Below are 288,358 nucleotides of genomic sequence, written 5' to 3' on the forward strand. Positions count from 1 at the left end.
GGCAAAGACATGAAGAACGTGGAACTCCTCTACACTGCTGATTGGAATGCTATGGTACAGACACTTTGGAAAGCCATTTCACAATATCACGTAAAGTTCAACCTAGGCCGGGTGCGGTGGCTCACGCCTGTAATCCTAGCACTCTGAGAAGTTGAGGCGGGCGGATCGCTCAAGGTCAGGAGTTCGAAACCAGCCTCAGCAACAGCGAGGTCCTGTCTCTACTGAAAAATAGAAAGCAATTAATTGGCCAACTAAAAATATATGTAGAGAAAATTAGCCAGGCATGGTGGCGAATGCCTGTAGTCCCAGCTACTCGTGAGACTGAGGCAGAAGGATTGCTTGAGCCCAGGAGTTTGAGGTTGGTGTGAGCTAGGCTGACGCCACGGCACTCTAGCCCAGGCAACAGAGACTCTGTCTCAATAAAACAATATTAAAAAATATATTAAAAAATAAAGTTAAACATACACTTACGGGCCGGGCACGGTGACTCAGGCCTGTAATCCTAGCTCTCTGGGAGGCCGAGACGGGCGGATTGCTCAAGGTCAGGAGTTCGAAACCAGCCTGAGCAAGAGCGAGACCCCGTCTCTACTATAAATAGAAAGAAATTAATTGGCCAACTAATATATATAGAAAAAATTAGCCGGGCATGGTGGTGCATGCCTGTAGTCCCAGCTACTCAGGAGGCTGAGGCAGGAGGATTGCTTGAGCCCAGGAGTTTGAGGTTGCTGTGAGCAATGCTGACGCCATGGCACTCACTCTAGCCTGGGCAACAAAGTGAGACTCTGTCTCAAAAAAAAAAAAAAAAAAAATACACTTACTTTATAATCCAGCAATCGTACTCTTTACTATTTTACCCAAGAGAAAAAGAATATCTCCACTAAAAAGTGTACATGAATGTTCACAACAGCTTTATTTATGACAGCCATAAACTGGAAACCACTCAGATGTTCACCAACCAATGAATGGATAAACAAGTTGTGGTACAATCATACCATAGAAAACTGCTCAGTAATAAAGATTAAATATCTACCGATACATGAAACAACATGATTGTATCTTAAATGCATTATTCTAAGCCAGACACAAAAAGCTATTTACTGAATTTTTTCATTTATATGACATTCCAGAAAAGATAAGACTATAGATACAAAAAAATAGATCAGTGGTTTCCAGAAGCTTAGGGTGAAAGAAGGGGATTAATTTCAAAGGGGCACAAGGGAACCTTTTACAGTGGTGGAATCTTAATTGTGGGAGTGGTTGCACAACTGTATACCTTTGTCAGAACTCATTGCATTTTAAAAGGGTGAATTTTATTGTATGTAGACAACACCTCAACAAACCTGACTTTAAAAAAGAAAGAAAAATACTCTTTCCCTTGGCTTAACTCAAAATCATTAAAGATGTTAATCACTGACTAACATTTAGTAATGGAAGGGACTGGAAGTCTATAAAACTGCTACACTCATGTACTTTATAGACTAGGAGGCAGAAGGGGGAAACATTTGCTATATCTCAATAGTAATTATGGAAATGCAACATCAATGGACATTTCTCAGTTTCATCAAGTTCCCAACTCGGCACCTTTGCACCTGCTACCTGAAATGACTTTTCCCCAGACTTTCATGTGGCTCCCCTCACTTCATTCACATCTGTGCTTGAAGTCACTTCCCTAGAGTCCCTTCCTGAATGACACTACCTAACCCCTTATTTCCTCACTCTCTAGTTCCTTATTCTGCTTTATTTTTCTGCACTGCACTTATCACCTACCACTATGTTGTATATTAATTTGCACATTTCTTTATTGGTTGCCTACCCTTATTAGATTATATTATGCCCATAGGGGAAGGAATCTTTTTCTGTATTGTTCATAGATTGTCACTTTGGCCTAGCACAGTGCTTGTTACATTATAGGTACTCAGCAAATATTTGTTAAGTAATTAAATAAGTAAATGAGTGAATGTAAAACAATTTTATATAGGTAGTTTTCTTTCACCAGATGTGTAAAACTTAAAGAGTTTTGTGAGAGCTATAAGACATTTGGTACTCTTATATTCTATCAGAGGAGTGTAGATTGGTACAATGCTTTCAGAGGTCAGCCAGTATCTATCAAAATTAAAATGTGTATACTTTTTGGATTCAACAAGTCTACTTCTATCCCAGGTCAGGTTGGTTTCCAAAAAACAAATAAATGAATAAAATAAAAAGCCTGTTTGTAAATATGGAATGACATAAATTGGGTTGTCCACCACCCGGAAACTGTCTGTAATTATTATTGTTATTGTTACTACTACTATAGAAAGAGTTTGAAAAGCTTCATTAGAGTAAGCTCCATGATTTAGGGACTGTGTTTTTCTTGTCATTGTAACTCCAGGGCCTGGCCAAGTACCTGACACATAACAAGCCCTCAATAAATGCTGACTTATTGAATGAATGATAACATATTCATAGAGTGAGCCATAGAGTATTATGTGTAATATGCCTTTTAAAAGGTAATTTAATACTGAAGTGTTTAGGAATGAAGTATATTTGACTCTGCAACTTACTCTGAAATACATTTTTTAGAAAAAGATGGATTGATGAATTGGAATTGGCATAGATGGTTGGATAGATGTGCAACGAAGCAAATAGGGCAAAAGGTTAATAGTAGAACCTAAGTGGTGGGTACATGAGTGTTTCAATGTGCAATTCTTTCAACTTTTGTGTATGAATGCAAAAAGGCTGTGTGTGTGTGTGTGTATGTGTATTTAGCATGGAAGAGATCTTCTAGGGTTTCTCAGCATTCCTGGTGGGACAATGGTCTGTCCTTGTGAAGTCGTTAGCATCCCTGACCACTATGCCCTCAAGGGCCAGTAGAGCTCCCTAGTCACTGCGACAACCAAAAATGCCCTCCCACATTTCCAAATGCTTAAGTGCTGCAAACCAAAAACCACCTGAAACTGGTAACATTGATTACTTCTATGTAGTTACATTTGAGGGGTGTGGGGTGAAGGAGGAAAGGAGAAAAAGACAGGTTTACTTGTATTGTACTTTTAATAAAAAAAATCCTCAAACTTTTTTTAAAAAAATTAAATCTGCAGAAAATAATTATCTGGAATAATATACATCGCATTGTTAACAATAGTTACTTCTCAGAATTACAGGAGGGAGGACAGGGCCTTGGAGGAAGGAAGTCTTTAAATTTTTACTCTATAGCCCTTTTATTTCATTTATTTTTATGAACATGAATTGTTTGGGAACAATAAAATTTGAAGGTCATTTCACAAAAGAAAAAAGCAAGGTGAAATATTTACAGAGGAAAAAAAAACAGGAAGAGCTATAGGAGATTTTGTCTTCTTTTACCTCTTCTGTACCAAGAATATAATACTTTCATAATAAAAAAATAAAATGAAACTTTATTTAAAAAACAAAAAGAATATTCAAATTCATATTAATAATTCCTGAAAGCAAATTGCTATTAGTAGTCAGGCTTTTTTGATTCTTAACTATATTTATTAGAAATTATCTTTAGAGTTATCCATTCTGCACAGAAAGTAATTCATTGGTAATTTTCACCAGAAGAAGAATAGTTTGGCTAACAGGTTATGTTCTTACCATGGTCTTGTTCCCATGGTCATTGAAGTCCCAGTGATGCGCTGGCTGGAACTGAGCCATCTCTGGAGGTTATCATTGGGGATACTGCCACTTAGTGGTGAAATGTGTTGACTATTTGTTGTCAAATTCTGTACAAGGGATTTAGGCAAGTTGCAGGCCCACATCTGCCACGAATGGATCATTGATTTATTCATTTGACAAACCTTTGCTGAGCCCCTAACCTGATGGGCACAATGAGGATTTGAAGTATGAAGCACAGATCCCGCCCTGAAAACACTTGTTCAAGAGACAACTACACAGTGCTCGCTTTGGCAGCTCATATACTAAAGTTGGAACAATACAGAGAAGATTAGCATGGCCTCTGAGCAAGGATGGCATGCAAATTCATCAAGCATTCTGTATTTATTAAAAAGAAAACATATTTATAAAAAGAGACAACTACACATATGAGAATTTTAATAAAATCATGATGTTAAGTATCATGAAATTGTGGGATCTCACATTTATAAACTATTTTTCTTTTTATTTGTTTCTTTTTCTTTTCTTTCTTTCCTTCTTTTTCTTTCTTTCTTTCTTTTTTTTTTTTTTTTTTTTTTTTGAGAGACAGGGTCTTGCTATGTTGCTTAGGATGGAGTGTAGTGGCTATTCACAGACATAATCACACTACTTACTGATCAGCACAGGAGTTTTGACCTGTTTCGTTTCTGACTTGGGCTGGTTTGCCCCTCGTTAGGCAACCTGGTGGTCTCCTACTCCCAGGAGGTCACCATATTGTTGCTGAACTTAGTGCAGACACCCGATCGGCACGGAGCACTATAGCCCAGAAGTCCTTGGCTCAAGTGATCCTCCCACCTCAGCCTCCTGACTACCTGGGACTGAGTGGCATATGTCTGGCTTATGATCTTAATAGTTATCTGGTTCAACTCTAGGAGATGGTTAATGCCAAATGAGGGATAGAGAATTTATTAGCAGAAAAGATCAATGAATGGAGTTGGAGTGATTTCTGAGGTTCCAGTCTGGGAGAGTGGGAGAGTAACAGTGCCATTGATGGAGGCATAGAAGTTAAAACAGGGAGATGCTTTAGGTACAAAAGATGATGAAATCTGGTTTAGGCACCAAAGGTGTTGGCTAGTTTGCATTTGCTCCCAGATTCATTCCCATATTTTTTATTGATCCTATGGATGACTTTACCCAACCTCTCCTAGCCTCTGCCTTCAACCAGTAGGAGGTACCAGTCAGAGATAGAAGGGTGGACATAGATAAAGTTTGGGGGTGTTTCTCTCCTGCCTAGCTGCATCCCTTCTCACGGTGGCTTGCAGCCCTCCACTATGGAAGTTCCTCTCAGCCAGTTTCCCTTCCAGGGCTCCAGCTCTCGCCAGGTTCTGGTGTCACTATTTCTTTTGTCAGGTATCTCATTGACGTCTAGAAATTTTCTTAAAGACATTACAATTTGCCATGGAATAAAAAGTAGAAGATCAGAGGGCAGAGGTCTAGTCGTGTGGACTGGACCACCTAGAGAGGGCGGGAGGAGAACTGCAACCCAGAAAAGGGAGTTATTGAAGATTTTCAAGAAGAATCAAGAAAGTATTCTGTCCTGGGCACCAAAGGTAGACAACATTTCAAGAAGGGGTTATTGAAGACATTATTAAATACTATAGAAGGTCACTTGACAAGCCTTCAAAAAATACTACAGAAGGATTAAGGAGAAGATGAACAAAAAAAATTACTGAACTAGTTAGAATTCATTATATATGTGGCATTTCATTATTTCAGACCCCGTTCTACTATAAATAGAAAGAAATTAATTGGCCAACTAATATATATAGAAAAAATTAGCCGGGCATTGTGGCACATGCCTGTAGTCCCAGCTACTTGAGAGGCTGAGGCAGGAGGATTGCTTGAGCCCAGGAGTTTGAGGTTGCTGTGAGCTAGGCTGACGCCATGGCACTCACTCTAGCCTGGGCAACAAAGTGAGGGAAGTTTTAATAGGAGCAGGGGTAGCTACCCGGTTATCAATGGCTAAAGATGGAACTCAATTTAAAAAGTGGGCAAAGGGTTTGAATAGACTTCTCACCAAAGAAGATGTACAAATGGCATATATAAAAATGGCATTCACCTATAATGGGTCAATTTTATTGTGTGTGAATTATGCCCCAACAAAGCTGGTGTTTTTAAAAAAGCTAAATAGAGAAATTTCAAGGAAATTGACAGAAAAAATTAAGGCAGTAAATGGAAATAGAAACAGAAACATTATCCATGATTGCTCAACAAGGCTGGGACCCATGACTTTTTGTTTATATTTTATTTGAGAGAAACTTGTCTTAATATGGAAGCATGTTTCTAGAGAATTCCCAAAATTAATTAGCAGTGAATCTGTACATTGTGAAGTGAAAATAAACCCAAGAAGAATGACCTTACCTATTGGATCTAGAACAACACGAAGTGAGATGTGAAACTGGGAAAATTGGCCCTACCTTATCTCAATTGCAATTTTAGTGTTGCTGCTTTAAATTAAGACTTCAAAGAGTATTTTGGCCCTAGAAAGGAATAGGACAGTCCACATTGGAAGGGAACTTGGAATGTAGCTTTTAGAATCTATTTGTTTCCCCTGAACCTCAGAGCAGAGCAACTGAGATAAACCCACAGCTTGTTTGTACATGATAGAAGAACAGACAACAGAAAATCCTTGTTTTCTTTTTCATGAGCTTCTTTCTAGTTACACTAATCCTAGTAACTATTAACCCTTTCCTTTGGTACCCTCTAAAGGTTTTTGCCATGTACTCTTTTAGCCTGAGATGCCGGGAGAATCAGTTATTAGTCTTTCACTGTGACGTTTACACTTTCTATAAAGTAACTCTGGAATTTGGTGCTCTATTAGTTGCCATCACTTGTATTTATGCTGTTTCCTTGGGATTGGTTACAGTGACTATAATAAATTAAGAGCAACTGCCAAAGCATTGTAGCAAAATATCACAGTGCCTTTGAGAGTATTCCAGAAGGCATACTGCACAACATACAATATTCCTCCTATTTAATTATATGCCTAACATTGCAATGAGTTAGAGAATCAGTGTTTTTTAATGATCGAATATTTATATGTTGAGTGCTTACTGCTTTGGTTCTAAGGAGCAGAAAACTAAAGAAAGTTCCAAAGGTTTAAAAATCAGACAATTGATTCAATTTTCAAATGTAAGGATGGGAGTCAGCTTTTGGAAGTAGATTCTGCAAAGCATATCATGGTGGACTTGATATTGATCCTAAAGCTTGTGATCACTTAGAGAAGAAATTAGGAATCAAGAGAGAGGCAGAGAGACAGAGACACACACAGAGTATATATTCTTTTTGAGCAAACCTGAAACTTTATAAAAATGGACCATGTACTAAGCAACGAAGGAAGCCTCAGTGAATTCCAAGAGTTCATATTATACATACTACATTCTCTTACCATGTTTTGATCAGGTTAATTATTTGTAGATTTAAAAATCCATTCACTGATTTCAGCAAAAAGGGGTGAAGTTGGTTCACCCACGAGCCATCAGGAAGGCTGAACGAAGAGACCTTAGGTTGAATTTGTAGGATCAGCTCCTAAAACCCCAGCTGCACTGGGCTGCCACAGGAGCTTCTTTCTGACTGCCAGGATCAGAAAGAGCAGGACCAGGACGCCTTCTACACAGCAGGAAGCTGCTTCCAGCAGTGCTGGCTTCAGAACCCCACCATGTCTGCCTTGACTCACACGAGCCAAAATAGATGCCCTTTGCTCTCTCTCTCTCTCTCCATATAACTCACTTCCAGATTAAAATCTTCCGCGAATTCACCCTGATTAGGGGAATCTAAATCGCACGTGGTGCTCCAGCTTCAGGGATGCGCCAGTAACCAATTGTTGCCTCGCAGTCCCAAATTCACCGGCTCAGAACCTGCTCTGTGATAACGGGCTGAACTCTTTAAAGCATTTCTCCTTTGCAGGGAGTGTGATGTTGAGCTTTGCCAGTAGAGGGAGATGGAGGGATTTTTGCAGGGGGGAGGGGGTTTCTCTTTCTGATTTCAGTGCATGGTTTTTGCTTTCTTTTTTTTTTTTTTGTCCTCCTGCTGCATGGGGTGGGTTAGTGTGCCAGTATGTGAGGACGGCTGTGGTCCTCTGCCCCAGCCATGCACACCCAGAGAGCACAGTCTCTCAGTGACCTTGCCACCCTGGCCTACATGTCGTGAGTACGATCCCCCATATTAAAATGATCCAGGACCTGAAAATTTTCCAACTGTGTTCTACTTCAAAATTTAGGTTTATTCTCTGTAATATTCTAGTTTCCTTTAATAACACATTGCAGTTCATAAAAACTTTAATATATGCCAACTCTATGGTTGGTACTTTTATCAGTGCAAAATATATCAATTCACATAAATTTTTATCAGTTGGTTACTATTAGCAAGGCACAGTGCTAAGGGTGAGGATACGCCTGTAAATAAGATGGGCAAATCTCTTGCCTTTATGGTGCCTATATTCCAGTGGATGAAACAAACCAAAAACACCCAACAGTCATATCAAATAAATAAAAGAATGGTCACACTTATATGAAAATTATGTATGTTCGTTTATATATCACTGATGTATTTGAGCTCAAATAAAAATTAACAGAGCCGATTTGGGTTCTTGAAATTCTATTAGAAGCAGTTAAATTACTTAATAATTTTGTTTTATTCACTATTTTGCAAAAATTACAAGCTGTCCTGGCTTTCTTTTTTAGAATAAAGAAAGAAAGGGGTGGGGTCACTTACAACTTACCTGTCTTATGAACACACACTATATCCTGAAAGGAGAGAAGGGACAAAAGCCAAACCTGTTTCCTGGGAACAAGCAAGTTTTTTCAAGCATAGAGCTAAAAGTGAAAGCATTCTGCAACACGAACATTTTATCTTCTTACCTTGAATAAAGCAAGGACTCAGTTAAATATAGATTTGTCAGGAGTTATTTTAACTTAAATTAATCAGCTAGTTAGAGCTCTTTGTTTAGGTTCAATTTTCTTATCAGCTCAAAGTAAGGCCTTTGAAGCACACTATCTCTACATACAAAATATATGTAGGCCCAGGCCAAGAGGTTTCTGTTTGTGCAGGATTGTTTACCTGGGTTATTCATTTTTCATTGCGGCTGAGCAAAGGGAGACTCAGATGGTTGATGTTATAGGGTCCAATACAAAAAAACATTCTCATTGTATGCTTAGTTTTGAACTAACTATTTGTGAAGGCTGTGCAAGATACAGATGGGGGAGATCAGTTTTAGTATTGATGAGATTAATTGGAGAATACTGTTTTATATCTGCAGACAAATGGACAGCCAATACTTCATCCCTGACTCAGACAGACTTTCTGGACACTGGCCCAGGACCAAGGGCAAGGACTCCCATGCCTGGCCAAAAGTGGCCCAGAACATCTGTAGCAAATAAAAATATAAGATGCCCAGTTAAATGTGCATTTCAGATAAATAACAAATAATTTTGAGTATAAGTGTGACCCAAATATTGAATGAGATGTACTTATGCTAAAAATACATGTTGTGTATCTGAAATTAAAATTTAACTGGGTGTTCTGTATTTTATCAGGCAACTCAACTGCTACTGGTCTCACTTCAACTCCTCAGGCTCCCTCCAACACATTTCCCATGCTACATTTATGATGATTTTTAAAATTCATACCTGATCATGTCATTTCTTGGATTTTATTAAAATTTGTTATTGTCTTTAGGATAAAGTCCTTTTTTCTTTTTGTTATTTATTTATTTATTTTTGAGACAGAGTCTCATTTTGTTGCCCAGGCTAGGTTGAGTGCCGTGGCGTCAGCCTAGCTCACAGCAACCTCAATCTCCTAGGCTCAAGCGATCCTCCTGCCTCAGCCTCCCAAGTAGCTTGGACTACAGGCATGTGCCACCATGCCCGGCTAATTTTTTGTATATATATTTTTAGTCAGTCAATTAGTTTCATTCGATTTTTTTTAGTAGAGATGGGGTCTCACTCAGGTTGGTTTCGAACTCCTGACCTCAAGCAATCCACCCGCCTCGGCCTCCCAGAGTGCTAGGATTACAAGTGTGAGCCACCATGCCCAGCCCTCTGCCCTCTCTTGCCTTAAATTATAGCCTTTAACATAACCAGCCCTGCCTGGAACATACTTTCCTTCCTGCCTACCCCGACCCACTATCTTGCGTCTTCAACTCAGTCTTTAGCATCACCTCCTCCAGAAAGCCATCCCTGACCTTCCAGGCTAGGTTAGTTCCCCTAAAAATACTAAATCAATATGTATTTGTCCCTCTAGAGTATAAATTCCATGAAAGCAGGGACTAGGTCTTCTTCAATACCCAGGTATCTAAGTACCTAGGCCACTCAATGTATAGTAAAATGCCCAGCACCAAGTGTTCATTCACAAATGCTGACTAAACACAAAACATTACTTAAACTCTTCTCACCACCACTCTGACATATTATCTTATTGTACTTGGATACTGGATTGTTTCTCTGCTCTTGCCTAAATTTATTGACCTGAAGAAAATGCTTATACTTTTTGAACTAGTTTGACTTTTTTTTTTTAAGAGACAGGGTCTCACTCTGTTGCTCATGCAGGAGTGCAATGGCCCAATCATAGCTCATAGCAGCTTTGAACTCCTGGGCTCAAGCAATCCTCCTGCTTCAGCCTTCCAAGTAGCTGGGACTATAGCTGCGCACCACCATGCCTGGCTGACTTGTTTTTTTTAAAAATATTTTTTTCCTCTCATTTTTCATTCTCAAGACCAAACCAACAGTCACTTCTTGCTTGGGGGAAAGGCAGAAAAGGGAGCTCCCAATTTAGTTTTTTTTCCTGATCTGCTATGGACTGAAAACCCAGATAACAAAGTTTCTCAGAAATATATTTATCAAATTTTGAGAGAAAGAGGCCAAGGGGTTCTTCTAAAAGCAAAACTCATGGTTTCATTTGGTCTTTGATAGTCTTTTTGCTTGTTTTGGCTTTTCTGGCTCACTTAGGTTGCCAGATAACAGATCTCCAGATAAATGAGATGTTCCTCTGTGTATTTCTTCCACTGTTCAGATACTGATAATTGAAAATCATTTCCAGAAATGATACATTTACTTATTAGTAGATTCATGTTTTTGAAGTACATATTTAATCAGATCATTCTCTTACTGAAAAGCCTCATTGCTTATAAAACAAAGTTAAATATTCTTTTCTTAAATTTTCCCCAACACTTAAAATGTCCCAGGCACTTAAGCATTTTCATGCATTACCTTCTTAACTCTCCTGATAACTCTATAAGATAGCTACAACAGGTGTATCATATTACACTCACACTTCTTTTGCTCAAGTTTAACCATACTGACTTAGAAAGGGAAGAGAGAGAGAGAGTGGATGAGAGCAAATTCTCTGGAAGAAAGGATCTAGAAAATGTTCCTAATTCCCTTAAGGCTGTGTGGCTGGAGCATAAAGAGATAGAAATATATTTAAGGGTGACTTGCACTACAACAAATCACATTTTTTTTTTTTTTTTTTGAGACAGGGTCTCACTCTGTTAGTCAGGCTAGAGTGCGGTGGCATCATCATAGATCACTGCAACCTCAAACTCCTGGCCTCAAGTGATCCTCCCATCTCGGCCTCCCAAAGTGTTAGGATTACAGGCATAAGCCACTGTACTTAGTCAAAGCATACTGTTTTCACAGCACAGGTTCTGGGGAGAGCCAGGTCTAGTGTGAGAAGAGCGAGGCACTTGCCTTGGGTACAAAATTTAAGGGAAATCCAAAAAAAAAAAAAAAAAACCCTCACTAATCAAGATGAGTACTATTTTAATGCAATATTTTAAAAGATCAAAATTAATGCAAAATACCCATGAAGAACAAAATACCAAAATTTTAAAAAAAGACAGAATCTGTCCCTGTACTTGCATGACTCACTTCACTATACTTCCCCTTAATCTTGGCCTTGTTGTAGAGTCCACCACTTGGCTCGAATCTCAATTCTGTCATTTACTAGTTGTGTGATGTTGGCTGTTTAACTTCTTTGTACCTTATTTTCTTGATCTATAGAATGGGGTAATAATAGTATCTACATCATAAGGCTGATGTGAGGATTAGATGAGCAGCACATGTAGTAGATGCTAAGTAAATGTTGGCCAGCATCTGGACAGTCCTGTTGAGTGGTAGTTGGTTTCATAACTGTCACCATGCTTGAAAAGACCTCAGAACTGTATGTGTCTTACACAACTGCTATCATCTTTGTCATGTGCGTACAGCATGTATCAGTTTTTCCTAAAGAAGGATGAAAAGAATTGACTGAAAAGTGCAAAAACCTTGCCTTGGATTGAAGTAAAGCGAACCCCTTTTGCAAGTCTGTTAATTCCATCTGACCATCAAGTTGAGAGTGCACATTTTGAGTATTTCCTGAAGCTGGTTCTGAAGATAATTCTAAAAATGCTTTGAATGATGGCAACATTAGAAAAGTGTATCATTTCCCAGGGTGACTAGGAAAAAAATCATACTCACCGGGGGGTGTTGGGAATAAAAAAAGATTTCTCCTAAATCAGAGGCACCAAGGTTAGGACTTGCTGGAAATAACCCAGTGCCAGAGTAGGATTAACTAGCCACGCCTGTGTTTGTTCCCCTTCAGTACATCTCATGACTTCTTTCACAACAGTTTTTTTGTTTGATGGTTTACATGTTTATCACCCTACTAGACTCTGTGGGAACAGTGGCCAGGTCCGGTTCATTTTCGAATACCTGACATTAAGCACTATGCCAGGCACTATAGACATATTTAATGAATGAATGAATGAAATTTGATTTTGGCAGTTTTAGCCCTAAAGTCTCCTCTCTAAAACAATGTTTTTGGGGGGTGGGGAAAGAGCCTCATACAGCATCTCCTCTTAGCGCTGTGAAAAACCATGATTTTCCAATTACAGTAAATGCAGACAGGTTTTACGCCTACGCACAAAAAATATTCACAGCCTCATATCACGGTCAGTGGCACCGTCTAGAGCCCTAGACTAAGGGCCGGGCGCTCCCTCGCTTGCCTGCCCAACCCGGTGCGAGGCTCTCAGCCCCGCCCAGCCCCACCCGGCCCCGCCCACGGGGCCCGCCGCGCACGCGCGGATGTGGCGGGCGCGCGCCTGCCCTCCGCCCCTCCGCCCTCAAGGTGGCGCTGGCGACCCTGCCATCGCCGCTGCTGCCGCCGCCGCCGCCGCCGCCGCTTCTCGCCGGGTCAGACCCTGGCGGCGCCGGCCGCCTCGCGGGCCGCGGGTCCGCCTCCACCGCGCCGAGGGCGTGGGCTCCCGGCTCCCGGAAGCGGCGGCCGCGGCGCGGAGCCGAGCGGGCGTCCGTCCCCGGAGCGGCAATGCGCGGCGCCCGGAGGCTGTGACCTGAGCGCGGCGGTCCGGCCGGGGCCCCTGCATGGCGGCTCGTTGAGGCGGCGGTGGCGGCTCTGGCTCCTCGGGGCGTGGCGTGGCGTGGCGGCGGCCGGGGGGATGCTGCTCAAGCTCTTACAGAGACAGACCTATACCTGCCTGTCCCACAGGTATGGGCTCTACGTCTGTTTCGTGGGCGTCGTTGTCACCATCGTCTCAGCCTTCCAGTTCGGAGAGGTGAGTGAGCGGCACCGCAGCACGGGCCGGGCGCCTGGAACCCGCGCGACCCGCTCGGCGCCCCGAGCCCCTGTCCGCGCCGTGCCCGAGCCCCGAGCCCCGGCGCGCGCACTCTCGCCGCCCCATGCGCCCTGCATCCCCGGAGCCGGTCGGTCCCACAGCGGCCTTTCCCCGGCGCCGGGAACTGGGATTTGCCTCCCGCTCCGGTTTCAGCATCTGGAGCCGAGATGGGGTCTTCCTGACGGTTTGGGGGGGTAGACTCGCATTCTGCCCACTCCCCTTCTGGGCGCCGTCTTCAGGGTCCCCACGTCATTGACTTTCTCCCTCAGGCCTTGCCTTCCCTAATGAACCTGCTTTCAGCGACCTAGAATTTCTTTTCCCATTTTTCCATAGCACACCTAAATCCCCTTTCCCTGCCCCTCTCACAGTTTCTCTCTGGTGTCACCTTTCTAATCTTTTTTGACAAAGGCACCTTATCTTCTTAATCCCCTTTTTTACTCCCCGGATCTCAAAACTTTTGTGCAAGAGTAGTATGGTGTTTTCTTTTTGTTGTTGGTTGGTTGTTTAAAAATTTTTTTTGCGTGCGAATTTTCCCTGGGGAGAGCGTACTGACCCACATTTCAAGGGAATTAAGTGTGAAAGGGAATTTTCTTTTGCATTTTTACTCTGTTATTATGGACAGTTGTACATCAGTTAACCTGTGGAGGCTCTGCTAGTAGTTGTGCATTCACCGATGTAAAAGATCTGTTGGCAGCTTCAAACTCTTCTCCCTGTCCCGAGATCAGCTGGGACCGGGACCCCTGTCATGTGACTGAGTAACTGTCTTGGACTCCAGCACCAGACCGCTTGGGAACCAGCAGCAGCCTTTGGGGCTTGGGATTGCTAATACTTTAGACTTGATCACACAAGCCAGGCCTTTCTTGATCTGCTCTTAGTTAATGTGCAATGAAGTAGTTGGTTAGGCTAAACTCTTGAGAGGGTCGGGCAACAGATTTGGGAGGTGGAAACACCCAGGTTCTATGGATTTTTGTGCCCCTCTGGTTATATACTTTAAACATTTTCTGGAATTAAATAACCCTTTGGTTTAGTTTGATAGTTATTTCATTATTGATAGTCTAATACAGTATTCTTTATCACAAACAAGTGTACAGAGACCATCAGCAAACTATGAGCAGGTCAGAACTGGAAGAGTACATGTATGTGATTTTTGAGAACACTACTTTTAGCAACTGGGAGAAAAGCTGTAGTTTCAAATGGTTTGAAATCTACCTACTTGTTTTTTCTTTCTTTTTTTTCAAGGGGTGTGCAAAAGATTTTAAAATTAACAGAATGGTTTTTAGAAATGCTACAATATACATTTGCTTTAAGTCTATACCATGTTGGATTGTAGGCTGCATAAGAGAATGAGCTGCCTGTTTCAATGTTATAATCCTGGCCTGAGCACAATGCCAGGTACTGCCAGAGTGTACAGTCCAAGTGTTTGTTTAATGAGTGACTGAATTATATGGCATGATTTCCAAGTGTATACTTTCAGTAGTTCTTGATTCTAGAGGCTAGAAAAAAATGTCTCACAGGTAAGAGTGAGAAAGCTCTAGACTTGGAAATGTGGAGTGCGTATTTCTATCATTCCTGGATCTCAAAACTATCTGCTGTTCATCTTTGTTTCATGTGTTGCAACTTAATGTATCTGTGCATAGTTAAGCCTTATTGTTTTTGTGCGATTTTTTTTGATCCTGATTAACTTGAAGTTAGCTGTTTATTAAATCTGATGCATTGTGAAGGTGACTTAAAGGCATCAGTTGCTAAGAATTTTTCATTTTGTAACAGAGAGAGTGGCCTGAAAACCTGGAAAAAATATTTTCAGTCTCTTTAAAACATCCTTTTTGAGAACTAAAGCCTGCATTCCTGCCTCAGGCCAGTGGTTGGGAGGAGCAGGGTAAGTCTTTGTTTTTTGTGCCAGAGGAGCTGGCCTGGCCCTGGTAAAGGTAAAGGGAGGTCCTGGGCTGAGGTCATGAGATTGTCTTCAGCTGAGATGGGATGGTCAGAATCATTGACTGTAGTTGAACAGTAATTGCCTGAAGCTGAAAGCCCATCCTTTAAAAGCTCTGTATTTATGTTTATTGTAAGGAGGATGACATTTCAGACAGGAGTCTCCATCTTCCTCCTTTGCCAACAACAAGTAATAAAACTTCGCTTTCCTTCCTCTCAAACCGCTTGTTCTCATTCTTCTAATGCGACCTCCAGGACAAGTGGCCGAGCTTTCATAACAATTTTATATACTTTTTCCCTTCATTCCATGCTGGCTGTTTACCAAAAGGAAGATGTTTTGTCACAGACTTGAAATGGCCACAGATCTTAAAGTTTAGTACAGAAAAGAGGAATGAGAGAGAAAGAATGCCAACAGGTGGCATGAGAGGTACAGGCAGGCAGCTGGCCTGTGTGGTTACCTTTTACTACACAGTGGAAAAGAGGAGCTGCGGAATTAGGCAGATCTGGGTTTGAAATGCTGGCTCCAGGTAATAATGATCTTAATAATAGCTGATATTTGCATAGGCCTTCCAAGGTACCAGGATCTCTCTTAATTACTTTGTGTAAATTAGCTAATTTAATCCTCACATCACCACTACTGTGAGATAGGTACTGTTATTATACCCATTTTACAGGTGATGAAACGGAGGCATTTGCACAGATTCACCCATATAATTCATGGCAGAGCTGGGCTTCAGACCTAGGCAGTCTGGCTCCAAGGCTGTGCTTTAAGCACACCTCTTTACAGTTTCTCAAACAGCCCAGCATCCCTTGTGTGACCTTGAAAAGGATGCTTAACCACTCTGAGCTTCCTCATCTTTAGATTGGAGGCAAGAATACCTTCCCGACAGGGTTGATGGTGGGGTTTAAATAACACCTGTATGTAAAGCACCTCGCATGGTCCCTGGCATATAAGAGACCCTCATTAAATAGTAGTAGCTACTGCTACTATTTATTATTGAGTATTTTATGTCCTAAATCCTTATTTTGAAATATACCCTTGAAACAGAATACTTTTTCTTTTTTTCCCCTTTCCTACTGCAGCTGTCCACAGGGGAAACAATGCTTTCATCACAACTTGTTAATAAGCTCACTAATTGTAGTGGATAAAAAGACTAAGATCATTGTTCACTGTGAATTCGTTATCTTTTTTTTCCTCTTGTTAGAGTGGAAAGCCTAGTAGGTGCTCATGGTGTGGGTGGAGAAAGATTTCTCATGCAGACATTAAGATATCAAAGTAAAGTTAATTTTATCCTTTTGTGGGGGGGAGGGGAGAGCAGGAGAGGTGTTGCATCCCAAAGAAAGAGAAGGGAGATGCCAGCAGTGAGGCCAAGTGGCCTGCTACTTTTATGGGGACAAAGACTAAGAGAAAAAAATAGTAATGGGTGTGGAGTAATTATCAGGCAGCTGCCAGCCAGTCTTTCTCTTGCTTTTTCTGTGTGCCTGGAGACTTGGTTATCTCAGAGATACAGTCAGGCTTATCAAAGGGCATGTGATTTTGCCCATGAGATAGGGTTTTGGGCCGGGAACTAAGGCCTGGATTCCGCCCTCCCTCCCCCAGCCTCTACGGAACACCTGGAGGCTATAGAAACAAATTCTAAAGGCTGTGAGCTGGTGAATGCAAGGAAAAAGATTTACTTTTCAGCCAGGCGTATGGGCTCACTCACTATGAGCTCACTCACGCACTCTGAGAGGCTGAGGTGGGAGGATTGCTCAAGGTCAAGAGTTTGAGACCAGCCTGAGCAATAGTGAGACCTCATCTCTACTATAAATAGAAAGAAATTAATTGGCCAACTAAAAATATGTATATTGAAAAATTAGCCGGGCATGGTGGCACATGCCTGTAGTCCCAGCTACTCAGGAGGCTGAGGCAGGAGGATTGCTTGAGCCCAGGAGTTTGAGGTTGCTGTGAGCTAAGCTGACACCATGGCACTCTAGCCCTGGTAACAGAAGTGAGACTCTGTCTAAAAAAAGATTTACTTTTCCTTTCTATCTTTCTGTTCAGATGTTTGTGACAACAGAACCCTGCAGGGTGGCTGCCTGCGGGGGAGAGAAAAGGCAGAGAATAATAGGGAAAGCCTAAGATTGATAGTTAGCTATTATTAGGAAATTGAGAGATTAGATATTTTCCTGTTATTTCTGCAAGGCCACCTTACAGTATTGGCTGCTGTGTGGTTTTTTGTTGTTGTGTTTAAAAAAAAAATTTTTTTTTTGAGACAGAGTCTTATTGTTGCCTGGGCTAGAGTGCCATGGCATCAGCCTAGCTCACAGCAACCTCAACCTCGTGGGCTCAAGTGATCCCCACTGCCTCAGCCTCCCAAGTAGCTGGTACTACAGGCATGTGACACCACACCTGGCTACTTTTTTTTTTTTTTTCTATTTTAGTTTCCCAGCTAATTTCTTTCTATTTTTAGTAGAGATGGGTCTTACTCTTGCTGAGGCTGGTCTCGAACTCCTGACCTCAAGCGATCCACCAGCCTCAGCCTGCCAGAATGTTAGGATTGGCTGCTTTGTTTTTTTTTGTTTTTGTTTTTGTTTTTTTTTTGAAGCTGCAAAGTCTGGATAGGCTGCTTTGTTTTGATTAGCCATTTGTACACTCATCCAGACTTTGAGAAAGAAAAGTGGAATTGAGGCAGAGAAGTATTAAAATGTTTGTATGTTTGTTTTCCCCTAAGTTGAGCCGGGTACTTTCTGGAGAACCCTTGGAACTCTGATCAGACAAAAGCAGAGCTGGATCCAAAGGTGACACTTGTACGGGGAAGGCCCTTGGAATGGGGACTAATGGTCACAAAAGTGCATGGCCTTAGGTTGAGGGTAGCAAGTACAAGCCTGTCTGTTGCAAACTAGTTGACTTGCGCAAGTCACGTGGCCTCCGGGAGCCTCAGTTTCCTTTCTACAAATGAGGACACTAGATTGACTATGCTCTTAAGATCCTTTTTAGCTCAGAAAGTTCTGATTTTAAATACTTGTTCTCTATTAGTTACAATTGTATAGATTTTTAAATGTGTGGCTTTTGAGGTAAATTTATTATTTCAAGGCCACCATCATTTAGTTGAACCATTTATATACAAGTCCCTTATACTCAGTGAGGAAAATACAGACCATAAATAGCCTCAAGTCAGTTTAGGTCAGGTTTGGTTGCCAAATAAGGTACAAAAACATCTCTGGTGTTCAGAGCTTTTTGGATTTCAGGATTGCTAACAGAGGATTGTAGATCATTGGTGTGTGTGTATAACATATCACTTCTTATGTGCGCTAAGTATGGAAATAAATATCCAATAATTAACTTACATAAGGAAGTCAGATAGGTTCATAGACTGTACTCGTAATGGATAGTAATTTTTCCCTGGCCTCTCCGCTCCCTTTTGCTCATCTGCTTTCTATGGCATTTTTAATTTTTATTTTTCACTCTGTCACCCAGCCTGGAATGCAGTGGCATGATCATAGCTCACTGCAACCTCAAACTCCTGGCCTGAAGTGATCCTCCTGTCTCAGCCTCCTGAGTAGCTAGGAGTACAGGTATACACCACCACTCTGGCTAATTTTTTCTATTTTTTTGTAGAGACGGGGACTCAATCTTTGCTCAGGCTGGTCTCGAACTTCTGAGTTCAAGCTATCCTTTTGCCTTGGCCTCCCAAAGTGCTAGAATTACAAGTGTGAGCCACTGTGCCCAGCCCACACCTGGCTAGATTAAAGAGATATTATTTTCAGTGAAAAGAGGGTTGAAAACTGGGTCCAACTCAAGTTATGTTCAGCCTTGGTGACCAGTTTCTCATACTGGCCCAATTTCAAGAAAGAAATTGGTCATCAGGTTTGTATTTGATTGGGTCACTCATTAAACAGATATTTTGAGTGTATTGTTGGCCAAAGGCAACAAATAGGTGAAGTAGAAAGGGGACCAGGTCTGATGAGAGTCAGGGGGCAGTCCTGATCCTAGCTCCAGAGCAAACTGGGATCCTCAGTAGTTCCCAAACTGAGTTACTCCCAGCTGCCTCATGGGTTGGGAGCTACCTCTCTTACCTGTTCTATGTAGATTTCTTTTTTTTTTTTTTTTTTTGGTGTCAGGAGTGAGGTATGAACCTATGTAGATTTCTTGTAAGGGGAAAAGATGTCATTGTTTAAAAAAATGTTTTAAAACTGTGAGACTAGATTTCAAGACCCCCATTTTAGCTTTAATGTTCTGTGACTACAAATTTATTGGGTTCTTCACACAAGCAAGCATACTATTATGGAGTTCGTGCTATAGAGAAAATGCCAATGGCTTCATAGCCTTTTTAAAAAAGAGTCTCTTTCTTTTGGGAAGTTTGGGAGAGATACATAGTCCAGCTGTCAAAGCAGGGACCTTATCTTATTCTCTGCTGTTTTTTTTTTTTTTTTTTTTTTTAGCACTAGAAAGTGTTTGGTACCTAGTAGGTGCCAAATAAATACTTGATGCATAAATGAATGAATGAATTGAGGATGATATTAACTAATATTCTTTCAAACGCATTTCTAGTAAAGTTTTCTGCTCTGATGCAGAACATTTATAGTTACCTTTCATTTCTCAAAAATGATTGATCTGATTATAATTTACACATTTTCATGCTCCGAAAGTCATTTCTGTTCTGGTAACTTTCTCTAAAATCTTGAGGCCTACTGTTAGAATGTACATGGTAATTGAAAAATGCAGGGTGAAATTTCTGGCAGGGTTGGATCTGGGTACTCAGCTGATGTCATCAGGAATCTTGTTTTGTCCCTGTTCTTCAGCTCTGCTTTTTTTTGGTTTACCTCTCAGACAAGCTCTCCCCAAATGGTGCAAAGATCGCTGCTGGCAACTCCAGCTTCTGTTCTACCAGTTTAGTAACTGCAGTAAAAAGATTGCTTCTCTTTCTCATTAATGCCAGCTAAACCCAGGGCTTCCTGCCTAGGCTGGGGAATGAGTACCCTTGTGATACCCTTGTTAACCACCAGAATCATCTCCAGAGCTGGGGGAATGGGTGGGGCTGTCAGTCTCAACTGAACTGGAACTGAGAGGTGAGCCGGGAGGATAATCACGAGGCTATTATCAAAAGAAGAGCCAGAACAAGAGTTGTCCTAGGTACTGGCTTCAGTCTCCACCTATTCTCTTTCCTCAGCTTTAATGTTAACATTGTCTGTGATAGCTGTTAGCACTTTACCTTGCTCTAGAAGATGTAAAAGTGGGTTGTTTCCATTTTTAGTATCTTGTTAATTAATCTCTCTGTGAAACTTGTATTATTGGGTGGTTATATTAATATGGAACTTTGTTAACCACAACTCAAGTGTGCCCTCCTAAATCTTTTAGTAATGATTCAGCATGTATCTTTAATATGGTGATTTGATGGTTACATTTGGCCTGGTTTACTCCTGAGGTCTAAATATTGTTTATTTTTTTAATGAATTTTAGCAATTTATGATAGAAAAACTTAATCTGACCTTTTTGCAGCATCTGGGACTCTGGCATTTGGAAATTCTCACTCCCTCTTTCTTCAGGAAGACCACTATCCCTTTCTCTGTCTGCCTTCCCCACTCACTGTTCCCTCTCAGCCTTAAATGCTGGGGTTCCCCAGGCTTTGCTCCTTAGCCATCTCCTCCTGTATGTGGGGAATGCCATGTTTCAGCCCCCATCCAGACATCTGTGACTCTTGATCTCCTGCTGCCTCTCCAACAAGCTCTAGGTCCACGCTTCCTTCTAGCTGCCTGTACCACATATCTTCCACCTGCCTTCCTGTGACAGACAGTGCTCCTTCATCATGGCACTTTTGTCTCCCTGAGCCCAGACATAATTTCAGAATAATTTCTCTAACAGTCTGGGGTTCCTGCAGCTTCTGTGAACACTCCCAGAACATGGAAGAAGAACTTGCCCAATGACCTTAGCAATCCTTTCCTGGCATTGGCCCCAGTTGGGTCATAGAGCCATTTCTAAATGAACCCCTTGAAAGGAGGGAGGGGTTACTTTTAGACCAATCTGACCTACCCCTGAAGCTGAGGACTATCCCCCATTATGTGGAGGTGGGGTTCCTTTATGGAAGAAGAATAAGGAAGTGATGCTGAGTAGGCAGCTGGCTGCAGTTGTCATGTTGATTGAGCACAGCTTGTGGGATGTGTAGCCAGCCTCTTTTCTCACCTTCCACTGGCTCTTTATATTGGCTTGCAGGGTTAACTCTACCCTTGTCCAGAAGAAAACTCAGGTGGACCTAAGACTTCTGTCACTGCTAGGTAATAAAAAGTCCCATGGTCACTTCCTGCTACATAAAGTCAATTTAGCAGTTAAAGTCTTCAGTCCTAAGGCATAACAGAACTTCAAGCCCAAGTTGAAGCTTCTTTACCACTGCACAAGCACAGGCCTGCTCTAGGCAGAAAGCCTGCAGTTGAGGCAGGGAGGGTGGGCACACCTGATGCTTCTCTTCTCCCACCCATCTTGTGTTGGGGCATGTGGAAGAAGGAAAGGAAAGGAGGGCAGGAAAGTCCTTCTTAAACAGGTGCAGGAGCTGTCTGGGGTTTGTAGGTATCAGAGCTTGTTCTCTCTTTAGTACTTTCAAAGGATACCCTTCAGAGACCAGACCCACCATACATTTGTCACAGTCACTTGGTTTTCCCCTGATGAGACCATATGCCTCTTCACTCAGACTGATGATTGCTTACTCATTCCATAGCCTCTAAGAATCTGACGATACTGGGAGCTTCTCATCTCAGCCTCTTTGCTCCTCCAGAGGGCCCAGGGCCTGATCTAAGGTGACCCGCTGCTGGTTCTCTTTTGTGTGGCCCACATTTGGTGCAGGAGACACCCACATCCTTTGCTCCAACGAGGGGAGTGTGGGCTGATTCCAGCACATGATAACCTCTGTTTTATCTTCAGAGCAATTAGGCAGCCTTTTACATATTTCTCGGGTATGAGACAGACATGCTACCCACCCAACTCCATGGACCCATAGTGAGCTCTCTTGGTGATCGTTTGAGCCCTTTCCTGGGCTTGAGGGGATGGGAAGGAGATTCCCATCCCTCCCCTAGTATGAGGTGGAGCACGAATCACAGAATGCCAGTTGCCTCTGACACTCCTGGACCTTTATACCATGATTTGGATGAGTTTGCAACTGCTCCTTAGGAAACTTTGCTTCGTGGCTCAACACCTCCCTTTGGAATGTGGTATCTTGTATTTTGGTACCTCAGAAAAAACTTGTATTTTTACATGCACGTCAGTGCAGCTACCGGTTAATTGAGTTTGCTCAGGAGATGAAACTTATTTGCCAATTCTGTACCCAGCATCCCCAGCACAAGAATGGAATCTTTCTTATCTTCAAATCCCAGTGCCTGGGCTGAGTGCCTGGCTCATTCATTCAGTTAGTAAATATTTCTTGAGCACTGTACCAGGCCCCTGGGGATATAGCAGTGAAACGTGGTTCCCACTGACAAGGAGCTTACAAGTTCTCCTTGTGCAGCCAGACATTAAATGCTACTTCATTAAAATTGTGAGAAATGCAGCAAAGAAGTAGAGAGTATTGTGGGAGAGACTGATAGTGAGGATCAGTCTTATCTGGTGGCTGGGGGTCAGGATAGGCTTTCTTGATGCTGTTTGAGTTCAGTTCTAAAAGGTAAGACTTACCCAGGCTGAGAAGAGAGGAGGGCAAGTTTGCTCTAGGGCAGTGGTTCTGTGCTCCCTGCTCCCAGCCCAGGAAACAGTATGAAGGCCATGAAGTCAGGGCACATAGACAAAGGCCCATGTGGCTGGAGGGTAGAGAGCAAGTCAAAGTGTGGATCAGGGCAGTTGATGATGCCCTGTTCCCAGCACCCTGTAGGTAGTTAGGTGTCTGGCACTTTGTTGTTTGTCCTGATACAATAGGGCACCCTTAAAGGTTATTATGTACCAGCCTCCAGTGGGTAGAGGCCAGGAATGCTACTAAATATCCAATAATGCATAGGACAGCCCCCACAACAAAGTGCCAAAGTTGAGAAATCCTGAGTTAGAGGAACCAAGACTGGCTGCAGGGCAGTTAGTCTGCCGGAGCCTCAGGCTAGGCTGGTGCAAGGGCATAAAAAGAGAAGTTGACAGATACTAGAGGTTTCAGAGGCAAAATCGTCTGGTCTTTATGTTTCATTCTGTGTCAGACACTCCACTAACATCTTGGGATATAAAAGTAAGCAAAACAGACAAATATATTTGCTCTCCCAGATCCTAACTGTAGGTGCTCAGTGAATATTCGTTGAATGAATACTTATGAGCATCAAAATTTATTTTTGTTCACTGATTTTGATTGAGCCTAGTGGTTTAAATGAGAGGCCTAATCTATTTAAGGCACCTTGCATAGAGTTTGGTGCCAGGTGTAAATGCTAATTAAGTGCCAAATGTCCCATCTCAGGACTGTTCTTCACCTGGCCACCATGCTCATGAAGACAGGAACAGGGACCACCTTCTGGGATAAGGCCCATTAATCTTTCCTCAGAGACAGAACAGAAAAAGTTACAAAATCTTTCCTTACCTCAGTATACTTATTATGGCTGATACAAAAGCAGAGGGAGCAAGAACTTTATTCATTTAACATGGATTACACTGTGTAATAACATGTAGACTTCTCTTTAGTTCCTTTTAAAATGTAATAAGTATAACTAAATATGTATATTCTGATATATCTTTTTTTTTTTTTTTTTTTTTGAGACAGAGTCTCACTTTGTTGCCCAGGCTAGAGTGAGTGCCGTGGCGTCAGCCTGGCTCACAGCAACCTCAATCTCCGGGGCGCAGCGATCCTACTGCCTCAGCCTCCCGAGTAGCTGGGACTACAGGCATGCGCCACCATGCCCGGCTAATTTTTTGTATATATATTTTTAGTTGGTCAATTAATTTATTTCTATTTTTGGTAGAGACGGGGTCTCGCTCAGGCTGGTTTCGAACTCCTGACCTTGAGCAATCCGCCCGCCTCGGCCTCCCAAAGTGCTAGGATTACAGGCGTGAGCCACCACGCCCGGCCTTGATATATCTTTTTAAATTATTTTTTTATTTTTTTATTTTTTAAGTCAACAGAATGTCATAGCATCTTTTTAAATTTTTGATATATCTTTTATCTGTATATTCTGATATATCTTTTTAAATTTCTGCTATATCTTTTTAATTTCTACTCTTCTTTAGATTGATTGTTCCCATCTTGTGATTCAGATGCAGAATCTCTAGCAGTTGATGAGTCAGCCTGTGTGTGATTCATATGTGCACTAAATTAAGCAGGAAAAAGTGATCTTTAAAAAATGTTATAGACTAAGTCACTCTTGCAGAGAGCGAAATGCATTCTCCAATTAGACTAAAACCCATATTGCCTACTTTAAAATTACGTCCTGAAATTGCAGCTTCTTTACGTATTTTAGTTTATCCTTTCCCCTTGAAATATCTTTTTTCTTCATGACTTCATTCCCTTAACTTCGTTTTTGTGTCTCATTAATTCCAAATTGGATAAAGCTTTCTTTAGCAAATTTTCAGAAGTTGTTCATGTGATGGATTTATGAAGTTTCTTTACTGCTTACTGAAGACACAAAAGTGTTTCTTTCTGTTCTGGAGGAACTCACAGTCCAGATAGGTAGATGGGCAACAGATAGGCAAACTTAAAATGCATGGTGATGAATAGAGTTGAAGAATAGGTGTGGGTGCCAGGCACACTCTCTAAGATGGGGTGACATCTGTGCCTGGTCTGGGAGGAGATGGTTGCGAGAAGAAAGGGGAGCCTTTTTTTCCTTTTTAAAGGATGCCATAAATAAGATGCCACCACTGATCTTTTTACTCTGCCTGTAGTTGTACCTTTTCCAGAATGTCATATGGTTAGAATCATATAATACATAGCCTTTTCAGATTTCCTTCTTTCACTTAGCAGTATTTATTTAGGTTCCTTGTATGTCTTTTCATGGCTTGATGGTTCATTTCTTTTTAGCATTAAATAATATTCCATTTTCTAAATGGACCACATTTTATTTATTTATCTATCAAAGGACATCTTGGTTGCATTCCATTTTTGGCAGTTATGAATAAAGCTGCTAGAAACATTTGTGTACAGGTTTTTATGTGAACATAATTTTGCAACTCAATTGGGTAGATACCTAGGACCTTCATTGCCGGATTGTGTGGTAAGCCTATGTTTAGCTTTGTAAGACACTGCCAAACAACCTTCCAAAATGGCTGTACCATTTGAATTCCTACCAGCAATGAATGAGAGTTCCTGTGGTTCCACATCTTCACAAGCTTGATGTTTTCAGTGTTTTGGATTTTAGCCATTCTATTAGGTGTACCGTGGTGTCTCATTCTTGTTTTAATTTGTAATTCCCTAATAACATGATGTTGAGCATCATTTCATATGCTTATTTGCTATCTGTATGGGGGTTTTTTGCCCATTTTTAATTGTTGAATTTTAAGAGTTCTCTGTGTGTGTGTATTTTTTTTTTCTTTTTCCTTTTGAAGCTTCTCTACTTAGAGACAGGGTCTTGTTCTGTTGCTCAGGCTGGAGTACAGTGACACCATCATAGCTCCCTGTAACCTTAAACTCCTTAAGGCTTAAGCAATCCTCCTGCCTTAGCCTCCCAAGTAGCAGGAACTACAGGCACATCCCACCATACCCAGCTAATTTTTAAAATTTTTGTACTAATAGGATCTCACTATATTGCCCAGTCTGGTCTCCATTCTCCAACCTTGGCCTCCCAAAGTGCTGGGATTATAGGTGTGAGCCACTGCACCAGCCTCATTGTATATTTTGGATGCCAATCCCTTATCAGATATGTGTTTTTATATTTTTCCCTAGTCTGTAGCTTATCTTTCCATTCTTTCACCAGTGTCTCCCAGAGCAGAAGTGTTTAATTTTGATGAAGTCAACTGATCAATTTTTTTTCCCACGGATTGGGTTTTTGGTGTTGTATCTAAAAAGTTATCACCAACTCCAAGGTCACCTAGATTTTCTTCAATGTTGTCATCTATAAGTTTTTTAATTTTGTATTTAACATTTAGGTCTTTGACACATTTTAAGTTAATTTTTGTGAACGATAAAATATCTGTGTCTAGATTTATTTATTGTTTGAATGTGGATAGCCAGTTGTTCCAACACCACTTGTTGACTGTTCTTTCTCCATTGACTTGCTTTTGCTTCTTCGTCAAAGATTAGATTACACTTATGTGGGTCTATGTCTTGGTTCTATATTGCTCATTGTTTTATTTATCTATTTTTCACTAATTCCACATTGTCCTGGCCACTGTAGCTTTCTAGTAAGTGTTGAAGTTGGGTACTGTTAGTCCTCTAACTTTGTTCTTTTTCAATATTTTGTTGGTACCTCGGGTCTTCAGCTTTTTCGTATAACTTTAGAGTCATTTTGTATATAGCCACAAAATAACTTGCTGGAATTTTAATTGAGATTGCCTTGAATATATAGATCAAGTTAGGTAGAACTGACATGTAAACAATATTGAGTCTTCCTATCCATAAACATGGAATTTTGTTTAGATCTTTTTTGCGACAAAGTCTTGCCGAAGCTGGAGTGTGGTGGCATGATAGTAGCTCAATGCAACCAGGAACTCCTGGGCTCCAGTGATCCTCTTGTCTCAGCCTCCCAGGTAGCTGGAACTAGAGGCATCTGCTGCCACTCCCAGCTAATTTTTCAATTTTTTGTAGAGATGAGGTCTTGCTGTGTTGCCCAGGCTGGTCTTGACTCCTGGCTTCAAGCTGATCCTTCCACCTTGGCCTCCCAAAGTGTTGAGATGATAGATGTGAACCACCATGTTTAGTCTAGATCTTCTTTGATTGCTTTCATTGGCTTTTTGTAGATTTCCTCACATAGATTTCATACATCTTTTTTTTTTTTTTTTTTGAGACAGAGTCTCGCTTTGTTGCCCAGGCTAGAGTGAGTGCCGTGGCGTCAGCCTCGCTCACAGCAACCTCAAACTCCTGGGCTCAAGCGATCCTTCTGTCTCAGCCTCCCAAGTAGCTGGGACTACAGGCATGTGCCACCATGCCCGGCTAATTTTTTCTCTATATATTAGTTGGCCAATTAGTTTCTTTCTATTTATAGTAGAGACGGGGTCTCGCTCTTGCTCAGGCTGGTTTCGAACTCCTGACCTCGAGCAATCCGCCCGCCTCGGCCTCCCAGAGAGCTAGGATTACAGGCGTGAGCCACTGCGCCCGGCCTAGATTTCATACATCTTTTATTAGATTTATACCTATGTGTTTCTTTTCTATTTTTTGGGGGGGGGAGGGGCCCTAACCTAAATGATGTTGTATCTTTAATTTCAAATTCCAGTTGTTCATTGCTCAGATATAAGAAAGTAGACTTTTGCACGTTAATTTTGTATCCTGCTATCTATAATCGCTTATTTGTTTCAGGAGTTTTTTTTGGTTTTTTTTTTTTTAGTTCATTCTTTGGGATTTTCTACATATAGACAATCATGCCATCTGTGAACAAAGAGAGTTTTATAACTTCCTTTTAAATCTGTTTACTTTTTATTTCCTTTTCTTGTCTTATTGCATTAGCTAGCACTTCTGGTACAATGTTGAATAGGAGGGTAGAGTTCAGGAGGGAAGAGTCCATCCTTGTCTTGTTCCTGACTTTAGGGGGAAAAGCATGTAGTTTCTCATCAAATATGTTATTAGCTGTAAGTTTCTTGTGGATGGTCTTGTATGCCTAGTTTGCTGAAAGCTTGTTTTTTTGTTTTCTTTTTATTACAAATGGATGTTGGATTTTCAGATATTTTTTTTGCATCTATTGATATGATCATCCAATTTTTCTTCTTTAACTTATTGATGTGTGAAGGATTATATTAATAGATTTTTGAATGTTAAACCAGTGTTACATACCTAGGAGAAATCCCATGTGGTTGTGGTATATAATTCTTTTTATGTATTGTTGGATTTGATTTGGTAATATTTTATTGAGGGTTTTTATATATATGTTTATGAAAGATATTGGTCTGTAACTTTCTTATTTGTCTTGCTTTGATGTTAGGGTAATGTTTATGTCATAGAATGAGTTAAGAAGTATTCCCTTTGCTTCTGTTTTCAGGAAGAGATTGTAGGGAATGCGTATAGTTTGTTTCCCTTTAAATATTTGGTAGCATTCACCAGTGAAACCATCTCTGTGTGGTGCTGTTTTAGAAGATGATTAATTATTGATTCAAATTGTTTAATAGATATAGCCCTATTCAGATGACCTGTTTCTCCTTGTTTGAGTTTCGGTGGGTTATATATTTCAACAAGTTGGTCCATTTCATCTAAATGATCAAATCTGTGGATATAGAATTGTTCATAATATTCTTTATTCTTTTGGGGGGAGGTTATTGTAGTGATTTACTTTTCTTTTAAATTCTTGTGGTTAAACATATGTAACATAAAATTTGTCATTTTAGCCATTTTTAAGTATGTAACTCAGTAGCATTAATTACATTTATGCTTATGCAACCATCACCACTACGTATTTCCAAAACTTTTTCATCACCCCAGAAACTCTGTAACCATTAAGAAATAACTCCCCATTCACTCTTCCCTTTAGCTCCTGGTAACCTCTAATCTACTTTCTGTCTCCATGGATTTGCCTGCCAGACATTTTTGTTTTTTATTGTTATTATGGCAGTTTTTGCTGTTTTTTGATGTTTATTCAGGGAAAGAAAGACTGTAATTGCCTCTTGCACCATTTTGCTAGTATCATATTCCAGAGTGGTGGCGAACCTGTGGTCTTCTCATTTTAAAATTGTTCATTTTAAGCACCAAAGGAGGCAAGAAAACTTCATCTTTCTCTGCTGCACCCCCCCCCCTTTTTTTTTTTTGAGACATAGTCTCACTTTGTTGTCCAGTCTAGAGTGAGTGCCGGGGCGTCAGCCTAGCTCACAGCAACCTCAAACTCCTGGGCTCAAGCAATCCTTCTGCCTCAGCCTCCCAAATAGCAGGGACTACAGGCATGCGCCACCATGCCCGGCTAATTTTTTTTATATATATATATCGGTTGGCCAATTAATTTCTTTCTATTTATAGTAGAGACTGGGTCTTGCTCTTGCTCAGGCTGGTTTTGAACTCCTGACCTCGAGTAATCCGCCCACCTCGGCCTCCCAGAGAGCTAGGATTACAGGCGTGAGCCACCACGCCCGGCCTGCACCCCTTTTAATAAAGGGTTTGTTCTATAAAATTTGGATCCAGTCACAAGGCCACACTTAAGGACTTATAAGGCCACATGTAACCTCGAGGCTCCAGGTTCCCCACTTCTGGGAATGTTTGTTTTTTCATGTAACATTATATCAAGCACTTTCTCCCTTGACTAGTATGTAATGCTCCACAAAGGAAGAAACTTTGTTTTGGTCATTGCTTCAGTCCTCAGAATCTAGAATGGAGGCACATAATATTTATTGGCTGAATTAAGTTATTAAGTTAGTATGCAAAACTTCATTTCATTAAACTTTTTTATGGCAATTAAATTTTGCCAGAATGAAATTAAAAAACCTTAATTAGAATAGTGTTGGCATCTGGTTTAAAAATTGTAGTATTAGTAGACATATTTACCAGGTTAAACCATCTCTTTGTTCATATTTTAGTTCTATTTTTTTCATATGATATACTGTAATTATTTGTTTCATAATTTGTCTTCCTAGTACTCTGTGAGCCTCTTGTGGGGCTAAGTAAATTCACTGTTATTTCATACTTTTATACCTTTTGTTTCCTTTGTAGTTGTCAGAGAGCTGTCTGGAAAATATCCAGCCATGAAAATTACATATTAACAATGGTTAGATGCTTTCTGGACAGCCCTCATGTATCAGCTCACTTGATTTTTCATAACTACTCCGTATGGGATAAGGTAGTATTATTTAAATTTTACAGTTGAAACTTAGTGTTAAGTGACTTGTCTAAAATAGCAAAACTAGAGGTTTAGGTCAAGCGTCGACTCACCACTGGGTGTACTATTGTGTCAATCTGAATGAATAGCTTTAGCACTGTCTAATTCTGCACTGTCCAATATGGCAGCCACTAACTGCATGTAGCTATTGAGCACTTGAAATGTGGCTAGTGTGACTAAGGTGGTTAACTTGTTTATTTAGTTGAAATTTAATAACCACTTGTGGCTAGTGGATATCATATTGGACAGTACAGGTCTAAACTCGGAGATAGAGTAACTGTTTGCCAGGACATTATAGCAAGGACTCCAACATTGGCTGCAGAGGAGGGCACTGTATTTAAAGTCTTTCCTGAAGAATTCTGTGACTCTTAAAACTCTGAGTAGTAAAACAGGCAAGCCTAGACTTACCTGGAAAGGCGGTTTGAGTACATTTAAAAAATATCTTTTGGTAGTTCTCTCTCTTTTTTTTTTTTTCCTTTAGCCAATTGTGGTTGCTGGAGGTTCTTTTTTGTTTTTACTTTTTGTTTTCTTTTAGATACATCAAAGTACACTATCAGAGCTTTAATGTTCTTAATTTTGGTTTTTAATACAATTTTGTTATTTAGCCTCCTTCCTTCTTCCCCAAATGGCAAACAAATGAGTCCTTTTTCTCTTTTTCTATATTTCCTTAAAAATCTTAGCTCTCTCCTAGGAAGTCTGTCATGATTAGCCCTGTCCTTTGTTATTTCTTTTTTCTGATAGTGTTTAATATATTTTGATCTGTACTCATTCAAAAGCTAAACAGTAAGTACTCGTACGTCATTTCATGTAAATAAATGATTAGTCCTTAATAGAGCCCTGGTTTCCATTTTGTGCTCCTTAAAAAATCTGTTCAACAAGCATATGCTGTGTGTCTAATTCCATAAAGGAGCCAAAGAAGGTAGGCGTGGTCTAAAAAGTGTCTTTGAGTTTAATTGGTGTTTGAGTCATAGTGGTCATGCATCTTGGGTTTGAGTTATTTCCTTTAATTTATGTAAGGAGGAGAAATCGCCCCAGTTTTAATAACCATTCAACTCCTAACATGAAATGGGTTAATTTTTTTTTTTTTTTTTAAGTTGGACTTATTGCACTAAGGCACTTTGCATTGAGAAAACCGGCATCTTGAATCAAATTGATCAGAAAGTGCTGCTGGTGATGAGCAGCTTTAACTTCCTGATTGGTATCAAAGGAGGAGGGCAGTTAGAAAAGATAAAGCTTAGAATATCTTTAGTATAGCTTGTTCTTTCTTTGAGTGCCTCTTAATGCAAAACAAATTTTGTTTTCAGAAACTATGAAGAATGTGTTGTAATCCAAAAACATGATACATCCCCTTCTTTCCATCCCCCATGCTTGGGGGAGGACAAGGCTAGAGGGACCTTGATTCCGAGGCAGCTTCCAAGGCATCTTGGCATGGTAAGGTACCTGAGCTCCAGCAGAATCATACAATATGTAACTTTTGAGACTGGCCCTTTTTTTTCTAAACTCAGCATAATTCTCTAGAGGTTCATTAAAGTTGATGAAAGGTTCTCTCTGTCTTTTGCAGCAGTCTCTTTTCCAGAGGTCTGGCTTTACAGTAGCAGAATAGCTCAGGAGCTTTCCTCCTAGTGTTATATTTGGGCACCTCCATATGCTGTAATGGGAGATTAGGAATTTTAGTGGTTTTCTTTATAGTAGTGTCCTCCAGAGTGCCGGCAAGCTGATTTGCCAAATTAACTAGATCAGGAGTACACATAGTTCTCATTCCATGCAGGCTCTTTTGACCAGCTGGGAGTTCTCAACATAGGCCATTCACAAACAGAATTAAAGGTTACTCAAGTAGAATCAACGTCTATAGGTAATCCAGCATTTTCTTTAAATACAACCTGGAACTGGCTATAATAGTTGTAAACTGGCTAGTTAGGTTCTTGGATATAGCCCTAGAATATTTTCCAGTCTGAGACTTTAGGGAAAGCCTTAGGAGACCTTGTGGAGGTTTTTTTGTTTGTTTGTTTGTTTGTTTTTGCCATGCCTTGGGCTCTATCATAGTCTTGGGGGGTATTTTGCCTAAATTTTCTTCAGGATCACACCAACAAGCCTTGCCCATCCTGTGTTGTGCCTTACCTTCACCGACAAGTATGTGAACCAACTGGTATAGGTCAGAAATCTCTGGCTGATAAGCCTGGCTATGTTGAATTTATCAGCAAATCACTGAAGGTCCTCAGGGACCTTTGGGAATTCCTTGGCAATGGCTCAAAAGTCAGCCCTGCTCCAAGAAACAAAAGAAATATGGGGTTTAGAGGAATCATCCGTGAGTTTAACTTTAAAGGAACAGATTTTAGCAGGCCAAGAGAGGCTAGAGAGGAGGAACAGATGAAAGACAAGGGAAGTCTCTTCCAGAGAGGGAAGAGTTTGGGTCCTTAAGGCCTTGTGCTTTCTTAACTGTATGTTTATCTCAATTAATTTTGAGATAGTGTCTTGTAGAGGGGGCAATTTTAGGATCCTGAATGCATTTAGAAGCTTTGAGGTGCCAGTTAAAGTATACCTCCCACTCAGATTGTTTAATGTTAGGACCACAGTCTTCTAATTTTCTTCTAAGAAGGACAGGTTTGAGGAACTCAAAAGATCCCCAGGATGGCCATCCACATTGTTTTGGTTCTCTATCCATTGATTTAAAAATGTGCACGAGAGAAGACCATAACTTTTGAACATATAGCTGGCAGGGGTCCCAGGAGAGGGGCCGTTATTGCATGATTTAGAATTTTGGACTCTCAATCTGCTTCTTATTAATTTATTGAGAGCAAAAGAAAACCCTATAAGCCCTGTCAGGGAACACTGGGGTTTGGATCTGTGTGAAAGTACGAGTATAAGTGTACACAAGCAAGCCAGAACAAAACTGAAATCAACAGTTCTCCCTATCAAGGTTCTCTTCCATAGTATTAACAGAACTTTCCATAGAATACTGTGTGTCATGAGCCTTAAAGGTCCTTGTGACCCCCTGATTTAATTAGTCCACTTTGTTGGCTTTGATGCTGAACTCACAGGGTTCTCGGTGGCCAGGGGCATTGTCCAATATCAAAAGAACTTTAAAAGGCAGTCCTTTACTAGCAAGGTACTTCCTGACTTCAGGGACAAAGCATCTATGGAACCAATCCAGAAAAAGGGTTCTCCTTGTCCAAGCCTTCTTTTTGTACAGCTGAAAGACTAGCAGCTGGTGTTTATCTTTTCCCTTCGAGGCTTGGTGGGTAGTAGCTTTATAGAGTCCTAATCATAAACCTGACTGCATTTTCACAAAACAGTAGGGTTAGCCTCTCCCTTCCTGCCCTAAATCCTGGTGCTTACTTCTCTTCCTTACTAATAAGTTCTTTGTGGCATTTTCCTCCCAGAGTTAAATTAAATTTTGTCTGCATTAAAAACCTGTTCAGGCAGATATCATTTATCCTCAGTGATTTTCTTAATGGCGTCTGGTCTCCTGCCTCTTGGTTGGCAAAAGCTGCTTCTCCTGTAAGCTTGATATTTTTAAGTCATACCACTTTCTGAAATTATCAAACTATCTTTTGCTGGCATTAAATTTGCCAGCTTTAGATCCTCCATCTTCTTTTTGCTTTAAGTTGTAACGTAACAACTTTTCTTTTTCTTGAATCATATTAGACTCCATAGGTAGATATTCCTTTTTTATAACAATCCTACATCCACATAAAAGCTGCATTTTCAACATTAGATTAAAAAGGTATTTTACAAAAACTGCAAGGTTTTGACACCTGCTGGTGTAGCTGCAGTGCTGGTTTCATGAATTTTTCTTTTCTTTTTTTACAATGATTGTTGCACTAAGTTCTTTTATCTTAAAATGTTTGGTAACCACAGCTGTAGACCTCTATCTGTGGTACATATCAAGCAATTCAGCTTTTTTTTCTAATGTCGTGACTTTTCTCTGCTCCTTGGGAACACTTCCAGCAGCACTAATAGCACTTCATAAGAGTCCTAGGATATTTAGTGCAAAATTTACACTAAACATGAAACATTTACTAAACATGAAAAATATGGGAGAACTGTTGAGAGATCACTTTTTACTGTGATATGCAATTTACTAGAGATACCAACTACTCATGGGGAGATAATTAGTGTCACATGGAATTTTAAACAGATGTAACACTTGAGATCAACTCAATAGCAACAAGAGATGGCTATGAAATTATTACAATAGTATAGCATATATTACAGTTAATTTTATGCAGTTATTTAATATTGCATCTTTACATTCTCTCAGCTGCAAACTGTGTTTATGTGTATAAGTTTTGATAAATTTTAACTTCTCAGATTTATTTAAGTTCTGGCTGATGAAGACAGAAGTAGTAGGTGTAGCTTCCAGAAAGTCTCCTTAACAGAGGGGCAGAGCTTTCCCTTTCTTTCCTTTCTGCTGTCTGAAATGAAATTTAAACAATTGGGGCTCCTATGGCCCATCTGAATGCAGTAGGGCCATTTCCGAGGGGTGGTGGAATGGGATGCTGGAAGAAGCCTGGGCAGGAAGCAGGGCATTTCAGGAAGAGGAATAGAATAAAGGACATATACAAAGATTAGATAGCAGAGGATAAGCTGGTAAAGGAGTCAGAAAAGGAGACACCAGAGTGATAGGAGGAAAACCAAGAAAGCATTTTAAGAAAGAAGAACTAACTAGGCAGCCGCTATGAATTGAGTAAGAGAGAGATCAGGAAAATGTCATAGGATTTGACAAGGTGGAGGGCTTGGCAAGTAATATTGAAGTGGGCTGAAGGTTGAAGGAGGAGGGAGCGGGAGATGATCTTGAAAGGGACAGAATTGGGATAGAGGGACTAGCTGGGAGGGATGTGGAATGAAGGCAAAGTTTTTCTGAGATACTGGAACATGTTTAAGTGCTGAGGGGAGTAATCCTATTGGGAGAAAATGAGAGAGGCAAGGTCTTAAGAACATGAGAGTTGATGAGATCCAGAGCAAATGGACAGAGATTAGATGTTTGCAAAGAGGAGAGACACTTCATCTATGGTAAAAAGAGTGAAGAAGAAAATGGGGCATATGTCTGGGTAGGTTTATAGATTTGAGATGCAGACAAGAGGAGGCTTTCCACTTCCTTCTGAAATGTTCAGCAAGGTCATCAGCTGAAACTGTGTAGATAATAAGATCATCCTCCTCCCGTATTTTGTCAGTCCCTTCTGTTTCAGCTTGTGTTCATGTATGCTGAAGAGTCTTTCTTAAACTTTAGATGGATGTGTAGCTGCCTTAAAATCTTTCAGTATCTCTTCATCCCAAGGCACAGAAGACCTATCGCAGTTAGGGCCCAGCTTTCTTTCCTAGCTGCATTGCTCTGTAGTTATCTACTTGTGCTCTAGACAAAGCCAGCTACAGAGTTGCTCTAAAACAATCTGCCCTTGCTGCTTCCCAGCCTTTGAATATACTCTTCCAACTGGCTGTCAGCCCCTTTCTCCTTACCTGGTGAACTCATTCTTCAAGACCCAATTCAAATATCACATCCTCTTGAACTTCTTTGATTCCTCTACCCCTGTCTAAAGCACAGTGAGACACTAAATCTTTTAGGCTGTCCAGGTCAGGAACTGTAGCTTATTTGTCTGGATCTAGCACAGTGTCTGGTATGTGGTAGACAGTAACTGAAGGAATAAATTTTGATTGCTTTGCCTATTCCTTTAGCAATTCCTAATGAAATTAAAATGAAATGAAAGTTAAATACTCTTAGTTTTGTTTTGTTTTTTCTAGGACACATGTTCAAAGATATATTCTTAGTTCTTGACACAGAGAAAACATTGTTTCTTTTTCTTCTTTCCAGGTGGTTCTGGAATGGAGCCGAGATCAATACCATGTCTTGTTTGATTCCTATAGAGACAATGTTGCTGGAAAGTCCTTTCAGAACCGGTGAGAAGAGATCTATTTTGAATCATATCTGTTATTTGGACCTAAATGATAAGTCATAAAATCATCCATGCTTTAAATATGACAGTTGAAGGATCTTTCCAAGTTAAAGATATAGTTTAACTTATTTATGTTTTTTGAGAGACAGGGTCTTGCTCTATCACCCAGGCTGGAATGCAGTGACTCAATCATAGCTCACTGTAACCTCATATCCCTGGGCTTGATCTTCCTGCCTCAGCCTCTCAAGTAGCTAGAACTACAGGCATGCACCACCACATACAGCTAATTTTTAAATTTTTTGTAGACATGAGGGCATGAGGTCTTGCTGCGTTGCCCATGCTGGCTTCAAACTCCTGGCCTCAAGCAATCCTTCCACCTCAGCCTCCTGAAGTGCTGGGATTACAGGTGTAAGCCGCCGCACCTGGCCTATTATTATTGTTTTAAAATATCTTAGTATTTTTTAAATGTCTAATTTTTTTTTTAATATAGCAAATGTAGATAATTATAAACTATTAAAAAAAGCTTTTTGGGGTCCTTAATAATTTTTTAGTTGCTAAGGATCTGGAGGCTAAAAAGTTTGAGAACCATTTCTTAATGTAGCAGTTCTCAAACTTCAGCTTGTAGTGGAGGGCCTGAGAAAATAACAGTTGTTTCCCAGCTCAGACTTTCTGAGTCTGTAGGTCTCAGAAGGGCCCTGAAAATTTGCATTTCCATCAAGTTATCTGGTGATGCTGAAGTTGCTGGTCTGGTGACCACATTCTGAGAACTATTGCATTAAAGGATTCTTAATGAAATATAATTTCCTACTACTCCAATTTTCATTTTAACAACAGCTAGTTTCCCTAAAGGAAGTTCAAAATTGATCAACTTTTATTACTCATTTATTGAGCACCCATGTTCTGATAGGGCACAGATGTGTAGTTCTCTGCCCTGAAAGAGCATCAAACTTTTAGAAAGAAAACTAGCTTATTAGAAAATGCAGATTTTGAGGTCAGCAGTTTTAATCAAATAGTTTTGTTCTCTTTCTAAAGAATTAAAAAAATTTTGTGTGAAATGTGTCTTCTAATTTTAGATGGCATTAAAATTAGTTTGATTGCTATGTAGGAATATTCAAAATTGCCTAATTTTGATGATAACAAATAAGTGGATCATAATACAACATGCCACATGTTCTAATATATTTTAAAATGCCCTTGTTTTTATAGAATGTTTTCATTCTTTTGCTAGTTTCTGTACAAATCTTTTTAAGGTTGTTTGCCCTGAATGAAAAAAAAATCCCGTTCTATGTGACATTAACAAGTAAATATGTAAATTTTCCACTGCTACTAATTATGAGGCAGTAAGTCAGTTTGGGGCTCAGTTTTGTCATCTTTAAAATGTGGATATTAGATTAAGTGTAAAATCTCTTCCAACTCTTTGGTTCTAAGATACTATTTAAGTTCTGTGTTTTCTTGCCTACTTTGTAGAATATAGAACCAAGGGACTACTAAGTGACTTTAATGTTCCCTTAAACCACAGTGATTAAAATAAAAGTAGTATCAGTGTCACCACTGCTTTTGTTCTGACTAAAGACTTAGTCTTTAGCTGTAAGATAAAGCCTGCCTTCTCATCTGTGAACCCAGATAGTGGCTAGTGGTTAGAACAAAAGATTCATACTCACCGTGACCATGTCTAATAGTAGAAAAATAACTGACTCATTGACCTTGTGCAGATCACATGATCTTCTTGGGATTGTTAATTTCACCAGAGAATTAAGCTGATCATGTAATACATACATTATATTATGAATATATTATGTTTTTATACATTGAACATATATGGTTATCTCTTGAGTATGTTAAAAAATCTTTAATAGCAAATAATTACTTTTACAGGAAATCTTCAGAATATGCAGTTCTCTTCCCCCCTCATTTTTTAACCTTTTCTTTTAAAAATATTTCACTTAAGCAGTTTTTTAAAATTTATTTTTAGTCTGAATCCAAACTACCTAAGAGATTGGAAATGAGATGACCTTGGATAATTTACATGTGGGCAATGTGAGGCAGATAGATTTTTTTTTTAACTAGGAAAGACTGATATAAATGCTGAAGGAGTTATTTATCTAACAAATATGTATTAAACCCCACTCATGTACCAGGCACTATTCTAGGCCCTAAGCGTATAGTGGTGGACAAGATGAACTCATTGACTTTACATAGAACTAGCATTTCAGTGGCAAAAAAAGTGAAGTGTAACCTACAGATAAGTCAGCAGTTCTCAAAGTGTGATTTCTGGAGCAGCAGCAGGTGGATTACCTGGGAACTTGATAGAGAAGCAAATTCTGGGGCCTCTTTCTAGACCTATTGAATCAGAAACACTAGAGATGGAGCCCAGCAATCTGTGATTTTGATGCCTACTAACATTTGAGAACCATTGATATAGATAAATATAGAAAAAAAAAACCTATATGGGGAAGCTTTTGCATACTGTTACAGTAGGGTGAGAGAGGCAGCAGATGTAGGAAAGAGGGGATAATTAATGAATCAGGACAAAGAATGCATGATACCATTTCAGCCCTAGAGATAATCCATCTAGTGGAAAATATGTATGCATAAAAAATAGTACAGCACAGTATGATAAGGATTCCTTAGCAGCGGTCCCCAACCATTTTGGCATCAGGGACCAGTTTCATGGAAGACAATTTTTCCACAGACCGGGGTGAGTTGGAGCTCAAGCAGTGATGTGAGCGATGGGGAGTGGCTGTAAATACAGATGAAGCTTCCTTTGCTTCAGCTCACTTCCTGTGATGTGTCCCCCCCCCCCAACTTTCATGGAAGACAGTTTTTCTACAGACAAGGCTCGGTAGAGCTCTTCAGCATGATTGCTAACAGGCCACGGACTGGTACCAGTGCAACATATGGGGTGGGGAGTGGGACTGCAGCCTTAGAGTACAAAGTCGTATGAAAACTGCATATTAAGCAATAAATTCTCTTTGTTAGGGGGTGAGGGAAGAGGGGACTTGGGGAAGGAGGAGGTAGTTAGTTAAAGGAAGCATGAAAGAAAGAACATTCTAGGCCTAGGGAAAAGTATGTTTAAAGGCACAAAGTGTTGCAAGTTTTTGTCATATTTGGATAAGGGTATCCAATTGAAGCATCCAGAGTGCAAGGCACAGATTATGAAGGAATTTAGACTTTATTCTGCAGGCAGTGGAAAATCTTGATGAGAGTTGGTAGATACTCAGCTGTCACATGTGCTGGAGTATAAGGTGATTCTTCATTTTCCTGATGAAGCTCTGGATCCTCTGTTACCTTGTTGACCTTCACCTCCTATTACATTCTACCATTTGTTCACTTTGTCTCTGCGCCACCAGGTTCTTGAACAAGTGAGATTGGAGATATATGTCTGTCTGAGGGCATTTGCATGAGATGTTCCCTTTTCTGGCCCATTCTCCCCCCATTTATCCAGCTGGCTTGCTTCCTCTCTTCCCTTCACATCTCTGCTGGAAATACCACCTTTTCACGAAGGCCATCTCTGAGCCCCCTTTTTAAAACTAACCCCCTACATAGACATACTTTCTGTCTTCATTTGCTGCTTTGTTTTCTCCATAACATAATCTGACTTTATCTCCATTTATTTGGTTTATTTCCTGTTTTCACCCCTTTAGAATGTAAGCTCTATGAAGGCATAGATTTGGGTTTTGTTTTATTTACTGCTGAATCCCTAGCATCTAGAACAGTGCATAGCACATACTAAGTGCTCGATACATATTTATTCAGTGAATGGATAAACATTCCTTTCGTCCAGTCATCTCACCTCTTTCTTTTAAGTTAAAGGTGGTTGACACTTCTATAACATTTATTTTTTCTTTCCATAATTTGAAGGATTTATCCACCAACCTGCATTTATTTTCCCATGAGATAATTAATCCCACAGTGTGTGATATGGTTGAAACCAGAATCATCCTAATCTGTACCTGGGCTGTGGGGAGGACAAATAGATGGTAAAAGGGTAAGCTTTGGTCCTTGGCTTAAAACAAAATGCCCCCAAAACTATACAGTTTCTTGGAAAATACTAAACTGGCAACAGCCCATGAAAAGTAATATCATTACCCAAATATATACATGAACTCATACATCAAAGTGGCATGGGTCTGGAGTAGGCCCTGAAAGATGGGTAGGTTTTGGTAAGTCAATGAGAGAATGGGGAAAAATGCTTTTGGCAAGGGTAAAATCTGGACACAATCACTAAGGTGAGACTTAAAGAGCACACTCAAGAGTTGAAAGTGTGCCTGACTTCTTGTTATGAGGATAAGGTACTTAGGAAAAATGGTGCAGGTTCAGGAAGGTCTTCTGTACACTAGCGTCTCATGTTCGCAAAGTTACTGGGCACCTACGTGCCAGGTACTCTTCTCATTGCTTGGATACTTGAGGGAACAAAGCAGTAAAGTTTCCCACCTTGTTGGAGCTTACAATCTAAGGGGAGAACACACATAATTAACAGTATAGGTCACAAGTTAATTGTTTAATATGTTAGAAAGATGATAAGTAGTATGAAAAAAGGAAAAGCAGGGCAGAGTGAGGAGGCCAGGGAGAAGTTGGGCTTGGGGGCCGGAGGGCACGAGAAGGCTGCAGTACTGAATAGGACTAAGTCTCCATCATGGGCTATTCAATAACCTTTTCTTTTTTTGTAACTTTGTTCTTTTTTTCTTTTCTTTTTTTTTTTTTTTTTTTTGAGACAGAGTCTCACTTGTTGCCCAGGCTAGAGTGCCGTGGCGTCAGCCTAGCTCACAGCAACCTCAAACTCCTGGGCTCAAGCGATCCTCCTGCCTCAGCCTCCCGAGTAGCTGGGACTACAGGCATGTGCCACCATGCCCGGCTAATTTTTTCTATATATATTAGTTGGCCAATTAATTTCTTTCTATTTATAGTAGAGATGAGGTCTTGCTCTTGCTCAGGCTGGTTTCGAACTCCTGACCTTGAGCAATCCGCCCGTCTCGGCCTCCCAGAGAGCTAGGATTACAGGCGTGAGCCACCGCGCCCGGCCATGTAACTTTGTTCTTTAAGCTTCTATTTTCTTTTCTGTTTTGGCTGCATTTGCATCCCAGCTCCCTGGTTAGCTATGAGAATACAGCAATTTAATCTAAACCAAGCTTCCAAGACCACTGCAAATAACCTTTAAAATAGAGTAATACCAGCCTCCTTACAGGGTGGTTGTGAGGATCAAACGATGGAAATTATGTGAAGTGTCTAGCATAATGCAACTCATAGAGAAGGTACTTGACAAATAGGAGGCCCCCAGCTCCAGTTTGAAAACATGCATTTCTGTGATAATGTACCACAGTTGGATTACCTTTTTTTTTTTTTTTTTTGAGACAGAGTCTTGCTTTGTTCCACAGGCTAGAGTGAGTGCCGTGGAGTCAGCCTAGCTCACAGCAACCTCAAACTCCTGGGCTCAAGCAATCCTCCTGCCTCAGCCTCCCGAGTAGCTGGGACTACAGGCATGCGCCACCATGCCCGGCTAATTTTTTTTCCCTATATATATTAGTTGGCCAATTAATTTCTTTCTATTTATAGTAGATACGGGGTCTCACTCTTGCTCAGGCTAGTTTCAAACTCCTGACCTCGAGCAGTCCGCCCACCTCGGCCTCCCAGAGTGCTAGGATTACAGGCGTGAGCCACCACGCCCGGCCTGGATTACCTTTTCATTGATTTTTTCCCATGATCTCTGTGTTTAAACCCTGTTATAGTCTTATTCCAAATATATTGGAAAAATGCATTTAAGCTGGAGGTCTTGTGGGTTTGCCCTAGGCTCTGTCTGCCCATGCCGATCGACGTGGTTTACACCTGGGTGAATGGCACGGATCTTGAACTACTGAAGGAGCTACAGCAGGTCAGAGAACAGATGGAGGAGGAGCAGAAAGCAATGAGGTAAAACTTATTTTTAAAAAACAAACACACGTAGTCCTATGAGCACAAGTAAGCATGCATTTGAGAAGGGTGAGTTGACTTTCACAATGCTATACAAACAAAAATCCACCTCTCAAATCCACACCATTGCAAGATCTTGGCAGCCATATGTCTGATCCTTGTTTCCTGGTGCCTAAGGAGGATTTGGCTATTTCTGCCAGATGCTGGCCTTACTTTGTTAGATGCCCATTTTGTGAACAGGTGCTCTAGAGATGACTTGGTCTTCAAGGGGCCTAAAGTAGGAGAGTCCCAGGAAAGCTCTAGGCTTCCTGCTCACTCATTCAAGTCCCAGTGTGACATTTTCATGAAGTAAGGGTTTATTATGCAAAATAGCTTCACAGTAAGACAGATTATTATTCCTTTGAAAAATATAATAGGCCTACAGACTTGTTTCCATTTGAAAAAGACAGGAAGAAGCATATTCCCTTTTCCCTCTTAAGAACACATCATGGACTATGGAATTAGAAACTTAGGTACTTTTTTTTAATATGTGATTTTGATCATTCTATTTACTTTACCTGGGAAAGATACCGTAGACTTCCATAAAACCTTCAGAGCTGGGAATCTGGCTGATGTAACTTCCCCTCTGGTTCCTCAGGAGTATTTTCTGAGAACCTCATTCACTTCTTTGTAAATGGCAGAGGTACACCCCAGTTTTAGGTCACTGACCACCTTATACTGCAAGAAATTCTCTCTTTCTCTCTGTTAAAAGACGTAAGACCTTCCCAGTGCATGAAAATAAATGACTGACAGCCTGGTACCATCTTTTACTAGTAAAATACAAAAGTTAACATTTTAAGTAAACTGTCTTTGTTATAGGGGGAAGTACAGTGTTGTTGGTAATATTTCATTGGAACATTTAATTTGTTATCCATTTTAAATGTAAGCATTATAGTGCTTCCTACCAGTATGTTAGTTTCATTGGAGTAACCAGGAACATCAACTTTGTAAGTCCCTTTTATTCTCATTTAGTGCTACCACTAGTTCATGCATTTGTAATGAACTCTGTTTTCTTTTCATTAGAGAAATCCTTGGGAAGAATACAACAGAACCAACTAAGAAGAGGTAAACATTTTGATTTCTTCTCAAGAAGAAAAATTGAAGAACTGAAGTGAAATTTCCAGATTGTCACTTGTTTTTGTTGGGTACACAGTATTTTATATTTACTCTATTGCTAGTTTTTGACCCCCAAAGTGGGTGGCTCCATTAGATGGGAAATTTTGCAATGCTGAATGCATGGTTGACTGAGAACTCTGGTTAATTGAGTGCTGGCTAACCAAAGCTTTATTACATTTGGAAGGGTTAGAGTACCAAGAATTCCCTTCTTTATAGTTCCCATTAATCTGTCTTGGTGCACTGTTTTCTTGGTCTGCTTGAACTCTAACTTATACCCAATGCTTTCATTTATAAAATTTATATCCAATTTACTTGTATGTTTAATATATATTTCTTTAAAAGCTATAAAATTGTATTTTTATATTTAAGGACCTGGGAAGGGTATTTATCCTAATGACAAGAATCATATATCTGTCTGCAGTTGAATCATCCCTGACTCTGATAGGTCTTTAAAGCAAGACTGTCTCACTGGCAAGTGGAAACCTCTGTTAACTGCCACTTCCCCCACTTAACCATTAGACTTTCAAAAACAGTTATGCATAGAGAAGATCCTGGGGAATTTCAAGATCCAGAAGTACCTTCTGAATCATCTCTTTGTGTTAATTATGGAGTCTTATTTATAAATTATGCTAATGTTAATACTATTTTGTAAATGACTTAAGTTGTTTAAATAAAAGTAATGGTGTGACATTAAGATTGAGGGAAGGCCAGGCACAGTGGCTCATGCCTGTAATCCTAGCACTCTGGGAGGCCGAGGTGGGAGGATTGCTTGAGCTCAGGAGTTTGAGACCAGCCTGAGCAAGAGTGAGACCCCATATTTACTAAAAATAGAAAAAAAAAATTAGCTGGGCATGGTGGCATGCACCTGTAGTCCCAACTACTCGGGAGGCTGAGGCAGGAGGGTCCCTTGAGCCCAGGAGTTTGAGGTTGTTGTGAGCTAGGCTGACACCATGTCACTCTAGCCCAGGCAACAGAGCGAGACTTTGTCTTAAAAAAAAAAAAAAAGAAAGATTGAGGGAAAAGTGAAAAGAAAAACTCACATAATTTTGTGATCCTCATTCAACAACTATTAACATTTTTATTTATTATTTCCTCTTAATACATATTTCAGTAGTTACAGTTTTTAATCTGTGTGTAATTTTATATCCTACTTTTTTTACTTAATATAATCATACATATTTCTGTGTTGATACATTATCTTCATGCTTCATACTTTTCAGTTTTAACAGTTGCATAATATTCTACAAAGTCATTGTGCTGTAATTTACTAAATGTTGGGATTTCTGTATTTTCACTGTTGTAAATATTTTGTGATGTTTATATTTGGATTTGTGACATTTTCTTTGAGTGGGTTTGTTTGTTTTTCCTGTTTTGTTTCTCTCTCCCTACTTGGACTAGATTCCTGGAAGTAAGATTACTGAGAAAGAAACATATGTATGTTTTTATGATTCTGAATAAGTATATATGTATACATCGGTATATTATACATCATAGATGTATGTATATATTAGCAAATTGCTTTCCCAAAGAGTTGGTGTCATTTGGAGTGATACTAGCAGTGTTTGAGAAGAACAGGTTTACTGTATTTGCATTGAGTCATCATTTTTGGGGGGATGGTAATTTAGTAAATAAAAGGTGATATCTCATTGTTTTCTTTTGTATTTCTTTGAATGTTAGGGAAGTTGAACAATTTTATATGTTTTTAATTGGTTATAGTGCCTACTTTGTGATTTTCTAGCCTTGTCTTTTGCCCATCCATTAGTTTATTCAGATGATATGTTCTAGATATTTCTCATATTCAGATAGAAATATCTCATATAAATTCATATTAGAATCATGGCCCATTTGCTTTTGTTTGCATCAATGTAGTGTCATATTCAATGTATTTAATTATATTCTAATGGGAATTGGTAAATTTTATCTGGTAACAATGACACTATTAATGAGAATCTACCTATTTCCTAATCTGTCTAATAATGAGCTTCATTGTAATTATGAATACTCTTTAAATATGGTAAGGAAGTGCTTTATTTCTTGTGCACTTTTGAGTTAGTAAACTTTGACAATCTTGTTTTATTAATAGGATTTTGAAAGCTCTATCTTTAGAGTTGAAGTTAATAATTTTGTATCATACTTGCTAACTTGCTATATTTCTGTATTCATGAGATAAAACTCCTAATTTATTAAAATATTGTGATTTTTAATAGACTGTGGAAAAAATCTGGAAAATTTGATAGTACCAAGAAGCTTCTCATTATTCATTAAATTTAAAGAATATAGTTGTAAGCATGTTGATGTTTCTTTCCAGTGAGAAGCAGTTAGAATGTTTGCTGACACACTGTATTAAGGTGCCAATGCTTATCCTGGACCCAGCCCTGCCAGCCAACATCACCCTGAAAGACCTGCCATCTCTTTATCCTTCTTTTCATTCTGCCAGTGACATATTCAATGTTGCAAAACCAAAAAATCCTTCTACTAATGTCTCAGTTGTTGTTTTCGACAGTACTAAGGACGGTAAGATCTTTTTATGGATATTCTAAAATCATGTTATCATTGGATATTTGAATAACAAAATTCTGAATGGAATGGAAATGATTCAGTTTTAAAGAAATGTCTGGTTAGTTAAAAACGGAAAAGAGAAGCAAAAGAGATACCTTTGCATTTCAATCTTAACCTCAGAAAGGGATATAAATTGCATATACTTTACTCCATATATTTATTTTACTCTGTGTTGTGGTGAGGACCTTCAATCCAATACTCACAATTACGTTATTATCTTGGCTCTAAATTTTTCTATAGGCTGTTTTTCTATCACATAATTCAACACAGTTGTTTTCTGCAATTTAGACGGAACATACCTGGAGCATTTATACTTTACATTCTGAGATGTCTGGTTATATAGAGGTTATGGACTTAATGTTTGTGTTTCCTCCAAAATTCATATGTTGAAATCCTAACCCCTAAAATTATACCAGTGATGGTATTGGAAAGTGGGGCTTTAGGGTAGGTGATTAGGTCATGAGGGCTCTGCCCTCATGAATGGGATTGGTGCCCTTGTAAAAGACATCCCAGAGAGCCACCTCTGTTCTCCACCATATGAGGTTACGAGAAGATGTTACCTGCAACCTAGAGAAGGACCCTCACCAGAAGCCAACCTTGCTAGCACTCTGATCTCAGACTTTTGGCCACCAGAATTGTGAAAAATAAATTTCTACTGTGTATAAGGCAACAGATGATTTAAACAGATAATAGAGTTAAAATTATAACTCCTGGCATAAAACTGCACTCCATCCTTAGAGATTCCATCTTCCCACTTGGCCACTCACCTGCTGAGCCCACACCTGCATCCCCTGCTCTGGCCTCTGTCTCTCTCATTCCTTCTCTGCACTGACCCTCTCTGCCTGGAGGCTCTGTGGGTTTTATGTGTACAGCGAATGCTGTCATGTTCCATTTACCACACTGAGTCCAGTTCTCAAGTGTCCCCAGCTTAAATCTTTGGAACCATCTCTGACCTCCTTCTTGCTTTCTTCCTCTATAACTAATAATTAGCGTCATCCTATCACTTGGCTTTTGTTTTTTGGAAATTATTCTTAGATTCTTACCTTACTCTTCTCATTTCATCTGCATCAGACTGAATTCCTGCTCACAGACTCTAGTGATAGACTGCTGCTGCTCTCACTACTGTGAAGTTCATCTCTGTCTAGCACACAACTCTCAAATCTGAAAAGCCTGATTTTTTTGGTTCACTGCCTTTTTGAAGAGGATAATATAGTAGGATATATTTGCTTTTCACACTTCTCTTCTTGGTGTTTGGAGTTTGGCCTTAATTGCCTTGATTTCCCCTGTTGATCCCCATGCCCCTGCCCTCCCTGCCTCGTGTTGCAGCTGTCAGTGTCCTTCATTCCTGTGGCACCTCCCCTTCCTCTTACCTCTCCCAGCCCGTCTCCCCTTTCCAGCCCTATCTCAGGTTCTCTCTCCTCTGTGAAGCTCCCAGACTAGTACATTCCCAGTGATTTAGTTTTGTTTTTACTTTTCTACACTCCTGTAATACTTACCGTCTAATTCGTAAGGTAGTTTTTGATTACCTGGGAGTTTATGGTGTTCTCATGAAATTCCTTTATTGAGCAGAAACCTTACCAGTCTCCAGTTTATATCCTGAACAATGTCTAATGGTGCTGGCTGCCTGGTACTTAACAAGTGTTTTTTAGTTTGGAAGAAAATTTCAACCTTTCCAAGTGCAAGTATCTCCCCCTTCACCCTATAGATCTTGAGCTGTTATGCACTGCAGTGGTCACACAGTCTGACTGCAGTCTGCACCCGGATCTCCTCAGCAACGTGGTTTCTTCCAGTCGTCTTTGATTTATACAAAATGAGTTTCCTCCTGTGGCAATTCATTTTACCTCCGGACTAAACTGATTTTTAAAAGGAACTGCAAGCTGCTTTCTTATAACTTTCTCATATAGGTTAGAGCTGTACCCTCTGTGGTCATACAGAACTAATGTAATCCCTCTCCACGTGACAGTTCTTTTCATTCTTGCTCCTTTAGCTGTCTCTTAGGGGCTTGTCCAAGTCCTAGTTTGCTCTTCTCAGATTACTTTTACAATGTGTCAACAGGAAGTGAAATTCTATTTCTGCGTGGTTCAGTTTCTACATCGAGAGCAGAACTGTTCATTCAAGTGAACTTCTGCAGCAGTGAACACATGGATAAAAATCTCTGCCCTCATTGAGTTTATATCTTGGTAGAGGGAGACAAATGGTAAACACAGTAAATAAGTAAGGTGTATGGTTTGTAGAAGATAGTGCTGTGGAGAAAGTGTCAACTGAGGGCAGGGTGGTTGCAGTTCCAATTTTGGTAGGGATAGGCCTCACTGAAAAGGTGATTTTTGAGTGAAAATGTGAAGAAAATGAGATAGCCATCAATATGAGTATTGGAGAAAAGAGTGATCTGGGTCAGTAGAGTAGCCAGTGCAAAGGTCCTGAGGCAGGAGTGTTCTGGCATGTTTGAAGAAGAGCAAGGAGGCAAGTGTGGCTAGAATGGAGTGAACAAGGCAGAGAGGCAGTAGACGAGCTCAGAGAAGTAATAGGGGGCCCAAATGGTGTTGGCCCCAGTAGCCATGACAAGGACTTTGACCTTAATGCAGAGTGGGATGAGGAATCGTTCAAGGGTTTTGAGTAAAGGAAAAATGTGATCTGACTACTTATGTTCAACAAGGATCAGTCTGACTGCTGTGGAGGGAATAGACTTGAATAGGGGCAAAAGTTGTCATGATTCAGGCAAGAGGGAAGATGGCTTAGACCAGGGAGGTGCAGTGAAGGTGCAAAGTGATTGGATTCTGGATATTTTAAAGGTCAAACTTCAAAAGTTTCAAGCTTCAGAGTTTCCTGATGAGTGGTGTTGGGTAACATTATCACCTTTCTTATTTTAAGTACTTCTGTTTAAAAGCACCAGAATGTGATGGAAATTCAGTATGGCCACAGCACATTGTTGACTCATTCTGAACTCACTGGTGACTAAAACTTTGCTTTTTAAAAAAACTTGCATGTGCTAATGCCCATATACTTCTGTTAATTTATGCTTAGTTGGTTTTTGGTGCCAACGTAAAGATTTTACCTTTCTTTGTAGGGTATTTTATTTTGCTAGATTTGACTCATTGCTCCAAATAGTCACAAATTTAGGGAATCCTTAGTCTGTTATCCAAGGTAAGAGCTCCTCTGTCAGCTTCATGTGAATCCACTTAAGAGTCACAGTTTTCTCACAGAGTCCTTAAAATCCATCTGGTGATAGTGAATAGAGCAGCAAACATTTTACAAACATGTTTTCTGCATCTTCCAAAACCTTGATAGAGGATTCAACAAGACAGAACTTATGGCAGACCTCTTAAACCTCCCTCTAGGTTGATTTTGGCTTTATAATTCACATTCTTCGGTAGAATTTGTTAAGTTATAATCTACCTAACTAAGCATCCAGTCTGTAAATCTTTGTTATATCCATGGAGATGACATGATGCTATTAGCTACTTTGCTGAGATTACAAATACATATAATCAGGTTTATTAGAATTCTCTGATCTGCCAATGTAGAACACACTATACAAACGGAAAGAGAGAGAGAAGTATATCTGATAAATTTATTCATAATGAAGTCATACTCTTAACACCCAGTGCTTCCTTTAAAGACAAACAATGTATTTTGAAGGCTTTCTTTTCTCCAGTGCTCACCAGCTATGTTTTAATAAGACTCTTGATATCCTTGCCCAGGATTGACATCTTACTTGGCAGGCTGTAATTTGCAGAACTTGCCCTTTTGGCTCACCCTGAAGATCAGAATTGGAGCCTTCTGACCTCTCTCTGTTTTCCATGATCCCTGAATGTCAGCAGCGAGTCTGCTGAACTCACTTGTCCCCCTCACTTTAGAACTCTCTCCCATTTGCGCTGTGTCAGTCTTTACCCCCACTTGCTCTGCTCTATTCAGCATTACCAGATGAATTTTAGGGACTAGTGAGAGAGCTGGGACTCTTAAGGAACTGTAGGATCCACAGTGGCTCCCTGATATTGACATAAATGCCACTGCTTGGCATTTAAGGGCCCTCTTTCTGGTTACCCTTGTTTCCTAGTACTCACACCACTCCCAGATATTTTACTCTAGTTAAATGATTCTTTTTTTTTTCTCCCAAAACATATTTATGTTTGCTCCTACATCTGTGATTTCTGTCATCCTGTCCTTTTCCTCCTTTGAGATCTAGCTTAAATTGGGCTGCTTCCATGAAGCATTCCACATTTCTGCCTGCGCAAATTCTTTCTTTTGGTATTACAAAATTTAACATTTAATTGTATGCTGAACCAAATTGTTCTCATTTTGTTGAGTGGGTTAAATTTGTCTCTTCTAACTACTTTTGTTGGAGACTGGGTTATATTGCTATAATAGATCTCAAAATGCTTTGTACTGTGTCCTGCCAGACACTATAGTTAAGTATTCATTAAAAATATGCTTGTTTATTGTGTTCCTGATTGTAGTTGAAGATGCCCACACTGGACTATTTAAAGGAAACAGCAAACAGACAGTTTGGAGGGGCTACTTGGTACGTTATTTTAAATTTAGTTGCTTTTTTTATAGTAGACTAGAATAAAAATATGAGTAATAAAGCTATTTTCCTTTGAGAACCTTTTTTCTTTTTAAATTTTTTTTTTAATTTTTTTTTCTTTTGAGACAGTCTCATTCTCTTGCCCAGGCCAGAGTGCCGTGGCATCAGCCTAGCTCACAGCAACCTCAAACTCCTGGGCTCAAGCCATCCTCCTGCCTCAGCCTCCCAAGTAGCTGGGACTCCAGGCATGTGCCACCATGCCCGGCTAATTTTTTCTATATATTTTTAGTTGGCCAATTAATTTCTTTCTATTTATAGTAGAGACGGGGTCTCGCTCTTGCTCAGGCTGGTTTTGAACTCCTGACCCTGAGCAATCCTCCTGCCTCGGCCTCCCAGAGTGCTGGGATTACAGGCATGAGCCACTGTGCCTGGCTGAGAACCTTTTTTTTTTTTTTTTTTTTTTTTTTTTTTTTGAGACAGAGTCTCACTTTGTTGTCCAGGCTAGAGTGAGTGCCGTGGTGTCAGCCTAGCTCACAGCAACCTCAAACTCCTGGGCTCGAGTGATCCTTCTGCCTCAGCCTCCCGAGTAGCTGGGACTACAGGCATGTGCCACTATGCCTGGCTAATTTTTTTTGTATATATATATCAGTTGGCCAATTAATTTCTTTCTGTTTATAGTAGAGACGGGGTCTCGCTCTTGCTCAGGCTGGTTTTGAACTCCTGACCTTGAGCAATCCGCCCGCCTCGGCCTCCCAAGAGCTAGGATTACAGGCGTGAGCCACAGCGCCTGGCCTGAGAACCTTTTTAATGTTTACTTTTTCTCTATGGTTAGCTTGCTAATGTTAATGACTATTGATTTAAATAATCCTAACATTCTTACTTTGAAGCTTGTATGATGCAATAGATCTTTACTAGTTTTCTCAGCTGTAAGTTTTCACCAGCCTCATGATATGGAAAATCAGTTGTGTTTTTCTCTCTTATTTTAGACAACAGATAAAGAAGTCCCTGGGTTAGTGCTAATGCAAGATTTGGCTTTTCTGAGTGGATTTCCACCAACATTCAAGGAAACAAATCAACTTAAAACAAAATTGCCAGAAAATCTTTCTTCTAAAGTCAAACTGGTAAGAACGTAGGAAATAGAGCGATCAGACTGGCAGGTCACTTTAATGTGTGACCCTTCTCTTGTGGTCCATTTTTTCAGAGTGTAGCTGACAATTATGAGAAGCAAAGAGGGACTCTTCTGCCACAGTATGTTGTCATTAGAGTGACTTTTTATTCATGTAAGAGCCTCATTCCTTATTCTTAATTTGGGCAAAATTCTAAGAGTCTTATTTGGTTTGCTTGTTTCCCAGATAGAGCAGAATTGATTTGTTTAACAAATGAGCTCCTATAATTTCTCAGGTGACATTATAGCTGCTGGGGATACAGCAGTGGATAAAACAGACAAAAGTTCTGATGGAATTTATGGTGTAAGGAAGTGGAAGCACAGAGAGAGGAGATGAGGGAAGATCATAAATGTAATAAATACACAGACTCTAACCTGCATATTTATCAAAAGCTTTCTCAAAGATAATGTGCTTCAAATATTTGAAATGTTTGATGATGTGAAACCACTCTTTAGTAGCTAATTGAGGCACGAAATTATTTAGAATGTATACTTATTAACTCTTCAGTCTTGACCATGGATGCTATTTGTTAGGGTTGACTTTGTTTTCAGAGCCATTAGGACACGGAAACAGTCCGTGTGGGTATACTATTTATTTGACCATAAGTCAAGATGCCTCCTATTTTCTCAGAAATATTCCAGGGTGTAAATCGTGAAGGTCTTTTCTCTTGGAGCAGAGAGCATAAAGTCCTTGGCTCAGAATTTGTTACACTCTGTTTTTCTTGATTTTATAAAGAAATACTCTCTGAGTTTTGCCAGTATGTTTAGCTTACCTGATTGGTTCTTCTTCCTTCTGTTGTACATATTTTGATAACCTAGCGGTGACAATGGAATGGTGGGGGGCTGTGACTAGGTGAGCCCTTATTTAGTTCTGATTATCTTGGCCATGTTTTTATACCCTCCCCCTAAATTTCCATGTCACTTCATTCTTTTTCCTCATAAGTGTTTCTTTGCTTTATGATACGTTATATAATCCTTATAATACAGTGATAATGTGATGACCATTTATGAATTTATATTTTTTCCTTTTTCATATTTTTCTTCATAACTTTATTGTACTTTGAAATATGGTAGTGCCCAGGCTGAATTTTTTCTTAATCTGCAGTTATTTTAGAATAGATACTATGTCCCTCCTTCCTCTGGGTTATTTTTAATACTGATTTGGGCAAATAAAACTATAGGTTGGCTTTCATTTCAGCCAATGTTTATTCGGCTTCTTGGCTTCCTAGCTATTAGTTCTAGAATTATAAACACATGTTTATGTGTACTGTTGATTGTCAAATTGCTTACAAAGAAAGAATGATATTCTTGATTCTATTTATATTATTCCAACTATGATACAGTTTTAAAAGAAAGAAGGTTCATTCCACTTCTCCATTCTCCACTCCAGTTTGAATATCCCAAATCACTTGGCCTATCACAGCTGCTTACCAGTGCTGTCTGGTTGCTTCTACTGGTGGATAGGTGTGTGCTGCCAAAGAACGTGAATCCCAAGTTGTGGTTGACCCTTCAGCATACTATTTTTGAGTGGCATGGTGTGGTATTTGCGGGTTGAAGTAGAGTGGAGTAGTAGATTGAATTGGAGAAGGAGTACCAACAGGCTGTAGGCATGATAATAGCTCTTTCCACAGTTCATCCACCCAGTTGGAGATTTATTTGGATTTCCGGGCTTGTCTTTGTCAAGGCCAACACCTCTCAGACTATCAAGCTGATCATCCATGACATTCATTGCAGATTGTTCTCATGATCCCAGCAGATGTGGTCAATTTTAGAGACTAGGACTTAGGATTTTTGGAGACTAGAGAGAAAACAAAGAACAAAAGGAGTGTGTTAGCATTTGAGCTCAAGTCTTCAAGTGACCCCTTAAGCTCTACTTTTCTGAGGTTATTATGAGTACTCTGAGAAGGAGGTTTTCTATCATTGAGTTCCCAATCCACTTGGGTAGCAAACATATATTAAATTCCTTCTGCATGCCAGGGACTGTGCTAGTTACAACTAAGTGGATAAAAACACTTAAATTAATTTTGGGTACAGTCGTTTCCAAATAAGAGTTTATACAAAGTGCGGTGAGAACACCTGGGCTTTAGGTGTACTGAGGGCAAGACAGGCTTTGCATAATAGGAAGCATTTTATCTGGGCCCTGAATAGAGCAGGCATTCTTCGGCAGAGAAGGGAGTGAAAAAGACCATTCTCAGCAGAGGGAGGGGACTGCACACAGGGCTGGAGGCTCGGAAGTAAATCGTGTTTTCAGGGAACCAAGGCAATGGTTGCTAGCACAGGCAGAAACTTTGCTAAGGGTGAAATTGGGAAGATAGGTTGAGGTCATATTGTGAATGGTCTTTATTAAGGAGCTTGGACTTTATCTTGGAGGCAGGAGAAGGATACAGTCTGATTTATTTCTAAGGAACTTAGTAGAGGAATGTGTAGTAGGTGTTAGACTAGAAGAGGCTAGAGGCAGGAAAACCAGTTCATCCACTGCTGCCATAGCCCAGCAAAGCATTCCCGTTCAGCAAGTGTCTTGGCAGTGGGATGCCAGTGGTGGGAATGGTTCCAGAAACACGTGAGAGACACACTCAGCTTCACTTGGAGACTTATAAGCTGTTTGGGGAGAGGAAAGGGAGGAGAAATGCATCTTTCTAATGACAACGGAAGTGATGGAATTAACCACACTCACAGCTTCAGTGGGAGAAGCAAGTTTTGGGGAAGGAAACTTAGAGTTCATTTTGGGGTGTGTTGCATTAGAGATACTTATAACATACTGGAGGAAAGGCCCGTTAGGCACTGGACTTCGGAACTTGACAGCTGAGCCACTTTGCCCTCCCAGGCTCTCTCAGGAGGGCTTTGCTGAGGCCTGTGTCTCCTGAGCCACCTAGCGCTCAGCTGTCTCTTAGACTTTCACCAGGCCATAGGCATCTCAAGACAGACACTGTCCTGTTCACCTTTGTACCCCTAGTGATTACCTGGCACTAAAGGGACCACTCAAGAAATGCTTGTTGAGGGAATGAACAATAAGAAAGCTGTGACTATAAACACACCCACCATATACATATAGTGTCTTGGGATATTAAGGGGAACTTTATATCCAGCTTTATATAACTTTCGGCAGTATGATTGGTTATTCACAAGAATCCCTCTAGGCTTTTGGTACCAGAAATGTGCCTTTATGCAGAGTTGTATATACACAACAACTTTGCCTTTGTCATCCTGTTTAGAGCAAAACCTGAATTTTTTCCCCCTTAAGGAGGGGATGTGGGACTTGAAAATGTTTTCATTTTCAGGGTAATGTATTTGAATTCATAAAACTTTTTTGCTGACTGTTCTTATAAATCAATCTTTTATATGAGAGGCTTTCTAATTTGAGTTACTTTGAGGGTGAAATGCTTTTATGATCTGATTAATTACCCTCTAATTTATCTGTAGAATTTTTGTGTATGATGAACACAGAATTCACCTTTTGATAAATCAGACTGTCCATTAGTCTTTATTTTCATGTCACTGTAAAGCATTTTGTGTTCATTCATGGTGGATTTTTTCATTTATTGTTTGATTTTTGTTTTTGTTCACTTCTTTAATATATGTTAGAACAAGTGGGAAAATCTTCCCAAAGCTGTGAGGTGAATTCTCACATCGGGTTTAATTCAATTATAGTGATTGCTGAGTGGGTGTGCAAGACAAGGAGAACATGTGGACCTTGTCCTCAAGTATTTTTTTTTTTTTTTTGAGACAGAGTCTTGCTTTGTTGCCCATGCTAGAGTGAGTGCCATGGAGTCAGCCTAGCTCACAGCAACCTCAAACTCCTGGGCTCAAGCAATCCTGCTGCCTCAGCCTACCAAGTAGCTGGGACTACAGGCATGCGCCACCATGCCCGGCTAATTTTTTTTTTCTATATATATTAGTTGGCCAATTAATTTCTTTTTATTTATAGTAGAGACAGGGTCTCGCTCTTGCTTAGGCTGGTTTCGAACTCCTGACCTTGAGCAATCCGCCCGCCTCGGCCTCCCACACTGCTAAGATTACAGGCGTGAGCCACCACGCCCGGCCTAGGTTAATATAATTCTGAATTTAGGTTTGTGAAAGAATACTTTTGTGACTGTTTTTCCCCCATCCTATTTCATACAGTACACAAAATGTAAAGTATTTGATTTGTTCCAATATGTATGTGTATATCCAAGGTCTGTCTGGAAAGTATCCAGCCATTGTTAATGTGAGAACAGTTTAAAACACACGACATTGATATAACCTGGCAGCCAAGGAGGTTGGACTGTAATGTACATGTGTGAACAATGACAACTTCACTGTACTAGTCATTGGGGTGCTGGCTGTCATTGAGCATGTGTACTGTGTGGCCATAGCATTCAAAGTGACCGAGCTAGTAGAACCAGGAATCCATATCAAATTTTGTGGTAAGCTTGAACATTCCTGTGTGGAAACTATTCGGATGATTCTGAAGGCTTTCGGAGATGATGCAATGAGTGTAGCACAAATAAAAGTGTGGCAGAAACGCTTCAAAGATGGTCGAGTATCTGTTGAAATTGAGCCATGTTCTGGAAGGCCTGCAACAAGCAGAACACCTGAGAATGTTGAATGTGTATGGGTTAGGTTAAGAGACGCTGAGAGAACTGTGTGAGGTCCCAAGGTGCCTACTTTGAAGGGGACTGAGGGAATCATCATTATCCTATGTACAATGTTTCTTGTATCTTCTTCAGTAAATGTCTTTATTTTTCACATAACATGGCTGGATACTTTCTAGGCAGATAGTGTAGGTGTACAGGTGCATGCGTGTGTACACATATGTACAACTAGAAGTCTAACTGCAGACTCAAGTGCTTGAAATCTGGTTTCCATGTCTATTACTGTATGGAAATCGTTCTCCACTGACCTGCTAATTACCAACCGTTTGGTTTCTTGTCCTTTAATTTTGGTGTATGTCTGTTTTCTATCTTTGGAAATATTCCAGAATAACCAGTTTAAAAAAAGTAACGTTTTTCCTCTTGGTTTCTAAAACACTACTTCTCCTGACTATCTATATTGTCCTTCACTGACTCAAATTCATCCATCAATTGCTCAGTCAGAGCTTACCCAAGGCCTGGCCTTTACCACCATTCTGTTCTCCCTCTCTCTGTCTTCCCTGGCCTCATCATATCACATAGGTGTGTCAGTCACGTGATTCTATAATGCTATAGTAATAACCATCCTGAAATCTCAGTGGCTAAGAAAAAAAACTTTATTTCTCAGTCATACTGCATGTCCATTGTGGCTCTGTAGGGGGTAGGTGTAGAGGTTGTTCTTTCTTTAAGAAACTTATAATTTAAAGAATTTAGATAAACTTATAATTTAAAGTAAGACACTATATATGGAGGCAGTTGCCCACAATTGCCCAAGCTAAGAACTCTAGCCTTAGGCACAAAAACTACAACCACTCTTCCTTACCACCCTTATGGTCTCTGGCAAGAGGAATAAATGTCCAGGATTGGGCTGTCACCTAGTGGCTAGTGGAGGGTACTTCCCCACCCTTTTCACCACTCACAAATTGGTTGAATACCATGGGAGAAAAATCTTTCTCATACATATGAATATTCCCTTATACCCGCCTTTTCTTCTGTCTCTCAATTATTGTATAGTTACTGTAGAAAAACCTCTTCCTGCTTTTTAAGGGATATGTAATTAGAAACCAGCCCTAGGCAAGGCTGCTAAAGTAAGAATAGTTTAAGTGATGTACCTTTTTATCGAAGAAAAATCCGATACAAGTTATGAAATGAAAAGAATGCTGTGAATCTCTAAATCTTTTGTTAGAACCATGAAGTCCCTTTCACAATTTCAAAAATTCTTAATCTACTTTCTCTTTTGTAATTTTCTTTTTCTCTATTACCAGGAACTGAAAAATTATTTTTTCTTTTTTTAAAAAAATTTTTTCTTCATACCTTAATGGCCAGTATTAGAACAAGATTGTATTTTGTTTTTTCTTCCTCTTAAAATGGAAGTCCTTAGCCTTTTGGTTGTAGTTAAATAGGTTTTTACATGATAGCCTGGGAACCTGTCAGTTGGGGCATGCAGTAAAAAGTGGCACACAAGACCCAGAGCCTGGCCCTGCTTTGCTCTCCAGGCATATTTGGTAATTTCCTCACTCTGACCCTGTTTGTTAATATTAAATGACTTTTGTAAACGGAGCCAAGAATGTTACTTCCTTTGATATTAGAACAGCCAGGTTCTTATTCCTAGAGCTCAGCCAGCACCTCCTCCAGCAGATCTTCCCTGACCACCCACCCAGCTAGCCAGCTGCCCACCTCTCTTACAGTTCCGGTAGCACCTACCATGCTGAGCTAGTGAGTGTCTGAGCAGCTGCCTGCTGGCTGGGGTTGTAGAGTAGTTATCATCCATCCGTGCAGCTCACACACCAGCCCTGTAATACCAACAGAAGCATAAATCAATGACCATACTCAGGTTTGGGAGTTATGTGGATCCGAGTTTGAATCTTCAACTCCAGCACTCACTAACCACCAAGGGCAGTGTCAGGCATATGGTATACACTCAGTCAGGGATAGAAATTGCAGGAAAATGTTATTTATATGATCAAGTTAGAATATAAATGTGTTAGGGCAGTTCAGCTTCATTGATTTTTGACTTTTAATAGGCTGTACCTTTAGCATGTCTTTTATGTACAGCCTCTATGAGATTGATTCTCCCTAATGAACGGTGCCTGGGGGAAAAAAAACCAAAAAACAAAAAATGCTGTCATAAATCAATTTCCAGCAATAACTAACCTATGCATTGGAAATCAAGGATCAAGGTCGGATGTGCTATACATCTCAGGAATATATTAGTCTCAGATCCTTATCTAGGTTTTAAATTTATTTTAAATAATGTTAAGAATCCATGCAATTTTAAAATGGCTGTGAAATTTCAAAATAGCTTTTCAGAATAAAAGCAACTTGAATAGAAGAGATTAGGATAAAGGTATTTTCCCGATAAAATTTAAAAGTAAATTAGAATATTAAATTACTATATTTATTTCTTCTGTAGTAGTGATTTTTTCCACTCCAGGGAGCCCTCAAAGATTCTTGGTATCAGGGGGAGGGGTGGCAAGGGCAATATATGTAACCTTAACAATATTTGTACCCCCATAATATGATGAAATAAAAAAAAAAGACACTTGGTAGCCACTGTAAGAGGGCGGGAAGGAGCAGGGGAGGCTAAGGGTGGGAAGGTACCCAGTAGCCAGCCTACGATTCATTTTGCTCGGCCAACTTCCCAACATCCAGAACACACACACTGAGGCAGGATGGCGATGACTGTGAGAACTGACTTTTAGCGAGTGCTCACCATATGCCAGGCACTGTCAAGGTAAAAGAAAATAGAATCAGGAAGACACTACACACATATGCATGTGCACACACATATACCTATCAACAATTTGTGATAAGACCTGTGTTAATGGCCTGCGTAATAAAAAGGGAAAAAGACAGAAATGAAATTTCTAACTCTAAGCTCTAGTGTGTTGGCCTTCATAAGCTCAGGAAACTGCTTAGAAAATGAGTTTTGTATAGTCATGTAGCAAATAGAAGAGCTCAGAATGAGCTCAGGATCTCTTTGCTTCTGTTTATGGATTAAGAAAGAAGGCCATAAACTCTGATTAGAAGAGCTAATTCAGCAGAAAGATTCTGTTGTCCTAGATTCATGGTTTTCAGTCCTTTCCCCTTTTCCTGAGTTCTGAAAACCTCTTTTCATAGGAAGTTGTATGATATGGAGTCAGGACATAAAACAGATAAAGGATGATGTGGACTCCAGTAGGGGTGGAGAAGCCTGTTTGTAAAACTGGTTGATGCTTATGATGTTCCCTCTTAGATTTTTGACTGCCCCAGAAGTTTTGCCCCAAAGGTAGTTTTCCCGTGGAAGCGCTTCACACACCTCTGCTTAAGATACTCCTCCTAGGCTTTTGTTACCAAAGCTGTTGAGATACCCCACTAGCAGATGTGCTTGTCACTATTTCCAGCAAAGTTACATTGCAGAATTTTTTGCCCAATATAAGCAGATTGGTAATATTCTAGAACAAAAGTGACAAAACTATTGGCCAGTAGATGTGTTTTGTTTGTATACAAAGTAATCAAAAACATTTGAGCCAGCATTGAAAAACTGGGGAAGTTGGGGATTCTGGCCTCTCAGGAGATCTGACGGCACTTGATGGCATTGAGCAGTGGCTGCAGGTTTCAGATGGGACTTAAGGTATCCCGTTACCACCCCCGTCACTCCTTGTTTTTAAACAGCTGGTCTGCTGCATTCATCTGGGAAATCCATCTAGCTTGTTTAGGTCTTCCTTTTTTTTTTTTTTTTTTTTGATGATGCTGTTTTGCCATTTCAAGATTAAAAATAATACTGAGAATTTAAAAGTGCCTCTTCCTTGAGGTTCAGTTTTTTCATGTGTAACTCTCTTGTTGTTTGATAGTTGCAGTTGTATTCAGAGGCCAGTGTAGCACTTCTAAAATTGAATAACCCCAAGGATTTCCAAGAACTGAATAAACAAACTAAGAAGAACATGACCATCGATGGAAAAGAACTGACCATAAGTCCTGCATATTTATTATGGGATCTGAGTGCCATCAGCCAGGTAAGGGACATGGATTCTTTTACAATTCAAATGAAGCTTTAGAATGTTAAAAATTTATGTCATTGTGTTGGGAGAAAGGAAGAGGATTTATAGGGAGGTGAGTTGAATGGAACTTTTCTTGTTTTCCAGTCACTACCACTGGTTTAATATTGGTTGACGTAACCTAGAATCAGATCCAAGAACATTTACTATAAATGTGTTAAAGAAATGCTGTATCTTTAAATTTTTAAATTTTACTTATTTACTTACTTACTTTTTTTTTTTTTTGGAGACAAGGTCTCACTCTATTTCCCAAGGTGGGGAGCAGTGGTGTTATCATAGCTTACTGCAACCTCCAACTCATGGTCTCAAGTATTCCTCCTGCCTCAGCCTCCTGGGTAGCTAGGACTATGGGTGCGCCACCATGCCCAGCTAATTTTTCTATTTTTGTAGAAACGGGTTCTCGCTATGTTGCTCAGGCTGGGCTGGAACTCCTGGCCTCAAGCAATCCTCTCACCTCAACCTCTCAAAGTCTTAGGATGACAGGTACAAGCCACTGTACCCAGCCTGGTTTTTTGTTGTTGTTGTTGTTGTTTTTTTAATATACAGAATCCTTTGCATTTTTTGTAATGTTTAAAACTAGGACTCCATTTTTTAAAGTCTGCCAGAGCACCCTGAGAGCAAACAGGGTGGAGAAACAAGTAGGAGATAACACTTAAGGGTAATTTCACATCTTCATGTGTCAAGTGCTTCTCTCAGTCTAAGCAGGATGAAGACATTTCTGCCAGTCGTTTTGAAGATAATGAAGAACTGAGATACTCGCTGCGATCTATTGAGAGGCATGCACCCTGGGTTCGGAATATTTTCATTGTCACCAATGGGCAGATTCCATCCTGGCTGAACCTTGACAATCCTCGAGTGACAATAGTAACACACCAGGTACATGAATATCACAAGGCTGTGGTTTCCCGTTTTCTTCTTTTAATGTGATATGGGGATCTCCATACGTTCATTCTCCTTACCCTTCTGACCTCCACTTCCAGCTTTCCTTGACTCTCTTCTATTTCCTGCCCTTCCCTCCTTCCAAAAACCCAGTCCAACCAAATCAAATAACTCTCATTCTCTCATTCATTCTCTTTCTCTCTTGGTTTTTCCTTTTGTTGTTTTTGTCAACAGGATGTTTTTCGAAATTTGAGCCACTTGCCTACCTTTAGTTCACCTGCTATTGAAAGTCACATTCATCGCATTGAAGGGCTGTCCCAGAAGTTTATTTACCTAAATGATGATGTCATGTTTGGGAAGGATGTTTGGCCAGATGATTTTTACAGTCACTCCAAAGGTCAGAAGGTGAGTGCCTCAGAGGAGGGGATGCTGAGCATGGAAGTCACTTAGGAAATCAGTGCATAGACTGCTATATGCAAATATGATCAAGTAAGCATTTTTGAATGCTAAGCTCAGGAGAGTCAACAATTATGGAATAAGAAAACTATAGTAGGAAATTGGCTTCCCTGCATTCTTTCCTGCATTCTCAGACACCCAGAACCCAGTCTTTTCCCTTGACTCTCTAAATTTTCTGCTACAACAACAGAAAAATAAAATCACTATGAAACACAAAATCATGTTTAGAATGTCAGCAAAATGACCAAAATAGAAAGTTAGCTCAAACTCGTGCCAAAAGATATAGATGAAATTTCATTTAAGGCAGCCCATTACACTCTGGCTTTGTGGAGAGGCAGGATGGAGAAGTGGTTAGGAGCACAGATGCAGGAGCCAACTGTTAAGGATGTCCCTGGGCAGTGACTTGACTTTTATGTTATCTGTCTGTGTAGTGGGGAAAAGACAATAACCCAGGAGTGTTGTTAGAAGGATTCAGTGACAAGTTAAGAGACTTATCACCATAAGCTTATAGATTGTAAAACCCCATAACTTTAAGTGCTTATAGGGCTCATTCTCCTGTTCCCCTATTCATTTACCTCCTCTGTGTTAGACTGTAGGGCTGCAAAGTTGAGCTTGTGGCTTAACGGGTTAAACACAAAATCTGTGACTGTGTACAGTGCCTCTTCTGTGGAGGGGTGTGCCCTGGCGCTGAGGAGTGTAAGCACAGGTGTGGGAACACGTTTAAATCAGACAGATGAGATGGGGAGACACCTGTCTGAATTAACATGTGTTGTGAAGAACAAGTAGGAATTGGTTTAGGTGAAGAAAGACATTCCAAGTAGGTGGAATGTGCAAAGGCAGAGAGACTTTGAAAGAGGAGTATTTTTTAAATGCTTTTAATTGAAAAAGTAACCATGTACTTACTGTATCATTCATTTTGAGAGCAGATGAGTACTCAGCTCAGAATGCTGTGCTGATTATCACACGGAGATAGAGAAGGGTGTTAAGAATTCATCTGCTTCTTCTCAGCCTTGAGACAAGACTATGCATAAATATACTTGTGAGTTACTGATAGTTATCACAGAAAAGCAGTGTCTGTGCCTACTTGCCACCTGCTTGGACATGCTTTTGTACTCCTGGCTAAGTCTGACATGTTACTTTATTTCAAAGTAAATTATAAGCCCACATTGTGAGAGACTAATCCATGAGTTGAGTCCATGTCTGCTTTCCTCGAGTAATGGAGAAGAGTAAATGTGCTCAGTAAGAACCATCAACACAGCAGGATCTGAAAAACAACTAGGCACAGCCAAATTGAGAGCAAATATGAATGTCAACCCTTGGAAAATATGACCTTTCTAGTTTTTTGTTTGTTTGTTTTTACGAAAAGAATCCTAATTCAAGAATAAAAAGTGTTAGAAACCAGAAATCACTGCATTTTCTCTTTGGTTTACTGTAGGTTTATTTGACGTGGCCTGTGCCAAACTGTGCCGAGGGCTGCCCGGGTTCCTGGATTAAAGATGGCTATTGCGACAAGGCTTGTAATAATTCAGCCTGTGATTGGGATGGCGGTGATTGCTCTGGTAAGGATGTGTTAAATGTAATTTGTTTATATTTACAGAGCTTTTTCATTCTTAAATCATTGTTGAACATGTGCTATAGATATAAACATTCTTCATGTATTGAGACAGTAAGTAATCCATAGATTCTTTGGAGATGGTGGTTGGAGTTTCCTTGTGGCCTAGTTTGTTCATATTATCCATTGTTCAGGGCATTTTCTTATGTTGGCCCTGCACTTGAAAATGCATTTTCTTGTTTTTTAAAATGTGAAAATCTGGAATAAGCTTAGTTGTTTAAACTCAAGAGCCAGAATCCCTCTCACTGGTTATTGTTTTCTCTCTCTCTGTATTTCAGTGGGTACAAATCTTAACTGGTTCTTATAGGAGCTCATGGCTGGTAGGTACTTTTCAATAGCAGATGATGCTAGGTCACAGAGTACCTAAAGAGATGCAAAAGAAATGTCTTATCTCCTTAGCAGCTCTTCTCCCTTTCTTATATACTTATATTTGGGCTTGATATTAGCAGTTTTTTACATTTGCTTTCAGTTTATAAAGCATTAAATTTATAGTGCGTTATCTATTATCTACTTCAATTTCTTGGTCCCCTAAGACAGAATTTGCACAAATGTTATCATCCCCATGTTCCATATGAGGAAACAGATTTAGAAATGTTAAATATTGGAGGAAACAAAGCTTTGAGCTGGATTTCAGTCCGATCTGTCAGATCTATTTAAGAAAATACAAGCAGCTGCACGGAGAGAGTGCAGATATGCAAAGTAGGTCTGTGCAGACCAGAGGATTCAGCCCCTGGTAGAATATTAGTTTGATAATAACAGGTCAATACTCATGTTCAGACATGTTTTTGGCAATTCTGACAGTCACGTTTTTAAGAATAATCTCTTCTTGTTCCCCTGTTCCTTCATACCTGTCTGCACATGTCCCTCACCCCCGTCAGCAAATTTGAGGCCTGTACTTATAGGTTCCATAGCTACGAGGTAGGAAGGCCTGGCCATCCCACCACTGCAAAGCGATACTCCCTTTTCAGTTTATTTTCTTCTTAAGACACATGAAGTCTTCTACTAAAGAATGGTGAACCTTTTCTGACTGGAATTCATGCATCAATCTTGAAAACATCAGTAAGAAATAAGAAACTGTCTTTTAAGTATCACAAGAGTCTGTCTTCCTTTCCGCCCTCCTACAGGTAACAATGGAGGGAGTCGCTTTATTGCAGGAGGCGGCGGGGGTACGGGGAGTATTGGAGTCGGACAGCCCTGGCACTTTGGTGGAGGAATAAGTGGTGTCTCTTACTGTAATCAAGGATGTGCAAATTCCTGGCTCGCTGATAAGTTCTGTGACCAAGCCTGCAATGTTTTGTCCTGTGGGTTTGATGCTGGCGACTGTGGGCAAGGTATATTTATTGCCATACAAATGTATTAAAAATAAGAGGATAAAAATCCTTGACAAGTAGAGTTTTGGGTGGTGGTGGCGACTTAAAGTAATTATTCTTAGTGTATCCCTTTTCCAGCCTTGTATCCAAACTAATTGTAAATTGAAAGTAAGAGAAGGACACAGATCTTCAGAAAATAGTAGACAGTAAAGATTTCATTTTTTCCTGTTATTGCTCCAATCTGGTTTTTTTTTTTTTTTTTTTGGGCGAAGCAGATTATTTACCTTTCCTGAAAATATGTGATGAAGGTTTAATTTGGAAACAATAAAAGGAGATACAATAATTCATTAAATAAGAACAGTTCGAATATTGGATTTTGTTGATAATTATTAATGAAAGTTGTTTTTTCTTCAAATGGACAAAAAAGAAAAGAGATGGAAATTGTTAACTGAAATTTTTTATTAAGAATTGTGCCATATCTCTTGTAGTGAGTCAGGGCCAACATTTCACATTAATTATTGTAACTTCCTCAGATAGTAAAATGAATCCTATACCAGTAGCTATTCTATTAGAATTTCTAATTATTTTGGAATTAATTTAAAGTCACTCTTAGTGAAATCTCAGATTCAAAGAATTAAAGAAAAATGAGGAAAAATGCCTAGTTTTAAAAAAATCATGTTTGTGTTTTTTTCCTCTAGATCATTTTCATGAATTATATAAAGTAACTCTTCTCCCAAACACGACTCATTATATTATTCCAAAAGGTGAATACCTGCCTTATTTCAGCTTTGCAGTAATAGCAAAAAGAGGAATTGAAGGTGTCTATAGTGACAATCCAATAATTCGACATGCTTCTATTGCCAATAAGTGGAAAACCATCCACCTCATAATGCACAGTGGAATGAATGCAACCATAATACACTTCAATCTCACCTTTCAAAATAAAAATGATGAAGAGTTCAAAATCCAGATAACAGTAGAGGTGGATACAAGGGAGGGACCAAAACTGAATTCTACGATCAATAAGGCTTACGAAAGTTTGGCTAGTCCCATAACACTTCTTCCAGAGGCAGAAGTTCTTTTTGAGAATATTCCAGAAGAAAAACGCTTCCCAAAGGTCAAGAGACATGATGTTAACACAAGTAGATTTCAAGAGGAGGTGAAAATTCCCCTGGTAAATACTTCACTCCTTCCAAAAGAGGCCCAGTTGAGTCTCAATCACTTGGATTTACAACTGGAACAGGGGGACATCACTTTAAAAGGATATAATTTGTCCAAGTCAGCCTTGCTGAGATCAGTTTTGATGAACTTACAGGATGCTAAAGTAAAAATAAATCAAGCTGTAATAACAGATGAAATAAATAACAATTTGGCAGCCCCACCAGAAAAAAGGGTTCACAAAAGCAGCTTGCCAAACAGCTTGGGAGCATCTGAAAGATTACAGAGGTTGACTTTTCCAGCAGTGACCATAAAAGTGACTGATCACTACCAAAGTCAGAATCCACCCCTAGACTTGGAGAACAAAGCAAGATTTGTATCAGAAAGTCAGACCCCAAAAGTAGTAGGTAGGAGTGTGTCAAAAGAAAAACTCTCACCTCTGACTGTTCCACTGGAAAACCGTGTGACAAAAGAAAAAATCACAGGGAAAGAAGAAGAGAAAAACAGAATGGAAGAAAATGCTAAAAATCACCTAAGTGTTAATAAAGTATTACTTGGAAGAAAGCTGCAGCATTACACAGAAAGTTACCTGGGCTTTTTACCATGGGAGAAAAAAAAGTATTTCCAAGATCTTCTTGATGTAAGTTATATGCAGCCTTATTCTTCCTTTACGCTCAGGAAAAATGAATAACCTTGTAAGTGATAATACAGTAACAACTACCACTTACTCAGCACTTTCCTATGGCGGTCACTGAACTAAGTACTTTCCTTCCATGGTTTCACTTAATTTACCCAATAACCCTAATAATAAAAATGCCATGTGAAGGCATTTACTATTGTTATCTCCATTTGCAGTTTAGGGAGCAGCCCTACTGTGAATAAGTAAGGGATTTAGTCAGGAGCATATCCTAAGGAAGTAGGAGAACAAGGATGGTATCCTGTCTTTACTTGGCATATCAAATCTGATACCGTTCCAGCTTTACTGATGAAAAAAATCCCTGAGGTTCAGTTAAGTTCATTAGTTTCCCCAACATTACAAGAGCAAGTCAGTGTGAACCAAGCCTCAAAGTCGGAGTACTTTTTTCTCTTCCCCTGTACCATGGCTTCCACCATGCCATGGGCTCATTTGTATATCTCCAGAGAGCTGTCACTGTGCCAACCACTGGGGAATGCAGGGTGACTCAAACACAGTTGCTACTCGTGAGACACAAAGACCATTAAGGAAGATAAATGTGTGGGCAGATAATTGGGCAATGAGATAAATGTCTCTGTTGCGGTATGGGCAAAGGGTCCAGAGGGAGAACTCCTCAACTTTTCCAGGAGGTGTGGGGGAAGGCATCCATGAGGAAGTGCGCTGTGAGCTAACCTTTGAAAGGGGGTGGGAGTTGACAGACCAAGAAAAATCATGTGGTCTAGGCTGGGTAGTGAAGAAGCACAGCCACAAGTGGGTGGTAGGCTGAGAGAAAAAAGGGTCAAGGGGAACAGGAACTACAGCTTGTTCTTCTCAGTGTTTTTGGAAGGGTCTTGTCCTGGCACATTAGGAATTCACTTAATTGCTGAGTGAAGGACATAGTTCTTCCTTATGTTCATTTCCTCACCTTTTTCACTTTTCTCTCTCTCTTTTTCTAAAATTTTTTTTTACAAAACACCATAGGCTAATGGTAAAAAGTACAAACAATTCAAAAACATACAGTTAAAAAAAAAAGGGAAAGATACTCTTCCTTCCTCAGTCTCCCTCCTCAAGAGAATCACTCTTAATAGTTTGGTGGGTATCTGTCCAATATTTTTCTATATGTATGCAAACATACCAGCTATATAGTTTCTGGTTTGTAACAGTGAAATTACACGGTGCATACATTTTTCTGCATTTGCCTTTTGATTTAGTAATGTGCGGGCAAACAACCCATGTTGGTGCCATTGTTCTTTTTAATGGCTGCAAGCTATTTCTAGTGTTTTTGATTATAGTGTTGGAATAAATATTCTTGTGCTTATTTGTTACACTTGAGTAGGTTTTTATTTCTGTAGGTAGAATTACTAGGTTAATGGGTCTGATGTGAATAAATTTTAAGTATGTCCTAAAATGATGCACCACTTCATACTTCTACAAACAGTATACAAGAGTGCTTGTTTCTCTACAGGCTAAACAACACCAGTTAATATCAGTCTCTTTACATTGTTAGCAGTTTGAAAAGAAAAGATATTTCCTTTTCTGTAAAGTATGTTCGAATTCTTTGCCAATTTTCTTTGTCTATTTAGTTTTGCCTCTTACTGGTTTTGATTTTATAATAATACTTTTATGCATTGAAGCCATATTTGTTTCTAGTCCTTGTATTCAAAACTCAAGGACTTGCTGCTTTGATGTCACCTGCAGAAATAAATCGATATTGAAAGTACTGTTAAATTTCTATATAAATAAATTTTTTAAATGTTGCATTGAATTGGCTCTGAAATCTCAATGATCAATGACCAGTCCTTGAAGTATACCCTATAAACAGACCACCATCACACATCTGTTCTCAAGCCAATATTGGTGATATTTGCACTGATGTCCAGTTTAGTCCTACTCTTCCAATCCTTAAAGTGATCTGTTAGCATGCATTTCATTTGCTCCTCATGGAGAGTTACTGAGTAGTTATTACCACATTATATAAAACTGTACCTTTATCTCTTTTTAACAAAGTACTTTTGTCCACTAAACATAACACCAAGTTACGTGGACTTCTCTTTTCAGGAAGAAGAGTCATTGAAGAAACAATTGGCATACTTTACTGATAGCAAACATACTGGGAGACAACTAAAAGATACTTTTGCAGATTCCCTCAGATATGTAAATAAAATTCTAAATAGCAAGTTTGGATTCACATCTCGGAAAGTCCCTGCTCACATGCCTCACATGATTGACCGAGTTGTTATGCAAGAGCTGCAAGATATGTAAGTCTTGCTTAGTCTGGAGTTGCTTGCATATATTCAGAGCAAAGGCTACTTGAAACTTGCATATTTGCTGTGCTAAATTTATGGCTCTAATATTTGATGATGAATATGTTAAAAGTATTGTCTAAATAAGCGGGAAGGAAAAAATCTATCTCCATAAATGTTAGATTCTATACAAACTTTGAATATCCAGAGCTCACTATATGTTATATTTGGACAGGTTCCCTGAAGAATTTGACAAGACGTCATTTCACAAAGTGCGCCATTCTGAGGATATGCAGTTTGCCTTCTCTTATTTTTATTATCTCATGAGTGCAGTTCAGCCACTGAACATATCTCAAGTCTTTGATGAAGTTGATACAGACCAATCTGGTGTCTTGTCTGACAGAGAAATCCGAACACTAGCTACCAGAATTCACGACCTGCCTTTAAGTTTGCAGGTGTTGTATTGTTTTATTCTAAACTTTGTGACATTTTAAATGAAAATCTTAATTCTGATGAAGCCTTTCCCCCCTACATATTTCAAATTAATGCAAATAAAAATAATTCTTAATATTTAATGTGGGTAACTAGTCCATTTTTAGTGCCAGAATTACAACCAAATGTGAAGTTTGTATTTTATGAGATTACTTTTTGTAGGTTTCCAGTAGGGATTGATCTTGTATTATTTGGAGTAGAGCTAGACCATACCTACATATACATTTCTTATGACATGTTCATTCTGGGGCTTCAGGTATGGCTGACTGGAGCTCTGAGACAGGCCAGAGGGTGAGACGGCACCTTCTAGTCCCAGGAGCAGGAACTCACTAATGGAGGGTGCCAAAATGAATCTAGCTACAGTGCATCCCTTCTTTGATCTCCTGGACCACCTTGTGTAAAATGGGTTTGTCACAAGCCAGGATGTTCTACTTTGAGATGAGGATGAAGTGTTTCTGTATTTGTGTTGTCTCATTCTTCCCTTTTTAGGGTGCTTTATCTTAAGAATCAAGTAGTCAAACTCGCTTTGAAGATAGCATTTAACTGATTTTTGGAGAATTTTATAAAATTTTTATTTTTAAAACCACAGTCATTACTTACAATGCACATAACAGGTTTATCTTTTTATTTTGCTTTCTTAGGATTTGACAGGCCTGGAACACATGTTAATAAATTGCTCAAAAATGCTTCCTTCCAATATCACTCAGCTAAACAATATTCCAGCAACTCAGGAAGCTTACTATGATCCCAATCTGGTAAGTGGCCTGTGTTACTTTTATGTACAACAGAAAGTATATCTTATCAGGTATTATTTACACCATTTCTACATAGCATTTCAAAAACTAGAGGCAGGCTCCATGTTTATATGTCTTTGGTACATGTGTTGTTGTTATTGCAATAATAGCACAGATAATCTAGAATCATTTATATCTATCTTGCTTTGGAATTCCCCCCCCATGGATATGTAAGCTAATATTCAAAATACTGCTAATATTCTACAAATAGATATCCTATTCATGAAGAATGGCAGAAAATAGCCCCAGGATATTCTCACTGGCCAGGGAAAAACAATCGTGGAGTTAAATAAATATCAACCAAAGAAATATTAATCAGATGGAATACCATTGTTCTTCGAAGCTGAATTGCTTTGATGCTATCACTTTCTCCATCTTACCAATGGGATGGTGTGCAATTTGCACACAATGACATTGAAATGCTATTTGGCTGAAGTAATTAGAAGACTGTTGATAGCAAGAGACATCCCAGTTTTGGAGAAGTAGGAATGTGGAAAAAACACATGCATCTTAGAATTGATAAAACAAAGATATAATGCAGCATATAACATTTACAATTAATTTTTGCTGATACATGGAAAAATGCTTACACAATAAAATTAGGTGGGGGAAAATGGGTAGTGTCATATACACAGTATGATTTCAACTGTGGAAAACTTAAGCCCTTCCCCTGACACACACACACACACACACCCCAGACACATACACCCTACACCCCAAAAGATAACAGAAATGACAGTAAGTTAAATAACAGGTAGTTTTTAATATCCTTTTTCCACATTAGTATTATCTATATTTTCTCCCATCCAAGTACTAACCAGGCCCGACCCTGCTTAGCTTCTGAGATCAGACAAGATCAGCTGCATTGATGGTGGTATGGCCATAGACAACATTAGTATTGTCTATTACTTTCTATAATAAATAGCTTTTGCTTTCATAATCAGAATAAGTTATTTTAAAAAATTTACTATCTTGGCCGGGCGCGGTGGCTCACGCCTGTAATCCTAGCTCTCTGGGAGGCCGAGGCGGGTGGATTGCTCGAGGTCAGGAGTTCGAAACCAGCCTGAGCAAGAGCGAGACCCCGTCTCTACTATAAATAGAAAGAAACTAATTGGCCAACTAATATATATAGAAAAAATTAGCCGGGCATGGTGGCTCATGCCTGTAGTCCCAGCTACTTGGGAGGCTGAGACAGAAGGATCGCTTGAGCCCAGGAGTTTGAGGTTGCTGTGAGCTAGGCTGACGCCATGGCACTCACTCTAGCCTAGGCAACAAAGCGAAACTCTGTCTCAAAAAAAAAAAAAATTTACTATCTTGCAAATCTTCAAGCCATATATGTAATAAATAATTTATAATTGACTACAGATAAGACACCTGTGACTAGAGAGAAAAGTAATAGAGTCACTTAAAAATCTGATTGCTAAAAGAAAAAAGCCATTCATTTAGCATTCATTGTGCATGTCAGGGACCGTGTTTCTCACACATGTTCTCAGAGTGGCCACTGGAAGGTTCATACATCTTCATTCATTAGCAGAATAATATTTTAGTGTTTGCTAATTTCTGGCATGAGATTTAGAATCAGCAAATATGCTTTGAGGGCTAAGAATTAAATAAGTAAGCCTACTTTGCTAATGATTATAATTTAGTCTTGAGGCTCATGCAGATAAACTGTTTAAAGCATAAGCATTAGTTATACCGGTAGCATTAGCTAATAGTACTTGTGTGAATTCTTAAGTAAGGTATAGGCTTCATTACTATAATTAACTGTGATTACACATAGTGTAAAGAAGTATTACCTAATTAGACTATAAGAATCACAAGTTAGCTTATGAGTATCATAAACTAGTTCATTATATTTTGTGTTAAAGATTTTCTTTCTGAAAAAAATTGTAACACCTAATTAAGAGTTTTAACAGCTAATGTGAATTAATGTGTGATTAAAATAAAACTTTACAAAAATAGGTGACTAGCCAGTGGGTTGTAGTATGTCAATCTAATCATTTATTTAATTTTATTTATTTATTTATATTTTTATTTTTTGAGGCAGTCTTGCTCTATTGCCCAGGCTAGAGTGCTGTGGTGTCAGCCTAGCTCATAGCAGTCTCAAAATCCTGGGCTCAAGTGATTGTCCTGCCTCAGCCTCCCGAATAGCTAGGACCACAGACTCGTGCCATGACACCTGGCTAATTTCTATTTTTTTGGTAGAGATGAGGTCTCAGTGTTGCTCAGGCTGGTCTCAAACTTCTGAGCTCAAGCAGTCCTCCCACCTCGGCCTCTCAGAGTGCTAGGATTACAGGTGTGAGCCACCAAGCCTGGCTGATTTTTAAAAAATATTACATTAAGATATTTACCTTGATTACTAAGTCTTCTGGTGCCCTTTAAATATTGCAAGTGAGTGCCTCAGTTGCCTTACCCTAGTCTCAGCTCTGACGGAATGTCTTATCTACTTGTATTTTCTCACAGCCACCAGTCACTAAAAGTCTAGTAACCAACTGTAAACCAGTAACTGACAAAATCCACAAAACATATAAGGACAAAAACAAATATAGGTAAGTTAGTACATACATTTTCCCTTTGTTTAGCTTAAGAATAATTTCCCTTTGTTTAGCTTAAGAATAATTACCAAAGTCTGGCATTTTCATAATTTTACAATATTTTATCTATTAAGCATTCTTCTAAAATTTATGTGACATTGTTTTCTTTAGTAATATGAAACATTACGTTGTTTTGTGGATATTGAGTCTACTAACATCTTAAAAAATGATTTTCTATTGAAATTTAGTTTTTTTGTATCCACATAAATATTAAACTCTTTAAATATGTTTTGATAATTAGGTTTGAAATCATGGGAGAAGAAGAAATTGCTTTTAAGATGATTCGTACCAATGTTTCTCATGTTGTTGGCCAGTTGGATGACATAAGAAAAAACCCCAGGTACCAATTTTAAAAATTATATTTAATTATACAAATAAAAGGCAGTAGGACTATAGAAAGAAGGGAGTGGCTTATTTCTGTATGGAACAGATAGAAGACCCAACAGTTGAGGTAGTGTTTGAGCTTAAGGTTGACTGAGATAGTTGCGAATTGAGGCAGGGTCCACCTCACAGAGGACTAGCCCAGACTTCTAAAAGTTGGCCAGCATCAGCTGTTCAGGAAGGCTCAGGGGCAGGCTGCATCCTGCCTGGAGGTAAAGCCAGGCAGCTGGGACTCTCACAGTGTTTTTTAAAAGGTGCTTCTAGAGCAGTTGTTTTTGTGGTTAGATTTATCTTAGCAAATCAAAGTAGAGTTCAGATTAGCTTATGAAGAAAAAACAATGCTTACCATAAATGTGAAAATTGATCCAATAAACTCCAGCCATCCTTTGGAAATGAATAAATTTTCAGGTTTACATAAGCCTTAAAAATTTCCAGCTAGGCCCCCTAACTGTTGCCTTAACTTTAGTTTGATAAAATTGGCTAAAAATATGCATTTTGAGGTTTTTTTTTTTTTTTTTTTTACTCTTTTACTTTAGTGGGAAATAGGCATTTTGCCAGTTTTCTTGGAGGAAGAAAAGACATTGACGTATAAAAATGAATATTTTTAATTTCTGAGTCTCATGTATGCTTTTGGAAGTCTTTAGTTTTACCTCATTTAAATTAGGATTTTAATTTACAGTCAGAGATATAAAGTTTTTAGGTATTGTAAAGCCATGGTATTTTTTCTATAAATCCCATTCTTGTTTGGAAGAAAAAGAAATAGGAATTTTGAGAAAAATTTAAATATCTCTAATGCTTATTTAATCTCTTTAGTAATCCAATAAAATACTTCATTTCTTATAAAATAAAAAATAATTCCCACAAGCCAACCAAACAGGAAACTACAATAATTAATAATTACCCAGCTTACAGCTCTCTTTGCACATGCTGTTCCCCCCACCTGAAATGTACTTCTCTCATTTAAAAAAAAAAAACCTCTCAGTTTTTAGGAATGAATTTTGACGGGGGTACAGAATTCTTGCCACTCTATTGATGTGCGCTCTCAGTCATTAGTGATCTGTAGTACTAACGTGAGAATTTGCAGTTTTTAGTTGTAGCTTACGCTTTTATGTCTTTGTACCAGTTTGAAAGTTGTTGGGTGAGAGAATTTATAGATGGGCATTTTTGTGGTAATAAGGGACAGGGCTTTAGTAAAAAGACACTTGACAGAGCCAGGCCTTTTCCACAGTTTGTGTGGCCTAGCTGCTTCTTGTGAACCTGAACAGGTTTTATCTTTTTTTTTTTGAAACCCTAAGTCTGAGTTCCCCACAGATCCTCCTCTGACTTCTGGAGCCAGCCTTGGGAGCCCAGATTTTATCATTTTTACTTTTGTTTGTTTGTTTGGTTTGTTTTTACTTTTATGGGGGCTATTTGAAGTCAGGCATGGAAACTAGTCTCCCAGCTATGGGAGGCTGAGGCAGGAGCATCACTGGAACCCAGGCATTTGAGACTGCAGTGAGCTATGATTTGCCACTGCGCTCCAGTCTAGGAGACAGAGTGAGACCCTGTCTTTAAAAACAAAAGAAAAAGAAAAGAAACCCAGCCTTCTCACTTGAGCTTTAAGGACATTTTTTTTTTTTTTGAGACAGAGTCTCGCTTGTTGCCCAGGCTAGAGTGAGTGCCGTGGCGTCAGCCTAGCTCACAGCAACCTCAAACTCCTGGGCTTAAGCAATCCTTCTGCCTCAGCCTCCCGAGTAGCTGGGACTACAGGCATGCGCCACCATGCCCAGCTAATTTTATATATATATATTAGTTGGCCAATTAATTTCTTTCTATTTATAGTAGAGACGGGGTCTTGCTCTTGCTCAGGCTGGTTTCAAACTCCTGACCTCGAGCAATCCGCCCGCCTCGGCCTCCCAGAGAGCTAGGATTACAGGCGTGAGCCACTGCGCCCGGCTTTTTGAGGACATATTTATCCCATTAACAAGGAGTCTGAGATAGGCAGTAACCAGGCTTTGTTTTTGGCTGACCTCCTCAGCTTTGCTGCCCTCCTGGTTGTGTTGGCTTCATCCTTGGGCCAAGATCATTAACACATATTCAAGAACTTTAACACTGATTAAACGTTACCATCTAATAGATGGCCTATCTTCAAATTTCCGCAGTTGCCTCTAAATGCCCTTTATAGCGTTTGTCTATTTTTTGCTTGTTTTTAATCCAGGGTGCAATCAAGGCTCATGTGTTGCATTTGGTTGACATAGCTCTTTAGTATCCTTTAATTTAAAGCAGTTCTCAAGTTTAGAGAATAGGTAACAGACTTTCACATACTCATCACTCACCTTCGACAAGAATCAGTTTATATTTGATCTTGTTTCATCTAAACACACCCCTCCTTCACCACTACTTCTGATTAATGTTAAGTAAATCTCAAACATTGTATCATTTTATCTGTACATTTTTCTTTATGTCTAAAAGAAGGATTCTTAAAAATATAACCATAATACCATTAGTACCCTGAAAAATTAATTATTCCTTAATATGATCAACTGCCTGGTCAGTGTATACATTTTCCCAATTGTCTTTCATAATTTAAGTTTGTTGGTTTGAAGTGGTAGCAAGTAAATTCGTTGAAATTAAATCTATAGGTTTCCCCTCCATCTCTTTTTTTAACCATACAATTTTTTGCATGTGTATATGAAGAAATCTGATTATATATTCTATACATTTTTTATACTTTGTACTTCTCTGATAATATCCCAGTTGCTTAACACATTTTTATGTCCCCTATATTTCCCATAAATTGGTAGCTGGATCTGAAGGCTTTTTCAGATTTGTTTGATTTTATTTATTTTTTTAAATTTTGGTAAGTCTACTTTAAAAATGTTTGCAATCTCTACCTACCATTTTAATGGGCCCTCAGTTTAGTGACTTTTGCCTTGAGGGAAACTTGAAGCAAATAGGGAAGCACCACTGTAGTCTGCTTTTTGCCAGAACTCTAGCTTCTTACAGCTTGATTGGAGACATATTAAGTATTAATAGAAATCATCAAACTCAAGAATCAGTAGGTATAATCTGTTTCTCTCCCTCTCTCTCTCTCTCTCAATTCTCTACAGGACTATTCTTCTTAATATAACTAACAATTCAGAGAACTTGGTTTTAGGTATTTACTAATTTTTTTCTAGCTGCTAACAAAATATTCCAATGAGCTTACACTTATTGAACACTTAATTCAGTATGCACTAAATGGAAATCATTAAATTAATTTACTCCCATAGCTCGAAGGCTCTTTTAAGATTATCTACTCTAGTTCTCCTGTTTTATAGGTGAGGAATATTTAAAGGAAAATTTTACTGAATATTACTATTATTCCCCCAGAGAATAATGTCAACAAATGTATCAATTTGGGACATAAGTCCCCTTAAAATATATTTGGAATCCACATTCCTTGTTTTTTTTTTTTTAGGTTAAGGTCATCCTTATGATAACCAATAACCCTGGTTCTCTATTATTTCAGGAAGTTTGTTTGCCTGAATGACAACATTGACCACAATCATAAAGATGCCCAGACAGTGAAGGCTGTTCTCAGGGACTTCTATGAATCCATGTTCCCCATACCTTCCCAGTTTGAGCTGCCAAGGGAGTATCGAAACCGTTTCCTTCATATGCATGAGCTACAGGAATGGTAAATTCTCATGTTTTATATATGTATGTGTGTGTGTGTGTGTGTGTGTGTGTGTGTATGTATGTATATATGCATACATATCTATATTTTAGGGTGTTGAAATTTTTTTAATGTGTTTTTTACTCTGTAATTACTTTGTAAAGATACAGATAATTTTTATTGAGTTTAATATTTGAAAAATAGTGGCATTTTAAGGGATTTGAAAAAATATGTAACTGAGTTTTCAGTTAGTTGGAATGTCATTCATTTTTTGAACCATTTGTTGATCAGTGCATAGGTGAAGGGCAACACAGGTATGGAGGAGCTTGTTGTTTAGTATAAAATGAGAAGTATGTGAAGGCAGTATGGGCTGAGCTGTGATTAAGGGAAGATGAACTTTAAGAACATTAAGTCCTCAAGGGAGAATCTCAAAAAGTGGTGAGGGGAACAGTGAACAAGAGTCTGAAGATGAGAATGATCAGGGCAGTTTAGGGTCTAGCCTGTCAGCTAGAGAATTCATATACTGACAGAGCAGAAAATAAACCTGGAAAGGTGTTAGGAGCCACTTCTTTCAGTGCCTTAGCAACCAGACTGTCTAGTTAGCCTTTATAACCAACTGGGAAACTATAATTATAGAGTGAAAGATTGATATCTGGTTAAGTATTGTTTAGAAATTATTTGGTAGAGTTGTGAGGGATAAGAAGATAAGCATCAAGGACAGCATTTTTTAAAACTTGAAATGAAAGTCATATAGCATATAGTAAATCATCTTAAAGTATATAATTCAGTGGCATTTAGTACATTCACAATGTTGTGCAGCATCTCTCTAGTTTGAAAATTTTTCATCACTCCAGAAGAATACTCTGTACCCATTTAGCAGTCACTTCCCATTTTTCTTACCCTCAGGCCCTGCTAACCATTAATATGCTTTCCCTCTATGGATTTGCCATTCTGGATATTTCCTATAAAAAGAATCAAATAACATGTGACCTTGTGTGTATGTCTTCTTTCACTTAGGGGGACAGCATTTTTGATGTGTAGGAATAACCTGGGAGTGCTATAATGAGTGCTGTTTTAATCTAGTTATGGGAGTGGAAAAGAAGAGCAAGCTTTTAGAAAGGAATAATGGTCTGAGCTTAGTAACTTACCAAATATGATGTAGCCAGAAGTTAGTTGAAATTTTAAGCCTGGTTGACTTAGCAAACATGGTACCTTGGCCTGTAGGGATGGTGGGAAGGGTAGCTGGTTGTCGCCGTGTGTGGTAACAGCAATGCATGTAAGAGAGAGTTGGCAGTCGAGAGATGGGTACTGGAGCTAGGGAAGCCTAGTTCAGGAAATCATTTTTTCACAGAGCTTATGGAATCATGATCCAGGATAGGTTCTCAACAGGAAAGAGTTCAGAGAGAGTAGCAGAGAGTTAAGAAAGGAAATTTGAGGGTGTTATACTTAGAGGGCCTGAGGAGAAAAAGAAACTATCAGAAAAGGTGCTTGAAGCAATTCCTGATTATCTAGGGGGGAAAATGCAAATCACACTGATAAGTTCATTGTTTTTTCTTTCTACTATCCTTAATTTTCATTCTGATGTTTGTTCAATCAACTAATTTATTGAGTATTTACTGTGGGAATAATCACTACCATTATTGAAGTAACAAGCATCATATTGAAGCTTTTTTCGTGTACATTCTCATTTAACCCTTCTAACAACTCTGTGGTAGGTCCATTTTATCCTTATTCTACCAAAAGGCACGGATGTAGGAAGTAACTTGCATAAGGCATCTCAGCTTGTAAATCGTCATCATCATCATCTCATCATCTCCATCAGAGTAGCTACTCTTGTCACTGAGTACCTGTTACTCAGAGTACTCTGTCTTGAGTACCTGTTATATGCCAGACACTGTGCTGGGCGATATATTTACTCTCTACAATTAAAGGTATAGTTGCCACATTACAGATAAGAACACAGTAATAGAAGTTGAGTAACTTGCTCAAACTGAAATAGCTGGCAAGTGGCAGATCCAGCCTGACTGCCAACCCTCCACACATTCTACTATATTCCTCTACATTTAATGATAAAGATAATTTTATCTTTCAGTTTAAGAAGATTTTTAACCCCTAGCCTGTCTCCCTGAGCCAGATGCTAGGAATACAAAGATGAAAGGCATATGGTACCAGGCTTTGTTCGAGATGCTCACAGTCTATCCAGGGTGGCAGACACCAGGCAAGTGGTTGTGAGACACAGTACATTGAGTTTGGCAGTAGGGTTTATTGCTATTGGTGTACAGAGGAAGGAACAGCCAATTCTGTTAGGGGAAGGTGACATTTGGACTTGGGTTTTGAATTATGAAAATGACTTTTCCAGGTAAGAAAGAGCATTCCTGATAGAAGGAGTGGTATTTGCAAAGGCACATATGTGTAAGAAAAGGAGAAATTATGAAGGAAGGGCTATATCTATATCTGGATTAGACTTTTTTCTTAATAGCATGGATCCCCAGGAGAGTTGTTTTAATCAGACTTCATGATGTGAAATGGTTAATATTAGCGTGGAGTTGGACTGGTGAGGAAGTTATTTGGAGCAGATCACGGTTGTCTGGGAACTGGAGGCAAGGAGACAGGTGATAAGTGTTTTGGTAGTCCTAGAAATGACAGCTAAGGTGTGAACCAAGGACACTGCCCAGGGAATACAGAGAAAGCAGGGGATGAATTAGGAGAGACTTAAGAGGGGAAATTGGTAGACATTGGCAACCAGAACTCTTTGGTATCTTGGAGTTGGATAAATGAGATAATTGGGATGTATATTGCTGATATCTATATATTTTCAGAGTTGTTCTAAGTCATAGGTCTTGTCTTCCAGAAATGGCAAGGAATGGCTTCTCAGTGTTTTCACTTTTCTTGAGCTTAGAGGAAAAAGATCTTCAGAGAGTTCTAAGTGTTAACTCTCCACATCCAGTTTGTGACTAAACTTGCCTTCATGGGCTTAAGAGAAGTTTGAGAGGACTTCGCTTTCCGTGCTGTAGAAATGGCATAACTAAGGTGTGGGATGCTGTCGCAGTCCTCTGCCCTGGTCGCTGCTTGCTTCCCATCCTGCTCAGCTTCTGCGTCATCTGCCAGCCACCACACTGCCCTGCTTCCTAGAAACCGCTTTGTTTTTCTTTCTCTGCCATGTTTCCCTGGATTCCTGCACCGGCTTTCTTCCTATTCCCACAGAAGCGGTTCCTTTCTCGGGTATAGTGCTTACTGCACTGTACGACCATCTGTCTGGTTGTGTTTGTCTCTCCTGGTAGACTGTGAGTCATCTTCAGGGGCCAAGTAGGGTCTTACTCGCTGCTGAGCCCACAGTGCCTGCCTCCCTAGCACATAGTAGGTGCTCAGTGGGTGGGTTCTCTGACTGCTGGGGCAACACATTAGCTGTCCCAGAGTTTGTGGCTGCTTAGCTTGGTAAATTCCACATAGATTCTGAGTGACACCGATGTGGGAAATACAGGAGGAAGAACTGTGTTTGGGAGAGTATTGTTTTGGACGTGTGACGTGAGACAGAGATACCCACAACCAAACAGTGGTAAATGAGAATCTGAAACTCAGTACAGAGACTCAAATTTGGTAGTAATTAGCATATCTTCCAAGCCTTATGTTAAGCATTTTTAATTTAATCTTCATAACTAATTATTCGTTGTTTCCAAATTACAGATGCAGAAACTGTGCTGTGCTGCCTATCTTTATTTCCAGTATTCTGTTGGCTCCAGGTCCAGTTAATTCTGCCTTCAGCATATCTCATCTGTTGCTTATCTCTTTCACTCTCTCATGCCTGGACTAAAACTGGGCTGACTGCCTCACTTGTCCATTCATCTTTCAAATGGCCACCATTTCTACCCTGACCACGTCACATGCACCCCCACCCCGCCATTGCATCCACTTTCCCCCTACTGCCTTACGTCCAAACGCCGTCGCGTGCTTTTCAGAGCAGCTGCTGCTCATGTCCACGGCCTCGGCGTGGCCTAGCTCCCCTGTGTCAACTCCACTCATCTCTTCAGGGCCCAGCTCACGACTCTGCCTCTCCACTCCTGCTTGTTCCCTTCCTCAGCCAGATGCTCCCCTCTCCCTTCAAGGCTTAAAGGAAATGTTGCCTTCCCTGTGATGCTGTCCTCATCTCTCTCAGTTTTCCCTACAAGACTCTGCTTCAGATAACACGTATTTCTGTCCATCTTATGTGGTAACTAGACGTCAGTCTGCGTGTCAGTGACTCTTCAGGTTTCCAAACAGTCTCAAGCAGGGACTTCATCTTGTTCATCTCTCTGTATCCACAGGAAACATTTATCAAGTAACTAAGTGAATGAATATGAATGAATAAATAAAAAGAGTGGTTTTGTTTAGGTCCCAGGAGTTCAAAATTTTCTTTTGAAGTCCTCTTCCTGCCTGAATAACTTTACTAACGCAAGTATAATATTTGCTATGACACAATAAAACATCTGAACTCAAGTTGGAAATGTATATTGGGTTAACATTTTAGAATTACCTCTAGACAGTGTTTTTGTGTTTCCAAACCTTGTTTTTGTAAAAGTAGTGTATAATAATGCTTAAATAATGACAGTGAAACCGTATACAGAAGTACATACACACTTGTTTCTTCTCTCTCTGCACAGGAGGGCATATCGAGACAAATTAAAGTTTTGGACCCATTGTGTACTAGCAACATTGATTATGTTTACTATATTCTCATTTTTTGCTGAGCAGGTAAGTTTTATATATTTTATATGGGTATTAAACTATTTCTTTGTATACTAGCATCTGATTCTTTTAGAAAATGATACAAATTTACAATGAGAAAAATCTTCATTTCTCTTGTTGGCTTATAGTTCATATCAATATGTCAGATATGTTTCATAATCAGGCAGCAAACATAACAGCCTTTTATTCATTTACCTTCTAAATCCATTACCAGTCTTCTTTATATCTGGAACTCAATAGATTAACTTGCAGACTCCAAGATAAAATTGAAAAGTCTAAGTATTAGTAACCAAAAACCACCTGCAATCCTTATCTGATATTAATTTTTTAAGGGTTTCCAATTTTCTTCCTTTCTTTTAACCTTCCTAGAGTGACCGTGGTGTCTTATCTTCAGACATCCCTCCCGTTGTGTGTGCTGTCCTGCTCACCCTGGTAGCTCCCTCTGAGGGTTCCTTTGAGTTGCTGGGAGTTCTCCCTCCTCCTCTGTCCTCTCCTTGTCAGTCCCTCTCTGCACCTGGGCTTGCCTCTGCATGCCCACACACAGCCTCCCTGACGTGAGGGTCCAGTAGTAGGAGGGAGATTTGTGAGGTAAAAAGAAAAGGATAAGAGAACCCTCATTAGGCTGCAGGTTTGAAATACTCTGAGAAAAGGGATTGCAGGAGGGAAATGGGCGTCTGGGCTGCCATGACTTGTGCAGAGCAATCGACCTTGCCTTGGCTTCTGATTGAGGTGACTATTGAGTGGAGCATCTCTAGCTGTCACTCAGGGGAAATGCCCAGAAGGATGAGAATGCTCCCAAGTACTGAGAGCTTTAGGATAAATGACTGGGCTTCCTGCTGCAGGTGGAAGGAAATTCAGGAAATGGAGACTGAGCAGGCAGACAGGATGGCACCTTAACCTTCTTCTGCTTCCCAGGGATCATGTATCTTGTTCTTGATATTTTTTGCCCTTGTTCCTGACAGGAAAAGTCTTAGAAAAAATCTCAAAAAGACTGTGCCTGCTTTTAGAACAGTGAGGAAGCCGTGTGAGGAAGCCATGAGTCTCCTGGAAGCTGGCCTGGGTTGAGGAAGGAGAGGGACCCTGGCTGAAAGAAGCAGCTGTGGCATGGCATTTAAGGGAGCAGGAGGGTCAGTCTTTCTTCTCTGTCACTTACACCAGCAGAGAACAGGGAACTAGAGGGGTAGAAGAAGGGAGGTAGGGTTAAATCCCCTCCCCTCTGCAACACCCTGCACTCTACTTAGTTGAATCAAACCCTTTCCTTCTGCCATGCCTACCACCAGCACAAACAGACCAGCCAACGCTGCATCTTCCTCCCCTCTTGAATCCCAGCTCATCATTCAAACCATGGTGGCTTATGCTTGTGCAAATCCCTGCTTCCACCTCTGGATAGAGGAGTAGCTAGTCTTGGGGGAGAAGGAAGGATCCCAAATAGAAACCATAAAGAACACATTTTTTAAATTGAAATTTTATTGTAATTGTGGTTAGGTTTTCTATTTCAGATCTATCATGAATAAACTGTTTAAAACATTCAGAAAAACTATCAGAAAAAAAGTATTCATCCAAGTTCTAAGCAACTACTTTACAAATGAACTTTTACATTATAACCCATTCATAAATTTTTATTACCTGTATTTCCAAATGATTGTGGTTACAGTAAGTATAGAAAAAAATGCTGATAGGAATTTTAACATAGGTGTTTGGGTTTTTCGATCCTATTTTACAAATCTAGTTATTTTCAAACCTAGAGACAATGTCTTAATGGCTAAACATGGCCAGCTTCCTTCAATAGAAAGCCTAGACAAAGTGAACATCTTTTGAAAAATAAATATGCTTGGGTAATGGCTGTGTAAAAATCTTTAGGCATAGGTCTTAGAAAAATAAAGTGTGGGCTGAAATAATTTTAATCCTGTTTGATCTCTTTGTGGGCATGTATCTAGGCATATTGACTATAGAACTAAACACAATTAATGGTTGGTTTTGTTTTGGGAGAGGAATGATGGAGTCTTGTTTGTTATCTTTTTTATATGTAAGATTGTGGAATGATTATAGTCACATGGACCTCAGAATTTTAATGTACGTATACTCTTTCATCAACATGAAAATTAAAATTTATTTTCCATCTTTTGTCATTTAGTTAATTGCACTTAAGCGGAAGATATTTCCCAGAAGGAGGATACACAAAGAAGCTAGTCCTGATCGAATCAGGGTATAGAAGATCTTCATTCGAAAATCATCTACCTCAGCATTTACTGAGCATTTTAAAACTCAGCATCACAGAGATGTCTTTGTGATGTGATGCTTATTAGCCAGGTTGGCCTGAAGAAGGAAAACATCCAGTACCATGCTATTTTGTGTCATGAATATAGCCCATTGACCAGGAATTAGTCAGCTAACACACTGAAAACTTGTGTGTTGAGCACATCTGAACTGGTTTGATTTTTAAAGCGTTTGCTTATGGACCTGTCATCTTTTTTATAAAAAGGCTCACTGATGAGAGACAGCTGGTAATCTCCCACAGCAACCGTTACAGACTCACTTTAATATGGCAGCCAAGGCCAGCGTGGGAGTGATTGCTAAGAGACCCCAGTCTTTGCATTTCTAAGCCTTGTGCTATAGTTTTGTGCTTTTTTTTTCTATTTCCCGTTTTTTAAATAAGTAGCTACTAAGTTAATTATTCTTGCTTCTGAACATAATGAATTGCAATATCTAAACATATTTTTATAGGTGTTATTTAAATAATGAAGCAGTATTGCCTCCTATTGGCAATATTTAAATTATGGATTTTATTAGCATTTAAGACTGTAAATGGTCTTAAGCCACTAACTACTGAAGAGCTCAATGACTGACATCTGAAATACTTTGTGCTTATTTACTTCAGCCCCTAAGAATACTATGATTTAATGTACAAGCCTAATTACAAAGGGCTAGAGTTAAGTAGCAGTGCTACTTACCTTATGTAACTATGTTTTAGAAATGTACATATTCAAATGGAAGTGCCTCATTTTAGAAATGAGTAATGCTGATAGCACTGGCACATTACAGTGGTGTCTTATTTAATACTCATCAGTATATTCTAGTAGCTATCTCTCTCAATCTGTTTTGGATAGAACAGGGGCCAGTAAGCTTTCTCTGTAAAAGGCCAAATAGTAAATAATTGCAGGACACATGTGTTTCGGTCACATACTCTTCTTTGTTTTGCTTAGGTTTTTTTTTTTTTTTAATAACAGTCTAAAAAATGTAAAAACCATGTTTAGCTTGCAGCTGTACAAAAACAGGCCACCAGCCAGATTTGATCCATAAGCCATTGTTTGCTGATCACTGAGAATTTGTATTTTTATGTATAGGTAAATCCTGACATTCAGCCATATTTTGTTTATGTCATTATACAGTGGATTTGTGGAGACTAGATTCCATGAGTCCTTTTTGAACTCTGAGAGATATTTTAGATCATGATCTCAACAGTATTCTTTCAAAATGGCAGACATCTTTTGTAAAAAGAACTTGAAATGTAAATACTGTGTGTGTGCTGTAAGAGTTTATGTATTTCAAAAATTGAAGTCTCATAAAAAGTTACATTTTGTCTGATGCTTTGACTTTTAAACCTTTGAGGATTGAATTTATTGTTACCCAGATTCAACAATCAGTTGAGTGCCCATATGGGTGCCAGGTTCTGTACTGAACACTGCTAAAATTAAGTGGAAAGTGTAAGGAGAGATTAGTATTATAACATACAGGAGAAGGTTGCTTTATGGGGGAAAATGGGTTCTATTCATTACAGAATTTATCATATAGTAAAAATTTAGGGGGGGTTCTGGGTGTCATTGTAAAAGTGGAGAATTTATTCTAGAAAAGTTATAAAGAAATGAACATTTGGGTGTAATGGGGATTTCTGTGGTTAGATGAATATAGTCCACACCTAGTTAGGAGCTTGATAATGGGATGGAGAATAGAATCATAGAACATTCATAGAATCATTCATCTAATGATTTAATAGAATTATTAGAACATTAGAACACAGGAACCTTAGAAGTTGATAAGTAGTTAAATGGTCTTCAGAGTTTTTAAAGCCTAAGGACCATTAGTTCCAATATAATCCTATAGATGGTCAGTATGTATCTTAGTCTGTTTGTGTTGCTATAACAAGATACCTGAGACTGGATAATTTACAAAGAACAGAAATTTATTTTCTAACAGTTTTGGAGGCTGGGAAGTTCAAGATCAAGGGGCTGGCAGACTTGGTTGTCTGGAGGGGCTGCAGCTGTGTCCTCTCATGGCAGAGGGCAGAAGGCACACACTCCCCCTGTCAAGCCCTTTTATAAGGGCATCTAATTGAATATAGGACGGCTCTACCTTCATGACTTAATCACTCCACCAAAGGTCCCACTTCTTAGTACTGTTACATTGGTGATTAAGTTTCAACATGGGCCAGGTGCAGTGGCTCACACCTGTAATCCTAGCACTCTGAGAGGCCGAGGCGGGTGGATTGCTCGAGGTCAGGAGTTTGAAACCAGCCTGAGCAAGAGCGAGACCCCATCTCTACTAAAAATAGAAAGAAATTAATTGGCCAACTAATATATATATATATAATTAGCCGGGCATGGTGGTGCATGCCTGTAGTCCCAGCTACTAGGGAGGCTGAGGCAGAAGGATCGCTTGAGCCCAGGAGTTTGAGGTTGCTGTGAGCTAGGCTGACGCCACAGCACTCACTATAGCCTGGGCAACAAGCGAGACTCTGTCTCAAAAAAAAAAAAAAAAAGTTTCAACATGGATTTTGGAGGGAACAAAAACATTCAAACCATAGCAGTCTGTAATACAGAAGAAGGAAAGCTGCTCCTCAGCTTTCCTTGCCTGACCTGCTCAAGGTGGTGTCTCCCAAATCCCAGGCCCTTCAGGCACAATTTCAAAACAACTCTCTGGCCAACCCTTGCTTTTTATTAGTGAAGACACCAAGGCCAGGAGGATTGCTCAAGGTCTCACAGCCAGTTAGAGGCACAGGTGGAGCAGGAACCCAGGTTGTCTTGTCTTTTTTCATCCCCACCAGGCTATCCTGCTTCCCCCCATCCCCATGGCAGTGGCACATGTGGGTGAAGAACACACTCTGCAGTCAGAATATTGGGGGGTTCAGCTGCTGGATCCTGGATATGGCCTGCTGTGATTCAGCTTTTTCTTCCAAAATGTGGGAGGCAGTACTGCTAGCTACTTCATGGGCTTATAACGATGTTTGAAGGAAATGACACGTGTAAAGTACCCAGCACAGTGCCTGGCAAATAGTCCTGCCCGGTAAATGTCAGTGATACAGGTGGTAATGATGAGAAGTTTCTGTAAAAGATCCAGGCCAGAGGTGAAGCTGCTAATCTAGTCTTGGGGTGAAATGAGCACACTGCCCTGAGCTAAGAAAGTGATACATTTTCTAATCAAAAAAGGGGTTGGCTTTTTTTTTATTTTTGTTTACTCTATTTCTTTAAAAGTGTTATTTCTTCAAAATAACTTTTAAAGTTATTTCTACATATACCAAAAAGCATGCAAATAATGACTAACAAATCAAGAATTTAAAAAGAAAGTATAATCATACTTTAGGTCAAGACATTTAAGGAAGAAACAGCACTAATCACACATATATTCCTCAAAGGAGTAGAAAAAAGAAGGAAGATACCATCTAGCCCATCCCTTGAGGTCAACACAACCCAAACACCAAAGCCTGGCTTAGATACCACAAGAAAGGAAAACCATGGACAATCTACCTCAAAAGATTCCCAAACAAAACATTAGCAAGATGAATTTTTTCCCCAAAGGAACCACACTTTATGGACAAGCTGATTCCATTCCTGGAATGCAAGCAAGGTTGACCCAATTCTTGAAAATCAGTACAATTCACGACGTCACCAGGACCCAAAAGAGGAACCACCTGATAAATCTCAACAGATCTTTCTTTAAAAAAGATTATGAAAATTTTAGAAGTGGAGAGACAAGTAGATGAATTCTTATCTGTTCAATAATTATCAAGAGTTTGGCATATTTCTATCTTTTTAATCTATTTTTCTTTATTGATAAATTTTAAAGTAAATCCCAGACTTCATGGAGTCAGGAGCACAAAGCCTTGGTTGTTAAGGGAAAGTGAAGGGGGCTTCTTGTCAGTCTTACTGCTTCTCCCCGTTCACGTGCCCTAATAACAGTTGCATGTTACTGAGCACATTCTGTTAAATGCTTAAGTTCATAATCTCATGTCATCCACACCACATCCCCATTTTGCTAGTGAAGGATCTGGGGCCTAACTAGGTTTAATGCCTCACCTAAGGTCTCACTACTAAGTGACAGAGCCGGCTTTTCCACCTAAGTCTCTACAAAATTTATTCTTATCCACTAAGATACTCTTGGATTACAAGGGACAAATCTAACTCACGCTGCTTAAAGGACAAAACAAAGAGGACTTCCAGGACTTGCTCAGCGCTGTCCATCCCTGCCTCCCTCTGCATGTCAGCTTTTGTCCCCGTGGTGGGGACATGGCAGCTCCTGCCTGGCTCACATCCCCCAAAGAAGCAGGGAAACTTCTCTGGCTCCAACACAGAAAGCCCTGGTGGGGGATAAGTTACTATGATTGGCTCAATCTGGGCTCTGTGCCCACCTCTGTGGCCAGAGGGATGGAGACATTTACCAAAAGAAGGAGGGGAAGGGTGCTGAGCTGACAAAAACACTACACTCCAGCTTTACAGAATAAGGATTGGATGCATGTGGAAAACCAAATTCTGGGTTTATTACTCAAATTGAAGGCAAGCTGCCATACTGGAAAGCAATTGGAAAAATCAAATCTGTTGATTAGAACACAGTGAGCCTTATAAGTTTTTCATTACTGAAAGGATTCAAAGAAATGTTTGTAAAGCATTAGCATAGTACCTACCACATTCTCCATAAATGGTAGCTCTTAACGATTCTCAATTGGTCTCAATTGCAATCTTCCTTGTGCTTTTCCTCCCCAGCCAGCTTCACTCGTGGCCTCATACTATGTCAGCCACATTGCATTTTCCCAAATGTGCTATGCACCCTTACTCCTCCATACTCTTACAGGTGCTATTTTTATGTTTGACCCATCTTTTCCTTCCTTATCCATCTGTTAAACTCCTACCCATTCCTCAAGGTCCATCACCAGTAGCTCATCTACTGAGACATTTTCGAAGAGATTGCCTGTATGAACTGAGTTCTTTGAGTAAGGAAACAAGGGATGTAATATTTAGGCTTTCAAACAACCTTGACAAGGTTCTCCACCACTGGTTACTAAAGAAAATGGGAAAATGTTTTGTCAGGAATCCAGATAATTGAAGTAAATGGGCGATGATGATTTATATGGAAAAGTATTAACAACATGTGGTCTTCTAAGAATCAATACTGAGACAAGTCATAATATTTCGGTGTATCTGTTAAAAATTATAAATCACCTGTTGAAGTACGTTGTGAAATCTCTAGATATGCTCTTTATGGTAGTAAAATGCCAAGGTGATGGAGATCAATCTTGGGAAATTTTTACTATGAATAACAGAAAAATAATTGATGATCTTCAGTTAAGGATCACTGAAGAAAAACAACTCAGTCTTTATGATGATATAGTGAATAATGTCTATTATAAGGAAGGGACCTGGGATTTACACCTGTCATTCCTCACCCAGTATGTGTGTTTAACCCAGTATGTGTGTTAAACACACCCAGTGGTGTGTTTAACCACTTCGGTACAGCACTCAACGACCGTGAAACCTTGCCCACAGCCGGCACTCATAGTCCGCACGATAGTTTGTGCTGTGCATTGACAACGAATCCTTTTTGCTCTTATGTGATGAGGAAAGCTTTAAAGCACTGAAAGCTTGTTTTACGTTACAGGCAGCTTTACTTGTAAATCAGAATAAGTAACATATACATATATGTTTTCATTACGTTATTTTTAAATGTTCACAATTTTATTTCAATAAATGAAAAATTAGAAAAGTCATGTCACAGCTGTCGGCTAACAACTGTGCGCCTTCATATCACGGCTGTCGGCTAAAGTCACTGTGCACGTTCTTCTGTGGCTATTGACTATAGTCAATGCTGGGCTGTGCGTGTTCATCTGTGGCTATCGAGTATAGTCGAACGCTAGTACCGAAGTGGTTAAAGGAACCAACGGAATGCTGAGTATCATAAGGAAGAGGATTCAAAGCAAAACAGTAAACAGGAGAGTTCCTTTGAGCCTGTACTTGAACTATGCTGTCTAAAAGTGGTCAGCATCAATATAATCTGAAGCCTTTGTTTGCCAAATATTAGATAAAAGAGGTAAAATATACAATTTAAAATAGAAAAAAGATTGCAGAGCTGGTAGCAAACTGATGTAGGTGTACAAAAGTTGAAATATATTTTAAAGTTAGGAGAAAAAATATATATGCACAGAAAAAGGATGAAAGGAAATAACACCCAAAATGTAAAATTGTGTATTATCTCTAAGTAGTGGGATTTGGGGTGAATGTCATTTCCTTTGTAAAAATATCTTCAAAAGATTGTTTTACAATGAATATTTATACCTAGAACAATTTAATAGAAAACTTTAGGTAAACTTATAATAAGCCATATTAAATTTTTAGTGGACAGCAGAATGTTTTTTATTAGCTAACCTCAGAAAAGCTAACTAAAAATTCATAATGCCCTTGGTTGCATATAAGAAACTTCATAATGCAATCATCTCCTTAATGGTTTTTTAGTTGGGTAAGAATTAAAATTTGAAACTTTAGTATAGGTGAGTTCTCAGGAGTTAGAAAAGTCAAAAGATGACATAATGCAATCTTGAATATTCATGGAGCAGATAAGCCATTCATGTCCTTTGTTTCTTATTTGTTATTCATTTTTAGTAATTCCCTAACATTTGAGAAAATAAGGCAATGGTTTTAGTAAGCCACCAGATGGAGATGTTGAGCTGTCCTTGTTGATGTAACAAATCTAATTAGGGGTTCCAAACTTTTGAGTATGAGAATCACCTGGAGAACTTATTTATGATGCAGGTTTTTCAGTCTCCACTTTCAGAGTTAATTTGGTAAGCCTTGAATGGGACCTGGAAATCTGCACTGGAACACACCTTTCTCTCTCTCCCTCTGCCTCCCATCCTTTTTTTATCTCCCCCTCAAGTTATCCTGATACTGGCTGATCCATGAACACCATTTAGAGAAACTGATATTTGAAGCCATGTGCATATATGAGACCATCGAAGAGTATATAAATTGAGAAAAGAACTGAGTAAAACCAAGTCCTAGGCAACTCCAACATGTGAGGGTCCTTTGTAGGAGGAAGAGCTAGCAAAGATGGGGACAAGTTGCCAGAATGCTAAGACGGTAAGAGGAGACTATTCAGCTGTGCAAGCCAAAGGAAGATGGAAACATGGGAGAAGAAAGAGTGGTCAACAGTGTTGACTGCTGCTGAGAGTCAAGCGAGATGCGGACCAGAGAATGACCATTTGATTTAGCAACATGGAAGTCACTGGTGACTTTAGAGGGAGAACCACTTTGGAGGAGTGTTAAACCCTATGAAGGGTTAAAACCTTTATAGAAACTACAGGAGAATTTGGGGGAGGTCTGAGGAGGGGAAGGCAGGGCGGAGGGGTTTCCCGCAGCTTTCCTTGGGATTATTTTTTATGTGTTCAGGGTAAACATAAGTTTCTTTGAAAAGACAAAGAAAAACAGTCATAAAGATTAATAGCCAGCATAAAGACCTACAAATCAATAGGAAACATATAATACCCAACTGAAAAATGGACAAGAAACTGAAATAGGTATTTTAATGAAAAGGAAATGCAAATGGCAAATAAGCATTAAAAGGGCTTAATCTTGTGAGTGACTGGAAGAATATAGAAGACCCCAAACAAATACCATTTTACACCCACTAGAATGGGAAAATTAAGAAATCTGACTATACCAAGTGATGATGAATATATATAACAAAGGGAACTCATTGTGTTGGTGGAAACATAAATCGTAAAACAATTATTTGGCATGAAAATCAGCTAGCTTATGACCTGGCAACATCACTCCTATATCCTGTGCTCAGTCAAAACTTTAACACATATGCAAGAGATTAGAATATTTCTAATAGTATTGTTTATATAGGCCCTAGTCTGGAAAGAACTCAGATATCCATGACAAGGAAATCAATGAATAAATCGTGGAATAGTGTCACATGGAATACTACACAGCAGTGAAAACAAAAGAACTACGCTACATGTAAATAATATAGATTCTCTCAGTGGCATGACGTTGAATAAAAAAGTGAGTGGCAGAATACTACATAAACTATAGTACAATTTTTTGTATCATTAAACACAAAACTAAGCCATGTTGTTTAGGATACAATACATGGGATAACAAAACTTAGAAAATGGGAGGGGGCACATGGTTTACACAAATTCAAGGTAATTTTCTTATACCTATGAATGGGGAAGAGCGGCGGCGGCGGAGTTGTGGGGGTGGATAGAGGGGGATGGGATGGTAAGGACTGCCTCAAGAAATTCAGCTAATATTGGTCAAGTTCTACTTCACAATTAGGTGGTGTGTTCACTGTGTTTCATAGTTGACATATTCTTTTGCAATTGTCACGATTATAAAAATTTTTAAACTTAAAAACTGGAAAACGCTGGGCGTCTGATCTACTAGCAACTGGCCTCACCTGGCTAGATACCAGCAATGAGGCATGCAATCGCCCTAGTGGGGCCGGACCCTCGCCACTCCGTGCACGCATGCGTACGGCGTCCAGCCAATCAGCTACGAGCCCGGCTGAGGCGAGGGTGGCTTACTTCCCGCGAGAATCCCGTTTCCTCAGTAGCATTGCGGCAGTGAAGTGGGTAGCTCAGTGGAGGCGTGTGGGTGAGGGAGGCCGGAGTTGTGAAGGCCACCTGTCGGGAGACCAGTAACTGTGGTCCTCGACCATTAGGGTTTTCTTCAGGCCTGAGCAGGGGAGAAGTTTATCCGGCGCTGGTGTCCGGGCCAAGGGCCGCTATTGACTAGTGAGGTAAATCTTCCCTGTTGGCCTTACCTGGGGCCTCTGTCAGGAAGGCGGAGGCGGCAAACCTCACTGAGGGCAGGGCCTTGCGCGGGCGAGGAGCCGGTGGAAAGCAGGCGGGCTGAGCTGGGACTGGCCCTGTACGGTCGGGCCCTCGGAAGGTTTACGGCAGGGACAGCGGCGGTGGGTGAGGGCTGGGGCCTGCCTCTGCGCGTCAATCCCTCCTGCCTGCCCCAAACCGGTCAGAAAAATGAAAGTAACTGAGCCTCCTTGGCATTTTCCCCTGCTCTGTGTGTTGTGGAAATCTTACTGGGCGTTAATTTTCCGAGACTCACATTGCAGAACGATATATATATATAGCTGTGAACTTTTTTTTTTTTTTTGGCATGCTCGTGATTTATCTTGGCAGCAACCACGATTTTACTTTGTGACCGAGATGCCCACTAGATTTGCCTAAATTGAAGCCAGAATCTGGCAAAGGGGGCCCTAATATCCAAATCTCCCAGTCCTCAGGTGCGAACTCTCCCATCACAGCACACTTGGAGTCGGGGTTGATGGTGTCATTAATCTTTTTTTTTTTTAATTGGCAGTGTCATTATACTCGTTTCTAACTTTTGGTCCAATAAAATAAATGAGGAAACTGCTAAAATTTTATTCAACTAAGATAATCCTTGTTTGATATTTTCTTGGCCATTTAAAATTTTACCAGTTTATTTAAATGATTCCTTTGGATTCAGAAGGTTTGAGAGGTTTGTTTTTTAAAGTCAGGAAACATCTAAATATGGTGCCCTCTGGAAGAAAGCACTCTGGGAAACCTGGGAAGTCATCAACAGAGGATCAGGTTATAAAAGGCTATGACTTTGAAAAAGAAGATAAAAAAGATCTGAGTGTTTCAGAGGAAGATGTTACAGAAGGTACGGTGTATCTAGTGTTGGGCAGTGATGGCATCCTTCAGTTCATTTGCTTTGAACCCACTACATTTAAAACAGCAATAAAACTTGGCAAAGTGTCTTAATGTATAGTCATATCTCAGAATCCTTGGATTCAGACCTGGTGGGTGTGTACAACTAGCTGTACTTTGTTTTTCATTTGATCTTCATACCCTAGTGTCAGAGTTATAGAAGCTCATGTAGCATTCTTGCTTTTACAGTCATTATATCCAAAAAGTCTGATAAATAGTACGTGGCTTACTATGACATTAACTTAGTAATACTTGAAAAATTGTTCCTATAAAATAGTCCTGAATCCTGATTTAATTTCATCTAACCTGCAGGGAGAGTATGCATTTACATGTCTCCTTTAAAAATTTATGTTGGCAAAAAGCCTAAATGACCCGCAAATGAAGATACTACTTAATTAAAATTTACCAAAATAGCATACTTAATTTCAAAAGAGTTTTTCTGTTTTTATTGTCAATACAGGAAAGACTCCAGTAACTGATAAACATGGGAGGAAGAGGCCTTCTGCAGGAACAGTTGAAGATGTTGGGTAACTTGTTCAAAATAATTTTTGCCTGTTAAAGTACTTCAAGTTTCCTTTGTTGTTTAACAACTATTATATATGTAAAATAATTGGCATGTGATATTTCTTCCAAAGCAAACATGATATTTTATGGATTAAAATTTTTAAAAGGTAATTTCTTTACAGGGGTGAAGTTCAGAATATGCTGGAAAGATTTGGAGGTATGTTTTAGGAGATATTTGTATTTAAAAAAAATTGTTTTAAACCATATAACTTGTATAATAGGAAATGTTAATCAGTGGACTATAAAACTGTTATTTAATGTCTTATTCTCATATATAGGATTTCGCATAAGTATTTGTTATTTAGTTTCATAGACTTCCGTACTTATGTTTTCCATGATGTAAAAGTGTGAATGGTGTTTTTATTTTATGTGTGAACTGAACAGATTATGTAAATTTAGAAGTAAAATGGATGGGAAGTCTCTACCTTTCTTTGTATTCACAGGCTAAGTGATACACACACACATGCATACATGTCTGTATATATATCAATTTTGCATTTTCTCAAATTCGTTATTTATATGACTTCTGTGTTCTTTAGGGAGGACAGTGTAAATTAAAGTCTCTAAAATAACTATTGTTATTTTTACATTAATAAACTATGTAGTTGAAAACTAAAGACAACTTTGCTAGCTGGTGAAAGATCTATACTCAGGTCTAAAAATTCTCAAGTTTTAAATAGTATGTTAAAATACCAGTTACCTGAGCTTTGTTAGGGGATGGTACTCTTGCTCACAGCAACCTCAAACTCCTGGGCTCAACCGATCCTCCTGCCTTAGCCTCCTGAGTAGCTGGGAGTAGTGTAGCACGCCTGGTCAATTTTTTTCTATTTTTAGTAGAGGTAAGGGTCTTGCTCTTGTTCAGGCTGGTCTCGAACTCCTGACCTCAAGCAATCATCCCACCTCAGCCTCCCAGAATGCTAGGATTATAGGTGTGAGCCACCATGCCCAGCCAGGGACAGTACTCTTAAAGAGTAAATATATGTCTCCTCCATATGGATTATTCATACAATCAAGTCTTTTTTGAAAGCTTTGCTCTATCTCATGGTGACAAATTGTTTTATAATCTGTCTTATAAGTTTGTTATTATAGATGATACTGAAAGTATAAAATATATAATAGTGCAGCTCCATCATGATTATTGAAAGATAACTATGGTAGATCCATAACATAAAGGTATATGGTTAGCAAAGCATTATTTGAAGTATTAAAAATTGTATGGACTGGCACTCCCTTCCCTTTCTTTGAGATGCCACACACCATCTCCCTGCTCTCTTGCCCTTCTTTCTTCTTTTTTTTTTACTCTCAAGAAGATAAAATAAACTTTTTTACTTTTATGTTGTTAAAAAAATTTTATGAAACACAGTATTTATTGGCAAAAGTATTCAAAAAAAGATTCATGGGAGTATTTAAAAGTGGTATTAAATGAATTTATATAGATATTTGCTTAAACATTTTTTCTATCCTTGGTCTTTGTCTCTTAATAAATTAACTATATTTTTAAAAAATTTTTCTTCTTTAACTGTTTCTATCCATTTTGGATTGTTTGTTAGTAGAGTACTTATGTATATTTTATATAATAAATTATAAAAAGTAATTCATCTAAATGTGTCCTTTCAATTGGGGATTATTTTATACAGTTAGAAAAAATTAGCCATTATTAGTGTTTTTCTCATGAGGAAATTAAGTCAGCTCTTGACTCTTTATTTTGCTTTTTAGCTCTTTTTCACCATCCCTAAATTTAAAAAATATCTCCAATTAGAAAAATCAGAATTGGGATACTAATTCTGGGATACTAATTCCTAAGACTGAAAGTTGTCTCAGGAAAAAAGCAAATAATTATGCTTTTTGAAATTAGCTATTTCTAAATTTAATTTTAAATGTCATTTCAATAGTGTTGAACCAACTTTATTCATATTTACTTGAATATGTAAGAACAAAATAATTTTATTCAACATTAAACTTTAATATTTATTTTCAATCTAGCTGACATTAACAAGGCTCTTCTTGCTAAGAGAAAAAGACTAGAAATGTATACCAAAGCTTCTCTCAAAACTAGCAACCAGAAAATTGAACATGTTTGGAAAACACAACAAGAGCAAAGGTAAGGTTGTTAGTGTAGAGCCACACATTTGTGTCATTTTTTAGTATTTACTGGTACAAATTACTTGTGAAAACTACCATCACCTTCTATTTATTGAGGTCCCTAATAACAATATATTTGGCTTGATTATTCTAAGTTTTTTTTTTTTTGTCTTTATTAAGAAACAAGGTCTTACTCTGTCATTCATGCTGCAGTGTAGTGGCCTGATCACTATAACCTCAAATTCCTAGGCTCTAGTGATTTTCTGTCTCAGCCTCCCAAGTTGCTGGTACTATAGGTGCACACCACCACACCCAGCTAATTTTTTCTTTTTTTAAATTTTTGTAGAGATGGGGTCTTGCAGTGTTGCCCAGGCTGGTCTCAAACTGCTGGCCTCAAGTGATCCTCTTGCCTCAGCCTCCCAAAGTGCTGGGATTACAGGTGAGAGTCACTGTGCCTGGCCCTTAGATAACAATTGAGGTTTTTAATTATAAAAGTAATTTATGGCCGGGTGCGGTGGCTCTCGCCTGTAATCCTAGCACTCTGGGAGGCCGAGACGAGTGGATTGCTCAAGGTCAGGAGTTCGAAACCAGCTCTGAGCAAGAGTGAGACCCCGTCTCTACTATAAATAGAAAGAAATTAATTGGACAACTAATATATATAGGAAAAATCATCCAGGCATGGTGGCGCATGCCTGTAGTCCCAGCTACTTGGGAGGCTGAGGCAGCAGGATTGCTTGAGCCCAGGAGGTTGAGGTTGCTGTCAGCTGGGCTGACGCCATGGCACTCACTCACTCTAGCCTGGGCAACAAAGCGAGACTCTGTCTCAAAAAAAACAAAACAAAAGTAATTTATATTTATTGAGATACAATAGTTGAATAAAAGGTAAATGTCATGGAAATCATTAGTCTTCTGATAGTTAACTGTGTTCAACAATGTAGAATAGGGCCAACCTTATATTGTAAATAATTTGTACATTTTATTTGACTTAACTATTCTTTTGTCCAAAATCTTTTACTCCAAAATAAGGGAAAAAATAAATGAAAGATTTCTGTTTGGAAATCTTATATGATAGGTGTAATAACCTTATTTATTCAATTTATTATATCAGAACCTATATTCAATAGGAAAAAATGAAAAATAAACTACTTGGAGATAAAAATGAGTTTCTAGGAAATTTATATGTACAGTTTTCAAGAACTAAGGCATGTGAGAGGGCTTTTCTATTAGCTTATTTGGAATTGGCATACTTCTGGAATCAGCATAAATCATTTTATTTCTTGGGTTCTCATCAGAAGATGTAAGCTATTATTTCCTTTTTTAAAAAATTTTATTACTAGAAGAAAGCATTCCTTTTTTATGGTATAAATATGTCAACTCAATTTTGTTTTAAATTTTTTTTATATTGGTATGAAATATGACAATACATTATGTTTTATAGGCAGAAGCTTAAACAAGAATATTCTCAGCAGTTTACGACTTTGTTTCAGCAGTGGGATGTAGATGTGCAGAAAGCTGAGGAACAAGAAGAAAAACTAATTGTTGGTATCATAATTAAGTTTATAATTAATCTATTAATACCAGTCTCAAGTAGGAATGGAGAACCTAGCCTTTTATTAGACCCATGGCACCGAGGCGAGTTCCATTAACCATTGCTGGCTATGTGTTTTAGTCCTGCTGAACTGTAACCCATGGAAGTATAGGCACATATCATATTCATACAAACCATTGTCTTTGCTTCTTATATTGGTTGGGATTCTTGCACTTCCAAGTGACAGAAGTTTCTCAGAGTACACAAGAATTATTGGTGTATATAAAATAAGTTGGAGGTAGTTTAGCTTTAGGCACAGCTGTATGAAAACAGGGAAGGATTGCTCACATAGTGTCATCTGGGTTCTGTTGACAGTTCTTAGCTCTCTTAATGTAGTAAGCAAGATAGTTCTTGCGATCCTAGACTTATTACAAGTTTAGTAACCCCAGTAGTCTGAGACAATCTCAGTAGCACTGGCAGAACATTTCTCTGGAGGAATATCACCGATCTAGTTTGGATCATTTGCCCATTCCCAACCAATCACTGTGCACTCAGCCCTGTGTATCCATGGGCTCTGTATCCTCAGATTCAACCAACTGGATCAAAAATACGTGGAAAAAAACCAATAAAAAATAACAATACAACAATAAAAAATAACACAAATTTAAAAAACAATATAGTGTAATTATTTACATAACATATTATATTAGATATTATAAATAATCTAAAGGTGGTTTATAGCAGCAGTCCCCAACCTTTTTGGCACCAGGGACCAGTTTCATGGAAGACAATTTTCCACAGGGCCAGGGGATGGGGGGATGGTTTCAGGATGATTCAAGCACATTACATTTATTGTGCAGTCAAACTTCTCTGCTAATGATAATCTGTATTTGCAGCCACTCCCCAGTGCTAGCATCACTGCATCAGCTCCACCTCAGATCATCAGGCATTAGATTCTCATAAGGAGCATGCAGCCTAGATCCCTTATATGCATAGTTTACAGTGGGGTTTGTGCTTCTATGAGAATCTGATGCCCTGCCCCCCACTAATTTGATAGGAGGTGGAGCTTATGCAGTGATGTAAGTGATGGGGAGTGCTGTAACTACAGATGAAGCTTCCCTCACTCACCTGCCACTCACCTCCTGTTGTGCAGCCCAGTTCCTAACAGGCCACTGACCAGACTACCAGTCCGTGGCCCAGAGGTTGGGAACTGCAGGCTTGAAGTATATGGGAGGACGTGCATTGGTTATATGTAAATATTATGTCATTTTATATAAGGACTTGGTATCTGCAGATTTTGGTATCCTCAGGGGGCCCTGGAACCAGTCTCCCAAGGATACCAAGGGACAACTATAATCAGAATATGGTCTACTCTTAATGGCCAAACTTGTGTTACATACCCATCCCTAAGGGAGATAGAAGTCATCCCCACTCATAATATTGTATAATGGCATTAACTACATTTTCATTTCATCCTTTCATTCTTTGTAATTATCAAACATTTCTTATCTAAAAGCTGAGGTACTGTTAATATGAAATAATGCTGGGGTTGGTTGATCACCTGTTTTGGAAATGTTAACTTTTGAGATGCACATGAAACACTCAGGTGTCAAGTAGGCCACTGGTATGAGTTGAGTTCAGGAGAGGCTGAAGATACAAAGGTGGGAATTCTCAGCATAAAGACAGTATGTAAGCCATGAAGACTGGATGAGATCACCAAGGGAGTGATTTTAAATGTAAAAGAAGTCTAAGGACAGCCCTGGAGTGCTTCCATGTTTAGAGTTCCAGGAAATAAGGGGGAACTAATAAAGACAGAGTGACCTAATAGATAGAAAACTGCTCTAGGCCAAGTAACACTTTTAAAGAAGGAAAGGGGATTAACTCTGTCATATGCTGCTTACAGGCCAGATAAGTTAGATTTGGTCAAGGTAGAGGTCAAGTTGGTAGCCTGAATTAGAATAATTTTGGTGGAAAAATAAGTACAAAAATCTGTTCAGAATAAGACATAATGGGAAGGAAAGAAACTGGGTGGTAACCTGAGGATAAAGAGAGTAGAGGTTTTTGTTTTGTTAAGATCAGAGAAATAGCATGTTTGTATGCTGATAGGAATAATCTGGAGGAAAAAATTAAAAATAATGGAAAGAGGGGGACCGTTGCTGAGTTCTTAAGAGTGGATGAGATATGTGAACAAGGTGGCCTTAGCAAGAGACAAAGATTATCCTTAGAAACAGGAGAGAAGGTAAAGTATATAAAACACAGATGTAGGTGGAGAGTAGATATGGTGATGGGAGACTGAAAGTTCTCTTTGGATTGCTTTTATTTAGTGACATAGTTAAGGTCATCAGATGGTAGGAAGGTGTTGCATCCTGGCAGAGTATCTGGAGAGTTGTATTTTCCAGGTTTGGGGTTTGAGCAAGCTATACATGGAAAGGAATAATTATAATAATTGACCACAGAATTTAAGCCAGGAAAGAGAAAAGTGGGGATATATAGGTAGGGATGACAGTGAAAAGTAGGTAGGAAGAAATGGATTATAGGTGCTGATAGGTTATTGAGCTGTAGCACCAAAGAGAGAGTAAGCTAGAATGGTAAGTAAGTAGTGGTTGAATACTGGGATATATGGAGAAACATATGTATAATGGTTAGAACACTGGAAACAACAGTGTTTGAGATCAAATACTTATTTGAGCATTTGCTAGCTGTGAAACCATGGACAAATTATTTACCTTTATTCAGCTCATAGAAAGTTATTAGTAATGACATATCTAGGGTATGAGTATACAAGTGAATGGCTAAAGTAGGGTGGAGGGCAAAAAATCATTATTGAATAGGTCAGGGAACTGAAAGATCACCATTATTGCAAGGATCATTGTGTGGATATTAAAATCAAGAATTAAGACTTGTCTTGAATATCGTTAAAATTTCCTATTCACTGACTGGTAGGATTATATATTGTTGCATATTAGTGATGAACACAAATTATCTAAACTTGGTCATAAGAGTTAAAATGTTAAAAGTATTGATTTTAAAACTACTTTTAAGTTTAATGTGGATTTTTTTTTTTTTTTTGCTAAATTTAAAACTGTACCCCAGGGTGGCCGGCTCTGTACTAGCCATAGCCTCTAGCACCCACCACCAGTCCCAAATTTGGATGAATGAAGCACCACATCACGGGCATGGAATCTCACTTCCCCAGAGGATTCCCAAAGGGGCAGTTCACACAACTCAGAAGTGCTGGAGAATTACTTCTCACAGGCAGAACTTTAACCAATTGGAGGCAGAGGATGGTAGAGGAGCAACAAATTCTCTCTCCATTTCCCTCTTTGATGGTCTGTTCTGAGGTGTGGTTTACTGTATAGCCATGTTCACCCACCTATGACTCTTTGTCAAAGAGTAACTTGTTCAATAATATGACATCTTGAATTTGCTTACCAGTTTTTCCTGCACTCCTTTCTCCTCACTCTTGTTGTCCTGAGATTGTACAACCCAAGAAAGCACTAGTACTCAAAAAAAGTACTCAATAATAAATAAATAAATAAAATTGTACCGAAATTGTTAATTACACAATTTTTTTTCTTTTGTATTTGTAGAATACGTTTCGGCAGCAACAAAAGGTTTTCCAACAATCAAGAATTGTTCAAAGCCAGAGACTGAAAACAATTAAACAGTTATATGAGCAGTTCATAAAGGTCTGTTGTATATGGCAGTAATACATTCTTATAAAATATGTATTTATGGAAGTATAAGATAATTTTTTTCTAAGATTCTGGGAAAAATTTGTTTATACATTTTAAATGCTTAACCTCTTTCCATTTTGAATTCCATTCTTTCTGATTTAACTTAGATGATAAATGTATCTTTACTTTAGGACTGTAATAGCTTTGTGGGGATTATTCAAAATAGGAAATGGTTTAATTGGGAATTTTACTTGGAAATGTACTTACTTGCACAAAATCCATACTTTTATTAACACTTTAGTCATTTTTCTTTCTTTTTTTTTTTTTTTTTTTTTTTTCTCTCTTTTTCATAACAGACCTGGAGATCTAGGTAGGGTTTTAACTTGTCTTTGTATCCCCAGTGTTTGTTAAATAGAAAGTACCAATTGAAATTAATGAGTATTTCTTTTGTTTTCAAATGTATTATACAAGTATTTTATAGCATACTTGCTTGTATAATTATTACTAAGTAACCAAGATGACTTAATATGCCAACTTATCATAAGAATTAGCTGAGACATATAACAGACAGCTGAGGATTAAAAATTTGTGGATTGGTAGTTACTTACTCTTACACACACACACACAAATAAAAGCAAATTGTGGTCTGTGACACTGACTGTGTTCACGCAGAAATATACTTTTTAGTAACTATTCATAGAAGCTCAATGGAATCCTGCATATACTTTTTTTTTAATGGGGTATTAGAGACTCTTGTTCAAATACATGTTAAAATATAACTCTTCTAAAGGAATTGAGATACTCTAAGTAAATTAGTAAAATAGTTTTCAGATTTTTAAAATAACATATATATGAACATAATGTTTTTTTTTAAAGAAAGGCTTTTGCTCTGTTGCATAGGGTCAGGTGCAGTGGCATGATCATAGTTCACTGTGCCTCAAATTCCTGGGTTCAAGTGATCCTCTTTGCCTCAGCCTCTTGAATAACTAAGACTAACAAGCATGAGCCACTGCACCTGGCAACAAAAATTATTTCCAGAAGTACTTCCCAGTAGAGAACCTGTCAGCTTGCATTAATGCTCTCAGAGAACCATTTGTTAAATGGTGTGAAGACTTGATAAATCACTAGCTAAATGTCTCTTCTAAATGTTACCACTAAATGTTACTTAGGGTAGCAACTGTAGTATAATCTTTGATTCCTCCATCTCTTTTATCCTTCATATCCAGTTATTTCTAGGTTTGTAATTTTCACTTCAGCAGTGGTTTGTTCTTTCAATTTCCACTGGGTACTACCCTAGTTCAGGACCTCATCTTGCTTTGCTTGTACTATTAAAACTCTTAACTAGTTTCTCTGTTCTCCAGTCTATACTTACAGATCTGCCACATTATCTTTCTAAAATATATTGACAGAAAACTGTCAGCTTCCCATTCTAAATTCTTAGGTATTCAAGATCTCCCCATGACATGACCCTCTTTTTGAGCTTCAGTTACATTTGTTCATTATCCCACCTCTCCATAAAATTTCTTTCTCTAAACTCACCATGTACTTCCATTGCTTGTGCTCTTCCCCAGAATATTTTAATTTTTTTTATCTATTGAAAGCTTATTCTTTAGCCAAATAAATCAGAATTAATCTGATTTAACATAGTACTGTTTACATAGTAGACACCAGATTATATATAACTATTTGTTGAATGAATAGTAAAGATTTAAAACATAATTTTTGTTGTTCATAATTTGGAAGAGGTCATACTACAGACCATTTTATTCTCTCTAGATAACTACCTGATATTTGGAATGCTTAATAGAAAACTTAAAATTATGGTAGTTATTGATAAGGGATTTCCAATCTATTTCTTTTTTTGTTCCATCATCCTGACCTTAACTGTTCACTAATCCATTGTTTAAGCAAAGTATATTACTGTTGTACTTCCTATATTTGATTCATATCTTTTTTTTTCCCTTTATAGTAAGTATTTTGGTTTTTATTGCTTGGAACTTTGAAATTTGGAATAAATGATGAGTATTTCTATTCATTCTGGAGCTATGAAAAAAATGAGCAGTCTTTGAATATTAAAAAGTTCTTACTGTTGAAAATTAGTTGTACAACTTTAGAACCTAAGGTGAAAGTAGTGGTTTACTGTAACTAGTCTTTTGTGTTTTAGAGTATGGAAGACTTGGCGAAGGAACATGATAGTCTTCTTAGTGGTGCACAAAATGAACTTAGAAAAGAAATGGCTATGTTGCAAAAAAAAATTATGATGGAAACTGTAAGTCTTTATGTTTAAAATTTTTAAAATAAGGATTAATGTAAGCATTGAAATATTTTATTTGCTGAAAGAGGTATAACACTTAACTAAAAATTAAACAAATGTTTATCTCCTTTCATGAAACAGCAGCAGCAAGAGATGGCAAGTGTTCGAAAGTCTCTTCAATCCATGTTATTCTGATGACTCTTTGAAGAAAGAACTTGAACCTATATGATACAATTATAACATTAGCTAAGCAGCATGTAAGTCTTTAAAGTGGTTTAGAAATTCCAGTTTAAATTATAACACCTTTAATCATTAGCTTGTTTCATTGTAAGACCTTCCTTTATGTTAATTCCCAAATAAAATCTAAACAGTTACATGAGTAGCAGCTATTCCTAAATGATATGCCTCAAGCTTTTAGCTCTTTCGTGGTTATAATGAATTTTTTTCTTTGTCAATTAACTTTTAGCAATAAAAATGATTTAATTTTAGGTTTTGGCTTCAGTGTATCTGTATTAGTCCCAAAAGGTAGAAAGCACAAGTATAGAAGGTTACATTGTTCTTCTTTAAGAAAAAAAGAAATACAAATCTATTTTACATGTACATCCTTATCTACATAAGTTGTACAACCAGTTCAACCAATTCTAATGAAAATAAGATGAACTTAAGTTTATGTTCTAGAATAAAACTGTTCTTACCTCTGAACATTAAATCATCAACTGAACAAGAGATATAAATAATCAGTTTTAAGATATGGATTTGTGAATCTGTCATTTCCATAAGACATCAAAATGTCATTTAATTGGGCTTGGTCTGCAATTAAATGACACACATGCCCTTAGCAATGAATAAGAGCACATCATTAACATACCTAATTACTTTAAGTATATGACATCTGTCTTTAACGATAAATTACCTAGAATGTTTTTTCAATTTTAATATTTGGTAATACTGATTTTTGATAGAGTTTAATTTTACATTTTCAAACCCAAATATCTTTTAAAATGTACATTTTTATAAGTGTTGACATATAAACACTTGATCTAATAAATATTGTTTCAGCATTTGTTTGAAATAAATCAGTTGAACTTATTTTTTGCTGAGATTGTTTTCCATGAATAGGAGGAGCAATTTTCTCCTGCTTTTGTTTTAAATTCTAATTTTTGACTCTATAACCCACCCCTATCTTAGTTTTAAGGTTTTCCAAGTATTAAAAAACAAGTCCACATAGATTCTTTTTCTAATTGTGATAACTTGTACAGGAAGATATTAGTCCTCTACCATTAACAAATATTTGACATTAAAAGGACAGTTTATTTCCTAAAATTTTGAACTTTGTAAGGGATTTTCCTTTTAAGCCAAAGTATGAGTTAGAATATAAATCTTAAGTACTACTCAAACGTCTAAGAAGGTCCTTATTTGAGAAGTTTTAGCTACAGAGGCAATGTAAGTAGTACTCCAAAGTGTTTTTTGTGTAATTAACATAAGTATATATTTTTTCCTTTTAAGGAATATGTTTCACTGTTTTTTTCAATATGCCTTTCTCTTGCCTGTTGACGTAGGCAAGTAGATGTAGTACATGTTCATTATTCCTTTATTTTTCTGATTATTTCATCATATGGTATATGGTCTACAGAACTATTATATAAAATTAAAAATAGGGTCAGATGGGAGCTGAAGATTTGGATCACCAAAGATCTTTTATACCATAGTAATTAACGTGCCTCATTTGAAAAATGATACGATTTTTTAAAATTCTTAGAGGCTTTTGACTCAATAATTACAATATTATAAGCCAAGCACTTATGCACTATTATGAGCTCACTTTTCCATTTTTAGCAAAGTACACTCAAAATGGCTAAAATGCTTTACATTCTCAATTGTTATGTAATCTTTTGGCAGTGAAAACACTAAGTATATGATAAGTATTTCTCAAAGAGACTGCTATTTAGAACTACAGGGGTTCAGTTTCTTCTCTTTAGGATTGAAATCTCTTTAGTTTTGTTTCTAATTTATAGATTGTATTACTCTGAGAATACCTGTGATCAAAAATGATACACAATGAGGGCTTCATTTCTGAAAAAGACATAATAGAATCTGCAGTATTTATGTTTTATATTCAAATATAACCTTATTTGATAATATACTAGCCTCCTGCATAGGGGGATTTCCTTCACTCATAGGTTCCCCTAACTGCATCTCCTCCTTTCCTTGGGCTATTAGTCAGTCAATATGCTTGTGAACCTGTTCAGGTGCTTGATGACAGGAAGTCTTGAAGATATTTAGATGAAGGTGTCTTGAAATTTGCAGGCACAAAGCACTAAAGTATATCATCATATCAAATGAAGAAATGACCTTTAGAAGCAAAAAGACATATATAAAATTGATTATGGTTGATCTTTTCTCAAGTAGCAGTTATTGTTCTGTTTTCCCCCAATGCTCAAATCTTAACCTAAAATTCTTTACCAAAAATAATACATTTTAAAGTACTTTGATATACTTCATATTTGGACCTCACTCTAGTCCTCTGGAATATGCAGGTTATTGCACAATTATAGAAACTGAGGCTCAACGAAATAAAAGGACTAGACTAAAACACACAAAGCTCGAAAGTAACAAAACCCAAGTTTTCTGACTCTACATTCTTTCTTCCCACTGCAATGAAGCTATAAATTTCCTTCTAGAAGGCGTTATCAGTCATATCTTATAATAAATTCACTCCATCAAATGTATTGTAAGAAGATAAAAGTTCTGGAAGGCCAGGCGCGGTGGCTCATGCCTGTAATCCTAGCACTCTGGGAGGCGGAGGCGGGCGGATTGCTCGAGGTCAGGAGTTCGAAACCAGCTCTGAGCAAGAGCGAGACCCCTGTCTCTACTATAAATAGAAAGAAATTAATTGGCCAACTAATATATATAGAAAAAATTAGCCAGGCATGGTGGCGCATGCCTGTAGTCCCAGCTACTTGGGAGGCTGAGGCAGCAGGATTGCTTGAGCCCAGGAGATTGAGGTTGCTATGAGCTAGGCTGACGCCATGGCACTCACTCTAGCTTGGGCAACAAAGCAAGACTCTGTCTCAAAAAAAAAAAAAAAAAAAAGTTCTGGAAAAGACACCATAGTTAACGGGAGGCATATATAAAAATATGTTTACAAAATTAAGGAGGGCCTCTAAGGGAGGGCTTCTATTTAGAGACTTTGCCCAGAGACCACAGTCAAGTGCTTCTTTTAGAAAATTAAGTCCAGGATAAAGAGGAGCCTCATAACTCTGCCCTTGTAGAGGGAATTCTTCTCACCCATGAGGGGAAAATCTCCATCAGGATCTTTTCTCTCCTTATCAGGAAGCTTATGCCAAAGGGTACATGCTTTGGCCCTCATTTTTTGTGTTGGTGTGTTTTTAAGTTGTTTACTTAGTGTTTTTGACTTCCTCAGTTCTCCAGTCTCCATCATTGGTGGAAACCAGACTAACTACTCATTGCAAAATAGGTGCTTGAATTTTTAATACCTGATATTTTATTAAACAATTCCACTTGGTAATATATATCTAGGTTCACTAAAAGAAAACTTACATTGAGTTTTGAGATACTTTGAATAATCACTCCCCCATTTCTTAAATTGGGATTGTTTTGGAGCCCAAAAATGTTTATAGTCAATAGCAAATTAAAGAAATTATTCTGGTTTTCAAATATTTTTTATAATATTGCCTCAAAAGTCGTTTACCTAAAAGGGTTAAGAATTATAGCTCACCACCACTGTAGGAAGGATGGAAGACTTTAGAATGGACTATGAGTGAATATTAAGTTATTAATGTACTTCAGAAAAAGTATACAACTTTGTGAAGGATCATCAGATGTACCCTGTGGGCGGTACACAAAAACAGATTTCTTAAATACTGAAATCTAAAAAATATAGGAGATTATTTGAATTTTCAAAAGATTCATTGTTGGGTGTTTTTCTTTAAGTATATTTCAGAGTTTATATCGCACTAACAATTTGGAGAGGTCCAGTGAGGTCCGGAGAGAAAAATACAGTAAAACTATTCAAATACACCATCGACTGAAGAACAACCATAAAGATATATCTTAATATACAAAATTTAATAATGCTCCATTTATCTAATTTTGTGACTGAAGTATTACCAATGATGATTTTCTTTTCCTCAGGTGGCTAAAGTGTTTCTCTTAAGCACTATACTCTGTATTTTATAATCATTTTGAAGATAAATTAATATATGTGTTATCCACATCCCTTTCTTAAGATATAATCAATGAGAATTTGACCTTTGCTTAATGACTGAGTCATTATTAATACATATTATACACTATCCTCAAGGGCTGTACAGATAGGGTTGCTTGCTTCTAGCATAAAATGGTCTCAGAATCCTGTACATTCTATTCTGTTTTGTTTCCTCAATATTAGCTGACAGTTCTTAATGCAATAAAGTTCCCACCTTTGCCAGCACTAACACCATCCAGTTTGCTGGTTACCTGCTGTAAACTGGGAATAATTCTAATAAGCTTGATTAAGTAAAGTCAGAAAGTCTGTTGGGCAGAGTTAAGTAGTTTTTGACATCTTTGAACTTTTTTTTTTTTTTTTTTTTTTTTTTTTTTGAGACAGAGTCTCACTTTGTTGCCCAGGCTAGAGTGAGTGCCGTGGCGTCAGCCTAGCTCACAGCAACCTCAAACTCCTGGGCTCGAGTGATCCTTCTGCCTCAGCCTCCCGAGTAGCTGGGACTACAGGCATGCGCCACCATGCCCGGCTAATTTTTTATATATATATCAGTTGGCCAATTAATTTCTTTCTATTTATAGTAGAGACGGGGTCTCGCTCTTGCTCAGGCTGGTTTTGAACTCCTGACCTTGAGCAATCCGCCCGCCTCGGCCTCCCAAGAGCTAGGATTACAGGCGTGAGCCACAGCGCCCGGCCCTGAACTTTTTTTTTTGAAGAGAAAGATATTTTTAGGTACACTGTTCTAGGATCTAGGTTGTTAGAAGTCTGATCTCCAGATATGTTGGCTATTTCTATGTACAATATAGAATGATTCATAGCTTGACAGAAGTAATTCAAATATTCAGAAACATTTACTACATAGACTATTGAGGCTACTGATAGCTCACTGAAATGGCTCTTTAGCATAGTGTGATCAGGCATCTGTTAAAAGACAAAGAAAAAGCAGCAGTACTTACCATTGCTATCCACAGAACAACATATTCATCTATAAAATTATTAAAGTACTGGTCTAAAAACAACAGACCTGGCCCAAAAAAGACAGTGTCTTGAAGATAAAGTTCACTTTTAGTCATGTGAGCTATCTATAAAAAAAGAAACAAAATAATTTCACTATTAAGTTTTAAATGTTTTAGCTCTTATTTTCAGGACAAAATTATAATTTTAATTCACTATTAAGACAAAAATAAAGAGACCATTTAATCTTACATTTGATATGGGAATACTTATCTACATCTCGAATTCATGACTGGGTAACTTATTAAAGTTTCTAATGTTTAAATTCCTTGAAAGTTGTAAATTTAGAAAATTGTAATTGATAATTACAACTAAACAAATAATTAACTGAATATAACATTAATTCATATCACAGTTTTACTTGGAGCACAAATAGCTAATTATTTATTACGATGTTGACATTACAAGAGAAAACCTACATATTATATGAAGTAATTTACAGGTTTGTGTTTAAGGACCAAGTACATTATTTATACCATGAGTCATAAAAGAATTTCTTACCACTAATTTTTGTGAGACTTTAGCAAAGACACACCCAAACATTAGGGTATAAAGACAAGGATGCTTTTCAAACACATTAGTTGCTGACTTTTTATAGATCATTATTGCCAGTATAATAATTAGTCCTATGTGTAGTCCAGGTGACAAGACACTGGTGCCCTAAGGGATAAAGCAGAAAATATCACATTTTAACACTGTATTTATTACAATGCAAACATTTTCTGAGCATCCATTTTGTGCAAGGAACTAGAGAACCTAAAGAAGAGTATGATATAATATATGGCCTAAAGGCACATACAAACCTTAGCTGTGCTTTTCCTACTTCCACAGAATCCAGGCTTACACAGACACAATATAGTGCCACAGATGTCCGATTCCAATTTTATATTCACACACCTTTTAAACTAATAACCAGCTAAAAATTAATGCAACTTATTCTGTATCAACTTTTACTTTGTTGAAGGCCATCAACACTTGTATTGCTAAATTAATATTTTTGTGGAGATACTGAAATAAGCTTATCCTGCTAATTCTACAAAATATCTTAATTCTGCTCTCATTTTTCTCTTCACCAATATCCCTCCCTCCCCTCTTTTTGCATGTCCTCCTGTGTAAAACTACAATCCAGGCCATTAGTTTTTTTTTGGGGGGGGGGAGCAAGAAAGAGTAGTTTATTAATTTGCTGCAAATGAGGAAAATGGAGACTACTGTCTAAAAATGCCAGCTTACTAATAAGCAGAAATACAGAACTTTTAAAGGGTGGGTTCTCCACTTCAGGAAATTGCTGTTCAACTACAGTTGATAATTCTAATCATCCCACCTCCATCCTATCTCTGCTGAAAACAATCCTGTGACCTCCACCCAGGACCTCTGCCCTACACCTGGACAATTCCTTGCAGCACAAAGAACAAAGGACAGCCCCCCACCCCCACCTCTCTCCCCTCCCAACCACTGGTCCAAGGCAGGGATTCAGGTTTTATAATAGTTCTCAAAGAGTGAGAAGGTTTTAAAGAGACAGAAAACATTTATGTGGTTTTTCCAGGCCATTCCGTGTTACATATTCCCCACTGTCAATATTTCCATTCCAAATCTATGGGAGGTTGGGGTAATGTCATCACTGGGCTACTTCCTCCTGACTTAGAGCAACATTTTAAAAGGAAGGTTTATACTTATGTATACCATTGCAAAGCTTTGGCAGTATATTTACAACAAGAGATTACCAGGCAAAAAAAAATAAGCAACAACTACGACAGTGAGGACTGACAAGGCAAAATGGGCTCTCGCCTTGTACATCATGTCCAATACTGGCCAGGCCATTATATTTTTGTCTATGTGAACTAGTCTTCTCTCAGCACTGCTTATCCCAAACAAAATATTGAAATAAATTTGGTATTAAGGCTTACTAAATCTATAACCAATTTAAATGTGTTCCTTAAAACAGCCTTACTTAAGTTTAGATGTTTTATGTAAGAACTTACTTGAAAACTATAGTAATAATACTATAAATACTGTAATATTATATACATAACACTATACTACTATATTATACTAAATTATAAAAATTTAAACTAAGTACTTTGTTTTATGTATTGTTATTCTCAGATTTCATTTGAGAAAAAAATTTGCTAAAAAAGTTGAAAAATCACTAGTTTAAGAGTTTGAAATCAACCTCTTCCTAGCTTGTGTTTGATTCTTAAGTCATCCCTCAAACATTTAATAATCGATTATTTCTTAGTGAAATATTCTCTTAAGTAGACATTGATCCTTACTAAATCCTATTTTCTTTAGTGGAACGTATGTTCCAGCTAGTGTTCTATTTTATCATCCATGGTCAAGTGATATGTATTCCTAAGCACCTTATGCAAAATACTGTACTGAGGTCAACTGATAAAACACCTCAAGAGTCCACGGCCACACCACCCCGAACGCGCCCGATCCCGTCTGGTCTCGGAAGCTAAGCAGGGTCGGGCCTGGTTAGAACTTGGATGGGAGACCGCCCGGGAATACCGGGTGCCGTAGGCTTCGGCCGGGCGCTGTGGCTCACGCCTGTAATCCTAGCTCTTGGGAGGCCGAGGCGGGCGGATTGCTCAAGGTCAGGAGTTCAAAACCAGCCTGAGCAAGAGCGAGACCCCGTCTCTACTATAAATAGAAAGAAATTAATTGGCCAACTGATATATATAGAAAAAATTAGCCGGGCATGGTGGCGCATGCCTGTAATCCCAGCTACTCGGGAGGCTGAGGCAGAAGGATCACTCAAGCCCAGGAGTTTGAGGTTGCTGTGAGCTAGGCTGACGCCACGGCACTCACTCTAGCCTGGACAACAAAGTGAGACTCTGTCTCAAAAAAAAAAAAAAAAAAAAAAAAAAAAAACCTCAAGAAATGACAATTTTCCCAAATATATCAGAACTTATACATCTAAATGAATTGTATACTTTGCTTCTGAATTATGTATATAAAATTCATAAAGGTAATTTATGAATTATGAGGACTCCTTTTAAATTGTCTTAACAGTCAATTTACAAGTCATTTAAGAGAATGAGACTTTTAAAAATATACTAAAAATGCTGTAGCTCATGTTTATGACTCATTTATTAGTTCTGGCTCCAAATGACTTTGACTGCTTCCCCAAATCAAATCCACCCATCAAGAATAGAAATTTTGAAATACAGAGCCAAAGAAATTAATGCAAATATGCTATAGCTTAAAGCAATCCTAAAAAAGGCATTCTAACAATGTTTTGGTAAGAATATGGCATCAATGAAATAAGTACTTATCTTTCTATGTTCAACTACCCTGAAGATGGCAATAGGATTTTAAAAAACACAGACATTATGTTATGTTTGTTTAAAACCTTGGCAGGAATTCGGACTCTTTCCCACTTAAAAGTATTGCAGTTTTAAAAAACAAATGTGAATAAATACAAAAGTATCATAGCATGAGCAAGGTGTAAAGAACACAAGCACAAGGTATACCTACTCAAGAACCAGGGGGAAAAAATTACCTTTTACAATATTAGCATAGTATATTTCAGTGAAATTTCAGTAAAACTTCATGAGTAATAAATTGCCCCAAATGTGAAATCATTGACTTTTGGCAGCTTTCTTGCCATTCATTCAGGAACTCATTCCCTACTCTTCTACCTCTCCCCTAAATAGTACAGGGCACAATATTCAGGAAAACAAATGGCAACTCTTAATTATGTATAGTAACAAATCTGGATGATTAAATGTCAGCAAAGCTTGCACAGAGCAAGCTTGTAGAAAGACAAAAAAAAATGTTTTCTCAGTCTAAACTTTTTTTTTTTTTTTTTGAGACAGAGTCTCGCTTTGTTGTCCAGGCTAGAGTGAGTGCCGTGGCGTCAGCCTAGCTCACAGCAACCTCAAACTCCTGGGCTCGAGTGATCCTTCTGCCTCAGCCTCCCGAGTAGCTGGGACTACAGGCATGCGCCACCATGCCCGGCTAATTTTTTTATATATATATATATCAGTTGGCCAATTAATTTCTTTCTATTTATAGTAGAGACGGGGTCTCGCTCTTGCTCAGGCTGGTTTTGAACTCCTGACCTTGAGCAATCCGCCCGCCTCGGCCTCCCAAGAGCTAGGATTACAGGCATGAGCCACAGCGCCCGGCCTCTAAACTTTTTAAATGCTTTTGTATATGTACCTAAAATTAATTCTTTAAGATAGTTTCCATCCCTGTTCTTGAACTTTGGTGTATTTTTAGTAACTTTTTAAAAACTGATGATAAAATTTATCACAAAATTAATACTGAACGATGATGAAATTAATGCCTTACTGCTATTGTGGATCCATTCTTGCCAACGCCACCATGGAGGATAACATGGAAATAATTTGAACAGGAAAATATTGCTCCACCCACTACTCCGAGAACTGGAAGGATCTTCAATTTTACTTCTAGAATGGGTATCTTTAGGGGTAGAGGAAAGAAACAAATCATTAAGAAAACAATTTCTTTTCCTATTAAATAGTAAAGAAATACTATGATATGGTCCTCTACAACAAGCTATCCTTTTTCTTGAAATCAAACCATCACTTCTGGAATTTAGCCCAAAGTGGTAACATTTTTTGAAATTGCTTTATTAAATGAAAAGTGAATCTACCAAATTAGCTTAGTCTATTTACATAATTGAGTAAATGTTTAATCTCACAAGACTTTATGTGACTTAAACATGAAAAAGGATAGTTCACTTGTATTTAGTAGCCTCTAAAAAGCAGCATTACAGGAAAGGCAGACACCATGATCTGCATCATTAAATGTGACAAATACCATAATGTGTGTGCATGCAAAAAATATGTGTAGTTAATATCCAGGGTTAAATCTCTATCAATATATTTACCTGTTGGTCAATTGCTGTTCAAGAAACCTTCCAAAGGGCAGCAAAGGATTTAAAAAACAGTAACAAATGAATTGCCAGATTCTCTAGGCTATTGTGTTTTGAAAATACTTTGAAATATTGTATCAAAATTTGTAGAAACTACAGGTTAACAATTAAATTTAGAAAACCTGCATCAAAAATGGGTATCCTTCTTAGAATAAGCAGGTGTATTTTCTTCCTATGATTGCCAAAAATATTGAATTAAACAATTTTAAGATTCAATTTCAAATTTAAGACAACCACACCTAACTTAATGACCAGAGTTGCTTAACTGCTTCTAGGTCCACATTTACCTTCTTATGGGTACTAGCTGAACAGCTACCATAAAAGACACATAACCATCCCTCTAACATGTTGTATGGGCCTATGGTAGCATATCCTTGATTCTATTATTTATTCTTACATAATAAGAAATATCAAAGTTTCAGGGAATGTACCACTACTTAAAATTATGCTTAAAGTCTATCTCTAAGCCTTCTGATATGAACAGTAACTGGCAATTCTGATACTATTTGCCACAGAGAAATCTTTTACTATGTTAAGAAACTTTATTTTTTAAAGTAGTTTTGGATTCACAGCAAAATTGAGCAGGAAGTACAGAAAGTTCCTACATACTTCCTGCTACTCCTTCATGCCCAGCCTCCCCTACTATCAACATCCCAAACCAGAGTGGTACATTTGTTACAACTGAGGAACCTACATTGTCACATCATTATCAAACTTCATAGTTTACATTAGAGTTCAGTCTTGGTGTTATACATTCTATGGGTTATGACAAATGTATAATGACATGTATCCACCATTATAGTGTCATGCAAAATAGTTTTACTACCTAGAAATTCTCTGTGCTCCACCTCTTCAACAACCCTCCCTCCCCCAACCCTGGCAACCTATCATCTTTTTACTACCTCTGTAGTTTTGCCTTTTTAAAGAATGTCATATGTTGGAAAGTATATAGCCTTTGCAGATTGGCTTTTTTGTTTTTGTAACAAGCATTTAAGGTTTCTAACTTTTCATGGCTTGATAGCTCATTTCTTTTTAATGCTAAATTCCATTGTCTAGATATACCACAGTTTATCCATTCACCTATAAAGGACAGCTTCCAAGTTTTGGCAATTATGAATAAAGCTGCCATAAACATTTGCGTGGACATAAGTTTTTGATTCATTTGGGTAAATACCAAGGAGTGTGACTGCTGGATCATATGGTAAAAGTATGTTTTAGTTTTTTATCTTTTTTTTTGAGACAGAGTCTCGCTCTGTTGCCCAGGCTAGAGTGCCGTGGTGTCAGCCTAGTTCACAGCATCCTCAGACTTCTGGTCTTAAGCAATCCTCCTGCCTCAGCCTTCTGAGTAGCTGGGACTACAGGCATCCACCACCATGCCCGGCTGATTTTTTTCTATATATTTTTAGTTGTCCAGATTTCTTTCTATTTTTAGTAAAGACGGGGTCTCACTCTTGCTCAGGCTGGTCTTGAACTCCTGACCTCAAGCGATCTTCCCACCTTGGCCTCCCAGAGTGCTGGGATTACAGGCGGGAGCCACCGCACCCAGCCTATCTCTTACTATTTTTACCAGATATATATAGCTTAGTGATTACAAATCTAAGTCTGGACTTAGTCTGCTTAATTTCTGGTTCCAGTACTTACTTCTCATGTGTCCTTGGGCAAATTACTTAATATTCTAAGATTTATTTATAAAACAGAATAATAATAATATATATTTCATAGGATTGTTCTGAAGGGCAGATGAAACTGGTAGTATTATGTTTAAGAACATAGTAAGTGTTGAATGAATGTCAGTTGTTGACTATTGATACTATCCTTATTATTATTCTTAAAACTATGAGCAAAAAGTTGTGAATCAGTTAGCCAATGTTGTGGCCTTAGGTTGTAGTGACAGAATAATGTTTCTTCATAAATTTTCTTCCTATGCAAAAAGCTTAAATTTTTGACAGTGGCCTCCTTAAGAGCCAACTTTTATCAAAATACTGAGGTCATCCACCAAGCAGAAAATAAAAACACTCCTTAACATGGGAATCTTTACCTCAAAGTGGAGTATAAAAATGCAAATTAGCTATTTTTCTTTCCTAATATTGAGGGATAACATTTCAAATGTAAAATATTTTACGGATTTTTAAAAAATATTTATTTTATGAGACAATTTTTAACCTGGTAAAGGTAATTCCAGTGTGTTTCTGTTTGTTTGTTTTATATTAGGGAAACTGGGTGGTTTTCTTCTGAAGTAATATATTTATTCATAGAAGAAAATGCTATAATAAAGTATATAGGGATAGTAACATAAAATGAAGAGAAAACATTAAGAAATGGAATAAATATTAAACACAATACAAGAAAGGCTTTTTGAAGAAAATTAAAAATTCAATATTTTTTCATAAATATTTTTAAAGTACTTAAATATAAATTTAAATATTCAGATTTACCGTATAGTCCCACATTGTTGCTCCTCCAAATGTAGACAACACAAAGACAATCACTAAAGCTATCTGAATTTCAGTTACATCCACTCTAAAGAGGAAGGATAAAGAATAGATAAGGTGTTTGTAAATAAAATTCCTTAATATGGAGATTAGTTAATCATGTATTAAATACAAAAATGTAAAAATCTCTATGGGCTTAGTTTATTTTTACCTCTTTCCATCACTGAATTATCAACTGACTACACTATTAAGTGAAAAAGGCTACAGATCAACATGTGTTCACACATAGGTAAACATTAGTATATGCAGAGGGGAAAAAACTTGTGTAGAATATATCAAATTGTTAATAGTTATCACAGATTACAGAAGACTTTTATTTTATACTTTATGTACTTCTGTAAACTGTGAAATTTTTGTAACAATTATTCATTACTCTTGTAAACCAGGAAAAAATATATAAAGATAGATAGCCATATGATTTAAGCAAATTCTGAAACACTCCCAAGTCAATTTCACTTAAAAAGTAGGGAAAATTCCAGCAGTCTTCATTTTTATTACTAATAGTATAGTTTTCTAGTCTCCATAAACATTTTCCCTTAATATATAAACATGTTGAAATTTCTCTCCAAAAACCACTAACCAACCAACTTAGTCCCTCTATTCTGCATTCCCCTGAAGCTGTCAAACCCTCTCTCCTTTGCTCCAAGAATAGGCTGACTGAAGATGAGTCTATATTTGTAATTTTCTCCTCTTTTCATATTTGCTGCTTAACCCATTGTAGGGGCCTTTAGCCCCATTATTCTACTAAAATTGTTTAAGGTAAATGGTGACTTTCAATTTGTCAAATCTAAGGGATACATTTCAGTAATTATTTTGCATAACTTCTTTGCAATATTTAAGATGCTGATCAATCCCTCTTTCTTGAAATGCTTTGCTGTTTTTATTTATTCTATACTTTTTCCTGATTTTCCTACCTTGCTGGAGCTCTTTTTAGGTTCCTTTCTGGACTGCTTCTTTCTCTATATCTTAAATGCTGTTTTCAGAATTTCATCTGAAATTTTATGTTCTCTGAACAATGTTATCTATACTTAAGACTACCATCTATATGCTAATGACCTCTAAATCCATATTTCCAATCTACATATTTTTTCCTGAGCTTTAGATTTTTATATCCATCTACCTACTTTACATCTGCACTTGGATGTCTGTAGATGCTAAAGGAATACTTATTGTATTGTAAATATAAGAAATGTAGGGATTAGATGATAAAATATAACCAGATATGGAAGAAAAAGACTTCTCGATTGAATTATTTTGGGGGCAGTTAGAAGGAAAAGGTATTTCTGAACCTTAATTCACAAATAAAATAAAAATATGAATAATGACATCTAGTATTTGTAAGATCAGTGACAGGCAAACCAAGGCCTTCAGGCTGCCTGGAGTAATAATAGTCCAGTTAGTTGAAAAAAATAAACTTAAAAACATAATGTATGGGCCGGGCGCGGTGGCTCATGCCTGTAATCCTAGCACTGTGGGAGGCAGAGGCAGGCAGATTGCTCAAGGTCAGGAGTTCGAAACCAGCCTGAGCAAGAGTGAGAGTATTCTTTCTATATAAATAGAAAGAAATTAATTGGCCAACTAATATATATAGAAAAAATTAGCCGGGCATGGTGGTGCATGCCTGTAGTCCCAGCTACTTGGGAGGCTGAGACAGCAGGATGGCTTGAGCCCAGGAGTTTGAGGTTGCTGTGAGCTTTGCTGACACCATGGCACTCACTCTAGCCTGGGCAACAAAGTGAGACTCTGTCTCAAAAAAAAAAAAAAAAAAAACCATAATGTATGGTACTTTGTGGAGGGAAAAGGGGAAAAGTACAAATATTTACTGAGCATCTATTATTCATCTTATGAGCTATAAATTATTTCTAATTTTTAGAGAGGGAAATTGAAATGATCTTTTCAATGTCTGTATTGGAACAGTTGAATACTGCTATAGGAAAATGACTTCAAAACCAACATTCTTCCTACTATACTTATGACTCATTACCAGTGTTGCACTCTTTTTGCAGTAACAATGATAGAACATTGTTATCCATAATTTTCACAGGGTATGACTAGTGACCAGAAGCAACTAGGAAAGCAGATAAGGATTATAAAACAAACTTTCTCTAGATAAAAACATAATGACACATATGGATGTTGAGCTAGGAACCTGATGTCACATATGTATCATTCTTACCACAGATTTTAAATTAAACTCATAGTTGCGTTCCCCTTCTGTGCTTTGTAAGGATAAACTAAACAGATTATAATTCTTGAGTCTGGAAAAAAGAAAGCTGAAAGGATATGATAAAGATCTATTAAATTATGACATTTATTGGAAAAGTAATGGTGGAATCACTCACCAAATACTCAAAAATTTAACTATGAAGAGACAGTTGAAGCTTGAAAGATATATTAGATAAAGAAAATAATATTCTCTGTAACAATAAACTTAGGGAACTCACTAATGCATCCAATTTTTTAAAAATCCAAAGAAAGGCTTAAAAAAAGGTAAAAAAGATGGATATTGGAGATATGGTGAGGGTATATCCTTAACTCCCCAGGCTGTTATTGTGGAGAAAAATCCATAATAGTGCTATTCAAAGTGTGGGACAGAGTTTGTTCCAATGAGATAAGTATAGAAATTGAGAGTTAGCATTAGAAATTTTCACAGCAATTTTTTTTTTTTTTTGAGACAGGATCTCTGTCGCCCCAGCCTAGAGTGCAGTGGCATCATCACAGCTGACAGCAACCTCAAAATCCTGGGCTTAGGCAATCCACCTGCATCAGCCTCCCCAGTAGGTAGGACTACAGGTGTGTGCCACCACACCCAGCTAATTTTTAAATGTTATGTAAAGACAGGGGTCTCACTATGTTGCTCAGCTGGTCTCCAACTCCTGGCATCAAGCAATCCTCTCACCTTGGCCTCTCAAAGTGCTAGGATTACAGGCATGAGCCACCACACCTGGCCTTTTTTTTTTAAAAAAAAGTTACTTTCTTATCCATTTTTTATTTATTCATTCATTTGTTCATTCTCAGAGATAGGGTCTCACTGTGTTGCCCAGGCTTGTCTTGAACTCTTGGCCTTGAGTTATCCTCCTGTCTCAGCCTCCCAAGTAGCTGGGATTATAGGTACAAGCCACTGTGCCTGGCCTTTTTATGGCAATTTGACAGAATAATATTGCTTATGAATCAAATGAAATATTGAGGTCTGTATTTTATAAGTTTTTTTTGTTTTTTTATTTTTTAAATGCATATTATTAGTCCAGGATGGATCGAGGGAGAGGAGAGGGACTGGTACTTTACTTCAGATAGTTTGAGAAATGAATCTAATACCATATGGAAATTCTCATGGTTTTGAAAGAAAGGAAAATTAATGCTGAATTTATAAATATTCACATGTAAATAATAAAATACCACACAATACAAATTAACACTGGACTTGAATTTAAAATGCTTGGTTTAGAATTACGTTTTTTTTTTTTTAGACAGAGCCTCACTTTGTTGCCCAGGCTAGAGTGAGTGCCATGGCATCAGCCTAGCTCACAGCAACCTCAAACTCCTGGGCTCAAGCAATCCTGCTGCCTCACCCTCCCGAGTAGCTGGGACTACAGGTGTGCGTCACCATGCCCGGCTAATTTTTTCTATATATATTAGTTGGCCAATTAATTTCTTTCTATTTATAGTAGAGCCAGGGTCTCGCTCTTGCTCAGGCTGGTTTCGAACTCCTGACCTTGAGCAATCCGCCTGCCTCAGCCTCCCACAGTGCTAGGATTACAGGTGTGAGCCACTGCGCCCGGCCTAGAATTAAGCTTTTAAGCATTTTTTGTGCTATTGAATTACATAAGACCCTTGCTACATTTAATAAATAAGATATGCCTTATCTCACATGGCAAGCATAAGTACAGGGCCAGATTTTTTTTTTTTTTTTTTTTTTTTCTTAAAGACAATGTGACTGAATAGGGCCAGATTTTAACTGTAATTTTTCCATAACTGTACTAAGGAAAGTATTAATGCATCATTACTAAACTAAACTTATATTACTTAAACTTATATTAACACTATAAACTTTATTATATAAACTAAAAATTGAAAATTATAGTTAAAATTAGCTACTAACATTTTGTGGTTTAAATGATCTAATTCAAGGTAACAAATATGTATTTATACTGAAATCTACATATTTTCAAGAGATAAAATATAACAATTAAAATATTCACAGGTAAAACAGAATAGTATTTCTGTTCTATGGAACAGTATAGAAAAGCATTTCTATATTCATTAGAAAAATATAACAGTATTTAGTCACTCTTCCTTCCCTACTTGCTTTTTATTCATACAATTAGGAGAGGCAATCTGCCATGAATGCTGCCATCCCTGCATGTTTCTTGCTGGTTGTGCCAAGAATGCAAGACCTTGAATACTTTTTACCTGAGCCATTTCTCGGGGTTGTGTATTCAGTGAGCAACTTTGAAGGAGGTTACATCTCCTCAAGACAAAGAGCAGGCTTGCTTCTGCTTGCTATAAAATGGAGCGATTCCTCAGTATTCCTCCGCCATAATGCAACACACTGCATGTGCAGGGATGCATCTAGGCCCACCTGTGTGGTCCCGAGACTGCAGGAGGGTGGGAACATGGGAACCTGGCACATACATGAAGCTCTGGCTACTGCTTTTGTCCTGCGTAATGAAGCTGTCCTCTGCCTCTGACCCAGATGTTGTATCTTCTGCCAGCATCCAAGAAACATTAATATGCTTGCTTGGTAGCTTTTAAGTAGGGTAAAATCCCAGGCCCTTTACAGTTCTTGACACATAGTACTTATCACCATCCAACATATTATATGCAGCATTTACATGCTTAGTTGGTTTTATTGTATGTCCCTCATGTTAGAATGTAAGCTCCACAGGGGCAGGGATTTTATTTGTTTTGTTTACTCTCACCTCAGCACCTAGAACAGGGCCTGACATATAATGGATGCTCAATAAATATTGGCATAAATAGTACAAAAGCACTTATTCAAATTCATTGTATAGATATTGCATCAGTATTCTTTTTTTTTTTTTTTTTTTTTTGAGTCAGACTCTCACTCTGTTGCCCAGACTAGAGGCATCAACCTAGCACACAGCAACCTCAAACTCCTGGGCTCAAGTGATCCTTCTGCCTCAGCCTCCCAAGTAGCTGCGACTACAGGCACACATCACCTTATCCGGCTAATTTTTTCTATCCCCGTTTTATGGAGGAAGAAACTAAAGAAAATGAACTTAATATGTTTCTGGCCAAATAACTGGTATGTTGGAACCACAATTTGATTCTACCCAGTCTGATTCCTGAACCTGTACTTTTAAGTATTATGCTTAAAGCAGAATCAATACTAAAAAAATGATTTAAAGGGCTTTGACATTCGGAAAAAGGAATATGTAGCAAAATATAGTGACATTAGTAAAACCTTAATTTCTTTAGCCCAATTAAAAAACTCATTTGGCATGTTTTTTCTTCATTCTTTTAGAAAAGAGGGAAACAACATAAAACAGGCTTGAACCAAGAATATATTCATGAAATAAATTTCTACAGTATATTCTGAGATTGTTTGGCCTGGTTTCATATATCTGTATTCAAATACTATAAAAATTAAACTCAAAAATTGATAGACTTTTAGAAAATCCATCCTAGTGAAAAGAGACACTGGTTCAGTTTGTAAGAATTTCCAGAGGCTTAGTTGATGGCCTACATAGAGATCTTTCTTGTTGGTTTAAGCAGGACCACCAATTTATCCTACTCAATGGCTCAATGATATTTTTACTTTGGCAAGGTGAAACAAATATACTGGTTAGGATAAATGCCATATGGAGTTAGTATTTAAGTGGCTGACCCCTGGGACACCGTAGGATCTCTTTCACTCCCCTACAGGCTCAGCACTGAACTACATTAGCCATTTCCTTAATGTTCTGAGTACTTCCCTCACGCTTTTGCCTAAAATGCTCTTCCCCAGTCTGTCTGGCCTAGTCCCATCCACAGGTGACTCATGTTTGTATCTCCAATTCTAAGCACATATACTAAGCTCTCAATCAATAATCAATAGCAGATGAGTATAAACTAGGCCAGAAACATGAACTAATTCAGAAAGATTTTTAATGAAGATAGGAATCAAAAAGGGCAAGTATTAGTCATTAAATAATAACAATAAAGACAATTAACCAAAACATTACATTATTTCTCCAGTTTACCATAGCAAGTTCAGCAAATTAACTAAAATGCACTATACTTTGCAAAGCTGCTTTTCTATTTTAGCATATCTTAATCTAATAATTAAATAGATACAGATTCTTAATTTTTGATCCGTGGGCTCTTGATCAGAATGTAAGGAATCAGCTAAAGATTCTCATTTTCCATAAAAACCCTCTTAACCTCATTCTGCCCACAGTTACCTTCTCCTTAGTTAGAATTTCTTCAGTACTTCCGGAAACCTAAAGCAAGTCATTTTATACTTGGAATGGAGTATATCAGCAGTGTCACAGAAGTATTTTCTCATCTTTTTAATAAGTGTTCCATATAGCTCCTAACATAGGGACTAAATCTTAAATGAATTTGGTGTCCTTCCACAGCAACTACTACATTGCTGATCCCATTGTATTAAGCAGCAGTCATTACAAGTGTGGGGTTGGAAGTCAAATAGACTTGAGTTTTGTTTTTTTTTTTTTTTTTTCTTTAAATACACATTCACCAAAGAATAGACTTGAGTTTTAATCGTGGCTCTACCACTTACTGGCAGTATATTTGCACTGCCTCATTTGTACAGTGGAGGTAATACCCATCTTACAGTGTTCATGTGAAGAATAAAAGAGATAGTGCATGTAAAGCACTTAGGATAGTGCCTGAAGTATGCAAGTGCTCCATAGGTAGTAAATACAATTATTCCATAATTTCAAATCAATGTGAAAAATTGCCTAAAGCCTGTCCTCTGCTAAGTGCTCCATAGTTTTGACCTTCTTCTCTCATTTATCATTAATAGAGATTTTTTTCAGAGCTACTGTTTCTCCTATGGAGCATCAACGTGGGGCTAAAAAGAATTAGCAGACATGGGAAGCCAAAGCCAAGAAAGAGCAAATGGCAGATGGTTCTTAAAAGGATCAGGCAGAGAAGAAGCTGTATGAGAAACAGGAACAGAGAATGCCACTCTAGCTTTGTGCACTATTTCCTGGTGTGTCACCAGAGGAATACATATTATCTGATGTTTAGCAGTAGCATTTACAAGGTGTTTTTACATCTCACCAACTGTCTACCACAGCTGACAGTCTCACAGTTATCTCTTGTTGGTGACTGGTGTCAAGGGGGTTCCCCTTTTTGGGTACATGAAGATTTGACCAAAAAAGGACCTCAGACTCCATATCACATTATTATATGAGACAAGGGCTACTTATTTAATTACTGCATATCCTTTTTCTATATTACTTGGGTCCCTTATTTTTCTTTTTCTCCTGTCTATTGTAAGCTTGGACTAGTAAGCTGGAGAAGGGGAGAAGACAAATAATTATCAAATAATGTAACTATTTATAATATGCAAATTACCTAAAAGACTTAAATTAAGCTGTAGTATTTATGGATGTTCCAATAAATTAAAAAACAATTTAAATTACTGATTGAAGATTTGTTCCCCTTATTATGGATAAATGACATAAGAGATTGTGAAAATGAATTCCACTATATTTTTAAATGTACAACTTACAAAAACATACTTACTTTCCAAATCTCAACACGCCTGAAACATAAGTCTGCCAATGAGCACAATAAAACATGAACATCCCAATAAAACAGCAGAAAAACAACCAGTCAGGATGAGTTCCTAAGCGAGCAGCAATTGAAGCTCCCACTGCCATAAACACTGAAAGAAAACAAGGTTTAAGAACCATTAAGAAAAAATAATAATTAATGAAATAACTGCTCTGTGCTGCTTACAAATACAGAGTTTTAAGGGAATAATTCTGGCATTAAAATAAGGTACACTTAACGAAATGTTTTTTTTTTTTTTTTTTGAGACAGACTCTCACTCTGTTGCCTGGGCTAGAGTGCCGTGGCGTTAGCCTAGCTCACAACAACCTCAAACTCCTGGGCTCAAGCAATCCTACTGCTTCAGCCTCCTGAGTAGCTGGGACTACACGATGCGCCACCATGCCCGGCTAATTTTTTCTATATATGTTTTTAGTTGGCCAATTAATTTCTTTCTATTTTTAGTAGAGATGGGGTCTCACTCTTGGTCAGGCTGGTTTCGAACTCCTGACCTTGAGTGATCCGGCTGCCTTGGCCTCCCAGAGTGCTAGGATTACAGGCGTGAGCCACCGCGCCCAGCCACGGAATGAATTCTTGAACATATTTTTTAAACATACTATTCAAAATTGTTCCCAAGTATACATCTATCCCCAAAATTGACCAAACAGCTAAGTTCATTTTATTTTCAGGGTATCAGTACAAAAACAAACAACAACAACAACAAAAAACCCCAACTATATATCTCCACTACTTTACCTGTAGAAAGAGAGTCACAACCATGGTCAAAGAGTTCCCCTAAAGGTGAGCAAGAATTTGTTCTTCTGGCTTGTTTTCCATCAATAGCATCCAGTGACTGGTAGATAAAGAGTCCCAGTGCACATAATAGGTATGTCCAGTATGGTGCCTAAAAATAAATGTAAATAATAAAGACTGTTAAGTGACAACAAGCTAGCTTCTGTGTGAAAATAGCTCAACCTAAGCCCATCAACATATTTTCTTGGGCTCACACTTTGTATCATCTCAATGTGTTATAAAGAACATTGATAACCTTCCTTCTACAGACGTGAAATTGAGAACTCAAAGAATTGCTGCTCTAAGTCATCTGGGTAGAGGGTCACAGAGGTCCATACTGTGAGAAGCACAAAGTTAAATGGCTGAGCAAGGATTAGGTCCCTGATCTTGATTCTTAGTCCATGGCTCTTTTAACATAATACTATTCATATATGGCACAGCTTTGAAATTATTCAATACGTCTTTACTATGAAAAAAGAAGACCTTAGAGGCAAACTGTAGACACTTGCTGCCATTGATGATGGAGTATCAGGAACTGGATTTGCTCTCCCACCTTGTATAACTACAAAGGCAATAAAATACATGAAACAATAGTTCTCAGACACTGCAGGCAGCACAGGCTTGTGATCCCGGGGAGAAGGGAAACAAATGAGGTGAGCCCTATGATTGCTCCAGCTTACAGGCCAGAGTCAGTTTCCAGACCACAGTGCAGGAATGGGACCAGAACAGAGCCCAGTAATCTTGCTGTGCTGAGGAGAAATGTATCAGCATTTCAGGAAGGTCAAGGGAGCTAGCATTTGTGGAGCAGAGGACCTGAGAGGAGGCGGCTGTGCAGAGAGGAGCACAAGTTGGAGAACTACAGAAAGGCACCCTTGCTGATCTGTGCCTGAATGAGACAAAACAACTAACCCAGGCGAGGGAAAGAAGACTGGAATGTTGAAGGAAGGTCAAACAATTCTTGAAGCTCACACAAGGCTGGGAATAGTTCGTGTTCCCACCGGACAGAACAGAAAGATCTATTTAATACCTGGGGCATTAGGTAGACTTCTCAGAAGTGTATTGCCTTAGCAGCGAGCATAAATTAATCCTAGACTGAAGGCTTCTCTGGATAACCATAACAAAACTTAAATTCAGATTCAAAAGGATCCAATTAATTCCTGGTAACTTAACTGCAGCTGGCACAAAGTATATCTTATGAAAAAAAACCAACCTAGCTCCCTAAGATGTAAAATTCACAAGGTTTGGCATCCAATCAAAAATAAAGAACTAAATAAATAGCCAGTCATGCAAAGAAGCAGAAGAACAGGATCTATAACTAGGAATAAAATCAGTCAATATAATCAAAATAAATACAAATAATAGAATTAGCAGACAAGGACATTAAAATAGTTATCATAAATATGTTCCACATGTTCAAGAAGATAGAGGAAAACATGAAAATTATAAAAAGAAATGAAAGAAAAGACTCAAGTGAAACCTCTAGAATTGAAAAATACAGCATTTGAATGGTAAAATAATTATAAAATTATTAGCATATTTGACACTGCAGAAGAAAAGATCAGTGAACTTGCAGACTATCCATGGAAATTATCCAAAATAATATACGGAAAGAAAAAAGCTAAAAATAATTGAACTGGGCACCAGTGACCTGTGGAACAACAGAAAGCAGTCTAGCATATAAGCAACTGGAGTCTCAGAAAGAGAAAAGAGAGAGGGTGGGACATGAAAAACATTAAGAAAAAATAAAAGCTGAAAAATTTCTAAATTTGACAAAATCTATAAACTCACATATCCAAGAAGCTTAACAAATCCCAAGCAGAATAAATATTTTTTTAAATCCCATCAAAGTACATAATAATCAAATCAGTTAAAACCAGTGATAAAGAGAAAATCATAAAAGCCAGAGGAAAAGATGTATTACATACAGAAGCACAGATAATAATGACAAAGGAAAGAAATCAGTAAACTTGAAGACAGATCAATAGAAATTTTAACAATGATCATTCTTTTCTTTCAGCACTTTACAAATGAATTCCACTTTCTCAGGGACCATGATAGCAACATCAGCCCAGAATTCTACATCTTGGAGAGAAGTACAGAAAAATTGTTAAGAATTAGGGTTTTGAAGTTAGATCCACATTGGAGTCCTTGGCTCTGTTACTTTATAGCTGTGTGACTTTGGACAAGTCTTTTAACCTCTTTAAGACTTGATGACCTCATCTAAAAAATGTGAATAATGCTCACAGGTGATAGTATCTGATGAAAAAAATTCTTAGCTCCTTTACACAGAGCCTGGCATATAGTAACTGCTCAATAAAGGTTAGCTATTGTCATTAAATTGTGTTTTGCATATTTTTAGTAGCAAATACAATCTTTAAAATACCAACCTATATATGGTTTATGTGGTAATTCTATAAATATCCAATCAACTTGACTACCCCATTCTTCAATCTTTCTAAGTAAGTATCAGTTTACTTCGAATTACTTTTAGGAAAGATTTTATCATTTGTTAACAATAAATGTCCAGTAATAATGATTGCAGTACTAATTGTTTTTGTTTTTGTTTTATGAGACACAGTCTCACTCTGTTGCCCGGGCTAGAGTGCCATGGCGTCAGCCTGGCTCGCAGCAACCTCAAACTCCTGGGCTCAAGTGATCCTCTTGCCTTAGCCTCCCAAGTAGCTGGGACTACAGGCATGTGCCACCATGCCCGGCTAATTTTTCTCTATATATTTTTAGTTGACCAATTAATTTCTTTCTATTTTTAGTAGAGACGGGGGTCTTGCTCTTGCTCAGGCTGTTTTCAAACTCCTAACCTTGAGCAATCCTCCCACCTTGGCCTCCCAGAGTGCTAGGATTACAGGTGTGAGCCACCCAGTACTAATTGTTTAAAAGAATTTACTGGCCGATTTACTTGTCTCTACTATAAATAGAAAGAAATTAGCCAAACAACTAAAAATAGAAAAAATTAGCCGGGCAAAGTGGCATGTGCCTGTAGTCCCAGCTACCCAGGAGGCTGAGGCAGGAGGATCACTTGAGCCCAGGAGTTTGAGGTTGCTGTGAGCAACAAAAAAACAAAAAAGGACTTATTAAGTCTCACATATATAAAGGAAAATCAGTATAAATTAGAAATAATTTAAGAAGAGAAACAACTTGAGTTATAAACACACATGTTAGAATATCACAGTTCGAATCAGCATATTTTTAAAAGCTTATCTGGAAACTATGAAACAATTTAAAAGAGAGCAAACAGATAACTGAAGAATCATGGCAGCATAAGAATGAAAAAACAAACAAAACACAACCCACTTAGAATCTTTTGAGAGAATCCTGAAGTATTTTGCAGAGAACAATTCTGTTAACCTTTTTCAAACTAGTAAAAAAAAATTTTTTTGAGACAATCTTGCTCAGTCTCCCAGCTAGAGTGCAGTGACATCATCATAGCTCACTCTAGCCTCACCCCTCTGGGCTCAAATGACCCTCCGGCCTCAGCCTCCCAAGTAGCTGGGACTACAGGTATGAGCCACGGTGCTCGGCCTTTTATGTCTTCTTCGGAGAAATGTCTATTCTGGTCTTTTCCCCATTTTTTAATCAATTTATTTGGTTTTCCAATATTGAGTTGTTTAAGTTCATTATAAATTTTGGGTATTAAGCCCTTATCAGATATGTGGTTTGCAAATATTTTTTCCCAAATGAAGCTGCCGTTTCATTTTGTCTGTTCACTTCGTTGTGCAGAAATGTTTTAGTTTTTGCTTTTGTGGCCTGAGTTTTTGGTGTGATATCCAAAATACCATCACCAAGGCCAATGTCCAGGGGCTTTCACCCTATGTTCTCTTCTAGTTTTATCGTTTCTGGCTCTTATATTTAGGTCTTTTATCCATTTTGAGTTGATTTTTGTATATAGTGTAAGATATGGGTCCAATTTCATTCTTTTGCATGTGGAAATCCAGTTTTCTCAGCACCATTTATTGAAGAGACTGACCTTTCCCCATTGTGACCTCAAAAATTAGTTGATCATGCCAAGCTAGCTCATTCTTACTCGTTTTTTCTATTGTGAAGAATTATTTTGTTTTAATTTTCATGATCAAAGTTATACTTTAAACATACATATAAAATTAGAAGCTGAAGTTATTAAAATTTCTATTATGACATAAAATGTCATTTTTCTCTTTCCTCTTTCCCATCAAATACTCTTCCCCCAAAATGACAGAATTCTGAAAATAATCATCTCACCTGAAGGATTTTCCATTTCTCCCTTCCATGTAACTTTTTATACTGAAAATCTAGAGCTTCTCAAGGAGTACTCCCAAAGATCAAAATTAAAAGCTTAATTCTGACCTCTGATCTGAGAGATTGGCTGCAGGCAGGTCTAAAGGTGAAGCTGTTAACAGAAATTCATACTGAAATAAATTTGACACCACAGTTGGGGGTGGACCCTGCCCAAGATCACATTCTGCTCCTCATTTAGAAAAGGAAATGAAGACTATTTTCCTAGTTTAAAACTACTTCATTAGGATTCTTGAGGCATTAAGATTTAGGATTTAAATAAGGAAAGAGACAGGGGGAATTTAAATAAGGAAAAGACAGAAAAGGTCTAGGCCAAAACCAAGGTAGAGGCCTGAAAGTGAAAAGTTCTCATGAGTCAGTGACTGAATCCATGTTTCTAAAACAGGTAATTATAAGAGGTAAGATTAAAAAGGTAATATGATGTGAAACAGCAGTACAAAGGACATTTTTAATGTATTATTTTATTTGATATCGAAATCCACAGAGATAGGGCAGTTATCATCACGTTCTTTATATTAAGGATGAAACTAAAACATGGGAAGGGTGATAATTCCTATCAAGGCAAGCACTGAGGCTGGGTCCAGAAATCAAACCCAGGTCTTCTGACTTGACCAATGAGATCTATCCCGCCTCAGGCTACACAGGCTGGATGGAACTTCTCACCTGAATTGTTCACAAATTATCTCCTTCCATGAAATCTGCTGAGGAGCACTTTCCCCTTCACACAATACAATTTCAAGTGGTAGTGAGTCACAGGAAATGGCTGCAAGCCACAAGAAGTCGCCTTTCTTTTAAACCCAGAAAGGTACACTGACCTGCCAATACCTTGGTCACTCCTTTTCCAAGTCTCCCCAAGTCTTTCTAAGTTTTCCAGTCTTCCCAAGGACATAGGAGACAGACCTATCTTCTCTTTTCCCTTCATTCCCCATCTCTGTTCCAGCTGGAAGCTACTAAATATTCTGCATTTTTTCCGACTTCTTTTCTAACTTGTTATCTCTGCAAACAGGTTGGGATCTACTTGGTGAGGCACACAGAACACCTTCCTTCCAGGAGTCTTTCCAAAAAGGGTACAATTACAGAGACTCGTAAAGGAAGTGATCTACACAGCCACCTCAATTTAATTCTAGTTTTCATGTGAACTTATTTCCAAAAGTTTTAAACATAAGGAAGGAAAAATCAGGCTTGGACTGTACATTATAAAGTCATAAGCAATATATCGTGCTACTTCTACAGAAGGAACTTATTTCTAAAATAGAACTTTTCCAGGTAATATTAAATTCAAACATTTAAAGTTTTTAATTATATAGTTTTTATAATATCTACTGTATCTTTAAGATCAGACTTTAACAATATATTATAGAAATCTTTCCAGGTCAAACATATAGATCTACATCATTCTCTTTAATGACTACATGGTATTCAATTATGTGGCTATCTCATAATTTAAGCAATAACTTCTCTAACAATGAATTTTATTTGATTTCATGAAGGGTTATCATGTAAGTTTGTTCTAGAAAACAAAATAATTACTAAGAATCAATCATAACCCCTAGTCATTAAAAGAAAAAGTCTCCACTGATAAATTGTTTTCCAGTTACATTACTGAAAAAGAGCTGTATAAAAGAGCTGAGTATTTGGAAAATTTTCACTTTTCTAGATACTTGAATTATTTATAGGATTCTATTATTCATCACAGGATTAGAGAAAAACTAAATCATGATTTTAAAACTTCCTCAGTGCCTTCTGACAACACTCTTATTCAGAAGCAACAACTTATTTAGAAGCACAAATTAAACTGATATCTTAGCTTGGAAGTCATACACTACCACCTTAGGCTCAGAGGCACAAAGCTTATACTGGGAAAAAGGAAACTGCAACCCTGGTAGTCCACTAATTTATTTAATTTTCACACACAATTTGCTTTTCCAGAAAACATCCAGAGGTGAACAGCAGCTCTGACAAATCCTATATTCCTTCAGCATTCTCTGGGAAAAGCCCATGAGTTTAAGAATCTTAAAGTTTCCATATCAAAGCAGAGGGACAGGGGGCTGGCCAGTGACTGAGAGACAAGAACTGAAGTTAGCAGGCATCGATTTTTCTTCTTCCTTGCCCACAACTCTGTGACTCACAAACAGAAAGAGAAATAGCACTAGTACCTTCATATTGCCTTCTCTCACCAAAGCCTCCCACCCCCAAACCAAAACTCCAAAATTAACTTTTCTCTTCCTCTTTCCTCTTTTCTTCTCACAGAACAAATTTCATTTTCTAGGGCTGAACTGATTGAAGCAGAGGAAGGCAGAGATTGTGTCATTCTGGATTAGCACTGCACTCCCAGTCCTCCGGCACGGTGCCTGGCATAGAGTATATGTCCAACGAATATCCCTGAATTAATGGACCAAGTGTGACAATAAAGCTCTGTGTGCAAAAATAATTTTCAATTTGCATTACAGGAGCATTAGAGGCAGGTCTTCATGTGCTCCAGGCTCCTCTGGCTACTCCCATACTAATCTTAGATGAAGTAAAATATACAGAATGAACATAAGCTCTCTACACATTGGTAAGTTTCTTCATATTCTATCTCTCAGGTACCCAACTTCACACTCCAGCTCCATTCCACCCACAAGGTCCTCTTCCTCTTATCCACCTTATTTATTTACGAGCTGATTCCATCTCATGGCTGTTTCCTTCCTAAACATTGTCACCCAATTCAACAAAGCACTCACGTGCCCCCTCCCTCAAGGACTAACCGATATGCCTCTTTCTCTACCTATGCTTCACCTAGGAAGAAATCAAAGGACAGTCATTATATTCCTACCTCTTCCACTTAAAAAAATGCCTTCTATAAGTATGTAGTTTTCAGGGTTAAAGCAGCCTTTGAAAATATGTAGGCCTTCTGTTGTACCATGCATGCATCATTGGTACCTCAAGCATGCAAATATAATAAGAAACTACATAATGATAGCATTCAGGACTTTATATATAACTTTATTATAAATAGCACTATTTCTGTTGTTTCCTTGGTTTTAAATGGTTTCACAGGTGGCAACAAGTTAAAAATGCACAATTCTGAAATTGTCTTCTTTAGTTAATGAAGTAAAGACCTTCTCACGATAACTAAACCACTTATGTGATAACGACATTAATCTATTACCCAGTTACCTCTTATTAGTCCCACCTCCCAACACTATTCCATTGGAGATTAAGTTTCCAACACATGAACTTTTCAGGGGACACAAACCATAGCAACATTCAACTTTAAGATCTCTAAATCCATAATGAAAACAAATAGAAACAAGTGGAAAATTCTTACAGAATCACAGTTTTCCACCTCAAACCCTTATTTATATGGAAATTCATATCTTCATAATCATGTAGAAGTATAGGATGCTATCCATTGTAAGATTAAAGGTAACTACTATATCAATTTGGTTATTAATAACTGGAAATTGAATCATGATGAAATTCTATGTTATTCCTCTTAAAGTGATAATTTCCTTTCTTCTTTTGCCTATAAATAAGGATTTGATAATAATAATCACCTTACTTGATAAAAAATGATAATCTAAAAAAGACATGTGGATTTTTTCTAACATATGAGAATATGAAATGTAAACTACCTCTCTCCTCAGTTGTAAAATTCAAAAATTCTCCCAATAGGTTTTATTAATACTTCACTTTTAAATTTTTCTTCTTCCTTTTATTCTATTTGTTTACAGGAGGGGCTATCAAAGGCAAGATGATGGAAACATTTCTACTTGGCCAATATAACCCAAAAGGTATTCTAATATTCAAATATATATATATATATATATATGAAAACTAGTTCTAATTACCAAGAAAGCCAGTAGAGGGTAGGTCAGTGGTGTAAATGTTACCAGGCCCCCACGAAAAGAGAAACCAGATGCTAGTGTGTTAGAGTCCAAGAGAAAAGTAAGACTCGAGTTCCTCGATCAGAAATAAGAGACTTAGAGAGGGACCTCTAGGCCAAGAGAGGTCCCAAGCTGGTCTAAAAAATGAGTATTAAATGAACCTTAGGTACATGTACTATTCTAGGTTCTGGGAAAGCATTAACTAGAAGACCCACTGTCTGGGTTCCAAGCACCCTGTCCACCCTACAGTGTCTGAGGAGGGGTGTGCACAGTGCAGGAAAACAGAAACCCATTTGAGAAAAACAGGAAGCACTCAGACAGCCTTAGTTTCACTTCCTGGGGGAATGGACCTCTAGGTGGAAGTTCAGCCAGGAAATCAATCCCTAATTGCTCAAATGATTGGGCTTTATATGCACACACAGACAGTCTCTTTCAACATAGAGGGAAGATTATTTTGGAGAAAGAGAGAGATGTGATCCATGAGTTTAGTCACCCAAGTGGTCAGTTAGCCAGATGGGAGGATGTTAGTGGCTCACGTGGCCTTCCACAGCAGATGACACAGAGCACGTAGAGGGGAAAGAGCAGCACCGAGTGGTAAGTACAAGTAGTCAGGTGTGCAGGTGTCCAGGGCAGTGAGAACCACTGGGCCTGGAGTGGGAATGGTGACAAATCGCACCAACATTATGCTGCTGAAAGAAAGAGTCCCTGGTTAGATAAAACAATAGGGCAAGAAAGAGAAATCATAGGAAAAATAAAAAGTGAGTTCCTCTAAGGCCACAGAGCTTTGGTCATGGGATAACTGGACACTACCGTTCATTGATACTGGTTGCATGTGCTACCAAACAGTTAGAAAGACTACAGAATTGGGGTTCCTCCACGAGGTTTTATGTAGTAAGGTGTCTCAAAGACTAAAAAGCAGAGGAAATAGAGGAATCCAGGGTCTAATTAAGGCAGTCCTCTTTCCTAGACAGACACGAATCATAAATCTAAATCTGTATTATAAGAACACCAATCTTTATCCAAGTCATTTGGAAGGAAGTTAAACATCCAGAGATCCAAACTAGACCTTATATGGTAATTGTTCTTGTTAAAATTAACTCTGGATCAAAGAGAAAAACACATATATATAGATCAATTGTTTATCCTGGGTATCATTCCTCTTTTTATATGCATCTTTAAATGAGGACACCCCTCAGGAAAAGGAAGAAAAGATGACTTAGAAAGTGAAGGACACATCTCTGCTCACTGGCCAAACTTCACTTACAACCTTGAAACACTGAATTTCCCTGAACACATTCTTAGGTCTTCTGTAAATGCAAATGCTAGACTAGATAGTCTGCAAGGTACGTTTCAACTGTAGATTTATGTGATTTCATTCACATTTGACCCCATCTTTCATATGAGAATATAATCTTCTCATATGTGTGTGAGGCATGTATTCTGTTTTTAAAATCTGCTGTAGGAGCTAAATAACTAGATGATGAAATTAATTGATGATCTAAATTTTTCCTATCAAGTAATAGGTTACAGAAATGGTTTTCAGAAGGAAGAATATCTGCCCTGGTGTCTTCTTGCAGATAGTTATGAGTATGGACTCTGGACTTGCACCCAAATCCTTGCTCTGCCTCTTACTGGCTGAATTGGACAAGTTGCTTAATTTCTCAGTGCCTCAGTCTCTGCATTTGAAAAATGGGAATATAATCACTATTCCAGTCTCATTATGAGAATTAAATGAATTATTATACATGTGAAATACTTATAAAAGTATCCAGCATATGGAAAAAGCTCAGTATATGTTAATTATTGTTATTATTATTACTGACACTACATCATATAATTTTAGGTGACTCATCGATACATTTCATTTTAATATTTATTTTAAGGTATTTTGGAAAATTGATTGTATTTGAAAAATAGCTAGCATATCAAATCTATGATTTTATAGATGTTAAGCTTTAGAATGAGTCTAAGTTTTTAAAGGGAGGTTGATTTAAAGTGGACATAAAGAAAGATAGTAAATAAACGCTAGTATAGGTAACACAACAACACAAAAATCTTCCCAAACTAAAATTTAGGAAATACTCAAACTATACAATGTCCATTATATGAATGTTTTTGTTTAAAAAAATACCTCTTTCCTTTAAATGGCCTTGGGTGAGTTGAAACATATGCAAAAGGGATTTACATAACCAATAACTATTAGCTCAGCTGGTAACAGTAGATTTCAATTATCCAAGCATCAATTGACTTCTTTCTTCAAAAAAAAAATAGAAACAATATTTCTAAGAGGTAGGAGGAAAGAAAATTAGAAGACAGATTGTGCATATGTGAAAAAATGTAACGCTGATATGCTTCTGGTAGACTTTATACCCAGACATATATTCTGTAATGTTTAACAGAGAATTCATTGAGTTTCTAATACACTGATAACCTGACTCTGGAAAGTGTAACAATTAGAAATGACTGATTGCCCTTGTTCCTGCAACTGCTCTAACCCACACTACTCACCTATGATGGGGTTAAGACATTGTTTACTGGGATTACTGGGAGCCTGTGAAGGGCAGGGCGTTTCCTTGTTTACAGATGGAGGGTTCCCACCTGAAAGGCTCTAGAGGCGGCTGGTGGTCAGGAAAGGTAGGAACATTCTCTGTCAAGCCAACCAGGAAGGCCCTAGGGGCTTATTGGTTTCAATCCAGATCTTTGGCCTCAGCTCAGTTTAAGAACCAGCAGTTGAAAAGAGCCCACCCATTTTCAGGAAATGAAGTAGGTTATAAGCTGGGGCAAAGGAAACCAGACTTTGCCCACAAATGCAGTTAAATCAACACTCAGGGCCAAAGGGGCTTTTTCGTTACCTGACACATCTGTACTTTGAAAGGTGGCAGAGAAATCTGTACTTTGAAATATATTTTTTCTAATTGTTCCAGGTTTTCTTCCTCCTTAGCATTTACTAGAGTGCTTGTTGATAATGTTAGTATTTCACTGTGCTTAGGGGAACAAGAGGGGTGTGTGGAGAAAACCCAGGCCAAATCTATCATCCACACTAATTGTACTTACTGGGGGCTTTAGCATCTATTCTGGTCTTTAATTTCTCAAAACCCAGGTGGTCCTAGCCTTATGCCCCAGTCAAATGCACCAAATGCGTGAGATTTAAAGCCCTTTCTATATATCACAATGCTGTGTTTTATCCACACTTGAACCAGCATTTTAAAGGAGAAGTAGCTTTTTCCTTAGGAATTAAGGAATTCGTAAAGCCTTAAGAATCAAAGGAACAAACCACAAAGGGAAGCCACCTCCACTTTACCTAAAGAGGCTCATTCTAGACAGGACTGGGACCATGGTGTGCCAAGACGGCACCAAGGTTGCAGAATTTAAGGCATCCACACTCAGAGTTCTGCAAGTGCCTCCTTTAATTTTGAGGCCTCCTCTTGCCTCACCCCGAATCCCTCCCTGTTTCTAGAACTTTCATCTCCTATAAGTCTGGAGTTTATATTTTGGTTTTTTGTTTCTTCTTCAATCTAGGCTTGTCATATATTTTAATGAGAGAGGTCATTCCCTTACAAGAGTCCTGCCCTAATAAATGATGTTTGAAAATTTACTGAGCTGGTTAGAAAATAAAGAGATAAAAGAGTGATAAAAAGGAAATATACTAGATCTCAAAGAAACCAAACCTATGAAAAATAATCTAAGTAGGAATCTATAGATTATTGCCTTTTTTCTATTATTCCCCCAACAAATAACTCTTTACTATGTAGCACAAAGACAATGGTAATCTGAGTTATTTAAACAAAGAATAAACCTTTTCTTAAGGGCTTTCTGGCTTCCTCAGGTATACTCACTTTGGGGGTCAACTTTCTATCATCATAAACAAAAGAAATGTATTAGTATTACTCAATGCCCTTTGACCTTGCCCTAAGCTAGGCACCTGTTATAAATATACTCTTTAACAGAGACAATGACATGGATTTATATACACAGATCAAGAAGGCAAGACAAAAACATTTCATCAGATAAGAAACAGGGAATGTCACAGTTTACACCAGTCAAAAATAAGTGCATACAGCGAGCGCTTTGTAGTAGGGAATGCTACTAGGGCTGGAGCTTAGAACTAGATTTCAATCACTGAGTTATCTAAGCTCAAAGTTCTTCCAAACTCTAATGATCTGCAATTCCAGTTTCAGATTAGGTGGCCAGGGAATGGGGGCCAGGGACTGTATACTTAGAGTGGTGTTCAGATAGAATTCATCAAAGTGAGAAGGAGACAATTCAGTTCTTGTTTTCTCCATTCATCCTAACACTTGCTTACTCTCCTTAAAATTACCAAAGCCAAACAATTGATAAGTAATTCAAGAACAGAGTAAGAACTAAAACTGAGTAAGAGTTGAAAAGCATCATCTCTCAAGATTACATGGTGTTATTTCATACATGCAGTCAATAATTCAGTAAATATTTACTAAGCATTTGCTTTATGCAAGGCACTGTGCTGTAATTATACAAATAAGCAATTGCTGTCTAAACTTAAAATCTGGTAGGTTGTCCTGCTCAATAAGAATACACATAACCAAAGTGAAATGGAGAAGTTCAACAGGAAGGCCACAAAGCCCTACAGAGAAAGCACAGCTTTCTGACTTGGAATCCTGGTCTCCACGTAAAGCTATGTGATCCTAGAAGTGGTTCATTTCCCTTCAGTTTCTGCACTAATACTGTCAGCTGAATTTAGAACCAATCAAAACTAAATATTTTTTGCCTTCTTCAGGATATTGTTTAACAACAGTACTATTTTTAATGCATTAACTAATATTTTTAATTTATTGAGAAAATTATAATTCCCTACATTTATCTGCATATGTCATTTGATCCTCACTGCATCCTTGAGAAATTGGTTTGGCAGGCATTGTTTTCTATTTGACACGTGGGAAAACAGACCCAGAAGTTCTGCTGCAGCAGAGCTAGTCAGAAGCCAAGTCCCTCACTTCCAACTCAGAATCTTTTCATTCGGGTACACTCTCTGGGAAATTCTGGAAACAGGCAGCAAAAACCAGAAACTGAAGCAGCATACTTTTTCAAACACTATGTAAATAAATAGCAATGGTGAATAACAATGGGAATGTCTGCTAAGAAATATATAATAAACATATTGGTCAAAAGGCAAGGTATATTTAAATGTATGTTCCATCAAATATTTTTTTAAAAACAGAGGCATGAATGGAAGGCATGAAGTATTTCCATTATATTCCTGTTATTCAACCTCAACTTCCACTAATCCTCCACTGCACCTATACTTACATATGATTATAAAGGGACTTCACTACGTGGAGGGCAAAGAAAGTAAGTAATGGCACAGAACGTGCCATGTAATATTTATCCCATGTACTATAAGCTACAGATGGGAGAGAACCCAACTTTGCCCTATATCCCTCTATACTCAGCCCAAGGGGTGCTTCTCATTAACAGCTGTCCAAAGCCCGCATTATTTCTCCTTCTTATTTTGGACATAGGTCAAATGTAATTATTGCTCATAATATCTGTTGGTTTTTATCGATCCCTGGGATGTGATAAGAATTATCGTCCTGATAATTCCCTAGTTTGTTTTTCATAAAGAAGTCAATGAGGCAAGGAGGAAGTTAATCTCTTAAAAGTAACTTCTGTTTGATCAGTGCTACCAGTAATTTCAGGATCACTAGCACAACCTGCGAGAAACCGACGGTCATAAAAGTATCCAAAGAACATTTAGGGTTTGGCCGACCCGGCTACAGGTCCTTGCGCCAGACGGGGCGGATCTGGGGGTGTTCAGTCCTCAGTGTGCACAGTACCGACCGCTGGCCCTTCCCACAGGTGGCGCCGGCCGGGCAGGCGGTCCTGCGGCCAGTGCGCGGCCCCGGGGAGGATCTGGGCGGACTTGGGACTGGGGCAGTGACCTTGACAGCCCCTCCGCTGCCCGGGAGGCTCGGTGGTCACGGGACTAGGGCAGCGGCACGACAGCCTCTAGGAGGCCCGGGAGAGGCTAGAGGCGAACACGGCCACGGCCCCCCATGCTCTCGGCCGCCCCGGAGGCTCCGCCGCGCGGGGGTCTCCCCGCTTCCCCGGCCCCGGGAGGCACCTCCAGCGACCCGCCCGCAGCACACCGGGCCGGGCTCCGGCGGCGGACGAGAGGCTCGTGGGGACAGCAGTTAGGGGCCTCCCTCCGCCGCCGCCGCCGCGGGCCCTACCTCCTCGGTGGCCGTGGGGCAGTAGAAGATGAGCACGAGCGTGGTGAGCAGGTTGACGGCGAGCCCGAGGAGGGTGATGGAGTTGGGGGCCATCCAGAGCGGGATCCACTGGAGCAGCCAGGTCCAGTAGAGCTGCAGCGGCGGCTCGAGCAGCGACACGCCCGCCGCGCTGTAGCGGTGCTCCTCCAGCCGCCGCAGCTGCGCCGCGCTCAGCGGCTCGCCCAGCGCCTTCAGCCAGCGCGGCGCCGGCCTGGCCCCGGCGCCCGCCGCCATGGCCGCCTGCGGCCCCGCAGCTGCGACGAGCGCGGCCCGCGCCGAGCGCCGGGGGCGGGGAGAGCGGGGGGCGGGGCTCGCGGCGGGGCCTGCGCCGGGGGCACTGGCCGGTGGGCCCGCACGGCCGGCCGCGGCGGAGCGCTCGCCGGGCCGCCGCCCCCTGCGGCCGGGTGCGGGTGCGGCCGCGGGCGGGGCGGGGCCTGGGGGTGGGTCGCCGGGCAGGCGCCGCAGGCCGGCGGGTCGCGGTTAAGGCGGTCACTTTCTGCTGGCGCCCAAGGGCGCTGACTTCCCAAAGGTCGCCTGCACTTGCTTCTGGCGTCTGATTACGCTCTCCTGAGCGAAGCCTTCTGGCCGGCCGGACGGTGACAAAGCTGGTTCCTCCACCTTGCGGTGGCGGGGGCACAACTCCGTTCTCCTGGTGTGCCTTTGGCTATCCACTGCGGGACGACGCTCCCTGCAGAGCCTGGGTGTGTTTGTGTGAGCACAGGATCTTGCAGGTCTTGGGTCGCCGGGAGTGATGGCCCATCTGTCCTACTTGGTAAACACACAAGCACAGTTCTCCCTCCCGCCACGCAGGAGGAGGAGGAAAGCGGCCCTGCCATGTGATTAGTTCTAGAGAACTCCCGGTGCAGGTTCATTGATGAAGGTGTTGCAACTAAAAATCAGGGCTCACAAACACTATCTAACAAGGGGACCCAATGGCTGAAACCTCTTAGGTTTGTTCCAGGTGGGAACCCGAAAAGTATGTATAGGATAGAATGTGGTTAATGCAAAACTTAGGCTTGTAAAAACAATAGCCACAGGAGTCTGGAGAGTCCCCAGACTTTGTAAATCTAACTGACAGCTGCAGCCAGCATTCCTTCCCCCTTCCTCCCGGATAGAAGTTTATTCCTCCCTAGCTCTCCTGATAGGAGCCACGCCAGAGCTGAAGGATGGATGTGACTGGGGCAGGGGTCTCAGGAGTTGGTTGTTTGCAAAAGAATTAATTACAAGTGGTTATTCTGGCCCACTTACTCCCCCGGGAAAAAAAAAACCCTCAATAAAACCCAAGGCTGTCCCTTTTTCTCTCCTGGACGCTTTTTGGCCTCCACCCAGCTGCACCCAATGCTCAAAATAAACAGCATTTTGCTACACATGAGGCTTCGTGTGTCTCCCTCTTGGCTCTGGACCTAACAAAACCCAAATGCCTATTTTTCAGAGCATTTGATACCAACAAGGATGGATATTTTTACACACACTCTTCCCTGGAATAGAGGGCAGCAATCCAGAAACGTCCTCTACTACACGGGGGAGCAGGCCAGCTTGCCACACAATGGTAGTTCAGCAGCCCCTTACCTCACAATGCACCCTTTTGTACTGGAACATCCTGTCATAAACATGTTCTATTGCACAACCTGAGATAGGCCTGCCACTTGCCTTGCTCTTCATCGTTCTAATCTGTATGCACTTTTCTAAGGCATAGAACAAGCCAAAAACTGCTTCTAGGATACTTAATGCTGAGCAACAACTATCAGCAGATGCATTTTGACCCCTCCTCCCACCCCTCTCCCCCAACTCATCCCAACACCTTGGAGCAGGGCTCAAACTTGCTGCCTGCAGGCCAAACCCAGCCCACCACCTGTTTTTCCTGCAGCCCATGAGCTAAGGATGTTTTTTTACATTTTTAAATGATTGGGAAAAAAATCAAAAGAAGATTTTGTGATATGACAACATATGAAATTTAAATTTTAGTACCATGAATAAAGCCATGTTTATTCCTTACATGTAGTTTGGCTGCTTTCATGGACAAGGGCAGCAGAGTTGGGTTGTGACAGAGCCCGTGTGGCCTGCAAAGCCCAGAGTATTTGCCACCTGGCCCTTTGTAGAGAAAAGCTTGGCAACTCCTGCCTTAGAGCATCATGAGGGTATCTACAGACCATGAATTGAATATATATCTCCTAATCTTTAATGTGAAAAATGATGTTGACAAATGCAGGAAGGGAAACAGAATGAGGGAGAGCCACTTTAAACAATGCAGGCTTTATGTGCAGTGAACCTTGCAATACCTACTTTTTAATGTACCAGTGTCACATATAATCCAAGGAAAAAGCCTTTTCCAGATTAATAAATTCAACTATATTAGAAATAATTTCTAATGTACATCAAAAGACATCGTAAAGAGAATGACAAGCCATAAACTGGGAAAAGATATTTCTCTCAAATAAAATCAATAATGAATAGTGCCCAGATGATATAAGGAAGTCCTAAAAACCAATAAGAAACAAAAATAATCAACTGGGCGCTTATGTTAAGATACCTATAGCAAAACCCCCAAAACATGGTGACATAAACAAAGTAGAAGTTCAGGCCAGGTGCGGTGGTTCACACCTGTAATCCTAGCACTCTGGGAGGCCGGGCAGGAGGATCCCTCCCACTCAGGAGCTCGAGACCAGCCTGAGCAAGAGCGAGACCCCATCTCTACTAAAAATAGAAACAAATTAATTGGCCAACTAAAAGTATATAGAAAAAATTAGCCAGGCATGGTGGCGCATGCCTGTAGTCCCAGCTGCTCGGGAGGCTGAGGCAGAAGGATTGCTCAAGCCCAGGAGTTTGAGGTTGCTGTGAGCTAGGCTGATGCCATGGCACTCACTCTCACTCCAGGCAACAGAGTGAGACTCTGTCAAAAAAAAAAAAAAAAAAGTAGAAGTTCATTTCTCTCTTGCATAAAAGAAGTCTAGAATCGGCACTCCAGGACTGGTATGGTGGTTCCATGATCATCAGAAACTCAGGCTCTTCTGTCTTTCTGCTCCAACTTATATCTACAAGGTGTATCTCATGGTACAGAATGGCTGCTGGAGTTCCAGCCATCCTGGTTGCATTTCAAGCAGCAGGAAAGAGAAAGAGGATAGAAAAAGGTAGATACCATTCAGCTGAGCCAGCAAACTAGGGTGCCTTTGCAAAAGTCCCGAACAACACTCTTCCATACAGTAGTCCTCCTTGCTCCATGGTTTCACTTTCCATGGTTTCAGTTACCCACACTCAGCTACAGTCCAAAAATATTAAATGGAAATTCCAGAAGTAAACAATTTATAAATTTTAAATTGTACACCATTCTGAGTAGCATGATGAAATCTTGTGCTGTCTTACCTCAACCTGCTCAGGACATTAATCATTCCTTTGTTATCTCTTTTCATAAAGGCACTAATCCCATCATCAGGGCCCCACCTTCATCTAAACCTAATTAATTCTCCAAATACCATCACAATGGCGGTCAGGGCTTCAACATGAATTTGGGAGGGACTACCATTCAGTCCATAGCAGCAGGTCATGGAAAAAAATGCACACAGTACGATTTTATTTATATAAAGCTCAAAAACATGCAAGATTTTGCATTTAGGAATCTGTACCCATGTGGCCACGCTATGAAGACAAGCAAAAAATTATAAACACAATTCTGGGTAGTTGTTACTAATGATACAGAGGACGGGAAACGTGATTATGGAGGGCACATGGCAGGCTTCCAAGATATCGGTAATTATATTAGGATACAGCTAGACTGAACAAAACAAAAAGCTTATTTTTCCTACATCTAATGTCTGGGTAGGTAACCCAGGGCTAGTATGGCAGCTCGATGGTGTCAGGGACACTGATTTCTTCCATTTTCTTAGTCTACCACCTTCAGGATGCTGCCCTTGTCCTTGTGGTCAAAAATGGCTGGCCACAATTCCCAACCAATTGGAAGGAGTAAAAGAAAGGTGACTGCTACGCTGCCTTCCTTTGAAGGCCAGGACCAAAGATTTTGCACATCCCTTCTGCTCTCGTCTCACCGCCCAGAACCTGGTCACACGGCTACTATACCTAACTGCAAGGAAGGTTGCAAATGGAGTCTGGCTAGCCAACCATTGCCCAGCTAAAATTTCTCTTACTATTGAAAAGTGGGAGCATGGGTATTGGAGGCCCATCAAACTGTCTCAACTACAGTTTTTAAGCTGGGTAGTCATAACATGTTCACTTTATTATTATCTATGCCATATATCTCCCTATATACACATAGATATAGAGATTGTATGTCCCATAAACATTTGCATTCTGTTTTGCAAATATGAAATATTTCATAATTTAAAAGTAGTAAAAGTAATAAAAATAAAAAGAACTATTTTTTTAAACACACATCATGCTCTAAGCTGATTTTCCCCTGTGCTTTTTTTGATGAATTTTTGGAAATTTCCATTTTTGAGGGTTTTTTATTGTTGTCTGTCTGTGCGTTTGCTTTAGAGATGAGGATCTCACTATGTTGCCCAGGCTCACCTCAAACTCCTAGGCTCAAGCAATCCTCCCCCTTTGGCCTCCTGAGTAGCTGGGATTACAGGCAACCACCACAGTGCCTGGCTTTGGAAATTTCAAATTAATTCAAGACATACTAAGGCATATCCGTTCTGTCTGCCTTCACCACTTCATGTAATATATTCTAATATCGAAGAAAAGTAGATTCAGGATTTCCTATTATTTTTCTTCTTGCATCCATAAATTTTTATTTGATTGTTTACCTGAATTGAATCCCTTTCTCAAAGGACAAAGGACATCTTGCTTTTGGTTTTACTACTAGTTCTTTTGTGTAACTTTCACTCATATTTTAAATCTTCCTCAGCATCCTCAGCCTCCAGGCCAACTTCTCAAATAACCAGATTGGGTACATCTGTGTGTGAAATAACCACTTCAAAATCCACTTACTTTCATTGCTTTGGAAAAAGTCATGGGTTGCAATCAAAAAATCACTCACCTGGCTAGATGTGTGGAGTAGCAGAATTTTATCATCCAGGGAATCAAGCTATCTGTGTAAGTATTTAGAACTCGGAGCTTTAGACCTACAGGCTGGAGAATTTATGATTAATATAATATTGTGGCATAAATACTTGCTTTTATTTCATTTAATTGCTTTGGTTTAATTTAGATTTTTATAGTTTTGTACTTTGAAACTCTAAAGTCCAAATTGTATGAAACTATGGTAACTTGCGAAATACAAGAGTAGATACGCTGTGTGCAATAATAGATTAACTAAAACCTTTGCTCTCCTTTCTAGAAATGCTAAATTTCCTGGAGAAGATCAGAAAACAAAATTTCACAATAGAATTTCTGAGATGTTGTAATTGTGCTTTTTATCTGGAATTGCAAAGCAATTTAGGGTTAAGGAAACAGATTTCCCTTGGCGACACAATTCTTAGCATTAGGTCTTGTTTATATCCTCTAATCAGTTTTTACTTTTATCATTTTCTGAGTTCACATCCTGCTGCTCTAAAGTGCTTCCCATAGTATGATTTGAGGAGCATTAGAGGGAAACTCACTCCTTGAATTGAAAATCTCAGGGCAAGTTACTCCTGCCTTTGAGTTAGGGCTTTTAGGAGTAACAGGTGAAGTCACATTTAGACATTAGGTTAGGTCATCAGGAATACCTAGAGGGGATATAATTATCAGGATGTTTTTCCTCTGATAACTAAGAGAGAGTGGCCCCACGTCACACCCATCCCAGGAACAAGACAGAAAGAGGCTGAAGCATGGCCTGTCTGACATGACCGAGCACACAAATCCCCCGGGATCCTGTTAAATGCACATTCTGAATTTGTGGATCTGGGCAGGTCCTGAGAGTTTTCATTTCTAAGAAGCTCCCAGGTGACAGATGCTGCTGGTCATCAAAGCACATTTTGAGTAATGAAGGACCGAAGCACACAGTCTTACAAGGCTTGGACTAGCCTGAGTAGAAAAAGAGAATGGGGACTCAGAGGGCAATTGAAAGATGAGAAAGGCCAGCTAGTCTCAATTTTGCTTGAGGCTGTGAAGGGATAGATAGGTAGATGTTTCAGACTTTATATTTTTGATTTTATGTTTTACATATATTTAAAAGACATATATATGTGTTTTATACCATGTACCTAATGATATCTACAGTGTAACTGAGGTCTTCTTTTTGGTCCTTGGTAAGCATGTTGGTTGTTGGTTGTTGATGGAGCTTTCTAAGAGAATGCTGTGCTTCCCCGACTGGGAGACCATAGCTCCTTGACAATAAATAATCCTGGAGAAACGAACATCCATTTGAAGACCTGGGAAAACAAATGTTTTTACACTAAATTCATATGTCATGGAATAGTCCCAGTGCAGGAACAGGGACTGTATTTACAATGATCCCCTGTGGACACCTAGTAGTGAGGCTGGGATGATCAGTCCAATGACACTGCATTCCACAGCCTGCAGGCTCTTTAGTGCCTGAAATTCTCCAAATGATCACATGATTTCACACCAACTTTGGTTTATTTTGAAACATGGCTTTCTTCTAATTACCCCTTGTCACAACTGTCTGAGAGGGATGCCTTACAAAGTGAATAGCAGTACCTTTCCCAGTCTCAGCATTGCTGAAAACCCTTAGTTCTTCTTTTTCTTTTTTTCATTAACTTAAAAAAAATGAAAGCCAAGGTTTTGAAGTTGGTGTATAACATTTTTAAGATGTTTCCCTGGGCTCCAAGAGTAGAATAAAAATGAGGGTAGAGTAAAACCAAGAAGGAATCTCTTGCCTGTGGATAGTGTGTACATGCTTATCTACAAAGAACAGAAAGATGCTTTCTAAAGCTATTGCTTGGAAGAAAGAGCAGTTCTAATTGATTATGCACCTGAGTGCCAGGTTTTGCTCTCTCATGACTTATTTGAGTCAGCCAGTGCTCCAAGCCACTCCCAATTCCCATCTCTGAGAGTGTTTAACTGTATCTGTCACCTCCCTGGTGTTTTGCCCCTAGCAATCTACTCCAGATGGAAATAAAAATATTTAGCGATTGCTCAGGCCAGTGCATTCAGGTACAGAGACAGATCATGACACCATGTTAAGAAGGTAATGACAGCCTTTAGAATCAGGAGAGAACCGGTTGTTCTAGTAGCAGATTTGTTTCTCAAGCCCATTCTAAATTATCAAAGTGTGATTACAAAAGGTTTCATAAATACCTACATGTAGCAGTCACCTTAATCTTTGGTCCTAGGTTGGCAATTAAGTGACCCCACTAAAATAAGGAAATAAAACAAACATAGAGTTCAATTTAGAATCAATTAATGTTATGGGGACTTGGTGAGAAGACTGGTCTTATTATTCCTCATGCTACTCCTACTCCGAGGAAAGAGAAGCCAAACTTGTATTTCTAGAATTGCATTCAGGGGAACTTACGTGAAAGAGATAGAGGGTCAGCTTGATGGGTGGGTGGAAAAGGTGGGAAGGGTGCTTGCAGGAGGGGAAGGAGGAGACACAGGGCAGGAGACAGAGGCAGCTGGTGGCTGCATGACCCCTAACTTTCACAGCCCCTTGGCTTTAATACACAAATACTTAGATTCTTCAGAGACTCCTGCCAGAGTATCGTGGCTCAGTGCCAGCCTCGGGGCTCCCTGCTCTTACGACCCTGGCTCTCTCCCGCACCACACCATGAGAGGTCTCAGGTGCCCTTGACTCATGCCCAAGCTCTAATCACATCTCCCACATCTCAACTCTTTGGTGAGCAGGTGCCTCTGGGCTACCACTTGGGCTTGGGGTATGTATACTGGCCACACGGTGCGTGCTTGGGTGTTTGAATCCACAGAAAAGGCCTTACACGTGGGCTTGGGTGCAGTCTACAAGAAGGGGGAGTTTGGTGAGTATTCCAAGTAGACCCTTGGGGTCCGTGGACCCCCTGCCTTGTGGCGGGAGACATGGCTGGGGGAGGGCTAGAGTGAATCTGTTGAGAGTGCAGCGGCTCCTCTTGCCCAAGTCTAAGGCAGGTACAGAGGGGCAGAACTGTTCAGTGCTCTCACAAAGGACATTTTCAACATACTGACTGCCACACTAGAAAAAAAAAATGTTTCCTTGGGGCCATGGCGTTTTATGACAAAAGTAGAATTAAAAACTTCGAAAATAAAACAATCCTTTCCAATTTAATGAAAAATTTATTTTTTATTGTTTTCTGTGCATGAGTTATGTGCAACTTGAAAAATAGTCCACACAGCTCCCAAGGTGAAGAGACTTGTAAGTTATCTGTGTTTCACGAGGCCCCGGGCTCAAAACTAGCATGAGTTAAATACAACTGTGAGTTGTATTTAACTGTGTTGATGTGTTACAAGTAGCAGGGAAATAGCTATGATAGCTATTTATCTGCTATAGATAAATATATCTGTTTATGTGGGATGCCACGGGATGCTCAGGTAGCTGGTGTTAGACATCGTTTCTGGGTGTTTCCAGAAGAGATGAGCATTTGAATTGGAGGACTGAGTAAAGCAGATGGTCCTCCCCACTGTGGGCGGGCATCATCCTCAGCACTTCTGGTTCTCAAGCCTTCGGCCCCAGACTATGATGTACACTGTCGTTCTCTGGTTCTCAGGGCTTCAACTGCACTGCTGGCTTTCCTAGGTCTCCATTTTGTAGACAGCAAATTATGGGATTTCCCAGCCTCCATAATCCCATGACCAATACCTTATAATGAATCTTTTTCCTAGATCTCTATCTATGTATCCAATCAATCAATCAGTTAATATGCATCTTCTATCGGTTCTGTTTCTCTGGAGAACCCTGACTAGTCCAATAGCCAAGCTACAGCCTTGAGAGCTGAAAGCCCCCAGGTCCACACGTGTCGGGGAAGTTTCAGTGTCATCTGTCTTTGAGTAGACCACACTAGGGTAGACCTCAAGAATTTCTGCCGTCACCCGTGTAGACTGAAGACCAGAGGCCTCTCCTTCTCTCCATTTTCTAGGCATCAGGAAAGATTCCAATTGACTCTGGAATCTGAGGCTGTACTAGGATCCCCCAAATGAGACAGAATCGGTCAATCTCCCTAGCTAATGGGGAGCTCAGAGTCATATTTAATTTGATTTAAAAAAATGAAGTATTTAATAATCTGGTTATGTCCTGACTCCATTCTAGTGTGGTACATATATTGATAATAACAAATACACAAACCACATTATCCAACTTCTGAATCATTATAGTCCTCTCATACTGGCATTCTGCCCTGTTTATATGTTGCCCTTTGTGTACTAGTCTTTTTTTTTTTTTTTTTTGAGACAGAGTCTCACTGTGTTGCCCTGGCTAGAGTGCCGTGGCCTCAGCCTAGCTCACAGCAACCTCAAACTCTTTGGCTCAGGCGATCCTCCTGCCTCAGCCTCCTGAGTAGCTGGGACTACAGGCATGTGCCACCATGCCCGGCTAATTTTTTCTATATATATTTTTAGTTGGCCAATTAATTTCTTTCTATTTATAATAGAGACGGGGTCTCGCTCTTGCTCAGGCTGGTCTTGAACTCCTGACCTTGAGAGATCTGCCTGCCTCAGCCTCCCAGAGTGCTAAGATTCCAGGTGTGAGCCACCACACTCAGCCTATGTATTAGTCTTATATATTATAAATTCCTGGGTACGAAGTAGCTTAGTCATCCCTGAGTTCCAAGCTGAATCTATTAGTGCTAAGCACACACTAGACATACAATTACTCATTTTTTGAGCTGAAAAGAGTGGTTCAGAATTCAATTTAAAAATAAATGAGGTTAAGGACATATTATCTTGTTCTAACATTTCTTAGACCTAACGGGGTTTTTTTTCTATTTCTATATTGATTTAGATGAGAAAATTCATTAAGCTTTCTTTTAAAATAAATAAATATGATCCTTTCAGCATTTTAATGAATATTTAGTTCCCCCCAAAGTTTTTTGGTAAATTCCTGTGATAGTATATAATTTTTCTTTAATAGGGTGAAATTTAAGCAAAATTAGAACAAAATTGTGGGAAACCATAGCAGTGACAGCTTCTGGCATTTTTTGCTTCTTGCAGTTTCACTATACACTTTTTCGTCCCTATTGGAACTTTGCAGTATTAAAGTATGAGGACCTTTAATATGAGGAGAGATTATATGTAGAAAAGTAACATTATCTATTGATAGCATGAAATATAATTAGAGAGACAAAGTCATGAGTGGAGATCTAAAATTCTATAAGTAGTAATTCTGTAAGTAAATTCTTAATTCTGTAAGATCTAAAATTCTTACAGTCACTTTTAGGCTATGTTTGTAAATGGCCTAATGAACTTGACCATGGCTTGGCAAAATCAGCCAATGAGCATTTATTTCAGTTAGGCGGCCAGCTCAGCTGGGGCACTGTGGCTGGGACCCAGCAGCCAGGCTGCAAGGGCCACACTGATTGGTTTTGCCAAGCTGCCATTTTTTTTTTGTTTCGCACATAGAGATATGGTCTTCACATCTGTATAGATGAGCCAGACTTCCCACAATAATTTGGACACAAACTAGAGTTTTCCTTTGCTCTTCTCAAATGTGCTGCGAGTACCTGGATCATCCACCCTTCCCTATATCAGCCCAACATCAATCCAGATCCATGACCACCATACAATTGCCCAGCTCTAATCTGGTAAGGAAGCAGGGCAGATATTTTTAAATGTCATCCAAAGATGCTATGGGCCTACCTGAAAGTCACAATATGTTTAGCCTCTGCAAGAAAAAACCAAAAAGAAAAAAAAAAAAGAGGGTAGGTGAGGGAATAAACAATAATGGTGTGGTACCTTATAAGTTCTCTTTTGCTCCCTTAATTGAAACTTTGTAATATCAGGAAGAATTGAGGAAGTTGCTCAAAAGATTATGGGCTAGTACAAATATTTCTTTGCTAAATTTCTAAAGAAAGTTTCCATCAGAATGCACGAATTCTATCTGCAAACCCTGAATCTGTAACTGCTCTGTGGTCTGTTACATCCTGCTGTATCACTATGACTAGCTGTTTTGGCGGAAGCGCTGGTGGGTTTGGCCAGGATGCCCTGCCAGAACTGATTTCAGTATCGTCCTGGCTCCCAGCTTTTTTTCTCTGTTCTGTGTCTGAGTACACAACCCCAAACCCACAAATAAAGATTGTGTCATTTCATCATAAACACTTCAGATTTACTGCACCATTTACTAAATACATTTTCCCTTCTACTGAGAAAGTTCGTTTGAAAGTTAAACTTTAAGAAATGTTCTACTGAATTCAGAGAGGCCGAGGTGGGCAGATTGCTCAAGGTCAGGAGTTCGAGACCAGCCTGAGCAAGAGCAAGACCCCGTCTCTACTATAAATAGAAAGAAATTAATTGGACAACTAAAAATATATAGAAAAAATTAGCCAGGCATGGTGGCACATGCCTGTAGTCCCAGCTACTCAGGAGGCTGAGGCAGAAGGATTACTCAAGCTCAGGAGTTTGAGGTTGCTGTGAGCTAGGCTGATGCCACAGCACTCTAGCCCAGGCAACAAAGTGAGACTCTGTCTCAAAGAAAAAAAGAAAAAGGAATTATTTTACTGAATTCAGATGAGAAAAAGAGGCGCAGCTCCTGGTGTTAAGCAGGCCCGCTGAAATAAACAACTCTGCTTTGCATAGAAAAATCTGTTAGATCAAGAGAAAGATGGGTTTTTAAGATTCAATTGTGGTGTGTTATATCATGTTTTTTATTCTGGGGGGGAAAAGCATTTACAGCCAATTATTTTAAACTAAAATAACTCCTTTTGCTTATTCTACAGATCGTTTTTTTGTAAAATACAGTGACCACGCACAGACAACAATGACTAAAGTGCTGACTTCAAATAAGATTGTTTTTGCAATTTTTAATTAAGCAATCTGTGCAAACATTTTTTTTTTTCTCTTCAACATTAGGAGGAAAGAAAATGATCACACTTGGGGGCCTGATGGAAAAACAGAAAATGCTTTCTCATTGCAACCAGATTCAAAGCAGCAGAGTGCAGAGAGGCAGTGCCCTCAGTATTCCTCAGGATCGCTTGATTGCAAGTCTCGCAAATAGGAATCAATTATATTTGGAGGCACACCTTGCAAGAGGAGCCTGCAGAAGGAGAGGCCACCTGGAGAGGACAAAAAGGAAAAGGGACAAGTCAAAACCATCCAAGTGAAAAATCACTGAAATAATACTTCTTGACTAGCTGCCTGAAAATGTGACTAATTTACACTCCTGTTAGTGACAAAGATTCATTCAGTCCCTGCTTGGCAATCTTTTCTGGTTTTAGTACATTTAGAATTTAAAACACTTGGCCTCTAGAAAGAAAAGCAAGTTCCCAGCAGATTCATGGCAGTGTTGTTTCCTCTACTATTGTTCAGTCTTGGTTGAAATTCCTAAATAGCATTTATTGCTCTCTGAGAGGTTTTGTGATTCCTCATGGATGATTTAAATAATCTGATTGAATGGTACAATTAACTCATACCGTGTTATGGATCAGTGGGAAGATCCATTTCTAGTTTGTTAATGTGCTTTTTAATTAAGCACAAGAAGTTCTTATTCAAGCACATTGGAAAAGAAAAAAACTACTCCCTATAACTTTGGCCATTTATACCTTGTCAAAAGGGCAAAAATTGAAACTATTTTGTTATTATATACTAAGACCGGTCCAGTATCTTCTGAAGGTTGACAGAAACACCTGCTAATGTTCCATACCTACCTTCTGAGTTTCTGAATTATATTTAAAAGATAAAAGTACCCTTCAAGAGAGAATCCACGAAACCACAAAAATTCATGATCCTTAAGTGAAGTGCTTCACTACTCGCTAATAAATTCACATCCAGACAAAACAGCATGCCATTTGAGCATTCTTAAAACTCCTTTAATGCAAATTTGAGAAAGTCATTCTCCTTTTTTTAAAAAAAAAAAAACAACTCCAGTCACATATTGGTAGAAATGATGCCACTTATGTACATGTCCATTCCTTGATGCAAAGAATCCAGAATGCTTGGGTATCACTCATTTTCATCTACATTAAATGCTTTGACTCATGCTCCACTGCATTCAAACAACTTGCTTCATGTCAACAGGAGATTGCTGATGAATAAGTACTAGCTGTTAATTTCAAGATACTGAAATACAAATTAAAACTACAAAGTTAGCAATTTTAAGGAGTCTATTTTCATTGGATTATGTAATGAAAATCATGCCATACTCTACAAGCTTGGTATGGCTTATGAGAGTCATAAGCTTCATATGCCAAAACCATATGAAAGCTTACCTTAGATGACAATATACATTCAAAAATCCTTACTGTGCAACAACTAAGGAAAAGAGAGAAAGAGAGAGAGAGAAAGGGAGAAGTTGTGAGCATTAATAAAGTGCTAACACCAACGTTGAGTATTTGTTGGATGAAATTATGGTCATGATTATGATGAGGTGATGTCATTAATCCTTAGTCTTGTGAAAAATGTAGGAAAATAAAAGCACATGAAATGAAGGGTGGGAATCCAGTCACTTCAAAAGGATCATTAATATGTAAAACATTTATTAATAGGCACAACTACTTTGCCTGATTTGGTGGCAAAGACAATCTGATTGAATAGTGAATATTTATGGTAAGAGCTTTCAAACCATTAGCTTAAAACAAAACCAAAAACCCTACAACATATATATATTGTGTTTTTCAACAAAAGAAAAACTTTGACAGTAGACAAAGTGTTAGTGTACATATATATATGTTGAAATTCTAAAAGGCAAAATTATCAAGTATAAATATTAGACTAGTGTATTCTACAATATTATATTACGAACTGAATATATATGACTGATCTAAAAAATCACAAGGCTTAAACTTAGGCTATAAAGCTACTATATGTATAATCTACAAAACTTTAAGAAAAGAACCCTAACTTTTTCCTCTTTTGAAAGCTGATATTGTCTCTGGAAATTAAGAAAGCAAATATTGTAAACTTAGGCATAGCTCTACATAAACTCTCTCATAGAGTTTATATAAGGTTGCCTACCCAGCACCAAGGAACTCTTCATTTGCTTCCTCAAATGGGGGTGACTCATACATATATGATAGTATAATTTGTTGCTTAATACATTTTGTAATGGGGCCTAGAATTTTCTCTCCTTTAAAGTTCATAAACACATGAAATAATTTTGGTCCCCATAAAAATGTCCAAAATATCCAATAAATAGATGGGTGGTTACAGATATTCTACTGGTGAATTTGTGATCAGAACATCTTAAATATGAAACTTTCCAAATATTGGACCTATTTTTATATCCTCCATCAAAAAGGCCCAGAACATTTTTTTCTATAACTTAGCAAGTTTAAAATGTTCAGTTTTCTGAATTGCATCACAAATCTCAGGAAAACTATGCTGTGAACTATTTTAAAGGAAGAACAACATATCTTTCTACATTTAAAAAAAAATGAAACTATTAAAGAAATATTGATTCCCAAGTTGTGACAGTCTTATTATATAAAATAAGATCACCTTCAAAGGTAGCTTTCTGGCTTTATTTATGGGGACATATGGTACAGTACTTTGTTTTCTGACAAAAAACTTAGTTTCTGCATTACTTAACATCCTTGAATAATTTGGCCTTCCTTGTTCATGGCATAGGCCCAGTATGCCATGAGCTGCTAAGAAATACAATTAAAAGCAAATGAGAAAGGCAAGCTTTACATGCAGAGTGCATTTTCATGTAAGAGGAATGGAACGGAAAATAGAAATATCCAGTGGGATATGAACTTTTAAAACCTGTTGCTGCCCCTCCAGGAAGACTGGTTGTCCAGGGGTATCTACTCCTTGATATATCACTGCAGAATTAGAATATTGGTACCAGTATTTATTGATTCTTAGTTGACATTCTTACCTTTTTTTTTTCACAGCTTAACTTGATTCAAGTTACCTATTATCAGATAACAATCTGACGGTAAACAATGTCAGCTTTACTTTTAGGACCAAAGCTTTTATCAGTATATCACAGTTGATACTTTATTTTGAACTTACGTACTAGAATGCATTACTCTTAATATTAAATTGAATTACTGTACAATTTACTATACAATAACTATAAAAAATATATCAAGTGTATGCATAACATTATTCACTTTTAATGAAGGCCCCAAATATTGAGCAATTTATGAAATGATCATTTTACAGCATTAACAACATTCAGTTATTTCCAAAGCATGAATAAGTGGCACTGGTTTTTTGTTTTTTGTTTTTAGGGGGATGTTGAAACAGAATCATCAAGAATACCTCGGAAGTAATAAAGCTAGTAGTTTAAAAACCAGATGATTTGCAACTATGACCTTATTCATCATTTAAAGCTAATAAAGTAGCTGAAATAATAATGTTTAAAATGAAGACTATCTCAATAAGGTCTGAAATTTTCTAAGAGTATTTTATGCTTTATATTTATGAGGAAAAAATACATTTTTTCCATTTAGCTATGAATAATAAGAGAAAAACAATGCTTTAAAAAGTTATAAAAAGGAAGTTATTTTCTTCAAGTAATTTCTCTACCATATTTACCCTACATTTAGGACTAAAATAATCTTTTTTAAAAAAACATAAATACCCCAGGCATTTACTATGATTTTCTAAAACAGATATTTACAAAATCATCTTTCTGGCTTTTAGACCATAATTTCTTCATTATAGAGAGGTAGGAAAAATAAAGACTTTGGTTATCACAGAATGGCAATATAATACAGTTAAGAATGAAAGAAAACACATTAGGATCATGTCACCTATTATCTCATAATGGTGACTCTTTGTTTGAAGGGGTTTTCATGGTGTCCCAAAGCAGGTTCTGCTTATAAAGAAAAACTTAAACTTCAGCATAATAATGATAATCAATTAATATGCAAATTGTTAAGATGGTAGCTCATGCTGAGACACTGCTACCACATAAATCCTTATGTGTTTTCTTGATTTACATTAATCATCACACTTCAGAAAACTAGTATAAATGAAATGTATGCCTATAAATAAAAATTCTCTAATTAGAGATTTTTTTAAAAACTAGTTTTAATATGTGTATACTATATTCTATATGTGTAACATCAAACACTTCATTAGCAAATGTATCTATATAAATATTAGAAGTTTCACAAAATACTAAACTAATTAAAAATAGTGTGACTTCCTCAATTGCAGTTTCACTAGATGGGTTTTGGCACTAGGTTTGTATTTATAGATGGACATGTCACCAAAGTGACAGCCCCTTGACTCTATGTATTCTCACTATTCTGTACACAAACTACCATGCCACTGAAATTAATATTCCTTAAGTTAACAAAAATCACAAAACATGATAATAAGTTGATCTAAATAACCAAGTAGGCCTTCAACAAATGAGTGAATACAGAATGTAAAAATGTCTCCCTGAATTCCCTTCTTGCTTCTCTAGCCCTATCCCACCCCCTGCCCCAGCTGTAGCATTTTGACAAACAACTTAGATTTTGCATTAAGAACAATAAATACATGATTTTCTTTAACTTTAGTCTACACATGAAATCTTGGATATCATACCTTTCACCTCCAGTTTGCATTCTATCTCCACTTCCCCCAGGTCGTTGACTGCTTTGCAGCAGTAAGTGCCTCCGTCATAGGGGCTAGGCTTACGAATCTCCAGGGTACAGACCCCCTGGTTGCTGAACATCCTGTATCTGGGGTCGTCCACAATAGCAACTTTGTTTTTCATCCAAGTTATTTTAGGCTGAAGATTGAAGAGAGTTAGGTCAAAATACATCTGTACTTAGCCTACCATCAAAGCCAGTGACAGAGTTTTAAAGCGCAGCTTAAAAAGAAAGCACATCTATGAAGAATAGACAACTACTTGAGCACTGTTTATCTCAAATGAAATTTTACTTTGTGCTTGGCAAAAAAAAGCAAATGGGCAGTTGTGAAGAAGGAAGCCAGATTTGTTCGAAGGACAGTTTAGGGCAATCTTCCCAAATGGATTCAGTTGCATTTGAATTTGATCTACTTAGGTACAAACTTTAGTCATAAGACAAACAAGTGCTGGGCATCTAATGTACAGCATGGGTGGGGATAGGCCTCTCTCCTAAGCTCGTGGTGAACCTCTCCATCTGCCAGCTCCTCGTTCCCACCTGGATGCACCAACATCACTTCCCATCAAACATTCATTCATTCGGCATCTTCCTCCCATCCTCAGTCCAGCTCTTTCCTTTGACTTCCCTATTTCTGTTCAAGACATATACAGGAAAAATACCACTGTTTACAGTTTTTCCAAATTCTATGGCACTTTTCCGCAGTGCCACCCGGGGACATAGATCTCCATGGGCGACATTCATTAATTCATTGTTCTTTTCAAGTGCAAACTTGAAACCTTAAAACCATCCTAAGTCTCTTCAATCAGATGTGATATCTCCCTTCTTAGCACTCTGTGTGCCCTTATCAAAGTGGGCTTTATATTCTGTCTTGCATTACAGTATAATTGTTATTTACTTTAACTTCCTACAGAACTCTCAATGAATCAACATTCCTACCTTATTTCCCAGGTGAAAAATTATTGCTTTCATCTCCTTACCTCTCAGTTCTTTTTAAAATAGGTGGTTTTCTTTTTCTTTAGAAGGTATCGCTTAGTCAGTAAAGATATATAAGCATGTTTTACTACCAGATTTGAATAGCGTACCTAACTGCCCACCAACACCAACACCCTTTATCCATCTCCCCCCATCCTGGAGAGGCACAAATAGCAGCAGGAAGGTCTATTTATATTATCACTTACAATTATAACGTGGCGAGTATAAAAGAGGGACTTCAAATTCAAATGACATGGTAGAGAAACATGGTACCTTAGGGTTTCCTCTCACGCTGCAGTTCAGGGTGGCATTGTAACCAGCTACTGCATAGGTGTTAACCAAAGGCTGAGTAAACATGGGTGCCTCTGTGAAATCAAAGTCGTCGTACACTGGATTCTTGTAGACTTTACCTTTAAAAAAAAAAAAAGCATTAAAAATATGTTAAAAATATGCAAATCGGCCTGAGAATATATTATTCTTGGCATGCTTTACATATGATTCAAACTTCCCTGAGCTTGGAAAACATGTAAAAACATGAGTGAATGCCCACTCCGAGGGGTACACATGGATAGCCAATCGCATGAGGGACAGAAAGCCAGAGTGGTCATCTGAAACTGAAACAGATAGTGAGAAGACTTCTGTGTCTTTCTGAGTATTTTGAACAGAAATGTGTTCTAATATGAAAATCACAAGGACTGGCTTTAAGGAGAGTGATTTATGGTGAAGTAAAATGATAAGGACAGAGTCCAGTTTCTCTTTTCATTGCAGAGTGGATCCTATGTGTAGCTACGCTCATTGGTGTCCAAGAACAAAAGTAACAAAACTCTATAAGTAAATGTCCACTTTTTCCTATCACTGTGATTTTAGCCGTTTATAGATCTACTGTCTAGAAGTTGAAATGAATTAAAGCTATATTTGCCAAAAAAAAAGCAATAATAATATAATTTCACTTAAAACCTCTTATCTGTAAAATTAAAATTTTACTTGAACATGGTTACCATAATCTTACAATGTGCATTTACTGTTTTATTTATTCCCTTTCACCACATCTCTCCTCCTTTCAGTCTCCTCTGTCTAGTCACTGTCAACCGAAGTTTCTAAATGTCAGCCCACCCCCACTCACCGTCCTTGGCGATCACGGCGCTCTCTTTAGTCATCGTGGCATCCTCGCTAAGGCCGCACATGTTTTCAGCAAAGACCCGGAAATAATATTCATTCCCTATGACCAGTTCAGTAATGGTGGCATTGGTTCGGTGATAATGTTCAATGACAGTGAACCATTCCTAAAGAAAAAATCATAATAATTCAACCTACGAATAAATACACTTTCCCAGCTGTTGATTGGAATAAATAATGAGGATGCTTCATTCATAAAAAGAAAAAAATAGCACTAATTTTTATGAGTTAATAACAATGTACATTTAATACTTCACAATTATTTCCATTTGACTATGTAATTTTTTTTTTTTTTTTTTTTTTTGAGACAGAGTCTCGCTTTGTTGCCCAGGCTAGAATGAGTGCCCTGGCGTCAGCCTAGCTCATAGCAACCTCAATCTCCTGGCTCAAGCAATCCTCCTGCCTCAGTCTCCCAAGTAGCTGGGACTACAGGCATTCGCCACCATGCCCGGCTAATTTTTTGTATATATATTAGCTGGCCAATTAATTTCTTTCTATTTATAGTAGAGACGGGGTCTCACTCTTGCTCAGGCTGGTTTCGAACTCCTGACCTCGAGCAATCCGCCCGCCTCGGCCTCCCAGAGAGCTAGGATTACAGGCGTGAGCCACCGTGCCCGGCCTTGACTATGTAATTTAATTCATTTACACATTAGCTTCAAATATCCTAGATGTCATCTCCTACCTTTATGTTTTCCTCATAACCAGTGTCTATCATCTATGTATCTGCCTGTTTACCTGTCTATCTTTTGTAGAAAAAAGTATAATTATAGAATTTTAGCGCCAACTTATTATGAGGCAGAAATGAAGGTAAATCACTAGAGAAAAATTAATAGTGTCCAGTAAATTTGCTGAATACCATCAATTCAGGGTCTTTCAGGTCTTTGCTCAGATCCATCTCTTCCCTACCTGTTTTCCCTGCCACCATCTTGCTCACCCTGTATCACCTTAATCTGCCTAATTTTTTTCCCACAGCACTTGCTACCTTGAATTATATTATATATTTACTTTTACTTGTTTACTGTCTACCTCCCCCATGGGAATGAACACCCCATGATATAAAGTCCAACTTTTCCTCTGACTTCTTATATTCCCAGTGCCTATTACAGTGCCTGGCACACAGTAGGTTCTGTGCACAAAAAAAATGTTTCTTGAATACTTAATGAATGAATGAATGAACAGTCAAGTCTACATTTAAAATTTTTTAAATTTTTTTCCTCATCATACCAAGAAATAATAGCAGGTTCTAAGTTTTCTACTTGGAACCAGTGGAAAACCACATGGCATCACGTATTTTTAGTACCATTAATTAAGAAAATACATACTTTGACAAAAAAAAAAACCACTTTATTTTAAAAAGTATTTTCCTTGGAAATTTTAGGGGCCATCATTATCTATGAATCTGGGGTATATTAAAGACACCATAAAAATGTATCTATGCCTTCTTTTATTCCCAAAGGAATTGATGCCAACTTTTATTCTAACATTTATTCTATTGTGTTATTTGGTTTTATGTCTTTCTTTTTGCCTAGCCTGTGAGTGCCCCAAGAGCAGGAGCTTTTTAAAATATTTTGATTCAGCAGCTGCAACAGTGTTCAACACACAGTAATAGAATGAAAACCTGAATGTTTGGGCACGTATAATGAAAACAATGTTTATGGAAGGCATGAATGACTATGGGCATTTAAGTGAGGAGCAGCCTCCAGAGCCACAAGGAGACGATGGCGTGGTGATCCCCTGGGAGGAGCACCAGCAGGGTGAGCAGCTGCTGGTCTCTTCATCTGCCCCTGCTGAAGTGCAACAGAAACACAGGGGGCTCGGGGCCCTGAAGCAGCAGGAAAGTCCTGGCCCACCTGAGCTTGACGGCCTATCTAAGAAAGACAAATGTTGAGCAATTTTGATCTGGCTGGGAGAATTGGGGGCTGCCTGAAGGGTTAGGAGCCACGATGCCCTTGGATTCACTGCCAGCATTGGGCCAGGCTCCAAGGAAGAGCCCTCATCGTAAAAGGGAGCCCACGATATTCAGATCCTTCTCTTGCAAGGTCGCTCATCAGTCTCGGGCTTAATCCATCCAGGTTTAGAGGAAAATATCACTTTACATCAGCAGTCCCCAACCTTTTTGGCACCAGGGACCAGTTTCATGGAAGACTACTTTTCTATGGACTGGGGGAGGGGGAGATGGTTTGGGGATGATTCAAGTGCATTACATTTATTGTGCATTTTAATTCTATTAGTATTACATTGTAATATGTAATGAAATAATTACACAAACCTCTCTGCTAATGATAATCTGTATTTGCAGCTGCTCCCCAGCGCTAGCATCACCGCCTTAGCTCCACGTCAGATCATCAGGCATTGGATTCTCATAAGGAGCGTGCAGTCTAGATGCCACGCATGCACAGTTGATAGCAGGTTCCTGCTCCTATGAGAATCTAATGGTGCCGCTGATCTGACAGGAGGTGGAGCTCAGGCAGTGATGTGAGTGATGGGGAGCAGCTGTAAATACAGATGAAGCTTTACTTGCTCCCTGGCTGCTCGCACTCCTGCTGTGTGGCCCGGTTCCAAATCTTATTTTGTCATGTAACAACCACCCAAGAAAACAAAAAGATGTGCTAGAAATAGTTTATGGGAAAAAGCGACTCGAAGTGCCTTCCTGTTAATTAGATGGCTCTTCCTAACCCTCTGATTTTCTTCTATGAATCTGATGTAACTTCGTGGAATAAGTTCTCACTGAGATCTACTAGTATAAATGTCTACAGGCCTCCTATCATATCATTCAGTAGGTTTTACTCTTCCTATGAGGATGAAAAATGGCTTTTCATTTTTCATTGTGTGTTCATTCATTCATTTAATCACTTACAGGGAGGACAGCAGTGAATGGGTTCTGTTCAAACTTTGACATTTAAAGTCTGGTGACCTCCAGCAAGTCTTTTATCCTCTGTGAGCCTCAGTTCACTAGTCTATAAGATACAGGTTATAATAATTCATACTCCAACTAGGTTGCTTCTTGAATACATCAAGTTCTTTTCCTCCTCAGGACTTTTGCACATGCTATATTGCTTTAGAATCTTTCTTTTCTAGCTGGTGTCTGTCTTCCTTTTTTAATTTTTTATTTATTTTTTTTATTTTTTTTTGAGACAGAGTCTCGCTTTGTTGCCCAGGCTAGAGTGAGTGCCGTAGCCTCAGCCTGGCTCACAGCAACCTCAAACTCCCGGGCTCAAGCCATCCTGCTGCCTCAGCTTCCCAAGTAGCTGGTACTACAGGTATGCGCCACCATGCCCGGCTAATTTTTTCTATATATATTAGTTGGCCAATTAATTTCTTTCTATTTATAGTAGAGATGGGGTCTCTCTCTTGCTCAGGCTGGTTTCGAACTCCTGACCTCGAGCGATCCACCCGCCTCGGCCTCCCAGAGTGCTAGGATTACAGGCGTGAGCCACCACGCCCGGCCTTGTCTTCCTTTTTTTAGACGTAAGTCTATACTATCCAACATTCATTGCACAAGAGGAAAGAGCTGCGTGGGTATAAATCTGAGTCAGAATCTAGAGTGAGTAAATATTTACTGAATAAATGAATTTGCTGAATTCTACTTGAGCATTGCACTAGCTGCTTTATGCCATTTTAACTTCCTAATAACCAAGCATGGTAAGTGTTGGTGTCCTTATTTTATAGACGAGGAAGGTGGAGATGAAAGTCAAGGGACTGTCCAGGTATATGTGGTCTTAGGTGGCAATGCTGGGATCCAAGTTCAACTCTGTGGCTCCACGGGCCCTGCCCTTTCCACTTTGCCATGTCACTTGTCCACTGCCCTGAGGGCTCCTCACCAAGGAGGGCCTTAGCCACCCCTTTACCTCTGATGAAATGTGGATCTTGCTGCTGCTGAACCAGAGAAAGGCAGGCCTTACCATGCTCTTCTTGTCAGCCTTCTGGATGGTGTACCCCGTGATGGCGGCATTTCCGTCATCCTTCGGGGGTGTCCATGTCAGAGCGACATTCTCTCCCCAGACATCCTCAATCTTCACAAGCTCGGGTGGACCCGGACGGTCTGTCGGATGAATTCATGGTGTCACTGTGAGGTCACTCTCCCTCCCAATCTATACCTTGGGACATGAGGATATTTTTAAATGTCCTTCCCTGTGTTACTAGAGGCAACGCTCTTCCAGAGTCTCCGGTGGGGGCTTCTGAGACCCTGTGCCTTCCATTAGAGGGAGCCAGGCCAGATCCAAGAGCACAGAATAGTCTCAGCACACCCTTCAACTTACCCCAAATCCAAAAGCTTTAGCCAGTTTAGTTTAAAGGAAATGCGTAGTTTAAAGGGAATGACCTCCCACCCAAGGGGAGGCTTGCCACAGGAAGTTGCCCCTTTGGTTAGAAAACTTCAAGTTTCAGGTTTTATAATAATAAAAATGATTGGAAACAAGGCTTCTCCTAGCCCCGCTCTTGAGTTTATTTCTTGACATTGCAAAAATGACAGAACAGTTCAAGCAAGAGGGCTCCACTCATAAAGGATCCTCTCTCTGTCCCCGTAACTCTGGGCAGAAGCAAGAACTCACCGTTTTTATTCTTTGGGCAGCTAAGTATCTAAGTAGCCCTACAGGAACAACCAATTTAGTGTTTAACTGTTTAACTTTGTTTAGGTACCTCTTCCTTACATTTAATAAAAATTCTGCATTCTTCATTCAAACTTCATTATTAGTGAATTTCAGGGATAGTAAGAAACATGTATCTAGAATCTACAGTGCTTTTTAGTGCAAGAATCTAACATGGGCAATAGTCTTATCATTAGGGTTGAGAAACTAAGAATAAAAGAGAGCTGGAATGTAAAGTAATACATATGAATTTCACTAACAAGTACATGTATTAATTTTCTTGATCATATATGCCCAAATCTCCCTTGATTAGTCCTTTAGTCAGTGAAAGTTTATTTTGAAATGCTAACAAATCTTATAAATTTATCTATTTTTTTAAAAAAGAATCTAAAAAAAGAATTTTATGTAGAGCCAGCCTGACAAAAATTCCTACTCTTGCCTTAACAGCCAGGACAATTAGGCCCCATACTGCTTTGACAGAACATTCTGGTTCTCTCCTCCAAAACCTACCAACGATCTGAATGTCAATCGATGCACTGTCCACGTATTTGTCCACTTTGACTTCCAAGTCATATTTCCCTGAGTGGCTCCTCTCTGCTTTTCTGATAAATATGATTGTATCAGTCTCAGAGTTGCGAATGTTTATTTGATTCTTATCAATTTCTGCACCATCCTTCTTCCAAGTTAATTCCGGTCTTGGTTTTCCCTAACAAGAAAGACAGAAGAAGGACAGGAGGGAAATCAGATTGTCTCAAGATGTTCTTTCAACATTACAAGGGCGACAATGGCTTAACCCACTCTAGGAAAGGTTGCAAAACACCACCCTGCTCGTCCAGTGGTGAACGATTACAGCAGTAAAGCTACTGCCCGTTGATTGCATTCTGTGTGTGCAAGTCCCTACCCTATGTAAATGACATTTATTTCTTCACATAGAGATAAGTATCAGTATCCTCATTTTTTGGACAGAGGAGTTAAAGGATTTGCCTGAGGCCTTGCAGCTAAGCACTGGAACCATGTCTCCCAGCCAGGTGTCCGAGGCACCAAAGCCCACATAATACCACATAATGGTTAAGAGCACGGACTATGGGTCCCTGGAATCTATATTTGGTTTATGATCGCTTAATAGCTCTGTGACCTTGGGCAAGTTACCTCAGGTAAGTCACTTAACTTCTCTGACTGTCAGTTTCTTCCTTTCTCAAATAGAAGGGTAAGGAAATCTGCCCTTCCTGCCTCACAGGGTACTTCTGAGGATCAAATGAGAGAATGTTTGAGAACTCTAGAGGTTATGCACACATACAAACATGATACACACATACACACAGAGCTCTGCTCAAACCCAGGCTCCCATGAAAACCAAGCTAAAGGGACAGCCAATTCAGGCCAACCTCATTGCACTCAGGCCCAAGCCTACGAAGAGGCATGAGTACTACATATACAGGGCTGTCCAGAAACCATCCAGCCATGCAATATAAAGAATGGAGACATTAATTATATTAACAATGGCTGGATGCTTTCCAGACAGCCTTTGTACAACGCATGAAATCAGAAAGAAGGCCAAGAAATACGTGAAGCAGAAGCCACCTTGCAATGGCGTGGCAAGGTTCTTCCCACTTCTCTCCTCCCACAGCCTGACACTGGATCTGGGAGAGGAAAGAGCATGAGAACACGGAACTCATAAGTCTGGCATCTCAGGGACCGCTTAGTCACTAGGAAGAGAGTGGTGTGTGTGTGTGTGTGTGTGTGTATGTGTATGAGTGTTCAAATGTGTGCAGAGACATAAATTCTAATTCTAAGGCCACGCTGTCTGATATGATAGCCATGAACTACATGTGGCTATTTAAATTAAAATTAATTTAAATTACAGAATATTAAAAATTTATTTATCCAGTTTCACTAGTTCCTAGTCACACATTTCAAGTGCTCAATTAGCCACACTTGGTTGGTGGTGACCATACTAGACAGCACACATATGGAACACTTGAACATTTCTATCATCACAGAAAGTTCAGTTGAACAGCTCTGTCTAGATGTATAACAGGAGTCATATGGGAGTCATAGGGAGCTGGGGAGAGGGTTTGGAGAGTACAGGGTGTGTGTGTGTGTATGAGACCAAAACTGATCTGATAAGTGAAGCCTGGTTAAACTTGTGAACAGATCCTTTTGCTGGAGCAATGATTTAAACATGTTCATTTATTTCAGTTAGTGGCATCATGATTTCAAATTTCAGTTATCCTACTTACAGGAATTTTGTTTGGTTTGGGGTCATCATGGGAACTAAGCATGTATCATTTTCCTGAATGTTACCCTGAGTGCTTCACTTAAAATGATCAGTTTTACCCATTTATAGGACCAAAAGAACCTTTAAGCATGTCTTCATTAGATTATCTTCTTGATGTTTCTTCCTTGCCCCGCTGTGGTTCCTGAGCTTCAGGTAAGACTATATCTCATCTATCTCATAAAGAAAAATCTACTATGATTTATAGATTTCTCTACTTCTATAGCAGGAGATTTTAAAAATCATTGCCCCAAATCTCTTCCATTATTTACCTACTCTCCTTTTCAGGAAATCCTGAATCATAATAAACTTAAATGCTAGAGCCCCTCCTTCTACTTAAACAGCCTGGCCCTGGAAAGAGAAAATAAGCGATTTTTAAAAAATTATTTTAATTATTTAATTTAATTATTAAATTTAATTATTTAATTTTAATTATTTTAATAATTTTAATAATTATTTAATTATTTAAAATTTAATTTTTTAATAATATTTCAATTATTACCTGGAAAGGAATAACCAGATTGACGGCTTCTCCAACTCTGCGGATATAGGTTTGCTTCAGGTGCCTCGGGACACGAATCTTTGGAGGCTCTGAGTGAGGGTAAAATAGCATAATTTTGCAATTAGTATAGTAATCTCGAAATAGCCTGACATAAGCATAATGGCATGATGCTCCCTGCCATATCTTTGTGGTCATGTCTCTGCAATGAAATCTCAGATGTGCCACTAAGATTATATATGGTAACTTTGGTTCAAAATGTTTTCTTCAAGCAGAGATGTTTTAACAGTTTGGCTTAGCAAAATTTATCCCTGATCTCCTTCCCTGTATTGCAACTTTGTATTTTTATTATCTATTATAGGCAGAAAGCAAGTTTATAGGAAAACATCAAATTTACTCTGGGCCTTATGCATATTTTTCATAGTTTCTCATAGCGATTATATTTGCCAGCAAACATTCTACAAAAGATCTACAAGCACCATGGTAGCTGGTAGGACTGTCCCTTCTTTCTCAATAGAAAAAAAAAATGTTTTAGCACCTAGCACTTGCTATTTAGGTGATTCAGTTGGAGTTTGATAATCACTTTGTTCCTGTGTGACTATGGTGAAATATGCAAGGAGAAACCCTGGCCCATTGTGTATTAATATTCATTAAACACCATGGAGATATCAGATATATTTTGCTGCAAACCCATCAGGAGCAGGGAGTACAAGGCTCACAGGCTCACACGGATGAAGGAGGTCTCGTTACTCAAGTGCTTTGTATGTGATAGGCTCTGGGCAAAATGCATTATTTAAATGAATAATTCACACCTCAGAACCACCTTAGGAGGTAGGTACTGTTTTTACTTTATGATAAGGAAACTGAAGCATAGGACATTAAGCGACTTGCCAAGATTGGACAAGGTGACACAGCCAGGATTAGAACCTGGATCAGACTCAGTGCTGTGGTAACAAGCATGGCTGGCAGAGCCCAAGAGATCTGGCTTCGAGCCTCAGATCAGACACTTAGTAGATCTGGTCTCACTCTCCTCTTCTGTAAAATGGAGCTGATAGAAACATACCTAATTCTAATTCATAGAACTGTTGTGAGGATTAAATCAAGTAATCCATGTAAAGCATTTAGAATACTTGCCGATAATAGTTAAGTGCCCAGCAAGCTTTAGGGGATGATGATGCTGATAACTGAATGCTATGGTTGGAAGGGAATTCTCTAACTTTATATACATGGACATAGAGACCCAGTAAGGTCCCACATCAAATTAAACCATAGTAATAATAAAAGCTACTATATATTGAGGGCTCACTCTGTTAAGCAAGTAACATGGATAAATGTATTCAATTTTCACAACCTCTTATTATTATCCCAGTTTTGCAGATGAAGAAATTAAGGCTTAAAAAGATCAAGTCTCTTGTCCAAGGTTGCATAGCTAATAAATGATGGAACAGGATTAAACCTATTCAGGGTGTCTCCAGAAACGAATGAGAAAATGTACATGCTTCACACTTTCTTCCATCCATCCTTTATCTATCCATCCACCTATCCATCTATCCACCCACTTGTTCATCCATTCCCTGATTCACTCACAAAAGGTTTCAGGAGGTCACACCATAAGTCTGTGACAAAACATGGTGCACAAGCCAGACACCCAGGCCCTCAGTTTAATGTTCTTTCCCTTGGAGTTGTGGTTCTCAAAATTTTTGGTCTCAGTATTCCATGACAGTCTTAAAAATTATCACGGACCCACAAAAGCTTTTGTTTATGTGGGCTGTATATATCTATTGCCATATTCAAAATTAAAATAGAAACTTTTGAAATATTCATTTACTTATTCATTTAAAAATAATGAATAACATTTTAATGAAAACAACCATATTTTATATTAACAAAAATTTGGTGAGATGAGTTGCATTATTTTATATTTTGGCAAATCTCTTTAATGTCTGACTTAACAGAGGACAGTTGGATTGTCATATTTGTTTCTGTCTTCAATCTGTTGCAGTATGTCATACTGGTTGAAGTGTATCAGGGATATCTGGCATCCCATAGATGGAGGTATATAAACTTTTCAGACAATTATGGATATTCCTCATTCATTCTACACTTAAAATGATGTGTTGTAGTTTCTTAAAGGTTAATTGCAACGAGGAATCTGAAACCATTTCAATAACCTTTTTCATACTCTGTTACATTAAAATGTATTGCTCTGGCTGGGCGTGGTAGCTCACGCCTGTAATCCTAGCACTCTGGGAGGCCAAGGCAGGCAGATTGCTTGAGGTCAGGAGTTCAAAACCAGCCTGAGCAAGAGCGAGACCCCGTCTCAACTAAAAATAGAAAGAATTGGACAGCTAAAATATATATATAGAAAAAATTAGCCGGGCATGGTGGCCCATGCCTGTAGTCCCAACTACTCAGGAAGCTGAGGCAGGATTGCTTGAGCCCAGGAGTTTGAGGTTGCTGTGAGCTAGGCTGACGCCACGGCACTCACTCTAGCCTGGGCAACAAAGCGAGACTCTGTCTTATAAAAAAAAAAATGTATCGCTCTATCCTGTATTTTGAATGTACCTTTTTTCCATGCATGATTTTTTTATAACATGTATTTGTCATTTGGAAAATATTGCTCCACTGAATTATACAGATCTTCCAAATGCTAACACATTCCATTCCACGATATCAACAAATTACATTTGTTAATATCACCACCTATTTTTATCAGAAAAACTTTAAGTATTAGAAAGCTGTCAGGCCCATGGTGGTAGATACAAGTTTTCCAAAATTCTAAGTTTTGTTCGAAAGCTCAAATTTTCTCCCTGACAAATTGACAACAAATACTGTCGATTGTTTTCCTTGAAGTAACTGGCACACTCCATTCATTTTCTAGAAAATGTCTGCCAAAAATGTGACTTCACAGCCTGTCACTCAGTCATCCTTGCAAGTCAAAATGGAGCTTGTCATGAACAAAGTCACCAGTTCAATCTGCAGCTCAGTCCCATCGCGCTTTCCTGGGGATCACCCTCATGCTGCAGCGTGCGGTGTAAGTGCTTCATACATACTTTGCATTTCATGGTCATATAAGTTGACCAAAAAAAAAAAAAAAAAAACGTACTCAAGGACTAAGACTTAATAAAATTAATAATTTCCATGTTTCATCAAGAACACTTTAAGGCAAAATTGGTCCTTTAATTTTGACCGTGAGTGCGTGGTGCTGAGGAAGGCAGGGACGGCTAACACAGTTTGGGGGCGCTGACCTGGTTCGCGCTAAGGCACCAGCAGTTTTACTCAATTTCACTTTTACACCATCAGTGCAGATATGGAAGCACTGAAAGGGGCAAATAATATATCCCTACTATCATGAAGACATGAAGACGGTTTAGACCTTACAGACGCATTGGAGGCGCGTTGCTGCAGTGGGCATTGTAACGCGCATGCTCCCGCGTGAACGCGCATGCTCCCGCGTGAGCGCGCATGCTCCCGCGTGAACGCGCATGCTCCCGCGTGAACGCGCATGCTCCCGCGTGAACGCGCATGCTCCCGCGTGAACGCGCATGCTCCCGCGTGAACGCGCATGCTCCCGCGTGAACAGGCAGCCCAGCCAGAGCCGGCTCCTGGAACCTGGTGAAGTTAACTAATATGGGTCGTCAGAGTACCAAGTCATAAACACAAAGGTGACCTCCCACTGTGCCTGAAGAGAGCTGTTTTGTTCATTTCTAACTCCCAGAAAGCGTTAATAAAATATCAAAGGAGTTACAACAAAATAGGAGATTTTGAGAAAGAAAGGGGTTAAAAAAAAAAAAAAAGCCAACGATGTCAAATGGAACCTAAATCTTGAAAGCCTCGCCACCTACCAATGATCTCCTTCACGAGAATGGGCTGAGAGTAGTACTTGGGCTCGCTGGCGCCCGCCGCGTTAATAGCCTTCACGCGCACGAAGATCTTGGCGTCCGTGGGCAGACCTGTGATGGTGAACTTGGTCTTGTCAATCAGGTCTGTGTTTGCAACTACCCAGTCTTCAGCTGAAGTCCATAAAAGAAAAAGATGAGGAGGAGGAACATTCTTTAGTGACAGAAATCATGCTAAGTGTTATAGTCAACTCCAAATTAGTATTTTGCTCATAACTAAATTCAGAGAGATTATCATTTGGTCTGTCCTCATGCAATCTGGGTGGGCATTTTTCATATATTTCAATGAAAAATGGCCTCAAATGGCTAACATACACAACAGGAAGAATAAACTGTCAGATTCTACCAATTCTGAAAAACCTCTTATTCAGGATTAAGGTATCCTGAATAATACCAGTAACAGTCCCCAAGAATTTTGCAACAGTTTTAGTCCAATTTGGTTTTATAATGATTGGTGTAATCATGATATCTAGCCATCTCTCTACATTAAAATTCAGAAAAACAGGAAAATTCTATTTTTGTGAATGAGAAACATTGACCTGTTTAGTCTATGTAATCTATTTAACCTTGGCTGGTTCATTATTGTGAGACACTCATCTGCATAATCAGCATAATCTGATCATATTCATTCACGTTCATGAAGAAAGAATAGAAACTTACACCCACAAAAAGAAAACAGAGCTCACAAGCTGATGCCTCATAAGAAGTTGGTAAAATTCTATCTCCTCAACCAAAAATCTAGGGTTTGTTTTTTTTTTAATTTAATTTTTTAATTTTGGGTCATTTTTCCTACAACACCAAGAGAAATTAAACTCAGCATCCAGGGTTTACAAATATTTCAGCTTCTAAACATTAGGAACATTATGCCCACAGGACAAAAGAAGGCTTGGATCCCACATTATTAAGTGACTGTCCACCCCTTTCCCACCCTGCCCCAGCTTTCAGAGCGTGTGTGTGTGTTGGACATACTTCATGCTTGGTCATGGAACATTCCTAGAAACGTTACCCTATAGTAAGAAAGTTTGAGAGCGTCACAGAATACTTTACCTGGCAGATCATATGCAGCCTCCCCATTTTCATCAGACTGTTTTGCTGATGTACCTTTGAGAATCCGTCATTAAAATTAATTAAAGACACCCACTTTCACACCAGAAGAATATCGTATCAGCAGTCAGCATTCTCTGTTAGTAAAGTATGCAAAGTGTGCAAAGAAATCTGTCTTCAGAGCAGTGAGAGAAGAGACCAAATGTGTTAGAGGGGTTCCTCAGGAGAGGCACGGCGCAGACCGTGGGTTTGGTCCTGAGGCACCCGCCACAGAGAAAAGGAGGGAGAAGAAAAGAGAAGGGAAGAGGAGGAGAAGGGAGGCTGGGGCACCTCCAGCTGTGAGAAGAAGAGACAGAGAAGAACAAGCAAGATCCTGAAGAAAACGGAGGTGTGGAGTCCTGGAATCCGCAGGGGAGCAGCGTACAGTGGAATAATCTATCCTTGTTCCTATCCCTGCCCCTCCAGCCTGGGAGGGTCCCCTCAGGTCCCTAGGGGACATAGTACTTCCACGATGGGACTCTCTCTCTCATCAGAATCCAGGAGTGCGAGCACCAGTGGTGAGGCCAGCCCTTTCTTACAAGGGCTCAAGTTCTTGTTCTTTTATTTTTTTTTAATTTTTTATTTTTTTAAGATACAGATCCTATAAAAGGGCTCAAGTTCTGTGTGGAAATAGAAGCTGCCCCAGCAGCTCAAGAGGCAGCTCTGGTTGCCATGACAATGAACTCTGTGACAAGAAAACAAATTGAGGCTTCCTGGGTCCCTACATTTCACATGGTGGCTCACAGGGATGTCTTGGGCATGCCCCACTGGTTTGGGGTGTCAGAAGAGGAGCAGGGGAATGGGGACAGGACTCCTGGTCCCTTGGAACCTTTGCCTCTCTCTTGTTCCCACCCTACCGGGAATATCAAGAGATGTGGCAGGAAGCCAGAATATCCTGGCAGCTGGGAGGGTACGCAGATGATAAAAATTACTAGTGACTTTGAAAGAGAAATATGTTATTAAGCGAATGAATGGTCTATTTGGGAGCTATAATGTTGGTGTTCACATAGTCGAGAGACAATTGATAAGAACATGAAAATAGGAGACTGAGAAAACACGTACAAAAGAGTGAAGAACTAGTAAAAGAGAAAGTTTTAAGAGAAAACAGGACAAAACAAGATCAGAGGGGAACAAAAATGGCCCATCTCTTCACATTTCAACCACTTTAATGGAGCAAAACAAAGAGAAAGAGAACAGTGTCCCTGGGGATGGGGAAGGAATATGTGAGTTATTTAACAGCGTGAGGAGAATTTTTAAGAAAGGAAAGAAAGAACTAGAATGGAGGAAGAAAACAAAGAAGAGTAAAATATTGCAGGCATTAAAAAAAAAAAAAAAAAAACCAAAACCAAAACAAGAGAAAGGCAGAGTCCAAAACAACACACGATCTTATAAAAGAAAGAAGTCTCTGACAGAATAAAACCTGACATGTCTCAAAGCATTAAACACTACAAAAAATTAGTCTAGAGGACAACAGCCATTAAAAGAGAATGAAGAATAGGCAGCCACATAAAATAAGAAAAGACTGCAAGAAGAAAGGTATACACGTTATGAGAGAACTTCCATAGAAAGCTAATTCCAAAACGTTATGTGACAAAATATACATAAGAAATGACTGTGTACATATACATATGTATACACAGTTATACATATGTATCTACACAGACCACACGCAAAATTATGTAAAATACACTTCATTGTATTTTATCTAAGGTGGGTAACATCAAAATGACAGCCATGTATCATTTTGCTGTATCTTCTTACTTTTTAAACCTATCAGAAAGAAAAGAGTAAAGAATTTGCTCTGTTTCATACATACACAAAAGGTTTGTGTTCAGCAGCCACATCACATACAAGATTGGGAAATTCTGCTGGCTGGGCAATATAAAAAACAGAGAGGAGTGCTCATGATTTTTTTTTTTTAAATCGGGGAAAAACAGAATAGGAATAAAGTATATTCTGAAGTGCTCAAGAACTTACTCGTTGCGTTAGTGACACCACCCTGCCTCCTTTGCTGGGTTAACCCTGGGAACTTTCTTATAATATTTCCACGGGTGGCCTTTTAAACCCAGGAAAAATCAAACATAGCATTCAGTGAATGGAGCATGTGTCAAAGGAATTGCATGACACCAGCATGCCCGCTCTCTTCTTTTTCCTTTGAGATTAGCAACAATCATTTCCATGGCTGCTCCATTCCAGGGGTCTGGGATTTCTGTTTTAGTAGTTTTCTCTTCATTAGAAGTTTCTTCTCCATAGTGATTTTTCTCCGGGGGAGGCATATTTGTGTTCCTGATTTCCCAAATGTGCTCTGTCACCTCCTTCTTTCACTTGGAGGATCCACGCTAAAGCTTGGGGTCCAAAGAGCTTTCTTGGAGGTTAAGTCTTGGGCTACTGCTTGTGGAATATGAACAAGTTTCCCTGGTGGACTGTTTGCCTACCATCCTCTATAACAGAGCATGGGTCCAGAGCAGGGGAAGTTTTATTCAGCCATTTTCATCCCTTTCTAGTCATGGCAAATAGGAAACTAAGAAACACAGCAGGCTTTTGGTGGATTTCACATTTTTTTTGTTTGTTTTTGTTTTTTAGGTATACTCCGCCCATATTTTCTCATGTCATTTTTTTCTTCTATTATTTCTATCAGTGATTTTTTGTTTTGGGGCTTTGTTCCTCTTCCCCTCCTAAATTTAAGTGATAAAATTATATATATATATATCTCCAAGCCCTAAGATAAATGACTGCTACATGTTGAATTTATTTCTTATACCCTCTGGGATTTAATGCTGCTTCCTTTAAAACTAAGAGCTGTTTTTAATTCTTCTTCTTCATTTTTCTTTTCCTTTAAGAAGGCAGGAGGCCGGGCGTGGTGGCTCACACCTGTAATCCTAGCACTCTGGGAGGCCGAGGCGGGCGGATTGCTTGAGGTCAGGAGTTCAAAACCAGCCTGAGCAAGAGTAAGACCCTGTCTCTACTATAAATAGAAAGAAATTAATTGGCCAACTAATATATATAGAAAAATTAGCCGGGTATGGTAGTGTATGCTTGTAGTCCTAGCTACTCAGGAGGCTGAGGCAGAAGGATTGCCTGAGCTCAGGAGTTTGAGGTTGCTGTGAGCTAGGCTGATGCCACGGCACTAATTCTAGCCTGGGCAACAAAGCGAGACTCTGTCTCAAAAAAAAAAAAAAAAAAAGAAGGCAGGAGATAATCACCAGATAGCCAAATATGTAGTCTCTCATTACACCCATTACAGGCAGTTCTTTTGATAGCTAAGTTCTGCTCAGTATAGGTTTTAGAATTTCCAATTGGCTTCATCCTGCCTAGACTTTTATTTTGCAGCAGTACAATTCAATTCCACCAGTTCAAGAAGTGGTAGTCCCTGAAGTTTTTTCTGAGCTCCTTCTTCCTATGTCTTAGTTCAATCATGTTGCACAAGCTGGCAGCTTAACCAGGATATTTTTGAGATGTCAATTTATTAGCATAAGTGCTAAAGAAGGGCTAAATTTTTACACATCTCAGAAGGATGATATTTGGCTTGATCTTGTTTTCAGTAGGAAGGAGATGAGTCCCCAAGAAAGAGAGACAAAAGAAAAGAGGGCATAGCTCACCTATTGATGACAGTATTCATTTTATCTACTAGTTGTACTTACTTCCTTCAAAGCAATACTCTAGCACATAGCCATCTAAACCTGCTGCACCAATCTGGTCTGGGGGCCGCCACTTCATGGTGACAGTTGAGTCAGTGACAGAGTCAACAGTCAGGAGAGTAGGAGGGCTGGTTACAGCTTAAAGATAAAAAAGACAGAAAAAGAAGAAACTATTAACTCTAGAGTTATGGCACAGGGACTGTGACACAATGAACTGGGACACAAATAAACATAGACACAGAAGCCCTACATCTTAATAAAATTCAACTGAGACTCATGAGCATGGTTGTGTGCAAAGCAAAGATCTGATAGACATGAAAATTTTGGAAATGCTACCAGGCATTTCCTCCAATTTGGGAGGTTAATGCGGGAGGCTGGGAGACCCAAGGAAGTTCAAGAAGTCAAAGTTCAGAATCTAACGATCTAGAGTAAATTTCCTATAACTCTCTAACTTTGAAGTGCAAACTCTTGCAGTAAATCTTTCTATTGAAAAAAATACCTCTCTACCATAAAATAGTGGAGACATCTCATCTTCTGTTTCTTTGCCTTCACTGAACTTATTTTTTTTTTTTTTTGGTTCAATAGATAACATTTAAGATGTGATTATAAAGCAAAGAGACTGGTTTCCAAGTGTGATTTATTAAACTGATCTCAATTTTTTTTTTCAATGCTATCCTTCAGAAATGAAGAACTGATCTCCATTTGTTTTAGTTATAATGTTTACACCAAGAGGCTGGGTTATACCTTCAGAAGGACAAATTGAGAGCAGTCATGTGTTAATGTACTCAGATACATGTTTTAAGTGGAGAGTAGCAACTGGAGCCACCCGCAGCTGTCACTGGAATTCTGGTAATGAATTCAAGGGCCTATATTTTGAAGATATTCAACTCGACCAAAGTTGCTTTTTAATTTCTTAGACAGAAAATTGCCCCAACTACTTCCAATCTCCTGCTCATCCACTGTTCTACAAAGCCTCCGGCCCTGTTCCAGTTAGAGGTCAGAAAGAAAGTAGCTATAATCTGGGGCAATGACAAAGAACATCTCTCTTGACTCACCCAAAGGAACGAAAGGCTTGGAGGGCATACTGGGCTTGGAGACGCCGACGGCGTTGACTGCAAAGATGCGGACCTCATAGGCCACACCTTCAATCATCTTCTTGGGCTCAAAAGTTGTTTCCTTGCAGAGTTCAAAATTCAGCCTCATCCACCTAGAGCTTTGTTTCTTTTTCCTTTCAATAAAGTATCCTGCAATTACACAAAATAAAAACAGGGTTTTCTTTGGTCTCCAAAATCAAACTTGGTTAGATATTAGAAATCCTTAAAACCTGGTTTTTTCTCAGCACTCTAAGTGAAATGGTCATACACGTGTGTATTTTTAACCCACCTTATTCCACCAGTTTGAGAAAGATTACAGAGAATAAGAGAATATAAGTATTAACATCATAAAATATAGATAAAAACAAAATAACAGGACTAAAAAAATGTTAAAATTGTACTAGAATGAGGAGAAAAATGGATCACAGACATGCAGGCTGCGGCAGCTTAGACAGTTGCCATAAGTTGAGCAATACAGTCAGAGCCAATAGGGTTGGTTCTGAGTCCCAGCAAGGAAGATAAGAAGGAGGAAATGATCATTTTGTGTGTCGAATTATTATCCAGGAGAAAAAATTCTTGTGCTATCACTGAAGCAAATTCTTCTAAGCGTTTAACTCTAAAAGAAATTTCTTCATAGACTTAACCCTATGGAACTAGACATTCACTGTCTACAGCAATGCAAATTAGGCTTGTAGGTATTTCAAAATTAGATATTGAGGGTAAATGTAGAGCAGAAAGAGAGAATAGGTAATCGGGTGATATTCAGAAGAGCTATTCACATCTCAAGCAAGCACAGAGCAGACCAAAATACACATATTTCAATCTGAATGGATATTTAAAGTCACAATATGGGTTTTCTCCTAAGCGCAGTATTTTTAAATGTAGTCTGTACTAACACGCATAAAGACGGGCAGGTACACAGGCTGACCAATGCTCAGTTACCTAAGATTGGAGACCCCCCATCGTAGGCGGGAGGCTCCCAGTTCATGACGCACCAGTCATCTCCCACCTCGGTCACATTTGGTGCCACTGGAGGATCAGGGATGTCTGTGGCAGACAAAAAATAAATACAATGAAATAAAATTAAATAAGGAAGAGAGAGTGCAAAGAAAAGTGTTAATAAAAATATGGGGGTATTTTTGGTGACAAATTACATAGAAACTATGATTTCTAAGTACTTTATCTCTGTTCACTAGAATGCACTTAGCAACTAATTTGGGCAAAAAGTCATGGGATAAGGAAAGGTGAGCCCAATAAAAATAAAAATAATGACATCTCCAAATCCCTTAAACTTGTGTCACATGAAATTCATGGAACTTGTGTTCCATGAGATTCTCCATGGAACCGAAGACTCTTGTTCTTTGCCTTGAAAATGATAACTAAGAAATTATTGCTTAAATGCCAGATATGGTTGTGATAGTGGTTGTTGTTGTTAACTACAAAGCGAACTCCTAGCAGAACTGAATCAAGGACTAATTATTGTAAATTTCACATCAGTTGGAAGACTCAAGAGGTGGACTGGTAGAAAGCCAATTCAGAAATGGCAAGTCACTATGTCTTGTAAATATATACCGTAGTCCAATGCCTGATAAAGTGACCTTAGTTTTTGGTCAACTTGAAATACGTCATTTAAGGGAAAACTAAAATACGAAGAGGAGATCATGAGACCTTGGAACACTGATAATCTGCTACACTCATTTCTGCTTGGTTTCAGGCTTAGGAAAAACGTGCTTAGATAATTGTCTAAGGAATAAGGCAGATCTTACTTCTCTATAAAGATTATAATGTGGGAAATGAGTTAACAATTGTGTTTCAGTGATATTTTTCAGGGCACCAAAAGGGAATGTGACTTTGGAGGCCAAATGGCTGAACTTAGCTACTCATTCCTCTGATGAGAAGCCCTCTAGATAAGAAAAAAGAAGAAAAGGAAAGAGAAAGAAAGTAAAGGAAAGGGGGAAAAAAGAGAAGGACAGAAAAGAAAAGAAGTGGCATAGGTAGAAAAAGAGAGAAGGTGATTTATAAGACATATCTGTACTGTGTGTTTCTTATATGGGTAGCACAGAGAAGCTGAGACGATCAAGAGCTGGCAAAGTCAGCTCTGAGTCCAGACATGTGGGCTTGATTCTAGAAGTGTGTTTCCCTAGAGGACTTACCCACAACTTTAATCTTGATGCTTGCATGTGCCTCTCCAGCTTCATTTTTCAGATTTATGTGGTAAACACCAGAGTCATCTCTTTCAGCTACATCGATGACCAGACTGCTGCTATCAGGGTAAGACTCTGCCCTTATCCGGCCACTGCCCTCTGCAATAGCCTAAGAAGAAGAAAAACAAAATGTGGCATGATCTACACAACAACAAGGGCTTCTTTAAAGTACCTTGTAACTCGAGGTAGACGTGGTGTTAATGCCTAGTACACATTGTCTCAGTTTAATCCTCCCCCATCTCTAATGACAAAGGTATTATTACACCATTTTACACAGGAGGAAACTGAGACTTAACTTGTTCAAGGCCACACAGCTAAGAAGTAGCAAATCTAGGATTTGACCCCAAAGCCCTAACCACCAACCCCCAAGAGAAAGTAGTAGAACTAAAGATACACATGCAGAAGTGTCATCCAGGGGTTTCTTTGTGTATGAAATTAGAAACACTCAGATTCATCAGGAACTCAACAGTGATTTGTTCATTTCCTTAGAAGTCTTGAAAATTTGAAAATACTGAAAAGGGTTGAAAAGGCTGCAAGACTAATTTTCCATTCAAGTAATTGAATATTGATTTTTTCCCTTCCAGCAAAAACATGGAAGAATAAACATCTAATCCCCAAAGTAAAGACAGAGTGAGGTTGAGCCCCCTATTGTATTTTCTTTATTTTCTTCTTCTTCTTCTTCTATTTTTTACTTCTTTCTCAAACCTGAAATTTCTTTTTTTTTAATTTTAATTTTTTAATATATATTTTTTTAGTTGGCCAATTAATTTCTTTCTATTTTTAGCAGAGACGGGCTCTCACTCTTGCTCAGGCTAGTTTTGAACTCTTGATCTTGAGTGATCTATCCGCCTCGGCCTCCCAGAGTGCTAGGATTACAGGCATGAGCCACCGTGCCTGGCCTTAAACCTGAAATTTAAAGCAGTATTACATTTTTCTGATTCCCAGTTCATATCTTCCATATGACAATGAGTAGGCAATATAGAAAGAAGAAAAACAGAGAAGATTAAGGTAATTATAGAAACTAGGTCATTTGCCACTAGCTACTAAATTAACTGTACTCTTTTGTGTCTGTATTAGGACACACAAGTCTTCAATAATATAAGATTGTGACAATGGTAAGAATACCTGAAATAATTTTTTTTCTTTTAATTCTCTTTTATTTTTATTTTTTTTTAATTTTTAATTTTTTCATATTATGGGGGTACAAATATTGTTAGGGTTACATATATTGCCCCTGCCATTCCTCCCCACGCCCACCCCCCCACCCCCCGCCCTTACCAAAATATCAAGCATGTCCTACTCTCAAGTGGTGCTCATCGCCCTATTTTATAAGTGTAAATTCTTCCCCTCCTTCCCCCTCCCATTTGCCCACCACCCGATAAAAGTTTGTTTGTTTGTTTTTTCCCTTTTTTGAAATAATTTTAATTCTTCTGCTTTATAGAACAACATTTCTTCATATTAGCCAAATTCTGATGTAAGATTATAAAAGATGTTCTGCTTTTTATGTGAAAAGAAAATTACTTATTTAAGGTGGTGTTACATTATCCACTTTAGTTTCCTATATTTTGTTTTGTTGGTTTGCTTGTTGTGCTATAATTTACATGGAGTAAAATTTACACTTTTTAGCTATATAATTCTATGAATTTTGACAAATTTATTCAATTGTGTAATTATCACCACAATCAAGATGTAGACCATTTCTATCACCTTCAACGGTGTCCCCAAGCTCTTTGGCAATTAACCCACACCACACATCCTGGTCCCTGTGTTATTTCATATTAATTTTCAATAGTGTGACCCTATATTACAGCTAAATTATAATGTTACTGTTTTTTTTGTTTGTTTTTTGAGACAGAGTCTCGCTTTGTTGCCCAGGCTACAGTGAGTGCCGTGGCGTCAGCCTAGCTCACAGCAACCTCAAACTCCTGGGCTCAAGCAATCCTCCTGCCTCAGCCTCCCGAGTAGCTGGGACTACAGGCATGTGCCATCATGCCCAGCTAATTTTTTTTATATATATTAGTTGGCCAATTAATTTCTTTCTATTTATAGTAGTGACGGGGTCTCGCTCTTGCTCAGGCTGGTTTTGAACTCCTGACCTCAAGCAATCCACCCACCTCGGCCTCCCAGAGTGCTAGGATTACAGGCGTGAGCTACCGTGCCCGGCCTAAAGTACAATGTTGAATACAAATGGTGAGAGTGGACATCTTCTCTTTCTTCTTCCTGATCTTAGAGGTAAAGCATTTAGTCTTTCACTATTAAGTAGGATGATAGTAGTAAGATTTTCATGAATGTCTTTTATCATGTTGAGGAGGTTTCTTTTACTTCCTAGTTTGGGAAGAGATTTGCATTAGGAATGGATGTTGGATTTTGTCAAAGTTTTTGCTACATCTATTGAGAGGGTTGTTTTTTTCTGCTTCTTAATATCATAAGTTATATTAATTGATTTTTAAATTTTGAAGCAACTTTTGGGTTCCTAAACCCCACTTTGTCAAAATATGTTATTCTTTTTATATGTTGTTGGATTTGATTTGCTAAATTTTGTTTAGATTTTTTCATCTATGTTCATGAGTGATAGTGGCTTACAGTTTTCTCTTTGAGTAATGTCTTTCTCTGGTTTTATTATAAAAGTAATACTGACCATAAAGAATAAATTGGGAAATATTCCTATTCTTTCTTCTTCAATTTTCTGGAAGAGATTATGTAGAATTGATATTATTTCTTCTTAAATGTTTGTTAGAACTCTCTAGTAAAGCTATCTATACCTGGAGTTTTCTTTGTGAAAGATTTTTAACTGCAAATTCCATTTTTTTATTAGATACAGGGCAATTTGGTACTGATTTAGTGGCATTCCACACATCTGATATATGTTCATAAATTTTCTAATTTACCTTGTGTTGTCTTTGATCCATGAGTTACTTAGATATGTATTATTTAGGTTCCAAATACTTGGGAATTTTCAAAATATCTATTACTGATTTCTAGTTAATTCTATTGTGGTCAGAAAACATATTTTGCATGACCTGAATCCTTTTATATTTATTGAGGACTATCTATGGCCCAGAATATAGTCTATCTCAGTAAATGTTGCATATGCACTTTAAAATAATGCCCATTCTGCTTTGTGCAGTGGAGTGTTCTGGAAATGCCAATCAGTTTCAAGATGATGGGTAGTATTGTTCAAGTCTTCTATATCCTTATTGGTTTTCTGTCTTCTTCTTCTATCAACCATTGAGAGAAGAGTACTAAAATCTCTAATTTATCTATTTCTTCTTGCTGTTCTATCATCTAGCTATTTGTTTTCAACTTGCCCCATCTATTCTTTGTGCCTCATCTTCTGCCTTTATTTGGATTAATTAAATATTTTTATGATTCCATTTTATTTCCTTTATTGGTTGATTACCTATAACTATTATTTTAGCAGCTTCTTCAGAGTTTATAGTGTACAACTTTAACTTTTCACAATCTACCTTCAAGTGATATTATAATACTTCACGTATGTTACAGACAGTCCCAGACTTACAATGGTTCCACATAAGATTTTTCAGTTTTACAAAGGTGCAAAACCAGTATGTGTTCAGTAGAAACCGTATTTCCAATTTTGAATTTTTATCTTTTCCCAGGCTAGCAATATGCAATGTGATATTCTCAGAGCCTCAGTTCCCAGTTGGCCACGTGATCATGATGGTTAAACAATTGATCCTTTACCATGTACTGTGTTGCCAGATGATTTCTGCCCAACTATAGGCTCATGTAAGTGTTCTAGGCACGTTTAGGTAAGCTAGGCTAAGCTAGGATGTTCAAAAGGTTAGGTGCATTAAATGCTTTTTGACTTACGATATTTTCAACTTATGATGGGTTTATTTGGCATAGCCTCACCATAAGTCAAGAAGCATCTGTAGAAGAAACTTACAATAGCACAGTTGTATTTTAGCTTTCCCAATCCTTACTTCCATTTCTCCCCTCCTGACCTTGTATTTTTGTTGTCATAAATTTTATTTATACTTATGTTATAACCTTATAATGCATTATCACAATTTTTGTTTAAACAGTCAATTTTCTGTTTAAGAGACTTAACTAATAAGAAACAACTCTTAAAAGTTTATCCATGTAGCTTCCATTTCTGGTGCTCTTTTGTTTCTTTGTGAAAGTATTTCTAACTGGTATCATTTTCCTTCTGACTTTAAAGACTCCCTTAATATTTCTTATAGTGCAGGTCTGCTGGTGATGAATTCTTTCCATTCTTTTATACCTTCAAATAATTTTACTTTGCCTTCATTTCTTCAAATTATTTCTCCCAAGTATAGAATTCTATGTTGACAGAGTTCTTTGTTTTTTCTTTCAGGACTTTAAAGATGTTGCTCCACTGTTTCTTCACTTGCCATGCTCTCAGAGACATCTACTGTCATCTTTGCCTTTGTTCCTCTGTTTGTGACCTTTTTCTTTCTGCTTTTAATATTTTTTCTTAATCACTGGTTTTGAGTAATTTGATTATGATGTGTCTTGGTGTAGTTTTCTTAATGCTTCTTGTACTCAGGCTTATTGAGCTTTATTGCATCTGTGAGTTTATAGTTTTTATCAAATTTGGAAAAATTTTGTCCATTATTATTTAAATATTTTTCTGTCTCTCACCTGGGGGATTCCAATTTTATCCTGTCTTTGGGGACATACATTGGAATGCTTGAAACTCTTCATAGCTCAGTGATATTCTTCATTTCCCCCAGAAAATGGACGAGGAGGAAACACTTCCCAAAATTTTTTGTTCTAATTAATAAACTTTATTTTTTTAGAGCAGTTTTAGGTTCATAGCCAAATTGAGTGGAAAGTACAGAGTTCCCATAAATCAAAGCCCCCACACATGCTCAGCCTCCTCCACTATTAACATGCCCTACGAGGGTGATACATTTGTTACAATTGATGAGCCTCTGTTGGTACATCCTTATCACCCAAAGTTGATAGTTTACACTAGGACTCACTTTTGATGTTGCACATTCTATAAGTTTTAGCAAATTTATAATGATATATATGCACCATTATAGGATCATACAGAGTAGCTTCACTGCCCCCAACATCCTCTGTGCTTTACCTATCCATTCCTCTCTTTTCCCCATTTTTTCACTTTTTTTTTAGATAGGGTCTTACTCTGTTGCCCAGGCTAGAGTACAGTGGCATCATCATTGCTATTGTAGCCTGGAACTCCAGGGCTCAGGTGATCCTCTTGCCTCAGCCTCCCGGATAGCTGGGACTACAGATGCACAACACCATGCCTGGCTAGTTTTTTTTCTATATATATTAGTTGGCCAATTAATTTATTTCTATTTATAGTAGAGATAGGGTCTCGCTCTTGCTCAGGCTGGTTTCGAACTCCTGACCTCGAGCAATCCGCCTGCCTTGGCCTCTCAGAGTGTAGGATTACAGGCGTGAGCCACTGCGCCTGGCCTGTGCCTTTAATTTTAAATTCCACTTGTTCACTGTTGGTATATAGGAGAGCAATTGACTTTTGTATGGTAACCTTGTATCCTAGAACCTTGCTATAATTGTTTATTAGTTTCAGGAATTTTTGTATTGATTCTTTCAGATTGATTCTTTACATAGACAACCATGTCATCTGTGAATAATGATAGCTTTATTTCTTCCTTCCCAATCTGTATACTTATTATTTCCCTTTTTTTGTCTTATTGCATCAGCTAAGATTTTTTAACATTGTACTATCCAGTGCAATGAGTCGTAAAATCTTGCCTTATTCCTAATCTTTGTGAGAAAGCTTCAAGTTTGCCACCATTAAGTACAATGTTGGCTGTAGAGTTTCTGTAGATTTTTTTTTAACCGATTGAAGAAATTCCCCTCCATTCCTAGTTTACCAAAAGTTTTAATTCTGAATGGGTGCTGGATTTTTGTCAAGGCTCTTTCTGCATCTGTTGATACTATCATGTGATTTTTCTCCTTTAGCCTGTTGATGTGGTAGATTACATTAACTGTGAACCAGCCTTGCCTGGAAAAAGTCCCACTTGGTCTTGTGTACAATCCTGTTTATACAATGTTACATTTGATTTACTAATATTTTATTGATGATTTTTGCATCTGTGTTTTTGAGAGATATTGGTTTGAAATTTTCTTTCCTGGCTTTGGTATTAGGGTAATACTGACCTCATAGAATGAGTTAGGAAGTATTCCCTCTGCTTCTCTCTTTCTGAAAGAGATTATAGAGAATTGGCATAATTTCTTCCCTAACCACTTTGGTACGGCGCTCACCAGCCATGAAACCTTGCCCACAGCTGGCACTCATAGTCCCCACAATAGTTTGTGCTGTGTGTTGACGACAAATCCGTTTTGCTCTTGTGTGATGAGGAAAGCTTTAAAGCACTGAAAGCTTGTTTTACTTTATAGGCAGCTTTACTCGTAATGTAAATCAGAATAGGTAACATATACATATATGTTTTTGTTACATTATTTTTAAATGTTCACAATTTTGTTTTGATAAATGAAAAATTAGAAAAGTCATATCACGGTTGTCGACTAAAGTCACTGTGCACGTTCATCTGTGGCCATCGACTATAGTTGACGCTTGTACCGAAGTGGTTAAATGTTTTGTGGAATTCACCAATGAACCCATCTGGGTCTGGCACTTTCTGTTTTGGAAGGTTATTAGTTATTGATTCAATTCTTTAATGGATATAGTCCTATTCAAATTGCCTATTTATTTTTATGTGAGTTTGGCAGATTGTATTTTCAAGGAGTTTGTCCATTTCAACTAGGTTATAAAATTTGTGGGTACACAAATATACCCTTTGTGGGTACACAAAGGAATAACATTCCTTTATTATCCTCTTAATGTCTATGGGATCTGAAGTAATATCCCCTCTTTCATTTCTGATAAGTGGTCTTTTCTCCCTTTTTCCTAGTTAGCCTAACTAGTGGGGGCAATTACAGGGCTCACCTCATTTGTTTACCATATTTCAGAGTCAGTGTCTTTCATTGTCCCATATCCAATATCTTGAAAGCAACTGTTCATATACCTTGTTGATTTGGGGGGGCTATTTCTGTGAGTGGGTAAATCTGATTCCTTTTACTCAATTCTGGTCAAAAGGAAGAGTCTCACGTCTGATTTTTAAATGTAAAACATTTTTTATAGGAAGCCACAGGGTCACACTTGAGCTGGCACTACTCTTAATTTATTTTTCCTCCTCACTCACTTTGCCCCAGCCATGCTGGCTTTCCTCCTATTCCTCCAGCAGGCCAGGCTCTCCATGCCTCTCTCCGTGGCCTTTACACTTGTATTGCGTCCACCAGGAAATCTCTTCTTTTTGATCTTTGCATGATGGGTTCCTTGTTGTCCTTCACAGAGGCTGCCATAGATAGTGCAGCCACTTGCTACCATACCATTCTCTTTCATTATCTTCATAGCACTTCTTACAGTCCAAAGTGATTCTGTTCACTTATTTATTTACTAATCCATTGTCTACTTCTCTTCCATCCCACCCCCTGACACCCACTGGAATAAAAGATGAGACCTTGTTCACTGTACATAAAAATATGCTTGGCCACATAGCTGGTAGTCAGAAATATTAATATGAAAAGTAAACAAATGTTGGGAGGCCGAGGCATGAGGATCACTCAAGGTCAGGAGTTCAAAACCAGCCTGAGCAAGAGCGAGACACCGTCTCTACTAAAAATAGAAAGAAATTAATTGACAAACTAAAAATATATAGAAAAAATTAGCCGGGCATGGTGGCACATGCCTGTAGTCCCAGCTACTCAGGAGGCTGAGGCAGAAAGATTGCTTGAGCCCAGGAGTTTGAGGTTGCTGTGAGCTAGGCTGATGCCACAGCACTCTAGCCAGGGCAACAGAGTGAGACTCTGTCTAAAAAAACAAAACAAAAGTAAACAAATGATTATCCGATTTGCCTGAAAATCAGTTATCTTTTCTTGCTCAAAGGAATTACACCTGTGCTGCATTCCTGTATATTTGCCTTCTCCCTTCATCTGAGTAATGGAGGGCAGGGAATAAATAGGGAGGGCAGTGTGTGTGCACGCATGCACGCGTACATGTGTGTGTGTGTGTGTGTGTAGAACAAACCTTATCTGCTCGGCTCCAGATGGCTTTAGGAGGTGGTTCTCCAGAGATGGGGATCTCAAGCCGAAGCTTGTTTCCTGCAATCACTGTCACTGTGTTGTCGGCATCAAGACCGTCCAGGATGATCTTAGGAGGATCTGGAACATGAAATGTGGCCTTTGTTATTTATTAAACAGTCACTTCTATGTGAATACTGGGGCTAGTGCTTAGCTAGTATGTTGGTAATAACCAACATTCTATCTGGTCAAAAGGAATATAAGAGGGGTCAAGGCAGTTGGTGTGTGGCACCTTACAAAAACCATTTTTTACTGTAAGATTTAAGAGTAAACTATTTATAAGTAGAGATTAATACCAATTGAGGTATTTTTTTTCTTTAAATATAATAGTTTTGAATACATTATAATTCCATGGTAAGCAAAAACAAACAAGAACACAACTGTGCAATGACTTATTTTATCTACTCACCAACAACATGAACTTTGGCAGGCAAAGTAACAGAGTAGGCATCTGGTGTAAATACATAATCACCTTCATCTTCAATGAGAGCACTGGCTATCACTAACTTGTGGATTCTAAGGAAACAAGAAAAACATGTCTCTAAGACTTTGCAAAGATTTAGATTACGTATGACCCAAACTGAAGAGATACCTGGATTTTATCTGATTGTCTTGTGTAGTACAGGAGGGGGAGAGAGAGAGGGAGAGGGAAGATATGAAGCCTTAATTATCCTATTTATTGATCCAAATTAAATCTCAGTTTTGGACTATATGCAATTATCTCTACAAATACAATCTGCTTATTATGTATGCAAGGGTGAGTCTGTTATTCCTTTTTTTCATCTCATAACTTTAAAAAGGCTAAAATAGCTTATATCAATAATACTATACTTTAAGATTCAAGAGATTACCAAGAATAATCTTGATTTTGGCTTTATATGACAAACTCTAAGAGCAGCAGTCCTTAACTTTATAGAGGTTATGAACCAGCAGCTATCTGGTGGACACTATGGATCCTCTCTTTGTAGAAAGTATGTATTTTTGTACACACAGAATTGTCAGAGGATTTATGGGGCTCCCTGAAGTCTGTTCATGATATCCTAGGAGTCCACAGATCCAAGATTAAAACCCTCGCCTTAGATCTTTGCCAGAGTCTAGGATACTATGCCCCCCTGCCCAAAAAAAGATTTGTGGGAAGGTCATGTGATACTTCTTGGTTAAAGAGAGTCCATTTGACCAGGTCCCCAACCAGAATTCAGTATCATTCCTCTAACTTCATGTTTAGGAGGAAAAAGCAGTCAATGGGTTTTGAGTGGACAGAGCACCATAGTGTGAAGTGCAGATATAGGATCATGAGTAGGACAAGCTGGACAACAGGAATCACATGTTCTTGCTGGTTAGAAGCAAAGAACCAGAAATAGAGCATCTCCCTATGGCTACTTTCCAAATATCCTCGCCAATATGTAATTTAGACAGTGGAGAAAGTGGAAATGGAGACTAACCCTTACTTGTGAGTCACAGGGCTTGCTTACCTTCCCTTGTGAACAATCTTTAGACGGTCACTCTCCTGAACAGGCAGGCCATTTTTAGTCCATTTTCCTGGTATATGTTCAGAGATTTCACACTTCAAGCAGATTTCCTTTCCAATTTTTACAGTCTGATCAGTCAGAGGGGTCAAAATCTTCAGAGGTTTCACTATAAAAATGATAGAACATCACAAGTGCCAAACCCAAACTCTAGACTGGCCAACATGGTGGCATTTCACAATGGTACATGCTGTTCTGCTATAATGCTTGTTTGAAAATAAGAAATTTGTCCCAATGCAATTGATTTATTAGAGGACAATTTCACATTTGATTATGCATGATTTCATTCCTTAGAAAAACTGGGTGAATGCAGAAAACTGCACCCAACGGAACTGAGCCAGCTAGGAACACACAAAATGTACAGATGCACACCTCGAACATCCAGCAGCTACCTCAGTTCACTCATGTGATATAAGCCACACCCATTCACATCTGAGGTTACAACTATCCATCTGATTTCAAATAATCCTTCTACTATTTCACAATAGCTCACAAGCCACAACATTTCCAGAAGTACCACTTCCACAAGCAAATTTTAGGTCTTTTTGAAGGTAAGTGCCATATTGATAGTGGTATTATTAACCATTAACTGTGCTATTGTTTTTTATTAGGTTCTTATCTTACTTTTTAAATGTGATGCTGACAAAGTTCTTGAGTGTTGTGCCAATAATCTCATTCTCTCTATACATTGTGGGTTTTTTATTGCATAACTTTGCATAACATAATAATTTTTAGAAAGGCATACGTGGCATTATAGCAGAACTGACTGTAATTGCCTTAAATGGGTACAAATATCAGATAAGGATCTGCCTATGGTTGAAAAACTTTTTGATGTTAAATGGCCACAGTTGTAACATAAGGAGTGTACTGAGATTGCTTCTGAATAATTTAATGGTCACATTATATGAACTGCAACCGGACTAAGAAAGACGGAAGCAAGATTTCTGCTGTTTGTATTACCAATCATCCTGAGATATTTGCTATTTTAATCTTCATGGCCAACTGGGAGAAATTCTGCTATTGATAACTAACTACTGCTTGAGGGGATTTGGGGAAGTACCTTGATTCTCCAATGCCTTGGAGGCCTATTAATAAATGAGCTCTTACAATCTTCTCAATTGAGCCCCTTTGGTTTGAATAACTTTCTTCTTTACCCCAAATGTCATTGCAGAGTATTGGGTGTTTATTTAATGAATAGATAGCAAACACTTATCAGGATTTGATATCATTACCTACGTATTTACCACCTATTTATATGGTTTTCGGATTATAATCATTTGGGTAACTTTTCTAGCAGGTGATTTTTATACTTTCTCCCGAGTATGGATGCTCTACTATTAAATTGAGTGATTGATTCCTTTATCAGAAACCCAGGCTGATCTGACATAGACACTCAGCTAGAAAGAAATCTATTTTATGGACTTAAAACTACCACAAGTAGAAATCAAATAGAATTGAAACGTTCCTAAAACTGGATTAACAAACACAACATCATTAGTAAGCCAACTCAAAAGACACCTAAAGAAGTCTTACTTACAGTCAACACTAAGCTTAGCAGAAGACTGTCCTCCTGTTGTCATCACCGAATATTCTGCACTGTCAGCTTTTGTTGCTCCTTCTATGATCAAAATGTGTTTTTTGCCCTCACATTTGATCCGGTATCTTGATTTTGGACCAGGGATGATCTCTTCGCCATTCTTGAACCTGAGTTAAAATGAATTACAAAAAAGTTTTATGAAACATCTTTCAGGAAAAAGACATTGTTAGTCTTGTTTACTGCTATATTGCAGCATTCTGCAGAGTTTCTGGCAGATAGCAGATACAAAAGAACTAATTGTTGAATTAAACAATGTGTGAATCAATCAATCTATCCATCAATAGATTCATAATGTAACAAGTATTGTCTACAAGATTATGTTAAAAGAACGTGATCCTCAAGAGCTAGACCCCCCGTCTCTACTAAAAATAGAAAGAAATTAGCTGAACAACTAAAATATATAGAAAAGTGTAGCCAGGCATGGTGGTGGATGTCTGTAGTCCCAGCTACTTGGGAGGCTGAGGCAGAGGGATTGCTTGAGCCCAGGAGTTTGAGGTTGCTGTGAGCTAGGCTGGTGCCACAGCACTCTAGCCCAGGCAACAGAGTGAGACTCTGTCTCAAAAAAAAAAAAAAAAAAAAAGAACATGATCCACTTCCTACTCAAAACCAGTCAGATGCAGCTGCTAAGAGTGGCTATTACCCACATTTGGGCTCTAAAAGCACACTAGTGAGAATAGTCCCATTTAAGGCATTTAAAAGATAACTACGGTTGTGGATTAGAATAAACAATCTACTCTGTACCTGTAGTAGATATAATTTGTAATCTCACTACAAATCCTGCTATGTAATTTGCTATACTTTTCCACATAACAATTTATTTTAAGATTTTAAGTCTTCTAGTTTTTAATTTTGAGGTTACTCACAAGAAACCTGAGAAAACACTCTCCACCTGACCAAAAAAAAAAGAAAGCTATAACTTTTAAAAGGAATTGGTGATTCTTAATCTAAAATATTTTTTTCTGAGATATTGTAACAACAAAGTCACTAGGGATTAAATGAAAAATGTATAAATATGTTATTCCATGTAAGTTGCCAGTATGGCATAACAAGAAGAGACCTGCTAGAGGCTTTGGAATCAAACAGACCTGAGGAAACCTGAATCATTCATTTATTAGTAAGTGCCCACTTCCCTACATGTGTACCCAATTTGGATTTCTGGATTTTTTTTTTTAGTTGCGTAAGTGGAAAACACCCAGTATTTTTGTATACTTTTTGTTATCACCTCTACTAACACAAATGAGGGTGAGATTCCTTTCATATGCTTAAAAATCTTTTGTATTTCCTGTTCTGTCAACTATAAAGGCACATTTTTTGTCTACTAAAAAATGGACAGACCTCAGGAAAGCTATTTACCATTTTACATTGGCATCATCTTCAGATACCTCACATTCCAATTCCACTCTCTCCCCACAGTAAGCGTTTATATCTTCCAGCTGTTTGGTCACCATAATTGGAGGCTCTGGTATGAAAAAAGAAGAAATAAGAGTCATTAAATATCCAAAGCCTACCCCATGAGCCCTGATTTATTCACAGATGAAAACCAACATTAAGAAAGTATCATCTACGGTTCACATGGTAGTAGACAATAAGTGAATTTTTTTTTTTTAAATGTCTGTTCTTGACAAAGTAAATAGCTGACAACTCTGGGTAAATTCTCCCAATTTTCTCAGAACTCTCCAAATCACATAAATTACTGTTCTGGAGAGTAGACAAAACACGTATCAAATATCCTTTTTAGCAAATAAGATACCAGGTGGTAGACATTTCTGATGAGGGAGAACATATAACACTCACATTCTTTAATTCTGGTTCTACATGCATGACAGAGATTTCAGAGTTCAGATTTCTCATAAAGAAAATAGTGAGATGTGGCTTCATTCCCAGCCTCCAGCTCTTTTTACAACGTCTTAGCAAATGATGGTCTTTCATGCGCTCGGTGCCAACCACTCACTAATGAAGCTAGTTTCAGGAGAAATCTATCTGTGATCAGTGAGTGTGCGAAACGAGGATTATCCAGTGAAGTCTGTTGGGTTTCAGAAGCTATAACTAGAATAATTATTTTGCAGAATAGTACTTGGCTTGCGTCAAAACCACGAAACATATTTATTCAGCAGTTTTTTTCTCCCCTTGGCTTTTCTAGGCTTCAACAAACCTGAAAACTCGAGAGGACACGTGATACCTGCCAGTGGAGAGGCGCCTCAACGCTGAGCCCACCTAGCACCCACGCCAGACCATTGCTGGAGGTACAACTACCTCTGCTCTGGAGCCGAAGAGCTCGCCTCGGGACTTTCACTGGGATCATTACCCCTGGGAGAAGGAGCCCAGGGCTCCTGGTGACTGCAGTGAGAGACTTGGTTTTACCTCTGACAAAGAGCTCGGTGGAACATTTCTCATCTCCAGCTGTCACATAATACTCTGAATCATCTGTCAGCGCACAGTTATTGATAAACATGATTCTTTCGCAGCCTTTATGTTCAAAGATATATCTGTTTGCAACAGGAGGAAGAAAAACAGTCTGTGAACTTGATTTTATTCTTTTCTTTATTACCAGCAAATTTAGCTTATGGTTTGGTAATGTTTGAAAGTCAGGGATGTAATTTTGATCTGCCATTTAGGTAGCATATCTTATATGGTTTAACATCAAACAAAAACCAATTTTATTTATTTATTTATTTATTTTTGAGACAGAGTCTCACTTTGTTGCCCAGGCTAGAGTGCTGTGGTGTCAGCCTAGCTCACAGCAACCGGAAACTCCTGGGTTCAAGCCATCCTCCTGCCTCAGCCTCCCGAGTAGCTGGGACTACAGGCAGGCGCCACTATGCCCAGCTGATTTTTTGTATATATGTTTTTAGTTGGCCAATTAATTTCTTTCTATTTATGGTAGAGACAGGGTCTCGCTCTTGCTCAGGCTGGTTTCGAACTCCTGACCTTGAGCAATGTGCCCGCCTCGGCCTCCCAGAGTGCTAGGATTACAGGCGTGAGCCACCGTGCACGGCCTATTTATTTTTTTAATAAATATTTTATTTCTTTTTACATGCCACGTTTTATTAATCGACTCAACAAAAACCAATTTTAATCTTTATAGCATATAGTTTGTATGCATATTTATGCATCATATTTAATTTCTGCTATAATTTTCTTTTATATAAGGTTTTTATTTCAAATATAAATTGGTACTCACATATGTATTGTTTAAACTTTTTAACTCACTGTTGAAAAATAGAGTTGGCTGAGGGTGTCAAAGAGATTTTTAAGTCTGTACATTCCTTAAACAACCAATTCATGTACTTTATAGATGAGCAGAGACTTGATCTTATTCATTGACATATATTTCATTCATTGTCTAGCCCAGTGATACAGTAGATTTTTGGGGATGAATAAATGATTAAATAATTTAAGCAATGATATGACCTCAATCACTAATATATGCACTAATTCTAAAGAATGTGATAGTTTTTTGTTTTTTGTTTTTTTGGCCAGTAAGGTGACTCATGCCTGTAATCCTAGCACTCTGGGAGGCCGAGGCAGGCGGATCACTCAAGATCAGGAGTTCGAAACCAGCCTGAGCAAGAGCGAGACCCCGTCTCTACTAAAAATAGAAAGAAATTAATTGGTCAACTAAAAATATATAGAAAAAATTAGCCAGGCATGGTGGTGCATGCCTGTAGTCCCAGCTACTCGGGAGGCTGAGGCAGAAGGATTGCTTGAGCCCAGGAGTCTGAGGTTGCTGTGAGCTAGGCCGATGCCACAGTATTCTAGCCCAAGCAACAGAGTGAGATTCTGTCTCAAAAAAAAAAAAAAAAAAAAAAGAATGTAATGTTTTTTTAAATGAGCTTAAAAACTGTTGTTATCATATCACAGTTACATCTACTAAGAAAGAATTGAATATTTGCAAACAAAAAACTAGAAGCCGGTATCATGCAATTTAATTATCTGTGACCTAGATTATGGAGGAGCACACTGGGGGATTATAATAGACTAGAAAAATATCTGAGTTGAGAATTTTCAAATTGAAGATTTCAAGGACAAAATATTAAACAACATTTTCTAAGTAAAGATAACCAATTAAAATTATGCTTTTGGTAAATTCAGGCCATCTTCAAGGAGTTTTTATAGCAGGTATAAACCTCATCCTAAAGTCAGTCTTTTGGCATGACCACATTAAGAAACTGGAAACCACCTAATTGTACTCCAGAAGTGACAGCTTTCCAGGATTAAAGTCTTTTATAAATGTACACATGGCTCCTGTTAACTTAAAAAAAAATATATTGGAGTTGAAAATCTCTCAGGCTGAGGAGGATCTCTGTAAAGTAGTTTCATAATAGACTAGAGATACTATCAGACATCAGGGATTAGTCTGTCTTTAGCCTGTCTCCTTTATTTGGGAGAGGGCCAAGATATAATAAAACACAGGCTTAGGTCTGTTTTTCATCAGATCTCAACATCAAATAGTTCTATTCAGATGCAATATTATGAGTAAATGCTCAAAACAGTACCTGAATTGAATATAGAAGGTATTCGACCATCACTGATTATAGATGCTATTTTGGGAAAACAAAAGTCATCTAAGTATAAAGTGTGATTCCCAGTTGGCATATCAAATATGTATTTCAAATTATTTTAAAATTTTATTTTAAAAAATTAGGAGAAGTTTGGCAATGCTCTGAAATAATTACATATAACCTGTAGCTACACAAAACCACAACTGGGAACCACTTGAAATAGTTTATATATAAATATAAAACAAGGTTTAGTTTATATAGCACTATAATTGTAATGATTCCAAAATACATAAAAAGTGATTTAAATGTTTACTCTCCCTCGGTATGATTTTTATATTATAAAAATTTAACTAACAATTCCCTTTATTTTCAGATAATTAAGTCAAACTACTGTTTGATTAATAACTGTATGATTATTACTGATTATTTGCAAAGTCCACTTACTTTGTACTGGGTCGAATTTCTTGCCCATTTTTATACCATTTCACTTCCAGCTTTGGATCTGCCAGTTCCACAACAAACCTTACTTTGCCTCCTTTATCAACCTGATATGCAGGATCAAGAATTTTTGCAAAAGCTGGTAGAATAAAAGAAGCAAAATACATTAATATGTGCATATATATACTATGATTTTAAATAGTCAATAAATGTATGAGAACCTAAAAACATATGAAAATATGACTCCCAGAGAAGAAAAACCTTCCAAATTATCCTATTTATTTAGAATTCTGTGTTAATTTATATACAAAATAGTTTTAAAATTGAAAGAAAAATTTAAAAATTGAAATGCTTTTGGAATAAACATAAGAAAAGAATAATTGAAGCAGCTTTAAAAATGACCTGATTCCTCAGGGAATATACAAATATAAAGTGTTCAAATTAAATTAAACTTTAAGAACAAGTTTATTCTCCTAGCATGATTACTATGGGGATCATTGATATTATTTCTGTACTTCTCTGTCACAGTTTTTTTTTTTAAATCATAGAATGTATAAGTTTAGTAGATTCATAAGATCAAATTAAATGCTTTTGAATAATTGAAATAGTAGACTTATCAAAGTTTTTGTACTGTGGAAACTTGCCCAAATAGTGGCATTTTAAACACACCGCTTGGTTAGGAACTCAGGATTTCCAAACATTTTAAATAACACAGAATACATTTTTTAAAATATTATCATTGAAAGGTCCTAAACAGGGTTAGTTAACTTTGATATATAATATTAGAGTTGATATTTCATTTAATATTTTTTTCTGATTTTAAAGATAATAATTCTCATTTAGACAGTTTGGAAAATACATGTAAGTGTGAAATGCTTCATGTTGTCATGCTTGTATTTCCGTCATCCCAACCCGATCAGACTGTTGCTTAAACAAGCTCATTTTCTCGTATTTTAACAAGATAAAATAAGCACTAACTTAAAAAAAAAAGTTATCTATCACATACCTTAAAACATGAATTCAGAACTACGGTAAGTGATAAGAATAAGAAAGGCCAGCGTGGGGACAAGAGATGTCAGCTGGCACCCTGGCATCCCCATGTTTGTGTCTATACAGTTCCTGACACCTCTGGAAATACAACTCCAGGAGTTCTGGGATAATGGAAATGGCTGAGTTATGTAAACAGAACAACAAAACCCTTCTGTCTTTCTCTGGGGCCATTTCTCAATCAACTTACAGGAACGTTTAGAAATAAAGGGCATATTTTTAAAAGAGGTTGTGAGAGTCTTCAAATTCTATTTGAACATTAACAAAACAATAAGAGGGCAGATATATTATTATCCCAATGTGTCATAAACCGGTAACTGACAGTGATCCAGTGTAGGGAACTTTGAGGAGGTAATGATCAATTAAAAACGCATTTCTCTTTTTTTCTTTCCACTTTTAAAAAGGAATTTAAAACCGCAATAAACTGGATCCACTTCGGATATCCAGGGAGCAGCACAGCTGTTGTGCATGACACTTTGGAAACTGAACTGGGCGTGAGGAAGCGAACTCCCCACGCCCCATCGAATGGGTGGAAGAGTATGATGGTTAAGACAGAGACGGAGAATGTCCTCTGCCTATGTGAAAATCAAGTATCTGACAGCGAGGGAGATCTGCTACCTTAAACCTTCAAGAAGCTGCCCGCTACCCGCATAGCCAGCGATGTGCGGGGCAGGGAACTCCACACCTGAAGCCAAAGGTAACCAAAGAGGCGCGCAAGCCCTGCACGCCCATCCAGCCCCACCCCGAACCCGGTGGGGGACGGAAGGAGCCCGGGACGGGGTTCACGGTCAAGGTCAAGGCTCTGCAGCGCACAGGACTCGACCCCCGGCTGCTACGTCCCCCAGCCCTTTGACTCTCACGGGCAGGCGTGCTCACCTGCGCTCTTCTTCTCCACTCTGCGCATGCGCTTGAGCCGCTTGAGCATGCCACGCAAGTCGGTGATGCCGTACTGGAAGGCGATCTTCTCGTACTCGCTGGGGTTGGCATTCTTCAGCAGGTCCCACACGTCTATCTCGGGTTCTTCCTCCTGCTGCTTCACCTCCCTAAGCGGGGAGAACCATAGCCTAGTTTAGTGGCTGTACTGGCCCTTTAAGGACAAGGATGGTCGGGGCATGATTCTGAGTTTTCATTTCAGGGTGAAAAGCTCTGTTTTCAAGTCTGAGTACTTAAAAGCCCAGAAATGAGTCTACTTGCCTTGCCTCAAGTCTTAGAGAAACTTCTCCAGATAGTAAAAGATCAAATATGTGCACTTAGAGTAACAGTTTCACATTCCTAGTTAAAAATGCAATTTTAGGGAGAGCAAAGGATATCAGGAAATGTACTGAAAATATTTTCACTTATTTTCAACTTTAAAGTCTAATTACAAGATGGGATTTTGAGACACTTAAGAATGGTTTTCATCTAGGATATGGATGAATTCATTTTGAAAAGAGGATTAAGAACTAAAAGATTTAAATAGTGGCTTATGAAAGAAACATGATCCTTTCTACCTTCACTGATGTACACACCCTAGCTAAATAGGGAGACGATACAAATACATTCATTTCAAACGTCTCGATTTTGCAAATAGCATTTTTCCTACCATATTAGTTAATATGTGCATTAGCCATTTCTACCGTGTTTTAAATACAGAAACATTTGAAACTGCCATGAAGGTTTTCCATTTGTTTTACATATGCTTTTTGTGAATATCAAAGCTTTTAAAAATAATTTTTTCTTTCTAAATTAGCAGGGGGGGAACGGAATTCTCTCATATTTCATCTTAAAGTACTCTTGAATGTTTTTTGGAAGCAGGTTGGGTTTGAAATATAAAACATAAATGTTGATTGGGTGCAGTGGCTCATGCCTGTAATCCCATCACTCTTGGAAGCTGAGGTGGGAGGATCTTTTGAGCTCAGGAGTTCCAGACCAGCCTGAGCAAGAGCAAGACCCTGTCTCTGCAAAAAACAGAAAAATTAGCCTGCCATGGTGGCTGGTTGCTTGTGCCTGTAGTCCCAGTTAGGGGGAGGCTGAGGCAGGAGGATCACTTGAGCCCAGGAATTGGAGGTTGCAGTGAGCTAGGATGAGACCACTGTGCTCTAGCCAGGGTGACAGAGTAAGACCTGTCTCAAAAAAACAAAAAACAACCCATAAATGTTAAACTGTAAAGCAAGTAGTTTAGGATTCCATAAACGAGGGGAAAAGTAACTTCTTAGGGTAATTATCAAAATTGTGACCCCAAATTTTGATCATTGACTAAGGAATATGTAGAATATATAGAGAACATGTATAACTAAAAAAAATAACATTTAAAGTACACTTGTCTTCTCTTGTTTTAAAACCACAAAATGAAACCAAAACTCAGGAATACATATTCTTTAGGAAAAGAGGCTTAGTCTAAAGGAATTGATTTACTTCACTGGCTAAATAGTCCTGATTTTAACTTTTTTTTACTATTTTTATCAGGTTAATTTGGAAATGTTACAGTGACTACTTATTGTGAGTAATGCTGTTTTGGATGTAATTTTCTGGAAAATTGGTCAATATATCTTATACATCAATGTGAAAATGGATTCATGCTATCATATTAGGGAATGATGGGTTACATATGTTTGCATTGTCACATTAGTGACACCTGTTTCAAAGTTGCTTCTTTATATCCATGTATACTTTATATCCATGTATACTTTGAGAGGGAAACACTGGGTTGTCATCATGGGTAAAGTATATGGGGAGGGGAGGAGAATATAAATATTAACATAGAGTTTAGGGTGGCATTAGGTGAGGGTGACTTCTAAATATTAATTTCCATGTTACATTGTCATGTAGATCTTTTTGCCCAATGGGATAGGAGGACACTGAAGCCAACCTGGAAAACGGAAGGAAATGAGAGGTCATCGGTTCACCAGTATTCCCGATGGGAAGGACTGGACAACACAACAGGAAAATGTGCCTCTAAAAACTCAAGATACAAGTGTTGTCTTCACCTTGCTCCAATGATATGTAGACCCTTTATTAACATAGGGAAGTTGAAAAATTTAAGAAATTTGTCCTGAAATTGGAGTATTGGTAATAATTTGCTGCATCCACCAAATCTACTGCCTGAAAACAGTCTGTGCTTCCAATGCATCCTTTGATTATTTTAGTAGTAAATCGAAGAGAAGTGCAATTAAGATGGATATGTATATATTCTCTGTGGGGTGTTTTCTCAATTTACTTTATTAATGCTCTATTTTTGTCATATTCCAGCTTAAATGTAGTCCCCAAACTGGAAATTATGCCATACTTGATTATGTTAAATTTGTATTTTAACCAAGAAGAATTACAGATATACACATTTCAAGTATCCTCCTGACATTGGTGGAAGGATTTAAAGCTATCAAGCTACATATAATTAAAGTAGCTAACAAGAGGCACAAGTTAACACCAAGTCATATTAGATTTATGGAGGTGAATATTTATATGAAGGAAGCCAGTAATAAGGATCATCATTTTTATGGAACCAGTTTTATTGGTAGATTCATAAAACTGATCATCCTCACTATTGTTTTCATTAAAACACCAAGTTATATTGCACTCTACCACATTCCTATCTTATAAAGTTTCATGTAAGAACAACAACGACCTCTTGCCTAGTCCTTCCTTTTCTCTCCATCACTTAATTATATCCCATATTGCAAAAAGAAGCATTTATCTTGTACTGGAATGTGAGGTCAGGCTCTCACCTGTATCATTTCTTTAAATCACCTGGGACATAGCTTTACTTACCATGGTGGCTGCACAGAACCCGGTCTGCACAGTTAAGTTACAGTGAGGAGAAAAACCCAAATTTCTAAAGGCATCTCTGATTCCTTTCCAAGCCGTGGGATAGACCTGTATAATGTTCACAGTACTTACATCTGCATCAAAATTTCTATAACTTAATGGTCCTAGTGAATATAGCAGCTATAGAAATTTTATGTAGAAGAAAACTTTCCAGTATTTATACAGGTCAAATCCCATAATGGGATGCTGCCCATATCAGATTTACTCGGATTTAGCTAATGTCTATTTGACATCAGCTGGCTTTGTTCAGGGCAGGGAGATCTTTTGTTGTACAGTCATGTTGGTCGTAATGATATTTACTCTGATAGGGATTTTGCCACACATTCTCAGAGGAGTAGAAATGGTAACTCTGTGTCATTACCACAATAAAAACACATGCAATTCACAAATTAGTAGGAAAACACAATGATTTCTAAAGTTATACTAGTGGATTAGTACAAATGAACATCATCATAACATTAACAACAATCTAATTCTGAATCAAAATCATATTTAGGGGATATAAAGAAAATGAGAACTGGAGACATAGTGGCTGCCCATTTTTTAAATGATATTTTCTTTTGCTCATATATTAGATTTCTTTTATTCTAGAACTATTGGTAGAACCAGTCTGTTCTTTTTTCTTTTTCCTTTTTAATCAGAGCATAGTACTTAATTTACCGTATCACATTTTTATTGATTGTATATATGTATTTTATATGAATATAAGCTTTATGAATATATGAATATAAACTTTATGAATATAAGCTCTGAAGGAAAAATGTCCCATTTCCTTATTGGAAGTGAATATTTAGTCACCACCCACTGTGAGCCAGGCCTTTTATTCTCACAAATCTATTAAGTAATTTTTATTCTTCACATTTACAGATGTGGAAACCAAGTCCCAGAGGGGTCATATATTTTGACCAAAGTCACATATTAGTAAATGGTAGAGTTGAGACTCAAATCCATGTTTTTCCCATTCCCTTTTTCCTCTCACAAATATCTATTCATCCCTTCCTATGTGCCAGGCACTGAATTTCTTTTCTTCATATCACCTAGCATAATTATATTTTGCACAAAGAAAGCATTTGGCATTTTCATGGTTGAGTAAATAATTGCAGAGAGAATAAAAAACCCTCTTGTCTTCCGAAAATGTCAATTTGTGTTATAAACACAAATTCAGATTTCAAAGTCAGATTCAGGCTGGTATTTGTTACAGGAAACGAGCTGACTCAGAAAAAGGAAACTTGTATTTGAGTCTCTGCCCTGCCTCTAACTTCTCTGTGACATGTGGCAAATCCCTTGACATCTCTGGACCTTGATTTCTTACCTGTAAAATGAGGAAGAGTAAAGCTCACTTAAGGGCACTTCATATACTATTTGCTTTGAATGCATTTGGGGAATTAATATTATAGATACTAATGATTATTTGAAGTATCCAAAGGAAGAAAGATGTATTTGATATTGCCACAGTCTATTGATTGACTAATATCCATCAGTAATTAATAAATCATACCTGTTAATATTTCTGTTCTCAACCTAAATGTTGAGGGCTGGGGTGAATTTTTCATTCACAAGGGCTTGAATAAAGCCATCCAACTAAACTGAGAATATACACAAGCCTAGTTTATTGTACTTATAACTTGTGAAGCATATGTGTACTTGAGTTCCTTTAACAACCATAGGAAGCACTAAAAGTAATTTTAAAATCTGAAAAGCTAAATATAAACTGATATTATATGCTGTTAATTTAGAATTGCAATTTTACTCTTTATTCACAAATTTGCTAGATAAAACACAATCCCAGCAAAAATCATTTTTGTTGCTTCTGCACTACAGTAAATATGTAGATATGTACAACTTTATATAAAATATTATATGTTTATATAACATGCATATATGTGGACAGAAATCCTATAAAATTATTATGTGCTAAATATCCATAATGAAATTTTATACATTTGATTCCAAGAGAGAACAATGTCAAGGGAGTGTGAATAAGTGATAATACTAAACATTTATTTCCATTTTATCGCTTCTAAAATGCACAGTTTTGGGGCATTTTAGACATATCTGAAATAAGAATGCATCTTATAATCAATAGTGTATCATAAACCACTTACAGTTTTACATGAATGGTTTTTCCATTGCTTAGTGTTTTATAAAATACTGGCGTATCTTAAAATCAAAGGTGTCTTAGATTTGAAGAAATATGCTAAATCATAAATTGTATATTAAAGCAGGTCTGCCTCTTAAAAAAAAAATATATATATATCTCTACAGAATTCTACGAAAATTGTGAAATTGATTTTTTGGTCAAGTAGTAAATAAGGCAGGAGAATGGAGACTTTATTTATTTAATCATATGTACTGTCTTAGAAGTTTCTTGGTATTTAAGTTTTATGTCTCAGTTTTCAAATCTCCCCATCCCCAACTAAGAAAATATGTGAAGATTCATGAAACGTTTAAAAAGAAAGTTTAAAAGCATCAGCTAAAGTCATTGACAGATTAGTATGCAGTTGTTTCTCCTTTTTAGTTGATTCTGTTATATTCCATAAGCAAAACACATTATAAGAAATGAAAAATTCTTTGAAAAACATCCACTTTTCAACTTGACTTCTCTGAGTGGGTGTCTAAAAGATTTCCAGGCCACAGTGCCTCACTCCATCGCTTGGTTCTCACCTACGTTTCAGGAGACCACTAAAGTCAAGTTCCCCTGCATCCTCTTGACCTTCTCCACTGTCACCAACGAAAGAAAAGCAAATCGGCGTTTAATGCCAAGACATACCCAACAGCTTCCCCCAGACACTCAACATATAACGTATATGCAATTTTGTACCAGCACACCGGGACTAAATCAACACAAACTATTTCTTTTCACACAAGTGACATTTTAAGTTTTTGGAGTATGTACTTGTGGAAAAGTAAACATAAGAAGCTTGTGTTACTGTATGATTTCAAGAAGACACATTTTTGAAGATTGCATATATAAAATTGCTTGGATTTGTGTTAAAACCAGATAACACAAATGCACTTAAGCCAAACAACACAAAGTACTTTGTTTTTGCAAGTTGGGGGGCTCTAGAAACATACCTGTGTAAAAAGCAAAGGACTTTTGCTGATCTCTGTTGTTCATGTAAGACAGAGATTGGCTTGGAGGACAAAGTGTACCAATGTGAGGTATATAAGTACAAAGCCTTATATTCAAAGGTAACCTCTTTGTGTCCATGGATAGATGAATCAGATAATGTAATACCAACGTAGCATAAAAATGGAGCTAACACAGAGCTTTTTAAAAGATGCATTCCTGGTTTAAAGGGAAATAATTATCTTAATTTTCTTGTTAATATTTACACCTTTTAAAACATGTTTTTCAAAACTTGTCTTTGAATAGTTAATGAACTCTTTACCACTAGTTTTTGAAAGTGCTTTCCTATAGAGAAATGCATCTTAAAGTAGGCATGCAGCCACCGTTGTGATTGTATCTAAACTCTAAATAGAAGCTACAGAGCTGACATTTAAATGGCACTACATATTTACTTACACGTTTACTTTTTTAATGAAGATTTTGTTTTCTGCTCTTTACAAATGTTAGTTATGGTTTCTAAGAAAAGAGTCTGCGGGTTTAAAAACAGTGTGCATAACATGTAAGTCATAAGAATTAAACTCAAATAATGTGTTTTCAAAATGTGTTTAATAACAAGTGTTTGGAGGCCTTTTAAAGGAAATGCATTTCTATTCTTTTAAAGCACAAAACTTAATAGATTTTGTCTTCCTCTCCTAAAATATACTTGTACATGGTACAGGCATAGTAGTTTAGACCTGTGCATTTGTTGAAAAATGATAGGACTTGGAAGTTATGGATTTTTTAAGAATAAAAAATACCAAAAAAATACAAGAACGCCAGTAATATTAAATATCTTTTCAAAGTGATTAAAATTTTATTTATTTGTAATTTAAGAGGGAAATATGCCCTTTATTAGCAGACTAAATCATTGTTTTCTAATAGTTTGGGATGACTTTCCTTATTCAAAAAACTGTATGTGGATTCAGACTTAGAACAAAACATTTACTCTCATTAAGAATTTATAGGCCGGGTATGGTGGCTCATGCCTGTAATCCTAGCACTCTGGGAGGCCGAGGTAGTTGGATTGCTCAAGGTCAGGGGTTTGAAACCAGCCTGAGCAAGAGCAAGACCCCATCTCTACTAAAAATAGAAAAAAATTAATTGGCCAACTAAAAATATATAGAAAAAATTAACCAGGCATGGTGGCGCATGCCTGTAGTCCCAGCTACTCGGGAGGCTGAGGCAGGAGGATTGCTTGGGCTCAGGAGTTTGATGTTGCTGTGAGCTAAGCTGACGCCATGGCACTCTAGCCCGGGCAACAGAGTAAGACTCTGTCTCAAAAAAAAAAAAAAAAAAAAAAAAAAAAAAAAAAAAAAAAAATTATATTATGGAATAATTAAGTACAGAAAGTAACATAATGGCAGGAAGGGTTAGTCATGTTTCTCAGAAACAGAAAAAATTTTTATTTTTCTTCTTTGACACCCTGATTTTTCAGCCTTGGCAGCTGTGAAAATAAATAGATACCTAAATTTTGCCTTTCCAGGGTATTCTTAATACCAGCAGACTCAGTATTCTTTCATTTAGGATAATTCAATATTATATGGTATTAACTTCAGTAAGTAGCTACTTAATTGTAGTTTTCTTGGGCACACGGTTTAGTATCTCCATAAGTGATTTCTAGATGAAAACCAATATAAATAGTAGCTTTCTGACATTGCTTAACTAATGCTGTATGAAATGTATCTGTTTGTATATCTCTTTTGGCCATTTGGTGGAAAATAATACAATTAAGGAAGAAACCACATATGTATAGTGTGTCTTTCTCAGGCAACTGTGAAACCTGTAAAAATGGGAGCTTCACTGTAACAAGAATATTCTAGAAAATGATCAATATATACTTGACTGGGCATTGAATCCACGGCTTTTCTAGACCACCAACTTTTAAATATATGATGTATTTGACTACAGTGAAAAGGGTTATTCTCATTTGGAATATGGGGTTTGGAGGAAGGGAAGTATATTTTGAAAAATCCTCTGCTTCTATGTTATATAAAAGCTATCTATAATAGATTTTCCTTTTGAAGTTACCTTCTCTTGAAAGCAGATCTGATATCAATGCTTGGAGTAGTCCCAGTAGATTCTTTGAAAGGAAGGAAAACAGTAAAATAAGTAACCATTAAGAAGGCAGTTTGTGTTCAGTTCCTTTATAGGCTGTGGGGATTCTTCAGGTGGGAAGCGGGTCAGGTAAAGGGGGCCTGGCTCTCCTGGAAGGCTGAGCTGCCAAACACCATCCTCCCTCAGTCTCTCCCATGGAGAACCAGTTTATCTCATCCAGTTGTCATTCGACCTGCCTGTGCATTAGAATCATCTGAGGAACTTTAAACAATATCAGCTTCTTGATAAAATCTCCCTGCTTGAGATTTTGAACCACCAGATCAGGGACACCCAGAGATCAATATTCTTTTTTTTTTTTTTTTTTTTTTTTTTTTTTTTTTTTTTGAGACAGAGTCTCACTCTGTTGCCCAGGCTAGAGTGAGTGCCGTGGCGTCAGCCTAGCTCACAGCAACCTCAAACTCCTGGCTCAAGCAATCCTCCTGCCTCAGCCTCCCAAGTAGCTGGGACTACAGGCATTCACCACCATGCCCGGCTAATTTTTTGTATATATTAGTTGGCCAATTAATTTCTTTATAGTAGAGACGGGGTCTCGCTCTTGCTCAGGCTGGTTTCGAACTCCTGACCTCGAGCAATCCGCCCACCTCGGCCTCCCAGAGAGCTAGGATTACAGGCGTGAGCCACCGCGCCCGGCCCAGAGATCAATATTCTTAAAAAGCCCCCCAGGTGGTTCTCAGAGATGACTGGCCAAGGAGTGCTGCCCAGAGCCAGAGTCCTCCTTAATCCAGAAATCTCAGCGGCACCCCACCCACGGTCCAGCCTCTGCCTGACATCTCTCCGAATGGGAATCGCACAGCCTTCCCGGACTGTCTGCACAGCTTTAATGAAACCGTTCATCCTAACGTTAAGACAAAAGTCACCTCCTCTTAATTTCCACCTTTTGATTCTAACCTGCCTAGGTGCTTCTCAGGTTCATGGAAAAGAGACTTCTCCTCGTTCTGTGTGACAGCCCTTCCTTCCCCTCTTTGCAACGAGCCACCTATGCCTAACTTCCTTCACCCACACACTCAAGCTGGATAGGGTGTGGTTTCTGGATTCTTTGTCCTTCTGGTTGCTCTGCTCCTGAAGGGAACCAGGTTGAGGTGTGGTGGCCGTGGCCAAAGACAGCACTCCACATGTGGAACAAGCAGAGTGTCACACAGAGAAGCATCACATCCTAAACTTAAATCCTATACCATTTGGAATAGATCAATTTAAACATACACTGGCTTCATCTGTCTTTTACAGCAACATTACACTTTGGATTCATCTTAAGTTTATGATCTTTGCTGCCAAGTCAACTTTCCCTTTGTATACTTATAAAAGGGTTTTTTTCCCCCATGCTAAATATACACCTTTACATTTATCCCTATTAAGTTCTTTCTGGGAAGTACATAGAACATACAGATAGAGGACTTCCATATTTGACATTAGTCTTTATAAGAGAAATTCTTCCACCGGGGTATCCTGACATCCTCATACCTCATCCCTAAACCTGAGTGGGAAAGTGGACCAATGAAACAGATACATTCTGTAGCACAAAAAAAAATGGCAGCATGACTTATCCGGGAGATTGAAGGAATACAGTTCACACGGATAGAGATGCTTAGTAATAAAATTCCCCCAACTCCAATTCTCCCATAACAACTTAATTCAGCAGATTTGCCTAGACTGCCACAATCAGAAACACACAAGTTTTAATGGGCTTTCCCCCTCCCATCTCATACTATTAGATGGCCGCCTTCTCTGTCCCTTCACCCCCATAAAAACAAAGTCACATTTATCCAGGCAAGAAGGCACTCTTACCACGCACTTCGAGATCAAATGAACAGCTGTCAAACTTATCCTTGTAGGTGACCTCGCATCTGTAGTTGCCTGCAAAGTTCTCTTTGGCCTTGATGATCTGCATCTCAAATGTGTACACCTGCAATGAAATGCATGCAGACACGCTGCAGTCCTATGTTGCTGGCAGCAGGCGGCCACCACATTTTACTTCCTTTCCAAATTCCTCAGCATTCGCTTAAAGATGTGTCTGTCTCTAGGAATTCTAGTACAACATACTCAACACAGGAGGGTAAATGGATCCTGCAGCCCCTGGGCACAGCAGGCAATCACAGTAGAGTGTAGACACTAGGAATGGTAATTCCAGAGAATTTTCTGGAACTGAAATCTGTCAAAGCTGAACCTGAAAATGACCAATTACCCACACAGATGGAACAAGCTGGCTGAGCCCCTGTGCCGGGAGCGTTCAGGGCCGTACCCGAGAATGCCTTTCGAAGCTCTCCTTCAGCTGCAAGTGCTTCCCTGCTTTGCTGGCCAGATCCATCCATTTCCCTTTGAACCATTTGATAGTGGGTTTTCTCAGAAGATCTTCAGCCTTGACTTTGGCTGTAAAGGTGATATTTTCACCTAGAAAAAGCAGAAGTGATTCAGCCTGTGGTTTAAAAATCGACATTTATTTTGCTTTCAAATAATAGGAGTTGAGCCAGGACTATACTACATAGACCAGGGGTCCTCAAACTTTTTAAACAGGGGGCCAGTTCACTGTCCCTCAGACCGTTGGAGAGTGTGCACTGTGGGCCTGGGATGAGTTGGCTGCTAAGCAGGACAGGCAGTGGGGGCAAAAACACCCAGGGCGGGATAAATGTCCTAGGCTGGCAGCATGTGACCCATGGGCTGTAGTTTGAGGACGCATGACATAGACTATCAAGTGATTGATACCCCCAGAATTGTGCAATGAGTTAGTCCTGATTTCTTATGAGTGCCTTGGAGGTTTTAGGGTATCATCATCGAACTCTCAGGTCCTTCTGCAGCTCACTGCACTATTATTTATTTACTTCCTTCATGGCACTTGGCTTTTGTGACTGTTTGTCTAATTTCTTGTTGTGTGCTCCTCTCAGACTATAAATTCTGAGTGCTCACATGTTATACTCAGTGTTCAGCACAGTGCCTACAACAGGAGGTGTACAATCAATATTTTTTGAATGACTATTTCAAGAGTTGAACCATCTGTGTGACTAGCTGCCTCTCGCACATGTGCAGATTTGGAATCATCTTAAGGAATGAGTTGTATCATAATGACAGCAGACACTAGCTCAGAGCTTTAGGATATGTCAGGCACTGTTCAAAGTACTTTGTGGGTAGGTCCTATTATTATCCCCATTTTACAGATGGGGAAACTGAGGCATAAAGAGGTAAAACCGCCTGCCCCAAGAACAATAGCAAGACACAGAACCAAGTCTGAACCCAAACTATGTGGCTCCGGGTTCCTGAAATAATAGCTGTCACTCACCTTTTCAGGTTATAAAAAGCAAGATTTAGTAGATACATAGAATGGAATATTATGCAGCCATATAAAGGAATGGAGTACTGAAACAATGTAGAGGGACCAATGTCCTAAGCAAAAGAAGCCAGACACAAAAGGTCCTGTATTGTCTGATTTCATTTGTGTGGAATATTTAGAATAGGTAAACCCACAGCGACAAAGCAGATTAGTGCTTGTCAGGGCCTGGGAGGGGAGGGCAATGGGGAGTAACTGCTTAGTGGGGTACAAGGTCTTCCGGAACTAGACAGAAGTGGTGGTTGCACAATATTTTGAATGCGTTAATAGCCACTGAATCGTCCTGTTTAAAATGGTTAATTTTATGCTATGTGAGTTTCACCTCAATAATAATAATAATAATAATAATAATAATAATAATAATAATGCAGGATTGAATGCTAGGCACTCACCAACTTTCACTGTTCCTGTTTGAGGTTTTTCAATTAGGAGGGTGGACAGCTGAGAATTGGCATTCTGCTTGTCGTGCTCCTCCCCACCAGGTGATTCGCCAAGAGACCATTCTGATGAGCAGAAAGGAGGGAAAGGATCATTCCGGGGCCAGGTTCTTCCTAGGCAGACTTACCTGGGTTTGCCACTCTCATCAACACAGAAGCTTTTCTTTGTTTAATAAACCTAGATAAATATAGCATCATTCTTTCCACCCCCAGCGGCCGTCAGTAGAGAGGGACAGATTCCCACTTATACAGGGGTGTCTCTTCCATGACGAGGCAAAGGAACATTTGCTAATTCCTAGAAATAGTGGATCTTTTCAGGTAAGTTGTTACTCTCTCTTTGTTGGCATCCGTGGTTCCTTTGTTTCCCCATCCTGCCTAACAGATAAACAATGGTAGTAAGTATATGAAAGCAGTACTTTCCTTATAGTCAATGGTGACTGACTATAAGGTCACATCTATACAATGGAATTGGGAAAGACTAAATGAATGGGTCAGTGTGAGGGTAAACTATCTAAGGGTCCAATAGCCAAGCCTGGCCTGGTATTTCTAGTTTCCTTAACTGTTGTATGGTTAGAAAGTTCTATTAGGGTTGTATAGATATGGCCATAGTTTGACAAGAAAGTCACAGATCATGATTGGTTAAGTACAAATTGCAAGAACTCTAGGAGTGTTCTGCAAGGGGAAGAAAAAAAAAAAACCAAAAAAGTGGAAAGAAAAAGAAACTGTTTGAGGCTTTCCCATGAAGAGAGACAAGCTAGAAATGAAGTTTATTTTGCACTCGGATGCTTGGTTAGTGTTAATCTGCAGTCAATTCCAATGAGGAAGATAGGAGAGAAAACTGTAGATAACTCCCTCTGTCTTCGAGCTGAATGCAGAGAAGTTCAGTTTCAACCACTTAATAACTGGGGAAAAAAGTGCACGGGTTGCCAAATCTCTGCTTGTTAATGTTTCTTGAAAAGAGGGAAAATGCACATTTAATTATTTTAGTTTTCATGTATCAATCATGCTAGGTATTTCCATCCATAGGAGATTATCATTTTCACAATGAAGTTAAGCAACATAGTCACATGATTACATATTTTTAATACCCAAGTTATTGTTATGTGTATGTGTATTATAGTAAGAGTGGATAATGATCATTCACATTTAGAACATTAGGACAAGTATTTTTATTGTTATCTCTACTTATGTACCTGCAGTGCCTACAGGAGTGGCTAGCCCACAATAGGATCAAATTAGGCCTTCAATACAAATTTGTTGCATGAGTGACTGAATGAATAAATAACCTTCAAGAACTGTAGCTATGGCTGACAGGATGCATTTGAAAGTGTTTTATCAACTGTACATAAAGTTCCATAAAAATGTGAATTATTATCTAATTCCTGCACAACACAGGAAGGGAGACTGATCTCTGTGTATTCGCTATGTGTTAGAAATGACAGTTATGATAAAACAAACCAACCTGTAGTATATGTGGCTAGATTCTTGAATGTGTGTGTATCATGCAAAATTAATTGTTTCTCAATACATTAGTTTTCTTGTAAGAGGAAATGTAATGAAAGATTGCTAGAAAAGCTACAAACTGAATAAAACAAGGATTAGCATCAATACAACTTCGAGAAATGAGGTCATTAGGGATTGTATTAGGATGGGGTCAGGATGCCTTGCCTGGGCATGTGCTCACCTGAATCTTTTCTTTCCAAGGCCCGACTACCCAAACCTGAAAGGAAAGCGTGATTTGGATGATGCAGGGGGGTGGGGGTTGGGGGATGATGAGAATGGAGTGCTGACTTCAACCTTCTTGAATTTTCCCAAACCCTGTCTCTTCTGGTGATGGGGAGAAAAAAACCACAAGTTGGCTTGGGTGCAAAATCAGTAGAGCTCCAGCTATGGAAGTACTTATAAAAGTATGTCTTATTTAAAAACAGTAATAAAACTTAAAAATTCAAATATCTAAATTTAGATATTTGAAAACAGGGGAAAAGGGCATATAACTGGAGACAGAAAACAGACGTTTTTGCCCCTAAAATGTATACCTAAGATTTACTAATCTTGTTTATTTCACAAAGAAAGGCTCCTTTTAAAGAGTTTTTCATGTAAAACAAAAATAATGTCATTAAAGCCAAGGTTTTCTCTCTTGGTGCCGGCACAGGCAAAACCTGGGCGCCAGCTTTGTGCACTGACTCAGCAAGGGGCTGACCCTGCCTATTTTTTTCCTCTACTGGCAATGAAAATAAATGAAACAGCAGGGGTAGGGGTAGAAATCATCCTAACCTGGAGGCAAGGCGCTAGGCGGGGACACTTCCTCTTCATCTGAAACAAGACATAGGAGTTAAAAGTCAAGGAGAAAAGGACTTCGTCCCAAGTAGCCTGAGAAAAGAGAAATCTGAAAAAGAAGAGGAGAAACTACACCAAACACTTTCAACTGCTGAGTAAGCCTTAGAAGACTTGGTACCTGAAAGGTTAAACTTGAGTATTTCAGGCAAAAAAAGAAATAAATAATAAATAAAAGGGTGAGAAAGTAGGGTAATCCAAATACAAGTGTAGATTAAACAGTAGAACTCTATGCGAGTGTTTTATGTGACTGTGGGTTAGGGGAAAAGAATGCTAAAAAAAAAAAAAAAATCAAACCTTGATGAAATCAACAACAGAGGTGATCTTCCAGTTCTTATTTTGTAACTAACGTCAATGGCAGTCATTATTCACATATCACATCGTTTGGACACAGACATAAAAACGTGTATGTACTGTTTGAGAACTCATTTCTACCCAGAAAACCTCATGATTAATTTTCTTCTATATTCAAGAAACAAAAGTCAAGATTAATTAATATACAGCAATTTGTCTTACCACGTTTACCAATAATTATTAAGAAAATAATTATTAAGAAAAATTAATTATTAAGAAAAATTTTCCCAGGATTATATTGGTATTGGCTAATGCTGTATCATTTCTTAATATTTACCTATGCACATTTGTGAAATTCAAAATATATCTTTTAGTGGTTATGTGCAGAATAGTCCCCTTTTTAAAAAATATTTGTACTGCAAAGTTCACATTTTAGATGCTTAAAGAGGCATTTGGTGTTATCTAAACTCTTGCCCCTTCCTTCCCAAAGCGTAAAGACTAGTAGTGTTTGTATAAATAATAATAATATTTGTACTTAAAATACTAGGATTGTGGATTTCAAAATATAAACATATTTGAACAAAATAGGAAAAAGAATACATGTAAATGAATGTTAATTAAATGTGCTTTAAAAAAATCCTGATAAAAAGAGGTAAAACAGTATATTTTGTATCATCCATTAATATTAGAATATTTACTACAGATGTTACCTACAAGCCTGAAATTTCTTTCTCCAAACTGTCAACCTAGGATATGTTTTATTGCTTTTTAATAAAATAACTAATGTAATATATAGAGAACTTTAATGTCATTTGCTTTAGAACCCAAGAGGTGATTCACTGGGTACTGTGGGGTATGAGACTCTTTAGTGGAAGCTTTCTGTGGTCAAAGAAGCTTGGAAAATGCTAGGCTAACGTTAAATGTTTGCATTTTACTGTGCTGTGTGTGTGTGTTCACTGAAGGACATCTCAAAGCCCTGAGTGTGCTGATTTGCACTGGGAATGGAGGTGAAGACAAGAAATGATACAGTACTTAGCACTTCCCAAACTGAGCTCAGTTTTGAATTCTTTTCTCCTGGAATATCCATTACCATTTTACAGAATTGTGGATTTTCAGAAGTATAGATATTTTTGAGTTTTCAGGAGAAATCTATATTTCAGAACACTGTTAGTAATTAAAATTTTACATAAACAAAAATAAAATACTTTGAAGTTTTTCCGTAATATTATTTGCCAGAAATTTAATTCAGCAAGGTTTTATTTACTGAAATATGTAAATAATCTTTATTTAAAATCCCATAATAATGAATGAAAATGAAATTTTAAAATTTAACCAAATCTTAGAAAAGAGTTCCTTTATTATATGTAAACTAGAAACTAGAACCATTTTGAGTCAAATGAACACTTTATACAGGTTTTGTGGTTTTTGTTTGTACATAGCGTATAATGAAACCTTGCGTTAATTGTTTAGAATGCAATATGATTGAGAAGAGTATTCACATTCTTAAAACTAAAGTGAAGGAAGATAATCTGTTTTTTAATTGATACATAATATTTACATATATTTATGGGGTACACGTGCTATTTTGTTACATGCATAGAACGTATAATGATGATAATCTGTTTTTTAAGCAGATATTTGATTGGTGAGTAGTTTTAAAGTCCAGGAAATGTTAAAACTATTTGGAGGACATGTACAATTATTTTAGACTATTAAGGAACACATATTAAAGAAGTTCTTCAGAGAATCATGAAATATTCTTCCTCCAGTGGTCCAATATTACTTCCAAACAGCAATTAGCAATATTTGATTCATTGTGCATAGATTTTCAAATTTTCAAAAGTGCTAGAAAAATCAGCGGGAGCAAAGTTTACTGTTTCTCTTCTTTTAAAAGTAGCTTAAGCAGGCTGGGCGCGGTGGCTCACGCCTGTAATCCTAGCACTCTGGGAGGCCGAGGCGGGAGGATTGCTCGAGGTCAGGAGTTCGAAACCAGCCTGAGCAAGAGTGAGACCCCGTCTCTACTATAAATAGAAAGAAATTAATTGGACAACTAATATATATATATATAAAAAAAAAAATTAGCCGGGCATGGTGGTGCATGCCTGTAGTCCCAGCTACTTGGGAGGCTGAGGCAGGAGGATTGCTTGAGCCCAGGAGTTTGAGGTTGCTGTGAGCTAGGCTGACGCCATGGCACTCACTCTAGCCTGGGCAACAAAGCGAGACTCTGTCTCAAAAAAAAAAAAAAAAAAAAAAAGTAGCTTAAGCAAATAAAATAATAAATAAAAGGAATTTAGTCCTGGCATTCTTTTAGATTGGGAAATGTGGTTAATGTGTTGAGTTTCTGACCTTAAGTTCTTGAAAAGTTGCCTGGTTAAATTTGGTTGAATTGGATGAGACTGAAAAGTTTAATTGTTCTCATTTAGCATGAAAACCAGGTTCTAACGTTAGGAGGAAATCGAATATCCAAATCTTTCCAATTGTGTCCAGTTCAGCAACACATATATGAAAGACATAGTATCTTGCAGAAAACATTTTCAAAGAAAACAGAACAAAATACTTAAGTTATTTATATATTTTCTATTTAAAAGTGACTATGATGATGATTTGAAATGTAAACATCTCATTTTGGGTCATTAATATACGACTGACATACATCAAGACCACAGACTCAGAGCAGCAGGGCTATCCCGCTTAGCTACATAGAAGGACAATTTACCAAAGCAGAATTTTATTCAACTTTAAGTCATGGGAAAATAGCATTTGTAAAACCGTAAAAATGATTTTTTAAACAACCGAAGTTCCCAGAGACAAACTCCTGGAAAGTAGAGAAAGAACTCAGTCTCACATTACAAGCCTGGGATTTTGGTGGGGTACACATAAGTACCCTGGAATGCAAACGAGAGGCTTGCTGCCAAATGGAAAGAACTCCAGAGACAGGAGAATGTGTACATTCTTACAATTCTCCCGAACTCTCTTGGTTGTAAAATAACTTCTACCTATGGTTGATTTTAGATTGCCTTTTTAAATTAAATTTTTTAAGTAATATAAACGTGAGACTATTGTTGAGATTTCACGATAAAGACCAAAAGCACCTAAGATTAAAATATATGTGACTTATAAACAAACATCAGTTAAATGCTGATACAATACCTTATTTGATTTACACAAATTCATGAATTGCTCAAGCAGAGTAATCACCTGTAGTAAATATTGGTGTATGTGACCAAAATAACCACAACAAAATATAGAAGACAACAACAACAGTTAACATTAATTCATTGTGTTTTGAGGCATTTGATTACCACATTTTCATGATGAGAAGATACATGCCTTCATACTTTTTTGTTTGTTTGTTTTTTGAGACAGTCTCACTCTGTTGCCCTAGCTAGAGTGCAGTGTTGTCACTGTAGTTCACTGCAACCTCCAACTCCTGAGTTCAAGTGATCCTCCTGCCTCAGCCTCCTGATTAGCTGGGACTACAGGTGTGTGCTAATACACTGGGTTATTTTTTTCTATATTTAGTAGAGACTGGGTCTCGCTCTTGCTCAGGCTGGTCTCGAACTTCTGAGCTCAAGCAATCCTCCTGCCTCTGCCTTCCAGAGTGCTAAAATTACAGGTGTGAGTCATCATGCCCAGCTGCCTTCGCACTTTGATGCTTATGAAATCAGGCTTCATCTTACAATAGATATATTCAATGAGTATATTTAATGAGTGTTTTCTTCCCAAAATCAATTAAATCAGTGTTGCATCTTATAATGGCTGTATCTTAGAATTGAAAAATACAATGCCATTCATTTTTAACATAGTTGGTTACAAAGAAGCAATGTAATTAGAATACACAGATAAAGCACGAAGACATTTTAGTAGATGGTTGATTGTCTGACATCTAAAGGTAAATTGCACAAAAATATTTTAACATACTAGTAAGAAGCACCAGGATAATGTTATTGCAGATATAAAGGAACCTAAATGAAAAAAAAAATTTAAATCATACTTTTAATTTCAAAAATCACATCATTTAGGAGAAAATAAGTTGGAACTTCTTCTGGTCCACTTCCTCATCTGCCAACCACATTCATGTCAAAAAAGAGACTTCATCTTGGGTTATGTGAGGTATTTAATACACACAGGATTCATTCATGATAGTTTATGTGGTAATGTTAAGGCCTGGGAAAAGAAAATAAGTTTATATTTCCCTTGCAGTGATCAACCAAAAGCAGTTATTTTTCTGGAAGAAAAGTAAAAAGAGGTAGTAACTGTCCTAAATGAGCTTACCAAAAAAATATACAGACTCTAAGCTAATAAGATGTGAAAATAAAACATCAGCACTTAGGTATTAAAATAAGTACTGATGCTCAAAGTGGTCTCTGACTCTAAGGCTGTTGCCACATTTGGGACCAGCCACAGAATCAATTTTGGAACTTCCCGAGGGAAGTTGTGAAGGCACAGGAGAAACCTGCTCTCACTACCCTATGTTCACACATAGGATGTTGGATGTTAGCTAACAGAAATAAAGATATGATCCCACTTGATCACCCACGTTACTCTCTACACTTGGCCCTCCGTGACTCTTGTCTGCTTCCAAAGCTGAAATCCATCTTCCTTTGTTGATGGTTGTTCTTCCTCCTAAACTTGGCTCCAGGAGAGCAGGACCCAGTGCCCAGACGTGTGCCTGGCACGTAGCTGGCACTCAGTAAATACTTACTGAATCAATGAATGCTACAATAAAAGGCGGGTCTTTGACCCCACTGGGGATATAGAAAAGATTCTATGTTTGGCTTCCCATGATGTGCCACCTGTAACTATTCTGGAAAAATTCTAAGTCATGGCAGCATTATTTTTCTAAGGGCATTGCCTCCCAGTATAATCACTTTGAAAGGGATTTGCACATCTAATTTCTGATATTGTTTGTTATTGTTTTGGTTAAACACATTTTTTTTTTTATTGTCATCTCTCTTGTTTCAACTCCAGGAGACTTTGCCCAGGTCCCAGGACAAAATGGTCCGTATTAGGGAACAGGATGGCTGGATGGAAAACATGTCCAGAAACAAGCAATAGTGAAACCCCTTCCTGGGAAATCAGCTGTTTCCCAGAGAGAGACTCTTTGTGATCTGAAAAAGTTGGCAAATCAAACCACAAACGCTACTTCTGAGATTGACACCGGAACCAAACAATTCTCTGTGGCTACAAAAAAATTCTTTGCAGAATGTTTCTGAGCTGTCACAGAACAATTTAGTCAATCTGGGAAAGATTTTAACCCTGCATTGCTATGAACAGTATTCCATATAGTGACAGCCTCGGAGCTATTAACTGAATTTTTGTCGACTAATTAGAAGACTAAAGTACTGAAAATGTACCAATTTTTTCAATGGCTTTAGGGGAGTTGGTCTTAGGGTGGAAATCATCCATCTGTCCTGCACCAGTGCCTCAACCTGAACCCTCATTGATCAAGAATGTGCATAGGATGTTCATCCTCCTACCCAGCAAACATGGTGAGTGGAAATAACGATCTATTCAGATTACCATTGTATGGTCAGCAGCTAAGCCAGCACGGAAGTTCAACTGTTCATTCATTAGACAGTTGCCATGTGCAGCTCTCTGCCAGATGCTGGAGGGAATGAGATGGGGGAAACAAAGAGGTGTTAAGACATGGTGTCTGACCATCAAAAAGCTCACAACCTGTTAGGGAAAGGAGGCAACCATTAATAGGTGATTAAGTGGAGACAGAGGCAATAGGTCCAAGGGAAATCAGGAGGAAGAAGGAGGGATAAAAGTGAGCCAGATGGCCAGGGGAAAGCTGTGAGGAGTGAAACTTGAGTTTGATGGTTAAAAAATATATATGGACTGAGAGTCTGAGGAGGGAGGGACAGCAGGGAGGGACATTCTAGTTAATGCTGGAGAAAGTCGAAAGTGAATCCTGTTTATGCCCATGCAAGCCTTCTTTCTCAACCAGGGACATATTAATACATGCAGCAATAATTATTACATCTACTGCTCAAGTATTTTCTTTGAAATGTCTCTGTCCTAGAAGAAAGTAGGTAATAGCTAAAGAGAATTGTATATTTTGAAAAAATTTCCATCCACTTACCTTCTTTATTTAGGGATGTCACTTTCTATCCTAAATTGATTTGCTTCCTAGGCATGTTAGGCATATATATACATATTTTTACTATATACTGCAGTTTACGGACCTGGGTATGTAACTGAATATGGCCATGGTCTTGCAAACGTCAGAAAAATGCTACCAATTTCAGGATGCCTTAGTCATTTGGCCTTGCTCTTTCATCATACTGTGTTCTCCATAAAGAAAAGAGTTTTTGTCGGTTGTTTGGTTGACTTTAACTTATGGAGAGGCATTTTCTCATTTAAGCATACAAATATAATATGGTGACTTTTCAGATTAAAGGTCAGGCACAGGCTTTGTTTAAACTTTGACAGCTTGCCCTCTAGGATTACTTTATTTGCTGTGTTGGTCCAAACACCTTTCCAAATTTGGAAACAGAGGTGTATGCCATCGGCCTTGTAGAGAATAATGTTACAATAACTTCAGCCAGGGTGTCCAAACCTCCTTGAACCCATCTCATGGAAGGAGTTCTAGGAGTTTGCACTGTCTGCATTCCATAAGCAAATAACCTTCAAACTGTGGCCCACGTGGCCAGGATTAGTATTCATGTTACTATCCACGGGAACCGCTTGAAGGTCAAGGGCAAAGTCAGTGCTCTAACATTATGTGTTCATTCATGAGAGCACACGTTCAAGTTAGCTGAAGAAAAGCAATCCAATGTACTGAAAGAAAGGAAAAAAAGTATTTTACTAATGTATAGGAAACAAGAGTATCATGGAGGTTAGGTAATGAACTATGACACACTAAGAGCAAAGAGATACTTAACATGCTTTTGAGCCGTGTCCAGGAAAAAGAGAAACTTCTGGCTACAGTCAGGAAATAATTAGTTATTCCAAAATTTAAACTATGTTGTTCATTACACAAATAAAAGGTTAACTTATAAAAATGATGGTACAAACATATAAAACAAAATTGTCAGATCCGACTTCATGAAAACTTTCATCTATGGAAGACGAATGCTCCTTAGTTTAAGACAGATGGTCAGTAATGAAAATGATTTCCTCCATGGTAAGACAAAGGAATTAGCATTTCATGGAGTAACAGAAGTACATGATAAAGATTGTTCATTTGCTAAAATTGGACAATCTCCATATAAAGTAAAAACAGAATAATACTATAGGAATAAATGAGTTTCCAAATTAAGAAGCAGCAACATGGTGTTTACTTAAGGTTTATTGTCAGTCTGTATAAGTCATAATATAAATCTACATGAATGCATAGTGTCACAAAGTGAGATGCTAGCCTTCAAAATCACTAGTGAAACCTGGAACACTTCATACAATAACATGAAAGCATTTGTAAAAACATGGGCAATTTGGATAATTTTCCCAATTGGTGTAATCCCACGAAGATCAAACACCTCTTTTCCTTAGCATGCACTTGGAAACTACCAATTAATTTGCTGGTATCTCAACAAGTGCTTGTGATATTTTTATCACTGTGGTTTTTGTTTTAGAAATGTGTGTGCGATGGAAACTTAGTGAAGCACCGCTTGTCATTATGCTGCTTGGGTCTTGCAGATAAGACACAAAGAACCCCAAACCACACTGATGATAAATAATGCAGAGAAATTCTGTGGGGCCACCATGGCAATCATTACTGACCTCTTCCTGCTTCTGACTTTGTTGAATTCAGACTCACTCTCCCTTCCTCCAACTCACCTTTTGCTGGTGTAGTTCCGGCCTCCTTCTCTTTATGTGGTTCTGTGTGGAAAGTATAAGCACATTTTTTAAAATGTCTTAAAGCATTTTATTGTGTGATAAGCAATGGGGTGGAGGGGGAAGAGAGGAAATAAATGTCAACAGAACAGATCATAAATGATACCACATACTCATTATGCTACACATGAATTATGAACTTGGGAATTATAATTTAGAGTCACAATAAATTTTTAATAAAAGCAATAAATAAATATGATCATTTTGGGGAAAAGTATGCATCAAAACACTCAATACAGATTTTGTTAAGATACACTCAGCTGTGCTGGGATCATGCTAGGTAACATGCTGGTGTAGAATTGAGTATAAAATGTGGGTCACTTCGTTTTAGACCTCAACAAGAGACTTTTTAAAGACGTTTGACCCGTGTAGTGGTCTCAATAGTTTGGACTTCTAGATACTATAGTAAGGTATAAAATGTGTAATTGTGTGTGTGTGTAGTTTCAAAGAAAATGTTTTAGTGTACATGTGAATCTTCTGGATTGGGTTTAGCGGCAACAAATGCAAAACGAGCAGTAACATCAGATTCTATCAGTCGAGGCCATCTAGTTTGCATTTCTCTGTGTTCAGAATCATACTGGGTTAGATACCGGCAAATAGTATCTAACTGTGGTACGTGTAAGAAAAGAACTGTTAAAGCAAGAATTTTTTTTTTTTTTACTAATGAACAGAGATTCAAATCTTAGTTAACTAAGAAGGACAATTTTAACAGAGTTTAGGAGTAGACATTTTAGCAATAGGAGGTCAATATTCTACAATGAATATAAAATATGGCCTAAAAAGGGAAACTTTATAGGGGCTCAGTGAGAGTAACTGATCCGAAGAACAGAAGGGAAAGGATTGTCTGTAATGGCTGGTAGGTTCTCAGTGTACCCAATGCTGGTCAAAATAAATCTGTACGTGAAAGAGGAAACATATCAAGAAGAAGAAGATCCTAAGAAGAATGTCACCCATCTACACTGGTTTCAAGATCAAGATCTAAAGAAAACTAAATCTGAGCGTGCCCCTGTTTGAACTCATGTGGCACTGAGCCATTTCCCTCATTTTTTTTTTTTTTCCCAGACACAGGGTCTGGTTCTGTTGCCCAGACGAGAGTGCAGCGGTGCGAGCATGGCTCTCTGCAGCCTCAAACTCCTGGGCTCAAGCGATCTTCCCACTTCGGCCTCCCAAAGCACTAGGATTATAAGCGTAAACCACCGCACCCCACCTGATTTTTTTCCTTTGACATATAAGCAATACTCTTTTGTACTATTTAGTGGTTTGAGTGTGTAAATCTAGTATTCTTGACTGCACAAAAGGGCTCCTCTGTGCAGTTAGATTTCTTAAAATGCCCTCCTGAAAAATGATTTTCAGGGTGGAAGAACTTTATAATTTCCTTATAAATTTCCATGTGAAAAGATGATCGGAAACTAAGGCCTTATTCAACTCCTGCTTTTACCTAGACTGGACCAGTCTGCAATGACCTCCTACTCCTGGTTTCATACCACATTGGCAATTCAAGTAACCCGCATTTAATCACATACTACTATGTTGGGAGGTTTCTTATGGTATTGCTTAATGTTTTCATGTAGTGGTTGGATTTGATTGAATTGCTCTCCAGGCTGTATTTTATTTTCTACTTGGCTGCAAACAAGCTGAATATAGGGAAATGTTTTCTGTTTAGAGTTTGCCACTACACCTGGTACGATATGTTTGCACCTTGCTATCCATAAGGAATGTGGTAGCTAGCTCTGTGTCTTCTGAAGGGTTAGAGCAGGGTTGTACACGTGCTAAATACCCAGGGAACGATTCTGGAATGGATGCTGGCTTTTCATCACTCTTCAAGAAGTAAGAGTGATGAGAAATGGTGCTTTGGGGTCTTCATGAAAAAAATGCACATGATTTCGGTTGCTTTCATCTTGGGGGCTATGTGGTGGGCAGACAAATGACTGTGGTGTACCATGCTGGGAGTCAAATAGTCCACTTGGGCTTGTTATTCTCCCAATCCTGTCCTCTTGCTTAGGTGTATAAGCTTCACGTAGCATGTGTCGCTGGGGACTGTGTCTACCTGCCTAAGATTTCATGGCATCTCTTTACTCATTTTTTTGTTGCCAGTTGGTGGACAACATGATACTAAGAACCCAAGAAGCTGGCCCTGGTATTAGCCTCGGAGGCCACCAAAGCTTTCTGGAAACTCCCCGGGGAGTTTCTGGAGGGGCTCAATAGTGACATAGTTCAAGGTGGGAAGGGGCTGCTGATCCTCCAGGATGGAGGTGGGGTCCACTCCCCACTCTCACAAGGGCCTTCCCTACAAATCCTTGAGCCCTCTGGAGGCTCAGCCTCCACACTGTAAAACACGGGCGTAGCAACAACTGTTGCACAACTTGGAAGGTTTTGTAAGAATCCTTTCCTATAATGTATATGAAGTGGCATCGAAATTAAAGTAACATGAGAGGATTACATAAATACAATGTATTATTTTTATTATCAAATTATCACAACTGTCACCACCCAATTTCTCAGCAGTAGGAGTTAGGTTAAAGCTCACGGCATCAGTGGAGGCCAAGTCATGCTGGGATGGTGGCTCTGTATTTGCAGCCCAAACATGTGAGGCAGTGTTTCTACTCACCTTCCGGGGCTGGGGGTGGGGCTGGGGCTGGGACTTCATTTTCTAGAAATGAAAAGAGTAATGGAAGCATTAGGGTCACTTGTCACAGAGAAGAGCTACTTTCCACAGCACCAGGCTACTCTCCACTCCAGCCAGCCATCTTACCTGTGTATGCTCACAAGGGACACTGGAGCAGGAAAAGGATTGTCCCATGGCATCAAGAGACCCAAGCCACACTGCTGTTTGTACATGGTCCCATGCAAAAGTGAGACACTGGGTGGCAAGCACACCCCGTGGAGACTAAGGTGGGTGAATTTGGTGCAGAAATGAGACCCTCTTTCCCCAGAGAGCAAGGACACCTCAGTGTCTCCAACATTGTCCTGCCCTCACGAGAGACACTTCTGAATGACGATAACCTCAAAATCCTCTGGCTCTGCAACATTTCATTGGATTACAAAGCAAGCTGCTGTTCACTGGGAAACAGAATTTACCCCTCGCACAGATCTTTCTGGAAGTGCGCATGCCTGGAATAGATTTTCACCTAACTTATCCAAAATGTTCAAAGCCCTGGTTCTGAGGTTTTATACCAGGCTTCGGATGCCCAGTTATTATAGAGAAGTCTGGCTATGAAGTCTGTTGTTTATTTATTTATTTTTTTAAACTTTTGTTAAAAAAAATATGATTTCCAAGTAGCTAAAAGCATACTTATGACCAAAGAGCATCGAATTTCCTCTGCTGCATCCTTATGGATGCCCAGAACTGGGAATTAGTGACATGTGAGTGAACAAACTGTTTCGTCTCCAAGGTGGTAAAAGGCAGTTAATGAGGGGGATCTCTTTAAAAATTATTTTCTACTTGAGTATTAAATAAAATATAAAAGCAGAAAAGTTTTTGAATTATAGACACATTGTGAGATCCAAGGACTCTTATCTTTGTCAGTGTCTGGGATTTTCCACATTTTTTCCACAAGTGACTCTTTCTGAGCAGGGAGAACAATGCCTCCCAACACGCAGTGTGGTCAAACAGTCACCCTCACGTACAGGCTAAGTGCCCGTGTTTATTCTAGGCAGGCCGGAATGAGGATAGGAAAATGGATGGATTGCACTCTAACAGAAATCAAGAAACGTGTGATGCAGGCCTGCCAGAATGCAACAATGCCTTTTTCCATCACTATTTTTTTTTTCGTGCTGGTATGAATTCTAATTTATTTACTTTTTAAAATTATTTTCATTCATATGACCATAAATCAATATATTAATATTTACTAATGAGGGAGAAAAAAATATATGATCAAAGAAGAGAAAACCTATAGCTTCACAGGCTAGCAGAAGATAACATGGCAGGATGTGATTTGATTTGCAGACAAGGTGAAAACACAAGTGTCCCTTAGACGGCATTGTCAGAAATGCTTCCGTTTCTTCATCCAACATGGAAAAAAATCATCAGCACCGTTGTCAGTCAGAAGACAAAATCCTCAGCCAGAGCATTTTATTTTCAGAGATCTGAGTGCAGAAATGAAAATCTAACACTGACCTCTTGGCTTTGAATGAGTTATTGCAGCACCCGGGTATCAAAATACGGGGAGTGAGAAGCCAATTTCTTTTAACACACTATCTTTTGGACTGAGCCATTGTGGTTGCAAGGCCTGAGGACATCTCCCTGGCTCTCTGTACAGACAAGTTTCTCTGCCCTCCAGTCTCTTTTCCCCAGAGCTGCAGAAGTTATTTATCCTACAACTGTGTTTCATCCTGTCATTCTACCTGAGCGAGTCTCTAGTCCCAATCTGGTTAGGTCTACACTCCCCAGGTTAGTTCAAAGCCATTGTTGGTGGGCATGTCCTTTCTCTTATTACACTCCCATGGTCCCTCTGCTCTAGAGATGGTTTCTCTGTTCAGCTCTGATCTTTCTGCCACTGAGAAGAGTGGTGTCCTGCTTCCCAGCAGACCTCATGCTTTTTGTCTACATGTAATGGAGTCACACAGACTTAGCTCTGCAGCCCGACGCTATGCCTTATCGGTTGTGTAGTCTTGGGCAATTCCTTAATCTCTAACAGCCTCAGTTTCCTCATCTGTGAAATAATAGAATAATAAGAATAATAGAATGACCTTACAGGGCGCTAATTCTTTGTAAAATGCACAGCACGCACCGTTCCTGGCATGTGGAAAGAGCTCTATAATCAACAGCAGTAACAGCATCGTGACCCTTTGGCAATCTTTGTCCATCTTTTTGATGTTTTTCTAAAGGTGCTCAGAGCTAATTATTTCATTGTGTTCTCCTTTCTTATTCTCCTAGCATTCTGGACTTTATAATGATACACTCTTTATTCACTGCAATTTAATTATTTTCCAGTAGTCTTAGTATATTTATGTTTCTTTTTCTCCCCAACTAAACAAAGATAGGGATCTTTCATTCCTTTCCTATCTACCTGGTATCTTATTTTATTGCTGAAAACACATTAAATGCACAGTGAATTGATACAAAAGAATTAAGAAGATTGTGATTAAGAATTCGTGATCATGTATGAACTATCAAGTTGACAATACTTTGTCAGCATCTGTGTCACAAAGGCCCATTCTGTAAGGGAAGCCGTGGTGGCTTAAAATCCAAGTAAGGCCAAAGGTGAATTCTAATCAAATAAATAAAAGAGAATCACCTTGGGCGCTGAACCTGTAAATATGCCTTGAATGTAAATTCTCCATTTCTGCTGTGTCTGTGGTCCCCACGGTCTGTGTAACAGGTCCAAAATCAAACCAAAATGAGAATTGAAAGGGCTTAATTCAACTTCCACCAAATCTATAGAACATGGGTCATTAATAGCCAACTGGATCAGATAGTCGGAACTACACAAACGATACAGGCTACTCATGCTAAGACCTTTGTAGGATGGTTGCAGGGAGTGAAAATAGGAAAATGTATGCCTGCCTGCTAGGTGGGCAGAACCAGAACTTTTTCTTCTTATAGTCACAGAAACCCCATTACATTATAGCCAGTGAATGAATAAATAAATGGCAACCACTTATTGGTACCCACTACAAGCAGGACTTAGTATATATTAATTCTTATAATCCTTAGAACTCTATGGACTTTGTCCTGCAATTTCCCCCCTTTCATTTTCCCTGCTGAATGGATTGGTCTTATTGTCAAGACCACATAGCCTCATATGGATGCTGCCCTATCTGTAGGAGTGGGACGTACCTCAATTTCCTCATCTATGAAATGGAAATAATGGCATAGCCTATCTCAAGGGTCATTGGCAGGAATGAATGAGTTAACAGGGGCAGGAAACATGCTTTATCTCTTCACGGTTATTATCATTATTATCCTATTTTTATTCTGCTGTCTGTGAAGAAGACACTCATGTCTTTCTGCACATGCCACCTGCTAAGGATTTGTCTCACTTCCAGGTCTGTGGGCTGCACTGTGTTCGAACATGTTTGGAATTGGGGTAGGGGCTGAGGGATTGGACCCCGGAAGAGAGGGGCCCCTCATACCTCCACTGTAAAGTGGGAACAGTCATTGAGTTTGATGAAATTTATATACATTGTAGTTTGTACGAGGGAGATAAGTAGATCGATCAATCAGCCATGGTGGGACAGAAAGGATAAAAGAAAATGAACCCTCAGTTGTTTTCAGAGCATTTGAAACAAAGAATTCTAGCTGTCCTAAAACTGGAGAGATGGGAAACCAGGAGTGGTGAAGACCAAGCTGCACAGGACCTAGATGGAAAATGAACCATTACAGGTGAGTCTCAGGGCCCCAAGGAACCCACTATCACCTTGAAGGAACAGCTGAGGCATCGCTGTCACTCTGAGTCATGCCTTTGACTCTGACAGTTTCTGTTATGCCCAGCTTTGCCCACTCTTCTAAAAATCATTTGCATGTTCCCCAAATTCATTGGCTGCCTCTACGGGAATCATTCATTACCAACAATTTGCAAGACACCTCACTGCACAGGGGCCATATTCAGGAGCATTCATGTAGCTGGATTTCATGGAGCTCCCACTATGAACTTAGCAGGGCAAGGGCATTACAAAAGTGGCTGAGATGAGATAAGGTCCCTGTGTTTAAGAAACCTACAGGTAGATGAACTGCCCTTTAGTGTCAATGTAGCCACTGAGCCAGGTCACACTGCTCTCTTAAAACATTCAAGACTCACTACTTGCATGGATCTTCTAGAGCTTCTCAAACTGCTGTGTGCATATGAATCACTTAGGGATCTGAGTAAACTGCAGATGCTGACTATGGGGGCTGCAGCAGCAGGGTTCAAGATTCTGCATTTCTAAAAGGCTCCCAGGTATTGCCAACATTGTCGGTCTACACCCCACACTTTGAGTAACAAGGCTTGGCCCACTGCCCAAATATCGCCAGTTCCCCCCCAGCCCCCTTTCCAATGTGGACGGGAAGCTCCAGGGTTTACAGTAGCTGGGCACTTTCCTTCTCCCTTTAATCATAAGCTTCTTGAGGACAAGGCCCTTCTCCTCCTCCTTTTCAAATTCCATGCAGCAGGTGCGCCATAAATATAGTTGACTGGCAGGCTGTTCCTACCACACGAAAGCCCCTTCTCCTTGCTGCCAAGGAATCCAGAACTGTCCCCTGGCACTCCATGGGCAGCTTTCTCTGTCTGCGTTACCCACAGGGAACACTATGTCTTGCATTGGTTTCCCTCCCGCTGGCCGAAGGTTCCGGAGGCATCCGCCCAAACCCCATCATTTAGATTTCTTCTGACTGTCAACACACGTCTTGCATTTCTTGACAAGGGCAGGAGAGCAATCAGGACTAGTGTTTTTTGGCTCTCAAGAATATTACATCCCTCACCTTTCTAAGGAATCCCCTCCTTTTAAAATCTGGGCTAGAAAAGCAGCAAAGCACCTTGAGTCAAGGAACCTGTCCCACCAGTTTCTCAGCAAGTAATCCTCAGTCAACGGTGCCAACTATTGTCAACTAGCTTAGCTGAGTCTTAATGGTCAAAAGGCTCCTGCCTTCTGGTAAATTTTCTAATTCTTAAACAAGCAAACGGTTATTTATTCAGGTGAGGTCTTGTTATATTTCTGCTTATTTAAAAGCCAAAGGGCAAATTCTGTGGTACTTTCCTGCCAGGTGAATACAGTTGGTTTTTTTGTCCTTCTCTCTTCATTCTCCCCTCCCCCCAACCCCACCCCACAATGTCTCTCTTAGAAAACATGCCAACAGGATGGACTAAAGAAGCATCTGTTTTCCTACTTTTTTTTTTTTTTTTTTTTGAGACAGAGTCTCACTCAGTCGCCTGGGCTAGAGTGCCATGGCGTCAGCCTAGTTCACAGCAACCTCAAACTCCTGGACTCAAGCAATCCTACTACCTCAGCCTCTCGAGTAGCTGGGACTACAGGCATAAGCTACCATGCCCAGCTAGTTTTTTTAATGTATTTTTAGTTGGCCAATTAATTTCTTTCTATTTATAGTACAGATGGGGTCTCGCTCTTGCTCAGGCTGGTTTTGAACTCCTGACCTTGAGCAATCCGCCCGCCTTGGCCTCCCAGAGTGCTAGGATTACAGGCATGAGCCATTGCTCCTGGCCCTATTTTCCTACTTTTTAAATAAAAAGAAGTAATCAGGATACTCTCTGAAAAAAAAAAAAAAAAAAAAAAAAAAGCTCAAGGAGAAGTATTTTCATGGACAACCCAATGGACTGGAGTGTAAACCAACAACTAAAGCTAGCCCCTTCCTTCTTAGGCGAGGGTGGCTGTTCTTTGATCCTTTCTAATTCACAGATATAAACCTTCTCACCCTCTGCAGCACTGAAATGCTTTCAAAGGGCTAGATCTATTTCTGGTGGATTTTTCCTATGATCACCTACTGTAAAAAGCACAGGTATGCCACCAATGGCATGCCTGCACAGCCCGTGCCAGGGCATTCTAACTGACGGGCACTGGTGGCAGCTATTAAATACACAGCCCCATATGTGGCCTTTGTGCTGCTGCCGAAAGACTAGGAACCCAGTAACTCCATAAATGGTCTGGCTCTCTCCAGCGCTGTCCATTTCTATTTTCCATGATAGGAGTTTCAAGGTCAGCAACTAACAGAAGGAAAAGAATCTGTCTTAAAATTCATTAAAATCTTATCTCTCCTTATATGTCCATGTCTGTATATTAAAAGGATATCTAAGCCGGGCGCGGTGGCTCACGCCTGTAATCCTAGCTCTCTGGGAGGCTGAGGCGGGCGGATTGCTCGAGGTCGGGAGTTCGAAACCAGCCTGAGCAAGAGCGAGACCCCGTCTCTATTATAAATACAAAGAAATTAATTGGCCAACTAATATATATAGAAAAAATTAGCTGGGCATGGTGGCGCATGCCTGTAGTCCCAGCTACTTGGGGAGGCTGAGGCAGGAGGATCGCTTGAGCCCAGGAGTTTGAGGTTGCTGTGAGCGAGGCTGACGCCATGGCACTCACTCTAGCCTGGACAACAAAGCGAGACTCTGTCTCAAAAAATAAAAAAAATAAAAAAAAAATAAAATAAAAGGATATCTACAACTCGGTTCTCTCCTTCCCATGGGCTCACTGTCTCAAATATTGCATTATTTGACCTACTTAATAATATTTGATGGGCCCTCATGTGCAATTTAATTTTGATAGCATGGAAATCATGATCATATCACACAAATACATTATATAAGCATTGAAAAGACAGGAAGAACACAAAATAAGTTGTTATTGAGTGTTATGATTATTGGTGGCTTTTTTGTGGCTTTCTTTCTGTCACTTTTTTGGGGAAAAATTTTGAAAAACAAATATTCTAAAACCATCCTTTGGTAATGTGAGGTGTAGGAGAAAATTGTATGCTATTCCTAATTATAATTTCTTATTCTCAAAGTAAAAGTCTAGGTTTGAAATAAACTGTGAATACTTTATGTTTTGTAAACATCATGATGAAAAAGGCTCTACTTGGCCAATTCCTGTATTGTCCCTTGTGGTAGTATAGCAAATTATCTTCATTTTTAGATTAAATAGGAAATAAACACTGTCAGGCATTTCTCCTGTTGATGGTGGGGTCTGGCACTATGTCCATACTCTAGCCTGGAGCTTATATGTCAATAGCACAATGCAAATTGCCTTAGCATAAAATATTGTTTGCATGGGTACATCCATAACACATAGAGAAATTTTGATTATCTTAATCATAAATGAACCCCCTAAAATCAGCAAATACAAATAACAGTGCATTTTTATTGGCCATATTGCTTATGTGCTTGTGATACAGAATTTGGACATGAATCAATGTTTAATTTAACGTTTTCACATTTATTTGCTTATTTTGTACCCCACTTTATTCATTATAGGCTATAGGTATGGATATTTTATACCTTGGCATTTAAGGGAATTACAGATTTTTTGGAGACAATTCTAAATAGATTTATAATAGTGCTTCTCAACCTATGGTCTGGGACTCCCAAGAGCTCCTAAGACCATTTTGAGGAGTCCAAGAGGTCAAAATGATTTTCATACTAGTAATGCTAAGACATTATTTGCCTTTTTCATTCACATTAACTTGCAAATATACAGTGGAGTTTTTCAGACGATATATAATGTGTGTTAATATCAGTATTCTGACAGCTAATAGAATGCGTGCTTATGGGCCGGGCGAGGCGGCTCATGCCTGTAATCCTAGCACTCTGGGAGGCTGAGGTAGGCAGATCATTTGAGCTCAGGAGTTCGAGACCAGCCTGAGCAAGAGCAAGACCCCATCTCAACTAAAAATAGAAAGAAATTAACTGGACAACTAAAAATATATAGAAAAAAATTATGGAGCATGGTGGCACATGCCTGTAGTCCCAGCTGCTCAGGAGGCTGAGGCAGGAGATCACCTGAGCCCAGGAGTTTGAGGTTGCTGTGAGCTAGGATGACGCCACAGGCACTCTAGCCTGGGCAACAGAGTGAGACTCTGTCTCAAAAAAAAAAAAAAGAAAGAAAAGAATGCGTGCTTTTGTATTCTTGTGTTTTAAACATTTATCAATTTTAATTTCCACTATAGTAAATAGTATACAATACACAATTTTAATTTTTAATATAGTAAATATTATATTATAATACAATGTCTATTGTATTAGAAATGAAAATTAAAATTAGTGTATATAATATTTACTCACATAAACAAACTGCTGTTTAGTTTCTTCAAAAATTATTGAGTGCAAATGGATCTGAGTCCAAAAAGTATGAGAACCACTGGTTTAGAATTTATTGCAAATCTTTAGAAAAAGATTTTGTGTGCTTTTATTTTTGTTTTTAAGAAGAAACTCATCATATACATCATTGGGGAAATATTTGTAGGCTTGATGATTGATAAAATGAATGAATCATCAAAATAAAAACCATAAATTGATTCTGAAGACAATGACTAATTTTCCTAAGCTCATCATAACAGAGACTAGAGGACATTACTGTCTAGTAACACCTCTCCACGCAGAGTTCAGCTACCACACAACCTCACTTATCCAGATAATGGCTTCTGACCAGCAAATCATAAGGGCCTCTGAAGAGCAAAATGGATTTGGTTCAAGGTCCTCAAGCTCCATGCGCTAAGAGTTCCCATGCTTTTACCCATGGGAGAGCCCCCTAGGTCCTCAGTAAAGCCAGGGTCTGGGGCTAGGGCAGGCTAGCAGGTGCCTAAGGAGCAAGATTTAGGGAGGGGCTCCCTCTCAGGTGCTCATCCTGTATTTGCACAACCCGGAAAGTGACTGCCTTCTTAAATGTTGTGCATTAGGCACCCAGCTCCTCCTAAAGTCATGCTCACTGAACCCAGTTAGCCAAATTAATTACCTGGAGTGGAGTCAACAAACAACAAACGGAATTGAGGAGAGCAGCTTCACAAGCTGACTGACAAGAGTGCTGAAGAAGACAGCAACCTTCTAGCAAGGAATGAAGCTGGAAAGCTACAAAAATCTGCACACAAATTCAAAATACCAATCAGCATGAACTCACATAACACCAAAGCAAATAATTCCTAGGCTCTCAGGATATCTATAGTTTAAGACAAAGTTAAATTATATCCGCTGATTTTTAAAAGCAAAGAATAATATATTGCATTTTAGGAATGTTTCTATCCAAATTGGTTGAAATAATAAGGTTGAGAGGTTACATAACTAAATTAACTCTTAGCTCTGCAGAGAATGCAGCTATTTAGAATGATTTAATCAATTTAATCCATATTTATTTACTATGGCCAAATGTTTCCAGACTGTACTCTAAGGTTCTGAGTAGATGAAATCTGATTGTACATTGATTATTTAAATGATCAATGACTCATTATTCAGCTTGATGGAATTTCTCTGAATCCACAGGGTTTTTTCCTCTCCTGGTCAATTTGTTCTTTTACCCTTCTAATTATGCATGTTTTGATTCAGGATGTAATTCCCCACAGGAAGAGGATTAAAATATGGTCATTATTACATGGCAACAAATAGCTTCTCATTGTTAACATGGGGCTAGAGGAAAATAAGATATTTTGCTAAGATTCTACGTCATATCTTCCTCATTATTCTTACCATGTTTTAAAGAATCAAATGGGGGTTGGGATGGCAAAGATGAGGTTACTGGGAGGAGTTTTACTCATATTGGAGGAGTTTAACATTTTAGCACAGGTCAAAAGGAAATCATTGCAAAAGTGATTTGAATTGTTAACAATTTTCCCCTTTAGTGCTTCCCTTTGCCTTTGCACAGGGTCTGTATCACCTATTTATATATGGTTATTTATTTACAGTTATAGGGTTATAGGATATGTGTCTTAAAGGCCTTGCCCCAGGCCATTGCTGGGCCTCACACTGGGTGACTTTTTAAAAATAGAGGAAGGAGAGGCCAGATGCCAGGTGGGGTCATAAAAATAAAATTCCACTGCAGTAAACACAGCGGCACTCAATCAATCACCCACCATATCCATATGTGGTCATGGAGAGTTCTCTGTGGGGATATCTCAGAAAAACCCAGACCAAGGAAGGCCCTACTGGCCAAAAAGCACCCCTGATAGGGAGAGAAATCTCAATGTCCCACAAATTCAAGCCTTGTAACCCTTGGTGGCAGATATTGTTACTTCTGAAGGGTGACTCTTTCATCTGAATGGGAAAGGCCATGCCCCACAATGGAACAGTGAAGAAACAACCCAACCAGTTATCACCTTATGTCTGACAACTAGAGACCCCCAGCTGGATATGGTGCATTCCAGTGGGAACACGACAGAGGCCTTGGACTATAGACCTTATATTCTATCTGAGCTTCTGTAGGTGAACGCTAAGATGTTTCACTACGAATAAAAAAACGAAATACAAGGGTGGCAATGATGGTTACGATAATAGTAGCAACCTTTTTGGAATTTATTATAAATATTATCTTAAGGCAAAGAGGTAAGTGGTGGTTATTATGTATCTTACATTGGTGGACATGCCCTCAACGTTTATAGTAAATGTGAAGCATTTTATACCTTATGCCAAGCAAGATTTCTGAGTTTACTGCTCTAGAAGGAAAATACTTGAGATCTTACTATATGTTAGGCCCTGTTCTGAGCACATTACCTGATTTATTTCAGTTAATTATTACTAAGACCCAATGAATTAGGTACTGTTTTATTCACATTTTACAGATGTGGAAACTGAGGCATACAAAGTGTAAGTAACTTAATGCATGGTGCAGCTGGAATGTGAACTGTCTAGAGTGTTCTATGAATAATATACTTTGTTTATGTCACTGTTTAATAATGCATATTACTTAATATAAAGAAAAAGCCAAAATACATGCTATATGCAGAACAATCCCAAAGACAAATGCAGATTTATTCATATACATGAATTTTTAGTTGTAAGTAGAACATTCTGTTCCAAGATATATAAAATTTTTTAGAAGGTGAAGGCTATTACCTGATGCAAGCAAAGAACTCCTGAGGAATTTTAAAAGAGATCTGATGGAATTTAGAGACAGATTTGTACAATTTTGGAGAAGAAAACTATTTACACTAAATAGTTAAACATAAGTCAAAAAGTGAATAAAACAAAATGATAAGATCTAACACCTGACATATTATTAAACATAATTTTAGATATTACATTGATGTGCCAAATTGGCCTAAAAAGGATTCCTAAGGGAGTAGAAAAGGGCAAGTCTTATCAAAGTGGATTTAGACTTGAAAGGCAGAATGAAAGTCAGATTAGTTAGCTTTTTGTGAACTCATTTTGAGAAAGAAAGAAGCATGAGATCGAATGATCCTTGTCTTTCTCTCTGCCAAATCAACTAATTCACACCCCAATCTGATGGGATCTAAAACTTTACTCTGGAAATGTACATAAAAGCCCGAAAATACTCTGTCCCATGAATGGGAACATCCTGAAATCTGGCTTGTTGTGTAAAACAAATGTACTCTCTGTAAATTAGAACTGAGCCCATCCACACAGCGCCAACTTGAGTGCGATGAGACAATATAATCGCTTTGATTTTGGGGGTCTGTCTTTGCAAAAAGCTGCAAAGACAGAGAGCCCTGTTCTCCCTGGTTATACTTTACACACATGTGTGTAATTAAGTGTCAAAGTGTTTTCTTCATTTTTAGTTTCATCTTAATCACCATGCTGTCAAATTTTAGGAAACTGCTCTTGATAAACAGTAGCTCCTTTCTGATAAACTCAGAACACTAATTCAGTAGCTACTTTTCTGTGTATTTATTGAGTTGCCTAAGGATGCAATGCTCTGAACCAATCAATGATTCCAGAAAAGACATCTGTTTCCATCAAGAACTGACATGGAATAAAAACAAAGCGGACATGGCCATATCCCCTCAGTTACATACATGAAATTAAAATTTTTCTACTTAAAATTGCTAGAACTTTAATCCTGTTCTTTATTATCTAACACACTCAAGTATGTCTAGAGATGAAGTTTAGAATTACCACTGAAGTCACTGGCTGCCAGGAGTATTTTGTGTCTCTTAATATAGTTTTCACAGACTAATTAAGAAGGACGACGGCAGATAAAAATAGTAATTATTAATAAAATAAAAATTCTTCTGTGTATCCATAAAGAGCCTAAAAATAAATTTTAAATAAAACAGGCATAAGAATGTTAAGCAAAAATACTTCCTGGGGCTGTAAAACTCAATAGCAATAATTTCATAGCAGCCTCCTCCTCTGACCCTCTAAAATTGAAAAAGAGAATGTACCTTTTTACAAAACTATTGTGAGAACATCATTTTATATTTATTCAAGCTTTTAAAGAGACCATTTATTTATTTATTTTGGAGCATTTTTAAAAAGCAACTTCAGCCTCTATAGTTTATTCTAACATTCATGTTGCATTCGAGGATACTTGGAAATTGCTATAACTAAGGAAACTCTATGAATTGTGTGTGCATAAGAAACCTAAAATAAAGTGTTTCAAGGCTGTGTCTCATGGCCTAAAGAAAGTGAGCCATTGACAGGATAGAGGATCGTACATGTTTCATTTTTCCCTTTCACCTGGGTCCCTCAGACAGCTAATGAGCCTAACCTCTACCTTTGATCATTTCACCAACTTCCTTACCCCTGACTTCACAGCTGTTTGAAAAGCCTGGGAACAAGAGGGAAATTGCTTTAGACAAACTGGGTAAGAAGCAAGGATACAGCTTGTTTTTCCAAAGTTTTTTTAAAGCGATATATTTAGGGTGCTTGAGAGGAAAGAATTGGCCAGTCCTTTATTTATCTTCCTAACAGGTGCAGTACGAACAGTCATAAAAGCAGTCTACTGAAAAAGAATGATTCTGCCAAGTATTAAGCTCCTCTGGCATGCATTTGCCCTAAGAGTATCCCTTCCTGCAACAGATAGCTCAAATCTATGCCATGCATCTCCAGTAGAGCATGGCCATTTTTTTCAGGGGGAAAAATATTGTGGCATTTGTTCATATAACTTCTTTATTCCTCATCCAAATCTTCAACTTGGCCTAAAGAACCATTCCAAGTCAAGAGGGGAAATCATCATCCTTGATAAAATGCCTCCTTCCTCCTCTCCCTTCTTTCCTCTTATTTTCTGCATAAATTGTTAACTTTTCCCCAATTTGAGGTAAAGATAGTATTCTATGTAGAATACTATGTAGATAGTATTCTATGACTTTCCAAAGACACGTTTATTTTGGTGTTTGAAATAGGCTGTCCAGTCTCATGCAGGTAGAAACTGAAGGTCAAAGAATAAATATGAGAGGGAGGTTTCCCACCATGAGAGCTCCTTTTCCAAAGATGGCTCAGCCCTGAGAAATGCTTAGAAATGGGCAAGAGGTAATGAATGCTGCTCTACATTTAGGGAGGTTTGGGGCCCAGCAGAACTTGAAAATATAATGAAATCTCTAGGGATTTAGAAAGGGGATATAGAAAGATACAGAAAGGGGAAAACTCCTATGGATTGAAAATTATCATGTTCTCTGTTACCACGTTCCCAGCTATTCCTACTGAAAAAGACCAATATGGATGTGGTAGATATTGTATATGTTGACACAGCAAGAGAATCTGTCACAACGACTTCGTGCTTTTGATTCCCAAAGTTATCAGAATGGCTCCTTAAAATTATGGTCACAAGAGAACCTCTGTTTGGTCGCATGATTGAGTTTTCAAGAAGGGGTCTTACATGGAAGATGAGAAAACTACTGTGACTCTCCTCAGGCTATTTGAATGACACACAAGCATCAAGGAGGAACTTTTGCCTTTTTCTGACAAGTTAAATGCGTTAAATATGATAGGGCCTGGTATATCACATAACAAACGTTGACATTCACGTTAAGGCCTCAACGCAGTGTTTTAGAAGAGAATTTAGCTGAGTTTCACAGAATCTGACAGTTAACTATTGTCTCAAGATGTTAAAGAACCAGGCTTTATGATTTCAATCATTACATACTGCAGAGATAAAATTCTGAGAAAAACATTTTTGTGGGTTTAATAGCTATTCATGATATTTTAAAACTATTAATAGAGATTCTACCACAGAAGACAATATATGGCAATTTTCTAATTTTATATTGATAAAATTTCTTTTTGACTGGAAAAGAGAAATCTCCAGTGGATGGTGATATCTTTACATAGTAGGATCCAGGGGCAGTTAACTGTAGGGCACTTCCTAGTGTTCACTTAATAGTCGATACATAAATCAGCAAGGCATTTTGGGAGATCCCACAAATCTGAAGCTTCCTTCCACATCTCACTATTTGATTAGAATAACTTCATTTTACTAGGCTTCAAATTCTGCATGAATCCAAAGTGTAAGATAAGCCTTTTATCTGGAACTGACAGTACAAATAATATATTTCTCAAAGAATACATACATAACTGACAAAGGTAGAAAGGGCTGGGCATAGTGGCTTACACCTGTAATCCTAGCACTCTGGGAGGCTGAGGTGGGAGTATCGATTGAGCTTAGGAGTTCGAGACCAGCCTGAGCAAGAGTGAGACCCCGTCTCTACTAAAAAAAATAGGAAGAAATTAGCTGGAACTAAAAGTATATATATAAAAAATTAGCCAGGCATGGTGGTGCATGCCTGTAGTCCCAGCTACTCGGTAGGCTGAGGCAGGAGGATTGCTTGAGTCCAGGAGTTTGAGGTTGCTGTGAGCTAGGCTGATACCACAGCACTCTAGCTTGGGCAAGAGAGTGAGACTCTGTCAAAAAAAAAAAAAAAAGAAAGAAAGAAAGAAAGAAAGAAAGAAAGAAAGAAAGAAAGAAAGAAAGAAAGAAAGAAAGAAGGAAAGAAGGAAGGAAGGAAGGAAGGAAGGAAGGAAGGAAGGAAGGAAGGAAGGAAGGAAGGAAGGAAGGAAAGAAAGAAAGAAAGAAAGAAAGAAAGAAAGAAAGAAAGAAAGAAAGAAAGAAAGAAAAAATAAAAGTAGAACAATGGGAAGTGGTTACTCCTTAAAAATAATGCTTCCCTTCTCCAAAAGGAGTCACTGAGCAACCCCAAAGATTTTCAAGAGTTTAAATAAGATCTGTTGACCAATTACTTCCACTGGACTTCCTCTTCGAGGTCCAAAGCCACACCTGTCCTTCCTCCTCCTCCTTACAATAACCAGCTCTCCCAAGAGCCAAGCTGAAAACTCCCAGAATGAAGCCACTGTAGGTTGGGAGGCAGTTGGGTGAGACATTCTTTGCACCTTTAGGTGCTGAAAACTCACTCTCTTTTGAAGAGTCACCAGATACTCCTGGATCCTAGGAGGGTCAAACCGGCCCATGTATGCTATCAAGATTCACAGCAAGGGGTCATGTTCTTCTGGGCATGGTTTTCTCAGTTGGAGAAAAGAGCTCAGATGACCCATAGAGGCTGGAGGAACCTGTTGTTTGAGAGGGTTTCTGCAGATAGTTTGAAATGACTCCGAAGAAGGTTTTATTCTTGGGGCTGTCTTTCAGATGGATGCTTACATGGAACAAAACCAGCCCCAGTGAAAATGAAATGACAGGGAAAGGTAAAAGGACCAGAATAGTTCATGAAATTGCCATACTCCTTACTCTTCTGACGTAAACAGTGTTGAAATGAAATGATTTCACTAAGGAAAACTCTTCAAGGTGCAGTTCCTTTAAGAATCAGTTCTGCTGGTAAGGGAACAAAAATCTCTGTACTTCCTCAGAGGATTTTAAATATATCAGTAACTCTCTTTTTGCCCCCACTCCCTACCATCCAAATTTAAACTAACCAAAGAATCCATGGGTATAAAATTACTGTGGCAGGAGAGAGACTCCTATGCAAATCAACAGTGCTTTTACAGCAAAGAAAACAATAGAGACATTAATATCCATGCAGATCTCTTCAAAAAGAAAAAATACATGTATTTATTTGGAGGGGAGGTGACCGAAGTGAAAGATGTATTTTCCTCTTTGTAGCTCAAAATTTTCATTCTCCCTAAAAGTAGAATGAATCAGAACGAGCTGTCAAACAAAAAGTAAAACTTCATCCTGTCTAGCAATCCGAATAATTTAATTAGCTTTATAGGCTCTATAATCTGTCACACCTTATTTATTAGTTTTTCAGCTTTCCTGTCATTTCCAGTTGTGCTTCAAAACAACAACTGCAAATTTGTCCACTAAATTCAGTGTAATTAAAACAATATTCTGCTCTCAGGAAATACAGAATGCATTTCATCCAAGTCAGCCTTGAAGAGGTTAGTCAAGTGACAGATCAGACAAAAAGGACACTTAATACACATGTAAATCATTTGCATTACAAATAAGACACTTTAGCAGGGGCTGGACTCCCTGCCTGGCAGTCAGGATTAAGTTCCCATATTAATGCATGCATTTGGTGTGGTTATTTCGGGTAGAAGACTTCATCCATCAATGCCCTCTTGCCACTAAGTAAGGCCAACCTGTAAACTGATCACCACAGCCTGTCAACACTGGTTACTTAATTACATAAAGAAAATATATTTAAAAGACTTTTGATAATTTGGTTAGTATTTCAACTTGGGGTTCAATGTGTAGCATCTTTTTCAAGGTTCTTCAAAATAACAGTTAAAGATATTTTTAAGAATTAAAAATAAAAAACCTATTATGTGCCCTGCAAATCATTTTCTTTTATTTGCAGAAGTGAAAAACAAAGATTTGGTAAGTGCTAATGAAGATAAATATGAAGTAATATTTTTTGAAGATATTTCCATTAAAAATTAAACTCAATGTACTTATACTATTAGTTTATGCTTTTTATTTGTTGTTTTTGTAATTACCAATCCCAATTTACTTGTTATTAATCAGTAGCTTTAAAATATTGATTGTATCTTTTTTATAGAAAGGAGAAACTTTGTTAGGGAAAATATTTCTTATAATGAATATTTTCAAATTTTCAGTTTAATTATTTTTAAAATGCTACATATTATGAAATTATCTATAATAAAACTCATGAAATCAGTGATATTCAGAGATAGTTTCTTTTATCCAGGTGTTTGATTTTCTTTCCATGTAAGAATTTAATAATGAAGCGCCAAAAACACTGATAAAAGCAAAGAATGCCTTCATGTATGTATTTTAAACCTATTGTAATTAAAAAATATAGCAAATCTGGAAATAATGTCCCAAGTTCTTTTTTGAAACCTTGATCCAATCTATTAATCATTTAAGAAATCATTCCAAGCCCACTGCTCCCTGCAAATTGCAAATACATGGTGAAAAATCTGTGATCAAGCCTAAGAAAATATACTTGAAAATGCAATCTGTTCCCTGTGAACAATTAACATCCTGAAATGACACTTTAAGGATTCCTTGCAATGGAATGATAAAATTCCCATCTGGTAATTTTAGTCAGTATTCCTTTATAAACTATCAGACATTTTTTTCATTTATTACAGTCATGCTGTATTTATCCTCTGATCTTTTTACTCTAAAGGATCTTTTCCTTAAGTCACAATGATTCTATTATTTTACAGTCTGTTTAAGAAATGGGATATTTGCAAATAAACACCAACATAAACATGCTTGATTAAAAAGTACAACAGAAAGATTTGGGGGTGAGTCTTACCCTCTTTCTTAGTGGGTTCTGGCATGGCCACAGTAAGATGTTATTCTCCAAAGAGTTTTCTCCCCTCCAGGACTAGTTGACAGAAACCCCACAGGCGGTCGAGAGATGGTGCAGGTCAGTGTGACAAGCAGTTGGGGAGAAACCCAGTGCTTTTATACCGCCCCCAACATCAATCATGTTGGCACCTCCCTTCCCTCACCACAAGGATGCAGGAACTTGACAGCAACCGGGACCTTTCTCCCATCTGTTGTCTGCACTCTGCTCTCTCGCCTACTGGAAGGAATCTCCTGCCCATCTCATGTGGCTGATGAGAACACCTCTAACTTTCTAAATTCAGCGCAGCCTCGTGCTCCTTGCTCCTCTCTCTCTGACAGATGCTTGTGCTGACTCAGGCGTGCAAAAAGTTTGCTGGATGGTTAAAAATTAAATTAAAAAGTCATATCGAGGGGGGAGGAGGGGCATGGGCAATATAAGTAACCTTAACACTTGTACCCCCATAATATGCTAAAATAAAAATTTAAAAAATTAAAACAAATTAAAAAAATTAAAAATAAATAAATTAAAAAGTCATAATATGCCAATCCAAACTATGCTTTAATTTTCACTAAGATTAGAAACAAAAATCTCTGTATTCAGATGATAATTTTAATGCTCCAATTAACTTTTCATTTTCATCAGTTTTTAATTATTGGGTTTTAAATATTTCTTTCTTTCTTTTTTTTGTTGTTTTTTTTTCTTGAGACAGAGTCTCACTTTGTTGCCCAGGCTAGAGTGAGTGCCGTGGCGTCAGCCTAGCTCACAGCAACCTCAAACTCCTGGGCTCAAGCAATCCTTCTGCCTCAGCCTCCCGAGTAGCTGGGACTACAGGCATGCGCCACCATGCCCGGCTAATTTTTTCTATATATGTATTAGTTGGCCAATAATTTCTTTCTATTTATAGTAGAGATGGGGTCTCACTCTTGCTCAGGTTGGTTTCGAACTCCTGACCTTGAGCAATCTGCCCGCCTCGGCCTCCCAGAGTGCTAGGATTATAGGCGTGAGCCACCGCGTCCAGCCAAATATTTTCTTATTTTTTATTGATATGTCAATGCTAATTTGTCAAGCTAAATTTCTAAGTTAAATTATCTTATCTCATTTTCTCTTCCAGGGATAGCAAATATTTCTATTAAGGAATATTTAGCATTTGCCTTTTTTCAAGAAAAATACTTTTAAAAAATTATAGGGCAGCTGGGCACGGTGGCTCATGTCTGTAATCTTAGCATTCTGGGAAGCCAGCACAGGAGGATTGCTTGAGGTCAGAAGTTTGAGACCAGCCTGAGCAAGAATGAGATCTCATCTCTACTAAAAATCAATCAATCAATCAATTAAATAAATAAATAATTATAGGGCATATAAAAGAATGAGGCAATGATGCATGCAAAACATGGATGAAGCTTGAGAACATTATGCTAAGTGAAAGAATACAGGCGTACAAAAATAAACTATAAAACAATAGACCACATGATTTATAATTCCATGTACATAAAATATCCAGGATAGGCATGAAATGTCCAGGATAGGCAAATCTACAGAGTCAGAAAGTAAACAGTGGTGGACAGGGGGTGAGGGAGGTGAAATTGGAAGTGACTGTTAACGGATATGGAGTTTTTTTGGTCATGATGAAACTGCTCTGGAATTAGATAGTGGTGATGGTTGTACAACTTTATGAATCTATTAAACACCACTGTATTGTATGCTTAAAAATATATGAGGCCCTATTTCCTGTTCTGTATGTTTATGAAAAATAAAAAAATAAAAAATATATGAGGCCTAAGCAAAGAAAGGCAGACAGACCAGCAGCCATTGTTTTGATTCAAGATGGCAAATGAGCACACAAATCTACCAGAAGGTATTGGTAGAATGTATGGGATTTGGTCAATTTCTCCCCAAAACTCTCCTGGAACTGACGGAGAAATATGAACTACCAAGTAGTCAAACTAAAAAAGACTCCTTACTTTCTTCATTCGCATGCATTAGGACTAACATTAGTTTTTATGAAAACACGGCTACTCATGTGCCTTCATTGCTGTGTGTTTCAAGATAATTTTGAAGAGAATGATTGATTTGTACTGCACTAGCCACATGTCTCATTTAATTTCCCTTGTGGCCAAGGGCACAGCTGGGCAGACTTAGCTCTACCAAACTCTGTGCCAAGCTAACTTTTCATATAAGGGTAGAAACTCAACTTAGAACTCAATAGCATCATGCTTCAGCTATGTGGCAGGGATGGGGAGCAAGGCCAGTCAAGACGGTCAATGAATGTCTTCCTTAAAGAAAGCCTCTTCTCAACCACTTAATACTACTGAGCACATTGTTGTACTTTTAAAAAAATATTCCTGTGCTCTTAGATGCTAAACAGGTCATTAATGGCAGCCAGAAAACAGCACATCTGTTGTACAAAGTTAGGAGTAGCTTGAAAGAAAGAAAAGTAGCTCTCTCCTGAGTCCACTATGGGAATGTCAATTAATAGAAACAAATTAAAGAACCTGGAATCTGAAGTCAGTCCCTTGGGTTCTATTTCTGGATGTATCATTAACCAGCTGAGTTACTCTAAGAGAGTCAGGAGGCCTTTCTGGGCCTCAGTTTCCCCTTGTATGAAATGAAGAGTTAAATGACCTCTGAGGCCCCTTCTAGGTTTAACATTGTGATTCTATTCAGGAAGTTCCTAAAAAAGAATCATTTCTTCCCCTCAGCATTTCCAGCACACAAAACACCACATATGAAATGGACATAGGGCAGAGTCTCATGTTGCAAAGGAATGTTTATAGTGATGGGCAGATTTCACACATGCCACAAAAGAGGTGCCATGCCATCGTTGGCTTCTGCAGAAACCCCACTGGGTTTCTGATACACTCTGATCATTTTACTGAAGAGAACATGTGCCAGGAAATATTGCAATCCATGGAGAAAGTATTTTATGACCTGGGGAGCTTTTTGGTAATAAAAGGCTTGATTATAAAAAGACAAAACATTACTGGAGAAATTGGAAGTAGGACACATTCTAGGATAAATAGTTGTACAGTGTGTCAAATGGTTAAGATAGAATGTTAAATTAAGATTATAAATAGATCTGTGTGATTTTCCCAGGACTGCATTGTTTTAGGAACACATAATGCCTATTTCAGATCGTATACATTCATCTAGAAGGTTGCACACTCTTTAGCTGTGCTCTCCAGAAAGGGTTGGGGGAATGGTCAACAGGGCTCTTTTTTTTTTTCTTTTATTAAATACTTGATTGGATTTTTCCTTTTTGTATTGTTCGAGATGAGGTTTGGCCAAATATAACACAAAACCACAAAATAACAACAGCTGGATCAAGATAGAAGTTATTTCTCCCTCCCATAAAGCAAGTCCGAAAGCTAGAGTCGTTATAGTGGCCCCACAGGGTCGTCAGAAATCCAGACTCCTTCTTCCTGCTCTACCATCCTCCAGGTAACCTCATGGTCTGATATGGGTGCTAATATTCTAGCCATTACATCCATATTCCAGCAGTGGGAAGGAAGAAAAAAGAACTTATTTTTCCATTTCAAGGGGCCTTATTTGAAGTCCCAGCCAATATATTGATGACATCCCATGGGCCAGAACTTGATTACATAGCTATAACTGGCCACAAGAGAAGCTGGGAAATGCAGCCTTTCATTCTCAGTGGAATGGGCTCAGCTAAAAATTGGGGTTCCAAGGCTGAGCATGGTAGCTCATACACTTTGGGAGGTTGAGGCAGGAGGATGGCTGGAAGCCAGAAGTTCAAGACCAGCCTAGGCAACACAGTGAGACTCCTGCCTCTATGTTAGCCCTGTGAGGTGGCACATGCTTATAGTCCCAGCTACTCAGGAGGCTGAGGCAGGAGGAGTGCCTGAGCCCAGGAGTTTGAGGTTACAGTGATCTACAATCGTGCCACTCCGGCCCTAAAAAAAAGAAAAAAGTTAAAAATAAATTTTATGATAAAAATGCTTAATACAAAATAAATAAAAATAAAAATTGGGGTTTTGTTACTGAGGAGAATGGATGTAGAGAATGGTGGAGAATGGATGTTGGATAGGCAAGTGTCAATCTCTGTCAGACCTTTCAAAATAAAAGCAATAATGTTCCCTGCATCAATCAAGAGTATGGAGAAGGCTGGGCACGGTGGCTCACGCCTGTAATCCTAGCATTCTGGGAGGCAGAGGCAGGAGGATTGCTCAAGAACAGGAGTTCAAAACCAGCCTGAGCAAGAGCGAGACCCTGTCTCTACTAAAAATAGAAAGAAATTAATTGGCCAACTAAAAATATATAGAAAAAATTAGCTGGGCATGGTGGCGCATGCCTGTAGTCCCAGCTACTGGGGAGGCTGAGGCAGGAGGATCGCCTGAGCCCAGGAGTTTGAGGTTGCTGTGAGCTAGGCTGATGCCACAGCACTCTAGCCCAGGCAACAGAGTGAGACTCTGTCTCAAAAAAAAAAAAGTATGGAGAAGTATAAATAACAAACCAACAGTCTCACCCTCTCTCCAACCTTGTTCTCACTCCAAGGTATGAGTTAGGGTTTAACTTTCCACAGTGCTCGTACAAGAACACACAAATTTATATGTTCATACATAGGCAGTTCTTCATCTATTTTTTTATGAATGTGATAATACTATTTACGTTATTCTTTAACTTGCTTTTTCCATTTAACCTGTCATAGACAACCCTCCATGTTAATATATGTAGACCTAATGTTTTACTAGTTAAATAATTGTTTGAGATATGAATGTGCTGTAGTGTACCGTATTTTCTCAATTATGTCCCTTTTGATGGGCAGTCAGGTTGTTTTCAGTGTTGGACCACCACGATTAATACTGCAATCAACAGCATGGTAAAATAACAGGGAATGGTGTTGGGATGACTCCCTGTTAATCTGGGGGTGGGAGTGGAAATAAACAACTTTAGACCACTAATTCACAGAACACAGAAAAAAGAATTCTAGAAAAAATAAAGTTTTAAATTTAAAAAATAAAATGATAAAAATATTTGAAGAAAATCGAAAGTATTTGAATAACCCTAAGTGGAGAAATCTTTTTAAAAGTAAGATGGAAAATCCAGAAGCCATAGAAGATGGCAGATTTGAATAAATAATGCTTTAAAAATTCTTTTACAGCACAAGACATCATACAATCAAAAAGTAAAAAAAGAAAGGAGAAAAGGTTATTTGAAACACATATTATAGACAGAGTTCATACCATGTATACAAAATAGAGCAAAGGATTTGAAAAAAGCAATTCAAAGAAATTGGAAGAAGAAATAGAAACCACCAATAAACATGAAATATTGCTTAACCATTTGGGAAAATGGAAACAAATAATGAGTAATCATTTCTCATCTTTTAAGTTGACAACTTTTTGTTTTTTTAATGATAACATTCAGGATATGAGAAAATAGGCAGTCTTATACATTGCCGATCAGAGCTTAGGCAACTTTCTGAGAAACAGTCTAGCACAAATCTCATAAGATTTAAACTATGCATAAAATATACACCAGCAAGCCCACTTTTAAGAATCTATCCTACTAACTTAAAAATATCCATATATAAGATTACAGTCCTTTTTCATTCCTAATAAATATTTTTATTTTCCCTCTTTAGGGAATATAGAATAGAAACCAGGGTTTTTCCAGGGTATAACTATTTTTATTGGTGCTTTGAAAAATATAGTTTATGGTTTTATTATGTTTTCTCTTCCTAATTTCTCTTGGTCAAATTTGTTGTTGCTGTTTCTGTTGTTTTTCTATATTGAGGATTTATAATAGCTTAGACCTTATTTACAGCCTACAGCTTTAGCTATATTACATAGATTTTTTTGATTTAATATACTCACATTTTATTAATTTCTGAACAATCTGCAATTTGGTTTTAGTTTTCTTATTAATCCAGGAATTATTTAAAAGGACACTTCGTAATTCCCAAGGAATTCAGATTTTCTTGTCATTGTTTTCTTTTTTAAATTTGTTTTTTATTGAAGTGAAATTCATATAACCAGAAATTAACTATTTTAAAGTGAACAATTCAGTGGCATTTAGTATATGCAGAATGTTGTATAATCACCACCTCTATCTAACTTCAGAACATTTTCATTGTCCCAAAAAGAAATTCAGTACTTTACTCCCCATTCACCCCTCTGCATATCCCCTGAGAACCAGTATGTTTTCTGTCTCTGTGGATTTACCTATTCTGGATATTTCAAATAAATGGAATCTTATAATATGTGACCCTTTGTGTCTGGCTTTTTTCACTTAACATAATGTATTTGAGGTTCATTCACAATGTGGTATGTATCCACATGTTATTCCTTTTAATGGCTATATTATATGGATATACCACAACTTATTTATCTATTCACCATTGATGGACATCTGGCCTGTTTCCACTTTTTGTGAATAGTGCTTCTGTGAACATGCGTGCACGTGTATTTGTTTGAGTACCTGACTTCACTTCTTCTGGATATGTACATAGGAGTGCAATTGCTGGGTCATATGGCAATTCTATATTTAACTTTTTGAGGAACTGCCAAACTGTTTTTCATAGCAGCTGCACCATTTACATTCCCACCAGCAAAGTATGAAGATTCTAATTTCTCCATATCCTCACCAACAGTTATTTTTCTTTTTTTATTCTTTATAATCATCATCCTAGAGGGGATTGGATCTCATTATCATTTTGACTTGCAGTTCTCTAATGACTAATGCCATAGAACATCTTTTCATGGGCCTGTTGGCCATTTGCATATTTTCTTAGGAATATATATATATAATGTGTGTGTATATATATATATATATGTATGTATATGTAATGTTGAATAGCAGTTGTAAAAGTGAGCATCTTCTCATTTCCTTGATTTTAAGGGAAAAGCTTTCTGTCTTTCATCATTGAGTATGATGTTTTGCCAGGAGTTTTTTTTCCTAGTCATGAAAAGGTGTTGGATTTTGTCAGATGCATTTTCTGCAATAATTGAGATGATTGTGTGGGTTTTTTCCCTTCATTTTATTAATGTGGTGTAACATTGCTTGATTTTCTTATGTTGAGCCACCTTTGTGTTCCTGGGATAAAGGTCACTTGGTCATGGGATATAATCTTTTTAATATGCTGTTGGATTCACTTTGCTAATATTTGTTTAGATTTTTTCATCTATATTCACAAGGCATATTGGTCTATAGTTTTCTTTTCTTGTAGTGTCTTTATTTGGCTTTGGTAACAGAATAATACTGACCTCATAAAACTAGTTAGGAAATGTTCCTTCCTCTTCTATTTTTTTTGAAAAAATTTGAGAAAGATTGCTATTAATTTTTTTTCAGATGTTTGGTAGAATTCAACAGGGAAGCCATCTGGTTCTTTCTTTGTTGGGAAGTTTTTGATTATGGATTCAGTCTCTTTATTTGTTGTAGGTCTGTTCAGATTTTATACTTCTTCTTGAGTCTGGTAATTTGAATATTTCCAGGAATTTGTACATTTCATCTAGGGTATCCTATTTGTTATACAGCTGTTTGTAGTATTCTCTTATACTTTTTATTCTGTAAGGTTGATAATATTCCCACTTTCATTTCTGATTTTAGTTATTTGCATTTTCTTTCTTTTATTCTTTGTCAATCTAGTTAAAGGTTTGTCAATTTTGTTGATCTTTTCAAAGAACAAACTTTTGGCTTTATTAACTCTTTCTATTGTTTTTCTATTCTCTATTTCATTTATGTCTCCCCTAATCTTTATTACTTATTTCTTTCTACTAGCTTTGGATCTATTTTGCTATTCTTCTTCTAGTTCCATAATGTATAAACTTAGATTATTAATTTGAAATCTTTCTTCATTTTTAATGTAGATGTTTATTACTATACCTTTCAACCTTAGCACTCCTTTCAGTTCATTTCATAAGTTTTGGTATTTGTGTTGTTGCTTTCATTCATTTCTTAAGATTTTCTGATTTCCCTTGTGATTTCTTCCTTGACCACTGGTTGTTTAAGAGTGTGTTGTTTTATTTCCACGTATCTGTGAATTTTCTGGTTTTCCTTTTGTTACCAATTTCTAGCTTCATTTCATTATGGTTAGAGAAAATATGTGTGATTTAAATTTTTGAAACTTTACTGAGACTTGTTTTCTGACCTAACATATAGTCTACCCTGAAGAATGTTCAATGTGTGCATGAGAAGAATGTATATTCTGCTGTTGTTGAGTAGAATGTTCTATATATGTCTGTTAGGTCTAGTTGGTTTACGATGGTGTTCAAGTTCTCTATTTCCTAACTGATCTTCTGTCTAGATGTTTTATACATTATTGAACATGGAGTGTGGAAGTCCTCAACTATTATGCAGAACTGTCTATTTCTCCCATCAATTCTGTCAATGTTTGCTTCTATATTTTGGGGCTCTGCTGTGTGGTAAGTACATGTTAATAATTATTACATCTTTTTGATGAATTAACACTTTTATTAATATATAATGACTTTTTTGTCCCTTGAAACAACTTTTGAATTAAAATCTATTTTGTCTGATATCGATGCTGAACTCTGTCCCCTTCTGACAGTAAATAATATTCAACCATGAGGCCAGTGGTGGTGGCTCACACCTGTGATCCTAGCACTTTGGGAGGTCAAGGTGGGAGGATTGCTGGAGGTCAGCAGGAAATTTGAGGTTGCAGTGATATATAATGATGCCACTGTACTCTAGTAGCCTGGCAACAGAGAGAGACCCTGTCTCAAAAAAATAAAATAAATAAACTGGGAAAAATCATTTTCTACTTAATAGATGCATTTCCAATAAAATATTATTTTGTGCTTAATAATTATTTATCAGTATTATCTTTTCTGTTGTTTTAATCAATTGTGTACAGATAATATTCATAGCAATAACTTAATTCCAAATACATTTTTTAAAAATTGCAAAGCTTTGCAGTCACAGAGAAAAAAGTTTTTTAAAATTTGAACTTGTATATCTTTTTTTTTTTTTTTTTTCTGAGACAGAGTCTCCCTTTGTTGCCCAGGCTAGAGTGAGTGCCATGGCGTCAGCCTAGCTCACAGCAACCTCAAACTCCTGGGCTCAAGCAATCTTCCTGCCTCAGCCTCCCGAGTAGCTGGGACTATAGGCATGCACCACTATGCCCGCTAATTTTTCCTATATATATTAGTTGGCCAATTAATTTCTTTCTATTTATAGTAGAGACAGGGGCTCTTACTCAGGTTGGTTTTGAACTCCTGACCTTGAGCAATCCGCTTTCCTCGGCTTTCCAGAGAGCTAGGATTACAGGCGTGAGCCACCGCGCCCAACCCTTGTATATCTTTTGAGACAGAAAAATGTAAGGTGGAAATTTTAAAACTTTTAAGACAAAACTTTAGGCCGGGTGCAGTGGCTCACACCTGTAATCCTAGCTCTCTGGGAGGCCGAGGCGGGTGGATGGTTTGAGCTCAAGAGTTCGAGACCAGCCTGAGCAAGAGCGAGACACTGTCTCTACTAAAAGTAGAAAGAAATTAATTGGCCAACTAAAAATATATAGAAAAAATTAGCTGGGCATGGTGGTGCATACCTGTAGTCCCAGCTACTAGGGAGGCTGATGCAGGAGGATGGCTTGAGCCCAGGAGTTTGAGGTTGCTGTGAGCTAGGCTGATGCCACGGCACTCTAGCCTGGGCAACAGAGTAAGACTCTTCTCAAAAAAAAAAAAAAAAAAGACAAAACTTTATATTAAATGGAAATAGAATCCTGTGAGGTAAGTAGAATGAAAATATTTATTCAGGGAGAGAAGGGAATAATGTTAAATTTCCAGTGATTAAAGGGCTTATTGATGTATCTTTAATATATTATGAGGGGTATCATATCACTATGACATTTTTATTTCATGGGAGATATTTAAAATAAGTATAGTTTTATATTTAATGTCAACTTTTACAGAATGCCAAAAATTACAGTCTTTGCAACTGTTTAAACTTATGATAGAAAATTTTAAATATCAATTTGGAAATGTGTAAAAATTTAACCAAAAAAATTTTTAGAAGATGTTAGTCAACTGGGGATGCTATAACAAAATACCATAGACTGGGTGGCTTAAACAACAGAAATTTCTTTCTCACAGTTCTGGCATCTGAAAGTCTGAGGTTGGGGTGCCAGTGTGGTCAGGTTCTGGTGAGTCCCCATCTTCCTGGCTTGTAGACCACTTCCTTCTCTCCATATCCTTTGCATGGAAGAGAGAGATAGAGAGCAAGCTCTCTGGTATATCTTCTTTCGCTTTTTGGAGGCAGAGTCTTGCTCTGTCACCTGGCTAGAGTGCAGGGGTATCATTATAGCTCACTGCCTCAGCCTCCCGAATAGCTGGGACTACAGGTACTGTGCTACCACCACCATGCCTCGCTAATTTTTTTCTATTTTTAGTAGAGAGGGGTCTCGCTCTTGCTCAGGCTGGTCTCAAACTCCTGAGATCAAGCCCCGTCATCCCAGAGTTCTAGGATCACACGCATGAGCCACTGCACCCAGCCTGGTGTATCATCTTAATAGGGCATTAATCCCATCACAAGAGCCCCACCTTCGTGGACTTCTTTTAAACCTCATCACCTCCCAAAGGTCTCATCTCCAAATATCATCACATTGGGGATTAGGGTTTCAACATATTAATTATGGGGGGACCCAATTCAGTCCATAACAAAAGGTATGTGAAAAAACTTAAGACTTCTGTTTAGGTGACCATGTTGGAAGATAGTGACAGGAGAAGGAGCTCCTGGATCTAAGTGGCAGTAGACAGACTCTGCCTTTTCTCCTGCTTCCCTCCCTTCCATTGCCTGGGCCCTTGAGGGAGAATGTCCCCAAGATTCAGCTCCCGGCTTTCTGTTCTCTGTGTACATTCTCTCCCTTGGCGAGCTAATCCCCTCTCACATTTTCAGCTATTACTGTGTGAATGACTCCCAGGCCCCACCTCTGACCTTGATCCTGAACCTCTACTTCTGAACCTGAATATTCTATATATTGAATATTAAAATTTTAATCAGTTAGAGACAATAACAATTACTAAAATTGTTATATATTTCCTTCCAGTTTTTTCCCATGCATATTTTGTAGAGATTTTTGAGTTTTAACTAAGCGATGAAAAGCAGAGGTCTAGGATCCATAATAAAATAAGTAAAAATAAAAATAAAAAGTAAGTTGTCAAGTAATTTAGGATTTGAAAGATGACACCACAGAATTATTACTAACATTCTTAGGTCTACTATTTCTCCCTGCCAGGAATTGCCTCGTTATGTATGAAACAAGAAAGAACAAGAGGTGTGTGTGGTGAAGGTTTCGTGAATTTGTAAAACTTTAGCAAGATTGTGTTAAGTAATGACTAAGTGAAGTGTCTGTCTGTCTGTCTCTCTCTCTCTCTCTGTGTCTTTGTGCATGAGTGTGTGTGTGTGTGTGTGTGAAATTTGTACTTTGCACACTTGTAACCACCAGGACAGGGATGTTTCCATCTACTACATTATAAACTGATATTATGAATAGTTGATCTTTAAATTCAGCACTTTAGGCAATGCGTGTGGATAAAATTGAAGATGTCCCCCCAAATTCCTTATGAAAATCCATTCCATTTAAAAAATTTTTCTTGCCCAAAATGTTCCTGGGCTCATCATTCTTGAAATGAAAAAGAAAAAAAAAACTGCCTTCTTGAAATTCCTTAGTGTGACTTTGAGTTTTATCTCAACCAAGTACAAGTTCATACTGGAAGTCTTGCAGGCTATCAATAGAACTCTGCTCACCCGCCTTATTTTAAAGCTAAAGCATGTTAAGCCCTCTAAGCCTCTCCTCATAAGACATACCCTTCATCTCCCAAATTAGTCCTGGTGCCTTTGCTGGATCCATTCCAAGACTCAGATGTTCTTTTAAGCTTCATGTCCTACCACACGCCATGCAGTAGGCTACAAGTAGTGACAGTTCCTTTGCTTTAAAATCTCCCTCAATTTATGGACTTTTTAAGTTTTAATCTAGCTTATAGTGCTTATCAGAAAAACACAAACATTTTCCTAAGTCTGGTGAATACAGATCACATTACGATAGATTTACTTTCAGTAAGAAATGAAAAAACAAAATAAAACACAAAAATCGAAGTGTAATAGAGAGGTCCCTAACCTTGATCCGTGGTCACAGTGGTTCCAAAGTTGATCCCTTTTACAAGAATAAACTCAAAGGTGACTTTCTTCACAAAACCTTCTCTGAAGCTCCAGCTGGCAATAGTCTCTGCCCTCTCTGAACACTTTATGTTTCCTCCTTGGATAGTAATTACAGCCTTGTCTACCTCCTATTGTTCCTATTTATGTGCATGTCTTATTGTTTAAAACAAAGATCTCAACCTGGCAGCCTATGAGCTAAATCCAGTTTGCAAATAAGTTTTGTTTGGCTCATAAACTTGTTTCATATAAAAAATATAAAAATTATATAAAATACAAATTTCTGACTTTTTTTTTTTTTGGCAATGATGAGTTCAGGTAGAAACAATAAGCTGGAACTAAACAGAGACCACACTTCTCGGGCCCCTTCACTCATTTGTGTTAAACTGCCTAGCCAGGAGGGCATTTGAATTTGCAATACGTAGTCTAAACTAGAGTATTCTTGAAGCAGGATCTTGTCCTAATCATCTTGACAGTTCATAGCTTATAGTAAATAGTAATTTGGAATTGAAAAAAATGTAAACAGGCTGAGAGGCAAAACTTTTTTTTTTTTTTTAGAAAACTTTGAAGTTATGTCATTGGGACCTGATCAATTTCTCCCTCTCTCCTATTCTATCATAACATTGGTCAGAATCTATCTGTGAGTATTTACCTACCCACCTTCTGCTATGTGTTGAAAGCTTAGAGATACACAACAAGCAAGTGCAGCACCCTGCCCCTCCCCAAGGCAACTATTTGATGTAATAAGAAACAAACACACAAAATGATTTGTGAGCAAGATGTCATTATAATTTCAAGGCAGCACAGCAAAGTATTTAAGAAATGAGATGCTGAAGTCAGAGAGGCTTGGATTTATGCCGTGGCTTTACACTTAGAATCTTGGAATGCTAGGTAAATTATTTAACCTCTCTGAGCATTATTTCCCCATCTTTTGCTGGCCCTCTTCTAAGATTAGATTGGGACAATAATGATATCTGCCCCATAGAGACGCAGAGGATTAAATGAGCTAACACACGTGGAGTCCTTGGCACGATGTCTGAATATGGTAAGTGTTCACCAGATGGAAGGGGTTGTTAATGGCAGCTTAATGATCCAGAATCATCTATGGCATAGGTCCCCAACCTTTTTGTCACCAGGGACCGGTTTCATGAAAGGTAATTTTTCCACGGTTGGGGGAAGAGGGTTGTGAGGTGGAGCTCAGGCGGTGGGGAATAGCTGTAAAAACAGATGAAGCTTGGCTCACCTGCCGCTCACCTCCTGCTGTACAGCCCCAGTTCCTATATTTTATGGAAGATAATTTTTCCACAGATGGGGGATGCGGGATGGGGAAGAAAAGGAGCTCAAGCGGTGATGCGCAGCCCAGCTCCTTACATGCTGTGGACTGGGTACCGACTGCAGCTGGGGATTTGGGGACTTCAGATCTATGGCGCATGCAGGAGCATCTAATAGGAATACAAAAGTCACCATGCTCTGGTTCCCATCCAGTCTGCATTATCAAGCTATACGCTACTAAAAATGGCTCCTTAATATTCCGAGTTTATTCTATGTGTGATTGCTGACCCTGTGTGGGTGTGACGGAAAAGATCAGTTTGTCACCAGGAGTCCTCTTGCACGGCGGACATGTAAAGGCCAGCCCTCGGTCTGCAGCTGTAGCTGCTATTTGTAGCCTGTGTGATGGGATTCTGGGGCTCTGATTTATTTTCTGCCCTGTGCCTTTGTTTGAAAAGCCCCTAGGCCTGCTCAGCTGCCCTGACTGCTGCTAACGACCCACGGTGCCCTTATTTTGCCTAATGGGTGAAGGTGCGCTTCCTCCCTCAGCTTTCTCGCAGAAAGTTCAGGAAAATCATCATCGTCATTTAGAAAACATTTACGGTGTCCAGAGAATCCTGCTACACATTTTTTATGTATCATCTTATTTAATACTCATAAAACACTATGTGATGGGTACCAGCATTATCTTCATTTTAAGATGAGAGCATTGAGGTACAACGTGGTTAAATAATTTTCCAAAGCTCACAGTTAGAAAGAGGTAGAGCCAGTGTTTGAAAACAGGTTATGTTTCCCAGAATCCATGATCTTAACCACTAAACTATACTTCCTCAAATACATTTAGGTGAATATCTTTCCTTTGAAAACATATTTATTCTGGCCTGAGCTGTTTATTGCTCCCTTAGCATGGCAAAAAAGGTGACTTTTCTAACTAGGTCTCTGTAGTGGAGACCTGCAACAATATTTGACTCTGAATCATATTTGGGTTAAATGAGGAAAATATAGTGATCAATTAGCCAAGTATGCAATGGACTTTCAGAGTGTCTATCTATTGATTATGAAGGGGAAGGGTTCACAAATAAGAGTCTTTTTTTTTTTTGGAGACAGACTCTCACTCTGTTGCCCGGGCTAGAGTGCCGTGGCATCAGGCTAGCTCACAGCAACCTCAAACTCCTGGGCTCAAGCGATCCTCCTGCCTCAGCCTCCCGAGTAGCTGAGACTACAGGCATGCGCCACCATGCCCGGCTAATTTTTTCTATATATTTTTAGTTGGCCAATTAATTTCTTTCTATTTTTAGTAGAGACGGGGTCTCGCTCTTGCTCAGGCTGGTCTTGAACTCCTGAGCTCAAACCATCCACCCGGGTACAGCCACCAGCCGGAGGCACCTCCAGGGAACAGGACCTTCCCTTTTGGGACCCTACAGCTGACTAAGGGGAACTCAGACTCTGAGCGCCCTACCCGCCAGCCCTCCCAGGTGCTGCTGGCACCGTGTTCCCAGGAGAACGGTGCCCACTCAGAGGCTGACAGACATAGACACAGCTTGGGCTCCCTGTGGGTGAATTGGGACCGGAACTCCTCTCCCTGGTGGGGATACAGTTTGAACTCTGGGACCCAGAGGTCGGACCTGCAGACCAGATCCCGTGCACCGAGGTCTAGCATTCCCCGGGGCACAGAAGGGATATTTGTGAACAGCCCACTGAGGTGTGTGTGCCTCCAGAGGCAGATCAGCGTCCTAGAGGGCAACCCTCCCACCAAAGGGAGGCTGTGCGCCCAGTCCAGGCAGCGTTTCTGCGCAGGGAACCTCCCCGCCAGCATCACAATCCAGGGAGGCCTGGTGGCATGTGGTGTGGCCTGCCGGCAGAGGCCCAGGAGTAGCTGCGGAATTGGGGAGGGTGGAAAGAAACGAGGCCTGCTCCAGACTGTGGGTCTCAGACAGCCCCACCCCCACAAGCAGACTTTCTGGCTGAGGGGGACCATTCCAGCCCCGCCCTGACAGCTTTTCCTGGAAGCAGAGAACAGAACTTTGACCCCTGCTAACTGCCTGAGGGCAGGCTTACCCAACCCAGCTCCGCCCAGAACAAGAGCTGATAACAGGACACAAAATCAACAGCATAGCCTGTTCCTCCAAGCAAACACCACCTACTGACAGGGACGGCATCTTGTACAGCCTTTCCATGGCACCCACTGACTCAATATACAGGGAGTGGTCGAATCTCACCCACAGACACCACCTAACACCTCAGAAACTAAACAAGGTGTGTGAATACCCAAACAATAACCTAAAGGAAAGAAACAACAACTGATTGACATGGGAAGAAATCAGCGAAAGAACTCAGGAAATATGAAGAACCAAACGGAAAACACACCCCCAAAGAGGAGCACCAGCCCCCTAGAAACGGACACCAACCCAAATCAGGCAACCAAAATGACAGAAGAGGAATTTGGTATGTGGATCATAAGAACACTCACCCAGCTGCAACAACAACTCAATAACCAACACAAAGAAACCACAAAAAGCCTCCAGGATCTGGAAAAAGAAATGGACACAATGAAGAAAAGTTTAACCGAACTCCTGGAAATGAAGAATCAATTCAGGGAACTACAAAATACAGTGGAAAGTCTCAAGAACAGGGTAGATCAAACAGAAGAAAGAATCTCAGAGATTGAAGATAACACCCTCCAACTAAATAAAACCATCACGGAGATAGAGCAGAGAAACAAGAGAAAAGAGCAAAGCCTACAAGAGCTGTGGGATTATGTGAAGAAACCTAATGTGAGGGTCATAGGGTTACCAGAAGGGGAAGAGGACAACACCTAAGGGTTGGACAAGCTGTTTGAAGATATAATAGAGGAAAATTTCCCAGGCCTTGCTCAAAATCTCGATATACAAGTTCAAGAAGCTCAGAGGACCCCTGGGAGATTCAATGCAAACAGGAAGACGTCACGACATGCAGTCATCAGACTGACCAAAATATCAACTAAAGAGGCCCTTCTAAGAGCTGTAAGACAAAAGAAGCAAGTGACATACAAGGGAAAGCCAATTCGAATAACACCAGATTTCTCTAATGAGACTTTACAAGCAAGGAGAGACTGGGGCCCCATTCTCACTCTTCTGAAACAAAACAATGCCCACCCTAGGATCTTTTTCCCTGCAAAACTAAGCTTCATATATGAAGGACAAATAAAGACATTCTCAGACAAGCAAAGTCTCAGAGAATTCACCAAGACAAGACCAGCCCTACAAGAAGTACTCAAAACAGTGTTACGCACGGAAAACCATAATAAAAACTCACGAATATAAAAACAACCAAAACCCAAAGATTAAAGGCCAGATAGTACAATGGCTCAAGAGAGAAATCAAAGCAACAACATCCAACCCAACAGAATGAATAGTAATCTACCTTACCTATCAGTTCTCTCAATAAATGTGAATGGCTTAAACTCTCCACTCAAGATACATAGGCTGGCTGAATGGATAAGAAAATACAGGCCAAGTATATGCTGTCTTCAGGAAACACATCTAACCTGCAAGGATGCATATAGACTAAAAGTAAAAGGGTGGAGATCAGTATTCCAAGCAAGTGGAAGCCAAAAGAAGGCTGGTGTGGCAGTTCTAATTTCAGACGATTTAGTTTTTAAACCAACAAAAGTAGTGAAAGACAAAAAGGGTCATTATATAATGGTGAAGGGCACACTTCAACAAGAAGAGATAACAATTTTAAATATATATGCACCCAACTTAGGTGCACCCAGATTCATAAAGCAAACTTTACTAGACCTAAGCAAATGGATTAATAGCAACTCCATACTCACCGGAGATTTCAACACCCCACTGACGGCACGAGACAGATCCTCCAAACAGAAAATTAATAAAGAAATAATGGACTTAAACAAAACTCTAGAACAATTGGGTCTGACGGACATTTACAGAACATTCTACCCAAAATCCACTGAATATACGTTCTTCTCATCAGCTCATGGGACATCTCTAAGACTGACCATATCCTAGGACACAAAGTAAACCTCAAGAAATTTAAAAAAATAGAAATCATACCAGGTATCTTCTCAGATCACAGTGGAATAAAAGTAAAAATCAACCGTAACAGAAACTCACATTTCTACACAAAAACTTCGAAATTAAACAACCTCCTACTAAATGATTATTGCATAAATGAAGAAATCAAGATAGAAATAAAAAAATTCTATACTCCTACACTGCTGGTGGACTGCAAATTAGTTCAACCTCTGTGGAAAGCAATATGGAGACACCTTAAAGCGATACAAGTGAATCTACCATCTGATCCAGCAATCCCATTGCAGGGCATCTATCCAAACGATCCAATGACACTCTACAAAAAAGACACTTGCACTCGAATGTTTATAGCAGCACAATTCATAATTTCAGCCCAAGTGCCCATCAATCCAAGAATGGATTAATAAAATGTGCTATATGTATACCATGGAGTACTATTCAGCTCTAAGAAACAATGGTGATATAGCACATCTTATATTTTCCTGGTTAGAGCTGGAACCCATACTATTAAGTGAAGTTTCCCAAGAATGGAAAAACAAGCACCACATATACTCACCAGCAAACTGGTATTAACTGAACAGCACCTAAGTGGTCACACAGGTACTGCAGTAATAGGGTATTGGGCAGGGGGGAGGGTATATACATATATAATGAGTGAGATGTGCACCATCTGGGAGATGGTCATGCTGGAGACTCAGACTTGTGGGGGGAGGGGGGAAATGGGCATTTACTGAAACCTTAAAATCTGTACCCCCATAATATGCCGAAATAAAAAAAAAAGAAAAAAAAATTAATTGGTCAACTAATATATATAGAAAAAATTAGCTGGGCATGGTGGCGCATGCCTATAGTCCCAGCTACTCAGGAGGCTGAGGCAGCAGGATTGCTTGAGCCCAGAAGTCTGAGGTTGCTGTGAGCTAGGCTGACACCACGGCATTCACTCTGGCCTGGGCAACAAAGTGAGACTGTAGCTCAAAAAAACAACAAAAAAGTGATGGCTAAATTTTGCCAGAGGTAAAAATATAATAATTAGATTTGTAAACTGAATTTAAAAGTTTAAAAAATCTAGGTTTATATATATGTCATTTAATAAATTTAATACCTATTGTGTATTCCCAAGTAAATTTTGGAATAATCTTTTTGGCATACAAAACCTACATAGCACCCTAACCCTTCTATGCATAGAAGCATCTCTTACTTGTCCTTTGATTCAATTATAGTCTTGCGAGATAACCAAGACTCTGTGGCAAATCCTTAGGGGACTTCAATTCAACTCAGCTCAACACTCATTTATTGAGCACATCCTCTGGGCCTAGCACAGTGTTACCACTGCATATTCAACAGTGAGGAAGACCTAGTGTGACCTGCCAGAAACGTATAGTTTTCTGGGGAGACACACAAGTAAACAGTTCAGCTCATGGCAGTTTACCACAGTATTACCCTCACGTGGTGGGATGGATTGAGCACTCTTTCAATACCAACTTATTGTTGCCGATGCTATCTTGTCATTGTCGGTCTATGATGGTTTGCTTGAGACACCATGAGACTATTCAAGAAGCCAGATATGATTTTTTTGTTGTTGTTGTTGGTTGAAGAAGAGTGTTTCCACCTGCATAAAGGATCTCTTAGAGTCAAAGTTGCATTAGCAGGCCAGGCACGGTGGCCCACACCTGTAATCCTAGCACTCTGGGAGGCTGAGGCGGGCAGATTGTTCAAGGTCAGGAGTTTGAAACCAGCCTGAGCAAGAGCGAGACCCCGTCTCTACTATAAATAGAAAGAAATTAATTGGCCAACTAAAAATATTATATAAAAAAAATTAGCCGAGCATGGTGGCACATGCCTGTAGTCCCAGCTACTCGGGAGGCTGAGGCAGGAGGATTGCTTGAGCCCAGGAGTTTGAGGTTGCTGTGAGCTAGGCTGGTGCCACAGCACTATAGCCTGGGCAACAGAGTAAGACTCTGTCTCAAAAAAAAAAAAAAAAAAAAAGTTGCATTAGCCACACAGTGTGTTTATTATTTCTCCTGTTTTCCTTACTAGCATTAATACTCCACCTTCAACCCAATCATCCAAGCTGGAAGATTGGACCCCTCATTGACTCTCTCATCCTCCAACCTCTACTAAGTCTGTTTCTTCAATAACACCATGGTCATTTCCTTTCTCAGGGACAAAGGGAGATTATCATAAATTACATGCCTATATCTTTGCTTGTATATGACTTGCCTCCTGGGACATATTCCCTAGTACAAGATCAACAGATTCACATTCTCAATGTGTTTTACACAAATGACCTAACTCTCCAACAGCATTTTTATATTTTTAATTTTTAAATTTTATTTATTTATTTAATTTTATTTTAAAGACAACGTCTTGCTCTGCCCCCCAAGCTGGAGTGCAGTCATGCAATTATAGCTCACTGGAGGCTCAAACTCTGGGCTCGAGAGATCCTCCTGCCTCTGCCCCTCAAATGACTAGGACTACAGGTGCATGCCACCATGCCAACTAGTTTTTTTATTTTTTGTAGAGACAGGGTTTGGCTATGTTGACCAGGCTGGACCAATAGCATTTTTAAAATCCTACAGTTTCCATGTCATCTTGATCCCTCCATACAGGACTTTGGCCAACTCCCATGCAGTTTGTGTCTGTTCTATAATTCCATTTAGGGAATTCTAAACTTTTTCTAGAAAGGTCCCAAAGAGGGAAGAGGTGAATTAATAAAAACCTTTTTATCCAATATGATAAGATTGTAGGTTAATAAAAAATATCTGATAATAAAAAAAATGATAGGTACCATTTTTAGTATTAACTCTATAAATGTCCTTGCAGTCATCAATCTTTTGATGTAAGACCCAATCCTTATCTTTGTTAGATATGCTCATTAGAGATCCTTGTTATCTTTATTATATAAATGACATCTAATATTTGTTTCTCAAAAGTAGAGGCAAAAGAAAAAAAGAATAAAAGTAGAGTCAAAACTTAAAGCCATATTTAAATTAATCTGTGCCCAGAATTCTTCTAGATTTTTACAATTTCCTAAGTCTGTTACTGTTAGTTGCTTTATTACACCTGCTTTGACTTTTTCTTTTTTTTTACAATTTGAGTTTATTTGTGCATTCAACCTAGTTTTCATAGAAACAACTATCCACATTCATATTTTATCCCTTTAGTTAATATTTAATTAAATTCCAGCAACAAGAATAACCAGCATAAACAGATTTGGGAACAAACAATACTCTTTTTTTTTTGAGACAGAGTCTCGCTTTGTTGCTCAGGCTAGAGTGAGTGCTGTGGCGTCAGCCTAGCTCACAGCAACCTCAAACTCCTGGGCTTAAGCAATCCTCCTGCCTCAGCCTCCCAAGTAGCTGGGACTACAGGCACATGCCAGCTAATTTATATATATATATATATTAGTTGGCCAATTAATTTCTTTCTATTTTTTATAGTAGAGACGGGGTCTCACTCAGGCTGGTTTTGAACTCCTGACACCTTGAGCAATCCGCCCGCCTCGGCCTCCCAGAGTGCTAGGATTACAAGCGTGAGCCACCACGCCTGGCCGGCAAACAATACTCTTGATAAGCCTATAACTCAGTTGGTAGGAGAAGGCAGCCAGTGTGCTTAAGAATAGTCCAGGGTGCTAGCGGCATCAGTAAGTTTGGTTTTTTTGAAGGAATAAAAGGAGGAGGTTCATTTTGCCAGTCAGTTAAGTGGAGGTAAAGATAGTTAAAATAGTAATATCTACTATTTCTTGATCACATATTGTGAGTTAAACGTTGTACTGAACATTTTGGATGTATTATTTTATTTGACCTTTACATTCTGCATACATAATTCCATTTAATTCTTACAATATCCTTGAAAAATTATCATCACCATTTCACAGAAGGCAAAAACAAATTTCATTTGTATTTTTTCAATACAATGTGTTTTTTCACTTTGTATTCTTCTTTGGAGAAATGTCTATCAAGTCATTTACCCATTTTAGACTTTTAAGGACTGAGTGGCTATAGCTGATTGGTCCAGAGACATTATTTCTATAGGTATAACATACTTTATAGAATGGAAGTAGTTCTGAAAGGCCACTGTAAAATAATACCATTTCACTAACTTGATAATTTCAAAAGGCCTATTCTTCATTTGTGCCTGTTCATTCGCACATCAGCTTCTTTGTCAAGTAGCTAATGATCTAATAGCCATCACTAAATATACCAAGAAAGTTGATATAAAAGGAATCCTGGACAGGCGCGGTGGCTCACGCCTGTAATCCTAGCACTCTGGGAGGCCTAGGCGGGCAGATTGTTTGAGCTCAGGAGTTCAAGACTAGCCTGAGCAAGAGTGAAGTGAGACCCCATCTCTACTAAAAATAGAAATAAATTAATTGGCCAACTAAAAATATATAGAAAAAATTAGCTGGCCATGATGGCACATGCCTGTAGTCCCAGCTACTCAGGAGGCTGAAGCAGGAGGATCGCTTGAGCCCAGGAGTTTGAGGTTGTTGTGAGCTAGGATGATGCCACAGCACTGTAGCTGGGGCAACAAGAGTGAGACTCTGTTTCAAAAAAAAGGAATCCTGTAGGAAACAATTTTATGATTATTTTTTAAAAGCTTAATATGAACCTGAGCACTGAGTGTCATATTCTGTTCATAAGTCATACAAAAATCAATTTCTTCCCCATTTCCTACCAAAGTTATCATATATCTTCCTTTAAAATCTCAAGTTAAACTAAGATGGAATTTTGGTACTGTATCAAACTTAGACTAAACAAGGAGTTTTGTTTGTTTGTTTGTTTGTTTTGAGACAGAGTCTCACTCTGTTGCCCGGGCTAGAGTGCCCTGGCATCAGCCTAACTCACAGCAACCTCAAAATCCTGGGCTCAAGCAATCCTTCTGCCTCAGCCTCCTGAGTAGCTGGGACTACAGGCACGAGCCACCATGCCTGGCTAATTTTTTCTATATATTTTTAGTTGGCCAATTAATTTGTTTCTATTTTTAGTAGAGATGGTGTCTTGCTCTTGCTCAGAGCTGGTTTCGAACTCCTGACCTTGAGCAATCCGCCCTCCTCGGCCTCCCAGAGTGCTAGGATTACAGGCGTGAGCCACTGTGCCAGGCCTTGAACAAGGAGATTTTGAAAAAAACACAATATTGTAGCTAAAAAAGAAGAAAATGTATTTTCATATATAAGGGAGTAAATAATTCTACATTGTATAACTTTTAAAATAAAAAAATTTACTATTTATTTTCCCCCAAGTATCAATGTCATGATATTCTAGGGGAAAAAAAGTCAGCCTAATAATGTATTCAGCTAACTTAGAACAAAAGGGAGATGTTTGTATGTTATTGGTTCCTATCACCCAATTGTTTATGAAATATTCTGTTACAGTAGACCCTAACATTAAATTCTCTATTTGGGTTTGAAAGGGAAGGAACAGGGGAAGGATGTCTAGATATTTTTTAAGGACTATACATTTGCAGGTTATAGTGATGGTAAGAAACCTTATATGTCATAGCATCAAATCTCCCCAGAGGCCTCAAAGAAGAATTTTCACAGTGCTACATGGCACAGTTGGCCACATTTAGCATAAATTGTTATTTTTCCTTTCCTGCCAAACCCAAAAGCTTACCTTTATCTACTCTGAGAGAATCTAATGTGTTTGAATAGTTCTTTGGGACAAGAGCTCTGTGGAGACGTTGCCATATTTACAGAAAGGGCAAATCATGAATGACCAGTTCTCTTCCATATTTCTCTTGAAGGTTTTATTCAAGGTCATACTAATGTCTTTTGTAGGAAAAATTTATATTCACTTTGATCAAGTGTTTGTTTTTTTAAAAAAGAGAGAATAGTAAACTCTTATATTGAGCTTTTCTGATTATGTTTTAAAGAAAACTGATACCTGCACATGGAGTGTTGTTTCAACCCCCAAACAAAATGATGTGTCATCACATTTTTAAAAATTACAGATTGTGGGCTGGGCACGGTGGCTCACGCCTATAATCCTAGCACTCTGGGAGGCCGAGGAGGGCGCATCGCTTGAGGTCAGGAGTTCAAAACCAGCCTGAGCAAGAGCGAGACCCCGTTTCTACTAAAAATAGAAAGAAATTAATTGGCCAACTAAAAATATATAGAAAAAAAATTAACTGGGCATGGTGGCGCATGCCTATAGTCCCAACTACTTGGGAGACTGAGGCAGCAGGATTGCTTAAGCCCAGGAGTTTGAGGTTGCTGTGAGCTAGGCTGACACCACGGCACTCTAGCCCAAGCAACACAGTGAGACTCTGTCTCAAAAAAAAAAAAAAGAAAAAAATTACAGATTGTGGTTTCTTCCTTCCTCTTTGGCCATGTTAAACATGTATATTTATAGTTTTGATGAAATAGATACTATGTATATATTTAGCCCATCAACTCTACATACTTAAGGAGATTTATAGGGTCATTTTCCTAAGCATAATTGACTAAAACCACTCTCAACATGACCCCTTAATATCCTGGTAGCTCTGTGTTCCCCTCTAAAAATTGAGCAAATGTGACCACCAACGCATGAGTCTGATATTTTCTGAAAGAAGGAAGCAATTGTACAGATTCAGAAAACCAGTTTTCTCCTCCAGAATTTCCTAGTTTCTAAAGACAGAGAAAGAGACACTGGTTGAGAGGCCTTCCTATGGGGGAAGATTCTTCATCCCAAAATAAACTCTTCCTGCTCAAGTTAGAGCCTTGGGCTTAAAGTATCAGCGTCCTGGAACCAGAACAATACAAACATGGGATGAGAGGAATGAGACAGGAGCATTTGTATGTGATGCAGTCATTGCTGAGTTCGTGCGGGCTCAGTTGACATGCTGGGAATGTACTGAAGTTAGGGGGGATTTTAGTCAAACAGAAAGAAGACTAGGTGCCATCTACTGGTGAAGAAACTGAAAAGAAGTCACACTTTGCATCTTTCCAACAAAATGTAGTGTCAATGGAGTCTGTAGGATATACAGGCATTTACAGGATCTACAAATCATTATCCTGTGGTTGTGATAAGTTGGAAAAGCTATCTAGCCTATGCCCCAGTCTGATTTGGAAATTTACATCCCCATTTCTAAAATTTTACTCTGCAAAACTCTGTGCACAAGATGATAAAGGTTACATACAAGGATGTTCACTGTGATACTGTTTGAAATTAGTAAGAAAATGAGGCTGGGCACAATGGCTCAATGCCTGTCATCCCAGCTACGCAGGAGGCTGAGGTGGGAGGATCCTTTGAGGCCAGGAATTCAAGGTCAGCCTGGGCAACATAGCAAGACCTTGTCTCTACAAAAAATAGAAAAATTAGCCAGGTGTGGTAGCGTGTTCCTGCAGTCTCAGTGATTTGGGAGGCAGGAGGGTTGCCTGAGCCCAGGAGTTAGAGACTGCAGTGAGCTGTGATGATGTCACTGCACTCCAGCCTGGGCGACAGAGTGAGACTCTATCTAAGAAAGAAAGAAAAGACCAAGGAAGAAAATGAGCCCAGTGTTCATTAAAGGGATATGAAAAAATATATTATATATATATTTGCTACACAATGAAATGACACATACAAAAGCACTTGTAGCCATCAAAATGAATACAGTTACACATATTGACATGAACTAATATGTTAGAGATCAAGGGAAATAAGCAAGTTGCAGAACAATATTATAATGTAACCCTGTTTTATTACTTATTAATAATAATATGGAGGATTGTTCATTAAAGTATTAACAGTGTTTATTTTTTAACCACCATTTTACACCACCATTTGTAACCAAGATAAAATAAAACCAACAAAAATAATTTTCAAAAGAAAATAAAAAATTGTAAAATATTATCTATGTAATATTTATTATTTAAATTTTATACATTTCCAAAATAAAAATGGTTTATACTTTTTATAAAAACCTTTGGTTTATATAGACACTTCCTCATTTAGTAATTTTTTCCACAAAAAGCACTTGTATAAGATGGCAAAGATTATGTAAAGTCATGCAGATATGCATAAGATATAGAAAAACTACAGAAATTTTAAAATTCCATGCAATATAGAAAAGAAAAAATAAATCATCCGAAATTCCATTACCCAAGCATTCAACGTTCTTGGTGTATTTCCTTCCTTTCTGTGTCAATTTCGTGCTGTTCCATATGCGTGTATTTTATGTGCTGCTTTTCTGTGTTGTTACAACAACTCTAAGAACTGCCCAGTTTTAAAGTAATATCCTATTTTTCATCTCTTCTGCATCTCGATGTAATTTAAAACAAAATGTTTGCAGGTTTACCTTCCTATCTCAACCCTTTCTCTTTGTTAGCCTTGTTTAAATATTGTTTACATGCTGTCACCAAGGATAAAGCTCCAGCATCTTCCAAAATAGAGACCAAGGAAACGATCAGATTTCTTTAATGCTCAACTCAGCACAATAACTTGGCTAATGGAATTAATACAGGCTGAATGGTGGCACACATGCCTCATGAATAAAAGGCTGCTTGAAAATGTCATAATTCTAGCAAAATCTGGCAAATTACAAAAACAAGATTTTTTTCGATGAAAAGAAATCAACTGGGAAGATTGGTTTGATCTGATTGGAATCTGAGTGGAGAACGGTTTTCCACTAGGAAAACTTATTTGGAAGAGAAGTGCTTGATGAGTCCAGCTTATATACTTTTGTCTTTAACTGACAGGGAGACTCCTAGTGGATTTAGAAAAGCAAAAATAGGGGGTTTATGCAACTCTGAGTATTGACGGAAAATTTTATTCAACTGCCTGGCTTGCCTAAGAGGGGAGGTAAGAACGATTGGGGTGACAATGATGACAGGTCCAAGGCTTGTGGGTGTAGCTACGTGAGGCCTACTGTATTACACTCAGAGTTATTTTGGGATGATCACGAGAGCACTTGAACCCTGAACAAAGAACCTCTCATAACCTTATCCCATTGCAGATGAGAGTAGAGTGTTTCAAGTGCCCAGAATCTGATGCAACTGTAAAACCCCAATCAACAGGCAAAGAGTTCCACTCCTTTGCTTTACCTTTCTCCAAAAGTGCCACAGTGTTCCAAAATTCATCTGGCCCTGTTGTCCTGGGACAGATACAGTGGTCTTCCCAAGAAAACATCAGGCAGGACCGACGACATACACAGAGTTAGTCTGGATTAGCTGATCACAGGTACAGTAAGAAAATCTTAATAACTCTAGCTACTCTTGGTTTTAGCCAATTTTGTCATCATAGCACTGCTCTGGGTACCGGTGGGAGTTTAGTTTAGAAAAGGAAAACTGGCATTACCAAGAACACGTGCCCAAAGCCAGTTTTCCTTGCAGGTAAGCAATTCAAGAATATTGAAGACTTGAAGCCTTTCCTATAACAGATACAGGAGAATAACTTAAAAATAATAATAGAGGAAAGCACTTAAAAAAGAATAAACAAGCAATATAATACTTAGTCTGACAATATTTACATCCCTCCAAGTTCGACGTTACATGGTAGTGGCTCTGGAAAACATCTCTGCGACAAGTTAAGGCATCGATCCCAAGCCCTGTCTTAGATTAGCACCAGTTCACTACAGTCTTTCTCTCTTTCCTTCCATTTGCCTGAACTTGACTAAGATCCCAAATGAACAAGGATCTTTCATCTCAGCAGCAGGCTTCTAGAGCAGTTATAAATATAGGCTCAAACTGCCTCACTCACAGGCTTAGTTTCTGATATATGAAGTGCTAATGGTTTCAGTGAATACCTAGCCAAAAATCTGTAGTGCTCCCTTTGCTTGTAACATATTATGATTCTATTATCCCACCTAATGCCAACTCAGTCAAATGAAAATTTCTTCCAACAACCCCTTTGCTTTTTTTCCTCATCCGATTTAGATTTAATGATAATGTTCAAATTCTATATCATCAAAATGTTTAATATAAGAAGAAAACCGGCCTGGTGCAGTGGCTCACTCCTGTAATCCTAGAATTCTGGGAGGCTGAGAAGGGAGAATCACTTAAAGTCAAGAGTTCAAGACCAGCCTGACTAAGAGTGAGACCCTGTCTCTATTAAAAATGGAACAATTAGCTGGATGTGATATCTTCCACCTGTAGTCCCAGCCACTTGGGAGGCTGAGGCAGGAGGATGGCTTGAGCCCAGGAGTTGAAGGTTGTGGTCAGCTAGGATGATGCCACTGCACTCTAGCATGGGTGACAAAGCAATATTATCTCAAAAAAAAAAAAAAAAAAAAAAGAAGATGAAGAAGAAGAAGAAAACCATTCTCAACTCTCCATCTCAGGGATAATGTGATAATATAACTGAGTACAACAATACTATGTTATTATCCTCATTTTATAGATGAAAAACTCAGGAATAAAAGTTTAAATATTTTTCTCAAGGTCACACAGCTAGTAAGTGGTGGAGATGAGATTTGACTCCAGATTGTTGGGCTCTAAGCCTATATTCTGAACCTCAGAGAAAATATAAGCTAGCTAACACCCTGGGTCTCTCATCATATCTCCCCTTCCCAACAATGAGCTTGTTCCTACGTTTTGAGCCAAAGCCAGTGAAATGTATGTTCTTGATTTGATTCTTCAATAATTTACTTTTGTGTGTGGCACTTTAAAATTCAAGCAATGACATCTTCTCCAAAGATACCAAATCACCTCATATTCCTGGATAGAATTCATTTAGCAGCTGTGCAAATTCTACCACATGAGTAACATCCAGTACACACATAAATACAGTAGAGAAGGTATTTTAAGTTATAAAAATAACTTAAAAGGTTGTTGGGTCACTCCTTCCTCCCCTCTACCCTGGCAAACCCACCTGCCATGTGCCTTTCTATTCCTAACTTAGTGTCTCCTCCTACATTTGACTTTGACACATTCTTTGCCAATCATCCTTGTGATGGAACCAAGTAAAAAGTCATGTATCCACAGCTTCCCTTTCCTCCCTGGCCTGCCAAAGGGAATTCTCTCTCCTCCCAAAGTCCTAAAGAGGAAAGATTCTTGCTTATGGAATCCAAAGAAGAAAGGGTGAATCCCAAGAAGAAATAAATGGAGGATGGAGAAAGCAGGAACTAGAGTGAGAAGAAAACATCCATTCTGGGAATGGATGTTAGAAAGAGAAAGATCTGGAGATGGCGGCGAAAGGTTTGCAACTGCAGAGTACAAAGGGGGTAGATTGGACAGGACAGAGGATTTTAATAGGTGCTGCTGTGAAATATACACTTAGATTCTTCTGAATGTTCTTTGAGAGATGCAAGCAAAAAGTGGAAGACTGTTAGAATTTGGGGGGGGAAGGTTGTTGATTTTTGCTTCTTCAAATGCAACTCCATGCAGAGATAGGTTTGTAGGGAACCTCCCGTTTCTGGATTGATTAGTGTTACATCCTCATCCACACTCCCCACCCCTAGAAGATGACCATTTCTGGCAGAGGAAGCAGAGAATGCAAAGTCCCTAAATGGGAGCAAGGTTAGGGCACTGCAGGAAGTCAGTGTGAGGAGAGTTTAGTGGGAGACAAGGGGGAGTTAAAAAATGAGGTGGGCGTGATACTTAGGGGTCAGATCCTGTAGCACTTTGTAGGTCGGGAAAGGCTTGGAGTCTATTCTCAGTATAAAGGAAAATTGTTGGAAGGTTCTGAGCACAGGAGTAGTGTTATGAACTAAATGTGTATGCCCGTCTGCAATTCATATGTTGAAATCCCAACCCCCATGTGATGGTATGAGGAGGTGGGGCCTTTGGAAGGTGATTAGGTCATGAGGGTGGAGCCCTCAAGAATGGGATTAGGGCCCTTATGATAGGAGACAGGAGAGCTTGCTCTCTCTCTCTGCTCTCTGCCCTATGAGGGTACAAGAAGATGGCCATCTGTGAACCAGGAAATGTGAGTCTAGAATTCCTTCAGGGAAGAGTTCAGATCTGGGGATATTGACTTGGAAATCATTGGCATGTTGATTGTAGTCTCAGCTACTTGGGAGGCTGAGGCAGGATGATCGCTTGAGCTCAGGAGTTTGAGGTTGCTATGAGCTAGGCTGACTCCATGGCACCCTAGGCCAGGAAACAGAGCAAAACTCTGTCTCAAAAGAGAGGAGAGAGGAGAGGAGGAGAGGAGAGGAGAGGGGAGGGGAGGGGAGGGGAGGGGAGGGGAGAGGAGAGGAGAGGAGAGGAGAGGAGAGGAGAGGAGAGGAGAGGAGAGGAGAGGAGAGGAGAGGAGAGAAGAGGAGAGGAAAAAATAAAAGAAAAGAAAAGAAAAGAAAAGAAAAGAAAAGAAAAGAAAAGAAAAGAAAAGAAAAGAAAAGAAAAGAAAAAAGAGAGAGAGAATAGTCCCAGGAACAAACTCTGAGACTCTCCAAATTTCGAGACAGACCAGAGGTAATAAAAGGAGACTGAGGAGTAGAGACTTGTGAGCTAAAAAGAAACAAGCAGAGAATAATGTAGAAGCTCAAGAGAAGAAAGATTTTAAAGGAAGGAAGGTCAAGGATGCCAAATGCTATTGAGAGATGATGGTAACACTAGAAAAATGACTCATTTTACAGATGAGGAAACTATGGGTCAGAGAGGGAAAGTGTTTTCCCCAAAGCTTATTCTGCCAGTAAGTGCTGGAGCCAAGATTCTAAACCTGAATGCTGAAGAAATTACATCATGGGAACGCTTGTATTCCCATAGTACAGGGCGAAGCAAATACTAGGTACTTAATCAAAATGTGTTTGACCAAATATATGGTCAAACATGTGGTCAATTCATTTATGAATTAAGTGGATGGGAAAGAAAAGAAGAGTAAAATAGGGAAGAAAAGAAAACAATTGACATCAAAGAGGTGTATATTACTACGTTTGAGCTTGTGGAAAGCAGAGATAAAATTAGGTGAAATTATTATCACAGTTCTGTGTGTGTGTGTGTGTGTGTGTGTGTGTGTGTTTCTCTGGGTGACATGTGAACATGATCTAGGTTTATACTTAATTCTATGTTAGAGTTGGTTGCATACTAATGAGAAGCTGGATTCAATTGTCCTTGGATGTCACTAAGTGATTTTTTATCTGTTTTCACTCTCCACGTATTTTACAGTTCTTGCCAACCAACAGATCAGCTTTTGGATGCCTGCTATTTTTACTGTGCTAGGTGAGAGCATCCAAAAATGAGTAGAGATGATATTCTAGTTAGGGGCGTCCCACTATAAGACTCAACAGTTCCAGCCCAGCGTGGTAGGTGCTCTGGAGGAGAAATGCACCCAGTGCCGAGCACGGCAGACAACGATTCCACCTTCCGTGGAAAGGAGAAAAGAGAATGATCGGGGAAAGATTTCCAGAGAAGCCTGAAGGGTGTGGAGGACGTTCCCGACAGAGGAAGCAGCCCGGGCAAGGGCATAGAGGCATGTGCACTGGGCCATTAGAGCAGGGACTGGCCAGAGCAGGTGTCCTCAAACTACAGCCCTTGTGCCACATGCAGCCCACCGAGGACATTTATCTGGCCCGCTGGGTGTTTTTGCCGCTGCTGCCTGTCCTGCTTAGCAGCCCACTCGTCCCGGGCCCACAGTGCGCATGTGTGGAATGTGCGCCGCACTCTCCAATGGCCCTCCAACGGTCTGAGGGACAGTGAACTGGCCCCCTGTTTAAAAAGTTTGAGGACACCTGGGCCAGAGGGCTGGTTTGGCTGCAGCAAGGGGTGCTTGGTAGGGCCTTGGGCGGTGCCTGGCTTGGAGACTGCAAGGCAGCTGGGCCAGGTTCTGAGGGGCCTCAATTGCTCTGCTAAGGAACTGGGGCTTGTTGGTTGGTTGGTTGGTTTGACCAGGCTTGTAGAATTTTCCAGTGTAGGTGCACAGTACCTGTGTGTTCCTTGCCTTTCGATCTCCATCTTGAATGAATCTGCTCCAAATGCCTCAGCCAGCCTGGGCCTTGGTCCTGCTGGTAAGACATCCCAGATGGCCCTATGTTTTGGTAAGACTGCAAGTGCCAGCCACAAGCTTGATGAGCAGCCTGGGGACTGTGGGGCTATTCTGGTAGGTGAGTGTGTGTCCGTAGAGAGCATGCGGGAGATAGAATAGATACTTGTCCCAAGCCTACTGCAAAGCATTATTTTTTATTGTCAAAGAGCAGACCCTAAACTTAAGCCATTACATAATTAGATAACTAACCACCTTTAGAGTAAAGTCGCAATAAAATTAAAGAGATAAATAACTCAATGTTAAAATACTGACTACTGGCATTTATAAAATTTTGTGATCTTTTTATTTTAATCATTGTGTGAGTCATTTTTACATAGTTAAGATCAAGCACACATGTGCTATTCTGCCTTTTCACTTAACAGTATCTTGTAGAGTCCTCCATTCATATATTGATTCTCTCATTCATTTTATAAGTTGTAAAGTGGTAGTAGTCATCATAATGATATGCATGTTTCATTGAATCCTCAGAGCAAATCTATGAGCTAGACACTGCTGCGATGGCCATTTCTAGATGAAGACGCTAATGCTCAAAGATAAGCAAGGTGCTGGCGGTCACACAGCCAGCAGCCAGCAGAGCCAGAACTCAAACACGCACCAGCAGGTACTGTGGTTCTGGCCTTTACTACTCCATTGCACTGTTACTTATTCCTTTATGGTTTGCTTAATGACTCGCTAATTTTTAGCCACCCAGGTTTTCTATAGCACTGCTGGGACGTATTTGTGTTTGTTTGGTTTTTTTTGAGACAAAGTCTCACTCTGTTGCCCTGCCTAGAGTGCCATGGCATCAGCCTAGCTCACAACAACCTCAAACTCCTAAGCTCAAGCAATCCTCCTGCCTCAGCCTCCCGAGTAGCTGGGACTACAGGCACGTGCCTGCCATGCCCGGCTAATTTTTTCTATATATTTTTAGTTGGCCAATTAATTTCTTTCTATTTTTAGTAGAGACAGGGTCTCACTCTTGCTCAGGCTGGTATTAAACTCCTCACCTTGATTGATCCTCCCACCTCGGCCTCCCAGAGTGCTAGGATTACAGGCGTGAGCCACCGCGCCAGGCCTATTTGTGTTTTTTGTTTGTTTGTTTGTTTGTTTTTTAAGGAAGGAAGTCATGGAGAGGAGAGAGAGCTATTCCCAAAGTGAGTATAATCCATTCCACCCTCTCCACAGCTATTCTGCTGATTCTCAAGGCCCCAATTGTCTGTCGACATATCAGTTTCTCTGTATTCACCAACATGGAGGGGTCTTTTTCTTAACACTTTATTTGATTTTCTTTACAAACCTCAAAAGAAATATCTGCTTTTTTGCCACATACCAAACAATACAATAAAAAAGTTCTCACCTGCCATGCCCCCCCCACAGCAAATCTCACTAGGCCCCCTCCTCCAACCTCAAGGTAACTAACGGTGTGAGTTGAAGTATATACTTACTTGCCTTTCTCTGTCTCAAACAAATGTATTTGTAAATATGTAAGCCTTGTACTTTTTCCTTTTAAAAAATTAAAATGAATTGAACTATACACATTACAGTGCAAGTTGTTTATTTCCCTCATGATATCATGATTATTCAAAGTCAATACATACAGCACTAATTCATCATTTTTAATAATGCAGGTATACCACAAATTTTCCATTTTTTCTGTATCATTGGACATTCAAATTGCTTCCAATATTTTGCCCAAATAACACTGCAGTAAGCATCCTTGTATAAATATGCTTATATTCTAGGGCTTTCATTTATTTAGGAGAGACTCCAGAAAGAACAATTCCTAGGTAAAAGGGTATGTGTATTTTTAATTTTAATACATATGAATACATTTCTTTTCTCAAACTTATAGTAACTCAAATTCCTAACAGCAATATATGGCAATGTCCATTGCTCCATATCCTTGTTAGCACTCTTTTTTTATCAATCTTTTAAATATTTCCCCAAATAGTTTCCCCAAAATGGTATCTCATTATTTTAATATGAATTCCTCTGATATCTAATGAGATTGAATATGTTTATTAGCCCTTTAGGGAATTTTCTCTCCTATGAATCCATTCATTTTTCTTTTCCTATTTCCCCTCCAATGGAGCAGCAAATTAATCCATTTTTCTTTACTAATACTTTATAATGTGTTGCTCTATTTGGAAGTGCATGCAAGAGAAACAACGATCTTTAAAAATTCATAAATCTAAAAGTGCTATTGCAGGCCGTGTGAGGTGGCTCATACCTGTAATCCTAGCATTCTGGGAGGCCGAGGCGGGTGGATTGCTCAAGGTCAGGAGTTAAAGACCAGCCTGAGCAAGATTGAGACCCTGTCTCTACTATAAATAGAAAGAAATTAATTGGACAACTAAAAATATATATATATAAATTAGCCGGGCATGGTGGCAGATGCCTGTAGTCCCAGCTACTTGGGAGGCTGAGGCAGGAAGATCATTTGAGCCCAGGAGTTTGAAGTTGCTGTGAGCTAAGCTGAAGTCATGGCACTCTAGCCCGGGCAACAGACGTGAGACTCTGTTTCAAATAAATAAATAAATAAAAGTGCTATTGCAGATAGAAGGATTGCATAGATTTGATTGTGAAGCCTTTCTATTCATTATTTAAAGGTGTTTGTTGGCCGGGCGCTGTGGCTCACGCCTGTAATCCTAGCTCTTGGGAGGCCGAGGCGGGCGGATTGCTCAAGGTCAGGAGTTCAAAACCAGCCTGAGCAAGAGCGAGACCCCGTCTGTACTATAAACAGAAAGAAATTAATTGGCCAACTGATATATATATAAAAAAAAAATTAGCCGGGCATGGTGGCACATGCCTGTAGTCCCAGCTACTCGGGAGGCTGAGGCAGAAGGATCGCTTGAGCCCAGGAGTTTGAGGTTGCTGTGAGCTAGGCTGACACCAGGGCACTCACTCTAGCCTGGACAACAAAGTGAGACTCTGTCTCAAAAAAAAAAAAATAAATAAAGGTGTTTGTTAATAGATCTCATTACTCTACACACATGAATACACACACTATGAGCTCATCCTTGTCTTCTCTTCATTTCGGCCTTTCTTTCTCTTCCTTGCATTAGACTCTGCTTGTGCCCCACCCATGTCCCCTGGGCACCAGCTATTCAAGAACATGCCTCCAGCGTCTTACCAACCCCACTGAAAGGCCTTTCTTTGGCCTTGGTGGAGCAGGTGGATGGGAGTTGAAGTATAGATGCCCCAGCTTCCTCCCCTGGGGGAGGGAGATAAGTGTGCGATGTGTTTGATTGGTCTTGCAGAGCTCCTGCTGGGCAACACGCTTGGTCAGCTTCCTTCCCCTCCCTGTCTTGCCACCTCCTTTCCCACCTCCTTATCAGCTCTTCCTAATCTCTACTGATATCTACGGGACACCTGTCAGCCAGGTACTTTGTGAACTGCTGGATACATGCTGGTGAATAAAATGCCCCAGGTCCTTGCCCTTGTGAACTTAGTCATAGGATTCCCAATTCCTCTACTTCTACATTTGTTGAAGAGCATCAACAAGTGCACATTGCAGAATAGAGATGCTGCAGAAGCCCAGTACTATTCGTAAAGTATTGGCATCGCCTCTTGGCCTTTGGGCTAAGATCAAGTGAGCATGAACTCAGAGGGGCAGAGCACTTGGAATCTGCTCTTCTTCCTGTTTTTTGTTAGGAATCTGATGTGAACTTCTCTAAGGTGTCCACTCTTGAGTTTGGCCATGTGTTTCCAAAATAAATCCCAGGTGCTCAAATTCCCTATACCAGCCTTACCACACCCCTGTCTCCCCCCTTGGAATTCCAGCCTGACTGGTGTGCAAATTGTAAGCCACAGGAGACTTCAGGGCACAATGTTGGGCTTGACTTCATGTCCTGTTTGATGGATTGTAGGCACTTCCCCTACTTGCACACACACATGCACGCACACACACACACACACACACACACATTCGTACCATTACTGCAATGGAGAGACTTCATTCAAGCTTCAGAAAATTCCCCTTTGATATGTGGGCTGCTGTGGTGATGGGAGAACTGTGGAACTGAGAGGCACCTACAGAAGTTATTACAAATGGAGGCTTAAATACTCTTCATGGGCCGGGCACGGTGGCTCATGCCTCATGCCTATAATCCTAGCACTCTGGGAGCACGAGGCGGGCGGATTGCTTGAGGTCAGGAGTTTGAAACCAGCCTGAGCAAGAGCGAGACCCCGTCTCTACTATAAATAGAAAGAAATTAATTGGCCAACTAATATATAGAGAAAAAATTAGCTAGGCATGATGGCACATGCCTGTAGTCCCAGCTACTCGGGAGGCTGAGGCAGGAGGATTGCTTGAGCCCAGGAGTTTGAGGTTGCTGTGAGCTAGGCTGATGCCACTGCACTCACTCTAGCCTGGGCAACAAAGTGAAACCCTGTCTCAAAAAATAATAATAATAATCTTCATGAACATTTTCCTCTCTGAGTCAAGCTTGGACTGGAACATTCCTGGGGCTCCCATGACTTTGTTGTGGGATTTATGTTCATCCTTTCAGTAACTTCAGTGTACCAGGTGACTGGTATGCAGCGGGAGCCCAGACAGACGCAGGACCTGCCTGCTGGGAGTCTGCAGTGAAAGGAGGCACTTTCATTAGCAAGTAGACACGTAGAGTAGGACAAATGGCATCAAGAAAAGAGCACAGGCTATGAGAATCATGACATTTATAGTTGTTATTTATTTACATATTATATTTGTGATAACATAAAAGAGAAAAACAGAGTATCTACTTTGGTTGGGGGTGGTGCATTCTTTAAGGAAGTATTAGTTAAAATGAGATCAGAAGAACAAGAATCAAAACAGGCCAAGCCTGTGGGTAAGCACAGAGAAGAATGTTCCAGAAAGGAATCAGCATTACAAAGGCTGTGGGTAGGAAAGACTGTGCTACATCCTGGGACTGAAAGAATAGAGGCCAGGCATAGTGGCTCACGCCTGTAATCCTAGCACTCTGGGAGGCTGAAGCAGAAAGATTGCTTGATCTCAGGAGTTCGAGACCAGCCTGAGCAAGAGTGAGACCCAGTCTGTACTAAAAATAGAAAGAAATTAGCCAAATAACTAAAAATAGAAAAAAATTAGCCGGGCATGGTGGCGCATGCCTGTAGTACCAGTTATTCAGGAGGCTGAGACAAGAGGATTGCTTGAGCCCAGGAGTTTGAGGTTGCTGTGAGCTAGGCTGATACCACGGCACCCTAGCCCAGGCAAGAGCTTGAGACTCTGTCTATAAAAAAAAAAAGAAAAAGAATAGAGAGGATGGGTATGTAGTGAATGGGAGTGAGAAGATGGAGCAGGAGCTGGAGGTAAGGCCTGGGTGGCCTCACACCTTGTGTATTCACACACCTTTCCCTTGAGATCATCACCTCACTCCTAGAAGAAGAGTCCCTTCGACTTGGCTTCTCTGTGCCTCAACTTCCCTCTCTGAAATATGCACCAAGACTGAGAAAATTGGATCATCTGTTTGGGAAAAGATGAGCCTGCTTTCAAATAGAGACACTTACTAGAAAGGAATCGACATGACCTGTGTGCCGGGAATCCCACTAAAGCTTTGGGAGAGTAACTGTGTTGACACATGAGATCACTTGCCAGGCCAACTGAGCGGATCTTCTGTGCTTCCCCAAACAGTCCCCTGCCTTGGCTCCCAAGACCCAACCCTTTCCTTGTTTTCTTCCTCCACAAACATTTTCTCCTCTTTCTTCTTTGCAGGCTCATCCCTGTCCATGGGTTTTGGAAAGAGGGAATCCCTCAAAGATCAGCTCTCATCCTACGTATCTCATCCTACTTATCGCTCTCTCTGGGAAGCCTTTCCTGGTCTCCTTGGTTAATCAAATCCTCCTCTCATGGATATTTGTAGACCATGCTCCTTTCTCTCATGGCCCTTGTCATAGTCCTAACTTTAGATTAATTCGTGTGATTAATGAATTTCTCCCCAGAAATTCAGCTCCATGAGGACAAGGTTTCTTCTCTCCTGAGTCTTCTAGTAAAGACTGCCTTCCTGGGCACACAGTAAAATCACAGAGGCTCTGTACTCAGAAGGGCCACACGCTTGATTTAACGCGCCGCCGTCACCATCTTGAAATTATTCATAATTTTTGAACAGAGGGCCCTGCTTTTCTCCTTTGCTAAATTACGTAGCCAGTCCTGCTTGTCATTATATCCCAAGCATCTAACGCAGTGGCGAGCACATAGTAGGTCCTCAATAAATATTAGTTGAATGAGTGAGTGAATGGAACAATGACTGACTGAATGAATATAAAGTGGCCAGAGCTAAGAATTGTGGCTGAATCTGTCTGACTCCGAAGCCCATGAAGTTCTACTTTTCCATATTCTGTTAATTACATTCAGATATGGGTCTGGGTTTGACTAAATCGGCCCAGCGACCTTCCTTTCCCACTCACTTGCTCCAAATTATTTTTCTCCTGGGGTAGTGTTGCAGTGGCAGCATTCTCTGGCATAAACATCCCTCTGAGTCATAGAGCAATGCCATCGCGAGGGGCCCGGACAGCTGCAGCTGTCAGGCATCTGTGAGTTACTTTGAGATGGCATGAAAAATATCTCCCAATTGGTTCAATCTACCTTATGTCCTGCCCCCAGATTTGTAGGATTGACATTTCTGCACAATACTTTTTTTATATATATGTGAAAACACGGCACCAGCTGCTGAAAGGAATGGCCCTCCTCCAATTCGGTTGAGATAATCCCTTACTTCGAAATTAATTTCAATTTTATCTGGAGCTCTTTGAGCCTTCTTCAGTCGTAGTTAACTTAGAGGAGTAACATGAAAGGATTGGGCTTGGGAATGAGGAATGGAGAATTGATTCGGATTAGGGAAGGGGTATTTGGGAATTGGCTTGTCCTTCTGAAGCTGAGGAGTTTGTTTCCATGGGTGAGCGTACAGCAGATAGATTTGTAAAATCCTACGTTGAAGCAGCCATCAAAGTGAAAAGGCTGAGGCCGCCTTTGGTGCAGCGCCCACTGGGCAAATACTGAGCTCTCTCAGCATTCCAGAGATGAGCTCTGTGCCCGTAAGCCATCTTCAAATGACATGCTGGGACGAGACGTAGGCTCAAAGAGAATTAGCTGGCATGCTTTCAGCCGTGCATAAATCACACCCAGGGCGAGGGGCACTGGGCAGGGGTTGCCACTCAAAAGGATCAGCCCTAGGAACTGCATGGCCTGAACTTCTTTAAATAAGAAGCTGAGCAGGGCCTGCTTGGTGAGATTGTTCCATGCCCCGTCAACCACAGCGCTTCCTGGATCATGACCACGCCACCCTTGCTTTAGTTTGGCCTCTTAGTATTAGGATGCAGGGTGGATAACAAGTCCTGTCTACTTGGGGTTCCATATAAGGGTGGAGGGGACTATCTTTCGCATCTATGGGTTTAAATGGCAAGTGGTTAGAATCTCAAGGAATCTCTGTCTGCTTGGTGACCCTGTGTACCCTAGAATAGTCTCGAGGGCAGAGTTTGAGGTTTCCATGAGTCTCTGGTAGATACAGAAAGGACACTATAACACATTTCATTTATCCTGCAAGAAACAGAACTCTCAAATATAAATTACTCTCTCTGTCTCGTATCATTCCAAGAGAACACTGGGCCAGGAATCTCTCCTTCCAACCACTCAGCTCTCACATAATAATAACAGTATTGATATTAATAATAAAGTAATCACTTATACTTTTTGAATAATTACTATATACAGAAACTATTCTGGACACTTTATATACATTAACTTATTTACTTCCTATAGCAACCCTCTGAGATAGGTACTATTGTTATTCTTCGACAGATGAGGAAACTGAGGCATAGAGAGTTATTTATATAGGGTCACTCTTTCTTGAGAAGGGACTACAGTGGTTATCCTAGGGACATTTTCAGAACTTTGTATTGTAGAATTTGCAAAGGTGACTTAAAAAATATTTTGAAATGAACAAAAAATGCTGTGAGCTTAAAGGATGGGAGTTAAATATAATAAAAGGAGAAATCAATATGATGGTTTTTTTAAAAAGATGTGTACACAATGAAAAAAGTCAACTCTACTCATAGGGCCAACTTTGGGAAATCACACTGAGGTAACCAAGTGAGACTTGTCGGCTGGCATTATTGAATCTCTTGATAGGGATTCTTCTTCAGATTCACGTGCAAGTCAATCTAATCATGTGTTAAATGTCAACTCAAGCCTCTCCTTCAAAAAGCACGAACTAGGCACAATCTAACATTGTCTTTTTTGGAGTCTCACATTGAAGCAGTAGCTGTACCTTTTAAGCCATGAAATCACTTTCTTCAAAACTCATTTTCTGAATTTGGTTGGCTTAGGCTGCTTTAAAATCATAAACTTTTGCATGGAACTAATCCCTCTTTTCTCCTTCCAATAGGATACAAATCAAGCTGCCAGAATAATTAAGGGAAAAGTTAATCAAAGGTATGCAGAGGTAATTAGTAGACCTCTAAATTCCCATTTCAAACTATAAATGAAGACAGAAGAGTGGACATTAGAGAGGCATCTATAGCCAGTGCACTGTGTAGAGTCAGGAAATGCAGAAGTCAAAAATAAAACAAAAGCATCTATTTCTAATAACAGTGCCAACAAGGGCAGGAATCTTGGTCTGTTTGCTCACTAATGTATCTCACAGGCCTAAAACAGGACCTGGAAAACAGTGGGTATTTGATAAATATTGTTAAAAAATAAATAAATAGATGCAGTCTTTAATGACATGAGCAAAAAAGATTTATTTGTTTTGCTCAAGTTACTTTGAGCAGAATTCCTGTCATTATTGACTCAAAGTGTTTTGATTCATTAACTCATCTTTTCTGTTTTGTCTCATTTTCTGAGTTTATGTTATATTGTTTCTTTCTTAAGTGTAAGAGTTTCCAGTAGCACCCATGGGTGCTTCTGAGACCCATGGCAAAATTCAACCTTCAGAATGAGTTTGCAGGAGTAGAAAAAGGCAGAGGCAGAGGTCTTCATTATAGAAGGAGAGGCAACTGTTGACTGACTTTAAAGAGCATCAGTCACCAGGCAGGTGTGTGATAATTTTCAGGTACCTCCCCATGAGGCCAGGCCGACATTTATTTATTTATTTTTCTCTGATATTCAATATAAGTGTTGGATGACAAATTTGAGGAAATCTTCCAGAAAATATGGCAAAAAGGAAGATATGAAAAATAGGAGAGAAAAGATAAGAAAATTAGAGGACCAATATAGGAGCTCTAATACCTGAATAATAAGAGTTCAGAAATAACACAGAAAATGAAAGGACTAAAAGCATCAAGTAAATATTTCAAGAACATTTTCCGTCTTGAAGCACTTGAGCTTCCAGGTTGGAAGTATCCATCAATCACTGTGCTCCATGGATACAAATGAGCCCATTCCAAGTCACATTACTATAAAAATTTTAGTACTTTTTTGATAAAGAGACAATCCCCAAAGCTTCCAGGGGTGGTAAAAACAAAATCAAAAATAGATTACATATAAACAGCCCCAAATCAGAATGGTGTCAGAGTTTTCAATAGCAATACTAGAAACTAAGAAACAAGACAAAAAGAAAGCAATGTCTTTGAAAATTCTGAAAGAAAATTTATTCCACTCAAGAATTCTTGGCCAGGTGTGGTGGCTCACGCCTGTAATCCTAGCACTCTGGGAAGCCGAAGTGAGAGGATCGTTTGAGCTTGGGATTCGAGACCAGCCTCTGAGCAAGAGTGAGACCACATCTCTACTAAAAAAAATAGAAAGAAATTAGCTGGACAACTAAAAATATATAGAAAAAATTAGCTGGGCATGGTGGTGCATGCCTGTAAGTCCCAACTACCTGGGAGGCTGAGGCAGGAGGATCGCATGAGCCCAGGAGTTTGAGGTTGCTGTGAGCTAGGCTGATGCCACGGCACTCTAGCCTAGGCAAGAGAGTGAGATTGTGTCTCAGAAAACAACAACAACAAAAAACTAGTCTTTTAAATGATCCACCAATTTTCAGCCTCATCTCACATAACTAATACTGTTGTGTAATTCCTAGATTTCTCTACTTCTAGCATGAGTTCCTATTTCCTTAGATCTGCTAAAATCAGTTAGTAATTTCCAATGGACATTCAAACTTCCAAAGTGCTATTGATAAAGTCTTATCATTCATTGTCTTTGTCCTTGTTGGTTTGCACCTGTTCTTTAACCCTTTACTGTCTCCTTAGTGGGGCTTTTAGAAGAGAGTGGAGAGTGAAACATATTGCATATGTTTCATCTTCCATCTTTACCCAGAGCTAACAGACAAATATTTATAGGAAAAGACCCTGTTCTAAGAGGAAGATGGAAGCATGCCCTTCATTCATTCAAATATTTATTAAAGAAATGCTATATGCCAGGCAGTGTGCTGGGTCCAAGGGGCATAAAATGGAAAAATGACATAGTCTCTGCTCTCATATTGTTGGTGATCTTTTCCTCTGAAAGGAAAGAGGCAATTTTCAGGCAAGAATTACAATGGAGGAGACAAGATATAGACAAAATCTAGCTTCTATAATTTAAGGCTGGCTGAACATTCTGCCTCTCAGCTGTGATCTCCTCAAGGACAAAGCCTATGAGTAACTCATATTTGTAACTGTCATGTCTGACACATGGTGGAATCTTGACCTGGACTGGATTTAAGTGTCTCATATCACCTTCATCTTACTTAGAACAAGCATCGAGCCAGTGAGATTTCACCCATGTTACCATTTTAAGCAAGACATTCAAGAGTTAGGACTCTATTATATCATACGTGGTCCAGAAACCAGAGGGAAATTGTTAATGTCACACTGTGCATTTATTAACGGAGAATATATGTCTCTAGTCTAGCCCCTAACATCCACTGCTTATGCCACATCTTCTTTTGGATAGCTTTAAGACATCTCAAATTTCACAAGTTGACAATTGAACATAAAGTCTTTTTCCTCAAATCCTGTTGTCTTGGGGCTCTGTATCTCGAAGAAGGGTATAGCCATCCATCCAGGTACACAGCTTAAACGTCTAGGAGTTATTACTGACATCTGCCTCTTCCTGACCTTCTACATCCAATCCATTACCAAGTCCAGTTGCGTTTACCTTCTATCTTTCAAATCCGTCTACGTGACTTCATGTTTAGTATCACCTCTTGCCTGGACTATAGCAGATAGTATTCTTGTCTCTGCATCTTCTCTTAATCCCCTCTAACCCTTTTTTCCCATTGTATTTAGTTGTCTTTTCAAGAGGCAAATCTGATCATTTCTTTCCTCTTTGTCTCCTACCCATAAGTGAGACTGATTGGCATGACTTAAAACATGTAAGAACTTTGCTTCCTTTTCTGGAACAGTTGGTCCCTTTAAGGGTTTGCCTCTAAGCTATGGTCCAACTCCTCTCCCAAACACCAAGAGAGAAACACCAAGACAGAGACTCAGAATTGCTTGGATAACTGGAGAAGAAGAGCTAAAGGGAGGCAGAGGCAGGGTTAATGTGGCTTTTGTGTTGGGTTGCAGTGGATAAGGGATAAAAGGAATGTGAACCCCTATGCCTGGTCTCTATCTCTTGGTGCGCTGACATTTTTATTTCATCACCATTATGAAGAATCTAAATGAGGTTTGACCCAGCAAAGAAAAGCATCCCCAAGTTTTTAGAGACCCAGTGACAGCTTCCCAATACTCTTCATGTAAATATAAATTCCTTAACAGCCACCAAGAACCTGCTGGTTCTGGTCCTACCTCTCCTGCCACACCTCGGACCCCATGCTCACTCTCTGTTTGAAGTTTGCTACGCTCTTTCTATCTCTTCCCCCTGCCCAAGTCCTGCCACCCCAGCACTTCTGTTCCTGCTCCTCCTTTGCCTGGAATGCCGTTCCTTCCTCCTCTCCACTTGGTTAACTTCTCCCATCTTGCAGCTTTCAGCTTCACCAGCACCTCCTTGGGGAAAATGTCCCTGACCAAATCAAATCCCTTCCTCATAGGTTCTCTGAGCAACTTTTCCTCTTCATAACTGTAATTACATCACCTACCAAGACTTTATATGTGCTTATTTGATGAACATCTTTCTCCCTAACTGAATGGTAAGCTAACAATTTATTTATCATGATGCTTAGGCCCACGAATATATCCTGTGGTATTAATATGGATTTGTGGCTGTAAGCCATAGTTTTGAAAAGGCAAGTGCTATCTTCTTACCCTAGTGAAGTATGGTTTTAATATCTTAGGAGATCACCAAAAAGCAAGTGTGGGAAAATCTTATAGCTGTGAACCTAATTTTACATCCTAATAAAAATATGATACTGCTTATTTTGAAAATTCAGTAAGCCTCTATTTGCAGACTTAATGGTGTAGAGAAGTTTGTCAAGTTACAGGTTACCCGGCTGTGAAAGCACTGCTTAAGACCAAATCTCCCCTGCTAAGCTTTGAAGTGAGGTAGGAATTCTGAAGTGGCGTATGACTTTCATCATCTCAAGATATTGGATATATGGTTCTTATTTAGAAACCCCAGAATAGGATCTTACCAAAAGATTGTTTTGATCATTATAAGGATGAAGTTAAACTCATATCCAATGATAATAAGAGGTTAACATTTATTGGGCACCAACTCTGTGCCAGGCAATGTTTTAAGGGCTCATTTAATCCCCGTAATGATTCTAAACAAGGTTGATACTATAATTTCCCTCAGTTTATGGATGAGGAAACTGAACCACAGAGAGATTATGTAATTTTCCCAAGATTAACACTTAGTTCTTCTGGCTGCAGAGCCCACGCCTGCCCTGTCCAATACGGGGCTCACCAGCCCATGTGTCTGCTGAGCATGTGAAATGTGGCTGGTCAGAACTGAGATGTGCTCCGAGTAGAAAATGCACACTAGATTTTGAAGACTTAGTATGAAATACAATGTAAAATATCTCAATTTTTCTATTGATTACATGTTGAAATGATAATAGTTTGCATGCGCAAGGTTAAATAAGACATTGTTAAAATGAGTTTCATCTATTCCTTTTTTTAATATGGCTACTAGAAAATTTGCAATTATATTCATGGCTTTCCTTCTATTTCTACTGGACAGTGTGGATCCACAGTCTTAAACTGCATCATATTGTCTCTTCATCTAGTAGCAAAGCCCTTCAGTGCTAATGGCCGCGTTTTGCATAGAGCTATTAGCAAAGTGAGAGAACTGTCAGCATGGAGAATGCATTGAAGAATGTGAAAAGAAAAAAGAGAAGAGATGTCACCCAATATTATTAGCACTACGTGCTATTGTCTTTAGCACATATAGCTCAGTGGTGCTATTATTGTGTAGAATACCTCCTCATTTCTAGATTCTGTCCTGGCTCAAGCCTTTGATAGACACTGGAAACCAATTGATATCTTCCTTCTCCTTTTAAGACAACAGAAGAAAAACCATCCCTCTTGATGAGTTTACCTTTGTGCCTGTTAATATAACGCTTCTTGGAAACGTGAAGACAGTAAAGATGGCAGCAGTCAGGACTTGGGTCCTGGGAATCTGATGGCTGCAAAGGGCAGCCCGGAACATGGTGCCATTGAGTGCACGGACAGCCTCTCACATGACCAAGGACATGCTACTGGGGCTCTACTCTATGACACCAGAAGAATGGGCTGCCACCACCAAGAAGTATAATGTGCACATAGAAGACTATGCAACCCTTACCTGGGTGATGACGTGGGGTATGGTGACTACCTGAAGCTCCCTGACCACTCATAGCACAAGAAGGATCCATGGTATGACTGGGACCACCCAGATCTGAGGCTGAAGTGGGGTGAACCAATGTACTGGCACATAGACCTGTATATCAGAAACTGTGTAGACACGTCCCCCACACTTGTTTTTTGGAATATCATGTGTAAGCAACTCTTCAGCTTCATGGCCTTCATGATATTCATGGGTTAGGGAGAAGTACTGGGTTAGGGAGAAGTACTCCTTTTATCAGCCTGTGGGGCCAAAGCAGTACCCTTATAACAATTTGTACCTGGAACAAGGCTGTGATCCTACCAAAGAACCTGAGTCAGTGTTTCACTACGAGGTCTGAGAAGGCTTCAGGGGCTTTTGTGCCCTCCAACTAGGACTCCCTCATTTCCAGAAATTTAACCTTAATGAAATCCCTAATAAAACTTAGTGCTGTGGTGAACAAACAAAAACAAAACATAACGCTTCTTTATACCCAGTAATTATGATTTTTGAGGGCACATCATCTCCTGTTCATAAGACACCGATAGCCAAGGCTGGGCACTGTGCTTGGCCATGAGAGATGCAGCATGGAGGAGTGCAGCAGTTCTCAGACTGCACCTGCGTGCGAGTCAGCCTCAGGGCTGGAGGAAACAGAGGGCTGCATCCCACCCCAGGTTGCTGATGCACTAGGCCTGGTGGGGCTTGAGAATTTGCATTTCTGGCTGGGCACGGTGGCTCATGCCTGCATAGCACTCACTCTAGCCTGGGCAACAAAGCGAGACTCTGTCTCAAAAAAAAAAAAATTGTATTTCTAAGTTTCCAGGTGATGTTGCTGTTGGTGGTCCAACACTTTGAGAACGACTGACACATGGGTTAGGTACACTCGCTCTGATGCCTGACTGAATCCAAATCCTCACCACACCTCCTCACTGGAAATATGACCTTGAGCAAGTTGCTTAATCCTTCTGGCCTCAGTTCCCTCATTTGAAAACAGAGATAATAATAGAACCTTCCTCACAGAGATTGTATGAGGTTTAAATGAGGCCTCACATTAATAAGCATTGATTATTCTTTGGTAATACATGCTAATTAAAATGAATTCATAGTAGCGCTATCTAATAGAACTTTCTGGAGTTATGGAAATTTTCTATTTGTGCTGTTTAATTTGGTAGCCACTAGCTACGGTGGCCATTGAGCGTTTGAAATGTTGCTGGCACCATTGAAAGTTTGAATATTTCCTATTAATTCATGTCAGTTAATTTCAATTTACATAGCCATATGTGGCTAGTGGCTACCATATTGGAGAGCACAGATATCTACTTAGAGCTACTCCCCAAGACGTGGACAGTGCCGCTTTGTGGCAGCCCTTTGGAAAGCTAATCATGCAGTGTTACCCAAAGACCTGGGAGTGCATGGATCTCGCACTTTCTAACAGCGTGACCTAGAGCAAGTAGCTCCATTTCTCAGCAACACAGCCTCATGTGTAAAATGGGAATAATAGCACTGCCCTGACTTTCTCAGAAATGCTCTGTGTATTTGAATGTGCTAATTAAAGTACTGTAATAAGCCCCATACACTTGAAAGGATTTCTTTAAAGCTCAATTTCACATTTTTAGATTTTCTTTCCTATGATCTGCTTTAAGGACAAGGGCTTTATCATCTTCAGCCTTTTACGTCTATGGTGTTCAATACATAGTAGGTCCTCATAAAATGTTTGCTCCATTAAATGCATGACTGTGATCCCCGAACTTTGGGAGGCCCAGGTGGGAGGATAACTTGAAACCAGGAGTTTGAGACCAGCCTGGGCAACGTAGTGAGACCTCATCTCTACAAACTATTAAAAAGAAAAAAAATGCAGCCTCCATACTTAATGTCTTCTAATTTGGCCTATAATATATAGGAGCTCTAGGACACATAGTAAAAAGGAAGAAATGTCTATATTATTTTAATTAAACACTCAATATGTTTTAAGAAGTTATTATCCAAATGTCTTTTAAAAGTAATATTTAGGCCAGGAACAGTAGCTCATACCTGTAATCCCAGCACTTTGGGAGGCCAAGGAGGAAGGATCGCTTGAGGCTAGAAGATCAAGACCAGGTTGAGTAGCATAGTGAGACCCCATCTCTACAAAAAATAGAAAAAGTAGCCAGATATGGTAGCACATGCCTGTAGTATCAGCTACTTGGGAGACTGAAGAAGGAGGATCACTTGAACCCAGGAGTTTAAGGTTTGCAGTGAGCTATGATGATGCCACCACACTCTAGCTTGGATAACAGGATGAAGCTCTGTCTCAAAAAAAAAAAAGTAATATTTAGCTGGGTAACACATGCCTGTACTCCCAGCTACTCTGGAGGTTGAGACAGGAGGATTGCTTGAGCTCAGGAGTTTGAATCCAGCCTGGGCAATATGGTGAGACCCATCTCTAAAACAATAAGTAAATAATATTTATTTTGTCCCAATTATAAATAATTCATAGTTATTTCAAAAAATGAGAAATGCAGAATGTTACAAAGAAAAAAAACACAATTCACTCACAATCACTCCACCTAGAGATAACCCTCATTGACATTTTGAGACATTTCTGTCTAACTGCATGAGTTTGGGCATTCATTCATTCATTCATTCAACAAACATCTTTTGAGTACACGCTAGGGGCCCAGCACTTTTCTAGATGATGGTAGTACAGTAGTGAACAAAACAGAGAAAAACTTTGCCTATATGGTGTTTACATTCTAGTGGATGATATTTAAAGACTCCATAAAAATATATGTGCAAGTTTAAAAACTGTATCAGGCTAATGATGTTGTTGTTCTGTTTATTATGCCATTCATTCTTTTTTCCCTTTTCTATATATTGGAAGCATTTTCTAATTTTCTTCTTCTTTTTTTTTTGAGACAGAGTCTCTCTTTGTTGCCCAGGCTAGAGGAGCAGGTGAAAGGAAGTCAAGAGAAGGTCAGAGAGAGAGAGAGAGAGTTTCTGTTTTGTTTTGTTTTCTTTTTTTTTTTTTTTTTTTTTGAGACAGAGTCTCTCTTTGTTGCCCAGGCTAGAGTAAGTGCCATGGCATCAGCCTAGCTCACAGCAACCTCAAACTCCTGGGCTCAAGTGATCCTCCTGCCTCAGCCTCCCGAGTAGCTGGGACTACAGGCATGCGCCACCATGCCTGGCTAATTTTTCTATATATTTTTAGTTGGCCAATTAATTTCTTTCTATTTTTAGTAGTGATGGGGTCTCACTCTTGCTCAGGCTGGTTTCGAACTCCTGACCTCTAGCAGTCCGCCTGCCTCGGCCTCCCAGAGTGCTAGGATTACAGGCATGAGCCACCGCGCCCGGCCTAATTTTCTTCTTTAAAGCAGGTCTGTCCTTACATCTGTTGCTTACTGAGCCAACACACAGGCTTTGCTGGGCAAAAGGAAAACTAAATGTTTAAGTTACGCCTTCAGGAACTATAGGCATGAGCCACCATGCCCAGCTAATTTTTTCTATATATTTTTATTTTTTTTTATTTATTTTTTTTTTTTTGAGACAGAGTCTCACTTTGTTGCCCGGGATAGAGTGAGTGCCGTGGCGTCAGCCTAGCTCACAGCAACCTCAAACTCCTGGGCTTAAGCAGTCCTACTGCCTCAGCCTCCCAAGTAGCTGGGACTACAGGCATGCGCCACCATGCCTGGCTAATTTTTTTATATATATATATCAGTTGGCCAATTAATTTCTTTCTATTTATAGTAGAGACAGGGTCTCGCTCAGGCTGGTTTTGAACTCCTGACCTTGAGCAATCTGCCCGCCTCGGCCTCCCAAGAGCTAGGATTACAGGCGTGAGCCACAGCGCCTGGCCTCTATATATTTTTAGTTGGCCAATTAATTTCTTTCTCTATTTATAGTAGAGACAGGGTCTTGCTCTTGCTCAGGCTGGTTTCCAACTCCTGACCTTGAGCAATCTGCGTGCCTCGGCCTCCCAGAATGCTAGGATTACAGGTGTGAGCCACCTCGCCCGGCCTATTTGTTTTTTTTTTTTTTTGAGACAGAGTCTCACTCTGTTACCTGGGCTAGAATACTGTGGCGTCAGTCTAGCTCACTGCAACCTCAAACTTCTGCGCTCAAGTGATCTTCCTGCCTCAGCCTGCCAAGTAGCTGGGACTACAGGCATACACCACCATGCCTAGCTAATTTTTTCTGTATATTTTTAGTTGCCCAATTAATTTCTTTCTATTTTTTTAATAGAGACGAGGTCTCGCTCTTCTCAGGCTGGTTTCAAACTCCTGACCTTGAGCGATCCTCCCACCTTGGCCTCCCAGAGTGCTAGGACTACAGGCGTGAGCCACCGCACCTGGCCAAGAACATATATTCTTATGTTGTTTATAGGAGAGACAAACAATAAATAAGGAAGCAAAGGAATAAAAATAATAAATGCAAACTGTAAAAAGCAGCAGGAAGAAAGCTGTGTTAGGGAATAAATGATGGTCGTTAGAGATGACCTCTCTGAGGAGGTGACCTTCAGGCTGATACATGAAGGGTAAGAAGATGCCTGTCATCCAAAACACCTAGACAGGGGTCCTCAAACTTTTTAAACAGGGGGCCAGTTCACTGTCCCTCAGACGGTTGGAAAGTGCCCACTGTGGGCCCGGGACGAGTTGACTGCTAAGCAGGACAGGCAGTGGTGGCAAAAACACCCAGAGGGCCAAATAAATGTACTAGGTGGCCCACATGTGGCCTATGGGCGATAGTTTGAGGACACCTGGCCTAGGAGATGGCATTTTAGACAAGGCGACAGCATATGCAAAGGCCCTGAGGAGGGAAAGAGCTTGACTGGTTCTAGGAACCGACAGGCTGTGGGGCACAGGTGGAGAGCGATAGGGGTGAGCTGAGCTGGTGTTGGAGACGTAGGAAGAAGCCAGGTCACATGGGGCCTCATGGCCAAGGTAAGAAGTTTGCATTTTATTCTAAATGAAATTGTATGTTTTAACAAAGGAATGGCATGATCTGATCACAGTCTTTTACGGTTTTGAATGACCACTCTGGCTGTGAAATGGTTTAAGAGTCCAGCATGGAATCAAGGAGCACAGGTACGAGGCTGCAGCTGTGGTCCGCATGGGCGATGGCGATGAAGATGGAGGTGAGTAGATACATACAAGAGATATTTTGGGCCGGGTACGGTGGCGCACGCCTGTAATCCTAGCACTCTGGGAGGCCGAGGCGGGAGGATCGCTCAAGGTCAGGAGTTCGAAACCAGCCTGAGCAAGAGCGAGACCCCATCTATACTAAAAATAGAAAGAAATTAATTGGCCAACTAAAAATATATAGAAAAAATTAGCTGGGCATGGTGGCTCATGCCTATAGTTCCAGCTATTTGGGAGGCTGAGGCAGAAGGATCTCTTGAGCCCAGGAGTTTGAGGTTGCTGGGAGCTAGGCTGAAGCATTGGCACTTTAGCCCAGGCAACACAGTGAGACTCTGTCTCAAAAAAAAAAGATATTTTGGAGGTAGATGAGTGTGTGTTCAGTACCTGATTAATAGGCAGTGAATACATATGTGTTCAATGAATAACTGAATGGATATTTCTAGATTGAAGCCCTGGACAGTGTCTTATGCAACATGCCTCCCCAGTACTTAACACAGTGACTATTTAATAACTATTTATTTGTTGAACAAATAAATCTGGCAATGGGACTATAAAATGAATTCTGGTAAGAAGAGCTCTAAATTTTCTTCTGAGATAAAAAAAATAAAGTGGCAGCTCTAATTTGTGGAGCACCTTTTATATGCCAATCATGCATTCATCACTTAGTCCCCACAATATTTTACTGCTGGGGAAACAAATTCACAGAGGTATATTCAACACTTTCATTTCATATGTGTTTATTGAGTGCCTTATGATCTTATGTGCACAGTGCCCTGGATAATAAGTGGCAGAGCGAGTTTTGAACCCAGAACTGTCTGATTTTGAAGCCCATGCCCTTTTACTAGGTTATACTACCTCTAGTAAAAATTAGAGAATTGAAAAATCCATAACCTCCCTAAATCTACTCTCTAATTTACAGGCGACAGCAAGTACAATGTGGGAGTTGGTTGGTCTGGGTTTGGAGCACACCATAAACCCTGACCCCTGACCTTCTATCCCCAACTCAGAACACTCCCGTGCCTGACACCAGGATCTCTTGCCACGGGTGGAGACAGGGAGCTGGCCGGCTCCGGGCGTCTGCATTCCCATTTGCTGTCCCAAAGGTCCAATTGCTTACAGGTCCCCAACGTTGTGCCTTGACTGCTAAGTCTGGTCTGGCACAGAGACAGAGGGACTCCAAGGCCTAGGACCTGAGAATGCTTGCTGGCCGCTCGGGAGGGCCAGATAACACAAGTGAGATGCTGGCATGCTAAAAAG

General features: G+C 38.9%; 4 protein-coding genes, 2 long non-coding RNA genes, 1 other non-coding gene and 2 pseudogenes across 15 annotated transcripts; 6 read left to right on the forward strand and 3 right to left on the reverse strand.

The window, feature by feature from the left end:
• The first annotated feature begins 3,890 nt into the window (after positions 1-3,890).
• LOC142873532 (U6 spliceosomal RNA) lies at positions 3,891-3,997 on the forward strand. The gene has a single exon (XR_012921550.1). It is a non-coding gene; the product is annotated as a U6 spliceosomal RNA (small nuclear RNA).
• A 9,071-nt stretch (positions 3,998-13,068) lies between these two features.
• On the forward strand, positions 13,069-84,447 carry GNPTAB (N-acetylglucosamine-1-phosphate transferase subunits alpha and beta). Its single transcript, XM_012772656.3, has 21 exons — positions 13,069-13,195; positions 35,862-35,947; positions 41,731-41,850; positions 42,913-42,954; positions 45,314-45,519; positions 50,019-50,083; positions 51,073-51,207; positions 59,692-59,853; positions 60,592-60,771; positions 61,009-61,179; positions 62,666-62,789; positions 63,967-64,173; positions 64,851-65,950; positions 68,042-68,241; positions 68,462-68,681; positions 69,360-69,473; positions 71,976-72,061; positions 72,348-72,446; positions 75,978-76,145; positions 80,762-80,852; positions 82,981-84,447. The coding sequence occupies exons 1-21, from the start codon at positions 13,079-13,081 to the stop codon at positions 83,056-83,058; spliced, it is 3,771 nt and encodes a 1,256-aa protein (XP_012628110.1). The 5' UTR covers positions 13,069-13,078; the 3' UTR covers positions 83,059-84,447.
• LOC142873342 (uncharacterized) lies at positions 52,962-71,948 on the reverse strand. Its single transcript, XR_012921394.1, has 3 exons — positions 71,864-71,948; positions 57,563-57,651; positions 52,962-53,049 (listed from the first exon to the last, which is right to left on the reverse strand). It is a non-coding gene; the product is annotated as an uncharacterized LOC142873342 (long non-coding RNA).
• A 6,889-nt stretch (positions 84,448-91,336) lies between the features above and the next one.
• Positions 91,337-102,946, forward strand: SYCP3 (synaptonemal complex protein 3). 2 transcript variants are annotated; one of them, XM_012772654.3, is made up of 8 exons: positions 91,337-91,856; positions 92,612-92,761; positions 93,269-93,335; positions 93,495-93,529; positions 95,356-95,473; positions 96,893-96,992; positions 100,573-100,671; positions 102,824-102,946. In XM_012772654.3, the coding sequence occupies exons 2-8, from the start codon at positions 92,629-92,631 to the stop codon at positions 102,944-102,946; spliced, it is 675 nt and encodes a 224-aa protein (XP_012628108.2). In that variant the 5' UTR covers positions 91,337-91,856; positions 92,612-92,628. The 2 variants fall into 2 exon arrangements, with proteins under 2 accessions (XP_012628108.2, XP_075863192.1); XM_076007077.1 differs by lacking the exon at positions 91,337-91,856 and having other exon boundaries at positions 92,218-92,761.
• A 23-nt stretch (positions 102,947-102,969) lies between these two features.
• Positions 102,970-138,909, reverse strand: CHPT1 (choline phosphotransferase 1). Of its 4 annotated transcripts, none has more exons than XR_001156019.3 (10): positions 138,442-138,772; positions 124,044-124,191; positions 123,261-123,402; positions 115,488-115,572; positions 112,446-112,577; positions 108,651-108,809; positions 108,092-108,217; positions 105,155-105,265; positions 103,609-103,723; positions 102,970-103,134 (listed from the first exon to the last, which is right to left on the reverse strand). XR_001156019.3 is itself a non-coding variant. In XM_012772653.2 (9 exons), exons 1-9 carry the CDS (start codon positions 138,712-138,714, stop codon positions 103,090-103,092), a joined length of 1,221 nt encoding a protein of 406 aa, XP_012628107.1. In that variant the 5' UTR covers positions 138,715-138,909; the 3' UTR covers positions 102,970-103,089. The 4 variants fall into 4 exon arrangements, 1 of the variants encoding a protein (XP_012628107.1); XR_001156018.3 differs by having other exon boundaries at positions 105,062-105,265; XR_001156017.3 differs by lacking the exon at positions 103,609-103,723 and having other exon boundaries at positions 105,062-105,265.
• LOC142873535 (uncharacterized) lies at positions 110,554-110,672 on the forward strand (annotated as a pseudogene).
• A 47-nt stretch (positions 138,910-138,956) lies between the features above and the next one.
• Positions 138,957-150,644, forward strand: LOC109730949 (uncharacterized). The gene is made up of 2 exons (XR_002224097.2): positions 138,957-143,529; positions 150,367-150,644. It is a non-coding gene; the product is annotated as an uncharacterized LOC109730949 (long non-coding RNA).
• On the reverse strand, positions 150,298-237,140 carry MYBPC1 (myosin binding protein C1). Of its 5 annotated transcripts, XM_012772649.3 has the most exons (31): positions 237,001-237,139; positions 219,565-219,606; positions 216,900-216,941; positions 208,761-208,799; positions 208,171-208,206; positions 206,442-206,552; positions 204,970-205,118; positions 204,516-204,633; positions 202,647-202,698; positions 200,174-200,230; positions 194,582-194,748; positions 192,665-192,797; positions 190,080-190,204; positions 189,072-189,177; positions 187,659-187,825; positions 186,068-186,230; positions 185,005-185,111; positions 184,543-184,676; positions 176,418-176,577; positions 175,207-175,311; positions 174,226-174,414; positions 173,174-173,308; positions 168,396-168,563; positions 164,554-164,642; positions 162,287-162,482; positions 161,093-161,232; positions 157,138-157,297; positions 156,288-156,424; positions 154,999-155,185; positions 151,722-151,764; positions 150,298-150,569 (listed from the first exon to the last, which is right to left on the reverse strand). In XM_012772649.3, the coding sequence occupies exons 1-30, from the start codon at positions 237,023-237,025 to the stop codon at positions 151,751-151,753; spliced, it is 3,453 nt and encodes a 1,150-aa protein (XP_012628103.1). In that variant the 5' UTR covers positions 237,026-237,139; the 3' UTR covers positions 150,298-150,569; positions 151,722-151,750. The 5 variants fall into 5 exon arrangements, with proteins under 5 accessions (XP_012628103.1, XP_012628105.1, XP_012628104.1 ...); XM_012772651.3 differs by lacking the exon at positions 151,722-151,764 and having other exon boundaries at positions 237,001-237,140; XM_012772647.3 differs by lacking the exons at positions 150,298-150,569; positions 151,722-151,764 and adding an exon at positions 153,142-153,275 and having other exon boundaries at positions 237,001-237,140.
• Positions 237,141-281,772: 44,632 nt separating this feature from the next.
• LOC105875641 (NADH dehydrogenase [ubiquinone] 1 beta subcomplex subunit 8, mitochondrial pseudogene) lies at positions 281,773-282,348 on the forward strand (annotated as a pseudogene).
• The last annotated feature ends 6,010 nt before the right edge of the window (positions 282,349-288,358 follow it).

This window comes from Microcebus murinus, chromosome 10 (assembly GCF_040939455.1).
Source record: "Microcebus murinus isolate Inina chromosome 10, M.murinus_Inina_mat1.0, whole genome shotgun sequence".
Lineage (NCBI taxonomy): Eukaryota > Metazoa > Chordata > Mammalia > Primates > Cheirogaleidae > Microcebus > Microcebus murinus.

Excerpts from the sequence above, each read along its gene's own strand:
- GNPTAB (XM_012772656.3), top strand. The coding sequence starts at position 13,079 with ATGCTGCTCAAGCTCTTACAGAGACAGACCTATACCTGCCTGTCCCAC. Across the intron at positions 59,854-60,591 it reads ATCTGAGTGCCATCAGCCAG|TCTAAGCAGGATGAAGACAT; the intron begins GTAAGGGACATG and ends TGCTTCTCTCAG. Across the intron at positions 62,790-63,966 it reads GGATGGCGGTGATTGCTCTG|GTAACAATGGAGGGAGTCGC; the intron begins GTAAGGATGTGT and ends GCCCTCCTACAG.
- SYCP3 (XM_076007077.1), top strand. The coding sequence starts at position 92,566 with ATGATTCCTTTGGATTCAGAAGGTTTGAGAGGTTTGTTTTTTAAAGTC. Across the intron at positions 93,530-95,355 it reads TATGCTGGAAAGATTTGGAG|CTGACATTAACAAGGCTCTT; the intron begins GTATGTTTTAGG and ends TTTTCAATCTAG. Across the intron at positions 95,474-96,892 it reads AAAACACAACAAGAGCAAAG|GCAGAAGCTTAAACAAGAAT; the intron begins GTAAGGTTGTTA and ends TATGTTTTATAG.
- CHPT1 (XM_012772653.2), bottom strand. The coding sequence starts at position 138,714 with ATGGCGGCGGGCGCCGGGGCCAGGCCGGCGCCGCGCTGGCTGAAGGCG. Across the intron at positions 108,218-108,650 it reads AAGTCTCACAAAAATTAGTG|ATAGCTCACATGACTAAAAG; the intron begins GTAAGAAATTCT and ends CTTTTTTTATAG. Across the intron at positions 103,135-105,154 it reads GTCATCAAGCACCTGAACAG|GTTCAAGTTCTTTCTTCAAA; the intron begins GTTCACAAGCAT and ends TGTATCATATAG.
- MYBPC1 (XM_012772647.3), bottom strand. The coding sequence starts at position 237,025 with ATGCCAGAACCCACTAAGAAAGAGG. Across the intron at positions 219,607-237,000 it reads AGAACCCACTAAGAAAGAGG|AAAATGAAGTCCCAGCCCCA; the intron begins GTAAGACTCACC and ends TTTCATTTCTAG. Across the intron at positions 174,415-175,206 it reads TGGGGGGTCTCCAATCTTAG|GATACTTTATTGAAAGGAAA; the intron begins GTAACTGAGCAT and ends GTGTAATTGCAG.